The following is a 247,361-nucleotide window of genomic DNA, read 5'->3' on the forward strand; positions in this document are numbered from 1 at the left end:
ACAATTAAACCCAGGGGCTTTCTACTTCAGGGCTATACTCCCAGACCTATAACTATTTTATATTTTATTTGGAAACAGTGTCTCACTGAGTTGCTGAGAGCCTCACTGAATACCTGAGGCTGGCTTGGAACCTGTGATCCTCCTGTCTCAGGCTCCCAAGTACTGGGATTTTAGGCGTGTCTTGGAAGATGAGAATTGATACACTGGAACAGGCAGCTGTGAGAACCAGGTGACCCAAAAGACCCTGGTTCCTACCTGCCGAGGCCTTTCAGCTCCTGCTGGTCCAGTAGCTGTCCAGCAAGGTCATGTCTGGCCTTCTGCTGAGCTGCTTGGTGTTAGGACCCCTTTCCCATGTCTGGGAAAGAGCGGTCATAGTGGTGCATGCTTGTAATCCCCGTACTTGGGAGGCTGAGACGGGAGGATCATGCAGGTTTGAAGCCAGACTCAGCTACTTAGTGAGGCTCTCAGCAACTCAGCGAAGCACTGTTTCCAAATAAAATATAAAAAATATGTATGGGAGTATAGCCTGGAGGTAGAAGGCCCCTGGGTTACATCCCTAGTACCACCAAAAAAAAAAAAAAAAAAAGGGCTGAGGGTATATAGCTCAGAGGTAGAATGCCCCTGGTCCCCAGCACCCCTGCCACACCCCAAAAACTCCATGTCTGGGAACTTAGGGCTCTGTCCTAGGCAGCAGAGATCAGAGCTCCTCCGCTCCCCTTGGACAGCCAGCCACAGGTTGGGAGCGGGAATACAGATTAGACTCTGCAATGTTGGCTGTGGCCGGACAGCGTTATGATGTGGGAGGGAGATTTTTTTTTTCCCCCTACAAATACATGTTTGTTCGCTTTTGGTTCTGGGGATTGAACCCACTCAGTGGCACTCTACCACTAAGTTAGATTTCTAGAATTTTTTTTGAGCCAGAGTCTCGTGGAGTTTCCCGGGATGACCGCCAACCTGGGAGCCCTCCTGCTTTGCTTCCTGGCATGGGCTGGGCTCACAGGTGCGTCACCCCATCGGGCCCAAATACAGCTTAGTATCGCTTATCTGAAAGGCTTGCAGTCAGAAGTGTTTCAGATTTTGGATTACTTGCATACACATAACGAGCTCTTTTAGGTATAGGGCCCAAGTCTAAATATGAAACTAATTTCTGTCTCATGTATACCTTATACAAACAGCCTAAAGACAACTTGCTACATCTTTTGTGGGTCTGTGTGGTTTTGTGGTACGAGGATTGAACCCAGGGGTATTCTATCTCTGAGCTCTATCCACCATCCTATTTTTAATTTCTTTTTTTCGGTACTGGAGATGGAACCCAGGGGCATTCTACCTCCGGGCTACACTCCAAGACCTATTTTTACATTTTTATTTGGAAACAGGGTCTCTAAGCCAGCGCGCGTGGCTGGCTTCGAACCTGCGCTATCCTCCTGTCTCCGCCTCCCAAGCGCGGGGAATACAAGCGTGCGCCACCATGCCCGGCTAGTCCTTTTATTTTTGAAACAGGATCTCACTGAGTTGCAAAATGCGTCGCTATGTAGCTGAGGCTGTTCACAAACTGCGATCTTCCAGTCTCCGCCTCCCGAATGCTGGGATTATAAGCATGCACCACCATGCCCGGCTTTTTCTTTGGGGGGGGGTGGCTCTGGGGATGGAACCCAGGAGCATTTGACCTCCAAGCTACACCCCCTGCCCTATTTTTTATTCTTTATTTTGAAACAGGGTCTCAATAAGTTGTAGAGGGCCTCACTAAGTGGAGGCTGTCCATGAACTGACATCCTCCGGTCTCAGCCTCAAGAATGCTGGGATTACAAGCGTGTGCCACCATACACAGCTTCCCGCTTTTGTGTGTGTGTGTGTGTGTGTGTGTGTGTGTGTGTGGTACTGGGGATGGAACCCAGGGGCTTTTCTACCTTGGGGCTATACTCCCAGACCTATTTTATATTTTATTTGGAAACAGGGTCTCACTAAGTTGCTGAGAGCCTCACTAAGTAGCTGAGGTACAAGCATGTGCCACCATGCCTGGCTATTTTTTGTTCTAAAACAGGGTTTCCCTAAGTTGATGAGGCTGGTCTTGAACCTTCGATCCTCCTGTCTCAGCCTCCAAAGTACCAGGATCACAGGCATGTGCCATCGCGCCCTGCCACGGCCCTGCTTCCCTTGAGTCTGTGTGATCACTGCATGCACGACGTGGCGCAAACCTCAAGGAGGCAAGCCCTGAGGGAAAGCTGGGCTCGTTCGCGGGAGTACTCCTCGTTCTTGGGTGTTCTTTCATTGCTGTTGTTCTTTTGGTAACTTTTCACACAAATGGCTCCGGTGATGTAAAACAAGGTCCCAGAATCAGGACTGTGGGAGAAACTGATTCCGTGGAAGATAAATTTTCTGGTAATATATGTCTGGGCCCTCAGACTCCCCCTGCCTTGCTCCAAGCTCTAATAAAATTGGCTAGAGAAGACAGAGGGGGAAAATATACCAGTATTAGAAAGAGACATCAAAATATATTAATGTGCTGGTATTGTAAAATTGCTTTGATAATTTCCAAAGTGTAAAATCTAGTCAGAGCCTAGGTGCTGTGCAGGCGCTCAGGCAGGGAGGGGGCTGCAGCGATTACAATGCAGAGTTCCTCTCTGTCTTTGCCCTTCATTCTAATCACTAACCTATAGTAAAAGCCTTAGAGTCAACTGAAGCCATTAGCCCTAAAACTACAAGAAAGGCAACCGGTGCCTCTGTTTACCTCTCTCCTCTGGGATCCGGCCTGGGCATAGGAAAGGTAAACTTTGTGTGCGGCTTCAAAGCACCCTAGTTGATGAGCAACCAATACTGCCCAGTACAGTGGAGACAAGGGCCAGGTAGATTCTTGACCCTGTACTTAGAACGTGCACTGTCTGGGGACAAAGAGGCACCCCCTGGCTAAGGAATAAGTATGTCAGAACAAAAGACAGATATAATAAGTGTACAGGTATAAAGTTTTGATGGTTATAAAGAAAGAAAATCTTGTGAGAATAAGAAAGCATTTTGTATGAAGTAAGTTTTATCCTAAGATTGTCCCAAATGGGAAAGAAAGGACCAGGATAAAAAACAGGAAGGTTAAAGCAAGTTGCAGAAGGTGTGTGGTATGTGATGAAGATGGATTATTAAAAGAGGAGTAGGTTTCTAATAAGCCCACCGCTTGTGTATTCCCAAGAGGAAAGCGCTCAGCAGCAGGAGTGTACTATGAGTAGTAGGGGCTAGAGGAGTACATCTGACAATTAAATCTAAAGACTCCAAAGTCTGCAATGATATTTATCAGAGAATGGTTACAGGAATCAACTCACCTGTGTCTTCCTGTCATGTTGCTTTATGAGAGGTCGAATTCTCCAAGACTCTGGGTGTGCCTCCTGTCCTTTCTGGAATTTGCCCTCTAAGGCCGCCCACCTGCGAGGCCAAGGGGCTGATCTTAATCACAAGACCAGTACGTGTCCTTCACTTAATAGTTCACTTATTGTTCTTTGGTGCTTACACTTTTCTACTGGGAATTTCACTGGAGAAGGGTATAGAATCTTGGTTTTGGAAAATAAACTTAGCCAGTTGCACGAGAGGCAATTGTCCGGGTCCGTCATTTCAGGTCTCTCCCTCCCAAGTCCCGGAGTCGAATCTCCGCATTTAGGACCGTGGAACAGGGAATTGAAGGAACCCCGTACAAAAGAGGGAGGGGTCCGCTGCAGAAGCAGCAGAAACAGCCAAATCCTTGCCCACCTTCCAAGAACCCTGTCCCAACGGTCCCAGTGCTCCGGCTGAGCTGGTCCGTTGCAGCGCCCATCTTGGGTAAAAGAATTGGAGTCACTAGTGTGTCTTTCCGGGGCCACTGTGACTCACCTCCCATGGGCCGCCTGCTCTCCTGGTCCACGCTCTCCTAGGGAGGTCATCCAAGCTGGTATGTCTTGTTTGCCCATATGCTGCCCTGTTAGCTCAGGAGCAGTCCAGCTCTGCTTTAGCTTGTAAGACTCAGGCAATGCAGAGAGCTGGGTTCTCCTCGGGCTGAGGCTTCCTACTCTACCTTCTTAGCCCCTGTTCCCCTCAATGAGACTGGCCAAGCACACTGTCTGCGGCCCCGCTTCCTCCCCCTGGGTCAATGGAGAAGCTAACAGCGTGTCCTATTTTTAAATTTATAGTCCTGGGGACAGAACCTGCAGGTGCTCTACCACTGAGTCCATTTTACGTTTTTATTTTGAGACAATCTCTCTTAAGTTGCTCAGGCTCCCCTCGAGCTTGTGATCTTCATGCCTGAGCCTCCTAAGTCACTGCGATGACAGAGGATGCCCCTGTGCCCAGCCAGCGGGTCCTTAGAGAACTGTGTCCTCTGGTCTCCAGGCCAGAGGCTATGCTGCTCTTTGGCACACGGGATCTGTCCCTAGCCCGGACCTCCATTCCACGCCTTCGTCAGCTGAGAGCTGAGGCCTCTTCCTGGGGCCCTGGAGGGAGCGTGGCCTCAGGCCGCTGGCACAGCGTGAGGGTTCTCCCCTCAAGGAGCCAGAAGACGGGGTAGAGGGGCCTGGTGAAGAGGGCATGGAAGGTGTGCAGGGGCTTGGCCTGTGGCTCCAGGCTGTAGAAGGTGACGCAGTTAGTTTCCAGGTCCAGATTGACGCCCAGGAGCCGCCCAGACTCCTTGGGGAGGCGCTGGACCTCCCCATTGTGCCAGGCCTGGACACAGTCTTCCTGGACACAGAGGCCCCAGGAGGAGGGCCCCCGGCCGATGTTGTCTGTGAGGGTCCCCAGCTTGTGGCGCGCCAGCTCCGGGTAGGTGACGCCCAGCGTCACCGAGTGGTCAGAAGCGCGCACCTCCCAGTAGTGGCGCCCGGCCCGGAAGCTCTGGGTGCACAGCACCTGCCACAGCTCGAAGCTGGCTGGCCCGGCCGGGGCCCGGGGCCGGGGGCGGTGCGTCACCCGCTGGTCCTGGCGGGACAGGTAGAAGTGGCGGTTGGCGCTGTCCGGGTCAAAGGTCAGATTGCGATAATCTATGAGAGAGATGGCCAGAGTGGGCTGAGGCGCCTTTCCGCACCCTGCCCCCGAGGCTCCATTTATCAAGGGCTGCCTGCCGGGCGCCACAGCAAGTGAGCTCACTGCCACCTACAGGGTGGACTCTCACAGAAGCCCCACTCCTCGGATGAGATCATTGAGGGTCAGAGGGGTAGGCTAACAGGTGGGCGGTGCCGCCTCCCTGTGATCAGAACCTGTCCTTTCACGCTGACGTCCTGGCTGGGACAGTCACGGCATGCGCCCCCCCACAGACACACGGACATTGGTGTACCCAAAGGGCGCCGGGCCGCCTTACTCTGCCAGAGTTTCCTCCTCAGTGGGGACACCGTGCTTGGGACCAGTGCCAGAGGGCTCGGGGCCTCTAGGAGAGAAAACAGTTATGGATGAGAAGGGAGGTGAGAAGGGCCTTGCTCTGGCCCATCCCCGCCGCCGTGGGAGGGGCAGCCGGCCCGAGGGGTAGGGAGAGACCTGGGAGCGGCCTTACCCACGGGGCGCGGGTCAGGAGCCTCTGCTGGCTCCCTGGGGGCGGCCTTGTCTTCCAGGAGGAGGCCACATAGCGCGCTCAGAAGCTCCTCTAGGTCACCCAGTTGTTGGTCTTCATCCCACTGCGGAGGGGTCAGCGGCCCGAGGGGCTCTGGGGGCTCAAGGAGCTGCTGCGACTCCTGAGCCCCGGGACACTGCAGTAAGCGCAGGCTGGAGGCAGGGAGGCCAGGCCCCAGCCCGGGCCCTGAAGCCCTCTACCTGAAAGAAGGTCTGGTCATCCGCCTGCTCCAGATGCTGGACCCGGTGGCCATACTGGGCCAGGGCCTCCAGGTGGCGCTGCAGCTGCTGCTCCTGGTCCCCAGCCTGGGCCAGGGCCTCCTCCTTGGCTGCCTCGATGTGCCTCAGGGCCGAGGCCCGCCGCAGCTCCAGGGCCTGCTGCAGACGGCTGAACTTGCCGGAGACCACTGAGGTCAGGGTGCAGGCTGAGCTCTGTGTGGGCAAAGGCGGCGCCTCAGGGTGGCCAGGCACGACGCGGGGCAGGACAGGACCCCACCCGGGCTGAGGGGTGGGTGTGGGGAGCCAGGGTCCCCGGAACCGCCTCCTGCGGGGGTGGGGGGCCTCTGTTAGGCTGCCCGCTCCCCGCCACCAGGAGGCACTGTACAGACTTTGTACCTGGATCTGGTTGCGCTGCTGCTGGAGCTCCTGGAGCTGGGCCTGGGCCTGCGTGGTCTGCTGCTGGGCAGCCTCCAACCTGGCTCTCAGCTGGTCCTGCAGTGCCCACCCAGAGGACGAGCAACGAGACGGACAAGAGTAGCTGCAAAATCCCCCTCAGACCATCACCAACACCCGCAGATGCTGGGCACCCTCCTTCTGCCACACTGGGTTGGGCTGGAGAGAGGGCACCAGCCCCAGCATGAGATGAGGGAGGAGTCCCAGGGAGGCCTGAACGGAAGCCCTGCCCACATGGAGCAGGATGCAGGGAAACCTTGGGCTAGAGACCCGGCTTCCAGCCGCACTCCTGCCTCTTGCAGGCCGAGCAGCCGGGCAGAGCTCCCAACTCTCTGGCCATAACCTTTTCTCCACTTCCAATCAACATAGGAGCAGTGATGCATGGCCACAAAGCCCGTCTCAAGTTCTTAAACCGGGCGTGGTGGTGTACACTCGTAATCCCTGTAATCCCGGCATTTAGGAGGCAGAGACAGGAGGATCGTGGTTCAAAGACAGCCTCAGCTACTTAGCAAGGCCCTTCGCAACTCAGTGAGACCATGTTTCAAAAACTAAAAAGACTAAGCCGGGCGTGGTGGCGCACACTTGTAATCCCCGCACTTGGGAGGCAGAGATAGGAGGATCGCGCAGGTTCGAAGCCAGCTGTGTGTGCTGGCTTGGGAGACCCTGTTTCCAAATAAAAATGTAAAAATAGGTCTGGGAGTGTAGCCCGGAGGTAGAAGGGCTTCCAGGAACCCCAGTACCACAAAAAAAAAAAAAAAAAAAAACTAAAAAGACTAAAAAATAGGGCTAAGGGGTGTAGCTCAGAGGTAGAATGCCCCTGGGTTCCATCCCCAGCACCACAAAAAAATTTTTTTTCTTAAAAGACTGGAGGTCAAGCCGGGCGCGGTGGCGCACACTTGTAATCCCAGCATTCAGGAGGCTGAGACCAGAGGATCACAGACAGCCTCAGGTACTTAGGCCCTCTGCAACTTAACGAGACCCTGTTTCAAAGTAAAGAATAAGAAATAGGGCCAGGGGTGTAGCTTGGAGGTCGAATGCCCCTGGGTTCCATCCCCAGACCTGCAAAAAAAAAAAAAAAAAAAAAAAAAAAGACTGGAGGTCACCGGCCATGGTGGCACATTCTCACCAACCTAGCAAGACCCTGTTTCCAAATAAAGAATAAAAAATAGGGCTGGGGGTGTTGCTCAGAGGTTGAATGTCGCTGGGTTCAATCCCTAGGACTGAAACAAAACAAAACAAAACTGGGGGTGTAGCTCAGTAGTAGAGTGCCCCTGGTTTCAATTAACACACACACACACACACACACACACACACACACACACACACACACACACACACACACCCCAAACAAGAACAACAAAAAATTATTGTGTTTCACAGAAGTGGGCCAGCCCAGACCATTCGGAAGCAGGGGCCCTGTCCCGCGGCCACCTGCTGGACCGTGGCTCCTGGAGTCTGGTGGAGAGCCCGCTCCTTGCTGCCCTCCTGCCATCCTGCTGGACCACCCATGCCTTCCTCCTTGTCTCCTGGCCTGGGGCGGACCGCCCGGCTCAGGCTTGCCTCGCCCCGCGTCTCAGCGGCCCCGGGAGCGCCTTTCCCTTCCCCGCGTCCCAGCCGCTCGCTCCTGCCACCTCACCCCGACCCTGGCACTTGCGCCAAATCTACTCTCCGACCACCACCTCCCCCCTGTCGTTGGGGCCCTTCTGCCCCAGCCCTGCTACCCCTGCCTCCCATCCATCGGGGCTCCTGGACACCCTCTTCCTTCCACCCACACCCTCCCTGGGGCACAGCTGTCCACCCCTGCTCTGCCCCACATCCGTGATGCTGAAATGGCCAGGACAGGAGCGCCAGCCCGTCACCGCGCCGACTCCCATGGTCACTGCTGAACTCCCTGGCTCACGGCCTCCTTCCCACGACCCACAGGCTCCGGCCACCATGCCACTTGCTCTCCACAGCAGCTCCTGTTTGGCTGGATTGCAGGCAGGGAACCCTCTGCCCCAGGCTCTGCTCCTTCCAAGGACCAGAGATGATGGCCAACTTTCTCCTTTTATGGGGGGAGTGGTACCAGGATTGCACTCTGGCTTCTGCCTCCTAGCCACAGCCCCAGTTCTATTTTTTGTCTATTTTATTTTGAAATGGTATCTCAAAATAAAAAGTTACCATGCAGCTGGGCAAGCGGTGGCACACACGCTTGTAATCCCAGATCACAGGTTGGAGGCTGGCCTCAGCTACTTAGTGAGGCCCTCCATAGCTTAGTGAGACCCTGTTTCAAAATAAAATATAAAAAATAGGTCTGGGGAGCCAGGTGTGGTGGCGCACGCTTGTAATCCCAGCATGTGGGAGGCTGAGACAGGGGGATCTCAGCTACTTAGTGAGGCCCTTTGCAACTCAGTAAGACCCTGTTTCAAAATAAAGAATAAAAAAAAAAAAAAGGTCTGGGAATGTAGCCTGGAAGTAGAAAGCCCCTGGGTCCCCAGTACTGGGATTATGGCATGCATTACCACCCTGGCACTCTTAATATATTATCCAAACTTCAACTAAACTGGTTACCATAGAATCCTACACACTTCATCTTGTATGTTTACTTATTTATTTATTCATTTTGGTACCGCAGGACTGAACCCAGGGGCTTTCTACCTCCCAGCTCTTCTTCTTCTTCTTCTTTTTTCTTTTGCGAGTCTGGGATGGAACCCAGGGGCATTTGACCTCCGAGCTCCACCCCCTGCCCAATTTTTAATTCTTTATTTTGAAACCGGGTCTCACTGAGTTGCAGAGGGCCTCACTAAGTAGCTGAGGCTGTCTGCGAACTGCGATCCTCGGGTCTCAGCCTCCCAAATGGTGGGATTACAAGCGTGCGCCACCACACCCGGCTTCCAGCCCCTCTTATTTTGGAACAGAGCTTCTCTAAATTGCTGAGGCTGGCCTCTAGTCTGCGATCCTCCTGTCTCAGCCTCTCAAGCACTGAGATTATAGGCATGCACCATCACACTTGGCCTCCTTTTATTAACGCAGGGCCTCACGCATGCCAGGCCAGCCTCTCCCACTGAGCTACATCCCAGCCCCGCCGTTCATCCCCCACTCGGGATTCTCCTCTGCTGGGCGCTCCTGCTCCACCCACCTGACTCAGGCCTCACCTCCAGCCCCTCCACACCCCGAGTCAATCTGATTGCCCGGCTTTCCTGCTGCCAGCCTGCCGGGGCTCCCCAGCTCCCAGCAGGAGCCCCCCTCCGGTCCAGGGCGGAAGAGGCCGCTCCCTCGCCTGGGGGTCCCTGAAATGGGGTGGCCCTTTGCAGCGCCCCGTGCTAATACGTCCAGGTTCTATGGGGCGCGGACCCCTTGAGTAGACCCCAAGTGTCCAGGGCGTGAGCACGGCTGGTGTCCACCCCAGGCGCCCTGTGCGGACCCCTTGAGTAGACCCCAAGTGTCCAGGGCATGAGCACGGCTGATGTCCACACCCAGGCGCCCTGTGCGGACCCCTTGAGTAGACCCCAAGTGTCCAGGGCGCGAGCACGGCTGATGTCCACTCCCAGGCGCCCTGTGCGGAGTGGGCTGGGGGTCCCCTCCCGCCCTCCCTCCCGGGGCGGGGCGGCACCTGGCGCTGGCGGCGCTCGAGCTGGCGGGCGGGGGGCGCGGGCGGGGGTCCGGGGCGGGGGCCGGCGCGCAGCAGCTCCAGCACGCCGCTCAGCGCCACGTTGCGGCCGGGGCGCGCGCCGGCCGGCACGGGCTCGCGGCACTCGGGGCAGGCGCGCTCGCGGCGGCCCCACCAGTCCTGGATGCACGCCCCGCAGAAGTTGTGTCCGCAGGGCAGCGTGAGCGGGTCGCGGTAGAGCGCCAGGCAGATGGCGCAGGTCAGCTTGTCCTCCAGCTGCTGCGCGTCCATGGCGGCCGCCTCCGGGCCTCCGAGCGCGGCGCGGGCGGGGCCGGAACCGAGATCGAGGCCGGACTCGGCTGGGTCAGGGGCGAGGCCCGGCCTCCCCGCCTCGCCCGGCTCCCATAGGGCCCGGCCGAGCCCGGCAATGGCTCCTCCGGCCATTTTTCCTGGAGCTAGGTCTCCAGCACAGGCCAGATTGGGGCGTCTCCCGTCTCCGGGCTGTGCATAAGTTAGTTCTTTAAAAGTAAACAGAAGGACATTTCTGGTCACCGAGAAACCGATTGGGACCCCAACAACTCCAGCTGCCCCAGGGCCCGGCCCGTCTGGAGCCGCGGGCCGTCCTGGGCTCTTTGTGGGTACTAGGGATTGAGCCCAGGAGCACTCTACTTCCAAACTACATTCAGCCCTGACCATTTTAATATTTTGGAGTTTTCTTTTTTGTACTGGGGGTCAAAGCTGCAAGGCAAGGGCTCTGCCACTGAACTACATCCCAGCCCCCTTTATTTTTGAAACAAGGCCTCTAATTTGCGGAGTCTCACGACTCGCGGAGGCTGCCCTCGGACCTTCACGGATCTTTTATTTTGGTGGTACTAGGGATGGAGCCTAGGGGAGATTCTACCTGAGTTATACCCCCAGATCCACTTATAATTTATGATACTGGCGGTTGACTGAACCCAGAAGCATTCTACCTCTGATCTACATCCCCAGACCTATTTATTATTTTGAAACGGGACTTCATTAAGTAGCTGAGGCTGGCCGTGAACCTGCAATCGTCCTGTCTCAGCATTCCAAGTGTCCAAGTGCTGGGATCACAGGCATGCACCACTCTGCTGGGTTCTGGATTTCTTTTTTTAGGTACTGGGGATGGAACCCAGGGGCGGTCTACCTCCAAGCTACAACCCCAGCCCTATTTTTTATTCTTTATTTTGAAACAGGATCTGAGTTGCAAAGGGCCTAAGTAGCTGAGGCTGTCTGCAAACTGCAATCCTCCTGTCTCAGCCTCCCTAATGCTGGGATTACAAGTGTGTGCCACCACGCCTAGCTGTACTCTTTATTTAGAACCACTAATTTTATTATACTTTTTCTGTCAGTGTTGAGGACTGGACACGAGGTGTAGGCAAGTACCACTGAGCAACACTCAGCACTGGAACCCCAATCTTCACAAGGCAACTCCAACACTCCCCGGCTGAGCAGAATGGCAAGGGTCCTGAGCACTTGCCTACAGACTGGCAGTGCACGTCTGTCCAGGTCAATGGGAAGGGGGTTAACTTGGCTCTAACCCCAACTTGTGAGACCTTGTTTCCATATGAATAAAATAGGTCTCAGTACCACAGAGACACACACACACACACACACACACACACACACACACACACACACACACACTGCAGCAATCACTTTGCAGAGGATATAGTACTTGCTGCCTCCGTGAACAGGGCAAGTCTCCTCCCGCCCATTCATGAGCTGCTGGGGCTAGCTCTGAACCTTTCCTGTCAGCCTCCCAAGTACTGGGATTACAAGCATGCTGCGCCCACACCCAGCTTGCACTTGGCTTTCTGGAAAAGGTGCCCGCCTCTCCTCTCCCCACTGACCTGCTACTAGGCGGCCACCTAGTGAGGGTCCTGGCCTCGTAGCCCTGAGTTGTCAGGCTGCCTGAGGGGCCGCCCATCCCAGGCACGGAGGAGGGAGGGGCGGGCCGAGATGCTCAGGGCTGACCAGTCTCTCAAGGCGTCCAGGACCAAGAGGTGCACTGCTCACTTTTCCTCCCGTGTCCTCAGCCACAGGATCACCTCTGCTTAGGAGGTGGCGGCGAGAGTTCACCTGCTGGGGGGGGGTCCATAAAACAGTACAGCTCTACCGGGGGGGTCTGGGCAATCCGGGAACACAGACCCAGAGCAGTGACAGCAGAAGGCATCTTTATTAACCCCCCGCAGACAGTCCCCAGCACTCCAGGCCTGGGCCTACTGGCCCTCTGGCGCTTTCTCTCCAGTTCCAGTGGGCCCAGCGTGCTGAGGCGGGTGCACCCTGGCCGCTCAGTAGATGCCGTAGGTGGGCTCATGACTGTCCCTGTACCGGTCCAGGTAGCGCAGGGGCTGCCGGTGGGGGAAGCGCCTCTGCTTGGGGTGGTAAGGGGGTGGCCGCACAAACTCAAACACGGGCTCTCGCATGTCTGCAAGAAAAGTGAGGGCCCAGGAATAGCACAGACTCCTTCTGGCCCCATCCCTCCCTGGTCTGAGGCTGGCCCACCCGACAGTGCCCTCTCCTGGCCTGTGTGCTCAGGCCCGTGCCCGCCTCTCCTTACCCAGAAGCTGGTGGAAAGTGTGGGTGACCGAGTCATCCCAGCGGCACTGAAAGAAGGCCAGGCCTGCTGGAGTGATGGCGTCCTGGTGCTTCTTGTAGAAGTCAAAGGTGCGGAAGGTGCGCTGCGCTAGCCTGTAGCTGTGAGGAGACGGGACCACCTGAGTGGGAAGGGCCCGGCCCTGCCCCCCACAGGGACGGCAGGCCCCCGGGCGTGGGCCTGGCTGGCGGTATTCTGCCAGCCTCCAGGCCCAGGTGAAGAGACAGGATGGAGCGAGAGCTGCCACCCGGGGAGCTGCCCGAGGCCGGGGGTGCGTGTGAGTGCAGATTACCAGGGTGAGGGGCGGGTGTCCTCGGAGAAGTCGACGGGCTTGTCCTGCTTAAAGAGCACGAAGACAAGGCGATGGAAGCCGGAGCCCCGGGCAGGGAAGGGAGGGAGGTAGGGACACGTCTCCTGTCCTTCGGCCACTCTGCTGCCTGGGATATTGGTGCTGGCAGAAGGGAAGTATCAGTTAGATGCCTAGGAGGGGGCAGCAGGCACACCCTAGCCAGTGGACAGGGCTGATGTCATTCCCTGAGGAGACAGACTCAGCAAACCTCTAGCTTTTGATGAGGTAGGAGCTGAGCCCTAGACCGCAGGACAGGGCTCCAGAGACCATCGGGGTGAGAGCAGGAGCAGCCCCTTTACTAGGCCCGGGAGCCGGGGTCTGCCCTAGTCATTCAGGCTGGACAGCTGCACCACCCTTGGGCTGATTTTGTTGGCATCTGGGGTTCTAGGGACTTGTCAGGGAGGTGGCCCAGCCTGGCACCTGGAGGGCCACTGCACCTGCCCAGGCACAACTGCCCAGAGGGTCCTGCTGCACGGCCTGGTAAGTGCAGTTGCCAGCCTCCCAGTTATTGGCTTCAATTACCCACAAGTCTCAGAGCTAGGGTTGCCTGCCTAATCCGCCCCTGGTGTTCAAGTCAAAAGCCACACAGAAAAATGGCAGCCCAGGCTGGGGTAGGAATGCCCAGCAGGTCAATGAGTTTGAAGATGAGCTGCCAGAGGCTTCGTGGGGTTCTTTCCCCATCCCAGCAACCCCGGGGCAGGGAAGGCACATGGTGGTGACATCTCAGGTGCATAGGTGAGTGCGTTTAGAGATGAAGGCACCTGTGGGGACCAGCCAAGGCTCACAGCTGCTTCCTTCTGTACCTGCCTTAAATACACTCCTCCATTCCAGAGCCTCCGACACACGGGAGGCACAGGAGAGGGGTCAACTCTTGGGTTAATTCAAAATCCTACGGCTGGTCCATGCAGCCGAGACTGAAATTCAGGGGCAGCTCTTCCCAGGCTCCCAGGGCCTCCTCCATGCCCTGGCATCTTCCCCACGCAGCCCGCTGCCAGGTACTCACACCAGCCAGTGCACGTACTCAGCATCTGCCTCCAGCAGGTGTCCATCTGTGCAGACACAAACCCCATTAACCACGAGCCCCGCAGCCCCTGCCTTGGAAGCAGGAGGTGCTGCAGCTCTGCACCTGGCACCTGCCCAGCTCCCTGGCTTGGGAAGGAGTTGGGGGCAGGAGGCCCAGGAGCCCCAGCACCTACCCAAGTTGGTGAGCAGCAGTGTCCACAAGGAGCCCTCCTCCGCCTCATAGGTCACCTCTGGGGCCTGGGCAGCCTGAGGGCAAGAGCAAGAGCGCGTCACTCCCACCAGGGACAGACAAGCTCCTTCCTTCTGGAGGGCTGGAGTCTGACAGGCTTTGGAGAAGGAGCCTCTGCTCTGATCTGTATCAGGGTCCTTGAAAGCTCCTCACAGAGGGAGGCCAGAGATGCTTACAGAGGAACCAGCAGATGTGTTTATCTCGACATCTGAACCACAAAAGGGACTTTCTACCAACCTGGGAGTGCACTTCAAAGACAACAGCCAGCCTCAGGAACGTGGAAAGACAGGATTTCTATACATACATACATACATACATACATACATTTATTGGTGCTGGGGATGGAACCCAGAAGCTTTCTACTTTTGGGCTATATTCCCAGACCTATTTTCTATTTTTTTTTTTTTTTTTTTTTGTGGTACTAGGGGTGGAACCTAGGGGCTTTCTACCTCCAGGCTATACTTCCAAACCTACTTTATAGTTTATTTGGAAACAGGGTCTCACTGAGTTGCTGAGAGCCTCACTAAGTAGCTGAGGCTGGCTTCGAACCTGTGCGATCCTCCTGTCTCTGGGATTACAAGGTGCACCACCATGCCCGGCATGCATGCACGTGTGCGCGCGCGCGCGCGCACACACACACACACACACACACACACACACATTTTTTTGTGGGTCTGGGATAGAACCCAGGGCCATTTGACCTCCGAGCCACATCCCCTGCCCTATTTTTATTTCTTATTCTGAAACATGGTCTCACTAAGTTGCAGAGGACCTCACTAAGTAGTTGAGGCTGTCCGCGAACCTTGATCCTCTGGTTTTAGCCTCCTGAACGCTTGGATTACAAGCGTGCGCCACCACACCTGGCTCTGGCTTTTCTATTTTATTTGGAAACAGGGTCTCACTAAGTTCCTGAGAGCCTCACTAAGTAGCTGAGGCTGGCTTTGAACCTGCGCGATCTTCCTGTCTCAGCCTCCCAAGTACTGGGATTACAAGCGTGCGCCACCACGCCCGGCTCTTCTTTCCTGCCTTTTGAATTACTGTCTTTGTGAGTGTTGTGATGTTGTTTCCCAGAAAATCAAAAAGACACAGAGAACAGAACCCCCATCCCAGGAGCCGGGATGCTGCAGCGGGGTGAGGTGGTGTGCACACAGCACAAGGACAAAGGCACGGCGATACCTACCTCGGTGGGAGTCACTTCGTTGCCAAGGTACACGGGCATCAGGTCCTCCTCACCCACAGCATAGGCCACGTGCAGGGGAACGCGGGGCACGAAAGTGGCACCATGGAACAGGTCGCGGTAGAGGCCCAAGTGCTCAGCCAGGCGCTGCTTGTGGTAGGGCCCGCAGGTCCTCTCCCACTCGGCCCGCACGGCCTCCAGTGGGATGCTAGCTGGGAAGGGCGAGGCCAGCTGAGATGCAGGAGGAGGCCGGGGCGCACCAGGGCCTCCACGGGGGGCGTACCTGTGCGGAGGCGAGCAGCCCGCTCCTCTTCGGCGCTGGCCCGAAGCTCCCGAAGGATTCGTTTCCTTTCCAGTAACTGTTGGGCTCGGGAAACCTTGGGTGGAGGTAGCCCAATGTCAACTTTGTCTTTGGGATCTGGGTTGGAGAAAGCAGGATTAAGTCTCCCGATTCAATTGCCTGTCCCTACCTAGTCCTCCAGGCTCTGCTGCTGGAGGCTTCCCTTTGACTCACAAAACTAAAACACACTTATGCAGTCTGCTTTTAGATATGAATGAGACCTAGCTGCTAAGCAAATCAGACACAAGGTGGAGTTGTATTTTCTGATTCCTAAGCCAGGTCATACTGTCTAGTCTGAATCACGGGACATCAAGGCAGATGGTTATTACAGTTAGGATTACCTTCAAAACTGGTTGATAGCTGGCCATGGACATACATCCATGTTCAGGGTAAAGAAAGTAGCTGAAGCTATAAGGACTTTAAGAAATTCTTCTCTAGCTAGGTATGGCGGTGCACACACACCTATGATCCCAGTCTTGGGAGGCTGAGGTAAGAGAACCGCAGGTTTGAGGTCAGGCTCAGCAATTTAGTAAGACTCTACTTAAAAATTTTAAAAAATGGCCAGGTGTGGTGGTGCACGCTTGTAATTCCAGTACTTGGGAAGTACTTGTGAGGCAGGAGGATCACAGGTTCAAGGACAGCCTCAACAAACAGTGAGACTCAAGAACCTAGAGAAACCAATTTCAAAATAAAAACAAAACAGGGCTAGAATGCCTCTGGGTTCAAACTTAGTACCAATAATGAAAGGGAAGAATACCCCTGGGTTCAATTCCACTGTAAAAGTGCTTTAACACATCAATGGACATATTAACCATACAAATCAGCTTGGAAGTGTGTTAAAATTCAGACTTTGAGACAGGTGAGCCTTGGGCCAGAGACTGTATTTCTTTCTCTTTTTATGCTGGGGGCTTACTGGAGACGGGATCCAAGGCCTAGCACATTCTAGGCAAGTGTTCTACTATTGAGTTACAGTCCCCAAACCCTGTTTTATTTTTGTGGTACCATGAGTTGAATCCAGGGGCACTTTACCACTGACTTATATCCTCAGCTCTCTTTTTATTTTTGGTTTGGGGCACTGAACTCAGGGGAATTCTACCTCTGAGCTACACTCCAGCTCTTTAAAGCACTTTATAGCCAGGCATGGCAGAGAATGCTGGTAATTCCAGTACAGTACTTGGGAGGCTGAGACAGGGAGATCTCAGATTTGAGAGCAGCCTAGCAGGTAGTGAGACCTTCATCAACCGAGACAGACCCTGTTTAAAATTAAAAAATAAAAGCCAGGTGTGATGGCACATGCTTGTAATCCCAGTACTTGGGAGACTGAGACAGGAGGATTGCAGGTTCCTGGCCAGCCTTAGCAATTTAGGGTGGCCCTCCACAATTTGGTGAGACCCCGTTTAAAAAAAAAAAAAAAAAAAGCCGGGCGTGGTGGCACACTCTTGTAATCCCCGCACTTGGGAGGCTGAGACAGGAGGATCGCGCGGGTTCAAAGCCTGCCTCAGCTACTTAGTGAGACTTTCATTAACTTATTGAGACCCTGTTTCAAAAAAAAAAAAAAAAAAGGTCTGGGAGTATAGCCCGGAGGTAGAAAGCCTCTGGGTTCCAACCCCAGTACCAAAATAAATAAAAATAAAAAACCCCCAAAAACTGGGAGTATAGCTCAGAGGCAGAATGCCCTTGGTTTCAATCCCCAGTATCACACACACACACACACAAAATAGGGCTTAGGGTGTAGCTCAGAGGTAGAATATCTCTGGGTTCAATCCCCTGCACCAAAAAAAAAAAAAAAAAAAAGTAAACAAGGTTTCCTCGCTAAATTGCTGAGGTTGGCCTAGAACATGCGATCTGCCTGTCTCAGTCTCCGAAGGGCTGGGATTACTGGCCTATGCCACTACACCCCACAACGCGGAGTATTTTAAGAGCACCGAGGGGCGTCCCAACCTTGAATAGGGGAGGTGTCGGAAAAAGTTTTAGGAGTAGATATTTTACAGGCTGGAACTCTAATATTGGGGGGCAGGTGCGGGGGCCCCGCAGAGCTCCTGGAGCGGGGTCAGCCGGCGGGACGGCCGCACCTGTCTTCTTTGCGAAATACTCCCGGTAGGTCCGCCACCAGTGCGGGGCCTGCGCCTCCTCCTCCGCCCGGCGCCGGTAGCGGTCGAAGCTCCGGTACTTCTCCAGCCGGTCCAGGTCGCGCACGTCGATGTGCTCGTTAGGCATGGGCCCCAGCGGGGCGGTGCGGCGGCTGCGGGCGGCTGCGGGCAGAGAGGGGCGTCACGCCGGCCGCCCGACCCGCCCGCAGGCGCCGGGGCAGAGCTCCCCAGCCCCGGGGCCCTCACCCGAGGTGCTGAAGGCTCGCCACGCTCGGCCTCCGGACAGCGCGGCGCGCCACCAGGGCGCCGCCATCTTCCCCAAGGCCGGCGCGCCGGCGTGAGGACCCCGGCGGGTGGCCAAGGCGGTGCCTGTGCGAGGACCCGGGCGGTGCCTGCGCGAGGACCCCGACGGGTGGCCGAGGCGGTGCCTGTGCGAGGACCCGGGCGGTGCCTACGCGAGGACCCCGGCGGGTGGCCAAGGCGGTGCCTGCGCGAGGACCCCGGCGGGCGGCCAAGGCGGTGCCTGCGCGAGGACCCGGGGCGGTGCCTGCACGCCCCGCCCGCTCAGGCCCCGCCCCGCGCTCAGGCCCAGACTCCGCCCTCCGGGACCGCAGCGGGTCCCTGGGCAGAGAGGCGCTGTGCGCGGGGATGCAGATGTCAGAACGCTTGGGCTTCGATTCCAGAGCTTTACCTTCCCATCGCCCTTGCAGTTCCCTCACTTGAGCAAAAAAGCAGGCGGTGGACGCTGGGCGTGGCGACGCACGCTTGTAATCCCAGCTTTTGGGAGGCTGAGACGGGAGGATCGCGGTTCGCGGACAGGCTCCGCTACTTAGTGAGGTCCTTTGCAACTCAGTGAGACCCTGTTTCCAAATAAAGAACAAAAAATAGGGTTGGGGGTGTAGCTTGGAGTTTAAAATGTCCCTCGGTTTCATCCCCAGCACTGGGAGGAGTTGTTAGGAGGGAATGAGTTAATGTATAGAAGCTGGAATACACACCTGCCCCTTGTTTTTTGTTTGGTCCTGGTGATTGAACCCAGGGAGGGCCTTGGAGCTTTTTTTTGCGGGTCTGGGGATGGAACCCAGGGGCATTTGACCTCCGAGCTACACCCTCTGCCCTGTTTTTATTCTTTATTTTGAAACTGGGTCTCACTAGTTGCAGAGGGCCTAAGTAGCTGAGGCTGTCCGTGAACCGCGATCCTCCGGTCTCAGCCTCCCAAATGCTGGGATCTCCCCCAACCCTTTTATTTTAATTTGTGTGTGTGGTCCTGGGGATTGAGCCCAGGGGCATTCTACCTCTGAGCTACACTCCCAGCCCTATTTTATTATTTGGAAACAAGGTCTTGCTAGGCTGATGAGAGTCACTACTTGCTCGGGTCCTCAAACCTCCCATCCTCTTGTCTTAGTTTCCCAAGTACTGACTTGGGTTACAAGCGTGCACCACCACGCCCAGCTTTTAGTTTTTGTTTTGAAACAGGGTTTTCCTAACTTGCTGAGAGCCTTGCTAAATTGCTGAGGCTGGCTTCCAACTTTTGATCCTCCTGTCTCAGCCTCCCAAGTACTAGGATTAAAGGTGTGCACTACACCCAGCTAATAAGCTGGGTGCCTTTTCTGTGTGATTCTGGAAATTGAACCCAGAGGCACCCCCAGCACTATTTTAGTTTGTAAACAGGGTCTTACTAAGTTGGAGAGGCTGGCCTTGAACCTGCAATCCTCCTGTCTCAGTCTCCTAAATACTGGGATTACAGGTGTGCACTACCATACCTAGCTAGGCTGGCTTCTGTGTGTGTGTGGTACTGGGGATAGAACCCAGGGGCTTTCTATTTCCTGACTAAAAAAGAAAAAAGAATTTTTTTTTTTTGAGACAGGTTCTTACTATATTGCCAAAGCCAGCCTCAAATTTGTGATCCTCCTGCCTCAGCCTCCTGAGTAGCGGGATTATAGGTTTGTGCCAGTACCACACACAAAAAAAGATTAAAAATATAGTAGTTTATGGTCTGGGTTTGTCGCTCAGCAACAGGGTACTTGCCTAGTATGTGTAAGGTGTTGGGTTTAATTTCCAGTACTGTAAGATTTTTTTTTTTTTTTTTTTGCAGTATTAGGGATTGAACCCAGGGACATTCTACCTCTGAGCTATACCCTCAGCCCTATTTTTCATTCCTTATATTGAAACAGGGTCTCACTAAGTTGTGGAGGGGCTAAGTAACTGATCAGGATGGCTGAGAACTGCAATCCTCCCGTCAGCCTTCCAAGTACTAGGATTACAAGTGTGCACCACTAGGCACGGCTTTGCAAAAAAAATTTTTTTAAAGTAGTTAAATGGGTCCAAGACCAAAGCTACAAATTGTTGGCAAACAAACAAGGTCCCTCTGAAGGCTGTTCTAAAGAGCCCAGAGGCACAGCTGGTGCGGCTTCTCTTCGTGAGCGTTTTCCTCCTCTGCCCTCCGGCTCCCGAGGCCGGAGGTGATGGATGAACCACTCCTGGACAGAGGCTACTTTACAGTCACTGTCTTTTTATTAGTTGAGTAGGCCAGTCCTAGGTCTGCTGGGAACAGTTCCCACTCCTCCAGCCTTCTCCTCCCAGGGTCCCTCCAGCCGGCCTTGGCACACCGCCTGCGCAGGGAGGGTGGCGAAGGCACGGGGTGTGCGCAGCCCTTTGTGGCCCCCAGGGCTGCCTTTCTCCGCAGGGGCAGAGGCTCTGGCTGTCTTCCTTCCTGGCCTCCCCAGCCCCTGCCACCATCACTGCTCAGAGCTCCCCACTCCCGCTTCTGGTGGGGGCCCAGATGAGGAGGAAGAAGCCAAAGAGGCCCCCGTCCAGACCCAGCTGGTCAGTCACTAGGGCAGCGGGGGACTCTGCAAGCCAGCCTGGGAGCAGGGCATGGGGCTGGCCAAATCCCAAGAGTACCCTGACTGGGAGGAAGAACCTGGCACCGTGCCCTCCCTGTCTCCACCAGACCTCCTGCTTGTTTGGCCAGGAGGCCAGAGGCCCTTCTCTGTGTCCCCCTCAGCGAGAGACAAGGGTGGGGTGCGGCCTGTGGAGGGAGGGGTTCATACACCAGCTGGAGTTGGGGAGCTGCCTCCCAGGACCCTCGGCTGGGAGCTTAGTCGCCTGCAGGGCTCTGGGGTGCTGCAGAGTCCTGGGTGCGGGCTGCCAGCCGCCTTTCAGTTGCAGGCGCCTGTCCTTGTGGAGAACTACATCAGACCCAGTCAGACCCCGCTGCATGGTGTGGGAGGACTCTGCGGTCCGGGACTGGGAAGGCACTGGGCAGGCTCCTCTCACGCAGAGTGGGAAGTCACGTTGTAGGATGCTTTCTTCAGTGTCTCCAGGAAGAACTGTTCGTTCTCCAAGAAGTCGTGGTCCTGTGAGACAGATCGGGAAGTGTCCGTGCTCCCTGCACAGAGGGCCTCTTGCCACTGGCCGAGCCAGACCTCACGTGGGGGCCCTCCCTGCTCACTCCCTGCCCGGGGAGGCACGAGGGGCATGAAGGAGCTGGGTGTGGAGTGAGAGGGGCTGTGGGCTCAGGCCTGCGGAGGCCACTTGACCTGAGGACACGTGACCTCTGGTCGCCCGGCCTGGCTTTCACTGTAAACTGGAGCGAGGACCGTCTGCCCCGGGGCTGGTGAGGAGAAAGGTCCCGAGGCACACAGAGCCTTCAGTGTCGCCCGCACGCGACATACTCCTTGAGTGACTCTTGTCACAGGCCATTGTGAGGTTTAACTAAGATCATATATGTCAACTATTTTGTACAGATGCTGGCTGGAGCAAGTCTCAGAGTCGCACTCCAAGCAGCCTGCACTATTACTTCCCGGGAGCAGGGGCCAGCCTTCCCGGGCCGCGGCGTGCTTCCTGACAGCTCTGCCCTGAGCTAGAAGCTGCTTGGCACAAGTGAACACAAGGGCCCAGATCTGGAGGCCGCTCACCTGCTGGGCCGTGTGCTTCAGCAGCGCCAGCTTGGCGAGGAGGTGCGCAGGGCCCTGGCTGGCCAGCGGCTGGCTGCACTGACTCGAGCTGGGAGCAGGAGCCGCGAGGGCCGAGAAGGCTGAGGAGGAATCGGGAGGCAAAGTGTTGGCAGGAAAACCGGGCATCGTGGCTTGTTCCTCCAGGGCCAGCCCTCCAGCCCAAGATAACATGCAGTGTGAAAGAGAAATGGCCAAAAGCTTTAACCCCCAGCTGGCCCCTAACTTAGGCTAGAGGCGGTCAGGTGGCTCTCCTCCGCCCGCCCTGGGCTGGCTGGGTCTCGTCCCTTCCTCCTGGAGCCACTTACCACCGAGGCCGGAGGCTGCGGGGCCCTGAGCCCTGGAGAGCATCCACGGGAGGCCAGAGGGCAGGTCCTGCCGCACACGGTCCAGCTGCAGCCTCTGCTGGGCCAGGCTCAGGTGCTCCTGTGGATGGTAGAAGGCCTCAGAGGGGAGGGGAGGCCCTGGGAGCGGGGCGGAGGGAGGACGGGGCCTTGCCTGATGCACGTGCTGCTCCTGCTGCCGCAGCCGCTCCTGCTGCTGCTGCACCACCTGGAGCCGGGCCTGCTGCTGGGACTGCACCTGCCGGGCCTCCTGCAGCGCCTGCTCGCCCTCTGCATACTTTTTGGAGGCAACCTGCAGGAAGGGGACCAGGTGAGGCCTGGCAGGAGCCAGACGGTACCCCAACACCCAAAGGTGCACCCCAGCCGCACCTTGCTCATGTGCTCCACCTCCTCTGCGCGGAGCTGCAGGCGCAGGGAGGCAGCATTCACCTTCTCCTTCTCCAGCCGCAGCTCCTGCCGCTCCCGCTCCACGGCCTCTTTCTCAGCTGCTAGCTGCTCCTCCTTGGCCCGGAGCTCACTGGCCCTCACCTTGAGCTCTGCTTGTTCCTGGAAGGCAGACCCGTTGCTGCATTCCCTTCTCAGGGGCTGCGCCAGGCTGTGCGGCAGCCCCGTGCCCGCTCCGACCACTCTGCCTTGGAAAGGATGGCGGAACCAGGGGCTGCCAGGACGGGCCCGGCCTGAGGCCAAGCAAGGGTGCTCTCCCTCCTCCCTGACAAGCCACCTAACGGCAGCAGGTGCGTCTCTCTTGAACCTCAAGTTTTCTCATTTCTAAAATATCTGAATCATGGAAACAAGCCGGGTATGGTGGCACCCACTTGTAATTCCAGGACTTGGGAGGCTGAGACAGGAGGATCACAGGTTCAAGATCGGCCTCGGCAACTTGGTGAGGCCCTGTTTCAAAATAAAAAATAAACAGGGCTGGGGGTGTAACTCAGAGATAGAATGCCCCTCGGTTCCATCCCTAGTACCACCCACTAAATAAATAAATAAATCACAAAAATAAATGAATCATGGAAACCTGGGAACCAAGAAAAAATTTTAATTTGGGGGGATTTGTTATTATTTTTTGCGATGCTGGGGATGGAACCCAGGGGCATTCTATCTCCAGGCTACATCTCCAGCACTATTTTTTATTCTTTATTTTGAAACAGGGTCTTACTGAGTTGTAAAGGGCCTAAGTAGTTGCTGAGGCTGGCCGTGAACCGCAATCCTCCTGTCTCAGCCTCCCAAATGCTGGGATTACAAGCGTGCGCCACCATGCCCGGCTTAATTTTGGGGTGTTTATAGAAAATCAAACCTGGCTTAGGATTGAACCCTGTGCACGCTCTATCACCGAGGCACACCCACAGCCCTATGTTAGACAGGCTGGCCTCCAACTGGCCATCCTCCTGCCTCCGTGTCCTGGCGCTGGGATGACGGGGCATGCCACTGTGCCTGGTGCCAGTGATGACTGAGTGAGGAAAACGTGTGCCGAGGGCCTGAGGGGCCTAACAAGGCACTGTGAGACGACTGTGGCTTTAATTCTGCACCTCATACTCCTTGAGCCTGGAAGCTCAAGCAGCTGGGCGGATGGCAGGCGGGCTGCCCAGCCCCCTGAGGTCCCTACCTTGGCCAGGCTGACGAGGGTGCCCTCCCGCTGGCTGTCCACCTGCAGCGCCCGCTCTGCCTGGCGTTCGGCCCGCTCTTTACTCAGCTTCTGCTGTGCGTAGAATTCGGTCCACTCGGCTGCCAGGCGCCGCCTCTCCTCCCCACACTTCTGCATGACGGACTCCTGTTCCTTCAGCAAGGCACTCTGGACGTGGGGCAGGGGCAGGGGGTGAGTGTCTCCCCGTCCTCCTGGCAGGGAGGCAGCTGCTCGTGCTACTAGGCTCACCTTGGCCCTCTCCAGCTCCTCCCTCTCCATGGTAATCTGCTGGTTCAAGACCTTCCTCTGCTCCTCCAGGGCTCGCTGCGTGGACTCCGCCTTGGCCTGCTCGGCGGTCACTCGCCAGCGCTCCTGCAGGGTGCAGGGCAGGCGAGAGCTGGGTGCCTGGCTCCAGGATCAGCCCTAGGGGCTCTGACAAGCTGTACAGACCTACCCACCTCCCCTGTGCTAAGCCACAAAAGTCTCCTTCCCAAAGTGGTGCAAAGCGGGGAGAGGGGCTCTTAGGAGGCACTGCCAGGGTCCAGCCCCTGTGATTTGGCCTGCCTGGCCATCGGGTCCCCGACTGCTCAGGAGGGCCAAGGACAGCAGCAGCCCTGCCCCAAGTGCCAGCTCTGACACTCCGCCCACCTGCTCCCACCAGCCAAACAGACCAACAGCAGTGGCCTTGGCGCCACGCAGGGGCCCAGTGCGCATGCAAGTACCGGGCAAGAAATGAGCTGTGCGCGGCCCGAGGACATGCTTAACAGCTATGGAACCAGGAGCGAAGATGTGGTTTGTGATATAATACCATCTACATCTACACTGAAAAGGCTACAGATATCTTGGCTACTGGGTAATTTCTTTTTTTTTTGGGTACTGAAACCAAGGCCTTGCAGGTGATAGGCAAGTGCTCTACTAGTGGGCTACCCCCATCCCTTTTTATTTTTTATGGCAGGATCTCACTAAGTTGCCCAGGCTAGCCTCAAACTTGTGAGTTTCCTGCCTCAGCCTCCCAAATAGCTAGGATTATAAGCATGTGTCACTCTACCCAGCTTAATTTTCTAGTTTGTGGTTTCCTGCATTTTACTTTTTTCAGTGAAACCTATTATGTTATAATCTAATACAAAATAAAGATTTTAATCCCAGTACTTGGGAGGCTGAGATAGGAGGACCATAAATTTGAGGCTAGTGTGTGGTAACTTAGGGAGACTTGTCTCAAAATAAAAAATAAAAAGAGCTGAAGAGCTGGAGGTATAGCTCAGAAGAGAATGCCCTTAAGCCGGGCATGGTGGTGCACGCTTGTAATCCCCACGCTTCGGAGGCGGAGACAGGAGGATCGCGCTCGTTCGAAGCCAGCCACACTGGTTTAAGAGACCCTGTTTCCAAATAAAAATATAAAATGGGTCTGGGAGTGTAGCCCGGTAGAAGGGCTTCCAGGAACCCCAGTACCACCAAAAAAAAAAAAAAAAAAAAAAAAAGAAGAGGAGAATGCCCCTGGGTTCGACCCTCAGTACCACAATGAATGAATGAATGAATGAATGAATGAATAAATGCTAGGCATCAGCTGATGTGATGTGTCTGGGTGACAGGAGGAAAGAAGAGGTACGGCTGACGGTGGGAGGTGAGGTGGTGGTGGGGAGCTGGCCCTGGGTCCAGCAGCCAAGCAAAAGGTGACGGGCGGTGCAGCCAGGTGGCCCTGTGTGCCCAGGCGGGCAGTGCAGAGGGCGGGAGGCAGCTGGAAGACGTGAGACGGCAGGGAGGGAGACCCAGGCCCTGGCGGTGGGTCCTGCACGGGAGGCCCGGCGCACCTGCTCCAGCAGCCGGCTCTGCTCACTCAGGCGCGCCTCCATCTTCCCGATGACCTCCTGCAGCCGGCTGCGCTCTTCCTCCATGTCCCGCTGCTGCTGACCCAGCCGCTCCTGCAGTGCTGGAGCGGCCCAAGGCTGCTCAGTGCCTGCTGCCCTTCCCCCAGGGGGAACCCGGGCCACTGGGGGTACCTCGTAGCTGCTCGTCCCGCTGCCGGATGCCCAGCTCTCGCTCCCTCGAGGTGGTGAGGTGTGAGGCCTCCACCCGGGAGGACAGGTCGTTCAGGTTGCTGGAGAACCTCTCCATCTGCTCTATGATGCCATTCAGGGACCTGGGGGTGGTGCTGCAGCTTGCATCTGGAAAGTTCTCCCCAAGTTCCCAATGCATCCCAGTTCAGAAACGGGCCAAGGGGATTGGAGGCTGGTGGCTGAATGGGCCCAGCGGGAGGCAGGCAGGCGCTCACCGGTGTGTGTGTGTGTGTGTGTGTGTGTGTGTGTGTGTGTGTGTGGTGCGCGCCTGGGAGGGTCATCTTGGCCCCGCCCACTGCTATCTGCTTCCTGCCGCCATTTGCTGCCCCCACCACCATGATGCTTCTGCCCTGGAGCCAGCCTGCCATGCAGGGAGACTCGGACACCCCGAGCCAAGATAGACCTTTCCTCCTCTAAATTGTCCTTGTGGGGTATTTTGGTCACAGCAACAAAAATCTGACTAACACTGGAAGACTGGGGCACCACATCCTAGGAACCCCCAGCCCCAGCACCCGGCAATACGCCGGCCCTGAGCACACCTCGTGTGGGAGGTAGCGCTGGTGACAGCATCGATCTCTCGGTCCTTCAGCAGCTTCAGCCGCTGCAGCTGCTCCTCGTGGTCCTTGCGCATCTCTGAGATGGACACCCTGTGGGGAGGCGGCAGGGCCAGGGAAGGCAGAGGGCCACTCTGAGCAAGACCACACGACAGCGAGGACACAAGGCAGCCCCTCGCGGAAGGAGTGCCTCTGAGAAGTTCCTCTGCCTCCTCCTCCTCTCCCGGGCACTTTCTCAGTTTCCTGCTTCCTCTAGCGTGTGTCTTGGTGCCTCAATGTCACCCACACCAAGGGATTCCTCCTGTTACGCAGCAGAGGACATTTTTCACAGAGCAAGCTATGTGCGTAACCCTCATGTCCGGTCCATCTGTGGTTCTAAGGGCTGCTCCAGCCCTGGTGACCTCTGAGTCCCTTAGGCACCTGTTCTTAGTTTTGTTTTCTTCTAGAAAGGCTACCAGCTCACCACAACAGGCAGAAGCACACCATGTTTTTGGTGTGTGGTGCTGGGGATTGAACCCAGGGGCATTCTACCTCTGAGCCGCACCTCCAGCCCTATTTTTTAATTTTTTTTTAACTTTTTTTTTTTTTTTGCGGGTCTGGGGATGGAACCCAAGGGCATTCAACCTCCGAGCTACACCCCCTGCCCTATTTTTTATTCTTTTTAATTTGAAACAGGGTCTCCCTAAGTTGCGGAGGGCCTCACTAAGTAGCTGAGGCTGTCCACAAACCACGATCCTTCAGTCTCAGCCTCCCGAATGCTGGGATTACAAGCGTGCGCCACCACGCCCGGCTTTTAATTTTTATTTCGAAACACGGTCTCACTAAGTTGTGGGGGGCCTCACTAAGTAGCTGAGGCTGGCTGGGATAACAAGCTTGCACCACCAGGCCCGGCAACAAGCACACCTTTCGCAGTGTGGAGCTACTCACCAGCCTCCCCTGAGCCACCTGGCCAGAGGACTGACCTGTGCTTAGCTTGGCCCTGGCCTGCCTCAGAAGAGTGGGTGGCACCCCACCCACGGGGAGTGCTGGACCCAGCCTTAGTCCTCACTCCAGTGGGCCGAAGGGAAGGGCTCAAGCCCTGGCTCGGGGCCCCAGGCTCCTGCCCACCAGCCCTGGTGTCTCACCGCTGTAGCTCTCGAAGCCGCTCTATTTCCTGGTCCTTCTCCTGTATGGCCGCCTCCAAGTGCCGCTGGTGCTGGGCTGTGAGCTCCACGCGCGCCTGCTCAGCCTCCCGGCAACGTGACAGGAACTGAGCCGACAGCTCCTCGTTCTCTCTCTGGAGCCGCTCTTCCCGCTGCTGGTACGATGTCTCCAGCACCTGGACACGGCTTCTGCCAATACAACGGCTACCTAGAGCGCCTCTCCGAGCACACTGGCATGGTCTCGGGGCTCGGGGAGGAGAGTCCAGCAGAGCTGGGCAGGCTAGCCTGGGGAAGCCAAGGCGGGCCATGGGCGGGAAGCGCCGGTGGATACCTGTGTGCACTCTCGATGAGGTCCAGGTCCGCCTGGTGCCGCTGCTGTAAACCCTCTAGCAAAAGCTGGTGCCGGGCCCGCTCCAGCTCCAGCTTCTGCACCTAGGAGATGGCGGGTGGCCGGCATGGAGTGAGCGCAGCGGAGGCCCTCCGTCTCTGTGCTCCTAGCCTCTGCACCTCCAGTCCTTCTCCCTAAAACCTCCAGCCCCTTGCAGGGACACGCCCATCGCTCGTGGCCCACCCACTGCCAGCTGCTAGGCACCCTCACCTGGGCCTCCAGCTCTGCCAGCCGGGCTTGGCTCTGCAGCAGCTCAGCCTGGAGCTGGAGAGTACCACTCTGAAGCTGTGCCTGGGCTGTCAGGAGCTGCTTCTGGTATCCTGCGCCCGGCAGCAGGTGCTGCACCAGGGACTCTGGGGGAAAGGGCTGTGGAGAGGACGAGAGCGCTTGTAGGTTCAGAGGTCACCAAGCTTGGCTACCCTGCTCCCTGCCCACTGGACCTCCTGGCCTGCCCCTTATCTGTGGCTGCAGACAAAGACAAGACCAAAATGCCAATACCACGAGGCCTTGGAGAGCCACCGAGGAGCATCCCTCCCTCCCCCAGAACGACATCCTCTCCAGCGTGGTCTCTAGCTGCCAAGACAAGCAGGGTCTCCGCTATCACAAAAGCTTCCAACACAGGCCCTTTCTGTGGGGGCTGTGGCCACATGTTGACCCAAATCTGACTCCCAGGAGCTGCTCCTCACTCATTCCCCAGGGCCACGCTCCCGGGTCCACTCGGCCCAGGCCCAGGTGCCAGAGGTGACTGCGGCACCTGGGGACAGGGATGGAGGTGTGGTGGGAGGACGGCTGGGATGGGGACGGCTTCCAACTGCAGCACTGCCAGCTGCCCTGCCCTGGCCGCCACCTCCACCTGAGGTCATGCTGAGGGGCACCAAAGTGAGCTGGCCGAGACCGCAGGACGTATGCGGCCCACAGTTCCTAGAGGGTCCATGCCCAGCCCTGGAGTTGCCTCTGATCATGGAAGAACTGCTCTCTGGACCCAGACCTATACCTACTTGTCCACCCTCCCTACCTGGACAGGCACAGAGAGCCCTGTGGGTTCCTGGGAATTCGGGAAACAAACTGCAGGCTCTGAAAAATCAATAGCAGAGAAATGGGTGGGAGGCCCCGAGGAGCCCAGGGCTCCCGCCATCATGTGTACAGGACAGTCCGCCGTCACTCATCCTCCTGGGCCCAGAGGAGCTCAAGGCACCTCTTCCTTCCCCAGGGCTAAACCCCTAACACAGCAGGACACCAACCCGTGCTGGGGGGGCCTCCAGGGGCGGCTCCCCTCTTTGAGTCACTTGCGGGAAGAGGTAAGGCAGCATGGCTCCAACTCATGGGGGGCCTGAGGACACAGGAAGGGGAACCAGGTCAAATGTCTTCTGTGGAGCCAGGCATGGTGGCGCACACCTGTAATCCCAGTACTTGGGAGGCTGCTGAGACAGGAGGATCGCAGGTTCAAAGTCAGCCTCAGCAATTTAGCGAGACCTTGTTTCCAAATTAAAAATAAAATAGGGCCAAGGGCATGGCTTGGAGGCAAAATGCCTCTGGGTTCAGTCCCCAGCACCACAAAACAACCAAGCCCAATTCTTCTCTGTGTAGGACACAGAGGGATGGGGATGGCGGTACCCGGGGTGAAGAAAGACCCTGGCTGAAGTGGCGGGAGGAGAGGCCCAGGGATGACCGTCACTAGGAGTCAGGACCTGAGGAAGTGGGGAAACAGTTTCTAACGGATGTCATCGGCGGACACCACCATCAGGACACCAGTGACCGTTGGAGAGCCAGTTAGCCACCTTGAGTCTCAGCGCGGCCATCAGTTGTCCACATCCCAGGGAGGGTGGGAGGGCCCCGGGCCTCACTCAGCCCTGCAGACGTACCCCATGACGTCCGGCCTGGACACTGGCGTCTCCTGTGCTCCTGACGTTCCTCCAGCAGCTGCCGGCTCAGGCCCCTGCGCGCTGGCCACAGGTTGGCTGAGGAAAGTCCACGCAAGAGGTGAAGGTGAGCAAGGCCCGGGGGAGGGTGGATGGGCACCGCCCCGCACCAGCTCGTGTGAAGCCCACGGCATTCCTCTGCCCTCCTTTGGCTCCCACTCAAAAGCTCTTCCCAGGCCTGAGCTCCTGGGCTCTGCCCTTGCCTTCTAAGACGGTCTCATCTCAGCAGCCACTGGGGTGTAGTGATTGGACACCGCTCATGGAGTGACAGTGAGCACACCTATACAATGGAGTCAAGACCCATTCCAGCCTCATCTTGGTCTGCTTAGTTTCGTCCAGCCTGGAAGACGCTCTGCTTGGTCAGCGCCCGGAAGGCCGCCCTCCACTCCCCTCTCCTCTGCTGTCCCATATGTGGGGCTGGCCAGGAAGCAGGGTCTTGTCGGCCCGGGCCACAGTGTCCCCTTGGCTTCAGGTCCAAACCAAAGCTGCCCTCCTCGGCTCACGCCAACACCGGGCATGAGGACATCCTGGCTCTCAGGACACTGCCCAGCCTCCTCCCCTGGCTCCACTGCAGAGCGCCCCTCGGCCTCCTCTGGCCTCAGCCTCGCCAGCCCTTTGCCTCCTGCCCTCGGAGGACGCCACTGCCTGCCCCACCGCACTGCCGTTCTGCGCTTCCCCAGCAGCTGCCTCTGAGAGCCTGTCTTCTCTAAACCCTCAAGAGCACAGGGGAAGCCCAACTCACTCAGTCATCTTAGTTGGGTCCCAAGCGTGCTGTGGGCAGGGCCCCTGCTCACAGGCAGAGAAGGAAGAACCCGCCACCTGAGGGTGCCCTGCGCCCCGCTGCCTGATCAGTCAGCTCCTGCCCCTCCGGCAGTCAGGGTGAGTGTCAGCAGCCCCCAGTCCCGTCATGTCTGCCCCTGAGCAGACCGGCAGCTCTCGCCACTGTGCCCAAGAGGGAGGGCAGCAAGTGGAGAGCTGGCATCAGTGCCCATAGCTCACTGCCAGGACCCCAGCCGAGACCGACGGGGAGATGGCAGGGCTGGGCCTCGCCATCCTGCCCAGTCCTCCCCTTGAAACACACCAGCCCGTGCCGCACCTGTCAGAAGGCGGAGGGCCCAGTGTCCCCACTGAGCGCAGGCTCTTACAGGCCCCAACACGCTCCTCTCTGCCAAGACCTTGGGACTTCTTTCGAGACAAGACGTGGCTTAGCCAGTCCTCTTCTTCCTCGTCTTTCTCCTCCGACACTCTCAGCTTGGAGGCTAGGCTGCATTTGGCAGGGGTCCCGGCATCCTCTGCAGGTGGCTTTGTCCCAGAGGAGGGCAGCCCAGCTAGGCCAGGGTGCAGGTCTGGGGCTGAGTGCTGGCTCGCAGGAGGGGGTCCAGAGGATGCGGAGATCGCCAACCCTCCCCTCCGGGACTCCCGGGTGAGAGAGGAAGGCAGCAGGTCCAAGTCATCATCCTTGAGGCCCAACCAGTCAGCCCCTCCCTTCCTGGGGTAGACGGGGCTGGAAGCTGCTGGAGGGCTCTGCTTGGAGGCCGGTTCTCTCTTGGGGTCTGGGCAACTTTCTGCTAAGAACCTGTTTCAAGACAAGAAGGGGACGTCAGGCAGAGAGGCAGCCTGACCCAACAGCCCCTGGCCAGCCCTTCCCTCTGCTGCTCAGGGGACGATGAGGCACGCGGCAAGGAGTCTGTGATGCCCAGGGATGCTGGCTCCTGGACCAGCTCAGTAGCTGGGCAGCGGCATGTCACGTGCTTTTTGTAGAAGGCCAAGAAATAGACATCTTGACTTCCATCAGAACACAGGCAATCCTGCCCCCAGAGAACACGGTTGAATTGCAAACACGGGCACACATGCCCAGAGAAAAACCAGTCTCGCCAAGTGGCACTCAGGTTTTCCACCAACAGCCATCTGTACAGCCATAGCCTACGGATATTACAAACAGTGACGTCAAATTTCCAGATCTAAAAATCTCTACCTGCCGGGCGTGGTGGCGCACGCTTGTAATCCCCGCGCTTGGGAGGCAGACAGGAGGATCGCGCAGGTTCGAAGCCAGCCGCACTGGCTTAAGGGACCCCGTTTCCAAGTGAAAATATAAAAATAGGTCTGGGAGTGTAGCCCGGAGGTAGAGGGTTTCCAGGAACCCCAGTACCACCAAAATAAATAAATAAATAAATAAATAAATAAATAAATAAATAAATAAATATCTTCTGCCACGTGTGGTGGTGCATCTTATAATCCCAGCATTCGGGAGGCTGAGACCAGAGGATCGCAGTTTGCAGACAGCCTCAGCTACTTAGTGGGGCCCTCTGCAACTCAGTGAGACCCGGTTTCAAAATAAAGAATAAAAAATCGGGCTGGGATGGAGCTTGGAGGTACGGTGCCCCTGAGTTCAATCGCCAGTACCAAAAAAAAATTCTGTTGTGTGAAGACGATGAAGCTCCATGGAGAGCACTTGGCCGGGATGCATAAAGCCCTGTTCACAGCACTGTAGCTTGGTGGTAGGAGCTTGTACATAGCATGCCCTGGGTTCAATCCCCAGCACCAAAAAAAATAAATAAATAAAAATCAAAAACCATTCTGGGATTGGGAAGAAACACTGACGTGGAATAGAGCTTTTCAGATGGAAAGAGAGGCCAGGTGTGGTGGTACGCGCCTGTAGTCTCAGTACTTGGGAGGCTGGCACGGGAGGATTGCAGGTTAGAGGCCAGCCCCAGCAATTTAAGAGAGGTCCTGTTTTAAAATAATAATAAAGAAGCCGGGCATGGTGGTGCACGCTTGTAATCCCAGCGTTTGGGAGGCTGAGACAGGAGAATCTGGGCGCTCAGCCAGCCTCAGCTACTGTATGTGAAGCTCTCTGCAACTCAGTGAGACCCTGTTTCAAAATAAAGAATAAAGAATAGAGACAGGAGGGTCTCACAGGTTCGAAGTCAGCTGCGCTGGCTTAAGAGACCCTGTTTCCAAATAAAAATATAAAAAATAGGTGTCTGGCCGGGCGTGGTGGCGCACGCTTGTAATCCCTGCGCTTGGGAGGCGGAGACAGGAGGATCGCGCAGGTTCGAAGCCAGCCGCGCGCTGGCTTAGGAGACCCTGTTTCCAAAATGAAAATGTAAAAATAGGTCTGGGAGTGTAGCCCCGAGGTAGAAGGGCTTCCAGGAACCGCAGTACCACCAAAAAAAAAAAAAAAAAAAAAAAAAAAAAAAAAAAATTGGTGTCTGGGAGTGTAACCCGGAGGTAGAAGGGTTTCCAGAAATGCCAGTACCACACACACAAAAAAATAAAAGGGCTGGGGGTGGAGCTCGGAGGTAGAACACCCCAGGGTTAAATTGCCAGAACCACAAAACTAAATAAAATAAAAAATCAAAATAAAAAGGGCTGGGGTGGCTGGGTGTGGTGCACACGCTTGTAATCCTAGCATTTGGAAGGCTGAAACAGGGGGATCACGGCTCATGGCCAGCCTCAGCTACTTAGTAAAGCCCTTTGCAGCTCAGTGAGACCCTGTTTCAAAATAAAGAATAAAAAAGGGCTGGGTGTGGTGGCGCACACTTGTAATCCTAGCGTTTGGGAGGTAGAGACCGGAGAATCACAGTTCGCGGACAGCCTCAGCTACTTAGCAAGGCCCTTAGCAACTCAGTGAGACCCTGTTTCAAAAAAAAAAAAAAAAAAAAAACTAGGGCTGGGGTGTAGCTTAGAGGTACAATGCCCCTGGGGTTCCATCCTTGGTACTGCAGAAAAAAAAAAAAAAAAAAAAAAGAATAAAAAGTAGGGCTGAGGGTGAGCTGAGCATGGTGGCGCACACTTTAAATCCCAGCATTCGGGAGGCTGAGACAGGAGGATTGCAGTTCGCGGACAGCCTCAGGTACTTAGTGAGGCCCTCTGCAACTTAGTGAGACCCTGTTTCAAAATAAAGAATAAAAAATAGGGCAGGGGGTGGAGCTCGGAGATCCAAAGGCCCTGGGTTCCATCCCTAGAACTGGAAAAAAAAAAATAGGGCTGATGGTGGAGCTCGGAGGTAGAATGTCCCTGGGTTCCATCCCTAGTACTGAAAAAAAAAAAAGGCGGGGGCTGGGGTGTAGCTCCGAGTTTGTAGAACACCCCTGGGTCCTGGGTTCAATCCCTAGTACCAAAAAAGCGAAAGGCAGACAAAGTGAATGTGGCTTGATGCTGGTCACTGTGGATCCTGGGTGAAAGGCAGGAGGAGTTCTTGGCATTGTCTTAAAAACGTCTAGAAGTTTGAGATCTCTTCGAAATAGTTTGAAATATACAATAGGAGAAAAACTCACAGACAATTCCATCCCTGATTTAATTTTCTACTGCCAACTGGATCCAGCACTGGGTACCTACACCCCTCTGCCTGAACTGCGGGGACCAGGAAGCCCCCTCTCCTCGCACTGGCAGGGCCTTGCACCCGGGCCTCCCGAACGAGGCTGTCAGGTAGGATGGGGAAGGCTGCAGGGACCTCCGCACAGGCCCTACGTACCTGACAGACTGCCGGCGGGACTGCTGGGCCTCAGAGACCACGGTGGGCTGGTATGCCCCAAAGATGAGGTCCTCATTGCCCCAGGAATCTTCTTTGTCTGTAAACGAAGGAGCCCGTGACCGTGACCTGGAGCACGGGATCTCACGTACGATAAGCAGCAGAGGGCTGCTCTGGAGGCAGTGCTGCCGCCGCACAGAGCCACCCGGAAGCTCTGGAGAAGGCTGGCCAGGCCCTGCCCACCTCCCTCAGGTCAGACCCAGCAGGCTGCAGGTGTCACAGAGCGAGTCTCAATAGATGGCTGGTGGGTGATGCTCGGAGGAACATCAGACCTGAGCCATTTTCAAACCATGAGCCGCTGCCTATCAAGATTGAGAAACCAGCTTTCTCAATACTTTGAGTGTTGACCAGTGTATTCATAAACCAAACAGTATCTAAGTGGGGGGTGTGGTGGCGCACCCTCGTAATCCCAGCATTCGAGAGGCTGAGACCAGAGGATCGTGGTTCGTGGACAGCCTCAGCCACTTAGTAATGCCCTCTGCAACTTAGTGAGACCCTGTTTCAAACTAAAGAATAAAAAATAGGGCAGGGGGTGTAGCTTGGAGGTTGAATGCCCCTGGGTTCCATCCCCAGACCCCCAAACAACAACAACAACAACAACAAAAAAAAACCCAGCAGCTACACAAAGCAATGGGACACTTCAGGGGATGAGGGGAAGTTTTTTTTTTTTTTTTTTTTTTTTTGCAGGTCTGGGGATGGAACCCAGGGGCATTCCACCTCCGAGCTATACCCCCAGCCCTATTTTTTATTCTTTATTTTGAAATAGGATCTCACTAGTTCCAAAGGGTCTCACTGAGTAGCTGAGGCTGTCTGCGAACCTGGATGCTCCTGTTTCAGCCTCCCAAATGCTGGGATTACAAGTATGTGCCACCACACCCGGCTATTCTTTATTTTTAAACAGTGTCTCACTGAGCTGCAAAGGGCCTCACTAAGTAGCTGAGGCTGTCCGCGAACCATGATCCTCCTGTCCCTGCCTCCCGAATACTGGGATTACAAGCACGCACCACCACACCCGGCTCCCCCAGCCCTATTTTATTCATTATTTTGAAATAGGGTCTAAGTTGCAGAGGGCCTCCCCAAGTAGCTGAGGCTGGCTGTACACCTGTGCTCCTCTGGTCTCAGCCTCCCAAGCAATGGGATCGCAAGTGTGCGCCACCACGCCCGGAGGCAGTTATTTAGGGACACTTCCGCCCTGTTTACAGACTAACAACGCGTAAGCGCCACTGCGTGAAGCCGTCACAGGTTGCGGCGGAGCCTGGTTCGGAGGAGCCCTCCCCTCCTGGCCCGTCCCACCGCGTCCCGTCCGTCCCCTGGCTTCCTCACCTTGCGGCTTCTGTTGCTTCTTGTCTGGCTTGGACTCTCTGTGCTGCCCGGTGCCCGGGCGCGCCAGGAGTCTGCTGGCTGTGCCTCGACCCAGCAGCTCATCCAGCTTGGAGCGAGCAGGGCGCGGGAGCTCCCTGCAGGAGGGCACAGGAGAGCGTGACCACAGGGGCTGTCAGGGACCCCGCTGCTCCCCCTCGGCTTGTCCCTGGGCTGAGGCGGCAGCCTGGCCGGGGACTCCCCACCATAATGGTCCTCACTGGTCTCCAGTCGGCCTCCTCTCTGCCTTGGGGCTGTCTCCAAACCCCAGGCTGGCCATGATGTCGTCCCCATCGTCAAACAGCAATTCCTCTTTCTTTCGAATGGGGGTGTCTCCAGGAGTCAGAGGGATGCGGGGACCTAAAAGAGACCCAGAGCCCCAAGCCCTCAGTCCGCACGCCCTCTGCTCTGACTGAGTGGGCTGAGGAGGGTGCTCTCGGCTACCTGAGCGTTGGGCGGGGCGGCGGGCCCCACACCTATCTGACTCACCCTCCTCGCCCCACTCCTAGACCCACCCACCCGCTTCCTGTTCCCAGATTCTGACACTCTCCTGGTCCTGGACCTAGGGCCGGGGCCTGCGTCTGCTCCAGAGAGCTCAGGGACACCTGCAGGAGGAGCACCAAGGCCCTCCGCCCTACCTTGTGCTCTGGCGGTGCCAGGGCTCTGGCTGGAAGCTCCTTCGCTCTCTGCCACAGGCAGCTTCTCGGCCATTCCTTCCTCATCATCAGAGGAAATTCCTGCCAATGGGTCTTCCAGGTCTCACAGCCAGAGGGAAAGCGGAGGCAGATTGTCAGCTTTGTTGAGGAAAGCCAAGCACCAGCCTACCACCGGAACCTAGCACGCTCCTCAGCATCAGGGCAGGGCCCGGGCGAGGGGCCTCTGACGCAGAGACAAGACTCGGCAAGGGCAGGGGTTGGACAAACCCGGGGCCTCTCACTCTGCTAGCCACGTGGGCTCCTGGAAATGTTTCTAAGACACAAGGCGTAAAAGAGCTATGCGTTCGTGAGTAGACAGGAACTTTTCCTATCCTTCAGACATCATCAGTGTGATGTCTGGCTTCCAAGTCCTTGCAAATAAGCTCTCCAAGCATCCTGGCGGACACAACATAACTACCCCTCCTGAAGTTCATGGGAAACTACATCCGGGCAGCAGCAATCATGGCTCAGGCTACTCTCAAATGGGGCAGGGCGGGAGGGGTCTGCTACCTGCAAAGGAAAACCTCCCGCGCTGATGCCCAGGCCTGCTGGGAGAGGGAGGTGGCTTCTTGGTGGGAGCAGCATCCCCTGCAGGAAGAAGACAGAGGGCGCGGGCCTGGGTCTCTCCTAGCTGCGGTCCTCCTCCACGCCTTGGTCTGGGGCCCCAGGGACAGGGAGCACGTCATCTCAGGACACTGAGACACGGGAGGGTCCACACCCCCCACTCTCATCCAGCTTCTGACAGGGACACATGGTAGGACGCGACCTCTGTCCCTGCGCCATGAGTCACTCAAAACAGAGACATGGGAGGATTGTGGGATACATGGGCTACCATCAAACTTTCCTTTCTGAGCCAGGCATAGTGGGGCACACTTGAAATCCCAGTACTTGGAAGGCTGAGACCGGAGGATTACAGGGTCACGGTCAGCCTCAGCTACGTAGTGAGGCCCTCCGCAACTTAGTGAGACCCTGTTTCAAAATAAAGAATAAGCCGGGCGTGGTGGCGCACGCTTGTCATCCCAGCATTTGGGAGGCTGAGAACGGAGGATCGCAGTTCGCGGACAGCCTCAGCTACTTAGTGAGGCCCTCCGCAACTTAGTGAGACCCTGTTTCAAAATAAAGAGTAAAAAATAAAGGTAGGGGATGTAGCTTGGAGGTCAAATCCCCTGGGTTTCATCCCCAAACCCTCAATAAATAAATAAAATAAGAAAGAAAGAAAGAAAGAAAGAAAGAAAGAAAGAAAGAAAGAAAGAAAGAAAAATTGGGTTAGGGGTGTAACTTGGAAGTAAAATGTCCCTGAGTTCAACCCCCAGTAATACACAGACAAGAAACAAAACTTTCCTTTCTGGAGAAAATTATTATTTTTTGCAGTATTGGAAATCAAAGCCTGGGTCTCATACATGCTAAGCAAGCACTTGACTAATGAGCTAAACCCTCATCTGAAATTTTAACTCAAGAGCTGGGCATGGCGGAGCACACTTGTAATCCAGCATTTGGGAGGCTGAGACAGGAAGATCACAGTTCGAGGACAGCCTCAGCTACTTAGTGAGGCCCTTTGCAACATAGTGAGACCCTGTTTTGAAATAAAGAATAAAAGAGCCGGGCATGGTGGTGCACGTTTGTAATCCCCACGCTTGGGAGGCTGAGACAGGAGGATCGCACAGGTTCAAAGCCAGCCTCAGCTACTTAGTGAGGCTCTCAGCAACTTAGTGAGACCCTGTTTCCAAATAAAATATAAAAAAGGTCTAGGAGTATAGCCCGGAGGTAGAAAGCCTCTGGGTTCCACCCCCAGTACCATAAAAAAAAAAAAAAATAATAATAATAAAAAATAAGGCTGGTGGTGTACCTTGGAAGTAGAATGCCCCTGGGGGGTTCCATCCCCAGTATCACATACACACAAAAAAAAATTTTAACTCAAAAAAGTTCCTCCAGCCAGGCATGGTGGCACACGCTTGTAATCCCAGAGTTCAGGAGGCTGAGACTAGAGGATCATGGTTCCTGGACAGCCTCAGCTACTTAGTGAGGCCCTAAGCATCTTAGTGAGACCCTGTTTCAAAATAAAGAATAAAAATAGGGCAGGGAAGCCAGGCGTGGTGGCGCACGCTTGTAATCCCCGCACTTGGGAGGCTGAGACAGGAGGATCGCACGGGTTCCAAGCCAGCCTCAGCTACTTAGCGAGGCTCTCAGCAACTTAGTGAGACCCTGTTTCCAAATAAAGTATAAAATAGGACTGGGAGTATAGCCCGAAGGTAGAAAGCCTCTGGGTTCCACCCTAGTACCACCCAAAAAAAAAAAAAAAAAAAGGGCAGGGGGTATGGCTCAGAGGTCAAATGCCCCTGGGGGTTCCATCCCCAGATCTGCAAAAAAAAAAAAAAAGTTCCTCCACAGTCTAGGTGTGATGTGATGGCGCACACCTGTTATGCCAGTACTTGGGAGGCTGAGACAGGAGGACTGCGGGTTCAAGGACAGCCTCAGAGGCAAAATCAGTTCCTTGGCCTCTCCATTCCAGGCAGAGGAAACCCCAGGCTGTGAGCACTGCCTGCCACGTGCCTTCCATGTCTCCACAGCCTCCCTACAGCGCCCCACGAGCTGTCCCCACTCACCTTTCTCACTGGCTGCTGACCTGCCAGCAGGCTGGGGACTGCTGGGCAGCTCCTCTCTCCCAGAACCCTTTGCAGTTCTTTTGCCAGAGGCTGGAGGGGTCTTCCTCAGACCCAGGAGGTCAGCGTCCATGGCATCCAGATCCTAGAATGGCAGGACGGAGACAGTGCCCAGAAGCAAGGCGCTACAGCGTGTGTGTTCAGTGTCCCCCGGAGGCCACAGAGGGGTGGCCCTGGGAGGTGGGCCTGGTGGGAAGCCCTTGGCATGGGGCTTGCCCTGGAAAGGGACGGCAGGACCCCACCAGTCCTCTCTCTGCCCTGTGTGCAGATGTGACCACTCTCCGCCACACATGCTCCCGCCACGCTGCGCTGGCATCTGCCACCCTCCCCGGAGGCCAGGCCAATCCCCACCCGACCGCCTCCTGGACACTGGACCTCTCCAACTGAGCTGGGCACCCACGGAGCAGTGAGGGCCTCGGGCACTTCACCGCAGCTGAGGTGGTGGCAGGGACCGGGGGCAGCAGTGTGACAGGCAAAGGAGAAAACCGGGGAGCTGGGGAAAGGAAGCAGCGGTGAACAGGGCAGGGTGGGGCTCTTCCCAGGCTTCTGGAAGGAGAAACTCGAAGTCACCGCCACCAACTGAGGCAGGACCTGGCGGCCAGGCCGGCGTGAGCGGCCAGCTGAACTCAGGGAGCTGGATTCAACATGAGGCTAAGAAGCTGAATCTCCAGCCAAGAAGAGAACAGGTGACAGTGATTTTATCATTATTATTTTTGAAGACTGAACCTAGGGTCATTCTACCTACAAGCTTTACCCCAGGCCCTTTTATTTTATTTATTTTGACAGGGTCTCACACTAAGTTGCTTAGATTGGCATCAAACCTGCAATCCTCCTGTCTCAGTCTCTCAAGTACTGGTATTACAGGCATGTGCCACCATACCCAGCTTAGGATTAGACTTTTTTAACCTTATTGCATTTATTTTTTATGCAGTAATGTAGATTCATAGAAAAAAGTAAGAACTATAAAAGACTAACGATAAAATATTTGACTTTCCATAAGCTATGTAATATTAAGGAGGAATTTTATTTATTTATTTATTTTGGTGGTACTGAGGGTAGAACCCAGAGGCTTTCTACCTCCGGGTTATACTCCCAGACCCATTTTATATTTTATTTGGAAACAGGGTCTCACTAAGTTGCTGAGAGCCCACTAAGTAGCTGAGGTTGGCTTCGAACCTGCGCGATCCTCCTGTCTCAGCCTCCCAAGCGCGGGGATTACAAGCGTGCGCCACCACGCCCGGCTAAGAAGGAATTTTTAAAAAGTAGAAATTTTATTCTTCCTTCCTTCCTTCCTTCCTTCCTTCCTTCCTTCCTTCCTTCCTTCTCTCTCTCTCTCTTTCTTTCTCATTTGTGGTACTGGGGATTGAATATGGGGTATTCTACTTCTGAGCTATACCCCAGCCTCATTTTTTATTCTTTATTTTGAAACAGGGTCTTACTAAGTTGTAGAGGACATTATTAAGTAGCTGAAACTGGCCGCAAACCTGCAATCCTCCTCTTTCAGCCTCCCAAGTACTGGGACTACAAGCATGTGCCACCACACAGAGCTTAATTTTTTAAAAAAACATGGTCTCTGTAAATTGTTGAGGTCTTACTAAATTGCTGAGGCTGGCCTCAAACATGTGATCCTCCTATCTCAGCCTCCCAAGTACTGGGATTATAGGTGTGCCCAGCTTTAGTGGACAATTCTTTATCGCCCCACAGGCTGGAGCTGAGAAATTGGCCTTGGCCCAGGGACTATTGCAAAATGGGGTAACTGGTTGGGCCGAAAAACCAATGGTCAGATGACAGGGTATAGGGGAGGGAGAACCAGAAGTGGCCCAGGCAGGCTGCCTGAGTACTGTGTGATTGTGCCTTTATTCATGGTTCAGAATTTATGTCTTAAAGGTCCAGTGCAGCCGGGCGTGGTGGCGCACGCTTGTAATCCCCGCACTTGGGAGGCAGAGACAGGATTGCGCAGGTTCGAAGCCAGCCGTGGGTGCTGGCTTAGGAGACCCTGTTTCCAAATAAAAATGTAAAAATAGGTCTGGGAGTGTAGCCCGGAGGTAGAAGGGCTTCCAGGAACCCCAGTACCACCAAAAAAAAAAAAAAAAAAAAAAAAAAAAAAAGGACCAGTGCATAAAGCTGGGCTTGGCAGCGCACGCTTGTAATCCCAGCATTCAGGAGGCTGAGACAGGAGGATCGCGATTTGCGGACAGCCTCAGCTACTTAGTGAGGCCCTCTGTAACTTAGTGAGACTCTGTTTCAAAACAGAATAGAAGGCTGGGCGTGGTACCCCATGCTTGTAATCCCAGCATTTGGGAGGCTGAGACCGGAGGATTGCAGTTCACGAACAGCCTCAGCTACTTAGCAAGACCCTTCGTAACTCAGTGAGACCCTGTTTCAAAAAATAAAAAGACTAAAAAACAGAGTTGAGGTGTAGCTCAGAGGTAGAATGTCCCTGGGTTCCATCCCCAGTACCGTTAAAAAAAAAAAAAAAAATGGAGCTGGGAGTGTGGGTTGGAGGTAGAATGCCCTGGGTTCAATCCTTAGTACCACACACACATGCACAAAGTAACAGGGCTGGGGGTGTAGCTCTTAGGTAGAACATCCCTGGGTTCCATCCCTCGTCTCTCTCTCAGTGCATCTGTCCGTCTGTCCATCTGTCTCACACACGCACATTAGATTTGGGCTTGGTGGGATGACAAAGCTCTCCCGCTTGGCAGGGGATGGGGAGAGACGTACAGGGGAAGGTTGAGGAGAGGCGTTAGCGGAGACACTGCTCCCTGGACCCCCAGGTGTGGCGGGGGATGGGGGGACCCCAGCCAGGCGGCTCGAGGCGGCAGGACATCTGGTTTCCACCCAGCGGGGCGAGAAGGGCAAAGCTCAGGCGAGCACCACTCCTGCGGCAGGAAGGGCTCAGAAACAAGGTGTAAAGGAGAAACTAGAGGGAGAGTGAAGCTTGCCTCAAAACACGAACACCCCACCCGTTCCTGGGACCGCAGAGCTGGTTCACTACCTTCAGGTCCTGCAGCAAGGCCTGCGGGTCGGCTTCGGAGAGGACGGAAACCTAGGTCCCCGGGGGCGAGGACACAGAGGAGCCGCGTGTCAGTCAAAGCCCAATGGCACTCGGGATCAGCCCCTGCCACCTGGCTCTGTGCTCCCCGGGGCTTTGCACGGAGGGGGCAGAAACAGGCGGTCCCTTTGTCCCCTTCCCCGGGGCTTAGCTGCTGTTAGAGGCCAGGCTCGCCCAGTTGTGAGGACTAGGAGTGTGATGGCGTTTTCTGTTAACGCCCAACTAGAAAGGCCACTTCCGTCAGAGCACCCACGTACGCTCCTTCCCAACCGTAAGACCAGACAACATGGATCCTTACAGGAGGGGGCCACATCCAGCTCCCCCCTGACAGAGCTCTACTTTCTAGCTCCTCATTCTGCCAGACCCACCCAGCAGCTCTGCTCTGAGAACCAACCATCAGGGAGAAAGGTAGGGAAAGGAGAGGTGTGGGAAGGGACACCAAACAAGGTCACGTGCACATATGAATGTGTCCCTGCGTCTCATCAAAAACAATGAAAATGCACCAGTAAAAAATTAATTAAAAGTCTAGCCGGGCGTGGTGGCGCACGCTTGTAATCCCCGCACTTGGGAGGCAGAGACAGGAGGATCGTGCAGGTTCGAAGCCAGCTGTGCGTACTAGCTTAGGAGACCCTGTTTCCAAATTTAAAAAAAATGTAAAAATAGGTCTGGGAGCGTAGCCTGGAGGTAGAAGGGCTTCCAGGAACCACCCAAAAAAAAAATAAAAAATAAAAAAGTCTAAGAAAAAAAACCAAACTGGCTTTGCAGGAATATCTAAAGCCTTCTGTGAGCAGCCCTGTGGCCACCACCCTAATCTCACTTCCTGGGGAAAACTAAAGAGGCCAAGGATTAGGGAATGGGCCCGGCTTACCTCCACATCAGCTTCTGCCGGGCTGTCAACGAAGTCTCCCAGGAGGGACCTGCAAGGGGGAGAAATCAGCACCAACCCTACGCCAGGGCGCTGGACGGCGCGGAAACCAGGAGTGGGGGCTGGGAGTGCAGCTCCGTGATAGAGCACGCGTTCAGTATGTGTGAAGCCCTGAGTTCAATCCTAGCACAACTTAAAAGAAAAAAAAGAAGCCGGGCGTGGTGGCGCACACTAATCATCCCCCGCCCTTGGGAGGCTGAGACAGGAGGATCGCACAGGTTCAAAGCCAGCCTCAGCTACTTAGTGAGGCTCTCAGCAACTTAGTGAGACCCTGTTTCCAAATAAAATATAAAATAGGTCTAGGAGTATAGCCTGGAAGTAGAAAACCTCTGGGTTCCACCCCCAGTACCACCAAAAAAAAAAAAAAAAAAAAAAGAAGAAAGAAAAAAAGAAGCCGGGCGTGGTGGCGCACGCTTTTAATCCCAGCATTCGGGAGGCTGAGACCGGAGGATAGTGGTTTGCGGACAGCCTCAGCTACTTAGTGAGGCCCTCCACAACTTAGTGAGACCCAGTTTCAAATTAAAGAATAATAAAAAAAAAAACTAGGGCAGGGGGTATAGCTCGGAGGTCAAATGCTCCTGGGTTCCATCCCCAGACCCACAAAAAAAAAAAAAAAAAGGAGCTGGGGCTTCCTTTTCCTCGGCATCTGCATGAAAGATTTCCCACGCAGGAAACTGGCTAAAGCTTAAAGTAAGCAGAGCCCCGAGGGGAAGTGTTGTCTCTGGCCAAAGTACTCCCCCACTCTTATTCTTTCATAACTATTATTCTTTGGGTAATGATTCTTTAAACTTTCCACACGAATTGCTCCGGTGATGTAAGATCAGGACTTTGAGAGAAACTGAGTCTGTGGAAAATGAATTTTCTAGTAATTTGTCTAAGCCTCTAAATGCCCTCGGCTTTGCTCAAATGGTAATAAAATCTACTTAGAATTCAGATGCTGTGGCCGGGCGTGGTGGTGCACGCTTGTAATCCCCGCGCTTGGGAGGCGGAGACAGGAGGATCGCGCAGGTTCGAAGCCAGCCGTGCTGGCGTAAGAGACCCTGTTTCAAAAATATAAAATAGGTCTGGGAGTGTAGCCCGGAGGAAGGAGGGCTTCCAGGAACCCCAGTACCACCAAAAAAAAAAAAAAAAAAAAAGAATTCAGATGCTGTGGGAGCATTCCAGTCACAGTAATTACAAATGCAGATTTCCCCTCTATCTCTGACCTTCATTCTAATCTAACTTACAGTAAAAGCCTTAAGAGTCAGCTGAAACCATTAGCCCTAAGAACTTGTAACGGAGGCAACCGGTACCTCTGTTTACCCCCTCTCCTTGTGATCCAGCCTAGATACAGAGAAGATAAACTTTGTGTGTGACATCAAAGCAGCCTAGCTGATGAGCAGCCAATACTGCCCAATACAATAGAGCCGAAGGCCAGGAAGATTCTTGACCTTTACACCCAGTATGAGCGCTGCCCGAAATAGGGAGGTGCCACGTGGCTAAGAAATTAATATGTCAGAACAAAGGACAGATATAATAAATGTGTAAGTGTGAAAGAAAGGAAATATGGTGAGAATAAGAAAGCATTTTTGTATGAAGAAGAGCTTATCCTAAGATTGTCCCAAATGGGAAAGAGAATCAGGGTAATCAGAAAAGAAAAGGAAGTTGCAGAGGGTTTGTGATAGAAAAATGGATTATTAAAAGAGGAATAGGCTTCTAATAAGCCTATCGTTTGAGGAAAAGTGCTCAGCAGCTACAGAAGTACATCTGACAACTAAATCTAAAAACTTCATGTTACTTTTTGGTGTTTATCTGCTCAACTGTGTTGTGAGCTTGTTTAAGCTTTCAGACTTTAGATGGCAATGCGGACAAAACCTGGGAGACCTCCATCGCAGCCCCTTGGATCGCCATATCTCCCCATGCCTGCCATATGGACTAAGCCCTAGGAACGGAAAGTTCCGAAAAGAGTTAAAGGAGATTCCATGAGAGGCCGTCTTCTCCAAGCCCTGGGCGTGCCTGTGTCTTCTGGAATTTGCCCTTTGGAGCCGCCTGTCTGCAAGGGCAGGGGGCTGGATTTGGTCACAGGATCCTGAGCTAATCGGAGCTAATCTTGAAATGCCCAGACTAGTTTTTTTTACTTTGTTTACATGTCCTTCACTATTGATTTGTGGTGATTACACTTTTTTTTTTTTTTTTTTTTACTATTAATCTCACTGGTGAAGGATATAAATTTTCTGGGTTCTTGTAATAAAGTGTCAATTGCACTAGAGGCTTTTCTCCATGTCAGATTCTTTCCTGGAGAGGAATCTCCACCTTTAGCACCGTGAATAGGAACTTAAAGGAGTTTATTTTATAAAAGGGAAAGAATTGCTGAAGATAAGTGGCTGCAGAACTGCACCCGAAGCCTTTGCACACCTTTCTGAGAAAATCGGTCTCAAGCAGACTCAGTGGCCATATTTAGTGCTGGATTTATTATTCCTGACTGAGCCAGTCTGCCGCACTGGGCATGGTGGCGCACACTAATAATTCCTGCGCTTGGGAGGCTCAGAAAGGAGGATCACACAGGTTCAAAGTCTGCCTCAACTACTTAGTGAGGCTGTCAGCAATTTAGTGAGAACTGTTTCCAAATAAAATATAAAATAGGTCTGGAAGTATAGCTCAGAGGTAGAAAAGCCTCTGGGTTCCACCCCCAGTACCACAAAAAAAAAAAAAAAAAAAAAAAAAAAAAGAATAGTAGTAATACTTTCTTAAAAAAATAAAAACAAACTGTTAGCCGGGCATGGTGGCGCATGCTTGTAATCCCAGTACTTGGGGGGCTGAGACAGGAGGATTATGGTTTGAAGCCCAAGGTTCTTAGACTCTGTTTTTGTACTAAAGATTGAACCAGCTATACCCCCAGCCCTATTTTATTTTTTTATTTTGAAACAGAGTTTCACGAAGTTGCAAAGGCCCTTATTAAGTAGCTGAGGCTGGCTGTGAAACTGTGATCCTCCTGTCTCAGCCTCACAAGACCTGGGCTTGCAAGCGTGTACCACCATGACCGGGACACCCTGTTTCAAAAGTAGAATGTCCCTGGGTTCAATCCTCAGTACCACAAAACAAACAAGCAAATAAAACCAAGTAAAAAAAAAAATTTTTTTTTTTTTTTTTTTTTTTTTTTTTTGTGGGTCTGGGGATGGAACCCAGGGGCATTTGACCTCCGAGCTACACCCCCTGCCCTATTTTTTATTCTTTATTTTGAAACCGGGTCTCACTGAGTTGCGGAGGGCCTCACTAAGTAGCTGAGGCTGTCCACGAACCGCGATCCTCTGGTCCCAGCCTCCTGAATGCTGAGATTACAAGCGTGCGCCACCACGCCTGGCTCAAAGTAAAAAATTTTAAATCCAGGGATGGTGGTACACACCAGTAATCCTAGTACTTGGGAGGCTGAGAGAGAAGGATCACAGGTTGGTAGACAGCCTCAGTAACTTACTGAGACTCTCAGCAACCTAGTGAGACTATTTCAAACAAAAAATAAAAAGGACTAGGGGTATATCTCAGAGGTAGAAGGTCCCTGGGTTCAATCCCCAGTATCACACACATATAATTTGTGTCAGTTTTTGTTTTTTGCAGTACTGGGGATAGAGCCCAGGGGCATTCTACCTCCAAGCTACACCCCAGCTCTATTTTTATTCTTTATTTGGAAACAGGGTCTCACTGAGTTGCAAAGGGCCTCACTAAGTATTAGCTGAAGCTATCCACAAACTGTGATCCTCTTGTCTCAGCCTCCCAAATGCTATTACAAGCATGCGCCACCACGCCCAGCATAAAAACGAGTTTTATTTATTTATTTATTTTTTTGTGGGCGTGGGGGTGGAACCCAGGAGCAATCGACCTCTGAGCTATATCCCCTGCCCTATTTTTTATTCTTCATTTTTAAACAGGGTCTCACTAAGTTGCGGAGGGCCTCACTAAGTAGCTGAGGCTGTCCGTGAACCACGATCCTCTGGTGGCAGCCTGCTGAATGCTGGGAACAAGCGTGCGCCACCATGCCTGGCTCAGGTCAGTTTTCTTTCTGAGCCCCCAGATCCCTTCAATTACAGGACGCTGAGGGAAGGGGCAGCAATCCTAGTGGCTGGTGGGTGCACAGCACACGGGAAGCTGGGCCAAAGGGCAGAGCGCTGGGCTGAAATGGCGCCCGTGCTCACCTTGCTTTAGCCTTTGAAGAAGGGCACCCCTGAGGTGTACCGGCGGCGCCTCGGACCTGTGAAGATGGTTCAAGAGGCTTTTCAGGGAGTGTTGCTGGAATAAGAGAAAAAAGAAAAGCTTTATGTCTCTGGTGAGCTGTGCATGGCACGGAAGCTTTGCTCCTCGGTACAGCAATATGGACAGAAAGGGTAAGGGGCTGGTGTCCAGATATATCAGGAGCTGTTACAACTCATAAACAACAGTAAAAAGCCAAAGAGCCCAACTAAAAATGAGCAAAGAGCCAGGCGTGGTGGCACACACTTGTAATCCCAGCACTCAGGAGGCTGAGACAGGAGGATGGCGGTTCGCGGACAGCCTCAGCTACTTAGTGAGGCCCTCTGTAACTCAGTGAGACACTGTTTCAAAATAAAGAATAAAAAATAGGTCTGGGGGTGTAGCTCAGAGGTAGAATGCACCTAGGTCCCATCCTCAGTACCACAAAAAAATTTTAAAAAAAATTAAAAATGAACAAAGGATCTGAACAGACATTTCTCCAAAGAAGAAATACAGTCAATAAACATCTGAGAGATTATGCTGGACATCATTAGTCATTAGGTAAATGCAAGTCAAAGCCACAAAGAGAGCTGGGCGTGTGGCGCACGCTTGGAATCCCAGCATTCGAAAGGCTGAGACTGGAGGACTGCGGTTCACGGACAGCCTTAGCTACTTAGTGAGGCCCTCCGCAACTTAGTGAGGCCCTGTTTCAAAATAAAGAATAGTAGCCGGGCGTGGTGGCGCACGCTTGTAATCCCCACGCTTGGGAGGCGGAGACAGGAGGATCGTGCAGGTTCATAGCCAGCCGCGCTGGTTTAAGAGACCCTGTTTCAAAAATAGGTCTGGGAGTGTGGCCCAGAGGTAGAAGGGCTTCCAGAAACCCCAGTACCACCAAAAAAAAAAAAAAAAAAAAAAAAAAAAAAAAAAACAACACAGGGGGTATGGCTTGGAGATCGAATGCCGCTGGGTTCCATCCTCAGACCCACACACAAAAAAATAAATAAATTCCACAATGAGATACGCACTTTACACTCACAAGGACAACATAATAAAAAAAACTGAAAACAAGTATTGGCAAAGGTGTGAGAAACTAGAACCCTCCTACATTGCTGGTGGGAATGTAAATGGTCCAACTGCTATGGTAAACAATTTGATGGTTTCTCAAACAGTTAAGCACAGAGGACTGGGATGGAGCGCAGAGGCAGAGGGCCTGCCTGGGATGCTCGAGGCTGGCACATGCTCCATCCCCAGCATGGCAAAAGGACGAAGAGAAAGGAAATCCTGGTACACGCTGCAGTGTCGATGAACACTGACAACAGCATGTTAACTGAAGGAAGTCAAGCCAAGGCCAGACTGCTATCAAATATCCAGAACAGGCAAAGCCATGGACAGAGAGGAAACGACTGGCCGTCTAACACGGGAAAGGGAGTGTGGGGACTGACTGCTAATGGGCACGGAGTTTATGGGTGGTCAAAATAACCTGGAGTTAGGTAGTGGTGAGGGTATTCAAGTATTTTAAATGCCATTGAGTTTATACTTCTTTGAAAGAGTGAATTTCATGGCAAAAATTAAATCTCAATTTAAAAAAAAAGACAAAGAAGAGGCCTACACCAGGAGATTCTGGAGGAGCACTTACTCTCATCCCCCAGGAGGTTACCGAGGACATCATCAATGGAGCCTGGAAGAGAAAGGACCATCGTAACTTCAGGAGGAAGAGCGATGCTCACAGACCTCACGTCTTGAGCTGCCCAGGACCACACAGGCCTCTGTGCTGGGTCTCAGGCTTAGCTGTGCCTTCACTGGCTACACAGTGTTTTCTTGTTTGTGTGTGGTACTGTGGATTGAGCCTTCCCAGTCCTATTTTTCTTTTCTTTTCTTTTATGTGGTACTAGGGATTGAACCCAGCTTGAAGGTAGAATGCCCTGAGTTCAGTCTCCAGTATCTGCTCCTCAATAAAAAAGAATGACAGCCAGGCATGGTGGCGCACGCTTGTAATCCCAGTGCTTGGGAGGCTGAGCAGGAGGATCACATAGCCTCAGCTACTTAGTGAGGCTCTCGGCAACTCAGTGAGACCCTGTTTCCAAATAAAATAGAAAATAGACCTGGGCGTGGTGGTGTATGCTTATAATCAATCCCAGCATTTGGGAGGCTGAGATGGGGGGGGATCGCGGTTCACGGACAGCCTAAGTTATTTAGTGAGGTCCCTTGCAACTCAGTGAGACCTTGCTTCAAATATAAAGAATAAAAAATAGAGGGGTCTAGCTGAGAGGTAGAATGCCCCTGGGTTCCATCCCCAGTACTGCAAAAAAATTAAAAAAAAAAAAAAAAATATATATATACATATATATATTTATTTTAGGTCTGCGGGTGTACCCCAGAGGTAGAAAGCCCCTGGGCTCCATCCCTAGTAACACACACACACACACACACACACACACACACACATGAATTTTGTGTGGATGGAACCCAGGGGCATTCTACTTCTGAGCTACACCCCAGCCCTATTTTTATTCTTTGTTCTTTTTGAAACGGTCTCACTAAGTTGCGGAGGGCCTCATTAAGTAGCTGAGGCTATCCGCGAACCACAATCCTCCCGTCTCAGCCTCCCAAAGCTGGGCTTACAAGCGTGCGCCACCATGTCCGGCTACAAAAGAATATTTCAACACAGACATGTCTAAATGACTTGGGGATCAAGGGAAAAGGCTATATGTTTGGCTTAAGTGTAATGTTCCACATCACCACTCACCTTTCAATCCTTTCTTGGTTTTTGGTGCCTAAAAAAATTGGAAAAACAAATCATATCAACAAAATCAAATGGTGAGCACATACTGAAACCAGAAACTGAGAATGTATCATTTCGCTTTCCCCCCAGTGTTGGAGAGGGATCAGATTCAGAGCACTGTGCAAGGTGGGCAAGCTCCAGACCACCGAGCTGCACCCTGCATTTTTTTTTTTTTTTTGCGGGTCTGGGGATGGAACCCAGGGGCATTTGACCTCCGAGCTATACCCCCTGCCCTATTTTTTATTCTTTATTTTGAAACCGGGTCTCACTGAGTTGCAGAGGGCCTCACTAAGTAGCTGAGGCTGTCCGCGAACCGTGATCCTCCAGGTCTCAGCCTCCCGAATGCTGGGATTACAAGCGTGCGCCACCACGCCCGGCTCTGCATTTTGCCTTGGATAGGTGACCAGAGAAAGGCGCACCGAGGGCATTTAGAGACAGCAGTCCTTTCTATTAGTTTCTGCGAATGGGTTTAATCAGCCATAGCCCACTCCCAGCAGTGGGCTAACAGGTGGACAGAGGTCTCTTCCCTCATTTCCAGACACCACAATCCCTCCCACACAGGATGTAATGTGACATCCAGGTCCTGGCCGCCCAGCCTGCGGAGCATTCCACACAGCCAAGCTGTCTGGGGTGGGGTGGGGGTTCAGGTTCCCAGGCGGCTGCCTACGTCTGCTTACCATCGCAGGGCTCTGGGGGCTGCCTGCGGCGCCTTCATAGCACTCTCGAGCTCATTGGAATTCTGCCCACATCAGGTTCCTCCTCCCTAAGGAAGGAAATTAAAGCGTTGCTTGAAAATGGCATTGTTTTAACAATGCTGGACTCCAAGGATTATCCAGGCTTCTCTCACTTCACCCCTTGAAGAGATTAAAACCCATTTCCAAAAAGTAAAAGTTCCCCAGGCGGCGTGGGGCAGGGATTCAGACGAAAAGCAAAGCAATCTGCATCATAGTGGGCTTTCTGAGGCTCCGGAGGACTTCCCTTGCCCAGGAAGTGGAAGGGACCCATTTAGAAAGGTGGGTGTCTGGCACAGTGCACAAAACCCCTTCCCAGGCAACACTCAGGATACTGTGTGTGTGTGTGATATTGGGGATGGAATCCGGGGCATTCTACCTCTGAGCTACTCTCCCAGTGGTGTGTGTGTTTGCGGTATTGGGGATGGAATCCAGGGGCATTCTACCTCTGAGCTCCACCCCCAGCCCTATTTTTCTTTCTTTCTTTATTTTGAATCAGGGTCTCACTGAGTTGCAAAGGGCCTCACGAAGTAGTACCTGAGGCTGTCCTCAAAAAGTGATACTCCCATCTCAGCCTCCCAAATGCTGGAATTACAAGTGTGTGCCACCACGCCCAGCTTTATTTTTATTTTTGAAACAGAGTCTTGCTAGGCTCAAGGAGAGTCACACTCCTTGATGAGGCTGTCTCTGAACCTGTGATCCTCCTGTCTCAGCCTCCCAAGTACTGGGATTACAAGTGTGCCCCATCACACCTAGATAACCTATTTTTATTTTCTATTTGAAACAAGAGTCTAAGTTGCACATGGCAAAACTCACTAAATTGTCCAGACTGGCCATGAGCCTGCAACCTTTCCATCTCAACTTCCCAAATCCTGGGATACAAGAGTGCGCCACCCCCAGTATATTTCTTTATTTTGAATTGCTGATGCTGGGCCCGAATTATGATCTTCCACTCTCAGCTTTCCCAAGTACTGGGATTATAAATGTGCACCACCATGTCCAGCTTCAAGATTACTTCTAGCCGGGCGTGGTACCGCACGCTTGTAATCCCAGCGCTTGGGAGGCTGAGACGGAAGGATCCTGTTCGCAGACAGCCTCAGCTATTTAGTGAGGCTCTTTGCAACTCAGTGAGACCCTGTTTCAGAATAAAGAATAAGCCAGGTGTGGTGGCGCACGCTTGTCATCCCAGCATTTGGGAGGCTGAGACAGGAGAATCGCGGTTCGAGGACAGCCTCAGCTACTTAGTGAGGCCCTCCACAACTCAGTGAGACCCTGTTTCAAAATAAAGAATAAAAAATTGGGCAGGGGGTGTAGCTTGGAGGTCAAATGCTTCTGGGTTCCATCCCCGGACCAGGAAGGAAGGAAGGAAGGAAGGAAGGAAAAATAGGAAAGGGGGTGGAGCTCAGAGGTGAAATGCCCCTGAGCCGAAAAAAAAAAAAAAAAGAAAATTACTTCTTACACAGTATTCAACACAAAGGGCAGGTGTGAGCTCTGGTTACTCCTTGACACAATTTCCACTGATAATAGAAAATTTCCCCTTCATTTTACTTGCAAATCATACACATCTGAGTTCTTCTCAGAATTAGCTCTCCCTCTCCCTCTCCTTCACTTTACCGAAACCCACCTTCCGCAGGCCTTGAAAGGAGCCAGAGGCGGTCATCTCTGTCCTGTATTAAGATACAAAGTTTACCTGAGGTTACGGACTGAGGCCATTTAGGATGCTCGTGTTTCTATTTCTTTGCAATGGCAACTCTGGGGAGCTGCAAGTCCGAACACACCAATCTTATCATCCCGCCCCAGCTTCCCTGACTGCAGGAATTTTCTAGGGGCAGTTTGTAAAGGCCAAGGGCCCCAGAGTAACGTCGCCTCATCGCATCTACTCAGCGGTCTCCATGCCAGGCTTTTTTTTTTTTTTTTTTTTCCTCCAGTACTGGGGCTGGAACCCAGGGGCATTCTGCCTCCGAGCTACACCCCCTGCGCTATTTTTTTATTCTTTAATTTGAAACAGGGTCTCACTGAGTTGCGGAGGGCCTCACTAAGTAGCTGAGGCTGTGTGCGAACCGCGATCCTCCGGCCTCAGCCTCCCGAGTGCTGGGATGACAAGCGTGCGCCACCACGCCCGGCTCCTGCCAGGCATTTTTTGAACGCGACCTCGCCCCAAGCCACAGCCCGTCCTCCGTCCAGCCACCCGGCCCGCGCATGCGCAGTGGGGCCCCACCCGCGCACAGCCTGTGGTCAGCCCCGCAGCCCCGCCAGGTCTCGGTCGCGCGCCGTCCGCTCGGAGGCCCGGCGGCGGGGGCCTGCCTGGCCGGAGCCGCTGGTCCGGCCTGACTCGGCCAGCCGGGCTCGGTTGGGCCTCCCGCTTCCGCGGCGCCGTTGTCGCCCCCAGCCCGCCGCGGCGGCGCGAGGCATCCTGGGAGCTGTAGTCCCACGCGCCCGGCGGCGCACTTCCCAGCGTGCCCCGCGGCGCGCACGCCCGGCTCGCCCTCCGCCGCTCCGCGCGTTGCTAGGCGCCGCCTCGACGCCACCGGGGGAGGCGCCTGGCGGGGTCTGGGCTGGGAACCCCTACAAAGTTCTCCCTAGTCCCGCGCCCTGCTAAGCAATGACTCTTGGCGGGGTCCGAGGGCCTGGGGACCGTGGTTAATACTGGAAGGCTGGGGTTGGGGGGAAAATCCATAAATAATTTTGCATTTATCCCATACCCAAAGCTTTAGGGAAATGATGGTGGCCTTCCTGTTTACTGACTTAAAGCTGTACAGGCAGAGTGAAACTCAACACCATCCCTCAACAAAAAGACGCAGAACGCTTCCTTGCCGGTGGTTACTGTTTTATTGAGGGTTATTCAGTTTCACAAAGGAAAGTACTGTTAGTGGTTTGGCTTACCCGCAGGCCACACACTGCTGGCTGGCCATCACTACCCAACCAGGACTGCCACCCCACTCCCACCTCCAACACAAGCCAGGGTTGAGTAAGGATAACTGCTAAGCGTATGGTAGGTAGGAACCACGCTTAAACCACAAAGTCATGGCACACTCCAAAGGATACAAGTCATTTAGTTAAATCCATAGCCACTGTAAATTAGATGTCTACCAACCAGTAGAAGCAGGCTAAATTATGTGATTACGTGTACTACCTAGAAACCGGTGAGTCAGTAACACTGTAGGAAAATCACTTTGATTTAGAATTCTTAAAATCACGCATCATTTTCTTTATAGTCTCAAGACAATAGCCTACTTAAATTTAAGGCAAAACTAGGGGTGAGGCTCAGTAGTTGAGTACTTAGTACCTAGCTACATGTGAGGCCCTGGGTTCAGTCTCCAGTAGTAGAAAAGTAACAATTTAAGAAAAAACTAAACACCCAGAATCCAGGGACTTGCAACTAAGTGGTTTGTAACTCTAAAACCAAGGTTCATTATATGTTTCTATGCTTACCATCATGGATCAGAGGAATAGGTACTGAAAAAATCTGTACAGCCAGCTAAAAGCAAAACCTCGTTAGCCGGGTGTGATGACACACCCTTGTAGTCCCAGCATTTGGGAGGCTCTAGACAGGAGGATCGCGGTTCCCAGACAGCCTCAGCTTCAACTCGGTGAGGCCCTGTTTCAAAATAAAGAATAAAAAATAGGGTAAGGGTGTACCTCAGAGGTCGAATGCCTCTGGGCTCCATCCCCAGACCCATAAAAATAATGTAATATGCCCCAACCTCTAATTCCCAGTACCACACAGTCACCTTAGTCATTTATAGTGTGATTTGTTCTAGTCCTACAAGAATGTGGTATGTAGTCAACTAGCTGAGATGATTTCCCTGCATTGTTTCATTAAAATGGCCAACATCAAGTGGGCGTGGTGGCGCACGCTTGTAAGCCCAGCACTTGAGAGGCTGAGACAGGAGGATCGCACAGGTTCGAAGCCAGCCTCAGCTACTTAGTGAGGCTCTCAGCAACTTAGTGAGACCCTGTTTCCAAATAAAGTATAAGATAGGTCTGGGAGTAGAGCCCGGAGGTAGAAAAGCCCCTTATTTTGCAACAGGGTGAGAGAGCATGCCATAGACTATCTCAGCCTCCCCAGTAAACTTAGTACATTTTAAATAGCAAATATCTTTGTGGGGGGGGGGAAGGGTACTGGGGGTGGAACCCAGGGGCTTTTCTACCTCCAGACTATACTCCCAGACCTATTTTATACTTTATTTGGAAACAGGGTGTCACTAAGTTGCTGAGAGCCTAAGTAGCTGAGGCTGGCTTTGAACTTGTGCAATCTTCCTGTCTCTGCCTCTCAAATGCTGGGATTACAAGTGTGTGCCACCACACCTGGCAACAAATATCTTTATTAAGACTCAAAATTAAGCCAGGCGTGGTGGCACACGCTTGTAATCCCAGCATTTGGGAGGCGGAGACAGGAGGGTCGTTTGCGGACAGTCTCAGCTACTTAGGTCCTCTGCAACTTAGTGAGACCCTGTTTTGAAATAAAGAATAAAAAATTGGGCTGGGAGTGTAGCTCGGAGGTCAAATACCTCTGGGTTCTATCCCCAGACCCCCCAAAAATAAAAACTAAAAAAAGGGGGGGCTAGAGGTGGAGAGGTGGAGCTTGGGGATAGAAGGCCATTGAACACCACCCCCAGTACCAAAAGAAAAAACATCTTTTTAAAAGGCTCAGTATTGGGCCGGGCGTGGTGGCGCACGCTTGTAATCCCCGCGCTTGGGAGGCAGAGACAGGAGGATCGCGCAGGTTCGAAGCCAGCCGCGCGCGCTGGCTTAGGAGACCCTGTTTCCAAATAAAAATATAAAAATAGGTCTGGGAGTGTAGCCCGGAGGTAGAAGGGCTTTCAGGAACCCCAGTACCACCAAAAAAAAAAAAAAAAAAAAAAAGGCTCAGTATTATCTATTATGAAAGTCTCATTAGTTCTACTTATCGCTGCTGCTTGTTTAAACAGGTCTCTGTCCTTTTCTGTACTAATGTTTCTTAAACAGAGTAAGCCTGTATTTTAAGTTTCTTCCTAAATTAGACACAGTGTTTGTGTGGCATGCCCTTTCTCAACAGTACAAACCAGTGAGGCTTTGCTACATCTTTATTCTTAGATTACACTGCAAAATTTCAAGACAAAACACCCCAATGTTAACAAAAAATTAATATCAGTGTCAGATTTAGTTTTTAAATAAAAGTGCTGGATCAAACAAAGGCAGCTCCCTAAAGGGTCTACATACAATCTCTGAAAACCAGACAAATGCAGACAGATTAGCCATTCAGACACCATCAGGCCGCACACTTTTAATCCTAGTACCCGGGAGGTTGAGACAGGAGGATCACAGGTTTGTGGCCAGCCTCGGCTACTTAGGTCCTCTGCAACTTAGTGAGACCTTATTTCAAAATAAAGAATAAAAAAACAGGGCTGGGGGTACAGCTAGGAGGTAGAATGTCCCTGGGTTCAATCCCCAGTACCGCCAAAAAAAAAAAAAAAAAAAAAAAAAAAAAGACACAAAGACACCATTAGGCATTGCCCACAAATATTCATCTGTAAATTCAGTAAACGCTAATTCTGAAATAATAATTTTTTTTCAGTGCTAGAAACTGAACCCAAAGTCTCACATAAGCTAGGCAAGTGCTTTACCACTGAGCTATATTCCAGCCCTTTTATTTTTACTTACACAGAGACAAGGTCTTGCTAAACTGCCCAGGCTGACCTGGAACTTGGAACCTTCCTGCCTCAGCTCTCTCCTCTGGCCCCTAGGAGCTAAAATTACAGACGTGCGCCACCCTGCCCAGCAATAATCGTACATTTAATAATAATGTTCAGTATTAAGTCATTTAAATTTACTTCCTCATTTTCCAGAATCTGAGCGACTGTCACTGTCCGTGGGAAGGGTGACGGACACGGTGCTAATTTTCGGTCTTGACAATGACCGGCTAGTTCTCCCAGAGAGGACCAGACTTGTGTTAACACAGTGTTTCTGCTGTGAACTAAGTCTCATCTTTACTAGCTGCCCTGGGATCAGACTGAAAAACAAAAATAGTTTTTCTCCTGATTTTACCATATTCTTGACTTGTTCTAGAACTGCTTTCATCAGACAGATGTCATGGTAAAAAAAAAAAAAGTGACATATTTTACATTGATTTTAAGAAGAAAATTCATTAAGAGGTACACGTCTAACCTTTAAATACAGAATGATTGTGTTGGATTGGATTTCAACCGAATTCTCCTAGAGACAGACAACAGAGCCGGACATTCCGAAACAATCTGTGAAATTTCCATTGATCCCTTAGCCGGAGTTCTAATGATTCTATTTTCTGAATCAAAAATTGGAACCCGTGGTTTATATCACAGGGTTCTTCCGTGTTACTTCTGGGTGTTCGAGTGGCCTGAGTGACGTTTTCACTTTTTAAATGTCGAGTATTCACTGATTTCCAAGCCTCTGCTTGTTCGCTTTCTTTTCTCTTTTGGAACTGGCGACTGAACCCAGGGGCACTCTACCACTGCACTGTACTCCGGTTCTATTTTTGATCTTGAAACAGGACATCAAAGCCGTCAACGTTTGCCTTGAGCCTGTGATCTTCCCGTCTCGGCCCCTAAAGTAGACAGGCCATTTAAAATCTAGATTGTCCCAAGAAACGTAGTAAATAAAGGCATCAAAACTGTAGCAGTGCCGTAATTGAAGCTCTCTACACTTACTCTACTAAAACAGAGGGTCATTTTTTTTCTCCTCCTTTCATCAGCATCTCTTTCAAGAGGGAAAGAGGGAGGGAGGGAGGGAGGGAGGGGATGAGACACCCTGCCGAAGGCCCCAGCAATGGCGAGAAGCCAGATGTAGAGGTAACTCTGTTCTTCCTAAGAAGCTAGGACCAGAACGACCATCCACAAGTGGATGGATCCTCACTCCGTGACACAAGGGTCCCGGCAGGCTTGTGCTGCAGGAGTTCTGGAAAAGGCTAATCTGACGTCAGACAGGACGCGCACGTCTCCAAAGGAGGGAAGAAGATGTGCCCGGCACACGCCGGCATTCCTACTTCTTTCTTTCCCCGGTCCCTCTTCTCCAGTCCTGTTTTGAGCCAGGCCTATGGCAGGGGTGGCAAGTCATTTCCCAGGAGGAAAGGCTGGAACAGTTTGACTCTGCTTAAAAAATACTTTTGCTTAAAAACATTTTCAGCCAGTGATTAGCAATTACAATGTGAAAATAATTAAGTACTTAGTAGTCAAATTCTGCTAATTATCAAAAGTCACGGCCTACGGGGATCAGCAGCGTTACAAGTGGACGTCACGCTGCGGCTCTTTCGCGTCTTCTGAACGACTGACAAGTCTCTCATGGTTAATTGCACTTAAGACACATCCTTTTTTTTCCATTTAATCTGTGAAATCTATTTTTTTCTTCATTTAGAAAAAGAGAAAGAGGGTCAATTTATCGTTTGCTCTACAGCGATATGAATTTGATAAGATCCCACGCAGCTTTGAGCATCAGGCAGAGGGCATCGCGGAAGGCTGCTTTCTGGAACATGTTAAACCATCCTTTCTCACGCTTCAGAGCTTGGACTGCAGCGGCTTCAGGTGCTTGTGGAAAGATTCATGGACCTGTAGGGAAAGGAGAGAGAAGAAATACTGTTAGAGCTTGCCATGGAAAAGAGCACACCGTATGTGTGGGTCGGGGGTTGGATCTGGAGAGGCGTGTGCATGCTGGGGGGGGGGGGCGAACCCAGAGCCAATTCCCAAGCCCTTTTTATGAAACGGTCTTGTTTTGTGTGTGTGTGTGTGTGTGTGTGTGTGTGTGTGTGTTACTAGGGATTGAAGCAGAGGCATTCTACCTCTGAGCCACACCCCCATCCCTGTTTTTTTTTTCTTATTCTTTATTTTGAAACAGGGTCTCATTAAGTTGCAGAGGGCTTCACTAAGTAGCTGAGGCTGGCAGTGAATCTGCGATCCTCTTTTAGCCTCCCAAGTACTAGGATTATAGGTTAATCTGTTTTTTTTTCTCTTTTTTTTTAATTTTTTTCTTTCTTTCTTTCTTTTTTTTTTGTGGTACTGGGGTTCCTGGAAGCTCTTCTACCTCCGGGCTACACTCCCAGACCAACTTCTTTATTTTTGGAAACCGGGTCTCTTAAACCAGCGTGACTGGCTTCGAACCTGCGCGATTCTCCGGTCTCTGCCTCCCAAGCACGGGGATTACAAGCGTGTGCCACCATGCCCCGTGCATAGGTTAATCTGTTTAAGTGAGGGACTGATATTGTGGTTATTTTAGAGTTATGTATTGAAAGGTCTATGGATAAAGTATCTGATGAGCTGGGTGTGACAGTGCATGCCAATAGTCTTAGCTGGCTGACAGGCTCCAGCAGGAGGGTCACCTGAGACCATGAGTTGAAGACTAATCTAGGCAACAGTCAGACTGGGTCTCAAAACAAAACACTGCGACCGGGCGTGGTGGGCACGCTTGTAATCCCGCATTCGCTTGTAATCCCAGCATTCGCTTGTAATCCCAGCATTTGGAAGGCTGAGACAGGAGGATTGCGGTTCGCAGACAGCCTCAGCTATCTAGTGAGGCCCTGTTTCAAAATAAAGAATAAAAAATAGGGCTGGGGAGGCTGGGCGTGGTGACGTACACTTGTAATTCCTGTGCTTGGGAGGCGGAGACAGGAGAATTGTGCAGATTCAAAGCCAGCTGAGCTGGCTTAAGAGACCCTGTTTCCAAATAAAACATAAAATAGGTCTGGGAGTATAGCCCGGAGGTAGAAGGGTTCTGTCCGCAGTACCACCAAACAAAAACAAAAACAAAAAAAACCCAAAAAACCTGTAATCCCAGTACTGAGTCCAGAGAATATTAAATATTAAGTCTGAAGCCAGCCTTGGCAATTTAAGAGAGATCCTAACCAGGTGTGGTGGTGCACAGTTGTAACCCAAGTACTTAGGAGGCTGAGACAGAAGGATGCAGGTTAGAAGACAGCTTTAGCAATGTAGCAAGAGTCTGTTACTCAGCAAGACCTTGTTTCAAAAATCAAAACACAACAAACATGGCTAGGGGTATAGCTCAGAGGTAGAATGCCCATGTATTCAATTCCTAGTAACACACACACACACACTACATGGAAGTGCATTATACTATTCTATTTTTGTGTATGTTTGAAATGTTTATTATTAAGTATTTTAGTAAATTAAAACCTTGTTTAGCCTCAGCTACTTACTAGGGCCTTTGCAACTCAGTGAGACCCTGTTTCAAATTTAAAGAATAAAGCCAGGGGTGGTGGCGCACGCTTGTAATCCCAGCACTTGGGTGGCAGAGACCGGAGGATCACGGTTCAAGGCCAGCCTCAGCTACTTAATGAGACCCTTCACAACTCAGTGAGACCCTGTTTCAAAAATAAAAAGACTAGGCCGGGCGTGGTGGCACACACTTGTAATCCCCGTGCTTGGGAGGCAGAGACAGGAGGATCGCGCAGGTTCAAAGCCAGCTGCGCGCGCTGGCTTAGGAGACCCCGTTTCCAAATAAAAATGTGAGAATAGGTCTGGGAGTGTAGCCCGGAGGTAGAAGGGCTTCCAGGAACCCCAGTACCACCAAAAAAATAAATAAAATTTAAAAAATAAAAATAAAAAGACTAAAAAGCCAGGCATGGTGGCACATGCTTGTAATCCCAGCATTCGGGAGGCTGAGACCAGGGGATTGCAGTCACGGACAGACTCAGCTACTTCGTGAGGCCCTCCGCAATTTATTGAGACCCGATTTCAAAATAATAAAAGCCAGGCGTGGTGGCGCACGCTTGTAATCCCCGCACTTGGGAGGCTGAGACAGGAGGATCACACAGGTTCGAAACCAGCCTCAGCTACTTAGTGAGGCTCGGTAACTTAGTGAGACCCTGTTTCCAAAAATAGGTCTGGGAGTATAGCCCAGAGGTAGAAAGCCTCTGGGTTCCACCCCCAGTACCACCAAAAAAATAAATAAATAAATAAAAATAAATAAATAAAAATTAGGGCAAGGGCTGTAGCTCGGAGTTCGAATGTCCCTGAGTTCCATCCCCAGACCCGCAAAAAAAATAAATAAATAAAAATAAATAAATAAAAAATAAGGCTGGGGGTATTGCTCAGAGGTATAATGCTCCTGCATCCCATTCCCAGTACTGCCAAAGAAAATAAATTAATTAATTAAAACAAAGAATAAATCCGGGCATGGTGGCGCAAGCTTGTAATCCCAGCATTCGGGAGGCTGGGACCAGAGGATCACGGTTTGCAGACAGCCTCAGCTACTTAGTGAGGCCCTCTGCAACTTAGTGAGACCCTATTTCAAAATTAAAGAATAAAAAAAACAGGGCAGGGGTATAGCTGAGTTCAAATGCCCCTGGGTTTCACCCCAAACCGGCAAAAAAATAAAAATAAAAATAAAAAATAGGGCTGGGGGTGTAGCTTGGAGGTAGAATGCCCCTGGGTCCTATCCCCAGTACCACACACACACACACAAATAAGCCAGGTGTGGTGGCGCACGCTTATAATCCCAGCATTCAGGAGGCTGAGACCGGAGGATCACGGTTCGCGGACAGCCTCAGCTACTTAGTGAGGCCCTCTGCAACTTAGTGAGACCCTGTTTCAAAATAAAGAATAAAAATAGGGCAGGGGGTGTGGCTCGGAGGTCAAATGCCCCTGGGTTCCATTCCCAGACCTGGGGGGGGGGGCGGGGGGGGGGAGAAAATCCTGTTTGGTGTGGAAATAAGTCAGTACTTTTTGAGCCTGTCAGTAGCAGAAGGGGTCGCAGTGCCTTCGGGGCTTTCCAGCCTCAGATTTGAGGAGGATCTCGGGGGCTGGAGGTGTGGCCCAGCGCAGGGCGCTGCCTGGCGAGCGGGTGAGGCCTGGCTTCCAAGCCAGGGCTCCCCAGAAGGACGTGAATACAGAAGGGGGAATCATTCTTTTTACCTCTGTTTTGTTCAGCGGGGATTTCTTGGCCCACTCAAACAAGTTTTCATACACATTCCCATCGTAGCGACCAAGAACAGAGCCGAGAGTCAAATCTTTAAAATCAAATGCGTCAACCAAAGCCACAGCATTGGGGCGGACCACGGCGAGCAGCTCCAAGATGCGCCTGTTCACTTGGGTGAGCTGAGACCCGGTCATGATGTTCCCCTGAAATAAACCAGAATAGTGCAGTATGTGTGTAGGCATCTATTTATATACACAACACTATAAAACTGGTGATGATTGTACTCCCCAAGCTTGGGAGGCAGAGACAGGAGGATCGCGCAGGTTTGAAACCAGCTGCGCTGGCTTAAGAGACCCTGTTTCCAAAAATAAAACAGTATAAAATAGGTCTGGGAGTGTGGCCAGGAGGTTGAAGGAGACTTCCAGGAACCCCAGTACCACCAAAAAAAAAAAAAAAGACTTAGAAAATACTGACCTGAAGAAAGTCCCCCGACTTCTGACTGATTCCGTAGAGACAGTACAGAAGACACAAACTCCTTAAGACAGCTTGGACAGATTTATCTTGAATCTTGAGGAGTTTTTCTGAAAACAGCTTGACTACCACATAGTGGCAGTGTGCCTAAATAAGAAGGAAACAAGACAGTGGGGCTGGGGCAAGCCCCCGACACACTGACCAGGGCACTGAGTAAGTGGGTGCAGAGACCGGGAGGGCGCCACCGACCTCGCTCGCGCGGACCAGGTCAACGGAGGTCAGGTTCCATGCCACCTCCTTGCTTTTCTGGTGACTCATTTCAGCCTGAAGATTTTTCGCAGCAATGTCCACTAACCTGTTAAGAAATGAAAGCACATGCAGAGCTGCGAGCACGATCCAGTTTACCTATGGCTGTCTCGCCGCCTGGGCCCTGAGGCCCATGGGCTCTCGGGCTCCCTAGCGCTCCGGGGCGCGCTCACCTGGCTGCACGGAGCTTGTACGCCTCAGTGAGGCTCTCAGGGCTGTTGATGTCCACCACGGCTGGCCAGGCGGCCACCTGCTGAGGCTGGATGTGCTGACTGGGCAGGTCATTCAAGTAGGACACCATGCCACACACCAACTTCCCTGAGCGCACCTGGTCATAGCTCTTCATCAAAAACCTAGAAACCACCAGGACATGTGCTTTCAGTAACTCTGCTTTGAAACAACGCAAGGCCCTGTCCACAGGTGCTTCGTATCTTTTACATCTGACCACAGATAAAAACAGTGAAAGCAGGACGGAAGCAAAACTACGCCTTTCAGAAACAAATGTACGCGTGCATGTGGTGGCAACAGGAACCTCTGAAAAAGACCAGAGCCAACAGGAGACACGCATGCATTCTCACCTGGCCGTCTGTAGCATCATGACGGTGTTTTCTCCCTCGAAGGTGCAGGCCGGGGTGAACGTGACGTAGATGTTTGGAATGCCACTGCTATGAGAATAGCCGTGCCCACCACAAGCCATCCGACACTGCTCGATAGCAGCGTTTGCTGTCCAGGTGGTGAAAGCCTTGAGCCCGGCGGTAAGCGCATGAAGCTGGGGACAAGCACGGGCAGTGAGAAGGGGCGCTGGCCGCCCGGGGTCCTTGCTCCAATGGGAAACAGACATCTCCAATGGCACCGTCACCATCAGACCCAGCACTGTGGGCCAATTCCCACTTCCAGACCCTTTCTCTGGAATGTAACGACCTTCTCTTAAACTGTACCCACATTTCCCTAAGTAGCCTCTTATATTTCCCTACACTAAAACCCCAGACACTGCTGGGCGTGGTGGTGCACGCTTGTAATTCCCGCGCTTGGGAGGCTGAGACAGGAGGATCGCGCAAGTTCGAAGCCAGCTGAGGCTGGCTTAAGAGACCCTGTTTCCAAATAAAATATAGAATAGGTCTGGGAGTGTAGCCCGGAGGTAGAAGGCCCCTGGGTTCCACCCCCAGTACCACCCCAAAAAAAAAAAAAAAAAAAAACTAGGGGAGTGGTGAGTCGGCCCGGGCCACCCTTCCCCCTCATGCCATTTTGGCATGGGGCTGTAACTATTTTCTGTATTTCTATTTTCTGTGTTTCTATCTTTTTAATAAACTTCTTTAAATCTTCAAAAGAAATTTTTTAAATAAATAAATAAATAAATAATAAAACCCCAGACACTGCACATGCCAACTGAAACAGTCACCTGTGACTGGCCTAAAGTTTACTCCTTTGATTGACAAATGACCAACCTTATTTAATACTTATGATTAAAAATTTAAAACAAAACCCACATAATTAAAAATCGTATCTTCATATCTGATCTACTTTTATTGTGGTACTGGGGATGCAACCCAGGGGCATTCTACCTCCGAGCTACAACCTCAGTCCTATTTTTTATTCTTTATTTGGAAACAGGGTCTCTGAGTTGCAAAGGGCCTCACTAAGTAGCTGAGGCTGTCCGCGAACTGTGATCCTCCTGTCTCATCTGATCTACTTTCAATCAGCAAGAATTCTAAGAATTTGCGATATCTTTCATTAAGTCCAAACATACAACTTCTGAACATATCCAAACAGGCAAACATAAAGAAGGAGGGTCTCCATCAAGTGAATGAGAGCACACACGTACCTCAGGCAGCTCGCTCAGGTCCCCCTGGCCGATGCCCTCATTAATCCGATGATAGGTCTCCTTCATGTATGCGCCTACAAACTGGAAGGCGTAGGCAGTGGCCAGGAGTGGAAAGAGTTTATATTGCTGGGTCTGAAAATCCAAAATCTGTGGTTCTGGTTCACTATATTATATAGACAAAAAGATAACAATAGTAAGTAAATGCTTACATAGAACTTGCTATGTGCCAGGTTCTAAGTGCCTTGATATATTAACGTATTTAATCTTCATAAAGATCCTGTAAAATAGCTACTATCATGATCTCATTTTACAAATAGGGAAACTGAAATTAGCCAGGCATGGTAGCACACGCCTATAATCCCAGTACTTGGGAGGCTCGGACAGGAGGATCTCAGGCTCGAGGACAGTCTCAGCAAGTAGTGACACTCCATCAAACCAGTGAGACCCTGTTTCAATGCTAATTTTGCATGGCCAACACATCTTCTCTGCATATTTGGGGATCCTAACGCCTAAACAGGGTCAAAACCAGGCCTTCAGGTCTGAGCCCATCCCTCACCCTGGCTTGATTTCAGACTGGTGCCTCACGGCGCTGTATCGGATGGCAATGGTGCACGCCTTGGACAGAGACCGAGCTGCTTCTCCCACCAGGAAGGACCTGACGAACACCATGGTCCCATAGGTGAGCTTGTTGTTCAGGGGCTTCACGTACGTGCCGTCTGGTTTCACCTGGAAGAGCAACGGGAGACTGGTGCTTCCTTCTGTGAAGTCCAGTGGTTCGGCGGTCCTCCAGAGAGCTCCTGAGAGGCAGCGGTGATGACCAGGCAGCTTGTCTGGCCCTGGGGACTGAACTCAGGGGCATCCTACCGCTCAGGCTATTTTATTTTGAAACAGTCTTGCCACATTGCTGAGTGGCTGGCTTTGAACTTGTGATCCTCCTATCAGCCTCACAAGCACTAAAATTACAGGCATACACCACCACGCCCAGCTGTCTGAAATATATTCTCAATCCTTACATTGATCTACTAAGTCAGAACCTTCCGCAAGAAGATTCCCAAAGCCCCGAAAATAAAACCCAAGAATCAATAAATGGGATGGCACCAAATTAAAAAGCTCCTGTGCGGCAAGGAAAACAATGAAGAGTCTGACGAGAAAGCCGACCAGCCAGGCGTGGTGGCACAGCTTGGAATCCCAGTACTTGGGAGGCGGAGACAGGAAGATTACGGTTCAAAAACAGCTTCAGCTACTTAGTGAGGCCCTCTGCAGCTTAGTGAGACCCTGTTTCAAAATAAAGAATAAAAAATCGATCTGGGGGTATTGCTTGGAGGTCGAATGCTCCCAGGTTCAATCTCTCTAGCACCACATACACACACAAAAAGACTGAATCAAAAACTCTGGGGGAGCCAGATGTGATGGCGTACACTTGTAATCCCAGTACTTGGAAGGCTGAGAAAGGAGGATTGCAGTTTCGAAGCCAGCCTCAGATACTTAGTGAGGCTCTCAGCAGCTTAGTGAGACCCTGTTTCCAAACAAAATAGAAAATAGGCCTGGGAGTGTAGCCCAAAGGTAGAAAGCCTCTGGGTTCCACCCCCAGCACCACAAAAAACAAAACAAAACTCTGGGGGTAGAGCTGGGCGTGGTAGTGCATGCTAGCATTTGGGAGGCTGAGACAGGAGGATCACAGGTCTGTGGCCAGCCTCAGCTACTTAGTGAGGCCCTCCATAACTAAGTGAGAACTTGTTTCATAAAAATAAAAAAAAAAGCCGGCGTGGTAGCGCACGCTTGTAATCCCCACGCTTGGGAGGCGGAGACAGGAGGATCGCACAGGTTTAAAGCCAGCTGTGCTGGCTTAAGAGACCGTTTCCAAATAAAAATGTAAAATAGGTCTGGGAGTGTAGCCTGGAGGTAGAAGGGTTCCAGGAACTCCAGTACCACCAATAAATAAATAAATAAAATAGGCTGGGGATGTGGTTCAAGAGATAGAATGCCCCTGGGTTCCATTCCCAGTACCAAACAAACAAACAAACAAAAAAGAATAGAAAATAAGGCTGGTCGTGTCACTTAGAGGTAGAATGCCCCTAGGTTACAACCTTAGTACCAACCAAAAAAAAAAAAATCTTGGGGCAAGGAGGCCTGGCAATCTGGGATTTATTGATTGATTGAACCTAGGGGATTGAATCTATGAGGACTGAACCCAGGGACATTCTATCTCCGAGCTACACCCCCAGCCCTATTTTTTATTCTTTATTTTGAAACAAGGTCTCACTAAGTTGCAGAGGGCCTCACTAAGAGCTGAGGCTGGCAGTGAACCTGCGACTCTTCTGTCTCAGCCTCCCAAGTGCTGGGATTACAACGTGCCCACCACTGCTGGCTGCAATCTGGGTTTCAACAGGCCCTCCAGGTGAATGATTTTAAGGCACAAAAGAGGCTGAGAACGGCAGGTGGAGCGAGCCAGGCTGTTTTCTTCATGCTTGCCAGCTCCTTTCAATTCCACAACACAGTCAAAGAAGCATCAGAAGTAAAAAGAAGAGAAACCCATCACGTCCTAAGGCCAGCCTCTCCTAGCCCGCCGTCGGCGGCCCTCGCGCCGGCACCCCGACCGGGCTGCTGTCCAGTGTACCTGGGCATACTTCATCAGCATGTTTTCTCGGGGAATACGATAGTTGTCCATCTTCAGGTAGCCGTTATCCATTTCTTCATAACCAAATTTGGGGCCAATGTCTCCAACCGTAATACCTGCCACAGACACACGAGACATGAGGTGCTTCCGCTCTTCGATGCCTGCGCCCTCCCCGCCTCCTCGCGAGTTATGGCCGGCACTTTTTGCTAAGGCAAAGTGACGAGTTTGATTTTCACCTCAACATCCGAGGAGCGCTCCTCACCTGGCAAGGGCTTGTGAGTCCCCATTTCACGGATGGGCACAATGAAGGCGTGTAACCCATAGCACTTCCCCTGTGTGAAGAGCTGGGCGAGGACGATAGCGTGGTTCGAAGTCTTCCCGACTACATCAAAAGGAGCAGGAGAGAAAAGTGAGCAGGCATGCTCGCACCTTCAAAGGGCCGGACAAGGAGGTGGGGAAACGCATGGCAGACATAAGCCAGAGCAATAAAGTGTCCAGAAAGCCTCTTCCGTGAGTCATACCTTGCTTCCGGAAAAACTCATTATTTATTAGAACGCTGAATTTCAGCAAAGCAATTGTTCATTTAAAAAAAGCTTTTAGCCGGGCATGGTGGTGCACGCTTGTAATCCCAGCATTTGAGAGACTGAGACCGCAGGATCGTGGTTCAAGGACAGCCTCAGCTACTTAGTGAGTGAGGTCCTCTGCAACTCAGTGAGACCCCGTTTTAAAATAAAGAATAATAATAAATAAAAAATAGGGCAGGAGGTGTACCTCGAAGGTCAAATGCCCCTGGGTTCTACCCCCAGACCCACAAAAAAAAAAAAAAAAGATATATAAATATATAAAGTCCACATTCTAAATTCAATCTCTTAATAAATCTTCACACCATTCAACAAATGCTAAAAAAAAAATTCACTTACGACCACCAGGCCACCACTTAATGGAGGTTACTGTAGGGCTGTTCAGAATAAACTCCTGGGTTTTGGGGTCATATGTGGCAGTGGTTTCCAAGCCTCGAAGATGAGTTCCTAAGGAAATAAATTTATTCGTCTCAGATAAAGTATTAGTTAAAAAAAAAAAAACAGTTAAAATTTCCTGCCCAGCCCTTTAAGCTCTAGCATCTCAGAGACAATCAAAACCTAACCTTAACAACACATTTATAGATAAGGTACAAATGGCTGGTACCCAAGATTATTAATTTCCTATACAGTCAGTTTCCCACTAGGCTAAAAATGTCAGCATCAAGAATGTTCCATTTCTGTATCTGATGAGTGGATTTGTAGCTTTAGTCAACAAAAGGAAATGAAAGGGCAGTTTGGAACCACATTTTCCTAATATTGCAGTGTATGAATTTAACAGGGAAGCTGACTCCCCTTTTAAGCCCACCTTTAAGTTTCAAGTGTGCCGAGGTCAACTGTGTGTACTGTGCTCGCCACCCTTATTTGATATTCTGTTACTGAGAAGACTAAGGTAATATGATAGGAAGAGACTTCAGCTAAAGTTTTTATAAACTAAGAATTTATTTCAGAATGACTGCTAGATCGAAAAATAATAACTTAGAAAAGTATATCATTATGAGGAATAAGACCTGGAAGAATGACTTTTTAAAATTCTTTTAGCCAGCCAGGCGTGGTGGCGCACGCTTGTAATCCCCGCGCTTGGGAGGCAGAGACAGGAGGATCGGGCAGGTTCGAAGCCAGCCGCGTGCACTGGTTTAGGAGACCCTGTTTCCAAAATGAAAATGTAAAAAATAGGTCTGGGAGTGTAGCCCGGAGGTAGAAGGGCTTCCAGGAACCCCAGTACCACCAAAAAAAAAAAAAAAAAAATTCTTCTAGCCGGGTGTGGTGGCGCACGCTTGTAATCCCAGCTCTTGGGAGCCTGAGACAGGAGGATTGCACTGGTTTGAAGCCAGCCTCAGCTACTGAGTGAGGCTCTCAGCAATTTAGTGAGACACTGTTTTCAAATAAAATATAAAACAGGTCTGGGAGTATAGCCCGGAGGTAGAAAACCCCTGGGGTTTCATAGTGCCACACACACACAAATATATATATATTCATTCTTCTAAAAGTCCAATATTAAGGTCTGCAGTCACCCTGGAGATTTCTTTTTCTGGCAGTACTGGGGTTGGAACCCGGGGTCATTCTACCTCCTAGCTATGCCCCAGCCCTGTTTTTTTTTATTCTTTATTTTGAAACAGGGTCTCACTGAGTTGCAATGGGCCTCGCTAAGTAGCTGAGGCTGTCTGCGAACCCGGATCCTCCTGTCTCAGCCTCCCAAGTGCTGGGATGACAAGCGTGCGCCGCCACACCCGGCTCACCCTGCAGATTTCTAATGCCAGGCCTTCAATCAGTCCCAGCTGTTCACGTGTGTGGTGAGGAAGGGTTCCCAGCTTTACGTGCTTGCTGGAGATGGCTGGGAACTCCTGTTTTATTATTTTATTTTTTGCAGGTCCTGGGATGCCCTCCAAGCTACAATCCCTTTATTTGGAAATGGTCTCACTGAGTTGCGGAGGGCCTAAGTAGCTGAGGCTAGCCCCAAATCATGATCCTCCTGTCTCAGCCTCCCAAATGCTGGGATTACAAGTGTGCGCCACCATGACCGGCAGGACTTCTGTTTTAAACCCTAGCATAAATATGCCCAAATTCTTTTTAAAAAGTGATTAAAAAATGGTCTTAGTGGCACTCTTCGAGGCAAATGCTCAGGCCCCTTAACAGACTACTTTGGTCATGTTGGATCTCACTGAACACATAGATTTTAAAACATTTAGAAACTTCCAAGTTGAGTAACAGAACTCACAGCCCTAGCCCCACCAGATTCCTTTCACCAGAGAAGCTTTGCACAGAAGAAAACAGCATATTAAATAGAACAGTAAAGACAAAATGTTTTCAGGTGCACAAGTGAACTGAAGAGTATTTTGCACTGAGTCTCGTGCAAATGCTATAAAACAGTACTCAGCGCCGAGGAAGAGGCAGCTGTACGGAACCAGGACAAACCAAGCAAACGGCGCCAGGTTTTCTGAAACTGCAGAGTAGAAAAAAAGTGGGCAGAACTGAAGTAAGCGCAAGCGGAGACAGAGACGGGCCTCGGCGGGCAGGAGGAGCCGCCACCTGCAGCCCCGCCTGAGTGCAGGGGCGGTGGGGTGGGGAGGAGAGAGAGGCACTGCGAGGCAGTCGGCAGCCGCTGCCAGGAAGGCTTGTCAATTCTGCCGACCTCTGGCCAAGGCACCTTAGAACATTTCACTACCGACCAAGGCACAGGTAACTTGACGGCATAAAATGTTGCACGTTTTGGTTATTATGAGCTCCTCATATCCCTTAAGCATGCCCAAGCGCACACATAGTATTAATGGGTATTCTTCCGGGATTTGTAAAAGTGCATTAGGTACCAGTTATAAATAGACAGAATGAAGAAAACAGATGGATTCAGATTCTATGTGCACAGATTCTATCCAACTTGAACAAGCTTGAAAGTTCATTTGGTAAGTCAGGCAAGACTTGTCATTTCTGACCGTTGAAGAGGAACCATTAAAAAAAAAAATCAGTAAGGCATGGTGGTGCACACCTGTAACTGGGAGGCCGAGAGAGGAAAATCCCAGGTTTGAGGGCAGCCTCAGTAACTCAGCGTGACTCTCAGCAACCTAGCAAGGCCTTATCAACGAAAATAAAAAATAAAAGGCTGGGCATGGCGGTGCATGCTTTGCTTGGAAGGCTGAATCAGGAGGATTGCAGGTTTGCAGCCAGCCTCAGCTATTTAGTGGGGTCCTCCACAACTTGGTGAGACCCTGTTTGAAAGTAAGTAAAACCCCAGTACTCGGTAGGCTGAAAGAGGAGAATTGAAGGTTTGAGGACAACCTCAGTAACTAAGCAAGACCTTGTTTCAGAATTAAAAATATAAAATGAGTTAGAGGTGTAGCTGAGAGGTAGAATAGAACCCCCTAAATTCAATGCCAAGTATATGTAATAAAGAAAATCACTATGATGCTGGGCACAGTCGCTCATGCCTATAATCCCAGTGCTTGGGAGGCTGAGACGGGAGTATCACAGATTCAAGACTAGACTCAGCAACTTAGCGGGCCGTATTTCAAAAAGAAAAAAGGGGGCTCAGAGAAAGAATGGCCCAGGGTTCCCAGGGCCCTCCGAACATGTCCGGTGGCAGAGCCCACCCCGCCCAGAAGGTAGACTGAACGCACGGTACCATGACCCATCTCTGTCTGGGCATAAGTGCCAGTGATCTCCAGATTCCAGGCGGGCATGAAGAAGCGCTCCTGCTGCTCTGCGGTGGCCTGGTGAAGCAAGGTGGGCAGAAACATGCCCAAGTGAAGGTCCAAAGGCTCAGGCCGCCCTCGGTGCACAAAGCTTCGGGGTGATACCAAGGACGGGCGTTGAGGGAAGTGCCATCAGGTGTGAAAGAGTCAGCAATGTGAACAGAGAGAGCGAAGGAAGGAAAAAAAACCTTCTGTAAGTGTGACTGATTGGTGGGCACTTCTTCACGGATGGGAGCACTGCCTCTTTCTGTATTACTTTATGACTCCTGAAAAATTTCCACCATAAGTTGGCAAGGACTATAGCAGCAACAGCTACCACTCCCAAAGCCATGCAGCACTGCCTCCATGTACAAGGCAGGACTCCAGCCTGGCAATTAAAGCAAAGGAAATGAAAAATTTGAAAAGATGGTGTAGAATGGAGAATTTTTTCCCCTTTGGCATTGGAGATTGAGCCCAGAGGTGCTTTACCCCTGACCTATGTCCCAAGCCCTTTTTATTTTGAGACAGGGTCTCACTAAGTTGCCAAGGCTGACCTCGAACTTGTGTTCCTCCTGCCTCCGTTTCCCAAATAGCTGGGATTAAAGGTGTGCGCCACCATGCCCAGGTAGACTGGAGAATTTAAATAGAACAAAGATTTATTTTTAGGTAAAAAGACAGGAGAACATCACAGTTCTCTTGGGGTACCGATATGATCCCCAAGACTGAAGTTTTTCCTAAATGCTATTTCAATAATGCTTCTGCTCCTAGGTTGGGATATTTTGTCAAAAATAAATAAATAAATAAATAAATAAATAAAACAAGCCAGGCGTGGTGCCTCACGCTTGTAATCCCAGCGCTAGGGAGGCTGAGACTGGAGGATCCCACAGGTTTGAAGCCAGTCTCAGCTACTTGGTAAGGCTCTCAGCAAATATAGTATAAAATACGTCTGGGAGTATAGCCCGGAGGTAGAAAAGTCCCTGGGTTCCAACCTCAGTACCACAAAAAAAAAAAAAAAAAAAAATCCAGTATAGATCCATATTCCTCATGTAAATGACCTTTTTATTCAGATTAATTATGTCAAAGATTCAGCCATGCTCTATTGAAATACACACTAGCTGGCATGAGAGTGGGTGCATGTAATCCTAGTACTTGGGAGGCTGAGACGGAAGATCACAGGTTTTGGGGGAAACTCAGCAATCTTGCAAGACTTTGTTTCAAAAAACAAAATATAAAATTGAGTTGGGGGTATATCTTAGAGGTGGAAAAGCCCTGGGTTCAATCCCCAGTACCATACACACACAAAAAAAAAGAAATACAAAAACGGACAGTGCTCTTCATCCCAATTATTTCAATAATCAAAAAGACATGCAATTTCTAGTAAAGAGCATAGTAATCACAAATTACAGAATGATACATAACAAACTCTCCATCACAATTATATACCAATTTCCACTGATGACAATAAACATTCGGTTTCTGTCTTACTCCACTTTCTCGGGTCATTTTTTCTCACTCACAATTTTCAGGCGTCCTAGACTTCTGTGCAGATTTATTTCTAAGTGCAGATTACAGTCCTATAAACCTTCACCTTTTCCATATCACTGGCATTGTTTAACTTCCAGCTCCCAATTAATCAATGCCATATTGCTCTCATTAATCTGGGTTCATCCCCTACCACCAAATAAAATTATATTAAATTTAAAAAAAAATCAAAAGCTGAAATCCTCATAAGAACATATAAGCCAGTTGAGGAGAAGCACACTTATAATTCTAGTACTTGGGAGGCTAAGACAGGAAGATCGCAGGTTCAAAGCCAGCCTTAGCAACTTCACAAGACTGTTTCAAAATGAAAAAGGATTGGGCCGGGCATGGTGGCACATGTCTGTAATCCCCGTGCTTGGGAGGTGGAGACAGGAGGATCGAACTGATTCAAAGTCAGCCTTGCTGGCTTAAGAGACCTTGTTTCCAAATAAAAATATAAAAAATAGGTCTGGGAATGTAGCCCGGAGGTAGAAGGGTTTGCAGTACCACCAAAAAAAAAAAAAAAAAAAAAAAAGAACTGGGAGTGTAGCTCAGAGGTAGAACACCCCTGGGTTCAATCCAGGGATCATAGTGGCATACACTTTGTAATCCCAGCACTTGGGAGGCTGAGACAAGAGGACTTCAGGTTCATGGCCAGCCTCAGCAACTCAGCAAGACTTTCAAAAAAATCGCTGGGCGTGGTGGCACACACTTGTAATCCCAGCATTCGGGCAGCTGAGACCGGAGGATCACGGTTCATGGACAGCCTCAGCTACTTAGTGAGGCCCTCTGGAACTCAGTGAGACCCGGTTTCAAAATAAACAATACAAAATAGGGCAGGGGTGTAGCTTGGAGGTTGAATGCCCCTGGGTTCCATCCTCAGACCCGCAAAATAAAAATAAATAAATAAATAAATAAATTAAATAAAATAAAATAGGGCTGGGGGTTGAGCTCAGAGGTAAAATATCCTGGAGCTCAAAATATATAAAATATACTGGTTCTCCTGTACCACAAAATATTAAAAAATAAATAAATAAATAAATGACGGATGGCAGACTGGGGTGGCGGGAACTCCGTGGTAAAGGAAGTGCTTAGTACACTCAAGGGCCTGACCCAACCTCCTGTGCCTTCCTCCTCCTCCCCCAGCCTAAAAAAGATGAGTGTCTAGGGAGAAAAATATCCATACTCCCAGGACTTGAAGGGATAGAACTCCCCTGAATCCTGGAGCGGCCCTTTTCTTTGAGCACTTTCATAGCACTCACATAGGAGGCTATTTAGCAATCAGACTGCACCTGCAGCAGGAAAGGCCTCTGATGCCCATCATGGTATGCTGTGGACTAATCCTGAGCGCTGAGGGGCACCACAAAGTATGTCAGCAGGGCAGCGTGATAAAACTACTATGATCAGAAACTAAGATTATGAATTGCTCAGACATGGATAAAATTTAGAACGTTATCAGAAGAAAGTGGCAGCTTTTTAAAATGTAAACCAAGGAGCTGGGTGGCGCACGTCTGTAATTCCAGTAGTTGGAAGGCTGACACAGGAGGATCGCAGGTTCACGGTCAGCCTCAGTTACTCAGTGAGACCCTGTTTCCAAATAAAGAATAAGCCGGGCGTGGTGGCTCACGCTTGTAATCCCAGCATTTGGGAGGCTGAGACAGGAGGACTGTGGTTCGCAGGAAGCCTCCGCTACTTTGTGAGGCTGTTTGCAACCCAGTCAGACTCTGTTTCAAAATAAAGAATAAAAAATAGGGCTGGAGTTGTAGCTCAGAGATAGAATGCCCCTGGGTTCCATCCCCAGTACCACAAAAAGAAAGAAAAAGAAGGAAAGAATGAATGAATGAATGAAGGAAGGAAGGAAGGAAAGAAAGGCAGGAAGGCAGGCAGACAGACTAAGTCAAACCGGGCATGGTGGCATATGCTTGTAATCCCAGCGCTTGGGAGGCTGAGACAGGAGGATCACACAGGTTCAAAGCCAGCATCAGCAACTTAGTGAGACCTTGTTTCCAAATAAAGTTTAAAATAGGTCTGGGAGCCGGGCGTGGTGGCACACGCTTGTAATCCCTGCGCTTGGGAGGCTGAGACAGGAGGATCGCACAGGTTCGAAGCCAGCCTCAGCTACTTAGTGAGGCTCTCAGCAACTTAGTGAGACCCTGTTTCAAATAAAATATAAAATAGGTCTGGAAGTATAGCCCGGAGGTAGAAAGCCCCTGGGTTCCACCCCAGTACCACCAAATAAATAAATAAATACAAGATTTAAAAAAATAAAAAAAATAAAAAGGTCTGGGAGTATAGACCGGAGGTAGAAAAGCCCCTGGGTCCCACCCCTAGTACCACACACACACACACACACACACACACACACACACACACAAATTAAAAAAAAAAAAAAAGACTAAGCCAGTGTGGTGGTCCACACTTGTAATCCCAGCATTTGGGAGGCTAAGATAGGAGGATCCTAGTTCCCAGACAGCCTCAGCTACTTAGGCCCTTTGCAACTCAGTGAGACACTGTTTCAAAATAAAGAATAAAAAATAGGGCCAGGGGTATAGCTCAGAGGTAGAATGCCCCTGGGTTCCATCCCCAGTACTGCCAAAAAAAAAAGACTAAAAAGTAGGGCTGGGGATGTAGCTCGGAGGTATAATTTCCCTATTCCCAGTACTACAAAAAAAAAAAAAAAAAAAAAAGGAAAAGAAAAAGTAAACCAAGTATTTATTGCCAAAAAATTATATATGATAATGACTTTTTTTTACTTTTAAATAATTTATTGAAAATTAAAAACAGCCGGGCGTGGTGGCGCACGCTTGTAATCCCCACACTTGGGAGGTGGAGACAGGAGGATCGCAAAGGTTCGAAGCCAGCCTTGCTGGCTTAAGAGACCCTGTTTCTAAATAAAAATATAAAAATAGGTCTGGGAGTGTAGCTTGGAAGTAGAAGGGTTTCCAGAAACCCCCGTACCACCAAAAAAAAGCAACAGCCGGGCACAGTGAAGGCTGAGGTAGAAAGACAAGAAAGACAACAAAGACAACAAGGGCAGGGCAGCCTGGGTAACTTACCAAGACCCTGTCTCAAAAAAAAAAAAAAATTTTTTTTTTTGTGGTACCAGGGTTCCTGGAAACCTTTCTACCTCCGGGCTACACTTCCAGACCTATTTTTATACTTTTTTATTTGGAAACAGGGTCGCTTAAATCAGCGTGGTTGGCTTCGAACCTGTGTGATCCTCCTGTCTCTGCCTCCCAAGCGCGGGGATTACAAGCGTGCGCCACCACGCCTGGCTGGAGATGTATCTTGGAGATAGAACACCGCTAGGTTCAATGCTCAGTACCCAAAAAATGGGCTGGGAATATAGTTCAGTAATTGAAAACTAATGCACAAAGCTCTGGGTTCAATTCCTGGAACCACAAACAACAAAACAAATAAACAAACAGGCTCAATTTCATACTTGACAAAGCACTGGAGTCCATTTTTTGTTTTGTGTGTGTGTGTGTGTGTGTGTGTGTTTTTGTGGTGGTATTGAGATTGAACTCATGGGCACTCTACCTCTGAGCTATACCAACCAGCCCTATTTTATTTTAGAACAAGGTCTACCTGGCTGAGGGCCTCACTAATTTGCTGAGGCTCAAACTTGCAATTCTCCTATCTCAGCCTCCCAAGGGATTCCAGCAGGCATGTGCCACCATGTCTGGTGAGGCAGTTCTTAAACCATAACAGAAAAAAGGCCTCTGCAGTGTCTCCTTCCACAAGCTACAAGGATGGAAGAGCTAGCAACCAATATTGGTGGAAAAACTATTAATACATGAAAAAGAAGAAAATCAAAATAGCATCTCTGGGGGCAGCATCATTATAAACTTAGGTGAACAACAATAATGAAACAGCACCAGCAGATACAAAATCAACTAAAAAAGCTTCAAGGCTCCAAGAGGGGAAAACTGAATTCATGTGGAGGAGAGAAAGATAACATAATAACAAAAGAGCAAGTTATCTCAGGATACTAAATATTACTTGAAACAATGTCATTATAGAGTGAATAAAATAAGATATGAAAAGCCACGTGTGGTGGGCACGCTTGTAATCCCAGCATTCAGGAGGCTGAGACAGGAGGATCACAGATTCCCAGCCAGCCTCAGCTACTTATTGAGGCCCTCTGCAACTCAGTGAGACCTGGTTTCAAAATAAAGGATAAAAAATAGGGCAGGAGGTGTAGCTCGGAGGTTGAATGCCCCTGGGTTCCATCCCCAGACCTGCAAAAAAAAAAAATCCTAGCTGGACTCTGTGGCACACACTTGTAATTCCAGGACTTGGGAGGCAGAAACAGGAGGATCACGGGTTCGAGGACAGCCTCAGCAACTTAATAAGGCTGTCTACAACTTAACGAGACCTGTTTAAAAAAAAAAAAAAAAAAAGAATGGTGGTGTACGCTGGTGATTCCAGTAATTGGGAGGCTGAGACAGGAGGACTACAGATTCAGACAGCTTCAGCTATTTACTGAAGTCCTCTGCAACTTAGTAAGACCCTGTTTCAAAATAAATAAAAAATAGGGATGGGGGTATAGCTTGAAGGTAGAATGCCCCTGGGTTCCATCCTTAGTACCATGCACACAAAAAAAGTTTGGGGGTGTAGCTTAGAGACAGAATGCCCTCTGGTTCAATTCCCAGTACACACACACACACACACACACACACACACACACACACACACACGTATTTTTTAGAACTTGACAAACTGAGATCAGAATTCATCTAAAAATTTTGAGTAGGCAAGTATACCAAATAAATGTGTCCTGATATAACAAAAGTAGCTTCCTTTTTTTTTTCTTTTGCGGGTCTGAGGATGGAACCCAGGGGCATTCGACCTCCGAGCTACACCCCTGCCCTATTTTTTATTCTTTATTTTGAAACAGGGTCTCACTGAGTTACTGAGGGCCTCACTAAGTAGCTGAGGCTGTCCGCGAACCACGATCCTCCGGTCTCAGCCTCCCGAATGCTGGGATTACAAGTGTGTGTAGGAATTCTGTACAGTGTGTTCTTTCTCTCCTCAGGAACGCTCTCGAACTTGTCGATTCAGTACCAGCATCCTGATGCTAAAGTCTTGGGTGTCAGGGGGTGCCTGGCACTCAAGCTCAGGAGCAGAATCTGCAGTCGCCGTGAAGAGGAAGATAATGAATCCCCTTAAGCCAACTCGCAACTCAAAAAGCAGCCAGCCAAATACAGAACAGACCTTTCCTGGTTCCTGTGGCCCTTCTTCCTTCCCTTCCTCTACCTTTTTAATGAAAAAGACAGTGAAAAGTTTGTCTATGAAAACAAACCAAGTTTACAATCAGACCACAAGGAAACCTTGCTAAAAGCAGCCAGGCATTAAGAAACAATCTAACCAAGACTTCCTGGTAATACAAAGTCCACTGACATGTATGGAGAACTGTATGGAGAGATGACTGGAGTCAATGAAGAGAACCGGGGGACTGTTTCCAATCTGCAGGGTTGCTGCCGGGCGGTGGGAGAGCAAGACATTCACCTGCCGTCACCCTGTCCTCACTAAATTCATCCTGCTAATTCTGTTAAAGCGGAACGGCATCTTCCAGATAGCACCCATCACTCTTCCGAAGGGTTTCCAAGTCTAATAATTATATAGACTAACATAACGGGGTACTTTGATACCTCCAAACCCCAAACTGCTTTTGAAACAAACACACTTCTCAAACTGCTCAGCACTTGATAAAAGGACAATGACAAAGGCTTTAAGAAATATCCCAGGACTCATTTATGGGAACTCAGGAAAAAAGGAGAAGCTGAATTTTGATATGACAATTTAAAAATAAAATCCTAAACATATAGCAGCAGGGGAAAAAATCCAATGGCAGGGGTCACGTGTAACTGGAATCCTGAGGTAGACCCACGGACCCTCAGATGCGGACTAACCATGGCCCATTTCCGTCTGGGCGTAGGTGCCAATTATCTGGAGTCCTTTGGATGAGTGCAGCCATTTCTCTTGCTGAGCAGTAGTGCCCTGATTCAGCAAGGTGGGAATAAACATGGAGTAATTGAGGCCCACGGGTTCCGTAAAATTGACCAAATGCAGTCTACAGAAGAGAAAAGAAAACGATCTCAGCCTTACTCTAGAAACTGCCTCCTACCACCCGTTCCTACCTAGGAGCCTTGGCCCTCAGGATGAGGCTACAGAACCCCTTTCCTTATTCAGTATAAAACTTACCATTTTACTACCTAAAAAGTCCACTGCAGAAGCTGGCAGTATCTTCTCTCCCTTCAATCATTTCAGGGCCAAATATGCTTTTTTGTTTTCTTTCTGGAGCTAGGGAGTGAACCGAGAGCCTCACACATGCCAAGCACGGGCTCTACTACTGAGCCACTCGCCTCGGCCCCAGAATTCCTTTTAAATTCTACAGTTAGCTAAGCGCGGTGGCAACACCTGTACTCACAGAGCTTGGGAGGCTGAGACAGGAGGACTGGAGTCTGAGGATACGCTCAGCAAGTAGTGAGACTCTTATTAACATAGTGAGACTGCTTCAAAATAAAAATAATAAAACTGGTAGCTGAGCGTGATGACACATGCCTGTAATCTCAGTCCTTGGGAAGCTGAGAGGAGGATCACAGGTTTGAAGCCAGCCTTAGCAACTCAGTAAGGTTCAAATCCGCTTAGCAAAACCCTGTTTCCAAATAAAAACTTAAAATACAGCTGGGGTGCAGCTTGGAATGCCCCTGGGTTCAATCTCCAATACCACACACACAAAAAAAGGATCTTCATAGAACACTTTTTAAAGAACTGTTAACTATCTTTCATTAAATTATATAAGAAAACATCCCAGAGAGTAAAGAGATATCACACAGCCACAGCAGAACCATACAGCCATAAAGTCCTCAGTGTACAGATGAGCAAGCAGGTGATATGAGGAGGCTTAACAGCTCACCCTCAAACCAGGCGTGGTGGCGCACACCTGTAATCCCAGTACTTGGGGAGCTGAGGCAGGAGGATCGCAGGTTCACAGTCTGCCTCAGCTACTTAGTGAGGCCCTTTGCAACCCATTAAGATCCTGTCTCAAATAAAAAATAACGCCGGGCGTGGTGGTGCACGCTTTTAATGCCCGCGCTTGAGAGGCGGAGACAGGAGGATCGCACAGGTTCCAAGCCAGCCTCTCTGGCTTAAGAGACCCTGTTTCCAAATAAAAAAGTATAAAAATAGGTCTGAGATTGTAGCCCAGGGTTAGAAGGGTTTCTAGGAACCCCAGTACTACCAAAAATAAAAAAATAAAATAAATAAATTAAATAAATAAATAAATAGGGCTGGGGTGTAGCTCAGAGGTAGAATACCCCTGGGTTCCATCCCCAGTACTGCAAAAAAGTCTGGAGATATAGCTCAGAGGTAGAATGTCCCTGGGCTTAATCCCCAGTACAACACACACAAAGCTCACCCTCAAAGGGAAGTAAACACTGCCCCAGATTAGAGTAACTCTGTCACACTGAAACCCAGCCCTCTACTATCTTTTTATAAAACAGAACCCATTAAATAATCAAAATACAAACTATAGAGCCAGGCATGGTGGCACACACCTGTAATCCCAATTCTTGGGAGGTTGAGACAAGAGGATCACAGGAAGGCCAGCTCCAACAAGTTAGCTAGATCCTGTTTCAAAATAAAAATAAAGGCTGGGCATGGTGGCACCTGTAATCCCTACACCTGGGAGGCCAAGACAGGAGGATTCCAGCCTCAATAAGTAGTGACACTCTCATCAACCTAGCCAGACCTTGTCTCCAAATAAATAAAATCCAGCTGGGAGTACAGCTCACAGGTAGAATGCCTCTGGGTTCAATCCCCAGTACCACAATAAATAAATAATAAAACACGCTTTGCCTGGCTATATATTAATTCTTCTACTTAACCAAAATAAATTAACATAATCTTTACAGATTCCATTAGAGGGAATAAATTCTGTATGCAAAAACATGTGTGGAAGTTAATAGAAGTTGTACCCGTATTGGAAAGAGTTTAAAAATGTATTAATGTGCAGATATTGTGAAAGGGCTGTAGAGTCCCGGGCCCCAAGGGTGATTAGCAAGAAAACTGAGGAAGCCCAGGCAGGGTCTTTTCCATTTCTAAGAGAAGCAAACTTCCCCAAGGATGTGGGGGGATGCCATGAGCCTTCAAGAGATCCCAGACTACCATAATCAACTAACACATTTTAGGGTATAACAAAAGGCTTGGGGTCTGTGTCTGAGACAGGCAGGTCTACAGGAAGGAACTGCCATATCAAAAGACCTGCGAGAAGGGGCAGATCTAGTTGGGTCAGAAGACTAGGTATAAAAAGATTCTGTATTGGAGAGGCTTGGGTGACTTCAAGTCACCCGCCTATACTACCTCTGGTACAGGGCTTTATTAACTCTATCCTATTCTTTCCATTTTTATAATAATAAAATCTTTTTTTTTTTTTTTTTTTGCGGGTTTGGGGAATGAACCCAGAGGCATTTGTTCTCCGAGCTACACCCCATGCCCTATTTTTTATTCTTTTTGAAACAGGGTCTCACTGGTTGCAGAGGGCCTAAGTAGCTGAGGCTGTTGGCAAACTGTGATCCACTGGTCTCAGCCTCCCGAATGCTGGGATTACAAGCGTGCGCCACCGCGCCCCAGCATAATAAAATCATTTAAGCTTACATCAAGAGTTCGGGCTATAGTTTTCTACACATAGCTCAGAACAAGAACCCGCAGCTACGCCTCACTGTAAGTTTCAGGAGCCCAACAGGGCCGCGTAACAGTTTCCCCACCGTAACAGAAACTGCTGGACACTTCAAACATTGGCTAATCTAACCCTCCCAAGGGACTTCCTTGCACCCTCGAGCCCGGGGCCCCACTTCGACCCCTCTCAGCATGGAAGTAGCTTGAGACTGACTTTCTTCGTCCCCATTCCCTTTGGTCTGATGGGTGTCAGGAAGTTAAAAGAAAGAGGGGGGATTGCTGGGGAATGTGCCGGTACTGGAAAATAACTTTAGGGAATGTGCCGGTACTGGAAAATAACTTTAGGGAATGTGCCGGTACTGGAAAATAACTTTGGTGGGGTACAGACACTCATGCAGGGAGGAGGAGGCAGCTGTTACCCGTAGAGTTCCGGGCAGCAAAAATGCTTTGATAGAACAAAAAAGAGAGCCGGGTGTGGTGGCGCACACTTGTAATCCCCGCGCTTGGGGGGCTGAGACAGGAGGATAGAAACAGGTTCAAAGCCAGCTTCAGCTACTTAGTGAGGCTCTCAGCAATTTAGTGAGACCCTGTTTCCAAATTAAATATAAAATAGGTCTGGGAGTATAGCCTGGAAGGTAGAAAGCCTCTGGGTTCCATCCCCAGCACCACCAAAAAAACAAACAAACAAACAAACAAAAAACCACAAAAGAGTCGTAGCCCAGGGACTTCATATTTTATCGACAAGTTTACATAATAACTTAGTAGACAGGCTAAAATTCCCCAAGGATGTGGGAGGATGGTACAGGTCTTCCTCAAAGAAGGCAGAACCAGTTAGCCGGACATGGTGGCGCACACTTTGTAATCCCCGTGCTTGGGAAGCTGAGACAGGAGGATCGCACGGGTTCGAAGTCAGCTTCAGCTACTTAGTGAGGCTTTCAGCAACCTAGTGAGACCCTGTTTCCAAATAAAATATAAAAAAGGTCTGGGAGTATAGCCTGGAGGTAGAAAGCCTCTGGGTTCCACCCCCAGTACCACCAAAAAAAAGAAGGCAGAACCATGTGACCCCTGACTCTGTTAATCAAGTAACACAGTTTGGGTCTTAACAAAGACCTAGGCTTGCACAGGAAACAGGGGCAGGCCCACACCTGTATCAGGTCAGGAGCAAATAGAAGGACTAAAGAGGATGTAAAATAGTGAATCTTCATAATCATAAAACCTGCCCTGGGGTCAGGAAGACTATTGGTTAGGCAAGATAAAAGATAATAAATCTTTATAAAAACTGTTCTGTATCCAAAAACTTCAGTGACTTACCCTCAAGGCACTCCACTACGTCTCGCTCTGACATGTAGTGCTTTATAATTTGTCCCTTCTTTCTACCTTTGAAATAATAAAATTGCTTAAGCTTACAACAACAACAAAAAAAATAGAAGCTCCTTGTTATCAATGACAAAACGTTTCTCTGCTGCCCGTGGTTTTAGTCATAAGCTTATGGTAGAAAATCGCTTTCCAGGTAAGACAGGAGGATGGCAGATTTGAGGACTTGGCAATCTAATGAGGCTCTCTCCATACTGTGAGCCCTTGTTTCAAAGTAAAAACTAAAATAGGGCTGGGAGTATAGTTCAGAAGTAGAAAGCCCTGAGTTCAACCCCTAGTACCGCCAAAAAAAAAAAAAGGAAAGAAATAAAAGAAAATCACTTTTCCAGAATACTGGGGACAAACTCATCCAAACACCTAAGAGATGACTAAATCACCGATAACTAAGTAAATAAACAAAATCCAAAAATAAAATGCCTATTATACTAAAATAAATTGTTAATTTAAACTGGAAGAAAATAGGAGAGAAGAGGTTCCAAATTCTCTCGGTAAGCAGCAATTTACTCCTTTAGCATACAAGTTCCACAATTCAGAAAATGCACATCTCAAACAAGTGCACCCTGGGAACCTGGCGAGATGGACAGATCCTGTTCAGAGGCAAGCTGTCACAGCACTACACACTGGCACCCTCACCTTACCAAACCAACAAGGGACTAGGCACTTCCTGTTTCCTTTCATTTTTAAAACATATATATATTTTTTGGTACTGGGGATTGAATCCAGGGACATTCTACCTCTGAGCTACACTCCCAGCCTTATTATTTATTTATTTATTTATTTAGGTACTGGAGATGGAACCCAGGGGCATTCTACCTCTGAGCTATACTCCCAGCCCTATATTTTAGTATTTTTATTTTTGAAACAGGGTCCCACTTAGTTGCAAAGAGCCTAAGGAGCTGAGGCTGTCTGTGAACTGCAATCCTTCTGTCTCAGCCTCCCAAATGTTGGGATTGCAAGCACGTGCCACCATGTCTTGCTTATTCTTGCTATATATATATTTATATTTGTGGGGGGTACTGGGTATGGAACCCAGGGGCTTTTCTACCTCCAGGCTACCCTCCCACACTAATTTTATACTTTATTTGGAAGTAGGGTCTAAGTTGCTGAGAGCCTCACTAAGTAGCTTCAAACCTGTATGATCCTCCTGTGTCAGCCTCTCAAGCGCTGGGATTACAAGAGTGCGCCACCATACCTGGCTATATCTTCCTTCTTTCTTTCTTTCTTTCTTTCTTTCTTTCTTTCTTTCTTTCTTTCTTTCTTTCTTGCGGATCTGGGGATGGAATCCAGGGGCATTTGACCTACAAGCTACATCCCCTGCCCTATTTTTTTATTCTTTATTTTGAAACAGGATCTCACTAAGTTGCGGAGGGCCTCACTAAGTAGCCGAGGTTGTCCACGAACAGTGATCCTCCGGTCTCAGCCTCCCAAATGCTGGGATTACAAGAGTGCGCCACCACGCCTGGCTACATGTATTTTCCTTCCTTCCTTCCTTCCTCTTTCTTTCTTTTTTTCTTTCTTTGTTTTTGCTATACTGGGAATGGAACCCAGGGGCACCTCTGAGCTATACCCTCAACCTTATTTTTAGTCTTTTTATTTTTTAAACAGGGTCTCACTGAATTGCGAAGGGCCTTGCTAAGTAGCTGAGGCTACCCGCAAACCATGATCCTCTGGTCTCAACTTCCTGAATGCTGGGACCCTGTTTCAAAATAAAAAAACAGAGCTGGCATGGAAGCACAAGCTTGTAATCCCAGCATTTGGGAGGCTGAGACCAGAGGATCTCCTTTCAAGGACAGCCTCAGCTACTTAGTGAGGTCCTCCGCAACTTAGTGAGACCCTGTTTCAAATGAAAGAATAAAAACTAGGTTCAGAGGTCGAATGCCCCCGGGTTCCATCACTGGACCCACAAAAATAAGTAAATAAATAAATGGACTAAAAAAAAAAATAGCTTGGAGGTAGGAATGCCCCTGGATTCCATCCCTGGCACCGCAAAAAAAAAAAAAAAAAAAAAAAAAAAAAGAATAAAAAATAGGGCTGGGGGTATAGCTTGTAGGTAGAATGCCCATGGGTTCCATTTCCAGTATCACACACACACACACACACACACACACACACACACACACACACACACAAAAAAAAAAAAAAAAAAAAAAAAAAACGAAAGAAAGAAAAAGGCAAATAGGGCTGGGGGTGTAGCTCATAGCACAATGTCCCTGGGTTCAATCCCCAGGACTGCAAAATAAACAAAAACAAAAACGAATTTCATATAACCTAATTTTTTTTCTAGTACTAGGGGCTTATGAATAGTACACAACACACTCAGCTATATCCCTGGTCCCAAAGTTAGTCTTTTTTTTTTTTTTCGGGTCTGGGGATGGAACCCAGAGGCATTCGACCTCTGAACTACACCTCCTGCCCAATTTTTTATTCTTTATTTTGAAACAGGGTCTCACTGAGTTGCAAGGGCTTCAGTAGCTGAGGCTGTCCATGAACGGCGATCCTCTGGTCTCAGCCTCCCGAATTCTGGTATTACAAAGCGTGCGCCACCACGCCCGGCCAAAGTTAATCTTACTGATGAAAATATTGAAGTTCCTCTACAATGTAGAAACTTAAAAGAGATGCCCAGAACAAATGAGAGCTGTAAAAGATGCTGTAGGTCAAAACAATCTTGTATTAGTGTGTTTTTTAGGTTAAAGCAAAAAGTTCATATTTCTATATCTAATTAAAAACCAAAGAGCAACAAAAATGGGTGGTCAAAAAAACCCGCAAAAAACATACTTTCTCTGGCACTAGTCCCAAGGCAGGTTTTTATGCAGTACGTAGCCATAAAACATCATCACTAGATTCAACAATGCTGGGTTCTTAGAATACTTTGTATTCATTCTGAGGCTTGCCCCATGTTCTTTTTCATCTCCTCCCATATTTCCCATTATTTAAAACTCAATATTATAAAAACAGAATTTGCTATTATTGAATAATATTTAAAATGTTTGATCTCACAACTGAAAATCTTTCCAAATTCAGAAATCTAGCAGGCTTCCTTCTTACACAATCTCTCTCTCTTTTTTTTTTTTTTTGGCGGGTCTGGGGATGGAACCCAGAAGCATTTGACCTCCGAGCTACATCCCCTGCCCAATTTTTTCTTCTTTATTTTGAAACCGGGTCTCACACTGAGTTGCAGAGGGCCTCACTAAGTAGCTGAAGCTGTCCGCGAACCGCAATCCTCCGGTCTCAGCCTCCCGAATGCTGGGATGACAAGCGTGCACCACCACGCCCGGTTTAGCAAACTCATTTTATATTTAAATAGCTCAAAATTGGGACGCTTAGAAATTTTTAAAATGAGAATCTTGAGATTGAGATTTTTGGGAGGTGGTACTGGGGATTGAACCCAGGGGCATTCTACTTCTGACCTACATCCCAGCCGTATTTTTTATTCTTTGTTTTTTCTTTTTATTTATTTAATTTATTTTTTTATTTTTTGGTGGTACTGGAGTTCCTGGTAACCCTTCTACCTCCGGGCTAAACTCCCAGACACCTATTTTTTTATATTTTTATTTGGAAACAGGGTCTCCTAAGCCAGCGCGGCTGGCTTTGAACCTGTGCAATCCTCCTGTCTCCGCCTCCCAAGAACGGGGATTACAAGTGTGCGCCACCATGCCCGACTTATTCTTTGTTTTGAATCAGGGTCTCACTAATTTGCAGAGGGCTTCACTAATTGAGGCTGGCTGTGAATCTGCGATGCTCTGGTGTCAGCCAACGAAGTACTGGAATTACAAGTCTGTGCCACCACACCTGGCCGAGACTGAGTTCTTGCGATTAAAAAATTCAACATCCGCACTTAACTATCAGCTATCTACAAACATATCATCCTACTGAAAGGCTTTGGATCCTAAAGTAATCACAATATTTTTCACATACAAAACTTTAAAACATGCCAGTTTGAGCCTTCAGAGGCCAAACATAGTGACAAAAAGTTGACAGAGCCCGCGGCCGTAGCGTCCGGGCTGACAGTACTTGTTCCGGGCTAAGGCATACCTACTTTTTAAACCACATGATCTCATCAGGGTCTGCGATGCCAAACTCCCTCATCTTCTTCACCATGTTGGCACTCTTCTTGACAGCTACTTCGTAACGCTCGCTGCGAGTGAGGAAATTATAATCTTCGTGCTGGAAGTCTGGGTCGTTCAAAATCTTGTTCTCTGCAAGGGAGTGAAAGGACATCGAGAGGAAGAAAGACATTCACCCTCCAGCGATCACCGCCAGTTTGCATGGCGGGCACAGCGGGGAAGGCGCAATGCCAGTGCCCAACCCCTGCCACGGCAGCCCGGCCGGCTCGCGCCGACTCTTCCTCCAGGCGGCCTCGAGCCCGCCCGCCGCCCTCACCGATCTCTCGCCGGCGCCGGGTGTTCTCCGGGCTGCCGTCCAAGATGTGCGTGAGCAGCTCCGGGTTGAAGGTGGCGGCGGCCCGCTCCCTGCGCAGGTCCGGGTTCATGGCGTCGGCCGGTGGCGGGGACTGGTCGCGGCAGAGGTCGAGGCGGCAGCCACCCAGGCGGAGGCGACCGGAGCTGTCCGCGGCGCCCGCGCAGGTCGGGTCCTAAGAGCAGCCCCGGGACAGCGGAGTCCCCGCCCCGCGGCGCCGGCCCGCCCCTTCCCGACCTCGGTCCCGGAGCGCGTGACCGGCGGAGGCCCGGGCTGACGCCGAGGGGAGGCGGCGCCCGCGCCAGGGCCGCCCGCGGGCCGACGAATCCCCAGCTCCGGGCCAGGGGAGGCCCCCGGGCGGCTCCGCGCCAAGTGGACTCAGGTACAAGGTCAAGAAACTGGCCGGGGTGGGGAGGGGGTGAGTGCGGCGCGCCTGGTACCCCGTCACGTGACACGCAGGGCGGAAAGGTGGAACCGGAAGACCTGGCGATGCCGAGAACCGGTTGGCTGGAGGCTTGGGAGGGGGCGGGACCAGGACACGGGAGCGGGACTGCGCCTGCGCCCTGGGGCTCGCCTGCCCCGCTGCTTCCGGTCTGTTTGCTAAACCGTCCCGGGAAACCAGAGGGAGCGTGAGATTCAAGGGTCTGGGAGTGATGAGGCTTCGTGCCTCCGAGAATTACTGGAGAAAAGTCGTAGGGTTTCCCCAGAAACTTTTTAGATTGGAGAAAAAAGGAACCGAGAAAAAGATCGCGGTGGAATTTTTGTTTTATTTTGTTACTGGGGATTAAATCCAAGGCATTCTATCTCTGAGCCCCAGCCCTTTTTATTTTTTTTGTCTGTATTAGAGATTGAACCAGGCCGGGCGTGGTGGCGCACGCTTGTAATCCCCGCGCTTGGGAGGCTGAGACAGGAGGATCACATGGGTTCGAAGCCAGCCTCAGCAACTTAGTGAGACCCTGTTTCCAAATTAAAAAAAAAAATATTAAAAAACGGTCTGGGAGTGTAGCCCGGAGGTAAAAAGCCTCTGGGTTCCACCCCCAGTACCACCAAAAAATAAAAATTAAAAAATAGAGATTGAACCCAGGGGCATTCTACATTTGAGCTACACCCCCAGTCTTAATTTTTATTCTTTATATTGAAACAGGGTCTCATTGAGTTGCAAAGGGCCTCACAAAGTAGCTGAGGCTGTCCGCGAACCGCGATCCACCCGTCTCCGCCTCTCCAACACTGGGATTGCAAGCGTGCGCCACCATTGCGTTTGTTTTTTTTTTTTTTTTAATTTCGAAGCAGTGTCTAATTTTTTTAAATTTCTAAGTTGCTAAAAACTACAACAACAAAAAAACAATATTGCTAATTGTTCCTTTTTTCTCAGGTTTCAATATACCTGAGCAAGGCACTGTTAACTAGGGTAGTTGCTTAAAAAGTCTTGCCAGGACATTGTGGATTTGATTCCACCTGTCAGAAGCTGGCAATCCAAATAACAAACAAGCTGTTGATAAGATAAAGCTGAGTTTATTGCTGTCCGGATAAAGGGAAAACACTGGCACAGCTTTAGGAATGTCGGAGAGGGGATAGTAAGGTCAAAGTGTGTTGAGAAACGGAAAATTGGCTTAAGGCGGGGCTTTCAGTTCTGAGACTTGATTTCAATTGGGTGAGACCCATAGCCTGAAATTGTTGGAAACAGCAAACCAAGAGAATTCAGAGAATCTTCCTGGGCCAAGTGGCTGTTGGTACTCAAAGCATTTGGCTGCGCAGACAGCTCAGGAAATTAACTCTGCAGAGTTCTGGAAGAGCTGCCCAGGCAGTAAGATGCAGCTTGGTTCTCAGCATCCAGGCTGAGTGTTGGGGGTTTTTACTCTCCGTGTATCACTTCATCTAATACAATATTTCATAATGTCCCAGACAGTGTTTTCCGCACAAGGGACATAGGAATAGAGCAGACTCCCTTGTCCCGTAGAGCTGATAGTGTAGTGGGCGCCATAGACTAAACAAACAAATCAAACTATTTGAAATCTGACTAGTGAATTAACATTTTTGTGTGTGTGTGTGGTACTGGTGGGGGGGTGGAACCAGGGACATACTACCTCCAAGCTACACTCCCAGCCCTATTTTTTATTCTTTATTTTGAAACAGGGTCTCACAGCGTTGCAGAGGGCCTTACTAAGTAGCTAAGGCTGTCTGCGAACCATGATCCTCCAGTCTCAGCCTCCCAAATGCTGGGATTACAAGCGTGAGCCACCACACCCGTCTTTGATTAGTGAATTAAATCATGAAAATAAACCAAATTGAGGGTGTGACAAGGGTAATGGAGAAATATATATACATATATATATATATATATAATTCTCAAATATACGTTCAAATATATATTCACAAATGTGTGTGTGTGTGTGTGTGTGTGTGTGTGTAACTGGGAATTGAACCCAGGGGCATTCTACCTCTGAGCTACACTCCCAACCCTATTTTTTATTCTTTATTTTGAAATAAAGTCTCAAGTGTGGTAGCGCACGCTTGTTATTATCCCAGCATTCGGGAGGCTGAGATTGGAGGATCGCGGTTTGCGGCCAGCCTCAGCTACTTAGGCCCTCTGCAACTTAGTGAGACCCTGTCTTAAAATAAAGAATAAAAAATTGTGCAGGGGTTGTAACTTGGAGGTCAAATGCCCCGGATTCCATCCCCAGACCCCCCTCAAAAAAAAAAAAAAAAAAAAGAAGAAAGGAAGAAAGAAAAGAAAGAAAGAAAGAAGAAATAAGGTCTCACTAAGTTTAGGAGGGCCTCACTAAGTAGCTGACTCTGGCTATGAACCCAGATCCTCCTGTATCAGCCTAGTACTCGGACTGCAAGCTCGTGCTATTACACTTGGCTAATGAGAATGATATTTTAGATGAGGTGAAGGTTAGCCAGGCACGGTGGCACACACCTTTAATCCTAGTACTTGGAAGGTTGGGACAATTATACGTACCTCCAACCACTTCCCATCACATTAATTTCAAGCAAGTCCTATATCATATCCATAAATACTTTTAATATGTCTGTTTAAACTGTTCTTTAATCTTAATACCGTTATCATACTTGGAAATACTAATAAAATTCCTTCATGTCATTACAGACCCAATCAAGTATAGTTTCTTCCATTATTTTGCTGAAAAAATGATTTACAGAAGCCAGGCGTGGTGGCACACACCTGTAATTCCAGTACTTGGGAGGCTGAGACAGGAGGATCGCAGGTTCCCAGCCAGTCTCAGCAACTTAGCGAGGCCTTCAGCAACTCAGTGAAATCCTGTTTCAAAATAAAAGAGGGCTAGGGATACAGCTTGGCGGTAGAACCAGCTGGGTTTAGTCCCTGGTACCACCAAGAGTGTAAATTGGGTCGGCAAAGGCTCTGCCCCATGGTGCTCCACAAATCACTGTCAAAGAGGAAGCTGCTACTTGACAAAAGACTCTTCCAGTGCGAGTAGCCTGGAAAACCAGTTGGTCTCATTAAATAAAAACTAAGGCCATTCATTAAATAGATATTAAGGCCACAGTATTCATTTTGTGGGGGGTCTGGGGATGAAACCCAGGGGCATTTGATCTCTGAGCTACACCCCCTGCCCTATTTTTTATTCTTTATTTTGAAACAGGGTCTCACTGTTGCAGAGGGCCTAAGTAGCTGAGGCTGTCCACGAACCATGATCCTCCGGTCTCAGCCTCCCGAATGCTGGGATTACAAGCGTGCGCCACCACGCCCGGCTAGGGCCACAGTTTTTTATTAGGCTCCTTGAACTGAGGCCTAACAGACTAGAACAAAAATAAAATGGAGCCAGGCGTGGTGGCGCACGCTTGTAATCCCAGTACTTAGGAGGCTGAGACAGGAGGATTACACAGGTTCAAAACCAGCCTCTGCTACTTAATGGGGCTCTCAGCAACTAAGTGAGACCCTGTTTCCAAATAAAATAGAAAATAGGTCTGGGAGTGTAGCCCAGAGGTAAAAGGCCCCTGGGTTCCATCCCCAGTACCACAAGAAGGAAGGAAGGAAGGAAGGAAGGAAGGAAGGAAGGAAGGAAGGAAGGAAGGAAGGAAGGAAAAATAAGGGCTGGGAGCCCAGTGTGGTGGTGCACGCTTGTTACCCCAGCATTCAGGAGCCTGAGACAGGAGGATCGGGGTTCCTGGACAGCCTCAGCTACTACTTAGTGAGACCCTGTTTCAAAATAAAGAATAAAAAATAGGGCTGGGGTGGAGCTCGGAGGTCGAATGTCTGGGGGTTCAGTCCCAATTACTAGTACTCCCAACACACAGACACACACACACAGTCACTCAGGCTAAAGTTTCATATTACCAAAAGGAAACTAAGTTGTTATCTAACCATCCAAGAAACCCTCTTTATTGCTTCCCTTCTATCCCTCAATTCTTTAATCTTTACAAAAATTAACCTCAACTTAAGGAATCAGGTTGTTGTTGTTGTTGTTGTTATTATTATTATTATTATTATTATTATTATTATTATTATTATGTCTCCATGTCTCTGCCTAACAAGAAAAGCCGTTTCGTGGTACTGGGGGAATATGACCAATCCTTTTCATTCTTTCTTTTTTCAGCTCTTCTCTGTCTATAAAACCAACCTCTTCTGCTTAGCCCATTGGGTCACTTTTTTGGGTTGAGAGTTGGTACTGGGGATGAAACCCAGGGGCGCTCTACCTCTGCGCTAAACCCCCAGCCCTATTTTATTTTTAGTTTGAAACAGGGTCTCATTAGGTTAATGAGAGTCTCACTATTTGTTGATGCTGTCCTTGAACCTGGGATCCTCCTGCCTCAGCCTCCCAAGTGCTGGGATTACAAGTATGCACCCCCAAGCCCAGCTCACTTATTCTTTGTTATGGAATGGATTCTAGGATGGAAAATAAAGTCAGTGGAGATCTCTAAAGGGCTCTAAGAGTGTTCTTTGTCACGCTGGATGTAATGATAGTGAACACACTCCTCCGCCTTAAATAGAATGGGCATCGCTGGGAAGCCGGAATTGGTGAGCCATCTTTTTATTGTGCAATATTGTTAAATACACGGGTTGAAGAATAGAAGAATCAATATACTTTTCACCTAGATTCCCTAGTTAACATTTTGAGACAGTTGCTCTCCTCATCTCACGTTGGGCCAACTGTTCTCCACTTACTTGCTTTCTGTTTCCTGAACCATTTGAGGAACCATTACAGAAATCCAGCTCCTTTACTCCAAAATACTTTGGTGTGTATATCCTAAAAATACAAGGGCGGAGCCAGGCGTGGTGGCACAAGCCTGAAATCCCAGTACTTGAGAGGCTGACACAGGAGGATCTCAGGTTCAAAGACAATCTCCGCAAGTACTGAGACCCTCATCAACTTGGAGAGACCGTATTTCAAAATGAAAAGAAAGAATAGAGCTGGGAGTGTAGCTCGGAGGTAGAAGGCCCCAGGGTTCAATCCCTAGTGCCACACATAAAAAATTTTAATTGGTAATTTGTGTGTGTGTGTGTGTGTGTGTGTGTGTGTGTGTGTTACTGGGAATGGAATCCAGAGCATTATACCTCTGAGTTATACCCACAGTCCTATTTTTTATCTTGAAACAAGGCCTTGCTAGTTTGATGACAGTCTCACTATTGATTGATTGATTGATTGATTGATGGTACTGGGGTTCCTGGAAGCCCTTTTACCTCCGGGCTTCACTCCCAGACCTATATTTTATATTTTCTTTATTTGGAAACAGGGTCTCTTAAGCCAGTGAGGCTGGCTCCGAACCAGCCTGATCCTCCTGTCTCTGCCTCCCAAGCGCGGGGATTACAAACGTGCGCCACCACGCCCGGCGAGTCTCACTATTTTTGCTAAGGCTGTCCTCAAACCTGCAAGCCTCCTGTCTCAGCCTATCAAATACTGGAATTACAGGTGTGTGCCACCAAGCCGAGCTTAGATCCATTTATTTATTTATTTATTTATTTATTTATTTATTTATTTATTTATTTGTGGTACTGGGGATTGCACCGAGGGACTCTCTATCCCTGAGCTATACCTGCAGCCCTATTTTATTCTTTTTTATTTTTATATTTTGGTACTGGGGAGGAACCCAGGGGCATTCTACCTCCGAGCTACAACACCAGCCTTATTATTTATTTATTTTTTGAAACAGGGTCTCACTGAGTTTCAGAGGGCCTCACTAAGTACCTGAGGTTGGCCTTCAACCACAGTCCTCCTGTCTCAGCCTCCCAAATGCTGGGATTACAAGCATGCGCCACCGTCCAGACCCTTATTTTATTCTTTATTTAGAAACATAGTCTCACTAGGTTTCAGAAGTCCTCACAAGTTGCTAAGGTTGGCTGTGAACCTGTGATCCTCCTGTCTCCGCTTCCCAAGTACTGGGATTACAAGCATCTACCACCACACTGGATCCCCCAGGCTACACTCCCAGACCTATTTTGTACTTTATTTGGAAACAGGAACAGGGTCTCACTAAGTTGCTGAGAGCCTCACAAAGTAGTTGAGGCTGGCTTCCAACCTGCGCGATCCTCCTGTCTCAGCCTCCCAAGCACTGGGATTACAAGCGTGCGCCACCACGCCCAGCTTCCTCTAACTTTTTTTAAAAAAGGTTTTTTTGTAAGTCTGGTGTCATGGTGCACACATGTAATCCCAGCATTTGGGAGGCCGAGACAGGAGAATCATGGTTCGTGGCCAGCCTCAGCTACTTAGGCCCTTTGCAATTTAGTAAAATCCTGTATTAAAATAAAAAATAAAATAGATCTGAAGGTGTAGCTCAAAGGTAGAATGGCCATGGGTTCCATCTCCAGTGCCAAAGAAAAGAAAGAAAAATTTTGTTTTGAAACAGAGTCTTGCTAAATTTCTGAGGGTGTTGCTAAATCACTGAGGCTGGCCTTGAAATTGGGAGCTTTCCAAGTACTGGGGTTGCAGGCATGCACCATAATGCCCAGTAAGAATTTATTTTAAAACACATGAGCCAGGTGTGGTGGCATACACTTGTAATCCCAGAACTTTGGAAGCTGAGACAGGAAAATTGCAGGTTCAAGGATAGCCTCAGCAACTTAGTGAGGCTCTCTGCAACTTAGTGAGACCCTGTTTATGAATAAAATAGGAGCCAGGCGTGGTAGAGCACGCTTGTAACCCTGCGCTTGGGAGGCTGAGACAGGAGGATCGCACGGGTTCGAAGCCAGCCTCAGCTACTTAGTGAGGCTCTCAGCAACTTGGTGAGACCCTGTTTCCAAATAAAGTATAAAATAGGTCTGAAAGTGTAGCCTGGAGGTAGAAAGACCCTGGGTTCCACTCCAGTACCGCAAAATAAATAAATAAATAATTAAAATAAAATAGGAGCTGGGCATGGTGGCACACACTTGTAATCTCAGTACTTGAGAGGCTGAGACAGGAGGATTGCAGGTTCACGGACAGCCTCAGCTACTTTGTGAGGCCCTCTATAATTTAGTGAGACCCTGTTTCAAATAAAGAATAAAACATAAGACTAGGGGTGTAGTTCAGAGGTAGAATGCCCTTGGGTTCAATCCCCATAAAATTAAATAAAAAAAATAATGTAAAACATGAACAGCCTGGCATGGTGGTGGCAAATGCCTGTAATCCTAGTACTTGGCAGGCTGAGATAGGAGGATCGCAGGTTTGAGGCCAGCCTCAGCTACTTAGTGAGGCCCTCTGCAATTCAGTAAGACCCTGTTTCCAAATAAAAAAATAAAATAGGCTGGGAAGCTGGGTATTGTGCTGCACACTTGCAATCCCAACATGTAGGAGGCTGAGATGGGAAGATCAGGGTTTGCGGCCAGCCTCAGCTACTTACGCCCTTTGCAACTCAGTGAGACTCTCTTTCAAAATAAAGAATAAAAATTAGGGCTGGGGGTGCAGCTCGGAGGTAGAATGTCCCTGGGTTCCATCTCCAGTACCCCCCACACACACACACAAAATGGCTGTGTATGTAGCTCAAAGGTAGAACGCCTCTGGGTTCAATAGCCAGTAACACACACACACACACACACACACACACACACACACACACACCCCTAGAAGAGCAAGATCAGGGCGTGGCTCTTTTCATACAAGCAGAGATGAGCAGCTGCAACACTGATCCTGTTTTCTGCAAAACTACCAATATTCTCCGCCGCTTTACAGACTCCCGCACTTTATGGGATGGGTGGGGACTGGGTTGCACTGAAATTGGTGGGAATAACACGTCTTTACATAGTGCATGAGTGTGTGTGTGTGTGTGTGTGTGTGTGTGTGTGTGTGATGTGAATTCATAACCTATCAAAAGCGTTCTTAATTTTCTAGGCCTCTCCACTGGAATCGTCTTCTGCACCTGCTCCTTGGATTTTCAGGCATCTTCAAAATTCTACCCCAGTTATTTGGTCACAGGAACCAATAATGCTGCCCAGACCTGGGGTCTATTACTTCCCCTGGGAGGTCAGTGCCTGCCAAGTTCCTGATGGAGGCACACTGAGAACATTTGGCAGGTAAGAAGAGTTGCTTTTTGCCGGGCGTGGTGGCGCACGCTTGTAATCCCCGCGCTTGGGAGGCTGAGACAGGAGGATCGCACGGGTTCGAAGCCAGCCTCAGCTACTTAGTGAGGCTCTCGGCAACTTAGCGAGACCCTGTTTCCAAATAAAATTTAAAAAAGGTCTGGGAGTGTATCCTGGAGAAAGCCTCTGGGTTCCACCCCCAGTACCACCAAAAAAAAAAAAAAAAAAAAAAAAGTTGCTTTTTTCAGATGGTGGTGGTGGTGTGTTTAAATGGTTTCCTTTAGCCGGGCGTGGTGGCGCACGCTTGTAATCCCCGCGCTAGGGAGGCAGAGACAGGAGGATGGCGCAGGTTCAAAGCCAGCCGCGCGCTGGCTTAGGAGACCCTGTTTCCAAATAAAAATGTAAAAATAGGTCTGGGAGTGTAGCCCGGAGGTAGAAGGGCTTCCAGGAACCCCAGTACCACCAAAAAAAAAAAAAAAAAGGTTTTCTTTGAAAATAACCCAGGTAAAATAGTTTCACTATATGCACTTGTATATCATTGTCAACATGATTTACATTATGATGTGAGGCTATAATGTACCAATAAAGCACAAAAAATACTAGAATAAAAAGAAAAAATTAAAGCCTGGCGTGGTGGCGCCCTGTTGTAATCCCAGCATTTGGGAGGCTGAGACCGGAGGATCGCGGTTCACGGACAGCCTCAGCTACTCAGTGAGGCCCTCTGCAACTCAGTGAGACCGGTTTCAAAATAAAGAATAAAAAATAGGGCAGGGGGTGGAGCTCGGAGGTAAAATGCCCCTGGGTTCCATCCCCAGACACGCAAAAATAAAATTAAAAAAAGAAAAAAATTGCTGGGCGTGGTGGCACACCCTTGTAATCCCAGCACTTGGGAGGCTGAGACAGGAGGATTGCACAGGTTCAAAGCCAGCCTCAGCTACTGAGGTTCTCAGCAACTTAGTGAGACCCTGTTTCTGAATAAAGTATAGAAAAAAAAATAGGTCTGGGAGTATAACCCAGAGGTAGAAAAGCCCCTGGATTCTAACCCCAGTACCACTAAATAAATAAATAAATAAAAAATAGAGCTGGGCGTGGTGGCACACTCTTGTAATCCCAGCATTTGGGAGGCAGAGACAGGAGGATCGCAGTTTATTGACAGTTTCAGCTACTACTTACTGAGGCACTCTGAAACTTAGTGAGACCCTGTTTCAAAATTAAAGAATAAGTGGCGGGCGTGGTGGCGCACGCTTGTAATCCCAACATTTGGGAGGCTGAGACCGGAGGATCTTGGTTCGTGGACAGCCTCAGCTACTCAGAGAGGCCCTCTACAACTCAGTGAGACCCTGTTTCAAAATAAAGAATAAAAAATTTGGGCAGGGGGTGTAGTTCAGAGGTCAAATGCCCCTGGGTTCCATTCCCAGGCCCGCAAAAAAAAAAAAAAAAAGAATAAAAAATAGGGTCCAGGGTGTAGCTTGGAGATAAAATGCCCCTAGGTTCAATCCCCCATACCAAAAAAAATAAAAAAATAAAAAAATAAAAGACTACTCTGGATTCAACTCTAAGCACTTCAAAATAAAATAAAATAAAATAAATAATAATAAGGGGGCTGGGATGTAGTTCATTGACAAAACGCCTGCTTTGCAGGTGCAGCACTCTGGGTTCAATCCTCAATTCCAAAAAGACCAAAAAAAACCCCCAAAAACCGATTCCATAAAAAAGTAAAAAGGCTAAGGACAAACAAACAAAAAATAATCAAAAGGGCCGGGAATATAGCTCACGGATAGACTGCCCCTGGTATCAGCTGCAGTTCCACCCCCATGGGGGGCGGAGATTATAATGAAACTAAAAGCTCCATCATCTCAGGACTTTTTTGGGGGGGTTGAGATGAAACTAGGAATTGAACCCAGAGGGATTCTACCTCTGAGCCACACCCCCAGGCTGATTTTTATTTTTTATTTGGAAATGGGCTTGCTAAATTGTGAAGAGCCTTGCTAAGTTGCTGAGGCTGGCCTCAAACCTGCGATCCTCCTGTCTCAGCCCCAAGAGTACTAGGATTACAGGTGTGCACCACCACACCCGGCTCCATCTTTTTACTGTACTTTTTTTTTCCCCCAGTACTGGAGATTTTTTTTTTTTTTTTTTTTTTGTGGTACTGGGGGTGGAACCCAGAGGCTTTCTACCTCCGGGCTATACTCCCAGACCTTTTTTATATTTTTTTATTTGGAAACAGGGTCTCACTAAGTTGCTGAGAGCCTCACTAAGTAGCTGAGGCTGGCTTCGAACCTGTGCGATCCTCCTGTCTCAGCCTCCCAAGCACGGGGATTACAAGCGTGCGCCACCACGCCCGGCTCCAGTACTGGAGATTGAGCCCAGGGGCGTTTTACCTCTGAGCTGTAGTTTTTATTCTTTATTTTGAAGCAGGGTCTCACGCCAGGCGTGGTGGCGCACGCTTGTAATCCCTGTGCTTGGGAGGCTGAGACAGGAGGATCACACAGGTTTGAAGACAGCCTCAGCTATTTAGTGAGGCTCTCAGCAACTTAGTAAGACCCTGTTTCCAAATAAAATATAAAAAAGGTCTGGGAGTATAGCCCAGAGGTAGAAAGCTTCTGGGTTCCACCCCCAGTACCACCAAAAAAAAAAAAAAAAGAAGCAGGGTCTCACTAGATTGTGGAATTGTGGAGGGCCTCACTAAGTAGCTGAAGCTGGCTACGAACCTGCAATCCTCCTTTCTCAGCCTCCCAAGTATTGGGATGACAAGCCACCACACCGGCTTTTTTTTACGGTACTTTTTTGATGTTTAGATATGTTTAGATACACAAATACTTAGGACTGCGTTCCCATCACCCACGATAGGCAGTACAGGTTTGTAGCCTACGAGGAACAGGCTATCTGTGTAGCCCAGGTGTGTGGTAGGCAACTTCGCGGGTCTGTGTAGCTGTGCTCATGATGTTTGTACAGTGACGAAATTGCCTGGCAACTCACTTCTCAGTGTATCCCTGTTATTGAGTGATGTGTGACTGTACCATAATTTATTTAGCCATTTCTCTATTGATTTTTTTTTTTTTCCGGTACTGGGGATCGAACCCAGGGGCATTCTATCTCTGAGCTACACTCTCAGTCCTATTTTTTAATCTTTATTTTGAAAATGGGTCTCATTAAGTTGCAGAGGGCCTCACTAAGGAGCTGAGGCTGACCCCTAACCTGGATCCTCCTGTCTCAGCCTCCCAAGTACTGGGATGACAAGCGTGCACCACTGCACCCAGCTTATTTTTATCTTATTTTATTTTATTTTTGTGGTACTCAGGGTGGAAGCAAGGGGCTTTTGTACCTTCGGGCTATACTCCCAGACCTATTTTATATTTTATTTGCTTTTTATTTATTTTATTATTATTTTTTTTTGGTGGTGCTGGGGGTGGAACCCAGAGGCTTTCTACTTCCGGGCTATACTCCCAGACCCATTTTCTATTTTATTTGGAAACAGGGTCGCACTAAGTTGCTGACAGCCTCACTCCATAGCTGAGGCTGGCTTCCAACTTGTGCGATCCTCCTGTATCAGCCTCCCAAGCGCGGGGTACAAGCGTGCGCCACCACGCCCGGCCTATTTTTTATTTTAAAACAGTCTTGCGCCTGGTATAGGCTTGTAATCCCCACGCTTGGGAGGTGGAGACAGGAGGATCGCGTAGGTTCGAAGCCAGCCGCGCTGGTTTATGAGACCCTGTTTCCAAATAAAAATATAAAAGTAGGTCTTGGATTGTAGCCCGGAGGTAGAAGGACTTCCAGGAACCCGAGTACCACCAAAGGAAGAAAAAAAAAAAAACAGTCTTGCTAGGTTGCTGACAGTCTTGCTGTGTTGTGAGGCTGGCCTCAAACCTGCAATCGTTCTGTCTCAGTCTCCCGAGTATTGGGATTACAAGCATATGCCATCACACCCAGCCATGATCTCTGATCAGCAGAAATCTCTTTGCTAAGATTATAAAAAGCTAAAACCACAAAAAAAGAGAATGCTTTGGACATCAACAAAATAGCCTAAATAAATAAATAATTTTGTTTATCACAAGATACAATTCAGGGAAGTTAAAAGCAAGGGTAGAAAATTAAGAGGCATAGCCGGCCGTGGTGGTGCACCCTTGTAACCCCAGCATTTTGGAGGCTGAGACTGGAGGATCGTGGTTCGTGGACAGCCTCAGCTACTTAGGCCTTTGCAAATTAGTGAGGGCCTGTTTCAAAATAAAGAAAAAAAAATAGGGCTGGGGGTGTAGCTCAGAGGTAGAATGCCGCTGGGTTCCACCCCAGTACTGCAAAAAGAAAGAAAGAAAGAAAGAAAGAAAGAAAGAAAGAAAGAAAGAAAGAAAGAAAGAAAGAAAGAAAGAAAGAGAGAGAAAGAAAATTATGAGGCATTTACTTCCCAGTCTGCAATGTGACTGAAGACATTTGTTCTGATTCCTTGATTTTACTTTTCTCTGGGCTCACATTGAGGCCGATTGTGGGTTTCCAGATTCACTGGCCTCCCCATACCTTTTGCGTTCCGCGGCGGTTCTGGCCATGGATAGGTGATAATCTTCCTCTGCCCTCCAGGTTGTGCGTCTATGACATGGCCCAGTCCAGAGTGACCCTGAGGGCTCAGCATGGCTCTCAGGAGCACCAGATTCTTGTCTGCACCAAGTTGGTGGAGCCGTTCCAGGCCCAGGTGGGGTCCCTGTACCTGGTCCTTGGAGAGCTGGAGCAGCAGGAGGGTAAGCCGCGGCCTCGCACCATTGCATTCTGGGTCCAGAGTTGGCGGTCCCAGGGAGACTCAGCTAGGAATTGGGAACGGGCCTGCTCAGCACCGCGGCACACACCTGTAACCCCACTACTTGAGAGGAGGATCACAGGTTGAAGGCCAGCCTCAGCAGTTTAGCAAGGCCCTGAGCAACTCAGTGAGACCCTGTTTCAAAAATAAAAAAAAAGACTAAAAACTAGGGTTGGGGTATAGCTCAGAGGTAGAATGCCCCTGGGTTCCATCCCCAGCACTGCAAAAAAATAAATCCCAGCATTTGGGAGTCTGGGACAGGAGGATCGTGGTTCACAGACAGCTTCAGCTACTTAGTGAGGCCCTCTGGAACTCAGTGAGACCCTGTTTCTAAATAAAAATAGGAGCTGGGCGTGGTGGCGCACGCTTGTAATCCCAGCATTCGGGAGTCTGAGACCAGAGGATAGCGGTTTGCGGACAGCCTCAGCTACTTAGTGAGGCCCTCTGGAACTCAGTGAAACTCGGTTTCAAAACTAAAGAATAAAAAAATTAGGGCAGGGGTGTAGCTTGGAGGTTGAATGCTCCTGGGTTCCATCCCCAGACCTGCCCCCCCCCAAAAAAAAATAGGGCTTGGGGGGGTAACTTGGAGGTAGATTGCCCTTGGGTTCCATTCCCAGTTTAGCAAAAAATTAAAAACTAAAAAAATGGCTAGAGGTGTAGCTCAGAGATGGAGTGGCCCTGGCTTCAATACTCAGTACAAAAAAAAAAAAGGAATTAGGAATGAGCCTGACTTGTGACCCAAATCAGCTCGGAAGGTCAAGTGTTCTTGGGAAACAGTCGTGATTGGAGTCAGAGTGGACCTGCCACATTGCTGTCAAAGAGAGGGACCAGCCGGGTGTGGTGGCGCACGCTTGTAATACCAGCATTTGGGAGGCAGAGACCGGAGAATCGCGGTTCATGGACAGCCTCAGCTACCTAGCAAGGCCCTTTGCAACTCAGTAGACGGTTTCAAAAATTAAAAAAGACGCCGGGCGTGGTGGCGCACGCTTGTAATCCCCGCGCTTGGGAGGCGGAGACAGGAGGATCGCGCAGGTTCGAACCCAGCTGCGCGCGCTGGCTTAGGAGACCCTGTTTCCAAATAAAAATGTAAAAATAGGTCTGGGAGTGTAGCTGGAGGTAGAAGGGCTTCCAGGAACCTCAGTACCACCAAAAAATATATAATAATAAATTTTAAAAAATAAAATATGTCTGGGAATATAGCCCGGAGGTAGGAAGGGCTTCCAGGAACCCCAGTGCCACCAAAAAAAAAAAAAAAAAAAAAATTAGAAAAGACTAAAAAATAGGATTGGGGGTGTAGCTCAGAGGTACAGTGCCCCTGGGTTCCATCCCCAGTACCGAGAGAGAGAGAGAGAGAGAGAGAGAGAGAGAGAGAGGGAGAGAGAGAACGCCATGGTGAAGGAAGAAAGGTGTGAGAGAGAAGCCGTTCATTTCTGAAGGCCTACAACATGCCCAGGCCTGGTATGAGGTGCCTTAGATCTCTTTTACTCTGCTCACCCGCCCTTAATTTGAATTTTATTGATATTTCACAAAGGAGAAAGCAGGTCTCAAAAGGATCGGGCTGAGCGGGGCACATACCCAGTTGTGCCAGTGCTTGAGAGGCTGAGACAGGAGGATGGCGGGTTCGCAGCCAGCCAACAGCAACGTGAGTTGCAGCTTATAAGACCCTGTTTCAAACTATAAAATAGGGCTAGGGTGTAGCCCAGAGGTCGAATGCCCCAGGGTTTAATCTCCGGTATCACACACATACACATAAAAAAAAAATTAGGAGTTATTTTGGGTGGTAGGATTGTAAGATTGTACTTTTCTTAGTATTTTACAATGAAGATTGTTTCTTTTCGCGATGGAGGAGAAAAAAATTTAAAAAAAGACAATTGGATGTGGTGGCCTACGCCTATAATCTTAGCTGCTTGGGAGGTAGAGGCAGGAGAATCACACAGATTTGAGGCCAGCCGGACCATTTAGTGAGACCTTGTCTCAAAATAAAAAGGGCTGGGAATGTAGCTCAGCGGTAGAGCGCTCCTGGGTTCAATTTCCACTATCTCCAAAGGTGGAGAAAGCGTGCGCAAATAACATTCAACTCACTTAACCTTTTCTTTTTTAGCGGTACTAGGGATGGAGCCCAGGGGCATTCTTCTACCTCTGAGTTACAGTTACACCCTCAGCCCTATTTTTTATTCTCCCTTTTTTTTTTTTTTGGTGGTACTGGGGTTCCTGGAAACTCTTCTACCTCTAGGCTACACTCCCAGACCTATTTTATATTTTATTTGGAAACAGGGTCTCAAGCCAGCAAGGCTGGCTTCGAATCTGCGCCATCCTCCTGTCTCCGCCTACCGAGTGCGGGGATTACAAGCGTGCGCCACCACACCCGGCTTATTCTCTATATTTTGAAACAGGGTCTCACTGAGTTGCAGAGGGCCTCACTAAGTAGCTGAGGCTGTCTCGAACCTGATCCTCCTGTCTCAGCCTCCCAAATGCTGGGATGACAAGCGTGCGCCACCACGCCCGGCTTAGTCACAGTGGTTTTTAACATCAGGGAAAAAAGTAAATGGCGCTTACTTTAATTATATCTGATTTAATGAAAGTTAATCTTCATTCAGGCTTAAGTGTGGAGCTGCAGTGTTTTTGCCTGAGTAATTGATTTGGGAGAGTTCTGTGAGGAGGAGCTGGGTGTTGGTGGGCACACCTTTAATCCCCATAATTGGAATGCAGACTCTAAGCCAGCTCCTGATAACTTAGTAAGAAGTTTCATTATAAAACACTAAAAGGCCTGGGGGTGTGGCTCAGAGGTAGAATCCAGTATGAAAGAGAGGAAGGCGGGAAGAACAGTACTCCATTTTATTTTTTGTGGTATTGGCAATGGAACACAGGGTCTCATACATGCTAGACAAGCCCTCTACCACTGAGCTACATCTTCAGGTTTTTTCTTTTTATTTATTTTTGGGTATTGGAGATTGGACCCAGGGGCATTCTACCTCCAAGCTACACTCCAGCTCTATTTTATTTTTTAGTGAAACAAGGTCTCACCAAGTTGAAGGGGGTCTCGCTAAGTTGTTGAGGCCGGCCTTGAGCCCATGATGCTCCTGTCTCATCCTCCCAAGTGCTGGGATCACAGACATGGGCCACCATAACCATCAAATAGGACTTCATTGGTTTTGTTTCTGTTTACCCACGGTTATTTATTTACTCATGGTGCTGGGAATGGAATCCAGGGCCTCCCAAACACTCGGGCAGGCACCCTACCACAGAGCCACATCCCCAGCTCCAGAGTCACCGTGTGTGTGTGTGTGTGTGTGTGTGTGTGTGTGTGTGTGTTACTGGGGATCGAACCCAGGGGCATTCTACCTCTTAGCTATACCCCGCCCACAGTCCATTTTATTTTTTTGTTTTGAAACAAGGTCTCGCTAAATTGCAGAGGCTGGTCTTGAACCTGTCTCAGCCACCCAAATACCCAGATTACAGGTGTGCGCCACCATGCCTGGCCAGGCCAAGTCACCAACTGTTAAAAATTCCAATGAAAGAAGAAATCCAGGCAAAAATTCTCACAAAAGTCACCGATGAGACACTGTAAGGAGGACTGATCAGTCCAAACGTAACAGAAAATGCAGCCGTCGGAGCAAACATCACGTGCCCCAGTGTGACTCAGAGCGTAGAACAGCACCCTGGCTGAATCAGCCTTCCTGAAAACCACAGCCGAGCCTGCCGCTCGCAGGACGGAGGAAGCCGGCTTCCTACTGAGTATGGCTTCTCTTTATTTGCACCACAACCCGTTTTGTAGAGTTTTTCTTCCTTAAAATAAATTTTAATTTTTTTTTCTCCAGAACTGAGATGGAACCCAGAGGCATGCTACCTCCAAGCCATATCTCCAGCTCTACTTTTAATTATTTATTTTTTGTGTGGTACTTGGGGAGTGGAACCCAGGGGCTTTCTACCTCTGGGCTGTAGCTGAGGCTGTGCGATCCTCCTGTCTCAGCCTCGCAAGCGCTAAGGATTACAAGTGTGCACCACCATGCCTGGCTTTTTGTGTGTGTGTGTGTGTGTGTGTGTGGTATTGGGGTACTGGGAATGGAACCCAGGGGCATTCTTCCTTTGAGGTACACCTCCAGTCCTATTTTTTATTATTTATTTTGATACAGGGCCTCACTAAGTTGCAGAGGGCCTCACTAAATTGCTAAGGCTAGCTTCCAACCTGTGCGATCCTCCTGTCTCAGCCTCCCAAGTACTGGGATTACAAGCCTGTGTCACAACTCCTGGTTTTTATCTTTGTTTTGAAACAGGGTCTCACTGAGTTGCAGAGGGCCTCACTATGTAGCTGAGGCTGGCCTCAAACCTGTAATCCTTCTGTCTCAGCCTCCCAAGTACTGGGATTACAAATGCGCATCACTACGCCTGGCACTTTTTTTTTTTTTGTATGTGTGGGGAGACACTGGGGGTTGAACTCAGAGGCGTTTTACCTCTGAGCTACACATCCCCACCTATTTTTTGTGGTACTGGGGTTGGATCCCTGGGGCATTCTACCTCCAAGCTACACCCCTACAGCCGCAGCCCTATTTTTTATTCTTTTTTTATTTTATTTTTTGGTGGTACTGGGGTTCCTGGAAACCCTTTTACCTCCGGGCTACACTCCCAGACCTATTTTTATATATCTTTCTAATTTGGAAACAGGGTCTCTTAAGTCAGAGAGGCTGACTTTGAACCTGCACGATCCTCCTGTCTTCGCCTCCCAAGCACAGGAATTACAAGCGTGCGCCTCCACGCCCAGCTCTATTTTTTATTATTTTGTTTTGTTTTGTTTTGTTGGTGGTACTGGGGTTCCTGGAAGCCCTTCTACCTCCGGGCTACACTCCCAGACCTATTCTCACATTTTTATTTGGAAACAGGGTCTCCTAACCCAGCGCGCGCGGCTGGCTTCGAACCTGCGCGATCCTCCTGTCTCAGCCTCCCAAGCGCGGGGATGACAAGCGTGCGCCACCGCGCCCGGCTTTAAGGATTGCGGGTTTTAAGACAGCCTCGGCAAGTAATGAGACTCACAGCAACCTAGTGAGATCCTGTTTCAAAATTAAAATAGGGCTAGGGATGTAGCTCAGAGGTAGAATGTCCCTGGGTCCAATCACAGAAAAGAAAGAGGAAGAAAAGAGAAAGAAAGAGAAGGAAAGAAAGAGAGGGAGGGAAAGAATGGGGTGTAGGGTCGGAGGTCGAGTGCCTTTGGGTTCAATCTCCAGTACCCCCACCCCAAAATTGTTTTCAATTGGCTCATGTTAAGTGTATATAGTTGTGGGGTACAGTGTGATATTTCAATACACCTATTCAATATGTAATTATTAAGCCAGAATCATGGTGTACCTATAACCTCAAACACTTCTAATGCTGTTTCTTTGAGGTAGGAACATTCAAAATCCAGTTTACTGGCTATTTTGAAGTCGACAGCCCTGTGAATCATTGCTCCCCTTGTGTGCTACGAGCGGAGGCTGTGGTCCCTCGCGCCAGCGCGCCCTGTACTCATCAGTGAAGCCTCTTGCCCACAAGCAGGGGCCGCCCTCAGCGTTCACCACGCATCTCCCCGATTGTTCTGGTTTTCTGCCTCCTAACCGGCTTCCTGCCTTTGGAAACCTTCCAGCCCTGTCCTCTGGGTCTCCCTCTTCCAGAATCCTCATTACCCTCCCCCCTTGCCCCCAGGCCTGCAGGTCCTGGCTCTGGGGCCTGCTCAGGGACCCACGTCCCACAGAACCAGGGGCAGCGCCCAGTCCTGTGGCTTCAGTGCACACCCTTCCCCTCCTGCCAACCGGTTGGGCCACCCTCACCTCTGCCCCACTCTGCCTCCCACGGCCAGCCTGCACCTTGGACCCGGCCTCTCCAGATAGCTCCGCCTCTGCGCCCAGAAACTTTGCTCTCAGTACTGGCTGTCCTTTCACTCACTTGAGCCACGCCCTTCTCGGCTGGCCAGGACCAGTGGACTTGGGACTCCTGGGTCGGTCCCACTCCATCTTCCCCAGCTGCGCCTGCAGGACGGCCCCTCTCCAGGCTGGGGCGCAGCCTTGCCTCCTCTCCTCCCACCTGGTGAAACCCTCCCTGTCCGCTCACCTAAGGGACCGGCATTCCAGGATGTCTATCTCACGGGGCCGTCACACTGCCTACAAAGCCTTCGGGTATCCCCCGTGAGCAGGGTGTAGCAGAGCCCTGCAAACTTTTGCCTGCCAAGTAAAGCCCATACGCCTTCCTCCCTGTCCCTGTCAGCAAATTACCTCACTTCTTACACTCCAGCTGCAGCTGGAGCCACAAAACATACGCACCCACACCCACCAGTAGCTCCTTCCGGCAGACTGAGAAGAGAGGTTCCTCCCCCAGGGGCATCTTTGGCCCAAGGCCTGGGACCTTCCCCAGTAATGCCAATGAGAAGGCATCTGGAGCCCGGCGTGGTGGCGCACGCTTGTCATCCCCGCGCTTGGGAGGCTGAGACAGGAGGATCGCGCAGGTTCGAAGCCAGCCTCAGCTACTCAGTGAGGCTCTCAGCAACTCAGTGAGACCCTGTTTCCAAATAAAATATAAAAAAGGTCTGGGAGTATAGCCCGGAGGTGGAAAGCCTCTGGGTTCCACCCCCAGTACCACCAAAAAAAGAAAAAAAAAAAAAAAAGGAAGGCATCTGGAGCCTGGCGTGGTGGCACACGCTTGTAATCCCAGCATTTGGGAGGCTGAGACTGGAAGATCGGGGTTCACGGACAGCTTCAGCTACTTAGTGAGGCCCTTTGCAACTTAGTGAGACCCTGTTTCAAAATAAAGAATAAAAAAAAAATAGGGCTGGGGGTGTAGCTCGGAGGTAGAATGCCCCTGGGTTCCATCCTCAGTACTGAAAAAAAAAAAAGGCATCTGTTAAGTCCACCTATAATCCCAGTCCATGGGAGGCGGAGACAGGAGGAACCCAGGTTTGAGGCTAGTTTCAGCTACTTAGTGAGGCCCTCTGCGATTTAATGACACCCTGTTTTTGTTTTTTTTTTTTTTTTTTGTGGTACTGGGGTTCCTGGAAGCCCTTCTACCTCTGGGCTACACTCCCAAACCTATTTTTTATTTTTATTTGGAAACAGGGTCTCTTAAACCAGCGCGTCTGGCTTCGAACCTACACGATCCTCCTGTCTCCGCCTCCTAAGCGCGGGGATTACAAGCGTGCGCCACCACGCCCGGCTCGACACCCTGTTTTTAAAAAATGAGTAAATAAACCAGGTGTGGTGGCACACGCTTGTAATCCCAATACTTGGGAGGCTGAGACATGAGGATCTGAGTTCACGGCCAGCCTCAGCTACTTAGTGAGGCCCTCTGTAATTTAGTGAAACTCTGCTTCAAAATAAAGAATAAAAAATAGGGTTGTAGGTGTAGCTGGGAGGTAGAATGCCCCTGAGTTCCATCCCTAGGACCACAAAAAAGTAAAAATAAACCAGAACTCAGTGTGGTGGTGTACACTTGTAACCCCAGTACTTGGGAGGCTGAGACAGGAGGATTGCAGGTTCAAAGCCAGTCTCTGCAACTTATCAAGGCTCTCAGAAACCTAGACAGGTTCCAGGACAGCCTCAGGAGGTAATGAGACTCTCATCAACCTAGCAAAACCCTGTTTCAAAATAAAAATTAAAAAAATAGAAGCTGGGCATGGTGGTGCACACTTGTAATCCCAGTATTTGGGAGGCTGAGACAGGAAGATTACAGGTTCGAAGTCAGCGTCAGCAGCTTAGTGAGGCTCTTAGCAACCGAGACCGTTTTCTTTCTTTCCTTTCTTCTTTCTTTTTTTCTTTCTTTTTGCAGATATATGTATTTATTTTTTATTTTTTTAAATTTTTTTATATTTATACATTATATTTATACATTCTAATGAAGCAAAACACTTGTGTAGACATAAATGCCCTTTTTTCAAATAAAATATAAAGTAGGTCTAGGGGTATAGCCCAGAGGCAGAAGACCCTTGGGTTCCATCTCCAGTACCACAAAAACAAAACAAACAAAACAAAAATTGTTAAACTTAAAAAAAAAAAAAAAAAAGCCGGGCGTGGTGGCGCACGCTTGTCATCCCCGCGCTCGGGAGGCGGAGACAGGAGGATCGCGCAGGTTCGAAGCCAGCCGCACGTGCTTGGTTTAGGAGACCCTGTTTCCAAATAAAAATATAAAATAGGTCTGGGAGTGTAGCCCGGAGGTAGAAGGGCTTCCAGGAAGCCCAGTACCACCAAAAAAAAAACCCAAAAAACCTGGGTATGCTGTTGCACGCTTGTAATCCCAGCATTAGGGAGGCTGAGACAAGAGGATCTCAGGTTCGCAGCCAGCCTTAACTACTTAGTGAGGCCCTCTGCAACTTAGTGAGACCGTTTCAAAATAAAGAATAAAGACAGGGCTGGGGGTGGAGCTCGGTAGAATGCCCCTGGGTTCCATCCCCAGTTCTGTGAAAAGGAAGGAAGGAAGGAAGGGAGAGGGAGAGGAAGAGGGAGAGAGAGGAGGGAACCCCAAAGGCCTCTACTCTGTATCCTACTCACCTTCTTCCTTTCCCTTCCTCAAGATACCCGGCCTCCTTGCCTCTTCCTGGTCTCCTCCTCACTCCCGCCCACAGCATCCTGACTGCATTTTGCAATCCAACCCCGTCTTCTTTTCTCTGGGTTCTTTGCAAGAGGAAACCTCCCTAAGCGGGCCTTTCTGCGCAGTCCCGCAGGCCGCCCTGCCTAGGCAGAGCCTTGGTCTCTAGGCTCACTTCCCCAGTGAAGAGCTGTTTTCATTCCCAGGAAGGAGCAACATACTGTACGGTATGAATGAGGAGGGGAGGGTCTCCCCAGACTGCGGGGAGGGGATAGCTGCCAGGCACACTCGAAGGAAAATTCTATGAAATTTAGGCAGATCCCTGAGAAAAATCTTCACGTCGATTTTTTTTTTTTTTCCTGTGATGCTGGGGATGGAACCCAGGGGCATTCTACCTTCGAGCTACACCCCTAGCCCTTATTTTTATTCTTTTTTTATTTTGAAACCGGGTCTCACTGAGTTGCAGAGGGCCTCACTAAGTAGCTGAGGCTGGCCGTGAACCCATATCCTCCAGTCTCAGCCTCCCAAGTACTGGGATGACAAGTGTGCGCCACCATTGTTGTCCTGAAGGCCTGCAGCTTCTCTGTGAAAACTCACCAGGAGCCGGGCGTGGTGAAGCACACCTGGAACCCTAGTACTTGGGAGGCTGAGACAGGAGGATTGAAGGTTTGAGGCCAGTCTCGGCAATTTAATGAGACCTTATTCCAAAATAAAAATAAATGGGACTGAGGGTATATCCCAGAGGTAGAGTGCCCCTGGGTTCAACCCCCAAGACAGAAAACAAAACAAAACAAAAACCTTTAGGACTCTGTCTCTAGACAGCCAGGCCTCTGGTGTCTAGAAAGTATTAGGTAAATAACAGAGTTTGATTGATCGGTATAGACACCAGCTATCCAGAGAGGACAGAGAGTAAAAATCACCAACGGGCACAGATCAGTTGGCCTAGGGATTGGCACGCCTGCTTCTCTCTGCGCCATGCTGGATCTGCACCCGGCCTCACCAAGGCTGGCGACACACCAGCAAATTCAGGCTTCAGACAAGCCTGTCTTCCAAGGTAGGTTGTGTGGAGAGCTGGAACCCAGACAGGCTGATACTGAGTTCTCCTCCAGACTGGGTTAAATGGATAATGGCCTACGCTAGAAAGAAGGGTAGGCTAATCTTTTTTTAACCAGTGTGTCCCTATCTCAAAATTGTCCCTATCTCACTAAGTCCTCCGAGCTACACCCCCTGCCCTACTTTTTATTCTTTATTTTGAAACCGGGTCTCACTGAGTTGCAGAGGGCCTCACTAAGTAGCTGAGGCTGTCCGTGAACCGCAATCCTCCAGGTCTCAGCCTCCCGAATGCTGGGATTACAAGCGTGCGCCACCACGCCCGGCTACTAAGTTCTTAAGTAATTTAGTGAGACCCTGTTTCAAAATTTTAAAAATACATAAAAATAAAAGAGCTGGGAAAACTGGACGTGGTGGCGCACGCTTGTAATCCCAGCATTTGGGAGGCTGAGACCAGAGGATCGAGGTTTGTGGACAGCCTCCGCTACTTAGTGAGGCCCTTTGCAATTCAGTAAGTTTCAAAATAAAGAATAAAATAAAAAAATAGGGCTGGGGTGTACCTCTGAGGTAGAATGCCCCTGGGTTCCATCCCCAGTACCACACACACAAAAAGATCTCAGAGTGTAGATTAGAGGTAGAATGCCCCGGGTTTGATTCCTGATGTATGTGTGCGTGTGTGCGCGCGCGTGCGTGCGCACACACACACACACACACACACACACATATATCACTCTCCTCTCCATCACTGCCAAACTGCCATCATTGACACAAGTTGTATGCAGCCCGTCAAGCAGGCTAGGGTCACTAAGGTGCTGGGTAGGACCAGCTCTCACAAACAGGGCACGTAGGTGTGCATGGATTTTATGACGACACAAGTAGCTCCATCATCTGCGACGTGAAAGACCCCATGTACAAGGACTGCGTGCTCACCTTATTGGAATCAGAGTGAGAGGCTTGGAGGTCGTGCAGAACTTACTGCTGGGTCCTGGATATCACATCTATCTCTTGGCCCATAGCGATGAGCTGCAGCTGTTAAATAAAGCAAGGATTTGTATTGTAAAAGAGATAACGAGCTGGGCGTGGTGGCGCAGTTTGTAATCCCCGGGTTTGGGAGGCTGAGACAGGAGGATACACAGGTTCGAAGCCAGCCTCAGCTACTTAGTGAGGCTCTCAGCAACTTAGTGAGACCCTGTTTCCAAATAAAATATAAAAGAGGTCTGGGAATATAGCCAGGAGGTAGAAAGCCTCTGGGTTCCACCCTGAGCAAAAAAAGAGAGAGATAACAAGGGCTCTGGTGTAGCTCAGAGGTAGCCCCTGGGCTCAATTTCTAATACCAAAAACAACAAGCAGAGGCGGGGTGTGTTAGCACACATGCTTGTAATTATGGAGGCTGAGACGAGGAGCGCGATTCGCGGCCAGCCTCAGCTACATTAGTGAGGCCCTTTGTAACTCAGTGAAACCCTGTTTCAAAATAAAAAATAAGAAGCCAGGCGTGTTGCCGGGCATGGTGGCTCACGCTTATAATCCCAACCCTTAGGAGGCTGAGACAGGAGGATCGCACAGGTTTGAAGCCAGCCTCAGCTACTGAGTGAGGCTCTCAGCAACTTAGTGAGACCCTGTTTCCAAATAAAGTTTAAAAAAAAAATAGGTCTGGGAGGATAGCCCAGAGGTAGAAATGCCCCTGGGTTCCACCCTCAGTACCACACACACAAAAAAAAGCCATGCACAGTGGCTAATGCTTGTAATCACAGCATTCAGGAGGCTGAGACCAGAGGATCATGGTTTACGGACAACTCAGCTACTTAGGCCCTCTGCAATTTACTGAGACCCTGTTTCAAAATAAAGAATAAAAAATAGGGCAGGGGATGTAGCTCAGAGGTTGAATGCCGCTGGGTTTCATCCCCAGACCCGCAAAAAAAAAAAGAAAAATATTGGGCAAATCGGGCTGGGGGTGTACCTTGGAGGGAGAATCCCCCTGGCTTCCATCCTCAGTACGGCAAAATAAATAGCTAAATAAGAATAAAATATATGGCTAGGGGTGTAGCTTGGAGGTAGAATGCTCCTGGGTTCAGTTTCCAGTTCTGAAAATTAAAAAAGTAGCTTGGAGGTAGACTGCTCCTAAATTCAATCCCCACTACCACAAAAACAATTAAGAAACTAAACAACAAAAACAAAACTTCGGGACTGACCTGGCCCGTCTTGTGTGTGTTGCCAACTCTCACTGGCCTGGCCTGGCCTGGCGTCCACCGTGTCTTTCAGATGGAAGTTCCGTGGTGAAGGCCCGGGTGCTGACTTGTGTGGAAGGAATGAACGTGCCCTCGTTAGAACAAGCCATCCTGGAGCAGCGGCTGTACCAGCAAGAGAGACAGAGGCCCGGGCCAGGAGGAGCCTGCAGCCCCAGCCACCAGCCCTAGCCACCCGCCCTGCCCCAGGCCCTGAGCCTACAGCCCTAGCCACCCGCCCTGCCCCAGGCCCGGAGCCTGCAGCCCTAGCCACCCGCCCTGCCCCAGGCCCGGAGCCTGCAGCCCTAGCCACCCGCCCTGCCCCAGGCCCGGAGCCTGCAGCCCTAGCCACCCGCCCTGCCCCAGGCCCTGAGCCTACAGCCCTAGCCACCTGCCCTGCCCCATGCCCGGAGCCTGCAGCCCTAGCCACTCGCCCTGCCCTAGCCCACTGCAGAGCAGCTGCGAGGTGTAGGCCCACCCGAGTGACTGTCTTTACTAAAATCAAGGAACAGATTAGGGTAGTCAACCAGCCCCTTCCCCTAATTTAGGATTGTCCCAGAAAGCAGGTGTCAAGGTCTGACACCGGTTCTCTAGGAGGCTGCAGGCAGCTGAGCTCCAGGGCCCTGGGGCTTTCCTCCCGTGTGGAGCCATGGAGGGTTCTAGAAGGTTCTCCTGAATAAAGGCCCAGGGGGCGTGACCTTGTGATGTGCACCTGTGTGCCTGTGGTGTGCGCCGGCAGGAGCCAGGAGGGGGCGCCACGGAGCAAGCAGCCTGCCTGGCAGTGAGGCTGCAGACACTCTGGGTTTCTGGTGAATTCTGGGCTGGGAGTCTGAGGGGAGGTTGAGGGGGGACTCAGGGCCCCGGGTGGGGAGGCCCAAGGACTCAGGGGTCCCACTCCTGGTCAAGATTTTGCACTCAGAGGAGGCTGAGTGTTGCCATTGCTGAAGAGGCCCAGCCTTGACACTCAGCCCTGACCGTGCGGCCTAGGGCAGGACCGTGGCTTCAGAAGCCCTTCCCATCCCCCGACCTCGGCTTCACACTGCCCCCCGGGGGTCTTGTGCCCTAGAGCCTGGGCTGAGGTGGGCAGAGGGCTGGAGGGGGCCCTTGGGCAGAAGAATTTTGGGCCCTCCTGGGCTCCGTAGGCCAGCACTATGCAGAGGCTGGGGCAGGCTGCGGGCATGGTGGGCAGGGGCTTTATGGAGGGGGAGTGGGCGGCAGGGGTACTGCGCGTGGGGCGTGAATGCCTGGGCACCATCTGTTTCCCAGGCAGCTTTGCGGACATGGATGTGTTCCAGAAGGTAGAGAAGATTGGAGAGGGCACCTACGGGGTGGTGTATAAGGCCAAGAACAAGGAAACAGGGCAACTCGTGGCCCTCAAGAAGATCAGGCTGGATTCGTGAGTGCTGGGAGGGTAGGGGACCCCACACGTGCACCCCATAGCCCAAACCCGCGGCCTGGGAGTCCCCTCCCTCACCTCAGGGCTTTACATACATACCCCGTTCCAAGGGCAGTCCCGTGTAAGCCGCGGCCCTTACTTGTCTTTGCCCCAGCTCCCTGGCCCTGGCCAGCTTCTGACTGGGCCCTGCTCTGCGGAGCCTGGTGAGTGAGAAGTGTATGCCGAGAGCCAGGCACACACAGGCTGGCTTGTCATCCCAGCATTTGGGAGGCTGAGACAGGAGGATCGCGGTTCACATACAGCCTCAGCTACTTAGCGAGGCCCTTTGCAACTCAGTGAGACCCTGTTTTGAAATAAAGAATAAAAAATAGGGCTGGAGCCGGGCGTGGTGGCGTTTGGGAAGCAGAGACAGGAGGATCGCGCAGGTTCGAAGGCAGCCTCGCTGGCTTAAGAGACCTTGTTCCCAAATAAAAAATATAAAAATTAGGTCTGGGAGTGTAGCCTGGAGGTAGAAGGGTTTCCAGGAACCCCAGTACCACCACCAAAAAAAAAAAAAAATAGGGGTGGAGGTGTAGCTTGGAGGTAGAATGCCCCTGGGTTCCATCCCCAATACGGCAAAAGAAAAAAGAAAAAAAAAAAAAAACTAAAACAAGAAGTATGTGCCAAAGAGCGCAGGCTCCTGTCTCAGGGACAGCCCATCCTCGTGTGTGTACCACTCCAGCCGAGCCCCTCGGTGCACCCTCCTTTCCTGCAGGGAGACGGAGGGGGTGCCAAGCACTGCCATCAGGGAGATCTCCCTGCTGAAAGAACTGAAGCACCCCAACATTGTCAGGTGAGCCGGGGAAGGAGATGGGGGAGCTGGGCCCGGGAAGGCGGCACCCTGACCGCCGTCTCCCGCAGGCTGCTGGACGTCATGCACCTCGAGAAGAACCTGTACCTGGTGTTTGAGTTCCTCAGCCAGGACCTGAAGAAGTACATGGACTCCACCCCGACGGCCGAGCTCCCCCTGCACTTAGTCAAGGTGCGGGAGGCAGGAGGGAGGGAGGCAGGGCGGCCCCGACCCGCGCCAGCCCCGCGCTCAGCGGGCTCCCGCTCCTTTCCGCAGAGCTATCTCTTCCAGCTGCTACAGGGCGTGAATTTCTGCCACTCTCACCGGGTCATCCACAGGGACCTGAAGCCCCAGAACCTGCTCATCAATGAATTCGGAGCCATCAAACTGGCCGACTTTGGACTGGCCCGGGCCTTCGGGGTGCCCCTGCGCACCTACACCCACGAGGTATTGCGGGAGAGAGGGACAGCCAGCCGGGTGTCACTCGGCCCCCACCCCGGACTCGAGCTGGTCCTTTCCTGCCCCGCAGGTGGTGACGCTGTGGTACCGCGCCCCCGAGATCCTCCTGGGCAGCAAGTTTTACTCGACAGCTGTGGATGTCTGGAGCATCGGCTGCATCTTTGCAGAGATGGTAGGAGAGGGAGGCCTTGGGCGGCATCCTGCCGGGGTGGAAGTGTAGCTCACTGCTAATTCTGTATGTGGGGAATCCTGGGGATTGGAGCCAGGGGTATTCTCCCTCCGAGACACACCCTTACCCCTTTTTTACTTTTATTTTTATTGGTGGCACTGGGGGTGGAACCCAGAGGCTTTCTACCTCCGGGCTATACTCCCAGACCTATTTTATATTTTTTTTGGAAACAGGGTCTCACTAAGTTGCTGATAGCCTCACTAAGTAGCTGAGGCTGGCTTCGAACCTGCGCCATCCTCCTGTCTCAGCCTCCCAAGCGCGGGGATTACAAGCGTGCGCCACCACGCCCGGCTCCCTTTTTTACTTTTATTTTGACTCTTGAAACAGGGTTTTGCTAGGTTGCTGAGTCTTGCTAAGTTGCCGTGGGTCTCACTAAATTGCTGAGGCTGATCTTGAACTTACGAGCCTCCTGTCTCAGCCTCCCAAGTACTGCGATTACAAGTGTGCGCCACCACACTTGGTTTCACTGAGTCTTCTATCAGAGGTGGGTTGAGGGGTGTCTGGGATTGGCTAAGGGATTGTGAAGCTCTCCTTATTCCAGAAAAGCTGGAATTCTTAGCAGAGCTCTAGGAAAGTAGTGTGTGTATATGTGTGTGTGCGTGTGTGTGTGTGTGTGTGTGTGTGTGTGTTACTGGAGATTGAACCCAGGAACATTCTACCTCTGAGCTATAACCCCAGCACTATTTATTTTTAAGTTGTAGAGGACCTCACTGAGTCTCTGAGGCTGGCCTCAAAACTATGATTCTCTTGTCTCAGCCTCCCAAGCACTGGGATTTTCTGGCCACTTAGGCAGTGTTCGACTCTGTGTGACAGAACGTCATATAGAACATACCTCTCCTCTTCTCCCCTGTTCCAGGTGACCAACAAAGCCCTGTTTCCCGGTGACTCTGAAATTGACCAGCTCTTCCGCATCTTTCGCATCCTGGGGACGCCCAGTGAAGCCACGTGGCCGGGTGTCACCCAGCTGCCTGACTATAAAGGGAGCTTCCCCAAGTGGACCAAGAAGGGGCTGGAGGAGGTCGTGCCCAAACTGGAGCCGGAGGGCAAAGACCTGCTCACGGTAGGTACAGGTGGGCAGAAAAGGAGAGAGAGAGAAGGGAGAGGGAAAGAAGGAAAGGAGGGAAGGGAGGGATGGAGGGAAAGAGAAAAAGCAAAAAAGAGAAGGGCTAGGAACACAGCTCAGTCACAGAGCGCTTGCCTAGCATACATAAGCCCTGGTTCAGAATCTAGTACTGGAAAAAAAAAAAGTGACAGTTACCTAAAGGCTGACTGAGCAGGGGATGCTGGCTGGAGGCTGTAAGTCCAGCTCTCCAGAAGTTTGTGTATTTCTCTGCTTCCTTTCTTTCTTTCCTGTTTTTTTTTTTTTTTTCAATACTAGCGATTGAACCCAGGAGCATTCTACCTCTGACCTACACTCCCCACCCTATTTTTTTTTTTTTTTTTTTTGCAGTACTAGGAATGGAACCCAGGGCATTCTACCCCGAGCTACACCCCTATCCCTATTTTGTATTCTTTTTATTTTGCAACAGGGTCTCACTAAGTTGTGGAGGGCCTAAGTAGCTGAGGCTGGCTGCGAACCTGTGTTCACTTGTCTCAGCCTCCCAAGTACAAGGATTACAAGCGTGCGCCACCACGCCTGGCTGGTCTCTCTTAAAACTTCTGTCATTCAGCTGTGCCTGGTGGCGTATACTTGTAATCCCAGCATATATAGATATTTTTTTTTTCTTTTTCTCTTTTTTTTTTTTTTTTTTTTTTTGGTGGTACTGGGGTTCCTGGAAGCCCTTCTACCTCCGGACTACACTCCCATACCTATTTTTATATTTTTATTTAGAAACAGGGTCTCCTAAGCCAGCGCAGCTGGCTTCAAACCTGCGCGATCCTCCTGTCTCCGCCTCCCAAGTGCGGGGATTACAAGCGTGCCCACCACGCCCAGCAATCCCAGCATATTTTGAGACAGGGTCTTGCTAAGTTGCCTGGTCTGCCCTAGAACTTGCCTCAGCCCCGAGGGGCTGGGATTACAGGCATGGGCGCTGCACTGGACCTTGGAGCCGCGGCTCCTATTTTCTGCATTTCTGTTGCGCTCTGGTGTTAGATCAGAAGGCAGGCCAAGGTTTTTACTTTCAGGCTGAAAGTCCAGGTCTGCAGAAGTTTGTGTATTTTACCTACCAACCAATGCCAGCAGTCCAACATGGACCTCCAGCCAAGGCTCCAGCCCTCCCCTGGCTGCCCATGATGGGGTCTTTCACGGATATCCTGCTGGGCTCGGGGGCTCCTTGAGGGCACAGAGCAGGACAGGCCTGGCTTCTTGGCTTGTTGCCTCCTCCTCTCTCCCTCCCTCCTGCCCTCTGGATTCCTGCCCCACCTCAAGCAAGCCCCCTGCACAGGCTTGGAACCTGCTTACTGACACCAGAGGTGTTTTCAACCCCAGGCAGGCTGGGCCCTGGCACCCTCATTAAGGAAGGGGAACCGCGGGGCGAGTTCCTAGGGCAGGGCTCAAACTAACACTTTGTGGCCAGATTCTGGGTCTGTCCAGAGCTGTCCTGGGAACTGGGTTTGAAGGCCTCACTCTGAGCCCTGGGCCCTCCAGCTGGGACCGGGGAGAGGCTCCTCTCCCCCCCTGGCCGCCCAGCACCACCTCTTTCTTCCTCCTCCCCCCTTCCCAGCGCCTCCTGCAGTATGACCCCAGCCAGAGGATCTCAGCCAAGGCCGCCCTCGCCCACCCGTACTTCTCATCGGCCCCCGAGCAGTCCCCAGCCCCCCACCAGTGTGTGCTGGAGCAGTTTTGCCGCTGAGAACAAGGCCCACCACCTCAAATCCTCTCCCCATCAGCCACTCCACCCACTTCCCAAAGAGCGAACAAATCCGGGAGAGAGCAGAGTTTTAAAGACGTTTGCATCAGCCGGCCTAGGGCTGAGTTTGGGTTAGTCCTGCCGGCAGGTTAGCCAGTTCCTGTGTTGTCTGTTGGGTTTGATGGTCGTTTTGAAAATGGGGGCGCGGACGCTCGGTGTACAAGGAGGTATATTAAGAGTCCCGGTCCCTTGGCACACTGCACAACAGAGGCCAAGTTGAGAGCAGGAAGCCTGCTCAGAGAACCAGGTGGCCCCTCAGGAGAGGGCGCCCCCTGCTGGTCTCTGTGGATGTGAAATGTTTGCAGGAAGAGTTGTGTTCCAGTTCCGAATCCCAAGTTAAACAGGAGGGAGAGGGGGCAGTTTCTGATCCCGGGAGAAGTTGAGACGCTTGTGACTGTGTTCTAAATAGTTGTCGCTTCACCAAAGATAGGCTTATGTTAATTTGCTTCTGCTGGACAATGGGAAATAAACGTGACAGGCTCCTGAGTTTGCTGGCACTGCTCTGCTCCTGGGGGACACCTGGGGGATTGTCGAGGGCCGAAGATGGTCCTGGCCAGAGCTGAGAGGGCGGGACAGGCGGGAAGAAGTGGGTGGGGAGACCAAGGCTCTTCTGGGACCAATTTCCACGACCTGCCGCTACATCCCTGCCCAGAATCCAAGGAATTCTGAAAGTGCCCCACTTACCAGGCAGACAAGTTGGGTACATACACCTCCCACCTGGGGACGGGCCCTTAGGTCCTGCCTGCCCTGTACTTAAACCCCAGACACATTGATCCTGCACCGCCAGATGTGAACCAGACACAGCGCTGGGAGAATTCATTTATTAGAAGTACTGGGCTGGGGAAGACAAGGGAAAACTTGAGGTGCTGATCTCCTGGTCCTGGAAGCGAAGGGTCAGGAACCACGGTCAGGGAAGGGAGCCCAACACCAGGAACGTTTGAGTGATAAGACAGTGATCTGTGGGCGGAGGGCAGAGCCAATGCCTGGGCTTAGGTTACTGTATCAAGGGGGTGCACGGTGCCCCCCACTGCTTGGCCCCCGTCAGCGCACGCACGACAGCGGGAGGTTGGGGGAGGCCACGCGGTAGCAGCGGTAGCCTTCCAGGGCGGCTGGGAGGAGCAGCAGGCCGCTCAGCGGGTCTTTGCGGCAGCGCGCCATGGCCTCCTTGTAGCTCAGCCGTTCCTTGGAGAGGGGATCTGTCAGATCCTTCTCGTAGCTGGCCTCGTCCTGCAGCAGCCGGGCCAGGTCTTCGCTGATCATCCCGCAGAGCACGGCCTGTGGGACGGGGATGCGGCCCGTCCTCTTGGGGTCGATGAGCCCCCCGGTCAGGTGTTGCACCTGCAGGTGCGGAAGCACGCTCTCCTGCTGCATCCAGCCCTTCTGGATGGCCTCGCCCACCGACAGCCTCTTCTTGGTGACGGGGTCCTCGATGCCCGTGAAGGCCTTCTGGGCGTTGAGCAGCCGCTGCGTGCAGGCATTCTCAATCAGCCCTCTCTCCACGGCCTTGTGCACGGAGTACCGCTCGCGGCTCAGGAGATCCACGATGCCCCCCGTGGCCGCCTGGGCCTCCAGCAGCTTCTGCCCCGTGATGGGGTCCAGCATGTTCTTGGCCACGGCCGTCTTGATGTTGCATTTGTTGTCCGTGGTGGTGTCGTAGACTCCGGCGATGGGGAAGCTGTCGTCTGCCAGCCCGAGGGAGAAGCCGGGGGAGAAGAAACCGGAGCTCTGGGGCGCCGGGGAGCCCAGCGGGGACTTGGAGATGATGGAGCCAATGGAGAGGGAGGAGCAGGGCTTGCTTTCCCCGGCCACGAGCAGGGCGAACTCAGAGATGGGGAGGCGGCCGTCCTTGTACAGATGGTACTCCTCCTTGGAGATGCGACGACAGCGGAGGGCAGCCTCGATGGAATACTGCTTGCCGCTTTTCCGGTCCAGGAGCACGGACTCCCCCCCACAGGGGCCCAAGGTGGTGACCTCCTCCCAGTCACACTCGAGCTCCTGCAGCTGGAGGTACTGGCCCCTGTCGATGATGCCCCTCTTGTAGGCCTCGTACGGGGACATGTCGTTCCCGGTCTCGGGCTCCAAGATGCAGATCTTGGTGGAGAGATTGGTCTCCCGCGTCTGGGTCTCCTGGCTCACCTCCTCCCGGCTCACCTTGGCGTGCAGGTCCCGGAGGGTCCTCTCCTTCTCGTAGATCTGGTCCTTCTCCTGGAGAATGGCGGCCTCCAGCTGCGAGATGGCCTGGCCCCTCTGGGCCGCCTTCTGCCGCTCGCTCTCTGTCTTCCGGCTGAGCAGCTTGGCCTCCTCCTCCAGCTGCAGCGTCTTCTGCTGCTTCTGTCGCTCCAGCCCCCGCAGCTCCTGCCGCAGCCGCCCGCACTCCTGGCCGGCCTGGTCCCGGGCCTTCTGCAGCTGGGCCTCCTCCTGGGACCAGGTTCTCTTCAGAGCCTCGGCCTTATCAATCCGCTCCCGCAAGCTCCGCACCTCCTCTTCCCGGGCCTGGCGGGCCCCTCGCTCCCTGGTGAGCATGTCCCACACCCGGGCCCGCTCGCCCTCCAGCACCTGGTCCTTCTGCACCCGGATCACCTCCTTGTAGATGGTCTTCTCCTGCGATTTGGTCTTCTGGAGGACGTCGATCTGCACCTGCAGGTTCTTGCACTCCCGATGCAGCTCCGTGGCTTTCGTCTTCTCCTGCTCCAGGTCCCGCCGCAGGGCTTCCGCGGACCGCTCCAGGTCCGGGTCCTTCTCCAGCTTGACCACTTCCTCCATGATGATCTTCTCCTGCACGGCAGGAGGCCGCTTCTCCAGCTCCTGGATGCGCAGGGTCAGCTGCCGCAGCTCCCGCTCAGTAGCCAGCTTCTTGCTGCGGTCCTCCGGGAAGCTCAGCAGGCCCTCCTTCTCCTCCACGCCGGCTCGCAGCTGCTGCACCTCGCGCTCCAGCTGCCGCCGCCGGCCCACCTCCTCGTCCAGGCTGCGGCTCAGGCGGCTGTGGTCCTCGTGCAGCTTCGGGTCCTTCTGGGTGACCACCACCTCCTGCACCACCACCTTCTCCTCCGGCCGCCTCCGCTCCAGCAGCAGGTACTTGCTCTGCAGCTCGTAGACCACGTCCTCGGCAGCCCTCCGCTTCTGGGTGGCTTCCCGCACCTCCCGGCGCAGCCGCTCGGCCTCCTTCTCCAGCACCGGGTCCTTCTCGTGACGCACCACCTCCTTGTTCACCATCTTGGTCTCCACCTTGGACCGCTCCCTCCTCCACTCATCGCGCTCGCCCCGCAGCCGGATGAGCTGCTCCTGGCGGCGCCCGCTGGTGTTGACCAGCTCGTTGAGCTGAGCCTTGAGGCGGTCGATCTCCCGCAGCACCTCCGGGCTCCTCTCGTGCCTCACCACCTCCTGGATCACCTCCTTGTACTCCACCGTGGGCTTCTGGGCCCGCAGGACCGTGAGGTCGGGCAGCAGCGTCTCCACCTCCTTCTGCACGCCGCTCCTCTTGGCAGCCGTCTGCTGCAGCTCGGCCCTGAGCCGCGCGATCTCCTGCTCCGTCTCCGGGTCCACCTGAAAGATCTCGTCCACCCGCTCCTGCAGCTGCACCTTGGGCTTCTGCTTCTCCACCACGCTGTGCTTGGCCTGCAGGTCCCGGAGCTCCTGGGCCAGTGCCTCGTTCTTCCTTCGCTCCTCCTGCAGGAGGCTTCTCAGCCGGGAGCACTCTTGGAGGAGGCCTGGGTCCTGCTCCACCTTCTTCACCTCCTTCACGATGACCTTGGGCTCCACGGAGCTGATCGCCCGCTCCAGGTCTTCGATGTGAGCCCGCAGCTTGGCCACCGACTCCTCCGCCCCCTTCCGCCGCGCAGCGGCCTCCCCGATCTGCAGCCTCAGAGCCTGGGCCGCCTTGACCATTTCCAGGTCCTTCTCCACCTTGACCACTTCCTTCACCACGATCTTCTCCCTCACCATCGCCTCCTTCTGCTCAAGGGCCAGCAGCTCCTTCTTGAGCGCCTCCAGCTGGGCTGAGACGACAGCGTCCTCTCCCCGCAGGCGCTGGATCTCGCTGCCCAGCCGGGCCGCCTGGCAGTCCAAGCCGGGGTCTCTCTCCACCTGGGTGACCTCCTTCGTCAGAAGGTGAGGCTGCATGCTCCTCCTCTTGTTCTCCAGCTGGACCAGCTTCTGGGCCGCTGTCTCCAGGTCAGACTGCAGCCCCGCCCGCCTCTTGCCCTCTTCCTCCAGCTGGGACTTCACCCTGGACAAGCTGCTTTCCAGCTGCGGGTCCCGGTAGAACTCCACCACCTCCTTCTCCTCCAGCCTCTCCACTGGCCGCTGGGTCTTCAGCTGCAGCAGCCGGTGCCTCTGCTCCTCCAGCTCCCGCTGCACCTGGGCCACCCGCCGCCTCTCCTCCTCCAGCTGGGACTTCAGGGCCTCGGACGCCCGCCCTCCTTGGACTGGGATCTCAGACCCCTGCTTTGCGCCATATGTCACCGGGATGTCCTCACTGAGCTCCTTCTGCGAGCAAGAGGAGGAGGGAGGGTACACGTGAGGGGAGGGGAGGAGAGAGAGGACCCCATTTTTCATTATTATTATTATTATTATTATTATTATTACAGTACTGGGAACTATACCCAGGGGCATTCTATCTCTGAGCTACATCCCCAGCCCTATTTTTTATTCTTTATTTTGAAACATGGCCTCACTAAATTGCAGAGGACGTCACTAAGTAGCTGAGGCTGGCTGTGAACCTGTGATCTTCCTGTCTCAGCCTCCCAAGAACTGGGATTACAGGAGTGTGCCATTCTGTTGAGCTCTGTTTTCTTTCTTTTTTTTTTTAATTGTGAGACAAGAGCCTAATGAGACTCTTTTTCCAAATAAAAATAAATTAGGGCTGGGGTGTAGTTTGGAGGTAGAATGCCTCTGGGTTCAATCCCCAGTTTGTTTGCTTTTGGTGGTACTGGGGTTCCTGGAAGCCCTTCTACTTCCGGGCTACGCTCCCAGACCTATTTTTACATTTTTATTTGGAAATAGGCTCTCCTAAGCCAGCACGCGGCTGGCTTCGAACCTGCGGATCCTCCTGTCTCTGCCTCCCAAGCGCGGGGATGACAAGCGTGCGCCACCATGCCCGGCAAATCCCCAGTTTTTTAAAAAACATTTTGAGACAGGGCGTCAGGAGGTTGCCCAGGATGACCTTGACCTTGTGTTTTCCTGCCTTAGGCTCAGGGGAGCAGCTGGGGTTACAGAGGTGTGCCACTGTGCCCAGCAAGGGTGCAGATTTTGAGGAGACCCAGTCAATTTCATGGTATCAGGATGCAGGTTCTAGCCAAGTGTGCACTAGACACTGTGAACAAGACTGTTCCTTCTGACTGTGTGTGTGTGTGTGTGTGTGTGTGTGTGTGTGTGTGTGTTACTGGGAATGGAACTCAGGGGCATTCTACCTCCAAGCTACAACCCAGTCCTATTTTTTATTCTTTTTTTTTTTTTTTTTTTTTTTGGTGGTACTGGGGGTAGAACCCAGAGGCTTTCTACCTCCGGGCTATACTCCCAGACCCATCTTATATTTTATTTGGAAACAGGGTCTCACTAAGTTGCCGAGCGCCTCACTAAGTAGCTGAGGCTGCCTTCGAACCTGCGTGATCCTCCTGTCTCAGCCTCCCAAGCTTGGGGATTACAAGCGTGTGCCATCACGCCTGGCTTTTATTCTTTATTTTGAAACTGAGTTGCAAAGCACCTCATTAAGTATCTGAGGCTGTCCAACCTGTCTCAGCCTCCCATATGCTGGGATGACAAGCGTGCGCCACCACGCCCGGCTCCTTCTGACCCTCTTGCTCCCCCTTCCATCAGGCTCTCAGAAATTGGTTCATCCTCCTCCAGGAGATGCCGGAGTATGGCCCAGGGAGCGGAAGACTAGCAAGTCACGGGGTCATGGAGCACCCTTGGCTCTTGGTCTAACAGGGATGGAGACCCAGGTAGCCTGCTCCATTACAACGGGGTCCAAAGGCTAAAAAGAGTCTGGGCTGGGCGTGGTGGCGCACTCTTATAATCTCAGAACTTGGGAGGCTGAGACAAGAGGATTGAAAGTTTGAGGACCGCCTCACCAGGTAGTGAGACTCTCATCAACCCAGTGAGACCCTGTTGCAAAATCAAAATCAAAATCTGGGCATGGTCGCACACGCTTGTAATCCCAGTATTTGGGAGGCTGGCACAGGAGAATGGCGGTTCATGGAGAGCCTCAACTACTTAGTGAGGCCCTTTGTAACTCAGTGAGACCTTGTCCAAAGTAAAGAATAAAAAAAAATTGGGCTGGGAGGTGTAGCTCAGAGGTAGAAAGCCCCTGGGTTCCATTCCCAGTACAGAAAAAATAAATTAAAAAAAAAAAGCCAGGCATGGTGGCGCACGCTTGTAATCCCAGCATTCGGGAGGCTGAGACAGGAGGATTGCGGTTCACAGACAGCCTCAGCTACGTAGTGAGGCCTTTGCAACTCAGTGAGCCCCTGTTTCAAAATAAAGAATAAAAATATAGGTCTGGGGCTGTAGCTCAGAGGTAGAATGCCCCTGGGTTCCATCCCCAGTACCACAAAAAATAAAATTAAATAAACCGTGTGTGGTGGCGCACGCTTGTAATCCCCACGCTTGGGAGGCAGACAGGAGCATCGCGCAGGTTCGTAGCCAGCCTCGCTGGCTTTAGAGACCCTGTTTCCAAATAAAAATATAAAAATAGGTCTGGGAGTGTAGCCTGGAGGTAGGAGGGCATCCAGGAACCTCAGTACCACCAAAAAAAAATTAAATTAAATAAATAAAAATAAAGAGTTTGGGAATTTTCTGTGCTTCTGGGATCAGAGGTCCCGTCCCTATTGAAGGACTCTCCGGTGGCTACACTGTGACTTCACTGAAGGGCATATCCCTCCAGGCCCTGACTGGGATGGACGCCAGCCTGTAAGAGCTTCTGGGAGAAGACTGCAGTGAGGCCTATCCAGGGTTTGCAGGCTGCAGGGGACGCGGAAGGGAAGACAGCCAGGTCAACACTGGCCAGCCTGGCTATAGAGGAGCGCCAGTGGGCATCGTCTGTACCTTCTCCAGCATTTTTCTGGCGAACTCCAGTTGGTGCAGCTGCTGCTGGTGGGCAGCTGCGGCCTCAGTATAGGCCTTGGCGAGGCTCTTCTCCTGGGGGGGCAAAGGGGGAAGAGGAAGGGGAGTCAGCTCCTGCCTCTGAGGCTGTGGCCCTGCAGCCAGGGAACCGGCCTGCTGGCGCCCCTCTCACCTGGGCCTGGATGCTGTCCTGCAGGGGGGCCACTCGGGGTTTCTTGGGTGCTGATGCTGCCAGGGTGGGCTCCAGGGAGCAGCGGTAGGTGTCTGCATACAGCCTGTATTCCTGAGCACGGAGAGAAGTCAGTGGGAGAGGCTTGGCATGGGGCTCCGGGGCTGGAGGATGACAACCAGGAAACGGGGAATGCAAGTACTGACCTGGAGAGCAGCCTGCAGGTCCTGGGAGAGGCGGGACACTGTGGCCCTCTCCCGCTCTCGGCCCTGGATCTCCTGCGTCAGCCTCTGCCAGGGACAGAGTCGGGGAGACTGGGTCAAGACCCTTGCCCTGCCTCCAGGCTCAGGTGCAGCCAGCACCTCCAGGGTCAGAGAGGACAGGAGAGGTTGCCGGAAGACCTGGGAAGTCTCTCCTCCCCCGACACCATTTTCTTTGGCCTTTCTCTTCTTGGAAGACTCTCTCTCTCCTGCCTGGTGCCCCACAGGACTCTGTCCTGTCTGGGCGGCTCTGGCAGTTCTTCCAGATGGGCAGCAGAACCCCAGAGGGCTTTCTAGCCCACAGACCTGCAGGGCCCACCTGTACAATCTGACTCAGCAGGTCCAGGGTGCACCTGAGAAAGTGTTTCAAACACATTCCCAGCAGACACTGATGCTACAGGCGCAGGGACCTCCCTTGGAGAACCACTGCTCGTCCACGACACTCACCCCGGACCTGTGTACTCCCCTGGGAACTTATTTTGGGTACTTCGAATTGAACCCAGAGAAATTCCACCTCTAAGCTATATTTCCAGACCCTCTTTTTTGTATAATACTGGGTATTGAATCGAGGGGCATACTACCTCCAAGATATATCCCCAGTCCTTTTTATTTATTTTTAAAATGTATTATTATTATTATTATTATTATTATTATTATTATTATTATTATTTTGGTACTAAGGATGGAACCCAGGGGCATTCTGCCTCCAAGCTACATCTCCAGCCCTATTTTTCTTTTCTTTTTTCCTTTTTTTTTTTTTTTGGTGGTACTGGGGTTGGAACCCAGAGGCTTTCTACCTCCTGGCTATACGCCCAGACCTATTTTATTTGGAAACAGGGTCTCACTAAGTTTCTGAGAGCCTCACTCAGTAGCTGAGGCTGGCTTCAAACCTGTGAGATCCTCCTGTCTCAGCCTCCCAAGCGCGGGGATTACAAGCGTGCACCCCCACACCCGGCTTTATTCTTTATTTTGAAACAGGGTCTCACTGAGTTGCAAAGGGCCTAAGTAGCTGAGGCTGGCCATAAACCACAATCCTCCTGTCTCGGCCTCCCAAATGCTGGGATTACAAGTGTGCACCACCACGCCCGGCTTTTATTCTTTATTTTGAAACAGGGCTTCACTAGGTTGCTGAGTCTCACTAAATTGCTGAGACTGGTCTTGAACCTATTATCCTCCTGTCTCAGCCTCCCAAGTACTAGGATTACAGATGTGCGCTGCCACGCCTGGTTCACCTGGGAACTTAAAGCAACTGACCCTCTGACCCAAGGATGCTGGGGAGGGGTCACAGCCTCAGCTACTTAGTGAGGCCCTCTCTTGCCTGGATCTCTGCCCTGCTTCCTCGGGGGTCTCCCTGTCTCCATCCCCACCCCCTCCTACAGCCATTTCTTGCTTGGAGTCACAGACAACTTTCAAACACCAATCGGAGGGTGCCCCTTGACCAGGGACTCCTCATGTCCCAGAGTAGAATTCAGCCTCCCTTCCAAGCCTGGAAGGACGTCCACTGGCCAGCGCTGCTCAGAGATGGAGGGCTCTAGGTGGGGGCCTCTGGTCTCAGCCAGGAGGCCTTGGTGTGCTTTTGACACCGTCCACTAGGGGGCGACAAGTGCATGGGCTGCTGGGAATACAGTGTAGGGGGGCAGGCCAGGATGGCACCTCACCTGCTGTGCTTGCAGCTTGTAGGCAATCTGGCTGGGCCCATCGCCGGGGCACACCTGGTTGTGGGGCAGGTGCTCCAGCCAGGAGCTCAGGTTGTCCCTGCTGTTCTTGAACTGCTGGTAGGAGAGGCTGATGTCCTGCACCATCTTTTCCCTGCAGAAGGCCCAGAGCGGAGATGAGAACTGCCCTCTAGGGACAGATGTGGGGTCCTCAGGGGAGCTGGTGGCTGTCCCTTCCTGGGGGCCGGTCAGGCCAGAGCCATCTCTCTGACCCTGCACTAGGGCTGGGGCTTCAGAGGCGCTACTCAGGGAGGTAAGTGTGATTAGGAGCTCGAGAGGGCAGGCGGCTAACACTCACCGCAGGTCCACCTGGTCCCCCACAGCGTAGTAGCGGTCGGTGAGGACCCGCACCTGGCGCTGCTGGCGGGGCAGGTCTTGGCAGAATTCCTGGAAGTGGTTCTGCAGGGCGCTGCACGCGTGCTCGGTGGCCTTCAGCTGGCGGTGCAGCCCCAGCACACAGGCCTGCTGTTCCAGCAGCTCCCTCCGCTGACGCTGCAAGGGGAGGGGACAACCTGGAGGTTCAGGGGGACACCATGTCCACTCCCCTGCCTGTCCCCAAATGCCTGGCTACGCTGCGCCCTGCCTCTCACCAGCCCCTACCTGCAGCTCGCTGACCCTCTCCTGCAGAGCTCCCGGGCCATCGGGGATGGGGCCCTCCTGCGCCAGGATGGACTCAAAGCCTTGGATGACCTTGTCCGCATCCTGGATCTGCAGCTCCAGACCCAGGGCAGCCTTGGCTCTGCGGGAGGAGGCAGAGGTCAGACAGCTCCTGGGCCACCCCCTGCTCCCTACGCCGCAGCCCTGGCCCGGGCACTCACTTCTCCCCATAGAGGGTGCACAGGGTCTGCACGTCGCTGAACTTGTTCCTGACATTGTTCAGGAACACAGGCAGTTGCAGGGCAGCTGGGCCCGTGGGCTGTGCAGACAGATACGCCTCACACTCCTGCTGGGCTGCCTCCTTCTCCGTTCCCAGGCTTTGCAGGCGCTGGGCTGTGTCCTGGGGAGGAGGACGGAGTCAGGGATCTCTGTGCCCACAGAGGCAGGAGAGGGTGGTGGGTACAAGTTCATACTTGGGCCTTGCCCTGCAAGTCCCCACGTGCACGAACTTGCATAGCAGGCCTGACACTCAGTCTCTTCCTCTACGAAATGACAGAGGGGAGGATGAACTGAGATGCGGGTGTCAGGCACTCAACAGCGAGGCCCGGCCCACTGTCGTCTCCTTGTCACTATCATGCTCACAGAACCTTCAAGCTGCACGTGGTGGCGCACGCTTGCAATCCCAGTACTTGGGAGACGGAGCAGGAGGATCACACAGGTTCGAAGCCAGCATTGCTGGCTTAAGAGACCCTGTTTCCAAATAAAAAGTATAAAACAGGTCTGGGAGTGTAGCCCAGAGGTAAAAGGGTGTCCAGGAACCCCAGTACCACCAAAAATAAATAAATAAATAAAAATAAAAATAAAATAAAACGGAGGGTATAGCTTGAAGGTAGAGTGCCCCCGGGTTCAATACACAAAAGTAAAATAAAATCATCAGGTCCTCCACCCTGACTCTGGCTCGAGGACTGGGCTGAGGAGCCGTGGCTCTGTCCTGTCTCTGCCCCTAGCCTCTAGTCAGTGACTCGCGGCCTGTTCTAAGTCACGCTTCAGCAAAGGCTCTGCTGGGCGCTTAGACTGTCCCATCAACTGGGCCTCTCAGGGCCCCTGACACTGCTGACTCTCCAGGTGCTGCGTCCTCAAAACCCCAGGACCAGCTGGGCGCAGCGGCACACGCTTATCATCCCAGTACTTGAGACGCTGAGATAGGAGGATCGCAGGTTTGAGACTAGCCTCAGCAACTCAGTGAGGCCCTCTGCAACTTACTGAGACCCTGTTTCAAAATAAATAAAATAGGGCTGCTCAGATCTGGTGGCGCAGGCTTATAATCCCACTACTTAGGAGGCTGAGACGGGAGGATCGCAGGTTTGCAGCCAGCCTCAACTACTTAGCGAGGCTCTCCACACTTAGTGAGACCCTGTTTTAAAACAAAAATCAGGGATGGCTCCAGATCAGCGCACTCAACAACCCACCAGGCTCCAGAGAGGAGGGGTGGACAGGGAGCTGAGAATTAAAAATAAATAAATAAATAAATAAATAAATAAAATAAAACAAAAATTTAAAAATCAGGCTGGGGGTATAGCTCTGAGGTAGAATGCCCTTGTATTCAATTCCCAACACCACACACACAAACAAATAGGGCTGCTCAGGGTTGAAGCTGGGGCTGTACCTCGAAGCATAGCTGGGTTCAATCCCCAGCACCAAAAAAACAACAGAAACAGAGCCGGGCGTGGTGGCGCACGCTTGTAATCCCAGCATTTGGGAGGCTGAGACAGGAGGATCGCGGTTCACATACAGCCTCAGCTACTTAGTGAGGCCCTTTGCAACTCAGTGAGACCCCGTTTCAAAATAAAGAATAAAAAAAAATAGGGCTGGGGGTGGAGCTAGGAGGTAGAATGCCCCTGGGATTCAAACCTAGCACCGCAAAAAAAAAAAAAGCAAAGCCAACTCCAGGATCTATTTTGGTGGCATCCTCAGCTATCAGACACAGTGGGAACCACTATACCCTGGGGCAGCCAGTGGGCCCTGTGCCCTCCCCGGGGCCATGCCCAGCTCATTCTCCAACCCAGAGGGCTTCTCCAGGACCCCCAGAGCACCTGGCCTTGGAAGCCCCTCCCACCCCGCCCTGCCCCTACCCCAGGCTGAGCTGCCAGCCGCAAACATCTGCACCACAGGGAGGAAGGGATAACAGGCTGAACAGTCCTGTGAACAGCATGGTTCACATTTTTTAAAACCAAACACAAGCGATATATTTGAGCAGAAACCGGTTTGGAAGGGTAAAGAGACGACTGCTCTCGGGATGGGAAAGGGCAGCTTCCGCTCCTGGCACTTTTAGGGCGCCAGGTTCACATGGCAGAGAAGCTGGCCTTTGGTAACAGTGCTTATACAGCGCTGTCACCTCTTCAGGAAGGCCCCCACCCCCAGCGAGCCAGGAGAAACGCCTCCTAAAATGCCGGGGCTTCCCCGCTGCTCTCAGAACCTTCACCAGAGAACCCCTGGGCCCGGGCCTCTACGAGGTTCTGCCAGAACCTTCCTGGGCATCAATCTCAGGAGGACCAGAGGAACTGGGTACTATCAGGCTGGGTTCTTCAGGGACGAGGAAATGGAAGCGACTTGCCCAAGGTAACCGAGCCCTCAGTGGAGGAGCTGGGGTGGGGACCTTCTTGTGTGAGCCGTGGACTGCCCTCTCCTCCTCCACCTCGGGTGGTGGTGGCTGCTCTGGACTGGCCTTATCGACCCCTGAACAGCGCGCACCCCGCCCCCGCTGGCCTCTCTCCAACCTCCTGGCTGCGGATGCGGCCCTCCAGGTCCTCCAGCGCCGCGGTGCGGCTCAGTGGGGTCCGCACCCAGGCCACCACCTGCTGCTCTATCTGCCCCAGGTCCTTGTCCAGCTGGGTCATCTGTGTCAGGAGCTTCTGGGCCTGTGTGGCTGGGAGCAGAGGTGCTGGTGAGCGCCTGGGGCCCAGCTCAAGTCTCCTAAGCAAGGACGGGGCAGCCCCAAGCGCCCAGGAGATGCAGTCCTCAGAGAGATGTCCTGAACCCAGGCCGGCCCTACCCATCACTGCCTCCCCGCTCCCGGCAGCCAGAGAAGAAAAGCCAGAGTCCTCTTCTCCAGCGACCCCAGCCCCCGCCAGCCCTCAGTACCGTTCTGGCCAGGCCCCGAGGGCTCCGTGATGCTGGCCTCTAGGCTGCTGTGGACTGTGGCCAGTTTCTCCTTCAGGGCCTGCAGCTCCGAGGCCAAGCTGAAAGGAGGAGGAGATCAGCAAAGGATGGCCTCCTCTCTCTCTCCCTGGCCTCCCCAGCTGCCCTGGGGGAAGGCGTGGCTGGCAGCGGTCTGAGGGCAATGGCCATGGCTGCCACAAGGCCTGGTCCTGCCCCCAAGCATCCCTAGCCAGACCCACCTGGAGGCCCGGGCCATGGCTTCTGGGTCTGGGGCTGGGATGCAGAGGCAGGTGGCCGGGGCACTCTTGGTCTCCCCGCCCGGACCCTGTACCACCCAGGTGTGTGGATCCGTGTTGTCCATCAGCGTGTACCTCTCTCCCCGCAGCAGCTGCACCTGGGGACAGGTGGGGCAGGCCAGGGTCAAAATGGGGAGGGGCTGGGGACAGGGCAGGAGGTGCTGGGGTGCAACAGAGCTCAGAGGGGTGGCCGGGCAGGGGAAGTGCAGGGTGGGGGCAGAAGCCGGCTGGGGCTGGAGCAGGGTGGGGATGAGGCCGGGTGGGCGAGGCAGGCAGAGCTGTACTTCTCCCGAGTCCCAGTCGCAGATGCTGTCCACTTGCAGGGGCTTCTGGGGCGGGTGCCTGCGCTTCGGCAGAGGGGCCACCTTCTGGCTCTGCCGCTTCAGGTCCCCGATGGCCCTCTCGGCCACCGCCAGCTGCTTCTCCTCTGCCTGCCAAGGGCCCAGGCAGTGGAGGGGGGTCAGGTCAAGCTACACTGGAAGCCACCTGCCCCGTGTTCACCCCCCCAGGAGGGCCAGCGGCCGGCCTTCATCATGGCAGCGTTCTGAGATGGCAAAGTAGGAGGCCCTCCTTGTGGGATCAGGTTCTGGGATCTCCGGAGAGGAAGCTCTCCCCGGCTCCCTGGACACATTACGAATGGAGAAACCAAGGTCAACAGCGCACAGGGGCCTCAGCTGGACAGCCCTCCCCTGCTGGTGCGTTCCCAGGTCCCTAGTCCCAGGTCCCATGGCCTGGCCAGTCCTCCTCACCTCCAGCTGTCGCAGCAGCTCCCTGGGCGAGCAGGAGGAGCTCCCCGAGGCCGGGCTGTACTTGGTATCTAAGTTGGAGCTGAGCTTCACCAGGGTCTGGCTGACTGAGTCGGCTTCTTCCTGGAACTGAGGTCACTGGGTGGTCAAGGGCAGAGCCAGGGGCACCTTGCTGGCCACTGACCCTGCAAACCAGCTCAATGCAAATAAGGCTAAAAGAAAGCCAGCTATGCTGAAACCAGGTCCACCTCAGGTGCCTAATCAAAACCAGGACACTGACCCAGGCAGTGGGGCCTTTCTAAGCTGGAATGTCTGCACGTTTGGGGTTCTCTAAATTTATTTAGCCGGGCGTGGCGGCGCACGCTTGTAATCCCAGCGCTTGGGAGGCTGAGACCGGAGGATCGCGGTTCACGGCCGGCCTCAGCTACTTAGTGAGGCCCTTTGCAACTAAGTGAGACCAGGTTTCAAAATAAAGAATAAAAAATAGGGCTGGGGGTGCAGCTCGAAGGTAGAATGCCCCTGGGTTTTATCCCCAAACAGCAAAAAAATTTTATTTATTTACTAATTTATGTTGGGGGTTCTGGGAATTGAACTCAAGTGCTTTCTACCTCTGAGCAATACCCCCAGCCTTATTTATTTATTTATTTATTTATTTATTTATTTATTTATTTATTTAATTTAGCAGTACTGGGGAACTGAACCCAGGGGCATTCTACCTCTGAGCTACACCCCTAGTCCTCTTTTTCTTTTTCTTTTCTTTTCTTTTTTTTTATTTTTATTTTTTGTGTGTGGTACTGGGGATGGAATCCAGGGACATTCTACATCCGAGCTACACTCAGCCCTGTTTTTTTATTCTTTATTTTGTTTGTTTGTTTGTTTATTTATTTATTTTTGGTTGTACTGGAGTTCCTGGAAACCCTTCTACCAGGCTACACTCCCAGACCTATTTTATATTTTTATTTGGAAACAGGATCTCTTAAGGCGACAAGGCTGGCTTCGAGCCAGCAAGATCCTCCTGTCTCTGCCTCCCAAGCGCAGGGATCACAAGTCTGCTTTTATTCTTTATTTTGAAACAAGGTCTCATTGAGTTACAAAGGGCCGCACTAAGTAGCTGAGGCTGGCCACAAACCTGCCATCTTTCTGTCTCAGCCTCCCAAATGCTGGGATTACAAGCATGTGCCACCACGCCCATCTTATTCTTTTATTTTGGAACAGAGCCTCACTAGTTGCTGAGGCTGCCTGCGACCCTGCAATGCTCCTGTCTCAGCCTCCCAAGAGCTGGGATTACAAGCCTGCGTGTACCACCCTACCTGACCACTACATTTAAATATCTTTTGTGTGTGTATGGTACTAGGGATTGAACTCGAGGGCATTCTACCTCTAAGTTGTGCCTGCCCAGCCCTATTTTATTTATTTATTGTGGTACGGGGGATTGAATCCAGAGGCATTCTACCTCCGAGCTATACCCCCAGCCCTTTATTTTTATTTTATTTATTATTATTATTATTTTATTTTTTATTTTTATTTTATTTTATTTATTTTATTCTTTATTTTGAAACAGGGCCTCACAAAATCGCCAAGGCTGGCCTCACTCTTGGGGGTCCTGTCTCAGCCTCCTAAGTACTGAGATTACAGGTGTTAGCCACCACCGGTGTGCGCCACCAAGCCCCTGTTAGGAATATATGCATGACTTTATTTCCTTTCTGAGACCTCCTCACAGGGTCACAGCGCTGTCTTTTTAGACGTGCCCGAGCTCTCAGGATGCCAGGTGACCTCAGCACCCTCCAGACACCTGTGCGCCCCAGGCAGTAGCCACCAGCCCGTGGCGCCCTGAGGGCGGGCTCACCCGGCGGTAGTCTTCCACGTGCTGCAGCTGGCTCTCCTGGCAGATGCACAGGTTCAGAAAGTTCTGCCACTCCATCTTCAGGGCCTCCTGGTGGACCTGCGAGGCATCACGGCGCTGGGACCGCGCCCCGCCCACCGGCCCTCCACCCCGCTGATTGGGCGCGCGCTGGGGCAGGGCGGGGCCTCCGCACCTGGATGGGCCCGACGGCCGGGTGCCCGAGCTCGGTCATGCGGTCGCCGTCGTCCTCCAGCTGGTTCACGCTCTGCTCCTGGGCCAGCAGCTTGTACTGCTTGAAATGCTGGGATGGGTGGAGCCGGGGCGTCCTTGAGCGCCGGGACGGCCGGGCCGCCCCACACCCACCCCGGCCTCTCCCCGCCAGGCCAACCTCGTACTCCCGCCGCACGCCCGCCGGGTCGGCCATGAGGTCGCTCCAGTCCTGCTCCAGGATGCGCTGCTGCTGCTCCGCCAGCGCGCTCAGCTGCCGCGTGCAGCCCTGCAGGTGCGTGTACAGGCTGCCCAGGCTCTGCCCGCGCCACGAGGCCGCCTTCTGTGCTCAGGACCGGGCCGCGAGGGTAGGGAGAGAACGGAGTGGCCCGAGGAGCCATCAGACACGTCATCCATCAGACACTGGGGCCCCATCAAGGACCCGGGGGCCAGGGCCTGCCCCGCCCTTACCCCACTCACCAAGAGGTCTCTGTATTGGCTCCGGATGGTGGCTGCGTCCTGCCTCGACCAAGGAGAAAAACACAGCCAGTGAGAGGCAGGTGCAGAGAGCCGTGCCCCCCACCTCCCCCAGAGGGCCAGCAGAGCCAGCTCCAGCTCCGACAGGGGGAGGGACTGGATTCACATCAGGGGTGGTCCACCCACCGGTCCCACCAAGGTCCGCAGCTGCTGCCCATAGGCCTCGATCTCCTTCTGCAGAATGTTGTGCTCCGCGATCTGCTGCTCCAGCTCTCCCATGCCTGGCCCGTACTGGCCCTCGCAGACCAGCTTCTGCAGAAGGGCCGACCACTCAGGCGCTGGGGGCTCAGTCCTGCCCGCAGGGCCCAACAGCACCGCTCAGGCCCTTCCTGAGTCCTCATGGGAAAAGCCCAGTGGGCCATTTGGCAGAGGATGGAGAGGCCAGGTGAGCAGCCTTGGGTGGATGGCCACTGCTCCCCCATGGAGACCTGCCATTCTATTTGGGTTTTGTTTTATTTTACTTAGAACTTTTTTTTTGGGGGGGGGGCGTCTAGGGATGGAACCCAGAGGCATTTGACCTCTGAGCTACACCCCCTGCCCAATTTTTTATTCTTTGTTTTGAAACAGGGTCTTACTGAGTTGCGGAGGGCCTCACTAAGTAGCTGAGGCTGTCCTCGAACCACATTCTTCCGGTCTCAGCCTCCCGAATGCTGGGATTACAAGCGTGTGCCACCATGCCCAACTTAACTTTTTTATTTTTGTACTGAGAATTGGACCCAGGGGCATTCTACCTCTAATGGGCATTCTCCTCAGCTCTATTTTACTTTGAAAAAGGGTCTCCCTAAGTTGCTGAGGCTGGCCTCGAACCAGCGAGCCTCCTATCTCAACCTCTCAACCACTGAGATTACAGGACGTGTGTCATCAGGCCCAGCGGATGTGGCATTCTGCCTGGTTCCAAAGGCGTTGGGATTCAGTCTCCCCTGCCTCCTGCCTGGACACCAGCCAGACCCTGGGAGCCTTGGCGCCCGGCTCCACCCATGTGTTTCCCACTGACCCTTCTCTGCCTTGGCGACACCCCTGCTGTAGTACTGAGGCACAGCTCCTCACCTGGGGACCAGTGTCCAGCAGCCTGGCTGAGCCCACCTATCCTGAAAACCCCGCCCTCTTCCAGCAGGAGACTTTGCTCCTTTCAGAATGTTCTGGCCCAGACAAGCCCCCCACTTCTCATGGCTGCTGCAGGGAGCCCTTTCTGACTGCATGGTCTGCTCCCTCCTAGACCTGGGGGGGCACCTCCAGGTTCAAAGTCAGGCCCGGGATAAGCGCAGCCTTGCTCGCTGATGGGGCTCGGGGCATCTCAGACCTTGGGGTGCCCCTGACCTGCTTCTGCTCCAGCACGCGCGCCCAGTCGACCCGGGACCCCACGTCGGGCGGCAGCACGATCTTCTCGTACAGGGCGCGGTACTCGGCGCACTCCTGGGTCACCCGCTCGTGCAGCTGTTTGATGCTGTTGGGGATAAGTGGGGGGCGGAAGGGTCAGGCTGGGCGGGGCCTTCCCCCCCAGGCCCTGACCGCGAGCCCCCCCACACTCACTCCTTCTCCATCTCCTCGGCCTGGGGGTGCTTGAGCCTCCAGGCCTTGTCCACATCCAGGAAGAGGTCTTTGAGCAGCACCTCGGCCTCCTTCAGGTTGCGGCCCGTTTCCTGCTGGTGCTGCAGGGCCTGGCCGTGCTCACTGTTCAGCTGGTCCTGGGGCAGGGCACGGAGGCTCAGCAGGGCCGGAGCCCCACGCCCTTCCCTGTATCCACCCTCACCTTGTCGCTGCCCGCCAGAGCCCAGCCTGGAACCCCAGCTGCACCGGTCCACCTCGGGGCCCCCCAGGCGGAGGGCCAGGGCATCTGTGCATTAGCACGGCAGAGAAGGAAAGCCCAGCCCCGGGCCCCCGTGTTTGGGAGTGGGAAGCGAAGGACTAGGGCGTCCAGCCCTCCTTCACCATGGCAGTGGGCACTCTGGAGCCCGTAGGCACAGCTGGCCTCACCTGTTGCAGCAGCTTCTGGGTCTCTAGGATGTCCCTCTCCACCTGGTCGGCATTGGCTTGCATGCGGGAGATAAGCAGGGCCAGTTCCTGGGTGGCAGCCCTGTTGGGGGTAGAGACATCATGGGGGAAAGAACTCCTGTGCTCACCAGTGGGGTCCCCTGCCTTCCCCCAGCCAGGCTGTCTGCCCGAGAGGGAGGAGTCCACGGCCTAGGGGACTGGGAGAGCCTCAGCCCAGGAGCGGGGAGAGCACTGGCCCCCACAGGAGGGTGAAGGTCAAGGGGCAGGTGCTGCTTGGGGGGAGGTGGACCTCAGATACCCCAGCTCTTGCCAGACAGCCTGGCAGCGAGGTACCGACCCCATCCAGGTATCTACCAGGCTGGCAGGTGGGTGGCCCAGGGAGCAAGCAGATGACCAGTTCGGCTGCCAATCTCTGAGATAGCCTGGCTGGGCCCCAGGAGGGGCGAGAGGGTAGGCAGCTGGCTGGGGGCTGGGGCACAGCAGGGTCTCACCCCAGCCCTGTCTTCCCTACCCATCCCTTTTTTTTTTTTTTTTTTTTGCGGTGCTGGGGATGGAACCCAAGGACATTCTACCTCCGAGCTCCACCCCCAGCCCTATTTTTTATTCTTTATTTTGAAACAGGGTCTCACTGAGTTGCAAAGGGCCTCACCAAGTAGTATCTGAGGCTGTCTGCAAACTCCAATTCTCCCGTCTCGGCCTCCCGAATGCTGGGATGACAAACAAGCGTGCGCCACCACGCCCGGCTCCCTACCCTCTTTCTAAGCGCCTGTGCCAGGGTCAAGGCTTCAGCAACCATCTAGAGGAGCCACACGGTGTTGGGGCAGGAGGCCAGGATGTGGCTGAGGCGGCCCAGTAGTCTCCAGACTCAGGGATTCAAAGCCTAGGGTGGGGCCTGACTTGCACCATTAGGAACCCGGGCATGCCCCCTGCATGTGCCCGGGCCCTTCCACCATGAACTCAACAGCCTCCCCAGTTCCTGCGGTATTGCCTGTACTGACCACGAGGGTCAGAGGGTCAAATGACACAGTGGTCCAGCTTCAGCGGCATGCACCCTGGAGCCATCACAGTCCTGGAGAGCTTTCACTTGGCTGGGCCCTCAACCAAGGGTCAAAGGGCAGGACCCCTGGGCAGAGGCACAGGGTCAGTGAAGACCCAACAGTTGGAAAGAACTATGTGGTCAAGAAGGCCCAAGTTGGCGGCCATGGTGGCTCACACTTGTAATCCCAGAGACCGGAGAGGTTGAGACAGGAGGATGGCAAGGTCAAGGCCAGCCTCAGCAACTTAGTAAGACCGTGTCTGAAAGGATTAAAGGGCTGGAGGTGTAGTTCAGTGGTAGAGTGTCCATGGGTTCAATCCCCAGTAGCCCCCCCACACCCCAGTACCATTTAAAAAAAAAAAAAAAGGCCCGCCGGGCGTGGTGGTGCATGCTTGTAATCCCCTCGCTTGGGAGGCGGAGACAGGAGCAGCCTCGCTGGTTTAAGAGACCCTGTTTCCAAATTTAAAAAATATATAAAATAGGTCTGGGAGTGTAACCTGGAGGTAGAAGGGTTTTTAGGAACCCCAGTACCACCAAATAAATAAATAAATAAATAAATAAATAAATAAAGCCGGGCGTGGTGGCGCACGCTTGTAATCCCTGTGCTTGTGAGGCTGAGACAGGAGGATCGCACAGGTTCGAAGCCAGCCTCGGCTACTTAGTGAGGCTCTCAGCAACTTAGTGAGACCCTGTTTCCAAATAAAATAGAAAAAAGGTCTGGGAGTATAGCCCGGAGGTAGAAAGCCTCTGGGTTCCACCCCCAGTACCACCAAAAAATAAATTAATTAATTAATTAAATAAAAAATATAAATAAATAATAAATGTCAAGCACAGTGGCACACGCCTATAATCCCAGTGACTCAGGAAGATAAGGCAGGAGGATTATAAGTTTGAGGCCAGTCTGAGTAATTTAGTATACAGTACCCTTGCATTCAATGCTAGTATCACAAAAGAAAAGAAGAAAAAGAAGGAAGAGGAGGAGGAGAGAAGAAGGAGAGGAGGAGGAGGAGGAGGAGGCCGCCTTCTCAGCTGGGTGCAGTGACGCACGCCTGTGATCCCTGTACTTAGGCTAAAACAGGAGAACCACGGGTTTGAGGCTCACTTCAACAAGTTAGTGAGGCCCTCAGCAACTCTGCCAGACCCTATTTCAAAATAAAAAGTAAAATAGGGCTGGGGATGTAGCTCAGAGGTAGAATACCCCTGGGTTCAATCCCCAGTACTAAAAAGAAAAAAAACTGCCGTGTGACCTTAGGGAAATCACTCAAACCTCTCTGTGCCTAAGATTCTTTACTTGTAAAGTGGGTTTTATTTATTTTTTAATATTTATGTATTTATTTATTTTGTGGTACTGGGGATGGAACCCAGGGGCATTCTACCTCCGAGCTATACCCCCAGCTCTATTTTGTTTATTCTTTATTTGGAAACAGGGTCTCAGTGAGTCGCAGAGGGCCTCACTAAGTGGCCGAGGCTGGCTGTGAACCCGAGATCCTCCCGTCTCAACCTCCCAATGCTGGGATTGCCAGCTTGCGCCACCACGCCAAGCTAGTAAGTATTTTTTTTTGTTTGTTTGTTTTGGTTTTTGTTTTGTTTTGCGGTACCAGTGATGGAACCCAGGGGCGTTCTACCTCTGAGCTACACCCCCAGCCCTATTTTTTTATTCTTTTATTTTGAAATAGGTCTCACTGAGTTGCAAAGGGCCTAGCTGAGGCTGACCGCAAACCTCAGTCCTCCTGTCTCAGCCTCCCAAATGCTGGGATTACAAGTGTGTGTGCCACCACGCCCGGCTACGTGGGGTTTTAATAATTGCTTCCACACAGCATTATTTAGTGTTAAAGGACTCCATCAGAAGCACCCAGCACAGAGAGCCTAGTGCTGAGTCAGCACCCAGTGTTAGTCCCACCCCACCCCACCCTGCTGCACAGAGTGTAAGCACCCTGAAGGCAGGGCCTGTGAGATCTGCTCACGCAGCAGCCCAGAGCCTGGGCCCCGCACACCACGCGAGCTCCGTGCGTGTGTGTTGCATGGGTGGGCTGCACAGGGTGCAGGCTGGAGGCCTCCCTGGGGTGGGCGGACGGAGCTACCCTGTCGTCCGCTCACACAGGAGCTGCACGCTCCACCCTGGGCTGGGCTCGGGTGCCCTGGGGAGGACAGGTCACTCCAGTGAGAGTCTTAACGGCTGTCTTTCCTGTCCGCCCAGGTGCCCGGCCTCTATGTCAGCACCCTGATCTCTATCAGGGTAATGGACACCCCCACCTGTCTTTCATCTTGCCTCTTCTTGGTTTTGTTTGTTTTTTCTTTTCTGTGGTACTGGGGAAGGAACCCAGGGGCATTCTACCTCTGAGCTAAAACCCCAGACCTATTTGTTATTCTTTATTTGGAAACAGGGTCTCCCTCACCAGTAGCTGAGGCTGGCTGAGAGGGGAGGTCCTCCTGTCTCAGCCTCCCGATTGCTGGGATTACAAGCATGCACCACCATGCCAGGCTGGCCTGTTTTTGTGGGGCACTAGAGTTTGAACCTAGGGGTGCTCTCCTATAGTACCCCTGCCCTTTTTATTTTTTACTTGGGATTGGGGTCTCACTAAGCTGCTGAAGGTTTCACTAAATTGCTGAGGCTGGCTTCAAATCTGCAATACCCCTGTCTCAGCCTCTTGAGCACCAGTATTACAGGTGTGCGCCAGGACATCTGGTTATCACTCTTATCTTGATTCCTAAGCACCTTGACGCCCCAGATCCGAGGAAAGGCCACCGCCTCCCCCTGCAGAGGGGCTGGAGCCACCGAGCAGAGATATGGAGGAGGCGCGGCACCCCCACACCCACATGGAGAGGAAACCCCAGCTCCTTAACAAGATGCACAAGGCCCAGGGCCTTGTGGGAGTGCTATAGCTTAGGTGGGACCTAGCCTCCCTGCACCCAGACGCCTGCCGGTGCTGCCCACCTGCGCCCGGGCCACCCCGCCAAGTGGAAGCTTGGGGGCAGAGCGGTGGACAGAGCCAGGCTCTCCTGCCCCCCCAGCCTCCAGTAGAAGAAAGCAGCTGCCCAGGCCTCTGTCCCTACTCTCCCGCAGCCCTGGAGACTGTGGAGAGCCCCAAGCTACCCTGTGCCCTGCTGTGGCAGAAGTCAGGCCTGGGCCAGCGGCCCCTGAGACAGGAGGAATCGCGACCCCAGTCCTAAACGGGCTGCCCAGCTCCAAGCTGCCGCCACCAGGGAACTGCAACATCTGGGCCGCACACCCCACCCCAGCACCCCAAGGCGGCTCACCTGCTGTGCTTGCTGGGGGAGCCCTTGGGAGAGCCCTTAGGGGACCCCTTGGATGGGGAGCCCTTGGGGGACCACTTCCCATGGGCGCCTTTGCTCAGCCCCTTGAACATGGTGGTGAAGGCTGGCGCCGGCTCGGGACGGCGCGCCGGCTGGGGAGGAGGCAGGCGGGCGGGTCCGTGCAGGCTCGCAGCTGGCGGGGCTCTGGCGAGGTGGGGCGGCGCGGGGAAAGGCAGTTTCTGGGGGGCCCCTCCCCGCAGGTGAGGTGGCCAGGCCTGGGCCGGGCTCAGCGCATGCCCCGCTGCCTGCACAACCAGTCTGGGAGGAAAGGGCCGGGTCCAGAGGGCGGGGCGCCCGGGCGACTCCCACGGAGGTCTGGACCTGTTACACCCACACGCCCAGAGGGCGCCAGGTCACACCCAGATGGGGAAATAGGCCGGCACAGCGGACACACACAGACACACACGCACATACGGGCAGACGCAGGCCCCAGCCCCGCTCGGTGACTCTCACACCTCCCCAGGGCCAGGCAGGCCCCCATCCACCGACCGGAGGTGGGGCCGCCCTGCCAGCACAGGGCCCGGCTCTCTGCTACTGGATGGTGCCCGAGAGGCAGTCACCCCACCCAGCTGGCACAAGGGGCACTTTTTAAAAGGGGGCACTAGAGCTGGGCGGTGGCACATGCTTGTAATCCAGTACTTGGGAGACCGAAACAACAGGATTGCAGATTTGAGGCCAGCCTTAGCTAACAACTTAGGCTCTGTTTCAAAATAAAGAATAAAAATAAATAAATAAGGCTGGGAATGTAGCTCCGTGGTAGAACGCCCCTGGGTTCAATCCCCAACACCACATAAAGGAGGTTACCAGAGCCGGGCATGGTGGCACAGGCCTGTATTCCCAGTAGTTGGGAGGCTGAGACAGGAGAATACAAAGTTCAAAGCAAACCTTGGCAACCTCGCAAGACCCTGTTTCCAAATAAGATATAAAATCGGACTTGGGCGTGAGGCTTGGAGGTAGAATGCCTCTGGGTTCAATCTCCAGTACCACCAGTAAAATAAAATATAAGTGAGTACCAGCCAGGCAAGACAGCACAGGCCTGGTAGTCTCAGTGCTTGGGAGGCTGAGACAGGAGGATCATAGGTTCAAGGTCAGCCTCAGCAGTTTAGTGAGGCTCTTAGCAAATTAGTGAGAACCTGTTTCAAAGTAAAAAAAAAAAAAAAAAGAGCCAGGCATGGTGGAAACTCACTTGTAGTCCTAGTATTTGGGCAGCTGAGACAGGAGGATAACAGGTTCGCAGCCAGCCTCAGCAACTCAGACTCTGCTTCAGAAATAAAAAATGAAATAGGGCTGAGGGTGTAGCTTAGATAGAACGCCCCTGGGTTCTATCTGGTGTGGTGGTGCACACTTGTCATCTCAGCATGAAGGAGGCTAAGACAGGATTGCGATTCGCGGACAGCCTCAGCTACTAAGTGAGGCCCTTTGCAACTCAGTGAGACCCTGTTTCAAAATAAAGAATAAAAAATTGGGCAGGAGGTGTAGCTCGGAGGTCAAATGCCTCTGGTCTGGGTTCCATCCCTAGACCCGTGGGAGGAAAAAAAATAGGACTGGGGGTGTAGCTCAGAGGTAGAATGCCCCTGGGTTCCATCCCCAGTACCGAAAAAACAAACAAACAAACAAAAAAAAAACAACAAAAAGTTGGTATTATCCAATTGGCTCCACAGGGCCTGACCAGCATCCCAAGGCCCCATTTCTGGGCTGGTCCAATTTTCATACTATTTGCCCAAGTGCATTAAGATACAGGTTGCTGGGGACCCTCGGAAGAGTCTCGGGCCAGCTCGACAGAGGCCAGGCCAGGATGGCCGCGGGACTCCCTCCCCAGGTGCCACCATTGTCGGCCCTTGGTGCTGCTAAGTCCTGCGCCCAGCAGAGCCTACTGGAAGCCCACGGTACTTGGCTTACTTCCTGGCTCTCCCCTCCCGCTCCCCCAGCAAGGCCTTTGTGGCTCCTACCAAGGCTGAGGGCGACAGTGATGCTGGTTTATTGGTCTTTTCCTTGAGGGCCAGGGCTGCAGCCTCAGGGGCTGCGGGGAGGGGACAGGCACCGACCCCTCACTCATCGCCCAGACCCAGTTTAGAAGCCCCTTCCACAGATGGGGGGCCATTCACCAGAATCCTTCTGAAAAACACACCGTTTTGGCAGAAGGAGGGCTGGGGAGGAGCAAGGCGGAGGGACACAGACAGGCTGGGTTTGAAGCTGGGACATCTTGGCAGGAGAGGAAGGCCCAGCCGACTAAGACCAAGGACAGAGGCTGAGTCTGTCTACGTGCCTGAGTGGGACAGAAGGGGACTGAGTTTCTCCTGATCAAGTCCAACTTTTTTTTTTTTTTTGGGTGGGGATTATACTTAGGATTATTCAACCTCTGAACTATACTCCAGCCCTATTTATTTATTTTATTTATTTTTATGGTACTGGGGATGGAACCCAGGGGCATTCTACCTCTGAGCTACACACCCACCCCTATTTTTTATTCTTTCTTTCTTTCTTTATTTTATTTATTTATTTTTTTTGGTGGTACTGGGGTTCCTGGAAGCCCTTCCGCCTCCGGGCTACACTCCCAGACCTATTTTTTTACATTTTCATTTTGGAAACAGGGTCTCCTAAGCCAGCGCGCGCGGCTGGCTTCGAACCTGCGCGATCCTCCTGTCTCTGCCTCCCAAGCGCGGGGATTACAAGCGTGCGCCACCACGCCCGGCTTATTCTTTATTTTGAAACAGGGTCTCACTGAGTTGCAAAGGGCCTCGCTAAGTAGCAGAAGCTCTCCACAAACCATGATCCTCCTATCTCAGCTTCCCACATGCTGGGATGACAAATATGTGCCCCCACGCCTGGCCCTATTTATTTTTTACTGGGAAACAGGGCTTGCTAAATTGCTATCGTCCGCCGGGCGTGGTGGCGCACACTCGTGATCCCAGCACTCGGGAGGCTGAGACAGGAGGATCGCACAGGTTCGAAGCCAGCCTCAGCTACTGAGTGAGGCTCTCAGCAACTTAGTGAGACCCTGTTCCCAAATAAAATATAAAATAGGTCTGAGAGTATAGCTTGGAGGTAGAAAGCCTCTGGGTTCCACCCCCAGTACCACAAAAAAATAAATAAAAAATAAATTGCTAACGTTCTCACTAAGTTTGCTTGAGGCTGGCCTGAATCTGTGATCCTCCCGTCTCAGCCTCCCAAGTATTGGGGTAACAGGATTGCACTACCACGCTTGGCTTTTTAGTTTTTCAGTACTGGGGAAGGGACCCAGGGTCTCAGGCATGCTAGGCAAGCACTCCGCCACGGAGCTCCATCCCCAGCCCCTGAGCCCCTTTTGGCCAGTCTCACAAACAAGCCATTGGCCCTGGCCCTGGCCCTGGAGGAGTCTGCCTGTTCTCTTCCCAAGGAGAAGGTGGCTGGGTGGGAGGCTGTGGGAGGCCCGCTGGAACAGGCAGAAACAGGAACCAAGACGGCCTGTAGTGTCCTCTCCTCCCTGCCCGGTGTGATTAGTGAGATGGCGCCAGAGATGAGAGGCTGCTCGGCCCCCTCCCAGCCCGCGCTCCACTTCAGTGCTGCTGACAGTGAAAATTTTCCTTCTAACCACCAGTGGCACGCCTGCACCCCACAGTTCTCAGAGGGGGCCAGTTGGTTAAGTGACAGCGGGGTCCTCGGAGGCCGGGCCTTCCTCCCAGCCTTCCTCCAGCCATGCAGCTGAGGCCCCGCGGCTGCCTTCACCTCTGAGATCAGGGCTCTTCTCGGGAGGTGGTGGCCGTGGGCCCGGGCAGGCGTTGGACGGTCTGAGCTCCACTCTGCAGAAACCCTCCTAGCAATAAATGAGCACTATGGGGGCTCCAGCACGCCCCAGGGACCAAGGGCTAACTGATTCACTGCTAGAAAAACAAGAGTCGACTTCCTGACATGACTGTCTGCTGCCAGATCAAATCAGACTGGCTCCCTAGATGAGCGCTGCAGGCAGGAACGCCTGGGCTCCCAGGTGAGTCACCCCTGGGGAATGCGCCCTCAGATGGCAGTGACCCTGGCCCCAACAATAAATCACAGCACAAAAGATAGGGAGCAAGGGAGACAGGGCTATCGCTCTGCTCCATCTCTGACCTCTCATCCTTGGGGCACTTAGAAGGCCAGGAAGGGCCAGCCACTGCCTTCACCTGGATAAGCCACACCATCTCTGTGTGTGCCCTGCTGCGTGTGGCTGGTGAGCATTTGAAGGTGCCTGGCGTGGTGGTGCACGCCTGTAATCTGGGTACTTGAAAGGCTGAGACAGGAGGACTGCAGGTTTGAGGCCAGCCTCAGCAATTTAGCGAGAGCCTATTTCAAAGTTAAAAATATAATAGGGCTGAGAGTATAGATCAGAGGGAGAATGCCCTTGGGTTCGGTCTTAATCCAATAAAAACAAAAACAAAAACACTTTTGGTGCCTGGCCCAAACAACTGAAATATGCTTTATGTATATATCCTAGCTCTATTTTATTTTTACTCTATTATTGGGGTGTGTGTGCGTGCGTGCGTGTGTGCGTGTGTGTTACTCAGGATTGAACCCAGGGCATTCTCCCTCTGAACTCCACCCCCAGACTTTTTTTTTTTTTTTTTTTGCGGGTCTGGGGATGGAACCCAGGGGCATTTGACCTCCGAGTTACACCCCCTGCCCTATTTTTTATTCTTTATTGTGAAACCGGGTCTCACTGAGTTGCAGAGGGCCTCACTAAGTAGCTGAGGCTGTCCGCGAACCGCGATCCTCCAGGTCTCAGCCTCCCGAATGCTGGGATTACAAGCGTGCGCCACCCCGCCCGGCTCCCAGACTTTGTTTTGAAACAGAGTCTAGCTAGGTTGCTGAAAGTCTTGCTAAGTTGCTGAGCCTGCAACAAGCGTCACCACACCCTACTGCCTTTTACTTTTTAAAATGCAGCTGGAAGCCGGGCGTGGTGGCGCACACCTGTAATCCCAGTACTTGGGAGGCTGAGACAGAAGGATGGTGGTTCGCGGCTAGCCTCAGCAACACAGTGAGACCCTGTTTCAAAATGAAGAATAAAAAGCCGGGCGTGGTGGCGTACGCTTGTAATCCCCACAGGAGGATCGTGCTGGTTCGGAGCCAGCCTCTCTGGCTTAAGAGACCCTGTTTCCACATAAAAAAAAGTTAAAAAATAGGTCTGGGAGTGTAGCCCATGGGAGTGTATTCCGGAGGTAGAAGGGCTTCCAGGAACCCCAGTACCACCAAAAAAAAAAAAAAAAAAAAAAAAAAGCCGGGCGTGGTGGCGCACGCTTGTAATCCCTGCACTTGGGAGGCTGAGACAGGAGGATCACACAGGTTCGAAGCCAGCCAGCCTCAGCTACTGAGTGAGGCTCTCAGCAACTTAGTGAGACCCTGTTTCCAAATAAAATATAAAATGGGTCTGGGAGTATAGCCCGGAGGTAGAAAGCCTCTATGTTCTACCCCCAGTACCACCAAAAATAAAATAGGGCTGGACGTGTATCTCAGAGGCAGAATGTTCCTGGGCTCAATCCCCAGTGCCACACACACACATATACAAAAGTAGCCAGGCATGGTGGCACACACTTGTCATCCCAGTACTTGGGAGGCTGCCTCAGCTACTTGGGCTCTACACAACTTAGTGAGACCGTTTCAAAATAAATAATAATAAAAAAAACTAGGGTTGGAGGTGTAGCTTGGAGATAGAATGCCTCTGGGTTCCATCCTCAGTACCGCAAAACAAACAAACAAATAAATAAATAAAAATAGGGCTGGAGATGCAGGTCAGTGGTAGAATGCTCCTGGGTTCAATTCCTGGTAACACACACACACACACACACACACACACACACACACACACACACACACACACAGGTGAAGTCTGCACTTGTGGCTCAGGTTGGTCTGCGGGCAGCTCTGACAGCAGCCAGATAGGGTGCCGGGGCTCCCCGCTTGCCCAGGCTAGCCCCCACACCTCTTCTCTTGAAAGACCTGGTTCTTTTCCCTCCACCCCATGGCTTCCTCCTCTGTGGACTGAGAACTGAGATCCACCCATGCCAGCACCCGAGGGGCTGTGCCAACCATGGCTTTCAACGTCAGTGTGCTTGTGTCTCCAGCCTGGAGCTCCGGGCTACTGCGGGCAGCTCACCGCCCGTGGGTCGGCGGGCCAGCCAGAGGGCCAGGTGGACGGGCCTGGCCAGCACCGTGCGGCTAGGCCACACAGCCGACCCACAGGGTGGTAGCCTAAGCGCGCCAGGGCTCGGTCTCTTAGGTGCCTACTTCCCTGCAGCCCAGGGGGCCCCGGAGGGAGCGCGCCCTTCTCCCCACTGAAGCAGATGGAGGTGATTCTCTGCCTGGCAGCGGGAGCGGAAGCTGTTCCCTGGTAACTGGCTCTGCTGGCTCAGGAAATTACTGTTTGTGCAAAGGCTCTGCTGCCTTGGAGCAAGGCTGAGCGGTGACCTCCGTCCCTGCCTGAGCTTGGCCCCCCAAGCAGCGGAGGCGCCTTCGCCAGTTGGGCTGAGGGCAGGGCCGAGGCCGAGGCATCTGCAGGGCCATCTGGAGGCCGCTGTTTTGGCTGTGAGAGTGCCCAGCGTGGAGAGAAGCAAAACTGACAGGCACCCCCACCCAAAGCCACTGAGGACCTTGGGACCTTGGTGGTTTTTTTTAGTATAGGGGATGGAACCCATTGGCATTCTACCTCTGAGCTACATCCCCAGCCCTATTTTTTTTTTTTTATTCTTTATTTTTGAAACAGGGTCTCACTGAGTTGCAAAGGGCCTAAGTAGGTGAGGCTGTCCACAAACCGTGGTCCTCCTGCCTCAGCCTCCTGAATGCTGGGATTACAAGCATGCCCGCCGCGCCCGGTGAGGAGCCTCATTTTTGACACTGGGGATTGAACCCAGGAGAATTCTACCTCAGAGCTACACCCTCAGCCCTCTTTATTTTGAAATAGGGTATTTTTAGCCAGGCATGGTGGCACATGCCTGTAATTCCAGTGATCGTGAAGCCAAGCCAGAAGGATTGATTGCTTGTTCGAGAACAGCCCCAGCAACTTAGCAAAATCCTCAGAAAAACCTAAGAAGTCTCTGTTTCAAATAAAAAAGAAGAGGCAGGCACAGTGACATATGCTTGTAATTCCAGTACTTGGGAGGCTGAGATATGAGGATCACAGGTTTGTGGCCAGCTTCAGTTACTTAGTGAATCCTTTGAAACTCAGTGAGAACTTGTTTCAAAATAAAGAAAAAAAAAAAAAAAAACTGGGCTGGGAGTATAGCTTGGAGATAGAATGTCCCCGAGTTCCATTCCCAGTACCAAGAACAAAAGAAACAGGGTCTTGCTAAGTTGCGGAGGCTGACCTCCCACTTGAGATCTTTCTGTCTCAGCCTCCCAAGCCCTGGGAGACATAAGCCTACCTGTGCTAACAGTAGGACTGGACCCGAGAGCTCCAGGTCCAGAGCTGCCTTGGGGTATCTGTCCTGCCCTAGGATGGCCAGCCGCCAGCCCAGTTCACGGGCAGAGCCCTGCTGGGGCCGCCCACACCTCTTCGCAGCCACAGGTGTGTTACGCATTCCACAAGTCTGCAACCCGCCCAGGCTTGCTGGGGAACCTGGGCTTCTAGGTCTCCCCAGGTAGCTGGGCCCCCAGCACTTTCACTCATTCATACACTTACTGGTACTAGGGATTGAACTCAGGGGTGCTCTACCTCTGATCCACACCCCCAGGTCTATCTTATTATTATTATTTTTTTAAATTTTGAAACAGGGTCTAAGTTGCTGAGATTGGCCCCATACCTGCGATCCTCCCGACTCAGCGACTCAGCTTCCAAGTGCTGGGATCACAGGCGCGTGCCTCATACCCAGCTCCTCAGCAGCTTTATGACAAATCCTGACGCTAGGTCTTGGGACTCGAGGTCCTATTGTGGAGTTCAGGTTGCACAGAGGGGCTGTATCTATAGCAGGGTGATAGTGGGCACAGCCCTGGAGAGAGCTCCGCGGCTGCACGAGGCAGCAGGGTTCCTACACACCTGGTCTGAGAAGGGGTGCATAAGCCAGGCGCACAAACGGCAGTGCTCTCGGGCCCTCGAGGGGCGGGCCTGCTTGGCTTGCCTGTCCCCAGGAGACAGAGGAGAGCGCACCACTACGCTCCCCTGCCCTCCTGCCTTGGCAGGACTCGGCTGGGGAGAAGGCAGGGGAGGTGCAGGCCGGCCCCCAGGGCAAGCTCTCCAGCCTCAGCTGCGTTTGCTGACCGCCTGCTTGGGGTGCTGGGCCCAGACCATCCTGGGACCCTCCTCACAGTCAGGCTGCAGTGGGAAATTGTACATCTGCTTCCTCCCACTTTGAGAAACACGTGCCCCTGTTCTGTAGGAGAGGGAGTCTGCTTAGAGGCTGTGCAGGTTGGGTGGGCCCATACCCAGGCGGGACCCCAGGCTCCTGCTCGTGAACCCCAGGGAGGTGCTGGAGCCAGGCCTCGCCTCCCTCCCGGTCCGGGGCAGGGCTCCCAGGCTCAGCTCCCAGAGCAGGCAGCTGCCTGTCATCACTGCATCTGCCTCCTGTCACGAGACCCCTGGGAAAAGTCCAGCCTAATGGGAGGCATGTGGTTCTCTTTCAGGCAGTGAGGATTCCTGTGGCCACAGGCGGGGCGTGAGACGTGTAGCTGCAGACAGTGGAGGGGAACAAAATCGCCTCTGTGAACAGGTGCCGCAGAGAAACTTCCCACACTGTCAACAACCTGCCCCACCGCCTGCAAGCTCTCCACAGGTCAGCTCTCAACGGGCAGATGGCCAGAAGGCGGACGCCTGAATCCTGCCTGTAAAGCAAAGGTCGCACAAAACACCAGGCTAAGACCTGAGACCACAGTCCCTTAAGAGCTTGGGAAGGTCCCACAGGCATTACCTTAGTGCACATCATTGAAGGTTTTAAGGTAAGCCAGGTGTGGTGGCGCGCGCTTGTAATCCCCGCTCTTGGAGCCTGAGACAGGAGGATCGCGCAGGTTTGAAGCCAGCCTCAGCTACTTAGTGAGGCTCTCAGCAACTTAGTGAAACCCTGCTTCCAAATAAAGTATAAAATAGGTCTGGGAGTATAGCTCAGAGGTAGAAAACCCCCTCGGTTCCATGCCAAGTACCATCAACAAAAACAAATAAAATATTTTACTTTTTGGTGGCACTGGGGGTGGAACCCAGAGGCTTTCTACCTCCGGGCTATACTCCCAGACCTATTTTATATTTTATTTGGAAACAGGGTCTCACTAAGTAGCTGAGGCTGGCTTCGAACCTGTGCGATCCTCCTGTCTCAGCCTCCCACGTGCAAGGATTACAAGCGCCACCATGCCCAGTTTCAAATAAAATATTTTAAAAAATGGGTCTGGGAGTATAGTCCAGAGGTAGAAAAGCCCCTGGGTTCCACCACCAAAAAAAAAAAAAAAAAAAAAAAAAAAAGGTTTTAAGGTTGCCAGGTGTGGTGGCGCACGCTCATAATCCCAGTACATGGGAGGCTGAGACAGGAAGATCCAGGTTCGCAGACAGTCTCAGCTGCTTAGTGAGGCCCTTTCCAACTCAGTGAGACTCTGTTTCAAAATAAAGAATAAAGCCAGGTGTGGTGGCGCACGCTTGTAATCCCAGCGCTTGGGAGGCTGAGACAGGAGGATCGCACGGGTTCGAAGCCAGCCTCAGCTACTTAGTGAGGCTCTCGGCAACTTAGTGAGACCCTGTTTCCAAATATATATAAAATAGGTCTGGGAGTGTAGCCCAGAGGTAGAAGGCCCCTGGGTCCCCAGTATCACCACACAAAACAAAAAAAGAAAAAATATATGTATGTATAAATTAAATAGGTCTGGGAGTATAGCATGGAGGTAGAAAAGCCCCTGGGTTCTACTCCCAGTATCACCAAAAAAAAAAAAAAAGGAAGGAAGGAAGGAAGGAAGGAAGGAAGGAAGGAAGGAAGAAAGAAAGAAAAAGAAAGAAAGAAAGAAAGAAAGAAAGAAAGAAAGAAAGAAAGGAAGAGAGAGAATCGGGCTGGGGGTGTAACTTGGAAGTGGAATGCCCCTGGGTTCCATACCCTGTAAACAAACAACAAAAGATTTTAGGGAACACAAATAATACCTCCGACTGACCCTGGCAGCGCCCTTTTCCGGTGCCTGACAGTGCAGGGTAGCGGCAGCTGCACCAGCGAGGGGGACATATTTCTACAAACGTACAGCGCAGCCCGTTAGATTCTTCCAGCTGCTGTCAGAATGCAGCTGCCTCCAATCTATCTCCGCTTTTACAGCTCAATCTGGTTTCCATGCCTCTGAGGCAACAAGTGTCTTAAAAAAAATAGAACCAACACATTTTTTTGCTATCTTTGGATATTTTCCCAGACCTCTGAGTGTTCCAAGTTTCCCAAGGCTGCAGACAGTGACGCGCTGTTTGGGACTGTGATCAATTAGCGTTTTTGTGTTATTAATGACGCCCAGCGCATGAGAATTAGCATTGCCGCAGCTATGACAGTGAGCAGACACCCCCACGCCCTGGTGTCAGCCCCCTCTCCTGCAGGGGAAGCCATCGCCCGGTGAGGGGGGAGGGGTGTGCCACCGCAACAGGTCACCTCACGGCCTCCAGGGGAAGGAGATGGGAACCAAGACCGTGTTTCATTTCAGACACGGAGCCCAGGAATTCACACCGGACTTAACGTTAAATCAGAGAGGAGACAGTACATCACTGCACAAGCCCCGGAGACCCCCGTGCCTTGTAGGAGGCACCTCCTACCATTCCAAACGGAGCCCCCACGCTGCTCCAGTGTTCTTGAGGTGACCATCCCACTAGAGACAGGAAAGCAGGGCCCCAGGCAGGCTTTAAAATAGCCTGTGTGGCGGTGCACGCTCGTAAACGCCGGCATCTGGGAGGCCGAGTCCGGAGGATCTGGGTTCGCGGACAGCCTCAGCTACTTAATGAGGTCCTCTGCAACTCAGTGAGACCCTGTTTCAAAATAAAGAATAAAAAATAGGGCAGGGCATGTAGTTCGGAGGTAGAATGCCCCTGGGTTTCATCCCTAGACCCACAAAATAAATAAATATAAATAAAATAGTCTGAGTAGCCGGCACAGTGGTGCACGCATGTAATCCTAGTACTTGGGACGCTGAATGTAAGGATGGCAGGTTCAAGGCCAACCTGGGTCATTTAACAAGACTCTGTCTCAAAATAGGGCTGGCGTGTTGATACACACTTTTTTTTGGTGGTACTGGGGTTCCTGGAAGCCCTTCTACCTCCGGGCTACACTCCCAGACCTATTTTTATATTTTTTTATTTGGAAACAGGGTCTCCTAAGCCAGCGTGCACGGCTGGCTTTGAACCTGCGCAATCCTCCTGTCTCCGCCTCCCAAGCGCGGGGATTACAAGCGTGCGCCACCACGCCCGGCTGATACACACTTTTAATACCAGCATTCAGGAGGCTGAGATGGAGGATCACAGTATAAGGACAGCCTCAGCTACTTAGCAAGGCCTTTTGCAACTCAGTAACTCTGTTTCAAAAACAACAAAAAAGAGTAAAAAATAGGGCTAGGGGTGTAGCTTGGAGATACAATGCCCCTGGGTTCCATTCCCAGTACCCCAGCAAAAAAAAAAAAAAAAGGCTGGGGGTGTGGCTCAGTGGTACAACTCCCTGGGTTTCAAACCCCAGTAACACACACACATAAAGAAAAATTTAAAAATATAGCCAGCATTGCTTCTCTATGGAGCACCTCTCTTGAAACAGAGACAAGACTCTTCACAGGTCGGGACTTCTGATGGCACCAGAATCCTTCTAAGAGGAACGTGAACCAAACCTCCAAGACAGGACCCACTTGTTCAGGAACTCCAGCCAGCAAAGTGTGTCCTCTGAGGGGCGGCAAGGGTTGGACTGAGAGCCGGTGCCCATCAGAGGCAGAGCCGCCTTCTAATGCCTGAAGACAGGGCTCTGCTCCTGGGACTCAGCCTGCATCCGGTCCCAGGGAGCTGAGGCGAGGGATGTGTGAGCTAACCAGAGGGTCTGTCTTCTCGTGTAGATACGTGACTTTAGTACTAAACAGCAGTCAACATCACTCAGCTGCTACTCAGAGCCCAGGCAGGGACACCAGGAGGAATGGAATTTGGAGTGTGGCCGTGAGAGAGAAAGGCATTAAGCCATCTTAGAATGAAGAGGCACGATCAGAATGATCTGTCTCCACCCCTAGTGTTTAGAGCGCGATCCCCATGGAGACGGCCCTCTGGAGAACAGGAGGGGCTGGGGAGGAGAACGGGACAAAGGGACAGCACGCTAGGAGCGGGTGGACAAAAGGAGCCACAGGCAGGAGCTTCTGTGCCTTGGCCCCTCGCGATGCCCGGGCATTGGCCCAGGGCGGGCTGGACGGCGAGCCCAGCGGCCGCTTCTGCACTAAGATGGTTGCTGGGGATGCAGAGCCCTGGCAGACGCGGGGAAGTGGGAGGGGAAGGAGAAAGCCCCAGCGACCAGGGCCCATCGGGGACACGGACCTGGGCCTGCAGGACAAGCCCAGGTTGTCACCTGGCGTCGGAACCTGGGCTGTATCTCTAAAGTGAGGGCGGAAGAAAGCATGCTCCTAAACCGTGTGGTGTAGATAGTAAAACTTTTAAATAAGAAATCAAAGGTCAGGGTATAGCTCAGTGGCAGAACACTTGCCTACCATGCAAAGGGCCCTGGGTTCGAGCTTCAGCACCGAGAAAATAAAAAGCCAACCAAATAAAAAACACCTCTCTGAGGTTCTTTGGCCCCAAACAAATCTGGGAGAACGGGCCCCAAGTAGCAACCTCTGGAACCCTTGACTATGCACGACTCCAGCGGTGCTCCTGCCTTGCCTCCCTTGCTGGCTCCTGCCCTTGCCTTCCCTTGCTGCTGCACCAGGTGGGACCGCGCCTTGAGGCCCACACAGACCCCCAGGCTCCCGCCGTCCTTCAGCCACTCGACTGCTCGGGGTCTGAACCACGTCTGAGCTGCTATTTCTTGTGGCAAAAGACAGGTGACTTTTTCCAAAGGGACTCAGATGTTTGAATCGCTTTTATTCCTTCTTGCTTACACTGCTCTGTGACATCTATTATGGATGCCATAATAGAAATAAAAAAAGGATGGCTAAGGGGAAAAGGAAGAGGGTAAAGAAGGAAATGGATTAAAATGTGATGGCATCTGAAATTACAGACTGGGAAATCTTTTTAAAAACAGCGCTTCTGACACTTGTCCCTGGCGCGGACCATCCCCAGCTGCCAGGAAGTCAGGACCCGGTACCCTTACCCTCATGGGGGCAGGCAACCACTTGCAGAGGAGACCTGGGCTGGACTGAGGGAGGGCATGTAAAAGACAGGCACAGTCTCCATCATCTTTGCCTTTTAATATAAGATTTGGTTTCATCATTTCTGAGTGTAACATATTTCTTCTAAAAATAGAGCTCTCTGCTTGTTCTGAAACTGCGTTTGCTCGGGGGAGGGGATGAGGCTGACTTAACTCTGGGCTGGCGCTGCCGTGCTGCAGCTGCGGGCAAGCCTCCGGACGGGTGCTCGCTCGCAGCGAGTTCAGTTGAGTCTGGTGCTGCCCATACATGACAAAACACTGCGAGGCCCCGCCAGGCCTGGTGTGGAGCCCGGACGCACTACTGACCATAGGTCATCAACAGCTCGCGGATGTGACGGGGGTCCCCCAGGAGGCATGGAGGCAGAACGTCCCGAGCCCCTGCCCGATTAAAGATGTAAGTGTAAGCGCACACACGAGATGGAGGAACGCAAAGCTGAGGGCCAACAGGCCTGGGCTCAATACCATGGAACTTGCTGGGGCTTTTTCACATACAGATCAGAGTCTGAATCTCCCCTGCCCCGAAGAGCCTCGTTAGCTCCTGAACCCGAAGATGCCCTTGATGTAGCCGGTGAGGCCGCTCTTGGTCTTCTGCTCCAACTTGTCCTCGAGGGGTGGGAAGGCCACGTGGTTGAGGGCTAGGTCGAAGAACAAGGGCTTGCAGGGGATGGGCTGGAATCCCGGCGGGAAGTGCACCAAGTTGGCTTGCTTGGTGACGAGGGAAGGGTCCAGGCAGAAGGTCTCGAACCGTTCAACCAAAGGCTGGAAGTCACATTAAAGTGTTACCCGCAGAAGCACCTGGTGGAACGCTCGCCACGCACCGAGCACCCAGTCACTCCTGTTAGCTCCTAAGTCCCCGTGGCCCCTGCCAGAGGTGCCACCACGTCTCAACTGTGCCTGGCGCTGACACCTTGAGTTTACGATGGGCACAGGGCTGTGGGGTGTCCAGCTGAGAGCCCTTCCCCCGGTGCAACGCTGCACAGCCACCACCTCCAACCACCTTCCCTCGGACGAGGCAGGCACCTAACAGACCACACGCACAGCTTACGGGCCTCTGGAGGGAGGGAAGGGAGGGGTGTCCTTAGAAATTAAGGCCCTCTGCTCTGCAGATGAGCACACATTCCTAAGGAGCACTGTTCCTACTCCGCTCCTCAAAAGCCACAGCCACACTTACCTTATTATCCTTGACCTGGGAGGAAGTGTCCGTCTGATGAGCGTCGTTTGCATCTGAAAGTTGGACGGGGTTCAGTAAGGAGGGGCTTTGCACGCTACAGTCAGAGGCCTGTGCCCAGGGTTCCTAATGCCCAGAGCAAAGGGAGCAGCACAGGGTTGAGCCTCCTCCTCCTGGCTCCAATGTCTGTGAGAAGTGGTGTAAACAGCGATAAATCTCAGCTTCACTGCGGCCAGCCCAGTGGAGCACAGAGGTGGTGCGAGGGAGGACAGGAGGACGGGGCTTCTGTAATCCCTCTACATAGTTCAGTGCCTACTAGCAGAAGGTTAAGGTGGGGCCGGGTACAGCGGTAGACACCTGTGACCCCAGCTACTCAGGAGGCTGAAGCAGGATCACAACCTAGACAACTCAGTGAGGCCATGTTGCAAAATTAAAATAAAACAGGGCTGCAGCCAGGTGTAAAGGGGCACACCTGTAATCCCAGTACGTGGGAGGCTGAGACAGGAGAATTGCAGGTTCAAGGCCAGCCCCAGAAATTTAGCAAGACGCTAAGCAACTTAGTGAGACCCTATTTCAAAATTTTAAAAAATAAAAAGGGCTGAGAGTGGAGCTCAGAGATAGAACACCCTTGGTTTAATCCCCAACACCAAGAAGAAAAGAGGAAAGAGAAACAAAGACAGAAAAAAGAAAGAGGGCTGGAGCCAGGTGTGGTGTTGCATGCCTGTAATCCCAGTACTTGAAAGGTTAAGATAGGAGGATTGCAAGTTTCATATCCTCAACAACTAGCAAGACCCTGTTTCAAAATAAAAATAAAATCGGACTGGGGGTATAGGAGTAAAATGCCTCTTGGTTCAATCCCCAATACCGTATGCAGTATGTGGTAGGAAGACTGGGGTAAGGTTAGTGGTAGAATGCCCCTGGGTTAAACCTTTAGTACTATTAAAAAAATAAAAAAGAGGTAATGGGGACTTCCAGGAAGATGGCAACCAAGAAAAGCGGTGTTATGAGTCCCGCTAACAATAAATCTCTATTACCACAAAATCAGCGCTTTTCATGTCCAGAAAACACCATCAACAGAGAAATAAAAACTATAAATACAAGGGACAGAGAAAAAGAAGGCTAGAAGAACAACCAGACACAAAAAAAGAAACCAGCCCGCATTCTGGCAGCTGAACCGCGCTGGCGCCATCTTCCCTCACAGCACCAGGCTCCAGAGAGGAGGGGGACTCAGAACACAGCTCAAAACCAGAGAGGAGATATGCCAGCCTCATGGCCGAGGGTGCAGCAGTAGCACCATACTGCTGGTGGCAGCAGCGAATTCACCGGACAGCTCCAGATTAGCGCACTCAACAACCCACCAGGCTCCAGAGAGGAGGGGTGGACAGGGAGCTGAGGTGAGCAGCTGCGGAACAACCGGGTGTAATTCAGCAGTTTTTTCGGCGCAAGGAGCATCTAAAGCTCCCAGGGGCTGGGCTCGCCACGCCCTCCAGGGACTCAGAGCAGAGCTCAAAACCAGAGAAGAAATACACCAGCCTCACGGCCGGGGGTGTGGTAGCAGCGCCATATTGCCAGTGGCAGCAGCAGCGAGTTCACCGAGTCCACAACAGCTACAAATCAGCACATTCAACAACCGTGAGTCAAAATGCGGCTCCTAAAGGAAAAACCCCAGTACTGCACCCCCAGGGACTTGCGCAGCTTTGATAACCTCCCTGGGTCTGAGATTTTGCAGTCCAACCCAGTGAAGGAGTAGTGGTGGCAGAGATACCACACCCTAGTAGCAGCTCCCTGTGGGAAAACGCCCAGCCCGGCACCCCCATGGTCTCGCACAGCCTCGATTAACTCCCTGGGTCTGAGACTTTGCGATACAACACAGTAAAGGAGTAGTGGTGACTGAGATACCACAGACTCGAGATCCAGAGCACCCTAGGTGAAGTCGTAGTGACCCAGGAAGAAGCCAGAGAAGGCTCAAACTTCTGAAATCATGGGAAAGAGGAATAACAGTAGAGCAATGAATGCCCACAACCCCACAATACCAGGACCTGATAACACAGAAATTCAGAGATCTCCAGAAGATCAAATCAGGAAAATAACTGTAGAAATAATACAGGACCTTCGAAAAGAATTCAGAGAGAGTCTAAAAGAGATAAAGGATGCAATCATTGAAGTAAAGGCCTCAATTCAAAGTATAAACAATCGATTAGACCACATGGAGAATAGAATCTCGCTCCTAGAGGATGATCACTCCAAAAATGAGTGCATAGTTTATTGTTGGGGTCTGCTCAAACTGCCTGACAGAACTTCTGATGAATTAGCTACATGTAGTGCCAAGCACGTTGATGTCTGCACAACCGCCTGACAGAACTTCCGATGAATCAGCTACACGTAGCGTCGAGCGCAGGTCTGCACAACCGCCTGAACTTCCGATGAATGAATCTGCAACATGTAGCGCCGAGCGGATATGGAGGGCGTAATTACTCCCTTTGCCCCCACTAGCCCAATTTGGTAATGTTGAGCCTTACTGAGTGGCTCAAATAATGCTTCTGTGCTTGTGAACCCCTCGTGCACTAGATAATGATTGGCTGCAAGTTACGTGCTTTGCACATGCAAGAGTGACCTGTAGCTTGATAGGTTAGAATAGTTTCCTGTTGGAAATCCCCCTTGCGGTGTTTTGCTTTAAATTGGGTTGCCTGAGAGAAATAAATGAGATCCTGCTTGACCCGACTCCCGGCTGGTGTGTTTCTGTTCGGGCCATCGGCACTCAACCTTCATGCTCAGGCCCACAGCTGACGGGCTGGACCAGTCAGTTTATAATTTGGGAAAAAAAAAAAATCCGACAGCAGGAATCTGACATTGAAGAAATATGGGCCCATTTTAAGAGAGCTAACCTAAGAATAATTGGAATAGAGGAAGGAAAAGAAGGTGAAACCAAAGGGATCAATAATCTCTTCAAGGAAGTAATAGCAGAAAATTTCCAAACATAGAACAAGAGAAGTAATAGCAGAAAATTTCCAAACATAGAACAAGAGAAGTAATAGCAGAAAATTTCCAAACATAGAACAAGAGAAGTAATAGCAGAAAATTTCCAAACATAGAACAAGAGAAGTAATAGCAGAAAATTTCCAAACATAGAACAAGAGGTCGATACACAGGTCCAGGAAACTTATAGAACTCCCTTTAGACAGGATCAGAGAAGAGGTTCCCCCGCCACATAACGTCAAAATGACTAATGTGGAAGCCAAGGAGAGAATCTTAAAGGCAACAAAAACAAAGGGCCAAGTGACATTCAGAGGCAAACCAATTAGAATCACTCCAGACTTCCCAAATCAAGTCATGAAAGCCAGAAGGGCTTGGAGTAACATATTCCAAACTCTGAAAGAAAACAACTTCCAGCCCAAAATTTCCTACCCAGCAAAACTATCTATCAAATTAGATGGGGAAAACACTGTTGGCGGGTTGCAAATTAGTGCAACCACTTTGGAAAACAGTATGGAGAATCCTCAGAAGAATGGGAACAAATCTACCATTTGATCCAGCAATACCACTTCTGGGTATCTACCCAAAAGAAAGAAAATCAAACTACCAAACTAATGCATGTGCATCTATGTTCATAGCTGCACAATTCACCATAGCCAAACTATGGAACCAGCCAAGATGTCCATCAACAGATGAATGGATTACAAACTGTGGGATATGTACACAATGGAATTTTACTCAGCCATTAAAAAAAACTCAATTGCATCATTTTCAGGGAAATGGATGGAACTGGAGGACATTATGCTAAGTGAGATTAGTCAGTCACAAAAAATAAGAAATCAGATGCTTTCCCTAACATGTGAAAGCTAAGGAGAAATGGGTTATAGGAGGAACTCTAGACGAAAAAGGAAATCCTATAGAGGAGCAAACAAGACAACCTAAAGGAGGAGAAAGGAGGGGGGAAGAGGAAAATCTCTAAAAGACACAATGCACTTAAACATATCGAAGTCAACCACTAAGCCAAGCAAGGGAGGGAGGGATGGAGAGGGAATGGGTGGGAATTGGGTAGGGGTTAAATCAGTGATGTGTACATGTATGTACACACAAGTTTTTTACCCCAATATGATGTATGAATAAAATGCACCAATAAAAATTAAAATAAATAAATAAAAAAGATAGCTGGGCATGGTGGTGCATGCCTATAATCCCAGTACTTGGGAGGCGGAGGCGGGAGCACCATAAATTGAGGACAGCCTCAGCAAATAGCGATATTCTCATCAACCTAGTGACACCCTGTTTCATAGTAAAAATAAAATAGGGTTGAGGGTGTAGCTCAGAGGTAGACTCCACCTGGGTTCAACCCCAGTACCACACACACACACTCACACAAAGATAAAGCCCAGGGAAAATTAAAATATAGATGAATGCAAACAACCCCTTTCAGTCTTAACAGCGGCTGGTGTGAGGCACAGGAGGAAGGAGTGGCAGGGAAGGGGACTCAGGACCCAGCCCTGGCCGGTGGCTCACCTAGGATGGCGGCGGCCTGCAGGGAGCACTTCTCTGACCGCACCTGGGTGATGAGCTCTTGCACATCAGGCAGGTCCTGCAACGATTCCGAGAATGCACTGACGGTCAGGCCAGGCCAGGGCGGCCCCACGCCACTGGGTTAGGGGATCCCACTGGGTTTTTCATAGGATATTGGATTTTTAAAATGATTCTATTTAAAACAACAACAAACAAGTGGAACTGGCCCGTTTCAAGCAGGAAAAGTTATGCTATGTCTTAATTAACAATGCCCGAAATAACAGCATCGGTCAGCTTCTCAGGCGCGCACGTGCCACACGGCAGCGGTGTTGCCAGCCACTTACAGCGTCGTTATTTATCTTCCTGGCAACCTTGGGGAGTCTGTACTCCGGTCTGGCAGATGGGTACCTTGAAGCATGGAGAGGTAAAGACCGTGCCGGCCGCACCCCATAGGGAGCCGAGCGCGAGTCCGAATGAGGCCTCCCTACAACTTCCCGCTGCTTTCATGGCCTAACGGGAGGGGCCTGGCAAGGCCTGGCCACCAGATCCCTTCCTGCCTCCATCTCCTTCCCCAAACCACTCAGTTAGAGGGGTGCTTATAAAATCCCTCCCGAGGTGAATAGCTTTGCTCCTGCATCCCCAAGTGACGCCCCCGTGCTGACGGCGCCCCGCTCACACCATCTCTGCCCCCACCATCCCTCTCCTTTCTTGTCGGGTGCGCCAGGTCTCTGACCTTTTTTGTGCAGAGCTGGAATCGAACCCAGGACCTCGTGCAGGCTAAGCACGTGTTCTGCCACCGAGCTAACCCCAGCCCTTTGACAAGGCCGCATGCTCTCGGAGGGCCCAAACCAAGGGCACATGCTCTTTCTCCCTCCCTTCCTCCAGAGCCTGCAGCCTCAGCCCTGGCCTGTGACTCCATCAGAGAGTAACCCCAATTTGCTGTTCTGAATGGTCTCTGTTCGTAAAACACATGTGATTCTTGGCCAGCCAGCAGGGCCAAGCGGACTCAGCCTCTCACAGCCTGGAGACCGGCCCTGCTGAAGCCAGGCCCGCCGCCTCAGGCTGGCTAAGTGCACACCCTTAACTCTGGGGGCGGGCTGGGCCCGGGAGTCTGTGTTCCTAAGCAGCTCTCTCTGCTGGTCTCGGCCACAGGCCAGTGGATCTCAGTGTCACTGCATGTAAGAATCTGAGAGGCTTGGAAACCCGTGTTCCAGAGCCCACACCAATCAGAACAGACAAGGTTCTGTGGGGAAGAGACAGCCAGGCATCTCTAAGAATCTTGCCGGGCCGTTACCATGGCCAGGTGTGAGACAGCAGCACTTCCGGCCTGTCTCCTTTTGTAAGCAGAGGAGCGACTGCTTTGCTGGGCCTGGCCCCCGCAGGCCCATCATCAGTTCCCCAGCCTTCGGCAGCTCAGGGCAAGCGGGAGGCCTGCCTCAGCGCCTCACTACAGCCTGCGGCCCCGAGGCAGCGGAGGCCAGGACGCGCAGGGGCCGGCGCTCACCTTGAGGCTGTTCTTGAAGGCTCCTGCGTCTGCAGTGACTTCGTTGGCGTATTTCAGGACTCGGTCGTACAGCACAAGGGCTTCGCTCCACTTCTTCACCAACACGTAGGACTGAGCAATGAAAAAACACCTGATGGGAGGGGAAAAGAGCCACAGTATTCTAAAGCAGCGACCGCCCAGGGCCAAGCTCTCCTTGCAGTTCAGATTTAACTCTAAACTTGGAAACAGGACCCTTAACTCAGGACCCCTGCACGGGAGCCCCGCTGCAACGGCAGCAGCGCCAGGTCCGTCCCAGCAATCGGAGATGAGCGTGCAGGTCCAATGTCCAGGCACTTTCGCTTACTGGCCAGCTGAAAAATGGGGATAGCTCCCAAAAGAAAAATGGTAGCTGGACGTGGTGGCGCACATTTGTAATCCCAGCGTTTGGGAGGCTGAGACCAGAGGACTGTGGTTCGCGAACAGCCTCAGCTACTCAGCGAGGCCATTTGCAACTCAGTGAGACCCTGTTTCAACAATAAAAAGGCTAAAAAATAGGGCTCAGGGTGTAGCTCAGAGGTACAATGCCCCTGGGTTCAATCCCCAGTACTTCAAACAAAAAGAAAAAAATGAAAAATGGTGGCAGCTGGGGATGGGAAAGACAGAGGAATGTCGTCAGAAACAGATATAAACCCTTCACACCACCATCCACAGCATTCACCTTTGCCCAGCTCATCCTCCCTCCTTCCCTCCCTCTCTGTGGTACTGGGAATTGAACCCAGGGTTGTTCTACCACTAAACTATAACTCCAGCCTTTTTTTAAATTTTATTTTGAGACAGGGTTTCACTAAACTGCTGAGACTGGTCTTAAACTAGCGATCCTCCTGCCTCAGCCTCCTAAGCAGCGGGGGCTGCAGGTGTGTGCCACCACACCCAACTTTGTCTCTTGTTTTCTGCAGTACTGGGGATGGAACCCAGGGGCATTCTACCTCCAAGCTACACCCCCAGCCCTATTTTTTACTCTGTATTTTGAAACAGGATCTCACTGAGTTGCAGAGGGCCTAAGCAGCTGAGGCTGTCCGCGAACCCTGTCTTAGTCTCCAAAAAGCTGGGACCCTCCTGTCTCGGCCTCTCAAAAGCTGGGATTACAAGCATACACCACCACACCCGGCAGCCAGCTTCATCTCTTTAGCAAAAAACAAAACCAAATCAGGTGCTTCCTGACCATAATTCTTCTAGTGAGCTCAACAAATCTGATTGCTGCCGGCCTTTGACAGGATAGAGGGGCCACAAGAGCAAAGACAGGCAACCTGGAGTGCCCAAGAGCAGGACTGACATCTATCCAGACCCCATCCTGCTACAGAGCCCACTTCCAAGTCACAAATCCCGGAGGCTCGCTTACACCCACTCAGTTCTGGCTCCCTGGACTGGCCTCTCTGGCTCTGCTAATTAACACCTTGCCCAATGCCTGCCGTCTCTAACAGGGGAGGAGGAAAGGGGAGGAGGCCGCTGAATGTGTGTACTCGCCCCCTCCCTGACCCTCCAAACAGCACACCGGGCACTAGACACTACTGGCTGCGACCTCTGAAAGCCCTTCTGTGGACACCCTGGTGGAGCTCTCTCCGCTCATGGCAGGGCCGCCATCCCCGGCTTCAGGACACGCGCTGAAGCTGACAGAACCGTGGAGGTAGAGCAGAGCCCTGCCGTCTCCCCGGAGACATTACCTGTACGCCTTGAACACCAGGGTCTTGAGGCTGACCTCCTTCTGGAAGGCTCTGTCTTCCTCTAGGCCAGGAAGCTGCAGTAACTCCACCAGATTCTGTATAACATACAACAAGAAAGTTAATGAGGATGAGGTTTCAGACTGAGTTCTTGTCGGAAGTCCTTGTAAGCCAAGGGTGCTCCAACAATGGCAAAGTCTGCGAGCCACTGTGCCCCGCGTCTCCCAAAGGCCTCTGCATCCTTCATACTCAACTCAATCTCCCCACTTTTGGAGACCCCTGGACAATCTTGCTGGAAGACTACCAGCTCTGAACTTTTTTTTTTTTTTGGGGGGGGGGGTCTGGGGATGGAACTCAGGGGCATTCACCCCTGCCTTATTTTTTATTCTTTTTTTTTTTTTTCTTTTTGGTGGTACTGGAGTTCCTGGAAGCCCTTCTACCTCTGGGCTACATTCCCAGACCTATTTTTTAAATATTTTTTAATTTGGAAACGGGGTCTCTTAAGCCAGCGCGGCTGGCTTCGAACCTGGCGATTCTCCTGTCTCCACCTCCCAAGTGTGGGGATTACAAGTGTGCACCACCACACCCGGCTTATTTTTTATTCTTTATTTTGAAACCGGGTCTCACTGAGTTGCAGAGGGCCTCACTAAGTAGCTGAGGCTGTCTGCGAACTGCGATCCTCTGCTCTCTGCCTCCTGAATGCTGGGATTACAAGCGTGCGCCACCACGCCCAGCTTGAACTTTTATTTCGAGTGGCCCACTTGCTTGGGTGTGCACATATCAGCAATCTTGCTGGCTGACACTCAGTGGACTAAGGCAGTACAGAATCCGCCTCCGGATGGGCCACAGCACCTGCAGAGTTATCATTTTATTTTTTTTGAGACAGGGTCTCACCATGCTGCCCAGGCTGGTCTCAAACTTATGGGTTCAAGCGATCCTCCCATCTCAGTCTCCCAGGTACCTGGGACTATGGGTGCGCGCCACTGCTGCCGGGAGCGCAGGGAAGTAGGCGCTCAGTGAATGTGTGTGTGCTTACTAGTTTCTACACTTTGACATACCTGAAATACGGGGCTCACTGACCGCTGACAGGGCCCAAACATTGGTCCTTCATCCAGCTAATAAACGCTCCAGGCTGTCATAGCCCTTTTGCTTTGTAAAGTTAAGTCAGCTGGGCATGATGGCACATGCCTGGGACTCCTCCTAAGTAATCCCAGGACTTGGAGTCAGGAGGATCACAGGTTCGAGGACAGCCTCAGCAAGTAGTGAGACACCCATCAACCCAGCGAGACCCTGTTTCCAAATAAAAATAAAATAGGGTTGGGGTGTAGTTTGGAGGCAGAATGCCTCTGGGTTCAATCCCCAGTGCCACAAAAAACAACAACAACAACAACAACAACAACAACAACAAAACAACCTAAGTCATCTTGCGCCCAACAAGCCAGTGGGGCTTGCCTTCCCGGCCTGAGTCACCTGGAGGATGATGTCGTAGAGCCGGATCAGGTCCTGGGGCCGGGGGGAGCGCTTACTGTCGTCCTCCGGCTGTGGCTGCAGCAGTGCCTTCTGCAGGCCCTCAGCCATGTTCTCGTTGCGCTTGACTGCCGTCGACAACTTGATGTAGGTCAGGTAGCTGGAACGCACGGCAGCTCAGGTTATGCTCAGGCAAGTGATGTTCTGGGAAGAGCGCTGGGCCGCGGGCTGGGACTGGCCTAGGGGGCGTGTGGGGAGAGGGCTAGCCACCCTGGGCACAAGCTCGGGGGCCTGCAACGTGGCAGCTATTCAGTGGCAAAACTGCAGGAACCAGAATGAGACCGATCACTAAATTTCATTTCAGGTTGCACGGTACCCTGTCTGTTTTTGAAGAGCCACAGAGCTCCTGATTTCAGAGAAATTGACTAGATCTTAAGAATATCCACGGGTGGAAGCAAGTTCCTGGAACGAGCAGCCATTGGCGCCCACCCATGCCACGAGGACAGTGCACACCACAGCGTCCCTGCTCTCGGCTGTCCTTCACGGGTCCCCAGACGGCCACACACTCCCGCCGTGTGGGCACATGAAGACAGCGAGTCCCTGGGGATAAAAGCACAGCAGCTGCCAAGCAATCAGGCCCCTTGCTCATGCTGTGCTCTGCTGGAGCCGTCCCTGGAGAGGACGCTGCAGGAGGCCTGCAGGCGGACACAGGCCAGCGGGGCCAAGGGCTCCAGAGAACGTGGGGGTCAAGGGACTGGCAAGGGTGGAGTGCTGACCCTAGCTTTCTCACCTAGCCTCCAGACAAGAGCAGCCCAGTGGACTCCAGGGAGCTGAGCACCCCAAGAGAAAGCCCATAAGGTTCTGGAGTTGTAGTCCTTAGTGAAGGACAGAGCCAGAGACCTAAGTGAGCCCCAGGACAAGCAGGCCCATGGAGGAGGAGCCCCATGGACGAGCCGCCCATGGACGAGCCGCCCATGGAAAAGGAGCCCCATGGAGGAGACCCGTGGATGAGGAGCCCCAGGGATGAGCTCCAGGAACGAGGAGCCCCAGGGACGAGCAGCCCATGGAGGAGGAGCCCATGGAGGAGGAGCCCCATGGACGAGGAGCCCATGGAGGAGGCCCAGGGACGAGGAGCCCCAGGGACGAGGAGCCCCATGGAGGAGGAGCCCATGGAGGAGCCCCATGGACAAGGAGCCCCATGTATGAGGAGCCCCAGGGACAAGGAGCCCCATGGAGGAGGAGCCCATAGAGGAGCCCCATGGATAAGCAACCCCATGTATGAGGAGCCCCTTGCATGCACACAGGGCCCTCACTGGACAAGCCTCACACCTCCACAGGGGACGATGACTAAGAGCAGCAGACATCGAAAGTAAACCTCTCACAAAAAGAAGAGGCCAAACTCCAAAGAGCAAAACAAGCCACCTGGAGGAGCCAGACTTTGCAGGAAAAAGAAAACTGATAAACTGAGAACCTCAGAAAGGTACAGAAAAACTGAGTGGTTGAGGAAGTAGAATGAGATACTGTGTTTAAAGAAACAGACAGCCGGGCAGTGAGCTGCGCCTCTAGTCCCAGCTACTCAGGAGTCCGAGTTGAGCCCAGGAGGCCAGAACCAGCCTGGAAACAGCAAATTCTGCTTCTTAGCTGCGTGCGGTGGCACATGTCTATAATCCCAATACTTAGGAGTCTGTGACAGGAGGATCACAAATTCAAGGTCAGCCGCAGCAACTTGGTGAGAACCTCAACAACTGAGACTTTATTTCAAAATAAAAATAAAAAGGCCTGGGGATATAGCTTAGCTTAGAGATAGAATGCCCTTGAGTTCAATCCCAGCATCATAAAAAAAACAAAACAACAACAACAAAAAAACAGGCATGGTGACACACACTTTTTTTTTTTTTTTTTTTTTTTTTGATGGTACTGGAGGTGGAACCCAGAGGCTTTCTACCTCCGGGCTATACCCCCAGACCTATTTTATATTTTATTTGGAAACAGGGTCTCACTAAGTTGCTGAGAGCCTCACTAAGTAGCTGAGGCTGGCTTCGAACCTGTGTGATCCTCCTGTCTCAGCCTCCCAAGCGCGGGGATTACAAGCGTGCGCCACCACGCCCGGCTATGACACACACTTATAATACCAGTACTTGGGAGGCTGAGACAGGTGGATCGCAGGATGGCAGCCAGCCTCAGCAACTTAGTGAGGCTCTACAAACCAGCACGCACATGTCCTCTTTTGTTCCAATGAATATATTTTACAATACTAAAAAGTAGCAGAAGGAAACAACCCCTACCTGTGCAGGTACTGGAGGTTAGACACCTTTCCCGACTCGCCGTCAAGGGTGTAATCTCTCTGTTTCTACAGAAAGTGCAAAAGGGAAAACATAAAACTCCTGACATTGATTCTGAACACTTCCTTCAGTGGCACGCGCTCAAGTGCCCTGAACAAAGACAAGATCTAGTAAGCTGGGGTCCTCAAATATCCAAGATATTAACATGTTATCGAGTAACAGTCACCCAGTTGCCGCTGGAATCAAAAACTCGGCGTGAGTAACAGAAGTCAGAACAGTGTCCAGTGCGGGCTTCCTGCTCCCTGCCTGAGTCGAACTCCAAGCACCAGGCAGATAGTCGACGGCTTCTCTTCAGGGTCTGTCCTGAGAGCCAGCCGCTAAGGCGTCCTCACCCTAACCTCCAGAATCTGTGGACATTCCCTTCTACATGGTAGTGTGATTAAGTTAAGGGTCTCCAGAGTATGCTGAATTATTCAGGTGAGCCCAACCTAACCACGGGGTCTAAGATGGAAGAGGGAGGCAAGCCGGGCGTGGTGGTGCATGCTTGTAACCCCACTACTTGAGAGGCTGAAACAGGAGGATCATGGTTCGCGACCAGCCTCAGCTACTGAGTGAGGCCCTCTGCAACTCAGTGAGACCCTGTTTCAAAAATAAATAAAAAATAGGGATGGGCCAGGCGTGGTGGCACACGATTGTAAGCCCAGCATTTGGGAGGCTAAGACAGGAGGATCGCTGTTCATGGACAGCCTCAGCTACTTAGTGAGGCCCTTTGCAACTCAGTGAGACCCTGTTTCAAAATAATAAAAAAATAGGGTTGGGGTGTAGCCCAGAGGTAGAATGCCCCTGGGTTCCATCCCCAGTACCACACACACACACACACACACACACAAAATAAATAAAAATAAAATTAAAAATTGTCCAAAGGCAATAGTTAAAGCTATTTAACGAGATGATCAGTTTTCAGTTTTAGGCTGAAAAAAAGTTCTGCAGATGGCTAGCGGTGACAGTTTACACAACACGATAAACGTAGTCAATACGACCACACTATACGCTTAACAATTCTTTTTTTTTTTTTTCAGTACTGAGGATGGAACCTAGGGGTATTCTACCTCCAAGCTCCATTTCCAGCTCTATTTTTTATTCTTTATTTTGAAACAGGGTCTCACTGAGTTGCAAAGGGCCTTGCTAAGTAGCTGAGGCTGTCCGTGAACTGTGATCCTCTGGTCTCAGCCCCCAAATGCTGGGATTACAAGTGTGCGCCACCACGCCCAGCTCTTTATTCTTTATTTTGAAACAGGGTCTCACTAAGTTGCAGAAGGACTCATTAAGCAGCTGAGGCTGCCCGTGAACCGCAATCTTCCTGTCTCAGCCTCCCAAATGCTGGGACTATAAGAATGCACCACTACGCCCGGCTACTTAATTATAAGATGGTAAACTTTATTAAGTGCATTTTATCATAACTAAAAAAATAATAAAATTTTGAACAAGGCACAGTGGCACATGTTTATAATCCTAGTGACTTGGGAGGCTGAGGCTGAGTAAATTCAAGCCCAGCCTGGGAAAATTAGCAAAACCCTATCTCAAAATAGAAATAAAAAGGGCTGGGGGTGCAGCTCAGAGGTATAATACCCTCGGATTCAATACCCAAAACCACACACCACACACGCGCACACACGCACACGCATGCACACGCACGCATGCATGAGGAACTGGGGTGTAGCTGGGTGGTAGAATCCTTGTGTAGCATGTGGGAGGTAACGGGGATGAACCCAGACCACAAAACACAAGTGGAACCAACAACAGGCGAGAGGCATCAGGGGCAGGAAGGAGAGCTTGCGCCAGGCAGAGACAGTGGGCCTGAGGCTTCCGGCCTCGACGTCTGAATGGATCACAGTGGTAGTATTATTGAGAGAGGGAGCCCCAGAGATAAGACGTGAGCCCACGGGACGAAGCTCCGAAGATGGCAGCCCAGGCCCTGCCGTTTGGCAGCCGACCCCCACCCCAAAGACCCCAGAGGCGACGCGGTGCACTGAGGCTCGGCCGAGTCCTACCTGATCGGGCTTGAGCTCTTCCCGGACGGCCTGGATGGCGTCGCGACACTCGCTGAGCATGGATTCAAACAGGCGCTCCTTGGTTTCTTCACTTTCAGCCTAAACAAGGCAGAAAAAAGAGAGTCTAATGAGGGAGGATGCGACGGTGCTCTGCCTGACCCCACACAGGCACTCACCTCCCTAATCTTGCTAACTGTCCCTACTCTTTTCTACTTTTATATTTTTGTGTGGGGATGGAACCCAGAGTCATACTACCTACAAGCTACACCCAGCCCTATCTTATTCTTTATTTTGAAGTAGGGTCTCACTGAGTTGCAGAGGCCTCACTAAGTTGCTGAGGCTGGCTGCGAACCTGCGATCCTCCTGTCTCAGCTTCCGAAGTACTGGGATTACAAGCCTGTGCCACGATGCCCGGCTATTCTTACAGTCTTATCCATTATTCACACAGAAACAGGACTCTGTCTCAGCCTCCCGAGTACTGGGATTATAAGTATGTGCCACCATGCCTGGCTACGACCCTCTTTCAAAATAAAAAATACAAAAGGCAAGGGCATAGCTCAGGGGTAGAGCACCCCTGGATTCCACCCACTGCACTCACCCACACAAATGAATTACTGCCCCACGCTCTGAAGCACAGTATACCAGAGTTTCCTTCCCTTTTCCTTCTAGGAAAAAAGTCAAGTTCTACTGTATACCAATCTAACTACCCTTCACAAATGTAACCCATTGGCAAATTCTCAACTTCTTTTAGGTCTAAGCAAGTGACAAACATTACTAATTAATATACAATCAAAAGTATTTCTCAAGCCAGGCATGGTGGCGCACGCTTGTAATCCCAAAACTTGGGAGGCTGAGACAGGATTGCACAGGTTCGAAGCCAGCCTCAGCTACTTCGTGAGGTTCTTAGCAACTTAGTGAGACCCCGTTTCTAAATAAAATATAAAATAAGCCGGGCATGGTGGCACATGCTTGTAATCCCAGCATTTGGGAGGCTGAGACCGGAGGATCGCGGTTCGCAGATAGCCTCAGCTACTTAGTGAGGCCCTCCGCAACTCCTCAGTGAGACCCGGTTTCAAAATAAAGAATAAAAAATTGGGCAGGGGGTGTAGCTCGGAGGTCAAATGCCTCTGGGTTCCATCCCCAGACCCGCAAAAATAAATAAATAATAAATAAATAAATAAAATTTAAAAAATAAAATAGGTCTGGGAGTGTAGCCCAGAGGTAGAAAGTCCCTGGGTTCCATCCCTAGTACGAAAAAAAAAAAAGTATTTTTTAGCCGGGCATGGTGGCACACACCTATAATCCCAGTACTTGGAAGGCTAAAACAGGAAGATTACAGGTTTGGGGCCATTCTCAGTAACGTAGCAAGGCCCTCAGCAACTTAGTGAGGCCCTGTTTCAAAATAAAAAAATAAGAAGGCTGGAATTGTAGTTTAGAGTTCAACTCCCAGCAGCACACACACACCACAGAAGTTTTCCTAAATGTATTCCAGTAGTTCTCTTCCCCACAGACATTCTGCGCTCCAATATTCCACATGGCCTGATCTGAGAATGACTTTTAGGGCAGTCAAGGTTGACAGAAAACGAGATGACAGTCTGTACAAGTACTGGGCGTCACCCTCTGCTACACTGGGACAAGTGAAAACGTGACTCAGTAACCGGATACCTGCCAAACCACGTTATTACCCTCAAGAATCTGACTGAGCAGGTGGGAATGGACCAAAGGCAGAGATGAACCTGCGTTACTGGCGGACCCGCCGTGAAATTAAAACATCAACATTCCACTACTGTATTTGACTTTCCACAGAAACTAACATCTGAGAAAATGTCTTGACATTCAGCTGACCTCTGAGCCCACTGCCCACTCCCTTAGGAGACGGCTGGGAGGAGCTTAAAGAAAAACAAATTATCTTAAGTGCTCTTAGGGTTTTCCTAGTTTCCCTAGGTGAAAAAGGATCGCCTGTATATGACCCAGTCTAAACCAAACATACCATTCCCCTTAGGGGGTCACTTGGCTCTCCTGCTCTTCACCAAGTGAGGAACAAATCAGGTCCACAGACACTCTGGAACTCCAAATAACTCCAGGGCAAACATGGCCCCATTGGCTCGCTGCAGCCAGGGCAGCGCTGTGCAACGGAACCTCCTGCGATGACAGAAATGCTCTCTCTGGGCAGTGTTCAACGCAGTGGGCGTTAGCCACGTGTGGTACTGAGCACTTGTGATTAATATTAATTTAAATAAAACCTAGTGGGGCGTGGTGGCGCACGCTTGTAATCCCAGTATTTGGGAGGCTGACACAGGAGGATCGCAGGTTCGCAGCCAGCCTCAGCTACTTAGGCCCTCTGCAACTTAGTGAGACCCTGTTTCAAAATAAAGAATACCCCGCGCTTGGGAGGTGGAGACAGGAGGATCGCATAGGTTCAAAGCCAGCCTCGCTGGCTTAAGAGACCTGTTTCCAAATAAAAATATAAAAAAATAGGTGTCTGGGAACATAGCCAGGAGGCAGAAGCATTTCCAGGAACCCCGGTACCACCAAAGTAGTAGTAATAATAATAATAATAATAATAATAATAATAATAATAATAATAAAGAATAAACAGTAGGTCTGGGATATAGCTCAGAGGTAGAATGCTTCGTGGTTCGATCCCCAGTATTGGAAGAAAAAAAGGAGTAAATATCAAGTGGCTGTTGTACTGGATGGTGCAGCTCTGGAGAAAAACACTGGGTAGAACACTGTTAAGCACTTCAAGTTGGCAAAATATTATCATTTAATCAAACTTACTGGCCAAATTTTTCAAGGTACAGTTCCTGTGGAATGGTGCAACTGTGTAAACACTTGACTGCAATAGATGTGTGAATTCCCTTGGCAGCGTTTAAGAAACCAACCGCTCAAGTGCCAGAGCCACAGTATCAGCAGGAGGGGTGACCCTCGGCACCAGTGTGAATGCCACGCCGCCCAACAAGTTTGTCGACACCCTTGGCAGATGGGTGGCGCAGAGTGGCGCAGGCAGAAGACACAGAAGAAAAGACCAGTCGGTGCATGGTGTACACTGGCAACCCCAGTACTTGGGAGGCCGAGACAGGAGGATCCTGGGTTCAAGGACAGCCTCAGCAACTCAGCAAGACCCTGTTTCAATGTAAAAAAAATTAAAGCAAGCAAGCAAACAAGCTGAGGGTATAGCTTAGAAGTAGAGTGGTTCAAAAGAGAAAGAAAGAAAAGAACAAACTTCAGCTGGGCTCGGTGGCGCACGCTTATAATCCCAGCTACGCAGGGGGCCGCAGCAAGAGGGTCACATGTTTGAAGGCCAGCCTGGGCAACTTAGTGAGACCCTGTCTCAAAAGCAAAACTCAATGGTGCTAGGGGTATCGCCGAGTGGCAGAGAAGCCAGGATTCAATCCTCAGGACCACAGAATAAGGAAAACCAAAGGACAGACACGCTGAAGAGCCGCCGACTCCGCGCCCCCTCCCGCGGCGTCTGCAGGGGAGCCTTAATTTCATGTGTTTTCCTTCTGACACCCATGCGGCTCAGTGACTCAGGGCCCGCTCATCGCTCAGGCCGGACCACGGTTCTCCACGCCAGGGCAAAGCATCTCTGGGGAGCAACCCTTTAGTATCTTTAGCTGCTCACATTTTATTCTAGAAGCCACACTTGAGGCCAACATCACTCCTGAAAGGACAATTAAACAAGACACACCTCTCAACATGCAGGGGCAAGACTCCCTCTCACCTCCCAGTGGCCTTCCCCAGCTCACACGGAACTGACAAGGACGGGCTGTCAACAGAGCGGCGAAGTCCCTGCGTAAGAATGTGGAGTCTGGCTGGGCCCTTTCCCCAGATGTGCCTATCACTGAGAAATCTTTTCATTTGTTTATTTGTGTGTGTGCGTGTGTGGTACTGGAAATTGAACCCGGAGGCGCTCTACGGTACTGGGGGTGGAACCCAGGGGCTTTTCTACCTCCGGGCTACACTCCCAGACCTATTTTTTATACTTTATTTTGGAAACAGGGTCTCACTGAGTTGCTGAGAGCCTCACTCAGTAGCCGAGGCCGGCTTTGAACCCGCGCGATCCTCCTGTCTCAGCCTCCCAAGCGCGGGGATTGTAAGTGTGCGCCGCCGCGCCCAGCTGCCCTTTTATATTTTAGACAGGTCTTGCTAAGTGTCTAAGGCTGGCCTTGAACTCGCAATCCTATCTCAGCTGCCCAAGTACTGGAATTGTGGCTGTGTGCCACCATGCCCGGCAACAGAGAAATCTTAAACCCAGAAGTGATGTGTTTCATATTAGTCCCAGCAATTAAATTCTAGATCCCTTCCTCCAAATGTGCAGGATGTGCTGCTATCTGCGGCCTCAGGTTCTTTTCTTGAAGAGCAGCGTTGCCAAACCGACAGGTATGAAGGAAACGCCGCCCCTGTGCGCCCTGCTGCTAGGGACAGATTTCCAAACTGTTTTCACTCGTCTATAGACATTGCTGGGCCGGGCGTGGTGGCGCGCGCGTCATCCCAGCACCTGGGAGGCTGAGACAGGAGGACCGCGGTTCGCGGACAGCCTCAGCTATTTAGTGAGGCCCTCTGCAACTCAGTGAGACCCGGTTTCAAAATAAAGAATTTAAAAAAATAGGGCTGCGGGTGTAGCACGGAGGTAGAATGCCCCTGGGTTCTAGCCCTAGTGCCAAAAAAAAAAAAAAAAAAAAAAAAGTTGCTGGAAGATGGAGGTGTGACTAAGAAACATATACAACAAGTCTAGCCACATTCTCTACCGCACCCAGAGGAGAACTGTGTGGACAGGAACCAAGCCTCAGCCAGCCCAGGGGAGTCAAAGAAAAAAACAACAACAAGAATCTGGTAAGGGAGACAAACCTCTTGAGAACAGTTTCTTTTCCCTCCCTCCCTCCCTCCCTCCCTCCATTCCTTTCCTACTGGCGATGGAACCCAGGGGCATCCAGCTCTGAGCTACACCCCCAGCCCAATTTTATTCTGAAACAGAACCTCACTGTTACTGCACACCGTCTCAAACCTGCGCTCCTCCTACATGGACCGCCATGCCCTTCGCGATGCAGCCACTGGTGACTGCGCAAGCGTAACCAAGCATCAGAGCCAGACAGAAGTAAAGTATAAAGCAAGACGGCACTAGGGACGGAAGCTTAAGGCTCGACTGAAGAGACTGAGGTTTGTTTTTGGTTTTGTTTTTGGTGGTGGTGGGGACTGAACCCAGGGGGGTATTCTACCTCTAAGCTCACCCCCCGCCCGATTTTATTTATTTATTTATTTATTTATTTATTTATTTATTTATTTATCTTTGCAGGTCTGGGGATGGAACCCAAGGGCATTCAACCTCCGAGCTACACCCCCTGCCCTATTTTTTTATTCTTTATTTTGAAACAGGGTCTCACAGAGTTGCGAAAGGTCTCACTAGGTAGCTGAGGCTGTCTGCGAACCACGATCATCCAGTCTCAGTCTCCCAAATGCTGGGATTACAAGCGTGAGCCACCATGCTTGACTTCGATTTTATTTTTTATTTGAAACAAGGTCGCACTAGGTTGATGAGAGTCTCACTACTTGCTGAGGCTGCCCTCCAACCTGCAATACTCCTATCTCAGCCTCCCAAGTACTAGGATTACTGGTACGGGCCACCATGTCCAGCTGAAACTACAGATTTTGAAACTAGATTTTGGCAGCTGGTTAGCTCTCTGTTTAAGTTATTTCAGTCTAATAATTTACCTTCTTGGATTATTTCTTCCTTCTGTGTTTTTTTTTTTTTTTTTTTTTTGTGGTACTGGGGATGGAACACCAGGAACATTCTACCTCCGAGCTATACCCCTAGACCCATTTTTTATTCTTTATTTTGAAACAGGGTCTCAATACGTTGCAGAGGGCCTCACTAGGTAGTTAAGGCTATCCGTGAACCACGATCCTCCTGTTTCAGCTCCCAAGTGCTGGGATTGCAATGTATGCCACCACGCCTGGCCCTTCTATGCTTTTCTTTTTTGTATGTGTGGGTCTGGAATGCAGGGGCATTTGACCTCTGAGTCACACCCTCTGCCATATTTTGTATTTTTATTTTGAAACAGGGTCTCACTAGGTTGCGGAGGGCCTCACTAAGTACCTGAGGCTGGCTGCGAACTGCGATCCTCCTGTCTCAGCCTCCCAAGCGCTGGGATTACAAGCGTGCACCACCATGCCGGCTCCTTGTATGCTTTTCCATAAATGTCACAAATGCTCTATAAATTACTAGGAACTGTGGCACATGCCTTTAATCCCCGTATTTGGGAGACTGAGACAAGTGGATTGCAGATTCGTAGCCAGCCTCAGCAATTCAGCGAGGCTTTCAGCAACTTTGCGAGACCCTATTTCCAAATAAAAAATAAAACGGAGCCAGGCATAGTGACACACGCTTGTAATCTCAGCAGTTGGGAGGTTGAGACAGAGTGATCTTGGTTCGTGGACTGCCTCAGCTACTTAGTGAGGCCCTTTGAACTCAGTGAGACCCAGTTTAAAAAAAATAAAAAAATACAGCTGGGAGTACAGCTCGAAGGTAGAATGCCCCTGGGTCCCATCCCCAGTACTGTGAAATAAAATAATAAAATAATAAAATAAAATAAAATAAATAGGGCTGAGGGTGCAGCTCTGAGGTAGAACATCCCTGGGCTCAACCCCTGGTAACAAAAAAAAACTCCCCCAAACGCTGTGGAAGCGAGTAATAAACTAGGAGTATCACACTCTTACACTCCAGTGCCTGGAGGATGGCAGACAGCACGAGCAGCTAGGATAAACAGCCTGTTTCTAAGCCTAGAGAGCTCCTGGTTCCCAGGACAAAGACTCCACACAACACGGAGGCCTGGCCAGGTGCCACCTTATACCCAGCCACACAGTCTGACAGAGACAAGGGCTACATGGCTCCCTTCAGATTAACCTTCAAGTAGCCAAAGGGCACTTTCCCACATTTAGTAATCCACGGACCATTCAACAGACATTTGATCAGCAACGACGTAAGACACCCAAGGCTTAAGACTTTAACACTGTGCTTAAATTATTTTATGAACTGGCTTGAGTTGGCATATATGTGACATAAGACATTAGCTATTTAATTTCTGGTGGTGCTTGTTGTGTGTGGACTGAACCCAGTGGCATTCTACCTATGAGCATCACCCCAGCCCTATTTAAGTCTTTTTTCTGTTTTTAAATAGGGTCTTGCTAGAGCTGAGCGTGGTGGCGCACGCTTGTAATCCCCGCGCTTGGGAGGCTGAGACAGGAGGATCGCACAGGTTCGAAGCCAGCCTCAGCTACTTAGTGAGGCTCTCAGCAACTTAGTGAGACCGTTTCCAAATAAAATATAAAATAGGTCTGGGAGCATAGCCGGAAGTAGAAAGCCTCTGATTCCATCCCCAGTACCAAAAAAAAAAAGAAGAAAAAAAAAGAAAAAAGGGTCTTGCTAAGTTACCACACACTGGCATTAAATATGCCAGCCTCTTGTCTCAGCCTCCCAAGTACTGGGATTACATGTATGTCCAGCTAGAAATTTAACTTTTTTTTTTTTTTTGCGGTACTGAGGATGGAACCCAGGGGCATTGTACCTCCAAGCTACACCCCCAGCCCTATTTTTTAATTTCTTTATTTATTTATTTTGTGGGCCTGGGGATAGAACCCAGGGGCACTGAACCTCCAAGCTACACCCCCTGGCCTATTTTAATTCTTTATTTTGAAACAGGGTCTCACTAAGTTGCAGAGGGCCTCACTAAGTAGCTGAGGCTGTCCGCGAACCGTGATCCTTGGGGCTCAGCCTAAGGAATGCTGGGATCACAAGCGTGCACCCCCATGCCCAGCTAGTCTCTTTTAATTTTGAAACAGAGTCATTAAATTGCAAAGGGCCTGGCTAAGTACCTGAGGTTGTCCGTGAACCCGTGGTCCTCCTGTTTTAGCCTCCCAAATGCTGGAATCACAAGCCTGCACGACCACGCCCAACAAATTTAACTATTTTTAATGTTAAAACCTTACCAGAGCCGGGCGTGGTGGCGCACGCTTATAATCCCTTGCTTGGGAGGCGGAGACAGGAGGATCGCGCAAGTTCGAAGCCAGACTCGCTGGCTTAAGAGACCCTATTTCAAATTTTAAAAAAGTATAAAATAAGTCTGGGAGTGTAGCCCAGAGTCAGAAGGGTTTCCAGGAATCCCAGTACCACCAAATAAATAAATAAATAAATAAATAAACAAACAAATAAAAATACAACCTTACCAGAAAACCCTGGGGTTACTACACATACCATTTGACCTACATCTTTTCTATTTGCCACAGTAATGGTCTCTAATACTCAGAAGTGACTCTAAAGCATTTGTAAAATCTTTGAAAGCCAGCGACAATTATATACACTTTAACTAGCACTGTATACCTAATAGAAAAACTCAATACTAAAATCACTAATAAGGTAATGTTATATTATAAGCTTGATACCAATAAATTAAACAATTTCCAACAAATTAATAATAAATTTCTTTTCAAAAATAAACCTCACGCAAATAAGGGAAAATAGAGCTGGCTGTGGTGGCACACGCCTGTAATCTGAGTTACTGAGGAGACTAAAGCAAGAAGATCACGGCAAGGCCTGGTGGCGCACTTGTCATCCCAGTACTGGAGAGGCTGAGACAGAAAGGTCACAGGTTCACGGCCAGACAGCGAGGGCGACAGGTCAGAGAGAAGTCAGGGACTCGCCAGCTGCCTGGCTGCACCACCTGCTGGGTCAGTGTGCCCCTCCCTCCCTCCCTGTGAGGCCTTCCACAACTTGGTGAGACCGTTTCAAAATAAAAAATAAGGAGCTGGGCATGGTGGTGCATGCCTGGCATCCCAGTACTTGAGAGGCTGAGAGAGCAGGAAAAGAAGTTCAACACTGGCCTGGACAACTTACTGAGACCCTGTCTTTTTTTTTTTAGTACATGTGCTGCTGAAGCAAGAAACGACCCTGTCTTTAAGTAAAAAACTAAATAAATAAATAAAAAAGGCTGGGGATGTTGCTCAGTTCAATTCTTACTACCAAAGGGACAAACGGTTCCTCAGTCTTTTAGTTTAAGAACAAAATAGCTTTCTGGTACGATTCTAATATTTTGTCCTTTAAACAAATAAAAGGAAAATGAGAGGTAGGCTGGGCGTGGTAGTGCACATCTACAGTCCCAGGACTTGGGAGGCTGAGCTGGGAGGACCGCAGGTTTGAAGCCAGCCTCAGCAATTTAGTGAGACTATCTCAAAATAAAAAATAAAATAGTGGGCTGGGGGTTTAGTTCAGAATGCCACTGGGTTTAATCCCCACTACCAAATACCAAATACCAAAACCAAAAAACAAAGAAGGTAATATGCAGCATAAACTCAACTGCGGACTGCTGCCCGTGCCCAACAGAGCCACTGGAGGACAAGTGGTTGAAAAGTACCGACAATACAAACTCATCACCACGATTCACAAGGCAGTTTGCGTGCCTTGTCCACAAATCAACTGAGGTACAACGGATCATCAGGAAACCTTGGAATTGCCCTGGTCCCTGGACACGCCAGCCGGCAGCTGCTGTCTTTAACGCTGCTCTCGCCCGCATGGAGAGGAGCTCGGGAATGTGCCCCTCATGGGCTTCGCTCCCAGCAGGACCACCAGCTCTCCTCTCTGTGGGGACGCATCCGGCTGTTCACAGCCACCAACAGGCAATTATGTCAGTTAAGCAGCTTCGAGTTCAGCCCTGCATAAACATCACATGGATGCCACACAAAAAGAAGATATTCTGGTTTAACCAGTCTTTCCTGAATAGGACCAGAAATGGTGAGCACTTGGGGCTGGAGAGCGAGGCCCACAGGTCAGAGAGAAGTCAGGGACTGGCCAGCTGCCTCGCGGCACCACCTGCTGGGCCCAGTGTCTGCCTGCCTGCCTGCCTTCTTTCCTTCCTTCCTTCCTTCCTTCCTTCCTTCCTTCCTTCCTTCTTTTTTGATGATACTGGGGCTGGAACCCAGGGGCATTCTACCTGAGCTACATGCCAAGACCGATTGTAATTTATTTATTTTTATGGTACTGGGGATGGAACACAGGGGCATTCTATCTCTGAGCTACACCTCTAGCCCTATTTCTTATTCTTTATTTTGAAACAGTGTCTCACTGAGTTGTGAGGGCCTCACTAAGTAGCTCAGGCTGTCCATGAACCGTGATCCTCCGGTCTCAGCCCCCAAATGCTGTGACTACAAGCGCGTCACTACGCCCAGCTGCCCGGTCCTATTTTTGTTTTCATTTTTAAAACAGGGTCTCACAGCCAAGTGTGGTGGCGCACGCTTGTAATCCCCGCACTGGCTCTCAGCAATTTAGGGAGACTCTGTTTCCAAACAAAGCATAAAATAGGTCTGGGAACATAGCCTGGAGGTAGAAAAGCCCCTGGGTTCCAGCCCCAGTACCACAAAGAAAAAACAACAGGGTCTCACCACTTGCTGAGGCCGTCCTCAAACCTGTGATCCTTCTGTCTCAGCCTCCTAAGCACTGAGATTACAGGCCACCCTGCCTGGCTTATTTCTTACCTTTTTTTTTTTGCGGGTTTGGGGATGGAACCCAGGGGCATTTGACCTCCGAGCTTCACCCGCTGCCCTGTTTTTTATTCTTTATTTTGAAATAGAGTCTCACTAAGTTGCAGAGGGCCTCACTAAGTAGCTGAGGTTGTCCATGAACTGTGATCCTCCGGTCTCAGCCTCCTGAATGCTGGGATTACAAGCGTGTGCCACCATGCCCAGCTATTTTTTTACTTTTTAAACAGGGTTTCACTAATTTGCTGAGGCTGAGTGTGCCCCTTTCTTCAAGCAGCCTCCTACTGCTCCCATTTTTACGTTGATTAATGCCACTGGCCACTCCTTTGCTCTCTAAAGAAAACTCCCTTACTAATTTTGTTTTTGAATAATTTTATTAAGAGGCAACACCCCGACCCCCAGCAGCATGAAGGTAAATTTTTGCTTTGTGAGAAATGAGCACCAAAAAGCACATCATCAGCTCTCAGGGACAAGCTCCAGACGCGCAGAAGACTCAGGGACAACCTCCAGACGCGCAGAAGACCCAGGGACAACCTCCAGACGCGCACAGAAGACTCAGGGACAACCTCCAGACGCGCAGAAGACCCAGGGACAACCTCCAGACGCGCACAGAAGACCCAGGGACAACCTCCAGACGCGCAGAAGACCCAGGGACAACCTCCAGACGCGCAGAAGACCCAGGGACAACCTCCAGACGCGCAGAAGACCCAGGGACAACCTCCAGACGCGCAGAAGACTCAGGGACAACCTCCAGACGCGTAGAAGACTCAGGGACAACCTCCAGACGCGCAGAAGACTCAGGGACAACCTCCAGATGCGCAGAAGACCCGGGGACAACCTCCAGACGCGCGCAGAAGACTCGGGGACAACCTCCAGACGCGCAGAAGACTCGGGGACAACCTCCAGACGCGCAGAAGACTCGGGGACAACCTCCAGACGCGCGCAGAAGACTCAGGGACAAGCTCCAGACGCGCAGAAGACTCAGGGACAAGCTCCAGACGCGCGCAGAAGACTCGGGGACAACCTCCAGACGCGCGCAGAAGACTCAGGGACAAGCTCCAGACGCGCGCAGAAGACTCAGGGACAAGCTCCAGACGCGCAGAAGACTCGGGGACAAGCTCCAGACGCGCAGAAGACTCGGGGACAACCTCCAGACGCGCAGAAGACTCAGGGACAAGCTCCAGACGCGCAGAAGACTCAGGGACAACCTCCAGACGCGCAGAAGACTCAGGGACAACCTCCAGACGCGCAGAAGACTCAGGGACAGCCTCCAGACGCGCGCAGAAGACTCGGGGACAACCTCCAGACGCGCAGAAGACTCAGGGACAAGCTCCAGACGCGCAGAAGACTCAGGGACAACCTCCAGACGCGCAGAAGACTCAGGGACAGCCTCCAGACGCGCACAGAAGACTCGGGGACAACCTCCAGACGCGCGCAGAAGACTCAGGGACAAGCTCCAGACGCGCAGAAGACTCAGGGACAACCTCCAGACGCGCAGAAGACTCAGGGACAACCTCCAGACGCGCAGAAGACCCAGGGACAACCTCCAGACACGCAGAAGACCCAGGGACAGCCTCCAGACGCGCACAGAAAAAAGCACAAGGGGAGCACGGCCGCCTTACCTGGGCAATGGCTGCTTCGTTATCCGCCAACCCCAGTAGAAAGATCCTCACTTTGTCGATCTTCACGGGCACCGTCCGCCCTCTCCACTCCACCTCACTCATGGTGGCTGCCTGCTTGGCCCGGGTCTGCGTGATCAACGCCTGGAAAGCAGCCATCAAAAGCCAAGAGCTGTTTGACTCAGGAAGTCCAGGCAAGAGGGTCACAAGTTTGAGAGCAGTCTGGGCAAATTAGGGAAACCTTGTCTCAAAATAAAAAAGAAAGGGGCTGAAATATAGCTCAGCGGTAAGTTGCTTCTGGACTCAATCCCCAGGACAGAGGTAAAAGTTTTGACTATGGATATAAGTGGCAGGTGAAAACAGAAGATATTATTTGTCTCTTTCTAAAACCAACGTATTAGGCCGGGCGTGGTGGCGCACGCTTGTAATCCCCGCGCTTGGGAGGCGGAGACAGGAGGATCGCGCAGGTTCGAAGCCAGTGGCGCTGGCATAAGAGACCCTGTTTCAAAAATATAAAATAGGTCTGGGAGTGTAGCCTGGAGGAGGAAAGGCTTCCAGGAACCTCAGTACCACCAAAAAATAAAAAAATAAAACCCACGTATTATACTCCTTATAGATCATACAAAATCTCTATTTGTTTTAAATTCTCCCTTGATGGCACATATCTTAGTTTACGGAAAGTCAAATACTGTTTCCTAAATATTGTACAGTTCTTACTTTTTCTATGAATCTATATTACTTGCATAAAAAATGAATGTAAGGCTGGGCGTGGTGGCACACGCTTGTAATCCCCATGCTTGGGAGGCAGAGACAGGAGGATCGCGCAGGTTCGAAGCCAGCCGCGTGCGCTGGCTTAGGAGACCCTGTTTCCAAATAAAAATGTAAAAATAGGTCTGGGAGTGTAGCCCGGAGATAGAAGGGCTTCCAGGAACCCCAGTACCACCAAAAAAAAAAAAAAAAAAAGAAAAGAAAATGAATGTAATAAGGTTTAAAAAGTCTACTATTAAGCTGGACACGGTGGCATATGCCTGTAACCCCAGTACTTGGGAGGCTGAGACAGGATGATCACAGGTTTGATACCAGTCTCAGAAACTTTTCGAGCCCTTAGTAACTTAGTAAAACCCTGTTTCAAAATAAAAAACAAAAAGCTGAGCATGGTGGCAGCAAGCTTGTAATCCCAGCATTTGAGAGTCTAAGATCAGAGGATCCGGGTTCACAGCCAGCCTCAGCTACTTAGTGAGGCCTTTGCAACTCAGTGAGACCGTGTTTCAAAGTAAAGTATAAAAAAATAGGGCTGGGGGTGTCACTCGGAGATAGAATGCCTCTGGGTTCCAACCCCAGTACCCCCCCACACAACAAAGTGCTGGAGTGTAGTTCAGGGGTAAAATATCCCTGGATTCAATCCCTAGTACCACCAAAAAAAAAAAAAAAAAAAAAAAAGAGAGAGAAAAATTCAGCAGGGCATGGTGGTTCATGCCTATAATCTTAATACCTGCCTGCAAGGCTAAGATGGTTCAGGGCTAGCCTCAGTGACTTAGCAAGGGTCTCAGCAACTTAGTGAGACCCTGCTTCAAAATAAAAATAAAAACAGGGCTGAGGATATAGCTTAGAGGGAGAATGCCCCTGGATTCAATCCCCAGTAACGCGTGCGTGCACATACACTTAGATACTTAAAGCAGTAAGTCAAGCAGTTTTTTTGTTAAAAATAGATATAAACATGCATATATTAGTGGCAAATTTCCTTTGGGGATGGAATTATGATTTACTTCTTCTGAACTTTTTCCAAACCAAAGTTTTTCACAAAAAAGCACATGCTCAATTACCTCCAGTTTTTCAGCCAGCAGACCCTCAGTGCCCCCAGACCTCAATCTCATCTGCATGAGTTCATTGATGGCTGACTGGTCACCTGAGAGAGGCAGAGACAGAGAGAGGAGGTGATCTTTAGGCTTGTCTGTTTTCTTGAGAACTGCTCTTTCCAGCTGGGACTCCCCTCCACAAGCACATTCAGTGAGTCTACAGCACAGTCTATTCTCTGAAGACAAGTCCTTTACAAAGAATGAAGCTGGCCAGCCAGTGAGAACACTGTAATGGCAGCTGCATGTCATCACATACAAACCCACAGTATACAGTATCAAGAGGAAACCCTAAAAAGCCAGGCGTGGCGGCGCACGCTTGTCATCCCAGCATTCGGGAGGCTGAGACAGGAGGATCGCGGTTCGTGGCCAGCCTCAGCTACTTAGCGAGGCCCTCTGCAACTCAGTGAGACCCGGTTTCAAAATAAAGAATAAAAAATAGGGCTGGGGTGGAGCTCGAAAGTAGAAAGAATGCCCCTGGGTTCCATCCCTAGTACCACCAAAAAAAAAAAAAAAAAAAAAAAAAAAAAAAAAAAAAAGGGTGAACCCTGAAGTAAGCTACAGGTTGTGAGAAGTTAGGAGGCGTCGAGGTAGGGTCATGAAGTGTAACCAGCGTGCCTCTCTGAGGTGCTGATGCCGGGGAGACTCTGCCTGTGTGGGGCCAGGAGCAAAGAGAAAATCTCTGTAACTTCCTCTCAACTTTGCTATGAACCTAAAACTACTCTAGAAAAATAAAAAATGACCTTGGCTGCAGACTCTGACTGCTAGGGGAGTACTGGAGATGGCAGGATGGAAGCAGGGCAAAGGACTGCCTCTACGATGCTGAGCGGGGATCACGTCGACGCTCTACCTTGACATCAGTCGACACTCAGGCCAAGGGTGGTGCAGGGAAGAAAGCTAAATACTCTAGACGAACGCCCAGCCAGCCGCCTGGCAATGCCAGGTGCGCTGTCTGTGCTCCTGCTCACCGATGTTGTAAGCGCAGTAGCGGATGTTGGGCGAGATCTCTTCCACGCGCTGGTTATACAGCACAGCTTGCTCCTCCGTGAAAGCACTGGCGAGCTTCTCGTAGATAGTTCTGCAAGTAAAAAGAAGTCAGGTTTTACAGCAGCCTATTTTAGGAAAATAAACTCATGGATGCATAGCTCACACCAAACACAGCCCTTTGGTTGTTCCACCAACAACCTGAACCGCCATGCTCCGGGAATAAGAGAGGAACCCACATTAATATGGGGGGAAACTGCCCTGATTGTAAAGAAAAAAGCTATTAGATGGTCTTGAGTCTGAAAATGACTGTCTATCCGTAAAGCTGGCCGCAGCCTTCGGACCAGAGGACTTACTTGCATTTATTAAAAGCCTCAATAGCGGCTTTCCATTCCTGGTGTTCAAAGCGCAGCATTCCCGAGAGATAAGCTGTGTAAGCCTATAGAAGAGTGGAGAAAGAAGAACTGCTTTAAAGCCAAAGAACTGGCGCTCCGGTCCTAACAGTGCTATCAAGAGCATGGAGACATTCGTGTTAGTTTTGAAAGAAAAATCCCCAGCCAGAAACAATGGCTCATGACTGAAACCTAGTACTTGAAAGGTGGAGACAAGACTAACACAGGTTCAAGTCCAGCCTCAGCAACTCAGAGATCCAGTTTCAAAATAAAGAATAAGCCAGGCGTGGTAGTGCACGCTTATTATCCCAGCTTTTGGGAGGCCGAGACAGGAGGATCGTGGTTCGCAAACAGCCTCAACTACTTAGTGAGGCCCTTTGCAACTCAGTGAGACCCTGTTTCAAAATAAAGATTTTTTTTTTTTCTTTTTTGCAGTACTGGGGATGGAACCCAGGGCCTCACTGAGTAGCTGAGGCTGGCTGTGAACCGCGATCCTCTCATCTCAGTCTCCCAAATGCTGGGATTACAAGCGTGCGCCACCACGCCCGGCTTGTTTGGAAAATTTGAGACATGGTCTTACTAAATTTCTGGGGCAGATAAATTGCTCAAGCTTGCTATCCTCCTGTCTCTGCCTCCTGAAAATCTGGGATTATAGGTATACACCACCTGACTGCTGAATGTGGCCTAGCTATATTCAACTTTTCTTTTTTCATACTTGGTATTGAACCCAGAGACATTCTACCTTCGAGCTAAACCCCAGCCTGATTTTATTTTTTATTTGGAAATAGAGTCTCACACATTGCTGAGAGCCACACAAAGTTGCCGAGGCTGGCTCTGAACCTTCAATCCTCCTGTCTCAGCCTCTCAAGTACTGGGATTACAAGCGTGCTCTATCACACTTTGTATTCAACTCTGTGTGTGGTGTGTGTGTGTGTGTGTGTGTGTGTGTGTGTGTGTGTGTGGTGCTGGGGATGGAACCCAGGGGCATTCTACTTCCGAGCTATACCCCCCAGCCCTATTTTATTTTTACTGTGAAACAGTCTCACTACTTGCTGAGGCTGTCCTCCAACCTGGGATGCTCCTGTCTCAGCCTCCCAAGTACTGGGATTACAGGGGTGCGCCACCATGCCTGGCTGAACATGGTTTTAAAAGGCGAAGTAAGTCCGGTGTGGTGGCACAGGTAAAATTCAGAAAGTTTTCTTCCTCTCCTATCTACTTACACTGTAAGAAACTCTGTTCTGTTTGATAGCTTTTTAAGTCACGTCTCAATCTGCAGCACAAAGCTGGCTGTTAAGACAGTCACCTGCGCCTCCAGCTTGGTCTTGGCGTCCACTCGACTGCTCTCACACAGGCGCTCCAGCTCCTCCGCATGCTTCACGGCCTTGCGCAGGCGCGACAGCAAGTGAAAGCGTTTCCGGGGCTCGGTGTTGGCTTCCTGTTTGAGCTGCATGGCATAGCTCCAGGCTCTTTCAGCGTCCATCAGAACCAGCAGCAGGTATCTAGACAGGAGAGGGGGAGAGCTGAACAGCGGCCAGGCGCACGGGGCTCCCACGCTCTGGGCGCCATCGCCACATTCCCCGCTTTCCCTACCTCTGACCCGACTCAGGCTCCACCTCGTGGAAAGAAATCCACCCAGGTTTCTTTCTGTCAACTGCAATCCTCTCGTCTCAGTCTCCCAAATGCTGAGGTTACAAGCGTGCGCCACCCACCCGGCTTCTTACTAGACACCTCATGAAACAGCTCCCACCAGCCAGGCACAGTGGCACACGCCTGCAATCCCAGTGATTCGGGAGGCAGAGGCAAGAGGACTGCAGGTTTGAGGCCAGCCCCAGCTGCTTACTGAGGCCCTCTACAACTAAGCGAGTCCCTGCGTCTCAGTGAGCTGTGGAAGGGCTGGGGTGTAGCTTGGAGGTAGAATGCCCCTGGGTTCAATCCCCAGTACCGAAAAAAAGGGGGCGCTGGGGAAGGGAAGGCCTCTACCACTGGCAAACGCAGAATCTTCACCTCTCTTTCTAAATTCTATCAAACAGAGCAGTCTAGGCACCTGACACGGCTTTATCTTTGAACTGACACCTCCTTTATCCCAAGCCAGTTAGAAATCAAGTCCCTAGCCGGGCGTGGTGGTGCACACTTGCAATCCCAGCATTTGGGAGGCTGAGACTGGAGGATCGTGGGTCACAGACAGCCTCAGCTACTTAGTGAGGCCCTCTGCAACTCGTGAGACTCAGTTTCAAGATAAAGAATAAAAATAGGACAGGGGGTGGAGCTTGGAGGTCGAACGCCCCTGGGTTCCATCCCCAGACCTGCAAAAAAAAAAAAAAAAATCCCTAAGAGGACGTATACTCAGGTAATGATGAAAGGATGAACACGGCTCCAGGGAACAGGCCGGCATCCCAGTGCCTCATTTACTAGCTGTGTGACTTTGAGTAAGGTACTAACTTTCCTGTGTGTCTTTCTCCCGTGCAGTAATACACACAAGACACTTAGGCCACACCTGGAACCTCTTTTTCTCTTTTTTTGGTGGTACTAGGTATTAAGCCCTGGGGCATTTTACCTATGAGCTACACCTCCAGCCCTATTTTTAACTTTTCGTTTTGAAACAGGGTCTCACTAAGTTTTGAAGGGCCTCACTAAATAGCTGAGGCTGGCCTCAAACCTGTGATCCTCCTGTCTCAGCCTCCCAAGTACTGGGATTACAGGCATATGTCATCACACTGGCTCCCAGCCTTATTTTTTATTCTTTATTTTGAAACACAGTCTCACTGAATTGCAGAGGGCCTCACTAAGTAGCTGAGGCTGTCCATGAACCACAATCCTCCCGTCTCAGCCTCCTGAATGCTGGGATTACAAGCGTGTGCCACCACGCCTGGCTTTTATTCTTTATTTTGAAACAGGGTCTCACTAAGTTGTGGAGGGCCTTACTAGCTGAGGATGGTCATGAACCTGTGATCCTCCTGTCTCAGCCTCCCAAGTACTAGGATTACAAGTATGAGTTACCACGCCAGCTTGAACTGGAACCTCGTAAGTGCTCTTTTTTTTCTTTTTTTCTTTTCTTTTTTTTTTTTTGTGGTACTGGGGGTGGAACCCAGAGGCTTTCTACTTCTGGGCTATACCCCCAGACCTGTTTTATACTTTATTTAGAAACAGGGTCTCACTAAGTTGCTGAGAGCCTCACTAAGTAGCTGAGGCTGGCTTCGAACCTGTGCGATCCTCCTGTCTCAGCCTCCAAAGCGCAGGGATTACAAGTGTATACTACCACGCCCAGCTCTTCTGAATCTTTTGGGTCAGTGTTTTTACCTTAGAATGCAGGGATAGTAAAAAATGCTCACCACATGGAACTGCTAAGAGAGTCACGTGAGATCAATAACTAAAAAGTCTGACATGAGTTGGGCATGCTGGCGCACTCCTGTAATTCCAGTACTCGGGAGGCTGAGACACGGGTATCACAGATTCAAGGACAGCCTCCGCGAGTAGTGAGACCCTTTATCAACCTAGAGAGCCCTGGCTTCAAAATAAAAATAAAATAGGACTGGGGGTGTAGCTCAAAAGTTAACGTCCCTGGGTTTAACCCCCAATATCACACACACAAAGGTCTGCCATGCCTGACACATGTAGGTACTCCATTAGTGTACTGGCAGGAAGCGCTCAGGGTCTGGCCCTGAGCAGTCATACCTATTATCAGTCAACAGATCTTCAGTTACTTTTTTCCCTGTGAATTTGTGTCTGTTCCCCATTTTGAAGTTTAGCGTTTTCCGAAGACGTCTCTGTCTGCGGGAACAGTAGCCCCTGTAAGAAAACGAACGACATTCATCAGCAGAGATGGTAGTACTTTGGACACAAGATTCTGCAAGAGGGCGCAGCTGGGAGTTGAGTGTTCTACCTGTGGTGAGTACAGATGATACACAACTGCTGACAAACATTTACTGGCAACTAAAACTAGCAGTGTAACACGACTGATGTCACAGAAAAACAGAGACAGAGACACGGTTCTCATTTACAAGGCACCCACGGTCCACGGGGAGAGGACCACGTGAATCAAGAGGCAACCAAGAAGACAGGCGTGGTGGCGCACGCCTATAGACCCAGGATTGGGGAGGCGGAGACAGGAAGATCGCAGGAAGATCAGCAATGAGGAAAACCCTTTTACAAATGTAAAATAAACCGGGCCTGATGGTGCACACCTATAATCCTAGTACCTGGGAGGCTGAGATAGGAGAACTGCATTTTCAAGGACAGCCTCAGCAAGGAGTGAGAATATCATCAACCTAGCAAGACCATTTATTATTATTATTATTTTTTTTTTTTTTTTTTTTTGGTGGTACTGGGGTTCCTGGAAGCCCTTCTACCTCCGGGCTACACTCCCAGACCTATTTTACATTTTTATTTGGAAACAGGGTCTCCTAAGCCAGCATGCGTGGCTGGCTTCGAACCTGCGCGATCCTCCTGTCTCTGCCTCCCAAGCGCGGGGATTACAAGCGTGCGCCACCACGCCCGGCTAGCAAGACCATTTAAAAGTAAAAAATAAGCCGGGCGTGGTGGCGCACGCTTGTAATCTCCGGGCTTGGGAGGCAGAGAAAGTAGGATCGGTGCAGGTTCGAAGGCAGCCTCGCTGGTTTAAGAGACCCTGTTTCCAAATAAAATATAAAAAATAGGTCTGGGAGTGTAGCCTGGAGGTAAAAGGGTTCCATTCCCAGTACCACCAAGTAATAAAAAATAAAAAAAATAAAGTAAAAAATAAAAATAGGGGTGGGGGTGTAGCTCACAGGTAGAATGCTCCTGGGTTTAATCCTCAGTATCAAAAAGAAAAGAAAAAAATAAAGCAAAGCAGTCTCTCTACCTTGAGAAAGTAGATCCTATGAAAAATATACAAATAATAACGTTACTAGAGTCCTAGGCCAGAGACTGAAATTTTGGGGGGAGGGACTAGGGATTGAACCCAGGGGCATTCTACCTCTAAGCTACACCCCCAACCATATTTTATTCATTATTTCAAAACAGGGCCTCACTAAGTTGCCGAGACCCTCTCTGGGTTGCTGAGGCTGGCCATGAGCCTGCGAACCTCCTGTCCCAGCCTCTCAAATGCTGGGACTACAGGCGTGCACCACCATGTCCAGCTGGAGCCCAGTAAACCAGGTCTGGCCACACTAAAAGCCAAGAAGGAAAGGTCTGGTGCAAGCAGGGAGCGATGTTAGTGGCGGGCGTGTGGAAGGCAGAGAGATCACGCCTCACCTAGCTTAGGGCACTCACAGGAGTCGTAGGTTAAGTCGAGGAAGGCCGGGACAGGGGCATGCATATTAGGCACTCTTGGTCAACTGAGGCCGGGCTGGCCACTAGCTCGGCCTGGCTGTGGGAGGTGGCTCCCTGGGGAGCTGTCCTTGTCATCACCACAGGAGAGGCCGCCTCACCTGCGGCTCAAGACCTTTAACCTGTGACCCATGAAGGGCGGCCTGATTCTCACAACACGGCTGTTCATGTTTAGGGGGGCAGCCTCATCGTGGGGTGACGTGACTGCAAGGCTCCACTGTTCCTGCAAGGTGTGGGGCAGCCACTGGAGACTTCCAGGGGTCACCCGGGGCTGGGACAGGGAGACATAGGAGCTGGGAGTCAGATGGCCCTGCAAACCTTGAGCGTTCCTTAGTGACTCTTATCTTGGTGCTCTCAGTCTTGAAAGGGGTAGGAAAGGTTAGGTAATTTAGGGCTAAGAAGGCTTGCGTGACCATGTTTACAATTCTTTCTTTTTTTACTTCTTAGAACTGGGGATTGAACTTAGGGGCATTCTACCTCTGAGCTACACCCCCAGCTACAATTTATTTGTGTTTTATTTATTTATTTATTTTGTGGCACTGGGGGTGGAACCCAGGGGCTTCTTACCTCCGGGATATACTATTTTATATTTTATGTGGAAACAGGGTCTCACTAAGTTGCTGAGAGCCTCACTAAGTAGCCGAGGCTGTCTGCGAACCGCGATCCTCTAGTCTCAGCCTCCCGAATGTTGGGATTACAAGAGTGCACCAACACACCCGGCTTTATTTTTGTTTTGAAACAAGATCTCACTAGGCTAATGAGAATCTGTCTTAGTCTCCTTCTGAAGCTGTCGTTGAACCTATGATTTCTCGTCTCAGCTTCCCAGGTACTGGGATTACAAGCGTGCGCCACCATGCCAGGCTATAAGAATATTTCTTGAGGATTTATTATTAGCCGGGCGTGGTGGCACATGCTTGTAATCCCCTCGCTTGGGAGGCAGAGACAGGAGGATTGTGCAGGTTCGAACGAAAGCCAGCCTCTCTGGCTTATGAGACCCTGTTTCCAAATTAAAAAAAAAAAAAAAAAAATATATATATATATATATATACACACATATATACATATATACACACAAATACATACATATATATATATATATATATATATATATATATATATATATATATATATATATATATATGGTCTGGGAGTGTAGCCCAGAGGTAGAAGGGTTTCCAGGAACCCCAGTACCACCAAAAAAAAATATATATATATATATATTATATATATATTATATATAAATATATATATTTTATATTTTATATTATATATTATATATATATAATTAGAGCTGAGCAGGAATCTGAAAACATATTTAAAATAACGGCAGAATTGCCAAGCTTTATCCATCTTTTAGTTACCCTTGGGCATCTGCAGGCCCAAGTGAAGAATCAGTGCTTTTAGCAAAAGCAGCTTCTAAAACTCTATAAAAATCTTAGAATTAAGCCGGGTGTGGTGGCGCACGCTTGTAATCCCAACATTCAGGAGGCTGAGACTAGAGGATCGCAGTTCGCAGACAGCCTCAGCTATTAGTGAGGCCCTCCACAACTTAATGAGACCCTGTTTCAAAATAAAGAATTAAAAAGAAAAAGCCAGGCGTGGTGGCGCACGCTTGTAATCCCCGCGCTTGGGAGGCTGAGAGAGGAGGATCGCACAGGTTCGAAGCCAGCCTCAGCTACTTATTGAGGCTCTCAGCAACTTAGTGAGACCCTGTTTCCAAATGAAATATAAAAAAATAGGTCTGGGAGGATAGCCCGGAGGTAGAAAGCCCCTGGGTTCCATCCCCAGTACCACCAAAAAAAAAAAAAAAAAATAGGGCAGGGGGTGTAGCTCGGAGGTAGAATGCCTCTGGGTTCCATTCCAGACCCACACACACAAAAAAAAATCTTAGAATTAGCCAGGCATGGTAGCACAAGCTTGTAATCCTAGTACTTGGGAAGCTGAAACAGGAGGATTGCAGGTTCACAGCCAGCCTCAGCTACTTAGTGAGGCCCTTTGCAACTTAGTGAGACCCTGTTTCAAAATAAAAAATGGGCCGGGTGTGGTGGTGCACGCTTGTAATCCCAGCATTCGGAAGGTGGAGACCGGAGGATCGCAGTTTGTGGACAGCCTCAGCTACTTAGCGAGACCCTTTGCAACTCAGTGAGACTGTTTCAAAAAAAAAAAAAAAAAAAAAAGGGCTGGGGGGTTGTTAGGAGGTATAATGCCCCTTGGTTCCATCCCTAGTACCACACACACAAAAAAAAAGAATAAAAAATAAAGCTGGGAGTGTAGCTCAGAGGTAGAATGCCCCTACATTCAATCCCCAATACTGCAAAAAAAAAAAAAAAAAAATTTTTTTAGAATTATTTATTACAAAGCCGGGCGTGGTGGCGCACGCTTGTAATCCCCGCGCTTGGGAGGCAGAGACAGGAGGATCACGCAGGTTTGAAGCTAGCTGTACTGGCTTAAGAGACCCTGTTTCTACATAAAAATGTATAAAATAGGTCTGGGAGTGTAGCCCAGAGGTAGAAGGGCTTCCAGGAACCCCAGTACCACCAAAAAAAAAAAAAAAAAAAAAGAATTATTACAGTCAGGCATGATGGCGCACACTTGTATTCCCAGTACTTGGGAGGCTGAAACAGGAGAATTACACAGGTTTGAGGCCAGCCTCAGCTACTTAATGAGGCTCTCAGCAAATTAGTGAGACCCCATTTCCAAATAAAAAATATAAATAGGTCTGAGAATGCTTTTCAGAGGTAGAAAGCCCATGGGTTCCATCCCCAGTACCACAAACAACAACAAAAAAATTTACTTAATACACTTTTTTTTTCTGGAGGTACTGGGAATTGAACCCAGAGGCATTCTTCCCTCCGAGCTACACCCTCAGCCCTATTTTTTGTTCTTTATTTTGAAACAGGATATAAGTTGTGGAGGGCCTCACTAATTAGCTGAAGGTGACTTTGAACCTTCAATTCTCCTGTCTCAGCCTCCCAAGTACTGGATTGCATGCGTGTTTCCATGCCTGACTACTTAAGATTTCTTTCTTTCTTTCTTTCTTTCTTTCTTTCTTTCTTTCTTTCTTTCTTTCTTTCTTTCTTTCTTTCTTTCTTTCTTGTCAGGGGCATTCGACCTCTGAGCTACACCCCCTGCCCTATTGCTTATTCTTTATTTGGAGACAGGGTCTCACTGAGTTGTGAGGGCCGAAGTGGCTGAGGCTGCCCGCGAGCCTACTGTTTCAGCCTCCTGAATGCTGGGATTACAAGCATGCGCCACCACGCCTGGCTACTTAAGAGATTTCTAGTAAATCAATTGCAAGAGTGCAGTTCAACTCAGCTGCCAGGTAAAAGAAAAAAAAGAAAAAGAAAAGAGAAAAGAAAGGAAAAAGCGAGAGCAGTAAATCCCACCTGACGCAGCAGCCTGGAACGCAGCGCTCGTGTAGATTAGCAACTGCCGAGCGGCAGCAGTTGCTCCCTAGACAAGTCCAGGGCGACTTAGGTCACCCAGTGTACGGCGGCGATAAATGAGCATGTTTGCTAGCAACTGTCAGCCTAGAGAGTAACATTTTCCATGAAAAATCTGTTGTGCAAAGAACAATCTGGAGGAAAACTGTTCTCTCAACGATCAGCAAATTAACAGCTCACTGCTAGAGGACACCTTTTGTCCCCAGTCATCATTTGACCGAAGCACAGAAAATAAGTGCTGTTGATGCGCACGCTTGTAATCCTAGTAGTTGGGAGACCGAGCCAGGAGGAACTCAGGTTCGCAGCCAGCCTCAGCTACTTAGTGAGGCCCAGCACTACTTAGTGAGACTCTGTTTCCAAATAAAGAATAAAAATTAGGGCTGGGGATGCAGGTCGGGGATAGAATGCCTCTTGGTTCCATCCCCAGTACAAGAAAAAAAGTGCTAAGGTTCGCAACCATCAACTGTAACTGACAGCTATGTTAAAAAAGTCAAACCCAGCCGGGCGTGGCGGCGCACGCTTGTAATCCCAGCACTTGGGAGGCTGAGACAGGAGGACAGCACAGGTCCGAAGCCAACCTCAGCTACTTAGTGAGGCTCTCAGCAACTTAGTGAGACCCTGTTTCCAAATAAAGTATAAAACTAGGTCTGGGAGGATAGTCCGGAGGTAGAAAAGCCCCTGGGTTCTACCCCCAGTACCACACACACACAAAAAAAAAAACACAAATTAAGGCCAGGCCCCAGTGCTGCACATAATCCCAGCTACTTGGAAGACTGAGATAGGAGAATCACAAATGCAAGGCCAGTCTAAATAATTTAATGAGGCCCTCTCTCTCTCTCAAAAAAAAAAAAAAAAGTCTAGAGCTAAAGCTTAGTGGTAGAGTGTCCCTGGGTTCAATCTCCAGTAAGGCAAAACAACAACAACAACAACAACAACAACAACAACAACAAAAAAAAAAAAAACAGAAAAAAAATTAGAAGCCAGACGCTGTGGCGCACGCTTGTCATCCCAGCACTCGGGAGGCTGAGACTGGAGGATCGCAGTTTGCGGCCAGCCTCAGCTACTTAGTGAGGCCCTTTACAACCAGTGAGACCCTGTTTCCAAATAAAGAGCGAGGTGGGGGGGCACCCTTGTCATCCCAGCATTCGGGAGGCTGAGACCCGAGAATCACAGTTCGTGGACAGCCCCAGCTCCTTAGTGAGGTCCTCCGCAACTTAGTGAGACTCTGTTTCAAAATAAAGAATAAAAACCGGCAGGGGGTGTAGCTTGGAGGTCCAGTGCCCCAAGCTGTGGCTCATTCCTATAATTAAATACTACAAAGGCGGGGTGTGGTGGCTCATGCTTGTAATCCCAATACTTGGGGGCTAGGACAGAAGGATCACAGGTTCAAGGCTAGCCTCAGCTATTTTGTGAGGCCCTCCACAACTTAGTGAGACCCTGTTTCAAAATAAAGAATAAAAACTAGAGCTGGGGGGTAGCTTGGAGTAGAATGCCCCTGGTTCCTTCCCTAGTACTGAAAAAACAAACCAACAAAAACCCAAAACACCAAGCACAAAATAGAACACACCACTGACACATGCAATGTGGAGAAATCACAAAATGCATTATGTTGAACAAAAGATCAGACACAAAAGGCTGCAGACAGTATAATTCCATGTGTATGGCAGCTGGGGAAAAGCAAGACGGCAGAGACAGTCAGGTCGGTGGCTGCCAGGAGCGAGGTGGGAAGCGGATGCTGACTGCAGCGGAACTTTTCTTGGGGTGTTGGGGGCTGGACTGGGGATTGACCCAAGGACATTCTACCTCCGATCTCAACCCCAGTCCTTTTTATCTTGGAATAGAATCTTGATAAATTGCTGAGGCGGGCCTCAAACTCGAGACTCTGTCTCAACCTCTGAAACACTGGGATTATAGGTACGTGAAACCATGTCTGTTTTCAGGGTGTAACTTTTTGAAATGATGTCATTTTTTTGTGTGTGTATGGTACTGGTGATTGAAGCCAGGAGTATTTTATCGAGCTATAACCCCAGCCCCATTTTATTTTTTACTTTGAAACAGGGTCTTACTAAGTTGCTGAGGTGCTTGCTGAGGCTGACCTCAAAACTGCGATCCCCTTGCCTCAACCACCCAAGTACTAAGATTACAGGCATGCACCACCATGCCTGGCATGAAAATATTTTATGTCTCAACTTGTGTTAGCTACCTAACTACATACATTTATCAAAACTCAAACCTTAGCCGGGCATGGTGGTACATGCTTGTATCCAAATACTTGGGAGGCTGAGATGGGAGGATCGCGGTTCCAGGCCAGCCTCAGCTTACTTAGGCCCTCTGCAACTCAGTGAGACCCTGTTTCAAAATAAAGAATAAAAAATAGGGCTGGGGGTGTAGCTCAGAGGTAGAATGCCCCTGGGTTCTATCCTGGTAACACAACACAACACACACACACACACACACACACACACACACACACACAGAACATGGGCATGGTAGTGCTAAGGTAAGAAAGGAGGACTGTAGTTCAAGGGCAGCCTCAGCAACAGAGTGATTCTCAGCAATGTAGTGAGACCATGTTTTGAAGCAAAAAATAAAAAGGGCTGGCGCACACATGTAATCCCAACATTCAGGAGGCTGAGACCGGAGGATCGCAGTTCACAGACAGCCTCAGCTACTTAGCAAGGCCCTTCAAAACTCAGCGAGACCCTGTTTTAAAAATAAAAAAAGACTAGCCGGGCGTGGTGGCGCACACTTGTAATCCCCACAGTTGGGAGGCAGAGACAGGAGGACCAAGCAGGTTTGAAGTCAGCCTCTCTGGCTTAAGAGACCCTGTTTCCAAATAAAATATAAAATAGGTCTGGGAGTATAGCCCGGAGGTAGAAGGGTTCCATTACCACCAAAAAAATAAAATTAAATTAAAATTAAAACTAAAAAAGACTAAATAATAGGGCTGTGAAGTAGCTTATAGGAAGAATGCCCCTGGGTTCCATTCCCAGTAGCCAAAAAAAATAAATAAAAGGGCTGGGGGTTTAGCTCAGAGGTAGGAGGCCCCAGGTTCAGTCTCCAGCAGTAACACACACACACACACACACACACACACACACACTCTCTCTCTCTCTCTCTCTCTCTCTCTCGAAGAAGAAGAAGAAGAAGAAGAAGAAGAAGAACAACAACAACAACAACAACAACAACAACCAAGCATGCTGGCCATACCTACACTCCCAGCAACTACAAGAGGATTATGAGAAGTCTGAGTTCAGCCAGGGCAATTTAGCAAGACCCTGTCTCAAAATAAAAAATAAAAGGGCTGTGCATGGTTTGAGGACAGCCTCAGCTACCTCGGGAGGTAGAATGCCTCTGGGTTCCATCCCCAGTACCACAGAAAATAAATAAATAAATAAAAAGAGAGAAAAGGGCTAGCTAGATGTGGTGGCACACGCCTGTAATCCCAGTACTTGGGAGGCTGAGACAGGAAGATGGCAGGTTCGAAGCCAGCCTCAGCTACTTGGTGAGGCCCTCAGCAACTTAGTGAGAGCCTGTTTCAAAATAAAGAAAAACAAAGAGAGCTGAGAGTGGAGCTCACAGGTAGAATGCCCTTGGAGTCAATCCCCAGTACCAAAAAAAAAAAAACAAAAACAAAAACAAAAAAAGATACCTTTCCTGGCCCACCCATCGTTAGCTCACCCCTTCCATAGTTCATTTCACCACAGCATGACATGTTTTTTGTTTTTTTGGTGGTACTGGGGGTGGAACCCAGAGGCTTTCTACCTCCAGGCTATACTCCCAGACCTTTTTCATATTTTATTTGGAAAGAGAGTCTCACTAAGTTGCCAAGAGCCTCACTCAGTACCTGAGGCTGGCTTCGAACCCGTGCGATCCTCCTGTCTCAGCCTCCCAAGCGCGGGGATTACAAGTGTGCGCCACCGCGCCCGGCTGACATTTGTTTGTATAATGTGTTCTGTTCATAAATTCCTTGCGATTAAGAATCTTTGTACTATCTAATTTGGGGGGGGGGTTGTGGGTGTAGGGATGGTCTATTTTTGAGCTACACTCCAACCCCTATTATAAAAATTTAAACAGGGTCTAAGTCGCTGAGTGTGGCCACGAACCTGGGATCGTGTGTGTGTCAAGCTTGCCGAGTACTGAGGGTACAGGTGTGCCACTGTGCCCAGCTGTGTCATTTCATGTTCTCTCCTCAAACACTGCTGGGCTCCTGACAGGTGCTCACTGAATTTTTTTTTTTTTTTTTTTTTTGTGGTATTGGGGATTGAACCTGCTACTGGGGGTGTAGCTCGGAGGCATTCTATACCCCCAGCCTTATTTGTTATTCTTTTTTTTTTTTTTGTCGTACTGGGGTTCCTGGAAACCCTTAACTGGTTGTCTCTCTCCGGGCTACACTCCAAGACCTATTTTATATATATATATATAATTTGGAAACAGGGTCACCTAAGCCAGCGCGGCTGACTTGGAACCTGCGTGATCCTCCTGTCTCCGCCTCCCAAGCACGGGGATTCTTTATTTTGAAGAACTTAGTGAGATCCTGTTTCAAAATAAAAAATAAAAAATAGGGCTGGGAGTATAGCTTAGAGGTAGAATGCCCCTGGGTTCCAGCCCTAGTACCATATTAAAAAAAAAAAAAAAAAAAAAAAAAATGCCTCTTGGTTCAATCCTCAGTGCGCATGCACAAAGTACCTACCTTTTTATTTTTATTTTAATTTATTTTATTTTTTTGCAGGCCTGGGGATGGAACCCAGAGGCATTTGATCTCCAGGCTACACCCCCTGCCCAATTTTTTATTCTTTATTATGAAACCGGGTCTCACTGAGTTGCGGAGGGCCTCACTAAGTCGCCGAGGCTGTCCGGGAACTGCGATCCTCCGGTCTCAGCCTGCCAAATGCCGGGATTACAAGCATGCGCCACCACGCGTGACTAAGTACCTACTTTCTTAGAACTGAATTTAAGTCCACTGCTGGACTTTGTAGGTTTACTTCTTTGTTTGTGTGGTACTGGGAATGGAACCAGGGGCATTCCACCTCCAAGCTACACCTCCAACCCTGTATTTTTTTGAAACAGTTCTCACTAAGTTGCAGATGGCCTCGCTAAGTTGCAGATGGCCTCACCAAGTTGCTAAAGCTGTCTGCAAACTTGTGATCCTCCTGTTTCTGCCTCCCAAGTACTGGGATTCCAAGTCTGTGCCATCACACCTGGTTTGTAGGTTTACTTTCTGATATAGCAGAGTAAGTTGGATATGAAGAAAAGCAAACCAAGTTTGAAAATCTCACAATATATCTTGTGCATGACACTTACCTGTACCTCTGAAAATCTCCATGCCGTAAACCATGCTGTTGCTGGGATTCCTTAATAATCTGAAGAACTAGAGCCAAGATTAAGGAAAAGCTTAAAATGGTAAGAATCCAAATACATCAATATCCATACCATTATTTGTGTCAAAGCTCAAAACATTAAATGTTTGTGGAACTTGTTGCATTAACTAGTGAAATATTTTGTAACATAGGACTTGTCATGGTACAAGGCTCTGTTTGCAAAAAAGTTGATTGCCTGAACTGTAACTATTTTCAAACTAAAAAAGGAAGGGATTACTAGCCACTGGGGATTGCTGGAACTCAACAACTTAAAATAAATCTGCCGGATTCCCAATGCTGACTGTAACTGGGGCAGCTCCCACTGATCTACACCTACACCCTACATTTTATTAATTCAAACAGAATCAGATAATAAATGAGGTGGACTACAGTCTATTTGCCTTCTACACCTGTCAAATTTAACTTTAACAACTGCAATGCTTCCAGAGCATATGATTAGCATATTAACCAAGCTAGGCCACAGTTTCCATCAAAAAATTAAAGTCTTTCTTTTAAAAGAACCCCCTGAGCCGGGCGTGATGGCGCACGCTTGTAATCCCTGCGCTTGGGAGGCGGAGACAGGAGGATCGCGCAGGTTCGAAGCCAGCCGCGTGTGGTGGCTTAGGAGACCCTGTTTCCAAATAAAAAATATAAAATAGGTCTGGGAGTGTAGCCCAGAGGTAGAAGGGCTTCCAGGAACCCCAGTACCACCAAAATAATAATAATAATAATAATAATAATAATAATAATAATAATAATAAAATAAATAAAAGAACCCCTGACCAGACAGGCTTGGTGGTGCATGCCAGTAATCCCAATACTTGGGAGGCTGAGACAGGAGGATTGCAGGTTCTAGGACAGCCTCAGCAACTTAGTGAGACCCTGTTTCAAAATAAGAAATAAGAAGGACTGGGGATATAGCTCAGAGATAGAAGATCCCTGGGTTCAATCTCCTTTTTTTTTTTTTTTTTTTTTTTTTTTTTGCAGTACTAGGGATGGAACCCAGGGGCATTCTACCTCTGAGAAACACCCCTAGTCACAATTTTTTATTCTTTATTTTTGAAACAGGGTCTCACTGAGTTGCAAGGGGCCTCGATAAGTAGCTGAGGCTGGTGGTGAACCGCGATTCCCAAGTCTCCGCCTCCTGAATGCTGGGATTACAAGTGTGTGCCACTGCGCCTGGGAATCCCCAACATTGGAAAAAAAAATAAAATAAAGCCATAAACTAGTGTCACAAGCACGCAACTGAGATGCACACTAACAAAAACTAGAAACCAATTCCTCCGGCTCTCCTAAAGACTTCCCCCAGGCTTAAAATGCCAACAGGGCCATTAGGAAACCACGCAAGTGGTATTAACAAGTTGTGGCCATTTACACTCCAAATGGCAAGAAGCTTTTCATCGCAGCGGTCTATCTGTACCTCCACTTCCAAAGCGCCAGGCTGTCATTTTCACTCATCACTCTATGACAGCTGTCAGACAAGAGTCAAGCCCCAACGTCAAGCCTACAGTTTCCTCTTCCCAGTTCGATGGCACAAGGTAGCAAGGCAGGAGCCCAGTGGGGGTGGCCAGCCGTCCAAGTCGGCACAAGCCCTCCAAACGGGCAACTGCGGGGCAACAGGCGAAACCTGCCCAGTGTCCCTGTGCCACCTGGGAGACGTCCCCACGCTGGAGGGCGACAGGTATGCCAGGAGAGACCAGTCGACAGAGAGAACCCGCACCTTGCCGAACCAAAACGTAAGGACAAGAGAAACTGCCGCCCTCGCCCCCTGCGGCCCCGGACGTGCCGGCGCCGCCGCCTCTCCCGCCCCCAGCCCTGCAGATCGACACGTAGTCATTGCGAGTTAGGCCATTACTCCAGGATACTCTCCAAGCTCAGGCTATCCCCGAACTCCTTGTTTGCCTTCGATCCGGCCGAAGGGCGCTCGTTTTCTTTATTTTCCTCTCCTCCGGCACCTCGTCCCCCGCCGCTGCCGCTGCTGCCACCGCCGCTGCCGCCGCCACCCGAAACCTGCTTCTCAGCAGCCATCTTGCCCCCGCGCCGCAGAGCATGACGGGATAGAGGAGGCGGGACGACCGGGGCGGGCCAGAGCGGGACCTGCCCCGCCGGGGCTGATGGGATAGGGGCGGACTGTGACGCTCCACGCTCGCGGAGCCTGGGGTTGGAGTGCGCCTGCGCGTCGGCTTGGCTGGCGGAGCTGCGAAGCTTTGCGGGCGAGGCTGCGGGCTGGCGGACGCGGGCGGAGCGTGATTGCTGAGGCCCACCTCCTACATCCCTGCAAGTGGGTTCTAGCCCCCCTCCTGACGAACCTGGCGCGGTGTCACAAGCCTGTAATCCCAGCACTTGGGAGTTTTACACAGCGGGATCACAGGTTCGAGGCCAGCCTCAGCAGTTTAGCGAGCTTCTCTTCCGGTCTCCCCCTCCGGAATGCTGGGATTACAAACGTGCATCACCGCAACCCGGCACCCCAGCCCTATTTTTTTTATTCTTTATTTTGAAACAGAGTCTCAGCAAATTGCAGAGGGCCTCACTAGGTTGCTGAGGCTGACCTCGAACCTGCAATCCTCCTGTCTCAGCGTCCCAAGTACTGGGATCACAAACGTGCCCCACCATGCTCGGCTCTTCCGTGATTTTTTTTTTTTTCATCTAAACATTTAAAGTAAGTATTTTAGCAGCCGGGTATGGTGGCGCACGCTTGTCATCTCAGCATTCGGGAGGCTGAGACTGGGGGGATGTTGGCAGACAGCCTCAGCTACTTACTGAGGTCTTTTGCAAATCAGTGAGACCCAGCTTCAAAATAAAGAATAAAAAATGGGGCTGAGGATATAGCTTGGAGGTAGAATGCCCGTGGGCTCCATCTCCAGTACTGAAACAAACAAACAAATAAAAATAAATAAATAAAATAGGGCTGGGAGTATAGCTCAGAGGTAAGAATGCCCCTGGATTCAATCCTCAGTAACACACACACATACACACACACACAATTATTTTAGCTAGGTGTAAATGCACATATCCCTGAAATCACAGTACTTGGAAGGCTGAGACAGGAGGATCACAGGTATGAAGACAGCCTCAGGAGGTGAGACTTATTTTCTTTTTTCGGGTCTAGGGATGGAACCCAGGGGTATTCTACCTCCAAGCTACACCCAGCCCTATTTTTTATTTATTTTTATTTTTATTTTTTGGTGGTACTGGGGGTGGAACCCAGGGGCTTTCAACCTCTGGGCTATACTCCCAGACCTATTTTATACTTTATTTGGAAACAGGGTCTCACTAAGTTGCTGAGAGCCTCACTAAGTAGCCGAAGCTGGCTTCGAACCTGTGCGATCCTCCTGTCTCAGCCTCCCAAATACTGGGATTACAAGCGTGTGCCACCACACCCGGCTAGCATGGAATAATTTAGAGACACTTTAAAAAATAATCCATCCCCAATACCGCTAAATAAATAAATAAATAAGCCGGGCATGGTGGCACATGCTTGTAATCCCAGCATTCGGGAGGCTGAGACAGGAGGATCGCGGTTTGCGGACAGCCTCAGCTACTTAGTGAGGCCCTTTGTAACTCAGACCCTGTCTCAAAATAAGCTCTTCCTTTATTCTTCTTTCTCTCTCTCCCCCTCTGTCTCTTTCTCTCTTTCTTTCTCTTTCTTTGTTTCTTCCCTTCATGTCCGCCCCTCCAATAAATCTCTTGGCTACAAAAAAATAAATAAATAAATAACAAATAAATAAAATAAAAAATAGAGCTGAGGGTGTAGCTTGAAGGTAGAATGCCCCTGGGCTCCATCCCCCATACTGCAAAAACAAAACAAAAAAAGTATAAAATAGAGCTGAGGGTATAGTTCAGGGGTATGATACCTTTGGGTTTAATCTTCAGTGCCACAAAATAAAATAATAATGAATAAAATAAAATATAGGTATGGTGGTGCATGCCTGTAATCACAGTACTTGGGAGGCTGAGACAAGAGGATCCCAGGTTCAAGGATAGCTTTAACAAGTAGTGAGACTCTCATCAACCTAGTGAGGCCCTGTTTCAAATTAAAAATAAAATAGCCAGGCATGGTGGCTCATGCTTGTAATCCTAGTACTTGGGAGGCTTAGATAGGAGGAGTGCAGGTTCGCAGCCAGCCTCAGCTACTTAAGACAGGCCCTCTGCAATTTAGTGAGACCCTGTTTCAAAATAAAGAATAAAAAACAGGGCTGAGATGTAGCTCAGGAGTAGAATGCTCCTGTGTTCCTTCTCTAGTACTGCAAAAATAATAAATAATAAATAAATAAAATAGGGCTGGGGTGCAGCTAGGATGTAGAATAGCCCTGGGCTCAATTGCCAGTAAAACACACACACACACATACACACACACACACACACACACACACACATACACACACACACATAAATAAATTAAATAATAGCCGTAAATAGCTGGAGGTACAGCGGTACAGCTCAGAGGTAGAATGCCCCTAAATTGAATCCCCAGTACCACACAAAATACAAATAAAAAGGGTTGAATGTAGTTAGGTGGAATGACCCTGGGCTTAATTGCCAGTACCAAAAAGAGGAGCAGCTCACAAACCCCACGGTTATCAACTTTCTGTTGAACGAGTAGGCAGGGTAGGGGTATGAACAAGGTTTCCCTACCAAGAAAAGCTGGTGAGTGGGTTTCTGAGAGTTTGAGAGCCTGGGGACAAAGTAAAAAAGAACATTCCTGCTTGGAACCAGTTAAATGGCCCCCAAAGCTGTAAAGGCTGCAGGTAGTGATTTTCTGACCCAGGGAGCTAGAAAGCCTCAATCCTATACACACAGCAATGGCCCACTGTCACAAACGCTTGATGCCAAAGTAAGTACTTAACAAATACTGCGACCTAAACACCACCCAGAAAAACACTGCTGGAATATGGAACTCTGCCATTTTGAATTTCTTCAGTTTCCCTTTGGATAGAGTGGAAAAGATTTCGTTCATAGGGTATGGAGATGCATACCTGTAATCCCAGTAGCTGGGAGGCTAAGGCAGGAGGATCTCAGCCTGGAGGCCAGCCTCGGCAACTTAGTGAAATCCTGATTCAAAATAAAGACTAAAAGCCAGGTGAGGTGGCGCACGCTTATAATCCCAGCATTCTGGAGGCTGAGACAGGAGGATCACAGTTCACCAACAGCCTCAGCTACTTCTTAGCGAGGCCCTTTGCAACTCTGAGACCCTGTTTCAAAATAAAGAATAAGCCAGGCACAGTATCACATGCTTGTAATCCCAGCATTCGGGAAGCACAGACCGGAGGTTCGCGGTTCGTGGACAGCCTCAGCTACTTAGCGAGGCCCTTCGCAACTCAGTGAGACCCTGTTTCAAAATAAAGAATAAAAACAGGGCAGGGGGTGTAGCTCAGAGATCGAATGTCCCTGGGTTCCATCCCCAGACCTGCAAACAAAACAAAAACAAAACAAAACAACAACAACAACAAACAAAAAAAAACCATTGGAACCCTTTAAGAAGGAAGTGTTCCCATCCCACACTACAGCTGAGGAATTGAGGCCCAGCAACCAAGGACGGAGGCTGACACGCAGTAGATGCTCAACAAATACTGATTTAATAGGTGGGGGAAAGTCCAGTGAGTATGAGAAGAGAAAGAGGTGAATCTAAGATACCTTCAGAAACCTCCTTTCCTGCCTGGTGCTGAATGACTGTAATTCTAGTACTTGGGAGGCTGAGACAAGAGGATCTCAGGTTGGAGGACAGCCTCGGCTACTTAGTGAGACCTTGTTTCATAATAAACAATAAGCCTGGCCGCACACTCTTAATCACAGTACTTGGGAGGCCGACACAGGAGGATCGCGGTTCGCAGCCAGCCACAGCTACTTAGTGAGGCCCTCGCAACTCAGTGAGGCCCTGTTTCAAAATAAAAAATAGGGCTGGAGGTGTGGCTTGGAGGTAGAATGCCCCTGGGTTCCATCCCCAGAAACACAAAATTAGTAATAATAATAATAATAATAATAATAATAAATAAATAAAAAGAGAAAGAAAAAAAAGCTCTTTTCTGTTTCCCCATCACTACTCACCAAGTTCCTGAGAGCCCGACGCTCCCAGGAATTGGAAGTGGACGAGGCGGGGAGCGCCCTGGCAAGCCATCCCACTTGGCCAGTTTTGGGAAGATCCTGCGGTCGCCTCCTCCCCTCCTGGGCGGGCGCGGCCTCCCTTCTCCAGGGCATCCAGCGGGCTGCGGGCCCTCGCTCTTCCCCTGGCCCCGCACCCGGCGGCTCGGCCCTTGTGCCCCTGCTCTTTGCCCCCATCTTCCTCGTGGGCACCATGGGCAACGCGCTGGTGCTGGCCATGCTGCTGCGCGGCGGCCAGGCGGTCAGCACCACCAACCTGCTCATCCTCAAGCTGGGCGCGGCCGACCCGTGCTTCATTCTGTGCCACGTGCCCTTCCAGGCCACCATCTACACCCTGGACGGCTGGGCGTCCGGCCGGGTGCTCTGCCAAGCTGTGCACGTCCTCGTCTTCCTCGCCATGCACGCCAGCAGCTTCACGCTGGCCGCCGTCGCCCTGGACAGGTAGGTGAGCGAGCGCCCTGGAGCTGGGCATCCCGGGCACCCACGGGTTGGAGAAGACGCGAAGGCGGCTGAGGGCCCGGGGGCACTGAAAGACGGGCGGGCGCGGAGAAAGAGGGGTTTAAAAATGGGGGGCCGCGGTGTCCTCGGTTGGGTGCGTCCTCGGGCTGGAGACCTCGGCTCTCCAGCGCCGCCCACCCCCACCGAGGTGTCCTCCATACCCAGCGATTGCGCGCGCGTCCTCGCGCTTGGGCTTACTGTCCCTGTGAGGCCGGGGTGGGAGAGATGGCAGTGCCCGATTTGCAGAAGAGATCGAGTTCGAGGGGACTCGCCCAGAGCCGTCATCGCGGGCGTAAACAGAACCCTGCGTCTCCTAACGCCACCCATCTCTGGCGCCCCGGCCTCGCTCGCCTCCGGCCTTGGTTTGGTGGTTTGACGCAGTCGGCTCCGGGCTGGACTGTGCAACGTGGGTCCGTGGCAAGCACGCACGCCAACGTCCGAGCGAGCGTGCTGGAGAGTCCCCAGCTCCGTCCCAGCTCTACAATCCCCCACCTCTGGGTGGTGGGTATGGGGTCAAGGACTGGGAGAGGAGCACCCCTCGGGTCCTTCTTCCTGAGTACAGCGAAAGGTGCCTTTTGGAGAACGCCACACTCAGGTGGGGCTGGAAAGGATCTCAGGAGGGTCCTGGGAGGAAATCCAGGTCTACCCCACACCTCTGGGCCTCCCCTGGAGGTGTGGCCACGTTCCCTTAAGCCTCCCATTTGGGCATGTCCCTGTCTTCTCCAGGCTGTCCCCTACAGCCTCAGGTGCCGGGTTCTGCCTCCTGGGTACCAGCTTCCCAGAGCCCCAGAGCAAATTCTCCAACTGTTAGCCAAGGTGGCTTTGGGGTGCCTTCCCGGGTGGAGTATGTCGGCAGAGGAGAGCCCTTCCTTTTATTTATTTATTTTGGTGGTACTGGGGGTGGAACCCAGGGGCTTTCTACCTCTGGGCTACACTCCCAGACCTATTTTATATTTTTATTTGGAAACAGGGTCTCACTAAGTTGCCGAGAGCCTCGCTAAGTAGCCGAGGCTGGCTTCGAACCTGCGCGATCCTCCTGTCTCCGCCTCCCCAGCGCGGGGATTGCAAGCGGGTGCCCTTCCTGCTGTCGGGTTGGGTCACGTTTTGGTCTCAACTGAGTCGTCGGGCGGGCGCCCTGGGCAAACCTGGCCTGCGGGACCTTCCTGGTGAGCGGGGCCGGGGTGCAGGGGCTCGCCCGCTCACCCGACGCCCACCCTCTCCATCTGGCCCGCAGGTGCCTGGCCATCCGCTACCCGCTGCACTCCCGCGAGCTGCGCACGCCCCGGAACGCACTGGCGGCCATCGGCCTCATCTGGGGGCTGGCGCTGCTGCTCTCGGGGCCTTACCTGAGCTACTACCGCCAGTCGCAGCTGGCCAACCTGACCGTGTGCCACCCCGCGTGGAGCGTGCTACGCCATGAACCTCTGCACCTTCCTCTTCAGCCACCTGCTGCCGGTGCTGGTCCTCGGCCTGACCTCCGCGTGCACCTGCGCTCCCTCTGGCGCACCTGGTGTCCTACGCCAACTCCTGCGTCAACCCCATCGTCTACGCGCTGGCCTCCTGGCACTTCTGCAAAGGCTTCCGCCAGGCCTGCTGGAGCTCAGTCCAGCGACCTGAGCGAGGTGCCCCGACGGTTAATGCGCCCTGCAGGCACCTCGGGGTGTGCGTGGGGAGGGGGTGCCTCCGATGCCAAAAGGCTGCAGGTTGAGGACTGTTCGTTTCGTTGATTAAATTTGCACACCGTTTCACCTGCGGTGACCTCTGTGTCTCCAGATTGCTTTGGGACTTCACAGGGCGGCCCCTGCTGCTGGATGTTCGGTGCTACTTCGCTGAGCTTTTGGAATAATGCAGCCTGGTTAAAAAACAAACAAACAAACAAAAACAATAAAAACCCTAACTGAAGTTGGGGGACCGAGGACCACCAAAGGCTCTGTGTTTGTGCTGGTGTGTGTGTCGGGGGGGGGGGCTACTGGGAATTAAGCCCCAGCGTATTCTGTCTCTGAGCTACACCTCCAGTTCTATTTTATTTTGAAACAGGATCTAGGTTGCAAAGGGCCTGAGTTACTGAGGCTGGCCTGTGATCCTCCTGTCTCAGCCTCCCAAGTACTGGGAATGCAAGCGTGCTCCACTGTGCCCAGCCAGAGGCATGTATTCTGAGTTGGATCAGGTCGGCTGTGACAGTTGGAGTATTCAAGTGCCTTTTGGGTCCTCGCTTGCTTTTGGCTTCCTGGGCCCGAGTCTGGACAGTCCTTCTTGGTTTCTGCGCACTTTTGACCTTGGCAATTTATTGTCTGGCTACAGCTGGGCAGGATCAGGTCTCTGGCATTCCAATTTCTACTTGGAGGTAAGAAATTTCAACCAGCCCCGCCCTTCCCCAAAACGCTGGTTTGGGGCAAGCTGAGCATCCAGTGGGAAAACAGGAATACCCCAGGGCTGTGCTCATGAGCTGGCCCCGACCCGTCCCTGGGTTTGCCTACTCCCAGAGCTTCTGAGCCAAAGATCGGATCAGTACTGATGGATGTGGCGGCCCACACCTGTAATCCTTGTACTTAGGAGGCAGAGATACGTTTAAGGCCAGACCCTTGGAAACTTAACAAAACCCTCTTTCAAAACAATAAGTAAGCCGGGCGTGGTGGCGCACGCTTGTAATCCCCGTGCTTGGGAGGCTGAGACAGGAGGATTGCCCAGGTTTGAGGCCAGCCGCACTGGCTTAAGAGACCCTGTTTTCAAATAAAAAATATAAAAATAGGTCTATAGGTCTGGGAGTGTAGCCCGGAGGTAGAAGGCCTCTGGGTTTCATCCCAAATACCACCAAAAAGAAACAAACAAACAAAACAAGTAAAAAATAGGGCTGGGCATGGTGGTGCACCCTTGTAATCCTCACTCTTGGGGGGAGGGGCTGAGACAGGAGGATTGAGCAGGTTCGAAGCCAGCCTCAGCCGGCTTAAGAGACCCTGTTTCCAAATAAAATATAAAATAGGTCTGGGAGTACAGCCCTGAGGTAGAAAGCCTCTGGGTTCCATCCCCAGTACCACCAAAGCCCACTAAGGGAGCTGAGGCAAGCCTGGACCCTCACCGTCCCCTACTCGGTCCCTCCAATCAGGACCCAGGTCTCAGGCCACTTTTGGTTTTTTCTGCACCTTGTGAAACCTGCCTAAGGACCCAGGCCCTTTTTTAATTTTTTTTTTTTTTAATTTGGAAACAGGGTGTCACTAAGTTGCTGAGAGCCTCACTAAGTAGCTGAGGCTGGCTTCAAACTTGCGCGATCCTCCTTTCTCAGCCTCCCAAGCGCGGGGATTACAAGCGTGCGCCACCACGCCTGGCTCCCTTAGTGGGCTTTGAACGGGACACTGGTTTCCAGCTGGTGGAAATGGAGCGAGACAGAGAAGAGGCAGGTGCAAGGTGGGTGGGGCTGGGCCCTGGGCTTTGTCTCTGGGCATTTGCGGAACTGGGTGGAGGTTGCTAAGTCTGGGGCCGAGTCCTTGGACAGAGCACCTGCCCCTCTCTGGCGGCTCAGACCACTGAGGATGGCTCTCTGGCTCCTGATCTCTTTCGCCCTTCTCGGTTTCAGCACCACCCAGCCCTCAGTGCAGGAGCCTAGCCTCCGTGAGTCCCGGTTGGTAGGTGGATGGCTAAGGTTGTAGGCTTTGGGATGGGCACAGGGTAACCTCCCCTCCCCCTCTTCAGCCTGGCTGCACGCCCTCAGCCTCAATTCCTCCGTGGAGGCTATGGACGCCATGCAGATTCCGAGCAACGGAAGCGCACCCCTGCTAGTGCGTGCGTTTGTGTTCGTGGCCAACGTGTTCAACGTGGTAAGTGCCCTCAGGCCTCGCACCCCCAGTGCTGAGTCAGGGAAGGACTCGGCCCCCGTGGTGCTGGAGCCTCCTGCCTCCTGTCAGCCGCCGCTGCTCCTCTCCCCAGGACATCCTGCGGTACACTGTGTCCTCCGTGCTGGTGCTGAGGCTGGTGAGCTCCCATCCCGGGGGGAGGCGGCACACGAGTGGCTCGCCCAGCTCTGAGCACCGGCTGCCCTGCTGTCACCCTGCTGAGCTGGGGGCATGGGTATGCAGAGAGCGGGGCTCAGTGGCATCCCTGTGCCCCAGTCCTGGCTGGACGATCGCCTGGCCTGGAATGCCAGTGCACATTCGCGGCGTGCGGTCACACTGCCCAGGGACTCCCTCTGGACGCCGGAGCTCACCATCCGGGAAGCGTAAGTGAGGCTGTTCACAGCCCAGTGACCCGGTGGTCCTCCTCCTCTCCCCCCATGTAGAGCCTGAGGCCTTCCTAGTGAGCACTCCTCTCTTGGTGGCCTCCGCTGCCACCTGGAGGGAGTGTCCTCTGTCCCCGGGGTTGGGGCTCTGGCACCTTTCTCTGCCCCTGCAGGCTCTGGGTGGACTGGAAGGACCCGAGCCCACAGGCCCGAGTGAAGCAAGATGGCCAAGTGGAGCTGAACCTGGCTCTCACCACGGAGACCAACTGCGACTTTGAGCTGCTCCGCTTCCCCAGAGACGAGAGCGACTGCAGCCTCAGCTTCTACGCGCTCAGCAACACCGGTGCTGCAGGGTGGAGGGGAGGGGGCTTGTCTCCTGGACCTGGACCCCGGGGTCCGAGTTCAGACCAGTCTAGGCCAGGCTGAGGCCTCCCACTCCAGCTAGCGGGTTTCCCACCCACTGCCCCCTTCAGGGTCACGGTTCCCAGCATACTGCAGATGAGCCCACAATCCTGGGGGCCTGGTCACTTCAGTCTCTCCCCAGAGCAACTGACCCCAACAGTCGAGGCAAAACTGTAGCAGCTGGGCTACTTGTGTTGAGCCCAGAGGTCCAGGGTGCTGTGGCCTCAGTCACGAAGGTCACAGAAAGGGAAGTCCCCATAAAACCCCACAAACCCACCATGGGACATCGAAATCGGGAGACGTCCCACCCTCCCATGCATCCCTTCTTTCCATGAAAGGCCACAGCCACTGCCCCAAGGCCCTAATGCTTCCCGTGAGATGAAGCACCAGCGGTGAGTCTGTGACCGGTCCCCGCCATCAAGCGGCGCAAAGCGTGTTTATTTTTACAACGAAAACTCAGCTCTTCACTGGTAAGGCCATTCCTTTGGCCGGAGACGCTGAGCTGTTATGAGAGGTTTGGGGCCACTCTCATCCCCCAGCCATATGAAGACATCTTCCAGATGGTCTGTCCTTATTCCCACAAAATCGAGGCAGCAGGATCTCTTTTCCTGGGTCACCCTGTCACCCGCTCCCTTTCAGAGACGGAGCTGGAGTTCCAGGCCCAGGCGGTCAATGAGATTGTAAGCGTCAAGAGGGAGTATGTGGTTCTTGGCGTGAAAACCCAAGTCATACCCCACCACCAGGTACCCAGCTTCCAGGTGATGGTGAGTACGACTGGGGAGGGCTGGCGGAGGCTGGACACCGTCCCTCGGCTGCCCGCCGCCGCCTCCCTTCCCTTCCAGCTGAGCCTGAAGAACACGGCGCTGAAGTCCATAATAGCGCTGCTGGTGCCTGCGGAGGCGCTGCAGCTGGCGGACGTGTGCGGGGGCCTGCTGCCCCTGCAGGCCACCGAGCGCATCGGCTACAAGGTGACGCTGCTGCTGAGCTCCCTGGTCTTCCACTCCTCCCTGGTGCAGGGCCTGCCCAGCTCCTCCTCCTGCAACCCACTGCTCAGTAAGCCTGCTCCCTGCCCGGCACCCGCCCGCCTGAGCCCCGCGCAGCGGCTGGCCTGACGCCCCTCCCGCCTCCAGTTCACTACTTCACCGTGCTGCAGCTGCTGCTCTTCCTCAGCACCACGGAGACGGTGCTGCTGGCCGGGGTGCTGGCCCGGCAGAGCCGTGAGGACAAGGGCATCACGAGCCCAGGCCCCCAAGGAGAACCGAGAGATAAGGATGACCCAGGGCCTGACCCTGCAGGTGGGCAGGGCCCCTTGGGGGGCGAGGCCTGAGCCTGGGGCAGGCGGGCGGTGCCTTGGTAGCTGGGTATGTAGGCGGCTCTGCTGGCTGTACTGGCCCCAGGAAGAAGCGGACGTGTGCAGTGGGGAGCCAGCCTGGACTCCCTACAGGCCCATGTGACCTCAGACCCCTGAGATGCCCCTGGGCCTTGCAGAGCTCTCTAGGAAGGCAGTCCCTTCACTGGAGGTGGCCGGACGGGTCACACTCAAACTCATTAGCTGAGATCCTTGAGGAAGGGAGAATATAGGCTGGTAACTCTTGGGGTTCACCCTCCCACCCTGGAAGAGGGTGTCGAAGAGCCCCTTAACAGCTTCTTTCGCTGATTCTCTCCCCACAGCCACCCCCAAACGAGGAAAGGGGTCCAGGAGGAGCTGGGCCGTGGCCGCTGACCACACGTTCTTCCTTGTGTATGTGGCCAGCGTGGTGTGCAGCCAGGTTATCTTTGCCGGAATCTGGATGTGGGCGACGTGCAAATCGGCCCCACCCCCTGGCGAGGGTGTCCCCCATGGGGGGCACAGGCCATGACGGGGCAGCACCCAGGGCTACAGATCTGTGGCTCCCCGAGGCTGAGGAGGGCGAGGACAGGGTTTCTGGAGGGGGGGGCAGCTCTCTTCTCTCACTGTGAAGGGCCCCGGCCATCCTGCGCTTTCCCTTCTGTGCGCACACAAGCAAAGTGTGAAATAAACTCATCACCAAGTGCAGTGCACCGCGGGGCGTGGCCTCCACTGATCCCGGCTGCTCACGGGGCTGAAGCCGGCACAGCCCGACTTCACACCCTTGACCCCGCTTTGCTCCTCCGCAGCTCGTCTTCACCCGCCGCCTCCCACCCACACGCGTGCAGCTGCTACCTGTTCCTGGGCACCGATGCCCGGGGCCGGGGACCAGGCCCCCAGCTGCCAGCCCCGGAGGATGGGTCAGAGCTTTCTCCCAACGCCCCCTGCAGTGTGCTGGACCTAGGAGGGAAAGGGGAGAACACTCCTCCCCACCCCTACACGTCTCCTGGGAGAGGGGACGTCCCCGGAGCTCAGGACTGTGGGCGATGCACTGGAGGGGGCGATCCTGATCACACTGCGGTGTGGCCTGCTCCTCCGAGCCCTCGCCACATTTCCAGGCTGAAAGGGAGCTCTCCATTCCCAGCTCTGGGCTAGGCTAGGGTCAGGGTCTGCCCTCCTGCTCCTGACAGCTGGGGACATGGTCTTCTGTCTTCCTTTTCTCCTCTTCTGTCTCAGAAGCCGCCACATGGTCCCTGCCAGCTGCGCTCAGTCACAAAACTCAAGGTGTGAAGAGCCCTGGAGTTCGGCTTGGTGGGGAACAGAGGACGTGGGGAAGCAGCAGACACCAGGATTTGGGGGCTCAGGCACAGGGCTTCTGAGGGTGTGCAGAGAGGTCTCTGTCCCAAAGGACTTCAAACTCACCCGGGCCCGGTGTGAGTTAACTGGTTTATCTGTCCAATGACGCAGTCCGTCTAGTGGGACCAGGCAGGGACACTGGCGGGCTTAGGCGGAGGTATCAAAAAGGCGATCGATCATGTCGCCCACCTGCTCCACACGGTACTTGATGTACTTCTCGGGGTTCTTGGTGAAGGGCACGCTGCCATACCTGACGAGCACCTCGGTCAGGGGGGGGGGCGAGGCCGAGACTTCCTCAGCCCCACCCGCTTGTGATTCGGTGGGCCTGCTGCCCCGGCCCACCGCCCTGCCTCCTTTCCTTGAAGAGGGGGGTGGGGCTGGGCGGGGAGGGGTTCACCTGTGCAGAAAGGCCCCATAGGCCTCCTTGACGATGTGTTTCTGAGCCTGGCGGATCCTGTCCCTTTGCTCTGTGTCTGGAATAGCCCAGGCCTTCTGGATCCTGCACAGCTCTTCGAGGCCGTCATTGAAGCCCTGGCCACCAGAGGCGGAAAGGGAAGGGGCAGAGGCGATGGCTTCGGGTCTGGGTCGCCACGGAGCGGCAGCAAGCAGTGGAGGGAAAAGGACACAAACTCACCTTAAAACGCTCCTTGACCATCTGCCGCTCCTTGTCCCGGAGCTAAGGGAGTTGGCGGAGCAGGAGGGGACAGAGAGAACTCTGCTCAGAGCCCAATCATTCTGCCTTGCTCCTTCCCCAAACACAGAGGGCCCCGGTCCTCTCTCCCGCTGCCCTCATGGCCACATGTACCCTTTGGAGTCCTGACCCAGAGAACTTGCCCATTTTTTCCCAGACACACACCAAAAACGATCACATCTGTTGCACACCCCTTCCCAGCCCACCTTGACTCCAGGCTGGAACACGGGTAGGCTCTTCTCTGCGATGTAATCGGTCACCTTTAGCCAGCTGCCCACCAGTGGGGAGAGAGGCGTGAGGCCAGGGAGGGGCAGCCTTGCCAGCTGCTGCTCCCCCCAGGCGGGCTCGTTTTGATTTAAACCTCTTGGTCTATGGGGGGGGCACTAGGAGGTGATCGGGGCCACAACGAACCAAAACTACTGGCCCTCTTCCAGGAAGTTGGCTCTGTTCTTTCAACAGAAAATGTCTAAGCTGCTCACTTTAAAAATTAAGGGAAGCCGGGCGCGGTGGCGCACACGTGTAATCCCAGCATTCGGGAGGCTGAGACCGGAGGATCGCGGTTCGCGGCCAGCCTCAGCTACTTAGTGAGGCCCTCTGCAACTCAGTGAGACCCTGTTTCAAAATAAAGAATAAAAAATAGGGCAGAGGGTGTAGGTCGGAGGTCAAATGTCTCTGGATTCTATCCCCAGACCCGCAAAAAAAAGAAAAAAAAAGTTAAGGGGAATATTTGATGCAAATCTTGAAACACAATAATGATGACATTAAAGATAATATAAGAGCCGGGCGTGGCGGCGCACGCTTGTAATCCCCACGCTTGGGAGGCTGAGACAGGAGGATCGCAGGTTCGAAGCCAGCCTCAGCTACTTAGGCTCTCAGCAACTTAGTGAGACCCTGTTTCCAAATAAAGTATAAAATAGGTCTGGGAGTAAAGCCTGGAGGTAGAAAGCCCCTGGGTTCCACCCCCAGCACCACACACACACACAAAAATAATAATATAAGGTGCCATACATTAAGTCTCATCACCTTTTAGCCATTTTACAAACACATTCTCTCAAAGCCTTCAAATAAAAAAATTAAGAACGGGAAACAAAGGATGTCAATAAAGTGAACAGGTGCTGACTACGCTTCACATGAATAAAGCTGGACAGCTGAGAAAGGAGGGGGAAATAAACAAGAAGGGGGGGGCGCGCAGGGAAGGAACAGTTCGAGGAGCACAGAGGACCAGAGAAGCGGACAGCGCCGGAGAGCGAGCCCCGGCCGAGTGCGAGCCGGGCAGTGCTGCTCTTGTCCTGGGCTCGCCATCACCGAGTCTCTGACAGTCAGAGCTCTTTAACTATGCTTAGCTCTGACACTTGGCGGCCCACTCTGAAGAGGCTCCATGGCTTTTGTTCTACTCCATGAATCTGATTAAAATGGAAATGGAGGGCCAGGCGTGGTGGCGCACGCCTGTTATCCCAGCATTCGGGAGGCTGAGACAGGAGAACTGCGTTTCGTGGACAGCCTCAGCTACTTAGTGAGGCCCTCTGCAACTCAGTGAGCCCCTGTTTTAACATAAAGAATAAAAAAATAGGGCTGGGGTATAGCTTGGAGATCGGATGCCCTTGGGTTCTATCCCCAGTACTGCAAAAAGTTATTTAAAAATTAAAAAAAAAAAAAGCCGGGCGTGGTGGCGCACGCTTGTAATCCCCGCGCTTGGGAGGCAGAGACAGGAGGATCGCGCAGGTTCGAAGCCAGCCGCGCGTGCTAGCTTAGGAGACCCTGTTTCCAAATAAAAATGTAAAAATAGGTGTGGAAGTGTAGCCCAGAGGTAGAAGGGCTTCCAGGAACCCCAGTACCACCAAAATAAATAAATAAATAAATTAATTAAAAAAAAGCCGGGCGTGGTGGCACACTTGTAATCCCCGCACTTGGGAGGCTGAGACAGGAGGATCGCACAGGTTCGAGGCCAGCCTCAGCTACTTAGTGAGGCTCTCAGCAACTTAATGAGTCCCTGTTTCCAAATAAAAAATATAAAATGGGTCTGGGAGTATAGCCCGGAGGCAGAAAGCCTCTGGGTTCCACCCCCAGTGCCACCCCCCACAAAAAAAATTAAAATTAAAATTAAAATTAAAAAAAAAAAGGAAATGGAGGGGAAAAAAAAGGTGGGGTTGTAGCTCAGTAGTAAAGGCTGTGTTTAGCATGCACACGGCCCTGGTTCAATGTTCAATGCCCAGCAGGACTGGTCTACAGGGCAGCGGCCGCTGACGGCCCTGAGGGTGGAGGAGGAGGGCTCTGGCGGGCCCGGGGTCGGCAAGGACAGCGGGGCGCGCAGGCCGCTCACCTGCGCTGGTAGGTCTGGATCTGCTGCTCGATGTGCTCACGGTAGGAGCGCTCGGCGGTCTTCTGGGTCACAGCCACCAGCTGGATCAGCTCGGACCTGGGTGTGAGCAGGGTGGGGAGAGGACAGGAGTGGCTCCCGGGGTCTTTTGCAGAGACATCAGGAAGGCAGATCTCCGTGCCCTGTCTTTTTTTTTTTTTTTTTTTTGGGGGGGGCATTACTGGGGATGGAACTCAGGGGCATTCTACCTCGGAGCTCCATGTCCAGCCCGATTATTTATTCTCTATTTTGAAACAGGGTCTCATTGAGTTGCAGACGGCCTCATTGAGTAGCTGAGGCTGTCTGCAAACCTGCAATCCTCCTGTCTCAGCCTCCCGAATGCTGGGATTACAAGCGTGCGCCACCACGCCCGGCGTCCATGTTGCGGAGTGAAGGCAGCGGCACTCAGGCCTCGCTGGGTTGGGGAGCGAGATTAAAGCAGCCACCCACAGGGCGAAGCTGGCACAGCTGCCCAGGCCGGGCGAGGCCGCGGGGCCGCCCACCAGTACTCACTTCTCCAGGGACTTGAGGATGTAGTTGTAGTTGTTATGCAGGAAGATGGCGCTGAGGGCCGGGTCCTCGTACACCTTGGACTTGCTCAGCAAGTTCAGCTGCAGGTTGCCCAGGACTTTACCTGCACGGGGAGAGATGGCGCCACACCGTCAGGACAGTCACGCCCCAAGGCCCACCGTGGGGCCCGCTAGCCTGTGCCCGCTCACCACGCCTGGCACTCCTGGCTGCCGGTGCTCAGGAGTCCCTCCCGACGCCCTCAGCCCCTGAAGTGCAGCTGGCGCTGCTACCCCACGGCCTGGGAGCAGGACCCAGGAAGAGCCAGAGACAGGGCGGGCCTGTGTGAAACACTCACAGATGTAGGTGCTCAGCAGCCGCTTGCTGAACTCGGAGCTGTAGCTGGCGGAAGAACTGGTCTCTGTGAGAAGAGAAGTCCTGTTCTTGTGGCAACAGTGGCCAAGGCCTCCGCGCCCCTTCCCCACCCAAGGAGGAGTGCGACCCTCGCACTCTGAGACCCGGGGCGCTGCTCGGTGGGTCGTGATGGGGTGGCATAGAGAGCTGAGGCGTGAGACACCTGGCCCTCCAGCTCTAACCCCACTGGGCGTATCTCCAAGGCCCCCTCCCCTACTCGCCAGCAGCAGTCTCAGAATGGGGTTCCAACTGTCTCCTCACCTTCTCCCCGCTTCCCACAACCCTCACCACCTGGCCCTTCTGAAAAGAGGGACCTGCTGCCTGCGCAGAAGGCCAAGGTGGGCGCTGGCCGGGAGGCACAGCCAGGCGTGGACACAGCAGGCTGCCGGGCTAGGCTCAGAGACGGAGGCGGCTGTGCACCGAGCAGGAAGAGGCCAGGGCGCCCTGCAAGCCTCCTGGCCCGCCCCCACCCCCACGGCGCCTGCGAGTAGACCCAGGGGAGTAGGGCTGCCGAGCCACGCTGCTTACCTCGGGGGTCTAAAGGAATATTGTATGTGTCCCCAAGAACTACAAAGTGAAAGGCAGTGCACACGGGGACAGAAAAAGGAGAAAGACGCAGAGTGCAAAAAACAGGTTAGAAACGGCCACGTCACCCAAGTCAAGCAGACCTCGCCCCAGGACAGCCAGACACAGCGGGCCACACCGGGAGCCCCTCGACACCAAGGAGCACGCCGCAAGGCGCAGCACTGTAGAACCGCCGGCCAGTGGCGGCCCCTTGGCTCCTCGTCCCCCAAACGGGGCAGGGGTCTGGGGACCCCAGTGTGTGGACTGGCCCAGAGGGTTGCCCCTCTGTCGTGCCCACCTGCGGGTGGTGGCCAGCGGGAGGACACCGGCTGGCCTGGAGACACCAGCCCACCAGGAGTCAGCCGTGAGGCTGACCAGGAGAACAGGCAGACACAGAGGCAGGGGAGGAGCAAGAAAGAGGGCAGCACCGAGGGCGCCTTCAGGCCAGCAGCGCCTGCCCAAGCAAGGGCGGCCGAGAGCAGAGGAGGGGCTCGGGTCCCTAAGCACTGGCGGCCTCTCCTGGTGCCCTGGCAGGGAGGTTCCAATGGGCCACCTCAGTCCTTCTCTGTGGGCTACGGAGCCCCCTCCCCAGCTCTGCCCTCACCCTCAGAGGGCAGTACTCGTGGGGCCTAACTCCGTGTATCCAGGCAAGAGGGAGTAGTGGGGCTCGGGGGTGCCGAGTACCTTGGGAGGCCAGCATGGCGCCTGCTGTCTCCTGGAAGTCCAGAAGCTGCTGCAGGAAGAGGATAGCCTGGGAGACAGCCCAGGAGGAAGGTCAGGGGCTGCCGGGAGACGGCCTTCCATGCACACCTTCCCTGGCCAGCAGGCAGGTCCCAGGCCAGGGAGCTGCCCAGTGGGAAGGGGCCTTGGAGCTCCGGCTGCCCACGAGGCCTGTCTGCCGGCAATGACACTCCAGCTACCTACACACTTCATCTACCAGTCCCTCCACTGGCGCTGTGCCCGGTGCCTAGACTGGAGCCCCTTCTCCCACCCCCAGGGGTCCTCGGGCAGCACTTACATTGCTCGTGAGTTCGTGCACGGTACCATCCTTGGGCATGTTGTATTCCTTGTCTGGATCATTCTATGGAAAAAAACCATAAAAAAAAAAAAAAAAAAAAAAACCTCGTTCCTACAGAAGCCTGGGGCCCACCCCACACCCGAGCGGGCCTGTTCATAGCGCCACCTCGTGGCAGGTGGGTGTTAGGATGCCCTCAAGCCTCAGACACTGAGTCCGCAGGATAGGCGCTTCCAAGTTGCCTGTAATCCCAGTATTTAGGAGGCTGAGATAGGAGGATTGCAGGTTAGAAGACAGCATCAGCAAGTAGTGAGACTCATCAACCTAGCGAGATCTTGTTTCAAAATAAAATAAAATAGGGCCATGGGTGTAGTTCAGAGGTAGAATGCCTCTAGGTTTAAGGGTTTTTTTGTTTTTGTTTTTGGTGGTACTGGGGGTGGAACCCAGAGGCTTTCTACCGGGCTACACTCCCAGACTTATTTTATACTTTATTTGGAAACAAGGTCTCACTAAGTTGCTGAGAGCCTCACTAAGCAGCTGAGGCTGGCTTCGAACCTGTGCCGATCCTCCTGTCTCAGCCTCCCAAGAGCTGGGATTACAAGTGTGTGCCACCATACCAGGCTAGGTTTAAGGGTATAATCCCCAGTGACACACACACACACACACACACCTTCCAGCCTGTGAGCTCCAGAGCTCTGGAAAGAAAGAGACATAAACGGGCAGGCGGCTTCCCTACAGGGCAAACCTGCCCAGGTTGCGGCGGCCAGGCCACCGGGCCAGGCGAGGTGCGCAGCGGCTACCTTGATGTTGTCAGCAAAGTCCTCCAGAGCTTTGGCCCCGATGGTCTCCATGGAGGTGATGAGGCCGGGCAGCTTGTTCTTGGTGCTGGCGGCGGTGCCCTGGAAAGCACACTGCTGCACAACCCAGCCAGAGCCCGGCCACCGCCACCCCCGGGGGTCACTCCCCAGAGCCAGGGAGGACCGGGCCCTGGGCAGCTGCCTCCATCCCTCAGGAGAGAGGTGTGGGGCAGAGTGGGCTCCTTCCAGGGAGGGGGCTCCTACTTCCTGTGTCCCCGAGGGCCTCCCCACGCATACCTGGAGCACCTGGTCAAACTCAGGTTTGGTCTGCTTGAGGTGGCGCAGAATGGGGAAGACCGTGAGCACCGTGGAGAAGTCGTGGCGGATAATGGCCTTCCGGGCAGCAGACACGATGTTCTCCCCCTCGATCATCAGCCCATCCAGGGCATCCTGGGACAAGGACAAGGAGCCAGCTCAGGGAGGGGCGGCGCAGAGAGAGCTGGCTTTGGGGGCAGTGAGGGACCTGGCGGTGGGGGGACGGGAAGCCAGGGGCCAGGGGATGCTGAGCGTCCACCCGGACAGGGCCGCGGGCCCCAACCTGGTGGCTGGAGCTACTCAGGTTCTGCAGTTCAAGACAGCTGGCTGGGGGTGGGCAGAACCTGGATCAAGGAGTCGAAGGTCTTCTTCTGATGGTGCTCGGGGATGATGTCCGTCAGCAGCTGGTACTCGCCCTGGGCCAGCTTGACGAAGGCGCTGATGCAGTGAATGTAGGCGTCAGTCTCCACGTCGAGCATGTCGTCTCTCCCTGGGGGGACGGCATGCCTGTGAGGCGCTGGCCCGGGGGCAGCCACTCGCTCTGGGGGGCGAGGGTCTCCCCACTGGCAGCGGGTGGGGAGAGGCAGGCTGTTCTGGCGGCAAGCCGCGGAGACTCCGGCCAGCCCAGCAGGTCGGGGAGGGGAGCAGGAGCTGAGTCGAGCCTGCAGCCTGGCTTCGTTTTTAGCCCTGCACAGATGGTATTCGTGTCCCCAGAGCGTTTGATACTAGAGGTGGTGGGAGGATGGAGGAGGAGGGACGGTCCCTACACCAACTTCCTGGACAAGGCCTGCCTGGCCCCAGAACCAGCCCTTCTGAACTGTGTCTGAGAGGCCAGCTGTGCACGGGTAGGCAGCAGTCCAACTGAGAAAGCGCTGGGCTTGGGAAGGCCATGACTACCCAGCCAGGCCTTCTGGGATGTGTAAGAGGGTGGGCTACAACCACTGAGACTAATTGACCTGGAGTTAAAATCCGGGAAGAGGCAAGTGCCTGAAAGGGAGAATTCCCTGGTGGTCAGCTGCTCTGGGAGGAGGCCACCTCTCTCTCCCGCAGGCTGGAGCCGGGCAGCTTGGTCCTGCGTGCCGAAGGACAGGCTCCAAGGAGTCAGACACCAGGGCTCCCTATCCTGGAGGGGCCTCCCCTCCTGCCTGCCTTCTGAGCGCCGAGTGTAGCTTCTCCCCTGGCTAGGCACGCACTCCCATCTCGAGAGGGTCAAGACGACCTAGTGCCCAGAAGAGACCGGAGCAAGAGCGAGGTGGCCCGCCTGGCCCATCCTCGCAGCAGAGTGGGTCTGGCTGGGCCCGGCAGGAGAGGCCATCCGGGGACTGCTGCGAAGGCCGTCCGCGCCTCCCTTGGGCTGGACTGCGGTACTCACCGGCCAGTGGCCCGTGCTTGTCGTTCAGGGCCTCGGACAGGTGCTTAACTCGGAAATCATGCTCGTGACCTAGCGAGACGTCGGCCGCACAAATACAAGCAGCGATGATCCAGGGGCCAAGGAGCTGCCCCTCGGGGTATGGGGAGGGAGCCCTTGATTTCCAGGGGGTGTGGGTGGGGCACGGGAAGGGGGCTCAGGGAGGGCTGAGCCCGTCCTCTGCCTCCAACCACCACGAGAACAGCCGTTTCAAGCCTGACTGCAGAGGTTGCCCAGGACCATCCCTGGTCACCTGCTTCCCTGAGCCTGGAGGCCGAGAGAAAGCGGCGGACCAAGGAGGGTGATGCTCGGGCCAGGGGCCCAGGGTCTGGGAAGAAGCCTCGTGAGAGATGGCACTGCTGAGCGCACAGGGGCACATGCCTTTGCTCCCCAGGGTGATTTTTTAAAACACAGGTGGGGTCTACCAAGGCAGATGGCCTGGCCGTCCCTTCTTGGAAGGCCGTGGCCTCCAGGCAGCCTGGTCCCTTGCTGCACAACCCCCCACCCAACACCTTTTGGTATTGGGTATTGAACCCAGGGACATTCTACCTCCGAGCTATATCCTTAGCCCTTTTTTATTTTTTGTTTTTGAAACAGGGTCTCACTAGGTTGCTGAGAACCTTGCTACATTGCTGAGACTGTCCTTGAATCTGCGACTCTCCCGTCTCAGCCCCCCAAGTACTGGGATGACTGGCTTGCGCCCCTAGGCCCAGTCCCCTTTCTAAAAAGAGGGGGCTGGCCAGGAGGCCTGGGCCAGCTTGGTCCTGCCACTCCTGGTCTGAGCGTGAAAGGGCTGCCCCGAGACAAAGAGCTTTCTCTGAGTTCACAAGGGAGACAAGAACAGAAATGGGGAAGGGGAGTGGGGAGCCTCGGGGAGGGCAGAGCCGCCGTCAGCCAGACAGGACCAAGCAGAGAGCCGTGAAGCCTGTCCCTGTGCCGTGGAAGCCAGCGTGGCACCAGGGTCGTGCCCCCCCACCCTGCCCTTCGGCTCTCCCGAGGCCCGCCTGGGGGCGCTCTGCCCTGCCCAGGGAGTGTACACACAGTGGGGGGACGGAGGGGAACACGGGTGATTACCTTCCAGAGGAATGAGGTTAGAGCCCCCCTTTTTCCCATCTAGACCATGCTGGGAATACTGTTTCAGAAGGTTCTGAGCCTTACGGATCGTCCCTGTCACCAGAGCCACAGAGAAGAGATAAGAAGACCTAGGAAACGAGTGAGAGAAAACGGCAGCGGCCCTCCACCTGCCCGGCCCACGCCGCCCAGCGCGCACGCGCTCTGCACCTCGCCCACGGGCCCTTCCCGGGCCAGGGGGACCCGAAGGGGAGAAGGGGACATTTCCTCCTCCGAATGCAGCTCCGGGCTGTGCTGCTGACCCCTCGCTGTTCTGCGCTCGCGGTGCAGAGTGCGATGTGAGGTAAGGTCCACGGGAGAAGGCAAGGAGGCTCCACCGAGCACTGTCCTCGGCGTGAAGATGGGAGCCAGTGGCAAAGCTCTCACACCCTGAGGCCTGAGCAGCCTCTGGGAGCCAGTCCCAACCCAGGCAGGCTCCTGGGAGCCGGTGAAATGGGGCTGGACCCCAGGGGGAGGCTCAGAGACCCAGAGGCAGCGGCCCCCATACCAGGGTAGCCCCCCAAGCCACCACAGCGATGGAAAAAAATGAAAAGCCAGGAAGGGGCTGACAGAAGCCACCACCCAAGAGGGGGAGCAGGAGGCGGGCGCACATGCTCTCGGCACGGGGTGGGGGGGGGGGAGAACAGTTAGTATCACAGGTGAAAACATCACAAACAAAACCACCATGTCCACAGCTCTGGCACTCACACCTCTGAGGGCGAGCATGAGACATCCATCTCAGGGCAGAAAATGTGGGGCATAAAATAGCATTCAAAGGGAGGGGTGCCACTGGCTGGTTACCAAGGCATCCTGAGAGGAGGTCCCCAAGGGCCTGGGTCTGGTCCACCCTCCCTGGAGACTCCCTCCCCCACATATGCGGCTGGGCTGAGGCTCTGTCCAGCAGCTCCCCACCAGGATGGCTCCTCTCTCCCCGTCTACGCCAACCTACAATTGGCCGCTGAGAACTCAGTTTGGCAGGCCTGGCTCACACATCTGTCTCCGTGGGTTCTCCGGGGAGCACTTTGGTAATGAGAGAATCAGATTCACACCCCACAGCCGACCAGAGGCAGCCGCACGTTGGCTTGAAGATAGGATGGTAACCTGGCAGCCGCCAAGCCCACCAGGCGCCCAGCTGCCTGGGCTGATGCTGAGGTCCACCCTGGTCCTCTCCTCAGAGCTGGAACAGATGCCCCAGGGGCTGGACGCCCTGGTCCTGACCTCAGTCCTGAGCCCACTAGCACCTGGCAACTCCTAAAACCCTACAAAACCGCAGGGGCCCTTGTAGCCAGAGTTCTCCTCTTGTGTCTCTAACCCAAGGACAGATTAGGTCTGCTCAGATCCTCGTCTGTGAAGGCCAGGGCCCTCCTGGGGTGTGCACAGGGTTCTGGGGCCTCCCGGGGGTCTGCGAGAGGACGAGGCAGAACAGGAAGGGAACAGAGCAGCCGAGGCCGGGACAGCTGGGCCGCCACACAGGGAAAGGGACAGACGGGGCATCCGGCCAGGCAGGCGGCCGCAGCCAAGCAGCTGGGTCCTTGAGTGGCTGCAGCAGGCTCCAGGGCGGGGGCGGCCAGGACAGCCACTTGGAGGGGAGAGGACCGTGCGCTTTCTGCTGGGGCCACCTGCTTCCTGAGCTCTGGTACTCAGTGCGCCCTGTCTCCAAACCCTAGGCAAAGGCCTGAGGGACAGCAGGCGGCGTGGTCCTGCACACACCTGGCTCTGGCGGCGCCCACCGGCGGGTAGGGGCTGGAGAACAGGGAGTGAGCTCCCGCGGCCTGCCACCACCAGGGCCTGCCTCCCAGATGGCACCTAGGGAAGTGCCTGGTGGGCCGGCCCTGCTGGCCTCCCCCAAGCCACATCGCCCACCCCGCCCTGAACACCCAGCCTCTCCTGGAGACCAGGGCAGCGTCTCTCCAGGCAGAGACAGTCAGGCGTCAAACTGACGGGACATATAAATATATGTGTACTTATATTTTGTGGTACTGTGGATGAAACCCAGGGGCATTCTATCTCCAGGCTATACTCCACCTCTATTTTTTATTCTTTTTTATTTCTTTTTGTGGTACTGGGGATAGAACCCCCAGGCATTCTACCTCTGAGCTACGCCCGCAGCCCTATTTTTCATTCTTTTTTTTTGGTGGTACTGGGGTTCCTGAAAGCCCTTCAACCTCCGGGATACACTCCCACGGGCTATACTTCCAGACCTATTTTTTAACTTTTTTATGTGGAAACAGGGTCTCAAGCCAGCGAGGCTAGCTCCGAACCAGCGCGATCCTCCTGTCTCCGCCTCCCAAGCGCGGGGATTACAAGCGTGCGCCACCACGCCCGGCTATTTTTCATTCTTGATTTTCAAACAGGGTCTCACTGAATTGCGAAGGGCCTCACTAAGTAGCTGAGGCTAAGAACCGCGATCCTCCTGTCTCAGCCTCCCAAATACTGGGATTACAAGTGTGAGTCACCATGCCCAGCTTTATATTTTATTTCTGATACTGGGGATTGAACCCAGAGGCATTCTACCTCTGGGCTACACCCCCTCAGCCCTATTTTATGTTTATTTTGAAATGAGGTCTCGCTAGGTTGATGAGAGTCTCACTACTTGCTGAGGCTATCCTCAAACCTGTTATCCTCCTGTCTCAGCCTCCCAAGTACTTGGATTATAAGTGTGCGCTACCACGCTTGGCCCTGAGACGATATTTACCTGGAGCACAGACTAAGGGGGACGTGACAAGAGGAGAGAACAGGCGGTGGGCTGCTCCCAGGACGCCAGCCCACAAGCCGGGCCTCTCTCCACGCTAGGTCCCTTCGCTGACTTTTCTACCCGTCACTAACTTTGCATTGGAGCCCTGAAGCCCAAGCTCTCAGCTCGAGTTCTCGTGAGGAGATGGTCTGGGATGTCTTTCCCTTCTGGATTGACTGTGAAAGTGCAAACCCTCCCCAGGTGGCATGCCTGGCCTGCAGACAAGACCATGGAGCGGTGTTGGGGGTACAGCAAGTGGCTCTGTCCCGTGGCCTCTGCCACTCTGCCTCAGGAGAGAGAAATGAGCACGTCTGCGGCCCCCCAAAGACACTGTATAACCCCCAGACTCCTCTGAGCGTACGATTTCTGCCCTGGCCTGTACAGCTGGGGTGACCACAGGGACAAGCTCTGGGGCGGGGGTGCTGACACTGCTGACCCCAGGTGGACAGAGGCTAGCTGGGCTCCAGGCAGCCCTCTGGCTGCTGACAGACGGCCAGGGGAGGGGCTCACCTGGCCGCTTGACCGGCTTCTTGGTGGGTGTGTCCTTCCTCTTGTTGGGGATAGCAGGCGAGTAGGGAACCCCAGAGGAGGAGCTGCTCTTCCGGAAGTGCTCCCTGAGGCCCTTGATGGAGCGGTCCAGCTGGCTGGAGCGAATCTGGTAGTAGACGTTCATGAAATCTGGAGAGCCAGCAGGAGAGCGGAATGGCGGTGGGTCCTGGCTCCGCAGCGGCAGAGCCCACGCGGGCTCCCTGCTAACCACCCCTCGCGTGGGCCCTGGCTCGCTGCCGCCCACACGGCCTCACATCAAGGCAGGCAAACCTCAAGGAAACTGTCCCACAGTAGAACTGATCATCAGTTTTAAATTTTATGGCACTGGGGATAGAACCCAGGGACATTCTACCTTCAATCTATACCTCCAGCCCTACTTATTTCTTAATTTTTTTTATTTTTGGTGGTATTGGGGGTGGAACCCAGGGCCCTTTTCTACTTCCGGGCTACACTCCCAGACTTATTTTATACTTTATTTGGAAACAGGGTCTCACTAAGCTGCCGAGAGCCTCACTAAGTTGCCGAGGCTGACTTTGAACCTGTGCGATCCTCCTGTCTCAGCCTCCCAAGCGCTGGGATGACAAGCGTGCGCCACCACGCCCGGCTCAGTCCTACTGTTTTATTCTTTATTTTGAAACAGGGTCTCACTGAGTTGCAAAGGGCCTCACGAAGTAGCCGAGGCTGGCCATGAACCGCGATCCTCCTGTCTTGGCCTCCTGAATGCTGGGATTACAAGCATGAGCCACCACGACCGGCTAGCTTTAAGTTTTGAATGCAAAAGGTTTGGTTTTTGTTGCTTTTTCTTTTGTTTTGTGGCACTGGGGATGGAACCCAGGGACATTCTACCTACGAGCTATACCCCAGCTCTATTTTTTATTTTATATTTTGAAAAAGGATCTCACTAAGTTATGGAGAGCCTAAGTAGCTGAGGCTGTCCGCGAACCTGTGGACCTCCTGCCTCAGCTTCTTGAGGACTTTGTTAGGCTCTCTTTAACTTAGTGAGACCTTGTTCCAAAATAAAAAGTAAGCCAGGTGTGGTGGTGCACGCTTGTCATCCCAGCACTCAGGAGGCAGAGATCAGCGGATCGTGGTTCACAAATAGCTTCAGCTACTTAGGCCCTTCGCAACTCAGTAAGACCTTGTTTCAAAAATAAACAGACTAAAAAGTAGGGGTGGGAGTGTAGCTTGGAGGTAGAATGCCCCTGGGTTCCATCCCCGGTACCACAAAAAAAAGAAAAAAAAAGAAAAAAAAAAGGGGGGGTTGGAGTGTAGCTTGGAAGTAGAATGCCCCTGGGTTTGATCCCCAATAAGGCCAAAATAAATAAATAAATAAATAAATAAATAAATAAATAAATAAATAAATATTAAAAAGTGCAAATTTAGCTGGGCCTGGTGGCATATGCCTGTGATCCCAGCACTTGGACAGGTGGCTCACAGATCTGAGACCAGCCTCAGCAAGTTAGTGAAACTCTCTGCAACCTAGTGAGACCCCTGTTTCAAAACAAAAACTAAAAATGGGCTGGGGGTGTAGCTTAGAGGTAGAACAACCCTGTGTTCAACCCCTAGTACTTAAAAAAAAAAAAAGTGCAAATTTGTAGGCGTGGTGGCACAAGCCTGTAATCTGGAGAGGCTAAGACAGAAGCATCACAAGATCAAAGCAACTTAGGGAGACCCTATTTCCTTTATTGTGTGTGTGGTACTGGGAATTTTCTACCTCCAGGCTATACTCCCAGACCTATTTTATACTTTATTTGGAAACAGAGTCTCACTAATGTCTGAGAGCTTCACTAAGTAGCTGAGGCTGGCCTTGAACCTGCGCAATCCTCCTATTTCAGTCTCCCAAGTACTGGGATTATAAGCGTTAGCCATCATGCCCGGCTCAGCTCCCTTTGATTTAAAAAAAATCGGGGGTTGGTGGGTGTGGCTCAGTGGTAGCGCTCCTGCCTAGCACTTATGAAGCCTTGGGTTCAATCTCTAGGACTGGGGGACTGGTGTGGGGGGTCCAGATGAACTGCAGGGGCACCTCTCACCTTGGTTGCGGCCATATTCCACCAGCCAGCGGGAGATGCGGACCACATCCTGGAACACGCTTTCGGGCAGGTGCTCCAGGGCCACATCCTCCTGGACCTCGAGCTCCTCGTCGGCACTGATCAGATCCAAGATGAGCACCGGGGAGACAACCTTGCTGTGCCGTGTCATGAGGCTGCGGAACTCAGACTCCAGCGACTCCTTCCCCCGCTCGAACAGCAACTTCTGCAGGGACGACAGGAGCGAGGCTGCCGCTGCTGCTGCCGGGTGCTCATTGAGCGGCCCTCGCTCTGCCTTCCCGACACAGGGCCTCTGCCTGCACTGCCGTTATTCCTTTAGCCCAGAGAAGAAACACCAGGAAGCCTGACCCATGGATTTATGTTCTGTCAAAATGGATGTTCACAGGTAAAACCCAAGGTCTTACAAGAGCTGCTTATAAATATTGACTGAATATTTTTTTTATTTGCACTGTTAATTTGTCATCGTCATCTTCTTCTTCTCCTTTTTTTTTTTTTTGATGGTACTGGGGATGGAACCCAGGGGCATTCTACCTCTGAGCTACACCCCAGCCCTATTTTTATTCTTAGGGTCTCACTGAGTTGCAGAGGGCCTCACTAAGTAGCTGAGGCTGTCCACAAACTGTGATCCTCCTGTCTCAGCCTCCTAAATGCTGGGATTACAAGTGTGTGCTGCCACACCCAGCTTCTGTTTCTAAATAAAAGAATAAAATTGGGCTGGGGGTTTAGTGTGGAGGTAGAATGTCCCTGGGTTCCATCCCCAGTACTACAAAATTAAAAAATTAAAAATAAAAAGGGCTGGCTGGAGATATAGTTCAGAGGCATAAGACCCCTGGGTTCAATCCCCAGTGTATACACACAAATTTTAAGGGCAAAGAAGTGTTTCTGCTTAAGTGAAAATCCAATCCTTGAGGGCAAACCCTTACTTTCATGTCTTTTATATTCTCCTTCCTACTCCCAAATTCCAGTATATAACTCTAGTCTGTGATCAAACTTGGTCATGACCCTTAAAATCAAAGTTCTCAAGCCGGGCGTGGTGGCGCACGCTTGTCATCCCCACGCTTGGGAGGCAGAGACAGGAGGATCGCACAGGTCCGAAGCCAGCTATGCTGGCTTAAGAGACCCTGTTTCCAAAAAAAAAAAAAAAAAAAGTATAAAATAGGTCTGGGAGTGTAGCCCGGAGGTAAAAAGGGCTTCCAGGAACCCCGGTACCACCAAAAAAAAAAAAAAAAAAAAAAATCAAAGTTCTCTGGCCCCGACATCTTGATCTCTGAGACAAGGCCCCCACCCATGAGCTGCAGCATCCTGGTTATACTGGTGTGCCTTCATGAGGTTACTGAGACCAAGGCACTGAGTGGGCCAGGCTTCAGGGCAGCCAGGTGGGCCTTGGGCAGCCAGAGACCACTGGCTGGTGATCAGTTAATCCCAGAACGTCACCAAAATACTCTCACCAAGGCCACAGTGGGAGCCAAGGTGGCGAGTTTGTTCTCATCAAAAACTTTCTGGTGCCGGGCGTGGTGGCGCACGCTTGTAATCCCCGTGCTTGGGCAGCAGAGACAGGAGGATCACGCAGATTCAAAGTCAGCCTCGCTGGCTTAGGAGGCCCCGTTTCCAAATAAAAAAATATACATTAAAAATAGGTCTGGGAGTGTAGCCCGGAGGAAGAAGGGTTTCCAGGAATCCCAGTGCCACCACCACAAAAAAAAAAAAAAAAATCTTTCTGATGAGCCAGGCATGGTGGTGCATGCTTGTAATCCCTGCATTCAGGAGGCTGAAACTGGAGGATAGTGGTTCGCGGACAGCCTCAGCTACTTAGTGAGGCCCTCTGCGACTTAGTGAGACCCTGTTTCAAAATAAAGAATAAAAATCAGGGCAGGAGGCTGGGCGTGGTGGCGCATGCTTATAATCCCAGTACTTGGGAGGATGAGACAGGAGGATCCAGGTTTGAGGCCAGCTTCAGCGACTTAAGCTCTCTGCCAACTTAGTGAGACCCTGTCTCAAAAAAAAAAAAAAAAAAAGGGCTGGGGGTGTAGCTCGGAGGTCGAAAGCCCCTGGGTTCCATCCCCAGATCTACAAAACAAAAAACAAACAAAGAAACAAAACTTTCTGGGGGGAAGCAAAGCCAGTTTGCCACCTCTGTCCTCCAGCCTGCTTCCTTCTGGATAAGACACGCATCTGAGGGCTAGAACTGCTGCCACCAAGAAGGTGGGCCCAATGCCAGGGTGGCAGGCGGCACCTCCCTCATATTCCTTACAGGACATGGCGGCCTCTGCTCCCGCTCCTCCTCACCTGGCTCCTCTCTCCCCCACACTCTACACAGCCTCACACCCAGCCTCCCCATCTTGCTCTGATGACCTCAAGGCATAAAAGCAAAGATATGATGGGAGCATCTGGGAGGCTGAGACGGGAGGATCGCCTCAGCTACTTAGGCCCTTTGCAACAGTGAGACCCAGTTTCAAAATAGAGAATAAAAAATAGGGCTGGGGGTTGAGGCTCTGGGTAGAATGCTCCTGAGTTCCAACCCCAGCAGTGCAAGAAAAAAAAATCATAGGGATGCTCTATTAAGTGCAGAGAATGGGGGCAGTGACTGGGGAGGGGTGTGATGGGAAGTGGGTGTTAAATGGGGATAGTTTCACTTTGGGAAAATAAAGAAGTGCTAGAGGCTAATGGAGGCAATGAGGGCCCAACAATGTGACTGTCCTTAATTGAATATTTGCATTTGAAGCCTAACTTATAATTTAGCTAAGCCAGGCGTGGTGGCGCATGCTTGTAATCCCAGCATTTGGGAGGCTGAGACAGGAAGATCATGTTTTGCAGACAGCCTCAAGCTACTTGGTGACACCTTTTGCAACTCAGTGAAACCCTGTATCAAAATAAAAAATAAAAAATAGGACTGGGGATGTAGCTCGGAGGTAGAATGTTCCATCCCCAATATTGCAAAATAATAATAATAATTATAAGGCTAAATTATTTTTTACTTTGAAACAGGATCTAAGCTGCAAAGGGCCTCACTAAGTAGCTAAGGCTGGCTGTGAGCCTGAGATCCTCCTGTCTAAGCCTCCCAAGTACTGGGATGACAAGCGTGCACCACCATGCCCAGCTTAATTTAGCTAAATTATAAAGATGTATATCTATTATTTCTGAGGCAGAAGTCTTAACGTCTACAGTAGGAGCACCATATTATTTCTTTCCATTTATTCTATTATGTACTTCTTTTTTGGGAGGGTCCTAGGGATTAAACCCAGGGGAGTTCTACCTCTGAGCTACGCTCCTTGCCTTTTTTATTTTTTGTTTTTTTGGGTTTTTTTTTTTTTTTGGTGGTACTGGGGGTGGAACCCAGAGGCTTTCTACCTCCGGGCTATACTCCCAGACCTATTTTTTTTTTTTTATATTTTACTTGGAAACAGGGTCTCACTAAGTTGCTGAGAGCCTCACTAAGTAGCTGAGGCTGGCTTCAAACCTGTGCGATCCTCCTGTCTCAGCCTCCCCAGCGTGGGGATTACAAGTGTGCGCCACCACGCCTGGCTTATTTTTTGTTTTGAAACAAGGTCTCTATAGGTCACTGAGAGTCTGGCTAAGTTCCCAAGGCCGTCCTCGAACCTGTGACCCTCCTATCTCAACTCCCAAATACTGGGATTACAGGTGCATTCTACCTCCAAGCTACACCTTTAGCCCTATCTTTTATTCTTTATTTTGAGACAAGGTCTCGCTGTGTTTTGAAGGGCCTCGCTAAGTAGCTGAGGCTGTCTGCGAACCACAATCCTCCTGCCTCAGCCTCATCAAATGCTGTGATGACAACTATGCGCCCCCGCGCCCAGCTTTACTACATACTTCTTTAAGTTGGTCTGGTGTCCCGTTAGGAGGTCAGGGCAGAGACTGATGTCCCAAACTTCTCACATGACTTCACTGGTCCCTTACCACTTTGTTGAGCTCTGGGCTGTCTGGGCTATTGTCCTGGAAATACTCCACAGCCTTCTGAATCTTGGCCATGCTTCCCAGGTACTCCTCCAGCCTACCTGTGGGGCTGGGAGTGAAGAGGGCCAATCAGCTTTGGAGGATGAAGAGGACGGACTAAGGGCGTGGGACTCCGGAGAGGGAGAAGTGCTTTCTCACAGGGCAGTCTAGGCTCAAGTACTTTGCACCTCCCTTTCTTGGGCCTAGAGCCATGGGCCCAGGAGACACTGGGAATGGGACCCCAGCACCCAGCTCACCCCTCCCTGATGATCTTCTCAGTGTCGGTGGCCACATGGTAGTAGCTAATGACGTGGTCCAGGCAGGACAGCGTCTTCTCGACATTCTCCTGCAGCCGCTGCAGATTCTCCGTCTGCTTGTGCACAGGGATGATGGAGTTCTCCAGCTTCATAAGGCGGCTCTCAAAGGACGACAGGATGGACACCTGTAAGAGAGAAGCTTCCTGCTCTCAGGGCGCTGTTTCTGCCCACCCACAGGCATCTGGCACCTCCCGACGCTTCTCTAGTTCTCTAAAAATAAGCTCCACGTGAGAAGGGACTTTTCACCACCGCCGTCCCAGGGGTAGACAGTCCAAGATAAATCAGTTGCAATTTGAAGCCAAGCATCAAGTTAATTCTTCCTAAGATAACCAGCCCAGGATGGCTTCCATTCTATCCTTTAAAGCCAAGTCGTAATTTCTGTTCTCTCTGAAGCTGCTGAACTGGACGCCATTTCATAGAGTAGCCTCTGCACTGCTGGTACCTTCAAAATCACTCTGCTTATGGGTGAAGAGTCCCGTTACATTTGGACTAGATCTTTTCTTTTCTTTTTTGTAGTACTGGGGGTGGAACCTCGGGGGCATTCTACCTGTGAGCTATACCCCCCAGCCCTATTTTTGATTCTTTATTTAGAAACAGTCTCACCGAGTTGCAAAAGACCTCAATAAGTAGCAGCTGAGAGCCAGGCATGGTGACGCCCGCTTGTCATCCCAGCCTTTGGGAGGCTGAGACAGGAGGATCGCAGTTCAAGGACAGCCTCAGCTATTTAGTGAGGCCCTTTGCAACTCAGTGAGACCCTGTGCAAAATAATGAATAAAAAATAGGGCTGGGATGTAGCTCAGAGGTAGAATAGCCCCGGGTATCCATTCCCAGTAGGGGAAGAAAAAAAAAAAAAGCAGTAACCGAGGCTGTCCCCAAACCAGGATCTTCCTGTCTCCGCCTCCCTAATGCTGGGATTACAAGCATGAGCCACCATGCCCGTCTGGACTAGGACTTTCTGGTTGTGTGACAAAATACAAATCCAAGCTCGTACTTACTCAATTTATACCTTTCCAGTCTCCCCTAGGAGTAAAGAAGCATTGGTTGAGCACCTACTGTGTACTGTGCAACAGGTCCTCACACCTATTAGCTCATATCTCCTTCACAGACACCTCAGGAAGTTGATACTGTCCCTGTGTTAGAAGACAAGCTAACCAACACTCAATTCTCTGCCAGGCAGGGCCAGGTCTGCTGGACTCAGGCCCACTGTACCCCGACAGCCCTCTGGGGCGAAGGCCGAGCGCTCTCTGCCCTCAGTAATCTCAGTGCCAACGCCCCTTGAGGCCGCCCGTCACTTAAAGGACGCTCACGGAGGGCCAGCCCACCCGGCAGTCTCACGGGGCTACTCACCATGTTCCTGGTGAGCTGGTCGCTCTTCTCCAAGCTGTCTCGGATGAAGGACAGCGTCTCCTCCTCCTGGAGGAAACGGAGAGGAACCCATCACCAGAAGCCCGGGGCCAAGGGGGCTGCCGCTTCTCGGCCCCACAGTGGCCCCGTCCCCATCTCTCTGGGAATGCGCCTCCCCGATTAGATGCCCGGCCCGGGTCTCGGCCATCTTTCCCTCACTTCCTCCCTCTCCCAGCCCCTGCCCCACCTGCTTCAGCTTGTCCTCGATTTCCCGCCGCCGGGCGGACGCCTCTTGCGGGGGGATCATCGCGACTCCCGCGACTCCCACTCCCCAATATCTTTCCCTAGAGGCCCGCTCGGTTTCCGTCGCAGCCACACCCACTTCCGCCCTTGGCCCCGCCCCCAGCGCGCTGGCGGAAGTGCGCCTGCGCGGAGCTCAGGGCCCGGCCGAGGTGGCAGCCATCTTGAGTGTGGCAGAAGAGCGAGGGCTGCCTGGTGCCCAAGTGTTTTCCTTTATAAAAAAAAAAAAAAAAAAAAAAAAGCAGGGCTATGAAAGGTGACCAGGTCACCATACTGGACATTCGCTCTCTTATGGCAATTACTCTGGACACTGTTAACTATCATAATGAATAGTTTAAGCAAAAAAGATATTTAGAGGCCAAAGGAATCGCAGGTTTGAGGCCAGCCTCAGCAATATAGCAATCCCCTCAGAGACCCTGTTTCAAAATAAAAATTGAAAAAAAAAGTAGGGCTGGGGATGTGGCTCAAAGGTAGAATACCCCTGGGTTCCTTCACCAGTAACGCAAAACAAAATAATAATAATAATTAGAAAATAAAGAATAAGGACTGGGGGTGTAGAATGCCCCTAGATTCATTCCCCAGTACAAATATGTGTGTGTGTGTGTGTGTGTGTGTGTGTGTGTGTACACATACATATATATACATATAGCTACATGTATATATACCTCATGTACATCAGAGATCTACTGATCAGACAATGGAGAAGATAAAGACCAGGCCACCATGAACCATCTTGTGATCTCCAGACTGAGGTCATCCTGACTGAACATCCTTTTCCCACCCCTCATCAAGCGTCCTCTAAAGAAGCCATGAAGCCAGGCATGGTGGATGGAGCACACTTGGAATCCCAGTACTTGGGAGGCTGAGACGGGAGGTTCGCGGTTCACAGGCAGCCTCAGCTACTTAGTGAGGCCCTTTGCAACTTAGTGGGATCCTGTTTCAAAATAAAGAGTAAAAAATAGGGCTGGGGGTGTAGCTCAGAGGTAGAATGCCCCTGGGTTCCATCCTCAGTACTGCAAAAAATAAAGAAATAAGTTAATACATAAATAAATGAGCCATGAACTCCCCACAGCCTGTCTCTCACCCCGAGATGGCTTGCATTCTTCCTAAATACACGTGTATTTACCCCAAAGGCCCTTTCTCACTTACAAGGTGGCCCACATTCTCTATTGTGCTCTTTGCTTTCCTAAATAAATCCCAGTCTCTGAGGGGCACTAGTAAAATTCTTTTCAGTCATGTAAGCCATAGATCCCACGGATCCTGGGTTGACTTCCTCTCTCTCCCGCTGAGAGCCCCTTGTCCTGGCATCATTTCTTTGCCTGTGCGGTTGGCTTCAAACCTGCAGGATCCTCCTGTCTCCGCCTCCCAAGCGCAGATCTTTTTTTTGGGGGGCGGGTATTGGGGTTCCTGGAAGCCCTTCTACCTCCGGGCTACACTCCCAGACCTATTTTTTTATTTTTGGAAACAGGGTCTCTTAAGCCAGCGCGGCTGGCTTCGAACCTGCAGGATCCTCCTGTCTCCGCCTCCCAAGCGCGGGGATGACAAGCGTGCGCCACCACGCCTGGCTATTTCTTTGCCTGTGACAGGGAGAGGCCGCTGGTCAAGGCGCCCTCAGGGCTGGGTGTTCAAGGGCTGCCTGGGTCTCTGGAGAAGCGAATGGCCATCCAGCTCTGTCCAGTCCTGTGGGTTCTGTGCCCAGGCACAGGAAGATAGATAATGAGGCACGTGCCAGTTGGTGAGATTTGGAGAACCAAGTGCTAGGAGTCCCAAGTTGCCATGGGGACCAGAGACCGGAGGAAGAGGAGGAAATGGGATGCAGAATCTGAAGATGGATTAGGCTGCTCTCCTGCTGGGGGTTGTTGGGAAGGCGGTCCTGAGGAAGATACCCAGGAGGGACAGCCTTGTTGCCAGCAGGGAGGGAGAAGGCAGGGTTATTGGGTCAGGACACCCAGGATGATTTTTTTTTCTTTTTTTTTTTTCAGTACTGGAACCCAGGGGCAGTCTACCCCCAGCCCCATTTTTTAAAATTATTTATTTATTTATTTATTTATTTATTTTGGTGGTACTGGGGTTCCTGGAAGCCCTTCTATCTCCGGGCTACACTCCCAGACCTATTTTTACATTTTTTTAAAATTTGGAAACAGGGTCTCCTAAGCCAGCGCGTGCAGCTGGCTTCGAACCTGCACGATCCTCCTGTCTCCGCCTCCCAAGCGCGGGGATTACAAGCGTGCGCCACCACGCCTGGCTTTTATTCTTTATTTTGAAACAGGGTCTCACTGAATTGCAAAGGGCCTCACTAAGTAGCTGAGGCCGGCCGTGAATTGCGATCCTCCTGTCTTAGCCTCCCGAATGAATGCTGGGATCACAAGCGTGCACCACCATGTCTGGCTCCAGGGTTATTTTAGGAGGTGGTTCTTGTGCAGACCTGAGACCCAAGTGGGCAAAAGTTGAAACTGTTAGGTGGTGGGGAGCTGACAGGAGGGCTCAGGGGCTTCCCTCCTGGAGGGTCCTGGATCTTGTGATCTAAGAACTTAACCTCTTGGAGTCATCCAACAGTATCTAGCCACAGTGGGTGCCCAAGAAAAATACTGACATTTTCGCTACTGGTCTTAGGAAAGAAATCCTTTATTCTTGTCCACATATAAATGTTTCAAATTGTGCACAACATCAGGGCCGGTTTCTGTAAAGCAGCGATGTAAGTGCGTGCTTTTCTGCATCCTTTCAAATTTCCTTCAAGGTTGAAGTGTAAATTGGCAGCTGAGCCCTGAACCCCTTGTGTTTGCTCAGCTCGGGGACAAACACCATCTTTGCATTACCTAGTCTAATCCTGGTGGTCAACCCACAAGTTAGGAACGGCCGCTGTCTCCTGGAGCTGCGGAAGCTCCGGCTCAGAGGTCAGGGGCACTGAGTCAACACAGCTGGCCTCCAGAGGGCAAAAAGCTCCAACCCCTAACTCTACCTCCCAGGCTGGATTGCTCAGGAATTCATTATGCAAAGTTGCCAAGCTGACTTTTCACTGTGAAAAGCAGGCCCTCTGTATGACAGGCTTATCTCCAAAAGGACCGACAGAATGAAAAAGATGAGTTTAAGTTATTTTCACCCCAACGTCAGGGCATGTATGGACAAGGAGACACGGAGTTGGGAAAAGCTGTGCGTCCCCAGCTGTATTCTGCACAAGGCAAGCTGTTTTTGCAAAAGGAAAAAGTGTTGTTTTAATGGGAGCCTTAGAAGTTTTGACATCCACAAACTTGTGCAAAAAAAACAGATGCCAATCATAGCCAAGCCCCCTGTGGCCTGCTGGCGGGGGTTCGTCTTCCAGAGGAGGAAAAAAAGAAAGGTAGAGGGAGACAAGGCCTTCCCCCTCCGCAGTATGATCTCTGTGTGCGCTTACGGGGTGCTAGGTTTGAATACAGGTCCTCTCCCATGCTAGGCAAATGCGGTACTTCTGAGCTACATCCCTGGCCCTCATAGGATGCCCTTTTTTTTTTTTTTTGGTGGTACTGGGGATGGAACCCAGAGGCTTTCTACCTCCGGGATATACTCCCAGACTTTTTTTTATATTTTATTTGGAAACAGGGCCTCACTAAGTAGCTGAGGCTGGCTTCGCACCCGTGCGATCCTCCTGCCTCAGCCTCCCAAGCGCGGGGATGACAAGCGTGCGCCACCACGCCCGGCTATCATAGGATGCTCTTTAGCTTGATATCATCCTAATGGCGGCTCATGCCTGTAATCCTAGTCCTTGGGAGGCTAAGACAGGAGGATTGCAGATTCCAGGCCAGCCTCAGCTGCTCAACAAGAACTTCAGTAATTTAGTGAGACCCTAAATAAAAATAAAAAATAAAATAAAAAGGGCGAGGGACATAGGCCAGAGGTAGAATGCCCCTGGGTTCAATTCCTAGCACCAAAAAAAAAGGGTTCTAATTCTAGATTTTATGTCCTTCTGAGAATGCACATGTACGATTCTTCCAAATCAATGATTCCTGGCCTTGTAGCAATATAAAAAAATGCCTCTTTACATAAACAGGCATAAAATCAGGTCATAATGGTGTCTGTTTCCTAGGATTACAACCACTTAAAATATCATACATGTGTTGCACAAAACAAACTTTGGGAAAACACCACAAACTACTAAAATGATGTGGATAGATGATTTTTTTCCTCTAGTTTCTAAATATGGTGAGGTTAAATTGCCCTTCTATAAGCCGGGCGTGGTGGCGCACGCTTGTCATCCCAGCATTCGGGAGGCCGAGACAGGAGGATCGCGGTTTGAGGACAGCCTCAGCTACTTAGTGAGGCCCTCTGCAACTCAGTGAGACCCGGTTTCAAAATAAAGAATAAAGCCGGGCGTGGTGGCGCACGCTTGTATTCCCCGCGCTTGGGAGGCAGAGACAGGAGGATCGCGCAGGTTCGAAGCCAGCCGCGCGCGCTGGCTTAGGAGACCCTGTTTCCAAATAAAAATGTTAAAATAGGTCTGGGAGTGGAGCCCGGAGGTAGAAGGGCTTCCAGGAACCCCAGGACCACCAAAAAAAAAAAAAAAAAAAAAGAATAAAATAAAATAGGGCAGGGGTTGTAGCTTGGAGGTAAACGCCCCTGGGTTCCATCCCCAGACCTGTAAAAATAAATAATAAAAATAAACAAATAAATAAACAAATTGCCCTTCTAATAGAACGCTTCTAAAAAGACATGTTTGGGAGGCTGAGACAGGAGGATCGCAGTTCTCAGACAGCCTCGGCTACTTAGGCCCTTTGCAACTGAGACCCTGTTTCAAAAAAAATAAAGAATAAAACAGAGGGCTGGGGGTATACCTTGAAGGTGGAATGCCCCTGGGTTCCATCCCCAGTACCGCAAAAAAAAAAAAAATAAAAACCCTGAAAAATAAAAAGACATGTCCTCCTCCTCCTCCTCCTCCTCCTCCTCCTCCTCCTCCTCCTCCTCCTCCTCCTCCTTCTTCTTTGGTGTTACTGGGGTTCCTGAAAGCCCTTCTACCTCCACGCTACACTCCCAGACCTATTTTATTTTTTTGGAAACAGGGTCTCTTAAGCCAGCATGGCTGGCTTCGAACCTGCAAAGATCCTCCTGTCTCTGTTTCCCAAGCGCGGGGATTACAAGCTTGCGAGTGCCACCACGCCCGGCATGTTTTCCTTTTTCTGTATGGCACCGTCTGACCTTGGTAGCATCAGCTTAGTGAGACCCTCCGCAACTTAGTGAGACCCTGTTGCAAAATAAAAGAATAAAATAGGGCTGGGAGAGTAGTTCAGAGGTGGAATGCCCTGCCCTGGGTTCAAAATCCCCAGTCCCCTCTCCCCTCACACACACACACGCATGCACGCACGCACACACGCACGCACGCACACCACCCAGGAAGCTCCCTGGACCTCACAGGTAGGATTGGCCAGGCCAGCAGAGCCCCACTGGCCAGATCAAAGCAAGCGTGGGAGCTCTCTTCACAGCTGACTGACAAGCAGAGGGGAAGCCAGCCCAGCCTGTGATGGAGCCTCCCGTTTTGGCCCTTTGCAGCTGCCTCCCAGCTCCCGCCCTCGGCCAACATGGGTGCGGGTGAGGGGCGGGAGTGTGAACCTTCTACCATGGGCAATCGAGGAGATAAGCGAAGGCAGGCTAAATCCAGGCGAGCTGGGGAGGGGGCCACAGGGCCACGTGTCACAGACAGTGCAAGTTCGGGAAGAGAAGGAGGGCGGGTTCACCTGTGTGGGGGCATGGGTGAAGAGAACCCAGGGGCGTTCTACCTCTGACCTACACCCCCAGCCCTTTTTAAATTTAATTAATTTACGCCGGGCATGGTGGCGCACGCTTGTAATCTCCGCGCTTGGGAGGCGGAGACAGGAGGATCGCGCTGGTTCGAAGCCAGCCTCGCTGGCTTAAGAGACTCTGTTTCCACATAAAAATGTTAAAAAAAATAGGTCTGGGAGTGTAGCCCGTGGGAGTGTATCCCGGAGGTAGAAGGGCTTCCAGGAACCCCAGTACCACCAAAAAAAAAAAAATAATAATAATAAATAAATAAATTTAATTAATTTATTTTTGCAGTACTGGGGATGGAACCCAGGGGCATTCTACCTCTGATGGCACCCAGGGGCATTCTACCTCTGAGCTATACCCCCAGACCTATTCTTTTATTTTATTATTATTATTATTATTATTATTATTATTATTATTATTTGCAGTACTGGGGATGGCACCCAGGGGCATTCTACCTCTGAGCTATACCCCCAGCCCTATTCTTTTATTCTATTATTATTATTATTATTATTATTATTATTATTATTATTTGCAGTACTGGGGATGGCACCCAGGGGCATTCTACCTCTGAGCTATACCCCCAGCCCTATTCTTCTATTCTATTATTATTATTATTATTATTATTATTATTATTTATTATTAGCAGTACTGGAGATGGAACTCAGGGGCATTCTACCTCTGAGCTACATCCCCAGCCCTATTTTTTTTTTTATTCTTTATTTTGAGACAGGGTCTCACTAAGTTGCAGAGAGCCTCACTAAGTAGCTAAGGCTGACCCCAAATCGCAGTCCTCCAGTCTCAGCCTCCCAAATGCTGGGATTACAAGTGTGCGCCACCACACCCGGCTTTTATTCTTTATTTTGAAACAGGGTCTCACTGAGCTACAAGGGGCCTAAGTAGCTGAGGCTGTCCGCGAACCACGGTCCTCCTGTCTCAGCCTCCCGGATGCTGGGATTACAAGCGTGCGCCACCACGCCCGGCTTTTGTTTTTTTTTTTATTTTGAAATAAGGCCTTACTAAGTTGCTGTGGGCCTCACTAAGTTGCTGAGGCTGGCCTCAAACCTGCCATCCTCCTGTCTCAGCCCCCCCAAGTACTGGGATGACAGGCTTGCGCTGGCCCGGCAGATGCTCCAGGTCGCTCCTCATGATGTTGCGGGCTGGCTCAGACCACAGTGTCAGAAGGACCCTCCTACAGAGTGACCCTTCTGGGACCACACGAGGCAGTCCACGGCCCAGCCGCACCTGGCTGCCTAGATGCTCACCTGGAGGCTGCACCAGGTGGGGCTCCCGGGGAGACCCTGGCCAAGAGCCTTTTGGACCCCAAAGTGTTTGAGAAGTCACAAAGCCGGTCAAAGCAGCACCCAGCTGCTCCCCTGCTCCCACCTGCCAAGGCCCCTTCGAGGTCGCTGGGGGCTGGCGACCTTCTCCCTGCGGGGCACTGGCGGCCCCGAGGCTGGCCATCAAAGAGGCGCTCTGCTGTCTGGATGTGAGGTGTGCGGCCAGAGCTGGAGGGAAATGTTCCCATTAAAGTTTCTAAGCTCTCTTCAACCGGCCTGGTGGAGAGCTGGGACAGGCTCGGGACCCCGTCAAGGCCTGGAAGGAGGAGTCCACGGGAGCACTCACTCCTCCGGCGCCAGGGGCCTCTGCCATCCCTCGACTCCTGGCTCAGTTTCAGTCCCCCTCCTCTCTGCCCCTACATGATCCGTTAGGGGCACCACCCCCCCCAGGGCCTTCCCTCCCAGGCGCGTTGCGGGTCCCTTAGGAAGCCTGCAGGGGGCACTCTCGGCCTGCACTTGCGGGCCCGCACCGGGCTGGGGGCCAGGGCCCCGCAGGGAGAGGGGAGGCGAGGCTCCGGGGCCCCAGTGGGCGCCTTGGGACCACCTGTGAGGCCTGGGGAGGAGAGCGGGGCCTGCGAGGGCTGCAGAAGACAGTCCTTTTGGAATTCGGGGTGCCTGGCAGGCCACGGGGGGGGGGTGTAGCACTAGGTGAGGGGGAGAACTGACCCCGGTGGGCAGATCAGGGCCGCTTTGAGAAGCCCAGGCGTGTGGACTGGATTTTTTTTTTCATACCGAGGATTGATCCCTGGGGCATTCTACCTCTGAGCTAGACCCCCAGCCTGATTTTATTTATTAGTTGGAAACAGGGTCTTACTAGGTTGCTGAAAGCCTCGCTAAATTGCTGAGGCTGACCTCGAACCTGTGATCCTCCTGTCTCAGCCTCCCAAGTACTGGGAGGACAGACCACGCCCAGCTGAGGGGACTGGAGTTTGACGGATGGGACCTCAGGAAGAGGAGCCACCTTCCGGGAGGCGGGGAAGGGGACCGGGGTGTCCATAGAGGAGAGGGGAGCTTGGCAGGGATGCAGGGAGAGGCGCGTTGGGAACCAGGTGTCACCCAGGGCCAGGCAGTCTTTGGTGCACAGGAGCAGGCGCAGGGGCTCGAGTGAGGTGCAGACAGCACAGAGCCGCAGTGGACCCCAGAACTGCTGGCTGGGGGGGGACCCAGGGAGGCCCAGCCAGGCAGCTGCCCAGCTGAGGACTGGTGCTTCCCACTACCCTCGGAAGCTTTCTCTTGCTTACTAGTTACTCTGAGAGTAAGCTGGGTGATGCATGTCTGTGATCCCAGTACTTGGGAGGCTGGAACAGGAGGATCACAGGTTCAAGGCCAGCCTCAGCAATTGAACAAGACCTGTTTCAAAATAAAATAAGGGAGACTTGAGACAGGAGGATCTCAGGTTAGTAGCCAGCCTCAGCTACTTAGGCCCATTACAACTTAGTGAGACCCTGTATCAAAAAAAAAAAAAAAAAAAAGAAAAAGAAAAAGAAAATCTGGGCCGAGGGTAGAAAGCCCCTAGGTTCCATCCCCAGTACTGAAGAAAAAAAAAAAAATTAAAATGGGGTTGGGGGCATAGGTCAGAGGTGGATTGCCCCTGGGGTCAACCCCTAGTACCAAAAGAGAAAATAATGAGAATACTGATGGGGTGGTGGCGAGAGGGGAGGCCTGGGGTCCCAGCGAGCATGGGGGGGGGGGGAGACTCCCTGAGCTGCTGCTGTCTGAGCTCTCTGCTGCCCGACTGGAAGCTCTGGCTCCCCACCCAGCCCTGCTGCCAAGTCGCTGTGAGGAGTGGGGCGCAACCTGCGGCCCTCACTCAGCCTACCAGCAAAGGGAGCCGGAAACGCAGACGTCCGTGCAGGCCCCTGGGCCGGAAGCCAGCCTTGGCCCTGCCGGCAGCCTGTACCCCGGTGTTCACATCCGTAGATAACACTAGAAGGCTTTTTGGGTCTGAAAATCGTTGTTTCTGTGTTTGTGGACCGCGCCAGCAGCTCCCTTCCACCCCTGGGGAGGACCCAGGCCAGCTAGTCACCATGCCCATTCCTCCAGGAATCTGGGCCTGCACCTCCCCAAGACTGGCCCGGAGCCTGGGGGCTGCCGCAGGCCCAGCCAGCTGATGCAGTGTCTCCTGGAGCTCAGGGCCCAGCCCAAGAGCTTCCAGAACAGGGCTGGACTGCAGACAGCTGCCAGGGGCCCCATCGAGGGAGATTGGAAGTGTGGCTCAGAGCTAGAACGCCCCTGGGTCCAATTTTCAGGACCATCCAAAGAACAGAAAAAGGATCAGCTGTGGCCAGGCAGGGTGGCGCACACCTGAAGCCCCAGTACTTGGTCAAGTACTTAGGTACTTGACCCTCAGCTCATAAGCCAGCCTCGGCTACTTAGTGAGGCCCTCTGCAGCTCAGTGAGACCCTGTTTCAAAATAAAGAATAAAAAATCAGAATGAGACAGGCGTGGTGGCGCACGCTTGTAATCCCAGTACTTGGGAGGCTGAGACAGGAGGATCGCGCAGGTTCGAAGCCAGCCTCAGCTACTTAGGCTCTCAGCAATTTAGTGAGACTCTGTTTCCAAATAAAAAAATATATGTATTAAAAATAGGTCTGGAGCCGGGCGTGGTGGCGCACGCTTGTAATCCCCGCGCTTGGGAGGCGGAGACAGGAGGATCGCGCTGGTTCGAAGCCAGCCGCGCGCTGGCTTAGGAGACCCTGTTTCCAAATAAAAATATAAAATAGGTCTGGGAGTGTAGCCCGGATATAGAAGGGCTTCCAGGAACCGCAGTACCACTGGGAGGGGGGGGGGAAATAGGTCTGGGAGTATAGCTTGAAGGTTGAAAGCCCAATACCACTAAATAAATAAATAAATAAATCAGGCTGGGCCTGTAGCTCGGAGGTAGAATGCCCCTGGGTTCCATCCCCAGTACCAACCACACACAAACGCAAAAAAGGGAGGGATCGTGTAATCAGCGGATGGATTACTACTCAGCCATAAAAAAGGAACACGCTACAGAGGCACCGAGGCGTGCAGTAACAAAGTTCAGTTCCAAAAATGGTGTGCTGAGTGAAAGGAGCTGAACAGAAAGCACGAGCTGTACAAGGCTGTGCATGTGGAATTCCAGAGCAGGTGAACTGACCGGCGCAAATGAAATCCAACCAGTGGTTGCTTGGGGACGGGGCGCTGGTGGGCGCTGACTGGCAAAGGGCACGAAGGAACTTTCTGTAGGTTATTATTTTTTTCTTTTTTTAGTCGTGGCAAATGAACCTAGGGCTGCTCTACCCTGAGCTACACCCTTAGCCTTTTCTTATTTTATTTTATTTATTTATTTATTTATTTATTTATATTTTTTTGGTGGTACTGGGGTTCCTGGAAGCCCTTCTACCTCCGGGCTCCACTCCCAGACCTATTTTTACATTTTTATTTGGAAACAGGGTCTCCTAAGGCAGCGCGCGCGGCTGGCTTCGAACCTGCGCGATCCTCCTATCTCTGCCTCCCAAGCGCGGGGATTACAAGCGTGCGCCACCACGCCCGGCCATTCTTTTTTATTTTAAAAAAGGGTCTCACTAAGTTGCTGAGAGGCTTGCTACATTACTGAGGCTGGTCTCGAACCTGCAAGCCTCCTGTCTGTTTCCCAAGGACTGGGGAGACAGGTGAGTGCCACGACCCCCAGCTGGGAACTTTCTGTGTTTTGAAAAACATTTGTGAAAACGAATTGAACAGAAAGGAAATTCAAGATCTGATATTTGTGAAGTTAACTTCAACAAGAAATCTAACCTCAGCAAGTAGTGAGACTCTCATCAACCTAGTGAGCCCCTGTTTCAAAATAAAATAAAGCCAGGCGTGGTGGCTCACACTTGTAATCCCAGTACTTGGGAGGCTGAGATAGGAGGATGGCAGATCTGCGGCCAGCCTTAGCAGTTTGGTGAGCTCCTCCACAATTTAGTGAGATCCTATTTCCAAACTAAAAGATAAAATAGGACTAGGGGTGTAGCTCAAAGGTAGGATGTTCCTGGGTTCCACCCCCAGTACCACAATAAATAAATAAAATAAAATAGGACTTGGGGTGTAGCTTGGAGATAGAATGCTCCTGAGTTCAATCCCCAGTACCACAGAACAAATTTTAATTGAAGAAGAAGAAAAAAAAAAAAAAGCCAGGCGTGGTGGCACGTGCTTGTAATCCCAGCACTTGGGAGACTGAGACAGGAGGATCGCAGTTCGCGGACAGCCTCAGCTACTTAGTGAGGCCCTCTGCAACTCAGTGAGACCCGGTTTCAAAATAAAAGAATAACAGCCGGGCGTGGTGGCGCACGCTTGGAATCCCCACGCTTGGGAGGCCGAGACAGGAGGATCGCGCAGATTCGAAGCCAGCCTCAGCTACTTAGTGAGGCTCTCGGCAATTTAGTGAGACCCTGTTTCCAAATAAAAATATAAAAAATAGGTCTGGGAGTGTAGCCCGGAGGTAGAAAGCCTCTGGGTTCCACCCCCCCCCCAGTACCACCAAAAACAAAACAAAATAAAAGAATAACAAAATAGGGCAGTGGGTATAGCTCAGAGGAAGAACGCCCCTGGGTTCAATCCCCAGTAACGTAAAAAAAAAAAAAAACCCTATATATCTATATATCTACCTATATCTAGAACTATCTATCTATCATCTATTTATCTATCTATAATAGGGCCAGAGGTATAGCTCAGAGGTAGAATATCGCTGGGTTCAATTCAATTCCCAACACCAAAAAATAAACAGAAAGAAAGAAAGAAGGAAGGAAGGAAAGAAAGAAAAGGAATTCACAAAAAGAGGAGAGGAGCCAATAGCCAGTGAACCATTTTAACAAACAGAGGCAGGGAGGAGCAAGGGTAAAGATGGGGGGCTTTGGGGCAGAGGGAACTAACTGTGGCCTCAGCCTCCTGAGCACTGGGATTACAAACCTGCGCCACCACGCCTCTCTTGCAAACAGCTTTTATTTGTTTTTTGTTTTCTTTTTTTAAAATGGCACTGGGGATGGAACCCAGGGGCTGTCTACCTCTGGGCTACACCCTCGGCCCTATTTTTTATTTTGCAACAGGGTCCCACTGAGTTGCAAAGGGCCTCACTAAGTAGCTGAGGCTGTCCGTGAACTGTGATCCTCCTGGGGTTCAATCCCCAGTACAAAACAAAACAAAACAAAAAACGCAGTGGGGTAGCACACGGTACTTTGGAAGCGGAGACAGGAGGATCGCAGATTTGAGGCCAGCCTCAGCAACTCAGTGAGACCCTCGGAAACTCAGCAAGAACCTGTTTCAAAATTAAAAATAAAAAGGGCTGAGGGTGTAGTTGGGAGATAGAATTCCCTTGGGTTCAGTCCCCAGTACCCCCTCCAAAAAAAGAAAAGAAAAAGAAAAAGAAAGTGTGGTGTGGTGGTACGCTTGTAATCCCAGTACTTGGGAGGCTGAGACTGGAGGGGCTGATCTCAGGTTCATGGCCCGCCTCAACAACTCAGTGATGCCCTTTGCAACTTAGTGACGCCCTGTTTTAAAATAAAAAATAAAATAGGGCTGGAGGGGTAGCTCAGAGGTAGAATGCCCCTCGGTTTAATCCCCAGTACCAAAAAAAGAAAAAGCATTCCCTTAGAGCCCCTTTACAACCACTACCTACACCCTCTCCTTCCTTTCTGCCGTTTGGTGCTCTGAGTTTGGGGCCTGCGCTCTGATTGTGGGTGCCCTGCCTCTGCTGTAAGGACCTGCCCTGGCGAGGCCACAGGGACCCGGCTCCCCAGGACGCCCGGCGGGCCGTGGGCGAGGGTCCGCCCTGGCTTCTCCCGGGCCTCTGCTTCACTGTCTCCTGTCCACTCTCCTCCCCTCTCTTCTTTTCTGAAAGAGTCCATGCGCCTGGGTCTTTATTTTTCTTTACTTGTTTGTTTGGGTACTAGGGATTAAACCCAGGGGCAGTCTACCGCGGAGCTACCATCCCCAGCCCTGTTTTTTTTTTTTTAAGATTTTTTTTTTTTTTTTTGGTAGTACTGGGGTGGAACCCAGGGGCTTTCTACCTCTGGGCTATACTCCCAAACCTTTTTTTTTATATTTTATTTGGAAACAGGGTCTCACTAAGTTGCTGAGAGCCTCACTAAGTAGCTGAGGCTAGCTTCGAACCTGTGCGATCCTCCTGTCTCAGCCTCCCAAGCGCGGGGATTACGAGCGTGCGCCACCACGCCCGGCCCTGTTTTATTTTTTATTTGGAAACAAGGTCTCACTTAGTTGAAGATGGCCTCCCTAACCTGTGATCCCTCTGTGTCAGCCTCCCAAATACTGGGATTACAGATATGCGCCACCACGCCCGGCTTATTCTTTTTTATTTTTATTTTTATTTTGAGCAGGGTCTCACTAAATTGCAGAAGGTCTCACTAAGTTGCTAAGACTGGCCATGAACCTGCGATCCTCCAGGCTCAGCTTCCCAAGTACTAGGATTAAAAGTGTGTGACACCATGCCCAGCTTATTTTTTATTTATTTATTTTTTTTTGTGTGGTACTGGGGATTGAACTCAGGGACATTCTATCTCCGAGATCCCCCCCAGCCCTATTTTTTTATTCTTTACTTTGAAAAAGGGTCTCACTAAGTTTCAGAGGGTCCAACCACATCAAGAACATTCCCAGCCCAGTGTCCGGGAGCTATCTAGGGCATTTTGCCAAGGCGACCATGCTGTGTGAGTGTGCACGCGTGTGCTTGCCGTGCTAGGGACTGAACCCGGGAGCGGTCTACCCCCAAGCTATATGTACTTCCAGTCTGCCTGCCTGCCTGCCTTCCTCTGTCTGTCTGTCTGTCTCTTTCTTTCTTTCTTTCTTTCTTTCTGCAGGATTGGAAATTGAACCCAGGGGCATTCTACCTCTGAGTTATACCCCCAGCCCTATTTTTTATTCTTTTCTCTTTTCTTTTTCTTTTTTTAAATTTTATTTATTTATTTATTTATTTATTTTTGTGGTACTGGGGGTGGAACCCAGGGACCTTTTACCTTTGGGCTACACTCCCAGACCTATTTTATATTTTATTTGGAAACAGGGTCTCACTAAGTTGCTGAGAGCCTCACTAAGGAGCTGAGGCTGGCTTCGAACCCGTGCGATCCTCCTGTTTCAGCCTCCCAAGTACTGGGATTACAAGCGTGCGCCACACGCCTGGCTACTTCCGGCTTTATTATTTATTTATTTATTTGTGGTACTGGGGTTCCTGGAAACCCTTCTACCTCCAGGCTGCACTCCCAGACACCTATTTCATATATATAATATAATATATATATATATATATATATATATATATATATATATATATATTTTTTTTTTTTTTTTTTTTAAACAGGGTCTCTTATGCCAGCTCGGCTGGCTTTGAACCTGTGGGATCCCCCGTCTCTTCCTCCCAAGTGCGGGGATTACAAGCGTGCGCCACCACGCCCGGCTTAATTTTAATTTTGAAACAGGGTCTTGCTAAGTTGCTGTGGCGGACCTGGGACTTGTGATCCTCTTGTCTCAGCCTCCTAAGGACTGGGATTACAGGTTTATGCTTCATATGCCTGGCTTATTTTTCTATTTTTTTTTAGCTGGCAATTTATTCATTCTCTCCTTTCTTCCTTCACATCAAGTTGATGTGTTTGCTGCTTCCGCTGCAGGCCTGAGCGGGCAGGACAGGCCCTTGACCTACGGGTCCCCGCCCGCCCTCGCCCCTGCCCAACTGACACAGTTCACTGAGGGCGACTTGCAGGGAACTCGGGCGCTGTGTGGGGACAGGGCCTGGTGCCCAGGGAGGCGGGAGGGGCAGGGCGGCTGGCAGAGCCCCGGGTGGCTGGGTGAGGGGAGAGCGGCTGGCGGCTTCCCAATTTTGGCTTAATTCTCTGGGCAAACAGCACCGCTGGGAGGGCTGCCCGTACCCGGGGCTTCAA

General features: G+C 51.6%; 11 protein-coding genes across 22 annotated transcripts; 4 read left to right on the forward strand and 7 right to left on the reverse strand.

Moving 5' to 3' along the window:
* Nucleotides 1-4,413: 4,413 nt before the first annotated feature.
* TRIM65 (tripartite motif containing 65) lies at nucleotides 4,414-10,114 on the reverse strand (the record flags this gene model as incomplete). Its single annotated transcript, XM_080714134.1, is given in 7 exon segments — nucleotides 4,414-4,988; nucleotides 5,306-5,371; nucleotides 5,495-5,672; nucleotides 5,752-5,982; nucleotides 6,166-6,261; nucleotides 9,678-9,851; nucleotides 9,854-10,114. Coding segments are annotated over 7 exon segments (1,569 nt in total). The 5' UTR covers nucleotides 10,103-10,114.
* A 2,012-nt stretch (nucleotides 10,115-12,126) lies between these two features.
* On the reverse strand, nucleotides 12,127-17,952 carry MRPL38 (mitochondrial ribosomal protein L38; the record flags this gene model as incomplete). The annotated part of the gene is made up of 9 exons (XM_080712171.1): nucleotides 12,127-12,263; nucleotides 12,396-12,532; nucleotides 12,724-12,882; nucleotides 13,784-13,829; nucleotides 13,977-14,049; nucleotides 15,213-15,421; nucleotides 15,493-15,627; nucleotides 17,622-17,801; nucleotides 17,886-17,952. The coding sequence occupies 9 exons, from the start codon at nucleotides 17,950-17,952 to the stop codon at nucleotides 12,127-12,129; spliced, it is 1,143 nt and encodes a 380-aa protein (XP_080568297.1).
* A 2,959-nt stretch (nucleotides 17,953-20,911) lies between these two features.
* On the reverse strand, nucleotides 20,912-52,218 carry FBF1 (Fas binding factor 1; the record flags this gene model as incomplete). The annotated part of the gene is made up of 29 exons (XM_080714135.1): nucleotides 20,912-20,995; nucleotides 21,557-21,675; nucleotides 21,901-22,018; nucleotides 22,091-22,228; nucleotides 22,306-22,482; nucleotides 23,543-23,728; nucleotides 23,810-23,932; nucleotides 25,369-25,487; nucleotides 25,558-25,697; nucleotides 26,154-26,261; nucleotides 27,293-27,499; nucleotides 27,642-27,736; nucleotides 27,903-28,064; nucleotides 28,714-28,772; nucleotides 28,940-29,028; nucleotides 29,561-29,656; nucleotides 30,714-31,193; nucleotides 34,095-34,191; nucleotides 35,475-35,608; nucleotides 35,732-35,870; nucleotides 36,149-36,268; nucleotides 36,716-36,793; nucleotides 38,809-38,950; nucleotides 41,864-41,914; nucleotides 42,789-42,837; nucleotides 47,012-47,105; nucleotides 48,682-48,723; nucleotides 49,792-49,819; nucleotides 52,183-52,218. The coding sequence occupies 29 exons, from the start codon at nucleotides 52,216-52,218 to the stop codon at nucleotides 20,912-20,914; spliced, it is 3,510 nt and encodes a 1,169-aa protein (XP_080570261.1).
* Nucleotides 52,219-58,066: 5,848 nt separating this feature from the next.
* On the reverse strand, nucleotides 58,067-86,982 carry ACOX1 (acyl-CoA oxidase 1; the record flags this gene model as incomplete). Of its 3 annotated transcripts, none has more annotated exons than XM_080712848.1 (14): nucleotides 58,067-58,117; nucleotides 61,436-61,642; nucleotides 61,914-62,057; nucleotides 62,160-62,265; nucleotides 62,390-62,569; nucleotides 62,795-62,985; nucleotides 64,039-64,201; nucleotides 64,595-64,764; nucleotides 66,656-66,771; nucleotides 66,918-67,037; nucleotides 67,576-67,683; nucleotides 70,850-71,010; nucleotides 86,512-86,671; nucleotides 86,856-86,982. In XM_080712848.1, 14 exons carry the CDS (start codon nucleotides 86,962-86,964, stop codon nucleotides 58,067-58,069), a joined length of 1,986 nt encoding a protein of 661 aa, XP_080568974.1. The 3 variants fall into 3 exon arrangements, with proteins under 3 accessions (XP_080568974.1, XP_080568972.1, XP_080568973.1); XM_080712846.1 differs by lacking the exon at nucleotides 70,850-71,010 and adding an exon at nucleotides 78,335-78,495 and having other exon boundaries at nucleotides 86,856-86,964; XM_080712847.1 differs by lacking the exons at nucleotides 66,918-67,037; nucleotides 67,576-67,683; nucleotides 70,850-71,010 and adding an exon at nucleotides 78,335-78,495 and having other exon boundaries at nucleotides 86,856-86,964.
* An 8,287-nt stretch (nucleotides 86,983-95,269) lies between these two features.
* TEN1 (TEN1 subunit of CST complex) lies at nucleotides 95,270-112,155 on the forward strand (the record flags this gene model as incomplete). Its single annotated transcript, XM_080714136.1, has 3 exons — nucleotides 95,270-95,358; nucleotides 99,937-100,094; nucleotides 112,001-112,155. 3 exons carry the CDS (start codon nucleotides 95,270-95,272, stop codon nucleotides 112,153-112,155), a joined length of 402 nt encoding a protein of 133 aa, XP_080570262.1.
* A 1,070-nt stretch (nucleotides 112,156-113,225) lies between these two features.
* Nucleotides 113,226-117,668, forward strand: CDK3 (cyclin dependent kinase 3; the record flags this gene model as incomplete). The annotated part of the gene is made up of 7 exons (XM_080713563.1): nucleotides 113,226-113,359; nucleotides 114,114-114,191; nucleotides 114,260-114,380; nucleotides 114,465-114,635; nucleotides 114,718-114,819; nucleotides 115,733-115,936; nucleotides 117,540-117,668. The coding sequence occupies exons 1-7, from the start codon at nucleotides 113,244-113,246 to the stop codon at nucleotides 117,666-117,668; spliced, it is 921 nt and encodes a 306-aa protein (XP_080569689.1). The 5' UTR covers nucleotides 113,226-113,243.
* A 1,098-nt stretch (nucleotides 117,669-118,766) lies between these two features.
* Nucleotides 118,767-140,845, reverse strand: EVPL (envoplakin; the record flags this gene model as incomplete). 2 transcript variants are annotated; one of them, XM_080712242.1, is made up of 22 exons in its annotated part: nucleotides 118,767-122,210; nucleotides 124,767-124,859; nucleotides 124,957-125,067; nucleotides 125,160-125,243; nucleotides 126,872-127,022; nucleotides 127,227-127,420; nucleotides 127,529-127,667; nucleotides 127,747-127,925; nucleotides 130,303-130,466; nucleotides 130,667-130,764; nucleotides 130,924-131,078; nucleotides 131,265-131,411; nucleotides 131,730-131,855; nucleotides 133,573-133,668; nucleotides 133,763-133,870; nucleotides 133,958-134,119; nucleotides 134,257-134,295; nucleotides 134,440-134,565; nucleotides 135,631-135,757; nucleotides 135,844-135,998; nucleotides 136,288-136,387; nucleotides 140,600-140,845. In XM_080712242.1, the coding sequence occupies 22 exons, from the start codon at nucleotides 140,707-140,709 to the stop codon at nucleotides 118,767-118,769; spliced, it is 6,108 nt and encodes a 2,035-aa protein (XP_080568368.1). The 2 variants fall into 2 exon arrangements, with proteins under 2 accessions (XP_080568368.1, XP_080568367.1); XM_080712241.1 differs by having other exon boundaries at nucleotides 130,303-130,451; nucleotides 140,600-140,709.
* A 13,607-nt stretch (nucleotides 140,846-154,452) lies between these two features.
* Nucleotides 154,453-200,133, reverse strand: SRP68 (signal recognition particle 68; the record flags this gene model as incomplete). 2 transcript variants are annotated; one of them, XM_080714258.1, is made up of 16 exons in its annotated part: nucleotides 154,453-154,680; nucleotides 155,093-155,145; nucleotides 159,590-159,665; nucleotides 161,091-161,220; nucleotides 162,791-162,885; nucleotides 164,258-164,414; nucleotides 166,540-166,604; nucleotides 168,588-168,686; nucleotides 180,740-180,880; nucleotides 182,560-182,642; nucleotides 183,558-183,667; nucleotides 183,930-184,012; nucleotides 185,269-185,464; nucleotides 187,638-187,751; nucleotides 198,017-198,083; nucleotides 199,938-200,133. In XM_080714258.1, the coding sequence occupies 16 exons, from the start codon at nucleotides 200,098-200,100 to the stop codon at nucleotides 154,453-154,455; spliced, it is 1,860 nt and encodes a 619-aa protein (XP_080570384.1). The 2 variants fall into 2 exon arrangements, with proteins under 2 accessions (XP_080570384.1, XP_080570383.1); XM_080714257.1 differs by lacking the exon at nucleotides 187,638-187,751 and having other exon boundaries at nucleotides 199,938-200,100.
* A 2,555-nt stretch (nucleotides 200,134-202,688) lies between these two features.
* Nucleotides 202,689-206,515, forward strand: GALR2 (galanin receptor 2; the record flags this gene model as incomplete). Its single annotated transcript, XM_080714137.1, is given in 6 exon segments — nucleotides 202,689-202,697; nucleotides 204,263-204,612; nucleotides 205,904-206,083; nucleotides 206,085-206,137; nucleotides 206,169-206,331; nucleotides 206,443-206,515. Coding segments are annotated over 6 exon segments (828 nt in total).
* Nucleotides 206,516-208,039: 1,524 nt separating this feature from the next.
* Nucleotides 208,040-211,763, forward strand: ZACN (zinc activated ion channel; the record flags this gene model as incomplete). Its single annotated transcript, XM_080714138.1, has 12 exons — nucleotides 208,040-208,071; nucleotides 208,241-208,275; nucleotides 208,357-208,481; nucleotides 208,591-208,635; nucleotides 208,773-208,879; nucleotides 209,053-209,222; nucleotides 209,921-210,045; nucleotides 210,124-210,334; nucleotides 210,412-210,576; nucleotides 210,953-211,127; nucleotides 211,418-211,647; nucleotides 211,753-211,763. 12 exons carry the CDS (start codon nucleotides 208,040-208,042, stop codon nucleotides 211,761-211,763), a joined length of 1,431 nt encoding a protein of 476 aa, XP_080570264.1.
* Nucleotides 211,764-212,111: 348 nt separating this feature from the next.
* Nucleotides 212,112-232,506, reverse strand: EXOC7 (exocyst complex component 7; the record flags this gene model as incomplete). 8 transcript variants are annotated; one of them, XM_080713250.1, is made up of 21 exons in its annotated part: nucleotides 232,332-232,506; nucleotides 232,088-232,153; nucleotides 230,681-230,865; nucleotides 230,388-230,493; nucleotides 226,455-226,677; nucleotides 224,386-224,553; nucleotides 221,106-221,198; nucleotides 219,996-220,064; nucleotides 218,968-219,113; nucleotides 218,606-218,758; nucleotides 218,312-218,410; nucleotides 217,515-217,577; nucleotides 217,181-217,247; nucleotides 216,461-216,499; nucleotides 215,877-215,939; nucleotides 215,525-215,645; nucleotides 214,976-215,071; nucleotides 212,862-212,925; nucleotides 212,599-212,640; nucleotides 212,362-212,495; nucleotides 212,112-212,214 (listed from the first exon to the last, which is right to left on the reverse strand). In XM_080713250.1, the coding sequence occupies exons 1-21, from the start codon at nucleotides 232,389-232,391 to the stop codon at nucleotides 212,112-212,114; spliced, it is 2,160 nt and encodes a 719-aa protein (XP_080569376.1). In that variant the 5' UTR covers nucleotides 232,392-232,506. The 8 variants fall into 8 exon arrangements, with proteins under 8 accessions (XP_080569376.1, XP_080569378.1, XP_080569377.1 ...); XM_080713252.1 differs by lacking the exon at nucleotides 219,996-220,064; XM_080713251.1 differs by lacking the exon at nucleotides 216,461-216,499.
* Between the last annotated feature and the right edge of the window lie 14,855 nt (nucleotides 232,507-247,361).

Source organism: Muscardinus avellanarius (assembly GCF_963383645.1).
Source record: "Muscardinus avellanarius genome assembly, chromosome: 16".
NCBI classification, from domain to species: domain Eukaryota; kingdom Metazoa; phylum Chordata; class Mammalia; order Rodentia; family Gliridae; genus Muscardinus; species Muscardinus avellanarius.